The sequence below is a fragment of the Argiope bruennichi genome, chromosome 3 (genome assembly GCF_947563725.1).
Source record: "Argiope bruennichi chromosome 3, qqArgBrue1.1, whole genome shotgun sequence".
NCBI classification, from domain to species: domain Eukaryota; kingdom Metazoa; phylum Arthropoda; class Arachnida; order Araneae; family Araneidae; genus Argiope; species Argiope bruennichi.
The window spans coordinates 45,404,600-45,692,957 of NC_079153.1; the positions used below are offsets into that span (position 1 = coordinate 45,404,600).

Here is a 288,358-nt window from a genome sequence, read left to right on the forward strand (position 1 = left end):
AACGTTAATTGCTCTTGTACTGTGTCGCTTTTCAATATGGTGTTAGGAAAAAAAGATATTATCATACACTTTATAAGAAGTGAATGAATAAAAGCATTTTGTAAAGTAAATTTGTAGTTAATTGTAAGAATTGCCTTTATTTTTAAATATCAATGAGCCGAATTTTTGAAAACAAAAGAAGAAAGCACTTTGAATACACTAAGCTATTCAACTGAGTGAAAAAATAAATTTTCACTAGGTCCATAGGAAATATACAATGGTTTGTTGAAACTTTTTAATGAAGCATTCTGATTTTTAACCATAATGGTTAAATGCATCAAACGACGAATTTTCTCAAGCTACAGCGTTTAGTATTTAAAATACAGGCTTTAGCAGCGCGAAAGTTTCATACATTCATATTCATTCATTTCTTGTATGTATAAAATAATGTATTCGATATATATCTATGGTGTATTATTCTGCGCCTAATGAATATTAAATGTTTTATATGACGGTTTAATATTAAGTATGCCATATTGTGAAACAAGTTTATGTTGTCAATTTTCATTTCTTATTGTAAAATAGGTTGATATTAAATGTCTTTGATTCTATGCGTCTTTTACCGATAGTGTTTTAAAATAATATTATATAATTTCTAAATATTAACAGATTTAAGAAGAAATATTTAAAGAAAATTAAATCTGTCACCTATGTAAAAGCAAAAGAATAGCTATATTGATTAATTTTATTTCTAAATTAACTTCTTTATAATTTTAGGCTGAAAAGTTTTGTACATATATATATAAATTTAGGTAATAATATTAAAAGTAAACCACAAATTGTGATTAAATAATAAATAATCAAATTCATAAATTTGTTATACGAAATGAATATGCCAAGAAAGAATCTGTCGGTAATACTACACATAATAATGTATTCAGGTGTTATATATATATTTTTAATTTGTTATAGTTAACTTCAATTTTGTCGCTATACATTTTAATAGACTTATAAAAAAAGAAAATGGAAAAAAACATTACATCTATAATACTTTAATAAATGTCGTATTTTGTCATCTCTGCCATATTATCAATTTTCACGTTTGTAAAATACGCACCAAACTACATCTCCTTAACTTTTATAAGCCTACCATCAAAGCTTGGAAACTATTAATAAAAACTTGTAAATTGTAAATAATCCTTATTAAGACCGCATGTGCTAAAAGTATTTTGTATGTTTGAGCCTCAAACTAAAATCATCTTAAAGTTTAAGTTATCGTCGCAGTTTAGGCAATAAACCAATGTATTTTTATAAAGAACAATAAGCCGTTTCATAAAAATTTCACAAGAAATTAATGAAAATGCATAAATATATGACTTGGTTTGCTTTGATGTATGACTTGACTTGTTCATATAAACTTAAATGAGAGGCAATAATTTTAAAAAAAACTTTAGTGGAAAAAATTCATTTTTTGTTCTATGACGATATAATATTAGAAGAACACAAAACATAATTCATTTGTATTAATTAATTTTTTTTACGGAATTTACAATTAATATAGAAATTTATAGTCTATAATATCTATCTATACAAATACTTATTTCTTTAACTGATGACTTCAAAATTCCTTTCTAATTCGTTCTACATCTATGCTTCGTAAAAGATTTAATAATTTGAGTAGTCAAGTCATAGTCAATACTCAAATTTATTGGATTTTGTAAAGTTAAAATATTTATGTTGGTATGGAAAAATTAAATCTATGCAAATCGAATATATTCTGTATCATAGACAGAGTATTATATTTTATTTAACTATTTTTTTTATTTATTAGTTGATTTAAAACATTTTACTTACGTTTCTGAGAATTTATTGTAATTTAAATTTATAATGCAATAGTATTAATTAGTAGTATGCGTAATTTAGTAGTACAGTTAATAATAATTAGATTCTGTTAGAGATATCAGGAAAAAGCACAATATAGAAATGCATATTACCTAACAGGACCAAATGAAATCTTATCTTCAGGCTTGAATTCGTTGTTAACTTTTACGTAATAGAAAAAATTTTGACTATTTGGTTTCTTAATATTGATAAATTCCAAGTGCCTGTCGCATGCTTAAGCCAGTTTTTTTTTCTCATAAAAATTTATTTTAGGTGATATTACCTGAAAAATAACATATCGTTTCTTAGGCCCTTTTGAAGGATCTCAATGTGAAACGGCTATTGAAAGAAAAACATAAATGAGGGTGTTATCAGCTAAGAAAATTTGCATTCCATCACATGACATATTTTGTATGCCCGTGCCATCTAATAAAATTTCACTGATAATTCTAGAAAAGTGCACTGATAATTGAACGTATTATTTGAATAAAGAGTAAGTGTATATATATTGCAAAAGATAATAAATGCCTCAAGAAAGTTCATTTTCAGCTTTCATGTTAGAAACCTGAATTATTTAAATAATCAAATTTGAAAATTGTAAAATGGATGACTTTGTGGCTTATTTTGTACTGGATGCAGTAATCTTTTAGGCACAAACGTTTTTCTAAGACACGGCGTATACATTTATAAAAAAGCTTTTAAACGAATATTTAATAAATGGTTTAGGCGTAATTAACAATATATTATAAATTTAAATTCTTATCAAAACAATTTAGATTGAATTGATTCAACTAAATTCACAAATAAAATTGATTCCACATATAAAAAGGAATGTTGCTGTTGTAAATAAATTAGGCAAAATTTAACAACAAATAAAAAAAATTAAAACTCCAAACCAGATAATAGAATTATGTAACCAAAGAAATATAAAATAAACAACAATTAATTATTTCAAATATTTAAAAAAAATCCTTTTAAAACAATGGAAAACAAATGTAAAATATGAAATGGATTTTCAAAATGAAAATGACGAAGTTCATTTCATCTAAATTCTCTGAACATGAATTGAGTGTTTTGAATTTTTAATAGTTTCTTTTTTTGAACCGCTGAAAACTGGGCATCTATTAGATGCAACCCTGATGAGGAAAATCTCATCAGGGTTGCCTAATTATTGAAATATTCGTGTAACGACTTTAAATTTTAATTTATTTTTTGTGTAGAATGTGTTTCGAATTGTGTTTCATTTTGTAGTATATGATGTTTGATGTAAATATATGGCATGAAGTGTTATATGTTACTCACTAAATGGTAAGTTTTCTTCTTAGCCGTGATTGATTTAAAAAAATCACGAAATTTCTTTCAGGCTTGATGTTGCAGAGCTTTAAAGGAATTTCGAAGTTAATTTGTGTTTGCATTCATTCAGATTTTATATTGCCCTGTCACAGTGTGAATAAATAAAACTTTTAGTACGATTTTAAAGAACATGAATGATATTTAATATTTCATTGATTTCATTTTTATCTTTTCATTCACACATTCGTAAAATCAGTTAAGAAAAATGAAGATAAACCTACTACTTATTAAATATTCAAAAAATAAACCATATGAAATAGCCAGATTTCTTGTTTTTATGGGTCTATTTTGAATAATTTATTACAAGAACCAGAGAAAAAATTTTAAAGATCAGTGAGATAAAATTGATTAAAATGTTTTACAATTTCCAAAATCGTTGTTATTATTTTACAAAAATGTTTAAATGCCGACTAAATGAATAGAAATATTTGCATATATGGTATTAGATAAAAAAAAACCTTATATCTGCATATAAGCATAACCTTAAGTCCTTACCTTATATTTGCATATAAGTATAGGAATTTACAAATTTTCAGAGGATTATTAAATTGCTAAATAAGCATTCGACAACTAGTTTTTACAGTTCCAGATTGTTTATTAAGAATTGAATTATGAAGATATTATTGGAAAGAGTATCTGTAAAGTGAACTACTTTGCAAAATTGGACCAAAGTGAAGAGTTATTACAGAAGTGCACCTTTCCGAAATTTTAACTCTGATTAAAATTATAGATTTTTTTTTATTTATTTTTTTATAAAATATAACTTAAATTTTTGTACCAATTCAAATAAAACAAAAACTATCAAATTGGAATATACTAGGATTCGGGTTTTTTTTTTTTTTTTTTTTTTTTTTTTTTGAAAATGCAGATTTATGTGCAAATAAATCAATTATCAGATTTCCAACAAATGTTTAATGCTATTTTTCAAATAAAATGCAAAAATATGTTCACACGAAATGAATTTTCCTAACCTATTCTCTAGAGAATTATTTGAAGAAATTGCTTTAACTTATTCGCGTAACAGTGCAAGAAACTAAAGGCTTTTAGAATTAATAAATTCTCCAATTAATGGAAATAATAAGAATTTTAATGCATTAGTAAATGAAAAAAGATATGGTACAAGAACACGAAGAAAATATTGTTTCAACCTATTCAAAAGGTAATTATATGAATGCTGTAACTCTCTAATTCTTAAAATTGCTATCTACAAACTCTAAATAATCCATATATCTTCGGAATCATCTATTTATTCACAATGATTGGATACTTGAATTTTTGAGCTTTTTGGAGCATAAAATTTGAGGCATTGCATATACAGGGTGTCTCAAAAACCTTGACCGCGGCTTTTATTCCTTAAATATTGATCATAGACATATGCTGTAAATTACAAATTTGGGTAAAAAAAAAGTGCAAAAATGTTATGAAATCGATTAAGATTTTCAAGGGATTAAACTTTAAAAAATACAAAATTTAAATTTTTATATGGACTCTACAAAAAAAATTCCCAGTAAGTAAAATGTTCCCCGTACTTTAATAAGGTCATATACAAAATTTCACAATTTTATCATGAAAACTCTCAAGGATATGTTAAAACAAAGTTGGTGAAGGGTCAATCACAAATTAAAATGCAAATGTTTAAAGCCTCAGTGCAGATGACGCGACGCAGGAATGCATCATAAGAAAATAAAATATGCTTTATATCTTTAGTTTTAAATACAAATTTTAAAATATATGCTTCCTGAAAAATACTTTAAAATTTTATATCATGAATTACAGAGTATAACTTAAAAATAGCACAATCAATAATCTTGCAAAAAAACTTACGCAATCTTTCCTTTAAGTAATCTTTCCTTTAAGTTAATATTTCTACAAACTTTTAATACTTTTGAACCAATAAATAACAAAATTATTATTTATTTATTCAATCATTACTTTCTTTGTTAATTTGTGTACGATTCTTAAAACACGAACATCCGAAATGCTTTTTCCTCTTTGCGAACTCTCATATCCAGACATCGAAAAGTGATTTAAGTCTGCATTTATGTAGTTTCATATCTTTGAGACTTTTTGTGATACATTGCTGAAAATTTGTACATGACGTTATTAGAGGATGGGGCACATTCTACTCACTGGGAGTTTTTTTGCACGGGGTCGGTATAAAAATTTAAATTTTGTATTTTTTGAAGTTTAATCCCCTGAAAATTTTAATCGATTTTATAACATTTTACACCTTTTTTATACAACTTTTTAAATTACAGTATATGTCTATAATCAATATTTAAGGAATAAAAGCCGCGGTCAAGGTTTTTGAGACACCCATGTATAAGTATTTCCACTACTTTACCTCCAAGAAAAACTCGTTTTTCTAATCCAAACTACAGAATACGCTTACAATATAAAAGCAAGCTACACTAAGAAAATAATTTCACATTTGAACGTGTAATAAAAGAACATTTTATATAAATGTATTTTGGAAAGACAATGGTAAAAAATGTGCATTATCTAGATTAACGATTCACAATATAGCGTGTGCAACATTTTTACGCTACTTCGAAAAATGCAATTTTTGTAACAGAGGCAATTTCTGTAAAAATAATACCTTTTACATCTCTTGAAAGAAGATTCCAACCAATTATAAAATCTTTTTAGAATTTAAATTAAAAAAACAACACAATATATCTTTATTCAAAAGAGGGAAGAAAAATACTCTGAAGCACTTTCATAGCTGAAGCCCTTTCATAAAGCTGATATATATGAAAAAATGATTGAAGAAATTTGGCAATTTATAAAAACAACTAGATTTTTAATCTAGTAAGAAAATACTTATAAAACACTTTGGGAGCATCTAGCTACAACATGGAAATTTAAGTCGATAAAAGTAATATAGCTTTCGAGCGGCAAGGTTTTTACAAAGGAGATCGGTTTACATTTTCTTTAGTTTTATACATAGTTATTTTGTATAGAAAGAATATTTACTATTTTCTCTCATTTCCAATATAGTATACGATAAAGACTGCACTGAATTTGGAATTTGTATACAATCACATCTAGAATTTTATTTATATACAAACAAATGATATATGCAATCAAAGATCATTTATGTGTTTTTTTCTCTATATAAGAAAATATGATGAACTCAGTTGTTTTGCTACAAACTCAATATAGTGGGTTTATTTTAAATCCTCTGCATATGTGATTGATATGCTTTCAAAATTTGTCGAAAATTTTATTTAATTTTTGCTAGTATTTCAGAAAATTACTGCGTAATAAAATTATAAAATAACAACTACAAATTATGAAAAAATTAGGGATTTTCTTTTTCAGTTCATGTATAAGGTACACAGAGAAGAAGATACAGCTCAATTGTTAATATGTTCTCCAGTTTTAACTGATTTTATTTCAATAATTTATTCTTTCATTATTTCATGCGAAGCCGATTTATTAATTCTTCTAATGTATTATTTCATTCAAACGCCACATTCTGATTTTGAAATGAGAAGGTCTGATTTTAGATACATCTATGAATGGAAGACAGCAACCACAGTTATTTTTTATCTACATTTTGTTCTTCTTTTTTTTCCGGATAGGATGTTATCAAACAGAAGTCGGCTCTTTCATATGGATATCTAATATAACTTAGTAAATTAAAGCACAAATTGGTTTTGTGATTCAGGTGAATGCTGCTTACACATTAATCTAATCACTCACGTTCGATTATTAAGAAGTCAAGGACACATTAAATAGAAAAACAGAATGTATTATATGTACAAATTTATATATGTATATTTGTATAATGTGCGTAATTAGCAGTAAAATAAGATGGGGAAAAACAGCTAAAATAACATTTTAAAATTGAAAAATATTAAAAGTGGCTTCAAAAATCGCATTAAACTATAGGGAATAGTCTCCTTGAAACTTCCATGTACACACTCTACAAATTGAATATTATTAACCTCAAGCCGTTAACAAAAAATAGCTACAAAAGAAACTATTTGCTTGCGATCTTTAGCGATTCATCTTTGGGATGTTGTTAATACACAAGCTGTATATAACCGAATGTGTAATATTTACAACTTTTTTAATCAATTAAAATCAAAATTTCTCATGGAATTAGAGTTGTATTCACCAAATCAAATACCAAATTTTATGTACTTAAATTAATGCGTTTCTCATTTATTTATACTATTATCTCATTTATTTACATACAAAAATAAAGGAAGATAGACAGTTAACCCTTCATCAGAGTTGATTCCAAATTTGATACTTATCTACAATTTAGAAGTTTATCATTGCATCAAATTTTATCTACGCGCTCTCTTCATTTGTTAATTATCGTGTTAGCTCATATTCGGACAACTGAATAGACAACTTCCTCTAAATGGATGTTTGTTCAAAATTTGATAGAAATCTGTACATATAGCTTAAAGATCATATACCATATTTCCTCCGTCTAGCTTAGAGCGGTTTTGGATTTTTGTCTTCATAGACAGATATAACTTGAAAAAAAATGTGTTTTTCAGATTCAGAGAGATCTGAAAAAAGTGATTTGTCAGAATCTGGAGTGCGAGTGTTTACATATGTAACATTTTGCAGTATTTTCTCTTTCGAAACTTCATATTCAAAAAAATAAAAATGTATCAAAATTCTTCAATAAATCATATCATTTTAAAAGCCATTCGCAATCTCAGCAACATGAAACTCCAAAATGAACAATTCTGCGTAACTGAAAATTTTGGTATAAAAGCAATAACTCTTATTTTTTCATGATAACATTAGCTTGAACAGCAGTTTTATGTGATTAATTTTTTTAGCCTGACATTTTTTACAAAAAGACTCTCACGTAAGGAAAGAAGAAATCAGAGATGCAATTCCATCCAAACATTTATCAAATTCTCACTCTCAAGTGAGACCAAATGTTACGCAGTTTAATCGTCCTTGTTCCCCGGCAAATGAAATGCTACAATGCTTTCCCTGCGGCTCTCAAATTGTTTTCCCTGGAAACCGCTTCAACTAGATCTCCCGGGTAGCACTGGCAGCACATTTGCTCTGACTGCCCTTCTGAAATTAATGAGTTACACACATTAAACTTTGAGGTCGGAATCGACGCCATTAAACAAACTTTAACCGAGTTCTCTGTCATAAGGCTCCCGCTAGACTACCATTTAAAAGCATAGAAAATGAGATTTAACGGTTGGCAGTGAAACTGTCTTAAAAGTTAGTACTCGTTATCGATTAAAATATCAGCTGTACAAATTCTATTTTGATATTACTTTATGCAATGCCTTATACAAATAATCAAATAACAAACAATGTTGTAATAAATAATTTATCATTTACAAAAAAATAAAGAATTTTATTCATAGAAAACTCATATTATTTCATAAACATAATATCTCGTTCATATTCTTTCAAACATTTTTCATGAATTTTGTTAACCTATTACTGTTATATGTAATATCAAAGGTTCCGACGATTTTCTCAACTAGCCACTATAAATAAATGGCATCTTGTGCATTTTTCTCTTTTTTTACCTTTTTATATACGAAATATGAAAAAGGAAAATATTGTGAACGTTAAAAAATTCGAACTCAAGATTTTCACGAATCTACATGTTTCAAATTTTCTTGAAACACACACACACACACACACACACACACACACACACACACGCACACAAAAAAAAAAAAAAAAAAAAAACTTTTTTTTTTCTTTGACTTACATTAGGCTGTGAACTCAAAAATTCTTTAAACTTGAAGGATTAAATTTAGTATATGAATTTTGTTGCAAATTTGTAAATAATCTACCAGATTTTGAGCTAAATCCAATCAGAGAAAATCTGTATTTCCGGTTTTTTGAGGGCAATTGAACACGATATAGTTACAAAACCAAGAAAGCTAGATATATAAGATTTTGCGCAGAGTATATATAAAATCACATTTGAAATCAATACCATCAGGGAGTTGACTATCTGTCGGTCAGTGCTTTTACAAGCATACTAATGCGGTAACTCAAAAATACAATGGCTTAAATATATGAAATTTAGTACATGATTTATTATTATTATTATTCTAGTTATCTGTCAACTTTGGATTTAATTAGTTAGAAAAACGTTGTATAAAATATGTATTTAGTTTTCTAGTATTGTATATTAACAGTATACGGACGATTAATCGCCGAAAAAAATCTCTAAATATTTCACTCTAATAGGCTGTTTCCTAACTATTATTCGCCTATGGCATACGATTTATAATGCGCAAATACATTTATTATAGAATATATGATTAAGTTTCGGGGAAACCACATTCGCTAGTTAGTTTCTCATACGTGAATTCAGAAAAAAAAAATTGCCAATGTTAAAAAACTTCGACTAAAAATTTTTGATCAACCTGCATGTTTAATACTAGCCTGACTTCGAAAAAAAACTGAATTTGGAATTATACTAGTCTGTCTGAAAGCATGATAACACAGAAACAGAACATTCCAGAAAAATGAATTCTGGGACTATCATCTCACAATTGCTCGTAAACAAGAAATTTTTGTACAAAATCCATCCATTGGAACTTTTCTATATTTGTGTGATCATAAATATTATAAATCAAAACAAATAAGGTTGGATAAGAGAAATTTGGCTGGGATTTATCCCAAGAATTATAGATTTTCATCTAATTTTGGATCAGATCAATCAGATGACTCCAAGTCTATTTCATTGCCCTTCATTAATCAATGAAATTCAGACAGCAAAATTGTCTAAGATAATGTCTTAAATGAAATTCTATTGGGTACAAAGAAAAGTTCTTTCATTTATTTTTTTAAAGAAAAAATTCTTTTTCACTTTTTATTTAAAATGTTGTCGAAAATATAATGCCCTTTGTTAGTTACAACTGTCTTCCAACGTTCTGGCAGCTTATCTAACCCCCTGGAAAAGAAGTTCTCGATTTTGTAGACAAAGTATTCTTCCTCTGCCATTTGGATACCCTCATAATTTATATATTCATTTCTATCAAGAAAGTTCTGCAACGACCTGAACAAATGACAGACAGATGGTGCAACACCAGAAGAATATGTTGGCTGATGTAAAGCTTCTCAACACAACTTTTTGTGGTTTTGTGTGTGTGTGTGTGTGTGTGTGTGTGTGTGTGTGTGTGTGTGTGTGTGTGTGTGTGTGTGTGTGTGTGTGTGTGTGTGTGTGTGTGTGTGTGTGTGTGTGTGTGTGTGTGTGTGTGTGTGTGTGTGTGTGTGTGTGAGTTTTCTTGCCACCTGTGGTCTAGCGTTGTCGTGATGAAGAATTACTCTCTTTCTGTTGGCCAAACATGAACGTTTATGTTGAATTTCTTTATTCAAAACATCAAATTGCAAACAGTGATGATCAGCATTGGCCGTTCCATTTTCTTTCAGAAACTCATAGTGCACTATACCCTTGTGGCCCCCACCAACGACACAATATAATCTTCTGTTGCACGCCAGCTTTGGATTTGGACGGTAGTCTCTTCCCTTTGTAAGCATATGCTCTTTTTCTTACCCTGTGTTTATACACTATACGCTTTTCATCTCCAAAATCATCTTTTCATCTCCAGGCCCAAAAATGGTTCTCTTTTGTGGCGAACAAGATTGCAAAAACATATCGAAATTCTGTAAATTAAATTTTTTTAGCTTAATTCGTGTGGCACCCAAACAGGAAGTTTGGACACGAAACCCAGCCCTTTAATGTGATCCAAGGCAGTAATCTGATGAATTCCAAGCTTGAAGCCCACTTCTGTGGAAGTTAACGTGGGTTTTGTCCTGATCATAATGAGAAGCCCTTCGCCATTGGCATCAGATGGCCTTCCTAATATGGGTTCATCTTTCAAGAAAAATCGCCCGAGAGAAATTTCGCAAACCATTTTTTGGCGTGTCCGAGCTGTTACTGAGTCCCCTCCAAACACGCCATACAAGTTTTTATGTTTTGCTTTATTTTTGTCTCCATCGCGTTATTTCCTATTTGGAACCCATGCAACATATAATGTCTTAAGTGTACTTTTTCCACACTGATATTGACAGTTTTATAAATTTTAAAAAACTGGCTAACATATGAAAAATTGAGTACAAATCATCAATATATACTAATCTAACTGTTTAAACCAGTTTCAGTGAGATCAGAATTCTTGCTGAGGATCGACAGCGCATAAAAGTGTACATGTTCAAAAACGACAGAACTTTTCCTTATACCCAATACATTATGATGCCAAACACAGTTTCCGTTTTATGAAGGTTTACGATAAAGTCGAAAAGGTAATATTTGCTTTTTCTTTTCTCATATAACTACAGAATTTTGCAATCATGGTGATCTTCTTAGATTAATCTATGATTACCATGGTTCTCAAATGAAATTCTTATGAGAGATCAAACTAACGAACAACATCAGTAATTTATTTTGCGTATCACTTCTGCATAAAAATTTAACAAATCATTTTCTTACAAAGGAAATAATAAAGTAAAATAAACCTAAGAATTTGAAATATTTCATTGAGAAAAATTCTTCACCAAGATATTTTAAATATGGTACTGCTCTTAAACTCTTCGAATCTGAATAATTTAATATAAATTTGATGAGTCTAGTTTGTGAATCTATTTTGTCTGGCAGTGGATTAAACTGTCACATAATTTTCTTAGATTAGTTTTTATTTTTTAAAAAAAACATATAACATTTCAACAAATAATTGCCAAATAAATATTTTCAAAATTTTCTGTCATCATCATCATTTTATGAATTAAAATGAATAATACATTAAAGGCAAACAAGTATACACTGAATTCCATAAAAGTATTTCCAGAATAAAATTTCAAAAAGTACTTTTCTACGAATTTATGGTTAATTTAATGTCAAGTTTTGAAGTCATTTACTTCTTCTAACATTGTATATAAATTACTACGAAAGCAAATAATATCAAATGCAAAGTATAAACTTCACACAATATTGAATGAGTTTATAATCACTATTTCATTCTCAAGATAAGATAAACTTGTTGACAGAAAAGAAAATTAATCTGAGAGGCTCAAAACGTATTCACATGTATGATATAAAATGCGCTTTTACCAGATTAGCTTTTTCATTGTAAATTAATAAATAAAAGATTGTGAATGTGCAGTTCTCATTAATTTAGTATAACTAAAATTTAAACAAATAAATATTTCTAGAACTTTATAAATTACTAGCCGCCTTTGGCGACCAGCCGGTTCGCCAATCTTAATGTTCGTTAAAATTTTAATAATTAAATATTTTATGCAATTCCTACTTTAATAGCTTCTTCATCAAAATATTTTAAAACTTCAAATTTTGATAGTCATATAATTCTCTCATAATATTACAAACGCCTTCAGTCATAACGTAATATGTATCTCTCTAATTTTCTGTTAGTTCCCGTAGAATTTATACTATAAATTAAAGTGGAAAGGATTAATCTGCAATTAATATAATAATATTTTTTACTGAAACAAAGTATTATTTTTGTAATATGATTACTGAAAACAGTCACTGAGCGTTTAAACTTTATGGACACTAAAGAATATCTTTCTTAATTTATGTAATATTTCAAGAATTTGTCAACAAAATTTTCTCAGATTCATCATGAACAGATCGATTCATTAACAATGTTTAATTTTAAATGCATCAAACACTAAGAAAATAAAACTAATCGTTTAAAATAATCGGCCGAAAGCAGGTTTAAAAAACTACTTAAAAAACGATGTACTTAAAACTATAAGCATATACAAAAAATATATAACTAACATAAATACAATTTAATTACAAAAGCATGCAACTAACCTAAAAATAATTTAAATCAAGAATCATCCGTTGATAATATTGTCAACAATCAGAACACAATGCGCATGCGTGAATTTTCAACGCCAGTTACGTTAACGCAAATGCGTGAGTTTTTCTACGTCAGTTGGGGTAACGCTATGCAGATTAGAAATTTTTAATTTCCTTTTTTCTGTTTTATTTTAATTCAAAAGTACTTAAGAATGAATCTGAAAGATCGATTCATTAACAATGTTTAATTTTAAATGCATCAAACATTAAGAAAATAAATAGAATCGTTTCAAATAATCAGCCGAAAAATCTTAAGCCTAGCCTCATGACTGTTGGGAAAAAAAAAACTGAACCTTTGCTCATTTGGCGTTGGGGAAAATGAAAAGATTTTTTTTGGCGGGAAAGTTAGTTTTTAATTAATAATTAAAATTCTAATTAAAAATTCAAAAAAAGGGCTATCCTATCTTTTAAGTTAGATCAAACTGCACACGGTGTGCAAATTTGATTAAAATCGGTTAAGTAGTTTAGGAGTCCATCGCGGACAAACAACGTGACACGTAATTTATATATATTAAGATATACAGAAGTATTCATGCACTGAAGGCGTTTGAAACTATCTTACGTTATAATAAATTATTTAATTATTATTCTGTACTTTCAATGTGTACTAATTAGAAGTATTGAAATAGAATAGAAAAGTCACATTGTAAAAAGTTTTTAACGTGATGTTTTTTAAACATTTGTAGGCTGTTATAATATCTGTAAATTATGTTACGAGACAAAGCTGATGCAAAAAATCTTTCAGAATACTTTTCAGTGCAGATAATTGAATTTATAGCTACCATGTTTAGTATGTAATTACTTCTTGAATACTTATTGTGAATTGAAATAAAGGTATTTTAAGTACTACTTAAATTTTTAATTGAAAATTTATCGTTTTCCTTAAACACATGGGAGTAATTTTTCGCATAATAACCATTTTTACATCTTAAAATCAAATAATCAAGTTTATCAATTTCATTTAAGTGATAACAATTTCAATTCCGCTCATAATTTTAATTAATTTTGAAAAATATTTTAAATAAATTTTATTATAATATCTTAATTGTTTTAGTAAATTTATATTGACTTACGGTACGATGATATTTAACATATTTTTCGGCATGCACTTATAGATATTACATTATTAAAGTCAAATTATAAAAATAAAATAAAGGAAAACAAATCATTATCATATTAATAATGTTTCGAGCTAGAGCTTCGAATATCCAATAAATTCTTTAGAATTTTATTTACATTCATTCTATTCATATACATTTTAAAATGGAATCAATTTGAATTATTCTGAAAACTATTTACGATTATTTTAAAAATAAAATTATTAGACTAGTAAAATATTTCGAATTTATCAAATACTTTCGGAAGCAGTTTTTCTATTGAATTTCTTTAATTTATGTTCTTTATATGTTAAATTAAACGAATTTAAATCCTTTTTTTTACATTTTTAAAATTATTAATCAAGTTTCGTTTAAATGAAAATTAGAAATTCTTAAAATCTAAAATTAAAAGTTTTGTACAATACCTCCAAATTCCTTCTTTTTTTTCCAAATAATCTTCTTGACTTCAGCAATCAATGCACACACATAGTTATTATATAAGAATGAAACAAGCTTAGTTAAAGCTTACAGTAATAAAATGCATTTCCCAGTAATTTTCATAATGAAAGAAATAAAAGGTATTAAAAAACTATTTCTACACTAAAAAAAAAAATCTTTCCCTTCAAACATCTAACTTTAATTTAAACATCAAAATGGAATTCTAAAACATTTTTTAAACAATTCAAGCACTTTTGGTAGAAATCATTGAATTCACTAGGAAAAAATATGCTACTTTATTATCGTCTGCAATCATTGTTTTTTTAATGAGCAAAAGAAAAAAAATCACCTTTTATTTATTATTCTTATTTTTTACATTCATTAATTTTCAGAAACAAATCTTACATTTCATTTACGTAAAAATATAATATAAAAATTGATTATAATCTTTAAATCTAAATTTGATAGTTTTTAATTTACAGCTATTCGCACTAAATAATTGAATTATAAAAGTTAATAAATTAGTTAATTATATTTTTAAGAAAACTCTACGATATAATAGAAGCTTAATTTAGATAACTTCTGCTAGTATTTTTATTCCAGCGTTTAGTTACATTATCGATTAAACTTTAAAGGATCATTGGCAAAGCCTAAGTTTTCAAAACAGTAAAACAACTTGTTTTTCTTGCTCATATTAGAAAAGTAGCATGAATTACTTAGCTGTGCTATTTTTCTTACTATTTTTCTTATTGGTGTGATTATAAAATATATTTATAGTCACCTTCGAAAAAGTATTAGAAAATTTCAAAAATGTTTCTCAATACCTGCAATAAAATATTCAGAACAAAAGTGTATTGAAATTTTAGAGTAAAATTTTAATTATATTTTTAAAAATATACAGTGGCTCAAAAAATTGAGAGTACACCTTACTTTTACTTCATAAATCCGACTTTCAATATGAATAATACATTGACGGGAAGTGCAAACATGATTTTATTTTTACACATAACAAATGTTTTAATTTAGAGTAAAAACAAACAAAAATCAACGAAAAATTTCTAAATTGAAAATTTTCAGAAGCATTTTAAATAAACATATGCAGAATTTTGCCTCAAAAAATGGAGAATACACCAATGAAATTTTTGCAATATCACGTATAGAAATCAAGTGTCACTATTAAATTGTTTGTCTTTTGTCTCTTATAATGGCCTCTAAACGCCATGCTTCCGATTTGACTAATTTTTGGTGGTATTTGAAGATATTTACCACATTCTTCTTGTACCACTTGTTTTAAATGGGGTTTGTTTTTAATTTTGTGTTTTTGAACCACTTTTTCGGGTATGGCCCACGAATATTCAATGGCATTGGTGTCGGCGTACTGTGGTGGTATGTGCAACTGCTATTTGCAATAAAAAAGACATCATATTTTGTCATTACGTGTATTCTGTTTGGGGTCTTTGTCTTACTGGAAAATGAAATTTCCATCTAAACCCAAATTTTTAGCACTTTCCTTTAGATTGCTGCGAAGTATATACAAGTAAGCCGCATCATTTATAATGCCATCTATAAAAATTAAATTTCCTACCCCGGATGAAGCCATGTAACCTCAAATCATCATTAGTCACCATCATGTTTAAATGTAGGACGTAAATTTTTAGGATACAAATCAGTATTAGGCTTTCTCCATACAGTAAGATGGTTGTCACTGCCAAAAATGTTGAGGTTTCTTTCATTACTAAATATAGACTTCTTCCAAAGGTTATTGGTCTTCAATTGATGAGTTTTTGCAAACTTCAGATGCTTTTTCCGAATTTGCAAGCTGATGAGCGGTTTCTCTCTTACAATGCTACTTTTATATCCAGCTTGTTTAATGGCATTTAGCACAGTTTCAGCTCTTACACTTCTGCCTATGATTTGAAAAGTTTCTGCAATAAGTTGGATGAACCATATGGTAGCAGCAATCTAATGGAAAGTTTTAAAAATTTGGATTTAGATGGAAATTCCATTTTCCAGCAGGACAACGACCCCAAACAGAATGCACGTAACGTCAAAATATGATGTAAATATCTCATTCATGAAATGCTGACTTCATCTCCATTTAGTTAATTAAAAGTACTTATACTTTAAGAAAAGTCTGGGCTTAATATCGCATGTGGATAAATTGAGTTCCATTAAACCAAAATAAAAAAAAAGTTTTCCCAGTTCTTTTTTCCGCTGTTCGTATTTCTATAACTTTTTAATCAAAATTAAAAACAAATCGCGTTAACTAATAAATGTAGCAATATTTGAGTAAATGAGTTTTATTTTATTTTCATATCTATACATTTTATTTTATTTTAATCTTTTTACATCACTTTCATTTAAGAAAAGTTTTGGAAAACATAAGGCCCACAGTTTTATACAGTGGCTCAAAAAATTGAGAGTACACCTTACGTTTACTTGATAAATGCGACTTTCAATATAAATAACACATTACCGGGAAGTGCAAACTTGTTTTTATTTTTACACATAACAAATGGTTTAATTTAGAGTAAAAATAAAGAAAAATCAACGAAAAATATCTAAATTGAAAATTTTAAAAAGCATTTTAAATAAACATACGCAGAATTTTGCCTCAAAAAATTGAGAATACACCAATGAAATTTTTACAATATCACACATAGAAACAAAGTGTCACTATTAAATTGCATGTCTTTTGGCTCTTATAATGGTCTCTAAACGTCATGGCACCGATTCGACCACTTTTTGGTGGTATCTGAAGATATTTTACCTCATTCTTCTTGCACCACTTGTTTTAAATAGGTTTTGTTTCTAATTTTGTATTTTTGAACCACTTTTTCGAGTATGGCCCACGAATATTCAATGGCATTGATGTCAGGGTACTGTGGTGGTGTGTGTAACAGTTGTTTATAATGAAAAAGACATCATATTTTGACGTTACGTGCATTCTGTTTGGGGTCGTTGTACTGCTGGAAAATGGAATTTAAATCTAAATCCAAATTTTTAACACTTTCCTTTAGATTGCTGCTACCATATGGTTCATCCAACTTGTTGCAGAAACTGTCCAAATCATAAGCAGAAGTGTAAGTGCTGAAACTGTGCTAAATGCCATTAGACAAGCTGGATATAAAAGTCGCATTGTTAGATAGAAACCGTTCATCTGCTTGTAAATCCAGAAAAAGCATTTGAAGTTTGCAAAAACTCATCAATTGAAGACCAATAACCTTTGGAAGAAATCTATATTTAGTAATGAAAGAAACTTCAACATTTTTGGCAGTGATAGCCGTCTTACTGTATGGAGAAAGCCTAATACTGCTTTGTATCCAAAAAATGTACGTCCTACAGTTAAACATGATGGTGACTCCGTGATGATTTGAGGTTACATGGCTTCATCCGGGGAAGAAAATTTAATTTTTATAGATGGCATTATAAATGATACGGTTTACTTTGATATACTTCGCAGCAATCTAAAGAAAAGTGCTAACAATTTGGGTTTAGATGGAAATTTCATTTTTCAGTAAGACAACGACCCCAAACAGAATACACGTAACTTCAAAATATGGTGTCTTTTTCATTGTAAATAGCAGTTACACACACCACCACGGTACTCCGACATTAATGCCATTGAATATTGGTGGGCCATACCCGAAAAAGTGGTTCAAAAACACAAAATTAGAAACAAAACCCATTTAAAACAAGTGGTGCAAGAAGAATGGGGTAAAATATCTTCAGATACCACCAAAAATGGGGCAAATCGGTAGCATGACGTTTAGAGGGCATTATAACAGCCAAAAGACATGCAATTTAATAGTGACACTTTATTTCTATGCGTGATATTGCAAAAATTTCACTGGTGTATTCTCAATTTTTTGAGGCAAAATTCTGCGTATGTTTATTTAAAATGCTTTTTAAAATTTTCAATTTAGATATTTTTCGTTGACTTTTCTTTATTTTTACTCTAAATTAAACCATTTGTTATGTGTAAAAATAAAAACATGCTTGCACTTCCCGGTAATGTGTTATTTATATTTAAATTCGCATTTATCAAGTAAACGTAAGGTGTACTCTCAATTTTTTGAGCCACTGTATGTGCATTTTAAATACAATTCTGATTAATTTGGAGTGATTGAAATTCATTTTTATTGTGTAATGCTAAATATTTCGTAAGAAATATTTGGACGAATAAATAAGAAATATAAAAAAAATATAATGAAGCCTTTTTTTTTAAAATTGCAGTTTAACTTTTTTTCAGTTTAAATAAATTTTTGACAAATTACAAGGAACATGGAACAACATAAATCTTTCTTCATCTCTGGAAGATTATTTCAAGTATCAAGAAAAAATTCTGTTCGATAGGGTTTTGATAATTTCATATTGGAAACAATTCAATATGTCTGAAAAATATGAATAAAAGAAATAATAAAAATTATTATTAAATTATGCAATATTAAATATGCACAAAAGAAATAATAAAAATCTAAACTTATGTGCTCAATGAATGTTAACAGAAATTTATGAATGAAAAAATTTCGAACATTCAGATCATGTGGATGTTTCACATTTTTTTTCAAATTCAAAGAGTTCGTCTGGCTTGTTGATGCTTTGGAATATATGCAAGATTTTGATAGAAGGGGGCTATAATGCAACAATAAATGTATATAGAAAGAGTCAAACACGAGAGATTTTATAAATTTCATTTTTTTTCTTTTTACCGTAATGATGTATCAATCTAATTTTCCAATGGATTTAATTATTCAAATTTAAAGTTGATGATCTACAATTCAATTATGATGACTGAATGCTATCATCATAATTGAATAATTTTTCTTCAGTTATAAAATTTCACTCTGTCTTTGCTCTCTACATGCAGATCCATCGAGGTGAAAAGAAAGGGAATGCAGGAGGGACAAAAGGGGTTCGTTCCCAGGAGTATACACGTAGCCCGTTATGGTTCTTTATAGGTCCAGTGTTGGATATAAGAAGAGAGAGCTTCGCCAATAAGATTATATCCTGGAGTGTGATTCGGCTCCGCGTCTTTGTGTACATCTTCCGAACTGAAAATACTAAAGCTCTAAAAGTTCATTAATTTAGTTCTCTATAATGGTTTTTACCTTTCTACATTTATTCTTACATCGTCACCCAAAAAATTATGCAGTAAAAAAAAAATAATATGTTGTTTTAGAATAACTATATACATATGTTTATAATTTCTTACTATTGATTGTATTTTTAAATTGGTGCATTTAATGCCAGTTACTTAAAAGAACATTTTCATGGTAATTAGATCACAAATTCGGTTTAAAATTTGTTTATAGAAGCAGTAAAATCAATTGTACTTTACACTCCTTTTTATTTATTCATTAAATATTAATATCATTCTTCAAGTATAAGACGATCCTTAATCCCCCAATAGCAATATTTACAATGCGTAAATTTTCAGGTGGATTAGAATAGTATCAATGTTGACATACGAAGGTTTTTTTTTTTTTCCCGATATTGTTGCTTTGAAATTATGTTGTAAATGAAAGTCCAATAGAATAAAAATCTCACTTGAAAAGCAAGTGTGACAGTATCTTTGATGAGCTTAAATTAAGTGTTAAATATTTGAAAACAAGTTTTTTTCATTGAAAACAAAAGATAATTTTTTTCAATGAAGATATTTAATAAAAATAAAAAAACGAAAAGATGAGCGAAAGCATTCAACACGTTAAAAAAATCTTTTTTTCATCCAGTATGTTCGATAAACTGGAAAAAAAATGTCTTGGGGAATTTTGATTATGACAAAATTTTGTCCATACGAATTAGTCTGACACATAATTTCCAAAAACTTGCGAAACAAAAAGAAAAAAAAAATTCATCATTCCATTCGTGAAATCGAGACCTATGTATTCAAGTGTGTAAGTCACCATAAAACAGCGAATTAATGGTCGATCCTGGTGAAGTTTTCGTGTATTTTCAAATACTTTCAAACTAATGAAGTGCCTGAGCCTTCCTTATCATCGAATGTCAAAAAATTACTGCTATAATGATAAAACTGAATTTGTTTATAAATAATGTTTTTAAATGATATCATGCTAACAGTCAATTGCGTCAAATGAATTCCAGATTATTTTTTTGGCATATTGCAATAATTTATCTAACTTTCAATAATTGAAAGTTAAACTAGAAAAAAAGGGGAGGGGGTTGTATTATTTGCGCTGATTGTTGTTGTATTCACTGATTTCACATAAATTATCACTGATTATCAATACTTTTAAAATATTGACAAAATCAATGAATTAATTCCCCAATCACAACCACTTCTGCAATTTTACCAAATTTTATTTTATATAAAGATTTATAATATGTTAGTAATGATTTCCTGTCTTCAGACCCACTACACATTCTTCAAGGAAATCTCAGAAACTCCATTTTATTGTTATTCTTCAATAAGATATTCTTCAATATAGGGGGTAAATCATGATATAATTAGCCATCTTAAACCAATATGAAAATTCCATCACTTTTTATTTCATATGAAAGCTTATTACCCCTAAATATGTCATAAATGTTTGCGGATCGGTCCCCTCGTCTATATTTCAAGCGATATACAAAAGAAAACCCTTAATTTAATCCCCAAATTCGCGATTTAATTATTTTTCTTTTCCATATATAGCTAATGAAAAGGTTCTATAATTATTGAGCAAGTATAATTCAAAATAATATTGTTACGAATCTGTGATGCGGCTTCCCAGCATAGTTGGTTCCATAGGAGATCCCAGAGTTTGGCGACAAACTTGGTGACCATTTGGCGACTTGGTGACGAATTTGGCGACTTTGGCAACAAAATAGATTATACCCGAAACATCGAGAATTTTCCCGATCCGTACAGTAGGAACCGAGATACGCCTCGAACGTTCCTAATTGGTTGAGAGGCTTCTAGCCCCGCCTCCTGAGACCTATAAAAGGATCTGCAGCTGCCGGGGAGAGGAGGGTGAATTGAGTAGTAGTCGAGAGTCGTCGGGATCGATGGGGAAGAACGTGTCTTCCAGAGAGAGTAGTCGTGGACCAGTGGAGTCGAAGAGTAGTCGAGATCGACGGTAAAGAACTGGCCTTCCAGAGAAAAGCGGAGCAGCGACGGAGTGAAGCTAGTGCTGAACTAAGCTGTGCGCTACTGACTGAAGTAGAATCTGTTGTTTGCTGATGTGTATGCTGTTATATGCTGCCCGTCTCGGCTAAAAATAATCGTGTTCTGTGCTGTATATAGTTGTCGTCTTTGTGCTGTCCTGTGTGTCTTCGTGTAAATAAACGTCGTTGCTTTTTTTCTACTGCCGCCTGCTGATTGAGCGTTCTCTACACCATATAACTCCCACTATCCAACCGAACGCCCGGAAATTTCGTAACAATATGTTGATTATGTTATATCATTAATGCCGGTTGATTCTACTAAATTAATATTATACTATGGAGGGTGTACAACTGGGATCAAAAGCAACACGTTTTTACTATTATGAAATTTCAAAAATAAATATTTTAAAAAGCAGTTACTTAGAGAGGTATGAGAAAATACAATAACTTTGCTTTTTCTTCTCGAAGTTTCACAAACATTCAAGAAACACTCTGAGATTAATGTAAAGCTTTCTTTCCATCTATCTTCTCAGTATAAAATTAAATTTCACTCTTACACTTTTGATCAAATTCCTTTTTTTTTTTTTTTTTTTTTTTACTAAACACAGGCAAAAGTTTTCTATCTAAAACAAAATTTTGGTCCTATTTTATATCCGAACGCAGTAAGGATAAAAGTTCTATACTGGCGAGACTGGCAAGGAAGTAAGTAATCAAGCAATTATCAATTTCCAGAAACAAAACGATGATTTACGAGCCTGAAACCCACTCTCGTGAGGGAATTCTGTAAAATTTCCACCGTTTCCCACCGAGATAAATGTTTTTGATAACGGAACATTAAAGCCGTTGGGCCCGCTCGCCTGGAAAATGATTTTTACTTTGGGGGAACGTTCTCATATGGAGGAGGCTCAACGATCGATCACTAAGCGTAATTATTGAGCATGAAAAAGAAAAAGGAAAGTTTCATAAGTGCAGTTTTCAGCCCCAGATAACTTTTTTAGTAATTCTCTTCCTTCTAAAATAATTTACGTTGTTCGACTTTAAAAAAAAAAAAAAAAAAAAAAAAAAAAACAGTAATCTGAAGTGTTTTTACAACGTCATAGCTTGTAGAGGTCCTTGAAACATTAAATAAACTTGTTTCTAAAGCAAATTAAGTTTAATTGCTAATACTCAACGGATGTGCGATTATTTTTTTACTCTTAATATCTTTAGCACCCGACTCCTAAAAGACACCCCCTAATGCCTTGAGTGCAAAGAATCAATATGCCGCCCGACACAGTTGCTAGGAATGTAGCAAATATTTAAAGATCATATTTTACGAAGTTCTTAAAGGAACCGGTTTATTGCATAAGTGCTGATCGCAAATTTCGCTTCATTAATAACCATAGTAACGAATGATGTATGTTTTTAAATTTGAAGCATTGACTGATGATCTTTGTTGAAAGCCACATCTGTATTAGCTTTAGATGAACGTATTACCATTTCTTAAAGCTACCATCGCCTTATTTTGAGATTTTGGATGCAGCACTATAAAGAGACTTAAGACTGAAAATGTTAATAATTGATTAGCTTCTTTTTATTTAAGAATTTTTATATCATATTATAAGGGCTATGAAATCTTTTTCCCTATGTGAATCTTGCGATATTTTTGCGATTAGTTGAATTTTTAATAATAAATGGCGTACCATGAAATTGTGATCTGAACTGGCTTTCCTAAAACACGGAAAAAATAATAAAAATAGAGATAACTCAAAGAATTATATGATGATAGTAATTAAACTGTGGCAAAACATACACTATTCGGTAAAGTGAAAATAGCATGAAAATCAATTACTATGCAATTATTTTGATTTAAAAACTATTTAAGGTATTAAATTGGAAAAAAAATGGATGTACTATCTAGAAAAAATACATTTTATATGGAGCATACTTCCATCAGTAATTTAGAACGTAGAACTACATCCCTATTAACTCAAAATATTGTACGATTTATTCACGATATTGATTGATAGTTCGAATGTTTGTGAAATATCTTAAAGATATTTTAACAAAATGGTTAGGCTATTTAAGGTAATAAGAATATGATGTTCCGGAATATGCTATTGATATAGTCAGCAGAAAGATCATTGTTTCTGCACAATTGCTTTAAGTTTGGCAAGAATCTGAGATAGTGGAGTGAAAAAAAAACACCATGCTATCATAGAACATGCCAAATGCATTTGTTTGAATTCAGGTGAGAAGATCAACCTAGCCTCTGCATGTTCTGATTTGTTTGTAATTGAAAATAATATTCTGTGTTAAACATACTGTGTAATCTAGCATCATTTGAGACGAACTTTCTTGATGCGCATACATAACAGCGCACATGAACATCAAGGATTTTTTTTCTCGACTGACTTAAGCAATCAAGAATTCTTAAGAAATAAAACATAGCCTACGCAGTACAAGATATTCTAAATATAACAATGTTATCTTCACGATACAACCTATACAATACAATATCGAAGAATATCATAAATAAATTGTTCATATTTTTTACTCTAATGAAGCTCTATAAGATACATCTTAACCCAGAGAAAATATCAAATTCATATGAAACTCTTTTAATAGTGAGTTCCAGGTTCTCTCAAAACTAAATAGCGTCGTTTATTGTTTTACAGGCTTATTCTGATATCTTTCGTGATCAGAAACTGCTCTCCCTCATCAAAAAAAATGTGGACTTTGGATACGACAATGAGCATAACGAGTGCATAGATTTTTATATTCAGTGTCTTACACTTAAGAATTTTGTTCTTTGTAGTATAATGCAGAAAACCGAGCATGTATTCTAAACACATTTTTTTCTTCAGCTGACAACTTCAACAAAATTTGAAGCTGAACTGCAATTTAAGCATCAAGATCACATAAAAATTTCCTTTAAATGCGCTTTTGAGTTATTGCCCTTACACAGCTGCAGATGTGCAGACCGACAGATAGTTTACCTTTTGACAGATTTAAATCAAACTTTGGCACATATCTGCAATTTAGATGTTAAAATTATGTATCAAATTGAACTAGCTCTTTATTTTTCGTAGCTATGATGTTGATTCGTACTCCGACAGCCGTACAGATGACTTCCTCTGAATGTATTTCATTTGAAATATAATAGAAATTTACAAATTTGTAGTGGAGACCATATAAAAAATTTCAATTTGATGAAAATCTGGTAATTTGGCATAAAAATTACATATCAAATTTAATTTTCGAGCTCAAAGTTTTCTCTGGATATTAATATTAAACGAATAAATAAATCGTTTTAGTAGAAATGCTGAAATATTTATGTCGTCGTTACGATTAACATTTGTTATTTTCTATTATTAATGAAAATGAAAGTTTGGTGCGTGCGTGTGTGTTAGTGTGTTCACAGACGTCCAGAGTGACAGGCATATATATAAAAAAAAAAAATCAGACTAAGGGAGATCAGAAATGGGAACATTTGTCAAAATCTCAAGATCAAATGGTAAAAGTGAATTTTTGTGTGCACCCTGCTGCGCCAACAATGCCAAGTCTCCAATAAAGATGCCGGACAAAATAAACAAATCCGCGGAACAGTTACGATTACCCTTTCCCGCCATATAATTAGGAATTTTTACTGATAAGTATTGTTTTTATTGTTGTTGTTTTGTTTTCCATATTGCCCGGTGCATTCTACAAATGCCGAAGAAGGCATCTGCAGAAGGCACCGGGCAGAATTTTTTAACTTAAAAAAAACATCCTACGGCTTCATTAGCAGCGTAAGTGGGATCCTAGTAGCTTCGCTAGCGCATTGAACATAAGGACTGTATGGATAACAGAAACAGCACATAACCAAAAGAAAAGAAAAAACGGAGAAAGAAGGAACATTCTCCATACAAAATTTCAAACAAACATCCTTTACCAAACTTCATCAACTCGTAAAAATATATATTCCACTCACTCTTCATCCATTCTGCCGGTTCGATATCAAACCATTCTCAATACAAAATTTCAAACAAGCATCCTTTCCTAACTTCATCAACCCGTAAAAATATATATACAGTGGCTCAAAAAATTGAGAGTACACCTTACGTTTACTTGATAAATGCGACTTTCAATATAAATAACACATTACCGGGAAGTGCAAACATGATTTTATTTTTACACATAACAAATGGTTTAATTTAGATTAAAAATAAAGAAAAATCAACGAAAAATTTCTAAATTGAAAATTTTCTGAAGCATTTTAAATAAGCATACGCAGAATTTTGCCTCAAAAAATGGAGAATACACCAATGAAATTTTTGCAATATCAGGCATAGAAATAAAGTGTCACTATTAAATTGCATGTATTTTGGCTCTTATAATGGCCTCTAAACGTAATGGTACCGATTTGACCAATTTTTTGGTGGTATTTGAAGATATTTTACTCCATTCTTCTTGCACCACTTGTTTTAAATGTGTTTTGTTTCTAATTTTGTGTCTTTGAACCCCTTTTTTGGGTATGGCCCACGAATATTGAATGGCATTGATGTCGGGGTACTGTGGTGGTGGTGTGTAACTGCTATTTACAATGAAAAAGACACCATATTTTGAAGTTACGTGTATTCTGTTTGGGGTTGTTGTCTTACTGGAAAATGAAATTTCCGTCTAAACCCAAATTTTTAGTACTTTCCTTTAGATTTCTGCGAAGTATATCCAAGTAAACCGTATCATTTATAATGCCATCTATAAAAATTAAATTTCCTACCCCAAATGAAGCCATATAACCTCAAATCATCACGGAGTCACAATCATGTTTAACAGTAGGACGTAAATTTTTTGGATACAAAGCGGTATTAGGCTTTCTCCATACAGTAAGATGGTTGTCACTGCCAAAAATGTTGAGGTTTCTTTCATTACTAAATATAGATTTCTTCCAAAGGTTCTTGGTCTTCAATTTGTGAGTTTTTGCAAACTTCAAATGCTTTTTCTGAATTTGCAAGCTAGTGAACGGTTTCTCTCTAACAATGCTACTTTTATATCCAGCTTCTTTAATGTCATTTAGCACAGTTTCAGCTCTTACACTTCTGCTTATGATTTGAAAAGTTTTTGCAACAAGTTGGATGAACCATATGGTAGCTGCAATCTAAAGGAAAGTGTTAAAAATTTGGGTTTAGATGGAAATTCCATTTCCCTGCAGTAAAATGACCCCGAACAGAATGCACGTAACGTCAGAATATGTTGTCTTATTCATTGTAAACAACAGTTACACACACCACCACAGTACCCCGACATCAATACCATTGAATATCTGTAGACCACACTCGACGCAATGGTCCAAAAACACAAAATTGGAAACAAAACCCCTTTAAAACAAATGGTGCAAGAAGAATGGGGTAAAATATCTTCACATACCATCAAAAATTGGTCGAATCGGTACCATGACCTTTATAGACCATTATAAGAGCCAGAAGACATGCAATTTAATAATGACACTTTGTTTCTATGCGTGATATTGCAAAAATTTCATTGGTGTATTCTCAATTTTTTGAGGTAAAATTCTGCGCATGTTTATTTAAAATGCTTCTAAAAATTTTCAATTTAGAAATTTTTTGTTGTTTTTTCTTTATTTTTACTCTAAATTAAACCATTTGTTTTATGTAAAAATAAAAACAAGTTTACACTTCTCGTTAATGTGTTATTTATATTGAAAGTCGCATTTATCAAGTAAACGTAAGGTGTACTCTCAATTTTTTGAGCCACTGTATATATAAATACATATTTAACTCACCCTTCATCCATTCTATCGGTTCGAAATACTCCCGACATAGCAAATTATGAAGAGAACCAACCGTTAGAACACCAAAAGAATTACTAGAACTGCGAAGAATTCCATTGCAGCTGTCTTTTAAAGTGAGAATGCAGACGATTTTTTAAAGCTCATACTGAGAATTAAAAATTGCAAAAGAATAAATATTTTCTGTTCGCATTCACATTTAAAAAAAGAAAGAAGAAAATAACTTTAAATATAAGTTTAACTTTCTTTATTTAAAAAACTTTTAATTATAATAAAGAACAAAATTAAAATCTTTAATCGACATTTTTTTAATATTTTTAATTTAACATTTTTCATAATATAGTTGTAGTTTATGTACAACTCAACCATTGCAAAAGGCAGTAAACAAAACAGCATTAGGGTTGCTAGAAGAGCAATCCGATGGGTAGCAATATTGGCGAAACACTCGGGAGCACACTATTCTTCACTTTATCCGATCAAATTTTTTGACGATTACAATGTTTCCTTTTTATTATACTTCCTATAGGGAAAAGTAAGAAGGTCTTTTAATACATGAATATTCCCAAATTTCTACGAACCTATAAAATAAATTACTTAAATTAATCAATAACAGCTAGAGTTTACATAACGGTACCGATTATCTTTTTCAGCAATCTTTCTTGAATTCATTCATAACGATGTAACCTATTAAAAAAAAAGGCTTTTTTTTCCTTATTGATAACAGCCTGAGGCTTATTTTACTCTCGTATCTAGATTGAAGACCATATTTCAAAGGAAATCTAACAAACGAGTATTTAAAAGTCGCTCACCAACGTCTTAAGCCAGATAAAGTGTTTTCTAAATTTTATTCGGTTATATCCTTTTCCCATCCAAAATATGATTCAAAGGTCGGCGACTTCGCCACGATGTAAACCAAGGAGAAACGGAATATTCGACAGACAGCGATCAGACGGTTGCAGGTATAGGTGAGAGGCTGAGTATTATTTATACATAGGATCGGTTGAAGCATCGGCAACAAAATTTACCAGATAAGGTAAAGCAGCATATTGTACAAAGAAAGAATTTATTTTCCCTGCTCAAGGAACGTAATTAATTATTCAACTAATTAACAGTAAAAGACAGTAAAATATATGAAGAAGTGCAAAAATATACATAATTTTAATGGGGATATATTGTTTTATGCAACTGGACGACTGGAATCTCATTTTTATTAGGAAAATGCCAAATATATAACAGCCTCTAGAAACTTAACAAAAAAAAATTATTTTTTTGTTTAATTTAATAAAATATATATAAGGATAATTATTGCAATATCACAACGTAACAAATATCCCAAAATGCATTAAAATGAACAATTATTTAAAAATAAATTATATTATACAAAATTTAAAAATCATTTATTATACTATTTTATTTTTTTTATAAAATATGATTTATTATACAAAAAAATGTGCTAGGTGCAACAGTTGTTTTTGTGTTTGAGACATCTGAGAAACATGCATCTAAGAAAGAAAGTTATAGCAGTGCTGTTAAAAAACATTTAAAAAAAACTGATAGATGTGCGCCTGGTCATGTGCTGCTCGCTGCAGACTTCTAATTCTTATAAGGGTTTTTTAGACAGCTCTCAAATGTAGGCCAGTTTCCCCGGCAAGTTCTTGAGTAAGGTAATTTATTCACTCATATTGAAAGAGGGTCCAATTTTGGCCTCATTTAGTTGTTCTAAAGTCACTCTGATCAATAAAAGATGAAGCTTTGATTCGTTAACTTATGCAGATATAATAAAGCAAGAGGAGTAGAACAGCAAAATTTATGGCTCTAAAATTTAGGAACTTTGCCTCAAGATCCTTTTAATTATTCGATAAATTACACGAAAACTAATTTCGAAATCGGGAAAATCTATGGGGATTCGTTTAATTATCTAATCTCTATGAGTATAAAATACTACAATAGAGTTAAGGGCTACTAAACAAATTATGTCACACCAGGAAATTGTTTAATTTCATGAAACTTACAAAGATGAAAGAATAATTATTTTCAATCCGCCTCTCTTCAATTTCTGCATAACCTAAAGATTTTTTATTTTTATTAATTTTAAAAAACACTCGTGATTTTATGCGATAGCATTACGAACACTTTTGAATTACTGATATATATCAAATGTAAATCATATATGTATATATATATACCGGGTGTCCCATAAATTTGTAAATACTTTAAAAATTCATAAAAATTGAAGGAATGAGTATATTTTAATGCGGTTTGCGAAACTGTTATTCTCATGAAGGGGGATTTTTTTCCTACAAAAAAAAAAAAATAGTTCAAAAATGTGTCGATAGAGGGCGCTAAACACAAGCAAAACATACAATTCTACGGGAAAAGTACTTTTAGTTGCATGCAAGCAATTATTTACATGCGTATCACACCAGTACTACAGTACTTGTTCTATGTGTCCGCCATCACCACAAATAACAGTTTGGAAGCGGGAGACAACACTGGTAACTGCATCATACAGCATATCCGGATGAATGCATGAGATTTAATGGTGAATGGCTCCCTTTAGCTGCACTAACGAAGTTGGCCTATGGCGGTACACCCGAGGCTTAAGGTAACCCCATAGCCAAAAATCAAGGGGTGTTAAATCTGGTGAGCGTGGGGGTCATTCATGTGTAAAGTGAAGGCTGATTATCCGTCTTCAGTAACAGTTCTTCTCAAAAATGCCTTCACTTCGGTGTCGATGGGAGGAGGTGCCCCGTCTTGCATGAATGTCACTGTGTCAAGGACATCGTGTTCCAATAATGATGGTATCACTTCCTTCCTGCGTATGTTTATCTAAAATACGTCTTTAGCAGCTTTTACATGTTTTTTGACAGATTTATTTTAATTGCTATGAAATTACCTTGTGATTTTAGGTACGAAGACATGTTGTGGTGTCAAATGCCAAGCCCTCATTCAAAACTAACTAGCATTTCAGACAATTAAAGAAAAAATAATTTGGATTCTGACTAATTTAGAGAGATTAAAATTCTTCGTATGTTTATCTAAAATGCTTCTGAAACTTTTCAATTTAGAATTTTTTCGTTGATTTTTCTTTATTTTTACTTTAAATTAAACCATTTGTTATGTGTAAAAATAAAAACATGTCTGCACTTCCCTTTAATGTGTTATTTATATTGGAAGTCAGATTCATCAAGTAAAAGTAAGGTGCACTCTCAATTTTTTGAGCCACTGCATATATACAGATAAAGATTTTTATATATTAAACGTAATATGGCCTTTCTGAACTTTTTAAAATTTATTTTTAATGAATTTAGCGAGCTTAAAAATGTTGAAAATTATTCATTATTTTGATTTTTTATATTTTTATACGTTTTGATTTGGTTTAATTGATACAAAGCTAATCACAGAATATTAATTTGTAAAAAAAATTCCGGAATTTTCGAAGTTTTGAAAGAGAAAATTTTAATATAAGCACATTTAAAAAATGAAATAGCATGTGCCAATTGTTTCTATAAATGGTTACAAAACAAGGTAGACGATAATGTATTTCTTCTTTTAATAATTGATAAATTATACTTTATTCAATAAAAAAAATTTACTCAGTTGAAAAAAACGATTTTTTAGAATAAAAAAACTTAATAAAATACAAATTAAATAAGCACTTTTTTTTCTTCGAATTATTAAAATTATTATTATTTATTTTTTTAAAAACATTTGAAATTGCTGATCCATTTTATTTTTTTTTGCCAGAATTTTAATAATTGAAAAGGAGCAACTGAAATAGTTTTCTTCTACAAGCAATCTAGCATTTTAAAAATGAAGGAAAATACAATTACTACTAATTTTTAAAAATTTGGAAAATGATATTTTTTTAGAAAAATGCCAGACAAGATTACATGAATAGTAACATGTGTTTCTCTCATACTTAAAAGATCCGATAGTATGACTAAAGGAAGTTTTCTCCGTAAAATCAATATATCCAGGTTCTCCCGATGACGTCATCGTGACGTAAGGTGCTTTTATGATTATGCGAAAGGTAAATGTCGAAGAACTATATTAGGATCCATCTATCGCAAATTTAAACACGGGATATTTTTTTTATAATTTTTCTATTCTGCATTTAGCGAGAGCGCAAATTGAATTAAAGGAACTATTGAAGAATATATCCCATTAATGTTTCCTCCTTGAGCGCAATTGTACACCAGGAGTAATTGACTCCCTTGTTTTAAAAGTTAAAGGAAATATTAGCTTATTAGAACATTTTAGCAGACATCTTAATGAGTCCATAATTTGAAAATATTTCATGTATGCTTTTCTAGTGATGATAATTTTACTAAAATATTGGAAATTGACGCCAAAATGGAAGGACTATCGGAAGTAATTTCCTAAGAAATGAAAGGCTAAAAGGTTTCTTAGAATTGTCTAAACGCGCTGCTTTTAAAATCGCTAAAGAATGTATAATCGTTTATATGCTATTATCATGGAATAAGATTAAGAAGAAACTTTTAGAAAGGAAATTTCGTTGAAATATTGTTGATATTTTATGAATATGCTTTGTTTTCGTAGGCAGTATTTATCAGACAATTATGCTTAATCTTTCAAGAAAATTTTAAACATTTTAGCATATTAGAACTTTAAAATCCAGGCCGATATGTTCAGCTTTGATTTCAATTTCTTCATGTGTTTATGAATTATGTACATTCTAGAAAAAAAAGCAAGTTAATTATAATTTTACTATACAAGTTAATTATAATTATTAACATTTCTTTCTCAGATTAAGTTTAATATTTCTTTCTTGTGATTTTCTTTCAAATTAAGAGAAACTCAATCCAAAATATGGAAAAGTGTGTTAAAATAACTTGCTATGTGTCTTTTTAAAATATGCATTTGCAAGTCATGTTTCATTAACAAAATGGTTGATTAAACCTTAACCTGATAGTTTCGCTTTCAGCACATTTTCTATGCAGATTTATAAAAATGACAATGAATAAATATAATGGCATAACTTCAAATAACATTAAGAGAACAGAAAAATATAGCAATTTGAGACTGTTAATCATCTAAACAGATGTTATACGTGATTTTATCTAGATGAAAATATTTATTTCGTTTCTTAATCCAGTCCAAGAACGAAATATTAGTTGTCAATTTGATATATAGTACAAACATATTATTACGTATCTGTAATGTTACTTTTCAGCGCAGTTAATTCCATCATAGGAAAGACCGTTTCATGATGAGCTCTGTTGGATGTTGATCGGATGCCGGATAAATGACTCCAGAGCTTGACGACAAACAAATGGATGATACTAGATTCTTCAAGAATTTTGATGATATGACCTATAGGAGGCGAGTTCTGCTTGATTGTTCTAGAACCTTCTCGGCCCTGCTCCGGAAGCTATAAATGGTAGTCCAAGCAGAGAGAGTCATATAGTAAGTCAACCGCGAATTAGTTGGACCAGTCCAGCGAAGCGTAAGTGTTGGATAGAGCTCAAACAATCAAGTGATTGATGAATTGAGCAGTGTGCCGAATCTTGGAGTTGATTACTGAAGCAGCATTGAGTATCAGTCTTATAGTAGTGAGTCTGCAGTTGAATACAGCTAAAGCGAGAAGACATGGGCGAATAGCAGGCATTTTGAGAGACCTTAGTGAATTGTTACGTAGATTTCCTCTTCCAGCTGAGTTTTGCTCGCCCGCTTTGGGTGCTGCGGTTGTTATTTTTCTACCGATTACTACTTGTAGATTGCTGTTTATGGTAAATGCTGCTGTGTGTTGCTTGCGTACATCTCGACCATGTTTTGTTTTTTTTTCGTTTGCGTATTCGTGTTAATAAACGTCGTTATTTGTTATTGAAGCCTATTTACTGTGTTACACCATACACCAAGGGTGTTTGTGGGACTCCAAAAAATCCCCTGAAACTTTTACGGACTTACTACCGACATTTTGGAGTTTCGAGAAGGGGGGGGGGGAGAAATGAAAAATTACGAATATGAAGTATTGAATGACCTAATTATAAAAGTTCAATGAATTACTTTTTTTGCAAAATTAATAACCATTAATTTTGCAAAATTAAGACCTTTGAACCCAGGTCACGTGATCGCACATCTGGTCGAACGAAGTCTCTCCCTTTTTTTTCTGCCGCACCTACTTGCCGAAAAGAATCCAGAAGAGAATGTCCGAGAACCGGGGGAATGAGTCATAGCTCGCAATAAGGAAAGAACAAAAAAGAAGTTTTTTTCACGCATTATCACTGCCTTTGGAGAAAGAAAGGAAAAGTTTTCACCACACACACTGACCTTGCGTTTTCTGCTTTCAAAGCAAACAAAATTACCCAGATCAAAATAAATAATTCATTATTATTCCTACTTCCTTTTGAACGACGATCCCCGGAATTTCCGGGTATCAAAGTTCAAAATCCCCGGAATTCCGGGGTTTTCCCGGAGCACAAACACCCCTGATACACTCACTACAGCGATCCTGTTTGAGTTTTAACGGAATTTGGATTTTCCGTAATATTATCTTACTTCAGCTTCATCGCCCGGGGACGAGGCACCTCGTAATTGACGATGAGAAGCTTGCTCCATGGTGGGCCCAATATATAAATATAATGGCCACCACATCGTGGGTAACGCAATTAGAGAGAAAATGAAAGATTCGGAATATCAAAGAAACTTGACGGCATCTCCAATATGACTCGATTTCTGGAATTTGTTCCAGAATATTCGATGCTGTGCCACAGAAACTTTAAAATCAAAGAAGCACGATCGAGTGCTGGCAAGAGAAATGAGTAGTTGAATCATTTCTCTCTTTGTAGTCTTGTTCTCTAGGGAATTTTCTCCGAGCATTTTTGGAGGTCGCGATGGCCTGGTGGTAAGTCCTCGGCTTCAGAAACAGGTTCGAGACCCAATTCCACCGAAGAACCGCCGTGTAAGCGGATCTGGCGCACGTTGCAACGTCCGGGCCAAACGTCCTTCCTCTGGTGTGGCGTGGTGAGGGGGGATGTCAGCTCAGTTGTTGTCCTCTTCATCTGACAGCGGTTCAAAATTACGAAGTCCGTCCCAAAATAGCCCTAGTGTTGCTTTAAAATGTTACGTTAACATAACTAAACTAAACCGATTATTTTGAAAGTGCTATTTCGTATACATTGCCTCTCTGTTTCGTTCCGTTTTTTTTTTGTTTTTTTTTTCCCATGCAGAATAAAACATACTACACGTGTCAGTATTCTGAGACTACCACTTTTTGACGATTCTGTCTCACTAAAAGGTGAGAGACGGAAGGATCAGCACGTTTTCGAAATTCGTCGTCATTCTTTGACCGTGATTGCTGTCCTAATTAGATAATTTTTCCTTCAATTTTTTTTCACGTTTCGTTTCTGGCTACATTATTTTATTTTAATTTAAAATTGCTTATATAATTCAAGTGCTGGTTCAAATTTTGCTACTAATTTCATATATTCTATTTAAAATGATAGTATTTTTAAGTATATATAAAAAAAAAAACTTTATTAATAATATTTTTTAAACTATAAATTTATAAAGATAAAAATACCATGTTTTAAAAATAATATTTGTAATATTTTAAAGATATTTACAGTAACTACTTAAATGAAAAAAAAAAAAAACGTTTTAAATTGAATAAACTTTTAATTGTCCATCTTATTAATCTCATAATATTAGCAAATTCAATAACATATAAAAAAGAAGCATTTTAATATTTAAAAAATCATCATTGTTTCGTAAAAAAAGACCAAATTTTAAGAACAGAAGTCTTTCATTTATTCATCATAATTTAACGTTTATGCTTCTTACAGTAAATAAAAATTGCTCTGAAATATTTTATAGTGAATTAGTAACTTTTTCCGACAGTACTGAGAATTATTTACAATGTTTACGTTTAATAAGAGTTTGTTTCATTGTTAAATATAAACATATCTTACTTTCATCTTTCCTCTCACCCCATTTTGACGAATTAAACCCATCCTAACGCATGCGCAAAAGCGCGGAAGGATTAGAATCCGTCGGCAAACATCAGTTACGTATTACTAACATGTGGGAATTTCTACCATGCACTCTTTTTTTTTTCCGTGACAATATTCATCATTCCATTGTACATAATTTTTTGGCTTATTTCTTGCAAAACATAGTCATGCAACCTTCAAGAAATATCAAAATATTAAGTATCTTCTCCCATTTTGTTCAAGACGTTTAATTTTTTTCTTTAATCTATACTTATAATAAAGCTCAATGTGTGTGTGTGTCTGTGTGTGTGTGTTGGCGCTCTACAGGTCAGGTCATTTGACATACAGCTATCAAATTTGGTACATGTATACCTTAGAGGTCGGGAATGTGCACCTGGGGTCCCTTTTTTTGAAATTTTAATTATTAATTAAAAACTAACTTTCTCACCAAAAATCTTTTTATTTTCCCCAACGCCAAATGAGTAAGGCTTCAGTTTTTTTCCCCAGCAGTCATGAGGCTAGGGTTAACATTTTTCGGCCGATTATTTCAAAAGATTCTGTTTATTTTCTTAATATTTTATGCATTTAAAATTAAACATTGTTAATTAATCGATCTTTCAGATTCCTTCCGAAGTACTTTTGAATTAAAATAACACAGAATAAAGGAAATTAAAAATGTCTAATCCGCATAGCGTTACCCCAACTGGCGTAGAAAAATTCACGCATTTGCGTTACCGTAACTGGCGTTGAAAATTCACGCATGCGCATTGTGTTCTGATTGTTGACAATATTATCAACGGATGATTCTTGATTTAAATTATTTTTAGGTTAGTTGCATGCTTTTGTAATTAAATTGTATTTATGTTAGTTATATATTTTTTGTATATGCTTATAGTTTTAAGTGCATCGTTTTTTAAGTAGTTTTTTTAAACCTGTTTTCGAGCGATTATTTTAAGCGATTCATTTTATTTTCTTAGTGTCTGATGCATTTAAAACTAAACATTGTTAATCAATCGATCTGTTCATGATAAATCTGAGAAAATTTTGTTGACAAATTCTTGAGATATTACATAAATTAAGAAAGATATTCTTTAGCGCCCATAAAGTCTAAACGCTCAGTGACTCTATTATCAGTAATCATAGTATTAAAAAAATGCTTTGTTTCAGTAAAAAATATTATTATATTAATTGCAGATTAATCATTTACACTTTAATTTAAAGCATAATTTCTACGAGGGGTAACAGAAAATTAGAGAGATACATATCAGGCTATGACTGAAAGCCCTTATAATATTATGAGTGAATTATATGACTATCAAAATTTGAAGTTTTAAAATATTTTGCCGAAGAATCTATTAAAGTTGGAATTGCGTAAAATATTTAATGGTACGACCGGAGTTTAACCTCCTGCTTGGAGAAATTTTTAAAAATCGCCAACAACGACCTTGCGAAATGTTCAAAAGCAAAGGAGCAGATGTTCAATTATAGTGCATAATAAAGATTGCCAGCTTTGGAGCGTTATCGCAACTTGGCGAAGAAGGGGGTTAAACTCGGGTTCAACCTATTTAATTATTAAAATTTAAACGAACATTAAGATTGGCGAACCGGCTGGTCGCGAAAGGCGGCTAGTATAGAAAATAAAAGCCAATCAGAAAATTTTCTTTTAAATAAAACGAAACGATTCCTAAATATTGTGCTCATAAAAACTGCGCACAGAGAACGCGCCCTGTCTGCTCTATAATTAGTTATGCTACCTGCCGCGACTGACATTAATCTTTTTAATCTTAATCATTCAGGACTTACAATTCTCTCATTATGATAACCAAAAGGAAAATAGTTGTTCCAATAGAGGCTTAGTTGTATTAATTTCCCGTCTTAAAGAAAAGCGAGGGTCATTTTGGGACAGGCCTTGATCTTGAAAATTAACCCAGAGCGAGATTAATTTCACAAATGACGAAGAACAGAGGATATTTAAGCGACTCATTAGAATGAACTAAATGCTATAGAAACAGTTTTGCAATATAGTAAACAGTAATAAGAAGGTCCAGTATAGAAATGGCGATGTTCACCATGCCATGTTATGGGAAGATAGAAAGCATCGATCTTAAAGAAAACTATTTACTGCCACAAACTTAAACTGTCTTCATAAATTCATTTTACTGCTACTTTGCATTTAAGACAAACAAATATATTATTGACGATTAATTTCTCACTTTTTTTAAATCTTGAAATAAAAAGAGCATGAAAGAATAAGGTTTACACATAGTAGAAGAATATTTCATATGAAAAACTATCTTTTATCATTCACAATATTTATTTTCTCTTATCCAACATCTGAAATCCCTATTAATGTGAATTAATTCAGATTCTGTAGTATTTAAATTATCAGCTTTACAGACCTAAAAGAATAATTTACAAAAGAGCATTGGTAGTCCTTTTACAAAATGAAGCACACTTTCTTTTCGTCAAAATAACTAAATTCCTCCCCCATTAAATTAATAAATGCTCAAGTACCCAATCTTTTGAAAAACTTTCTTTTTTAACTAAAGAGCATGAATTAATAAAACTAAAAATAGTCAGGATAAGATTATAGTTATTTTTTTAAGAGAGATTTTATTTTTACCTACACAATGAAAAAAAAAACTAATTTTTTTACTAATTTGTCATTAATTTTTTTAAGTGCTTTGAAAGCAATATAAATCTAATTCTCTTTCAAAAGTGGTGCAAAAAAGAGATTATATGCAAATGGGAGCAGCATTAAAAAAATTCACAAGACAAATGAAACACTCAGACTCTTTTTATTTGTAATTCAAAAGACATAGTCGTCAAACAGATACATCAGAGTCGGCACATCAAAATAAAATCAAAATTTGTGATTCTATAATGTTGGGAAAAAATGCGATATATTTTATTTGAAAGTATAGGATTAAAACAAAAAGTAGAAATAGAAATGAAAACAGTATTTTAAATCTAAATAAATGGAGAAAAAATTCTAAAAAAATATAAAATATTAACAGCCACTCTATATTGAGCTTTTATTTGCACAGTATTTTAACAGGGTTTTTCTTGTTTGGATATCACATTATTATATAACTCTATAAAATACAAACAACTGATAAATTTAATATTTCAAACTTATCTGTAACTTCATATGCATAGCTGTATTTAACAATAGAATATAAAAACACATAATAGATCCAAAAATATAAAATTAAACAATTCACAATAAGACAGACAATGTATAAGAGTAATAAAAGTTTCAACATGCAGAAAAAAAAGAATGCTGATATTATGATGCAAATTAAATATCTTATAATGTAACAAACTTCATCATATACTTGCAAAGAACTTGTTTTAATTTCTCCATCTGAAAAAGAAAATTACGACTAGAACAGAATTTTATATACAGTAAAAGTGAATAACAAACAGTTAAGTTTCTATATACTTTGTTTTAAGAAACATACAGTCTCTATCGATGCTTTTTATGAAGGCGACACAAAGTGTTAATTCTAAGGCATTACAATCGCTGTATTTCTAAGGCAACTTAATTGGCATAAAAGAAAAAATTACTACATGAAACAAATCAGTAACATTTGAGATCTTTTGGAAATAATTAAATTTGAATAACTTCAATTACATTATCATTTTAAGCTCATCTCTAATCTTTTATTTCTACAATAAATTCAAAGAGTGCATTCCATCATATGAGTAAAACAAATTAATAACAAAAAGGTAGAATACATAAGTAACAAAAATGCATTTTCCAATAGATACCAACGCAATGGAATTCATCAATTCGGAAAAAATATTTTGTTTGTTCATATTTCGATAGTGATGTTCTTAAAAATAAGATTGCTTTTTCTTTTGTTAGACAAATTGCAATCAATTAATATAATTTTGCAATATGCAAAATTTTATATGTATGCTAACAATTTATAAACGTTATGAACTTTTTTATATGAAATTAAAATTTATACTAAAAACTTACAGTTATGAAAACTACAATAAGAATTTGGCAAAAAGGTGCATAAAAATCAAAAATACCTTTTGCCATTTAAAGCTACTTAATTAAAAAATTTAGATGTCAATGATTATATCAAACACTTTTAGAATCACAAACTTTGTCATATCTATGCTTTCTAAACATTGCAGATAGACACATATGTAGCAAAAATTGGCAAAGTTAATAAAAAGAAAAAGATTTAAAATATGTAAAGGTTTCCAATATGAAATTTTAATGTAAAGCTCGCTTTTCAGATCAGATGTTTTTAAAAATATAACGATCAAATTCCAATTTTTTCCAAAAAAATATGCAATTTACATTACATTGATTGTAATTAGCATGATAATTAATGACAAAATACTAAACAAATGTGTGTAAAATTTTCCAAATCATGAATTCAAAAGTATTTTAACATAAAAACTAAAAGAGATGAAAAAGATAATCAAGAATGAAATATACTTGCAGTAGTGGCAGTGTAATATATTAGCAAATATTATTCAGTTCAAGTCATAAATGAGTAATAATATTTCACACCGATATTTAGAGAAAACATATAGTTATAAAATATTGGAATGCTGGAGAAATATTCCGTTTATCTACTACAGACAGATAACTCCTTTTACAGCCAAAAAAAGCCTTCACCATGCTTACTTAATGAGACATGTACAAAAATACTATGGTGAATCTTCTTGCCAAAGAATATTAGACATTATCTAAACAACATTTAAAAAAGGTATTAAAATACAAAATCAAATTTTCAAAAATTTTGACACACAAATAAACATTTATTTGAACAGTCACAAAACAAAACATGGAACAAAGTCCAATAATTTCACATATTTTTGAAAAACAATAAGACACATTGCAACACATAAAAAGTACCAGTAACTTCACATAATATAAAAAATATACATGAAATAATCTCAGTATAATATTATGGTACTCATAAAATAACCATGGTGTTAAATGACTATATACAGATACATGCACTACAGTAAAGCTGATAGATTATCAAGTAGATACATCTTAATCACAATTATTTTCTAAAGGTATAACAACTGACGAATACAAATAACAAATGTGTATTGAAGGAGGTATTTCACAAAGTCTAACATCAATACAGACACAACAATCTACTTCATTCGAAATAATCACTTATATATGTTCAATATTTCATAGTATTTCTAGATGAAGATGACCACACCAAAAACACAGCAAATGTTTACATTAAGTACATTAAAAATTTAATAATAATTAATAAAAGTGTTTTTGAAACATTTCAAAAAAAATTTCTAACATTTAATTCTATAAAAGATATGATACAATGATATATCATGGCTTATCACTTTTTAGACATATTTTGTTTATATGTTTAATTAAAAAAACAGCACAATAAAAATAAATTGCCAATATAATGATATAAAAAATTTGATCAAAAAATAAAACTAAAATATTTGGCATATATTATTTACCGAGAATATATGTAGTAGGAAGTTCATAAAGAAATATTTTTAATAATATAAACTGGAATGCACATGTGCAGCAAACAATGTACATGCAACAATGTTAAACACCTACTGTTACACATTGCTCTCACATGAATCAAAAGATGTTATATTCCTAAAGCTTTTCATGTATCCTGATTTCAATCAATCGATTTAATCAGTTGGGCTTTGGGGTTCTGCCATACTAGATGTTTTCTTGACAATCCAAACTTCATTTCTTCTGTTGAAAGGCTTGAATGGAGGGTCATAACCAGCTCGGTGATATTCAGATAAATCAACATCATCAGGATTTTCTATCTTGGATTTCAAGGTTTCAAATTCTCTTTTCCAATCAGCATCTTTAGCCATGCCTCCAAAGGTTCTAGTATAGAAATAATTAAATAAAATAAATTTTTTTTATTTTTATTTTTTCCCAGCAAAAATGCTGATCATGATGGATAAAAATAATTATTCTTAATTGTTTCTTTTCTTAAAATTAAGGGGAAAACAAACATTATAAGGTGATATGTACAAGTGAAAATAAATTCTACTTCATTTGTTTTTCCACAAAATATACATGAAATAAAAATATGGAGAAAAAAGAAAAAGCTGGATGGAAAGCAGCAATTACCATTTTGAAAAGCAATAACAGACAACAGAATCATCCCAAACAAATGGGAAATGAAGAAAGTTTAGTTCTTTTTAGTATGTCCATTAAGGTAAATGGATGCAATATGATAACAGTTTTAAATCATATTTTGTCAACAGCAACATTTAAAACTTATAAATGAATGGACAAAATAAAATTTTCATATATAACTGAATTATCTCATTCAGGGGTGTTTGTGGGACCCCAAAAAATCCCCTGAAACTTTTACGGACTTACTACCGACATTTTGGAGTTTCGAGAAGGGGGGGGGGGGAGAAATGAAAAATTACGATTATGAAGTATTGAATGACCTAATTATAAAAGTTCAATGAATTACTTTTTTTGCAAAATTAAGACCTTTGAACCCAGGTCACGTGATCGCACATCTGGTCGAACGAAGTCTCTCCCTTTTTTTTTCTGCCGCGCCTACTTGCCGAAAAGAATCCAGAAGAGAATGTCCGAGAACCGGGGGAATGAGTCATAACTCGCAATAAGGAAAGAACAAAAAAGAAGTTTTTTCCCCCTTTTCACGCATTATCACTGCCTTTGGAGAAAGAAAGGAAAAGTTTTCACCACACACACTGACCTTGCGTTTTCTGCTTTCAAGGCAAACAAAATTACCCAGATCAAAATAAATAATTCATTATTATTCCTACTTCCTTTTGAACGACGATCCCCGGAATTTCCGGGTATCGAAGTTCAAAATCCCCGGAATTCCGGGGTTTCCCCGGAGCACAAACACCCCTGCTCATTGTGACTTGACTTAAAATATTTTAGTCTACATGTGTATATTAAAAAATGAATAATTTAGAATGAATCAATGAAATGTACTTACTATTTGATAGGAAAACAATTAAATTTAATAATGAATCCTCACTTTCAGCTAATTTGAAATTAAGATTCATAAAATATATATATATATATATCCATTTTTTCAGTCGCTAATTTTACTTGAACGGATCATTCAACAGATTAGAGCCAAAATAAACACATGTATGGAAATAAAATCCTACCTTCAAATAAGATTAGGTTTCATTATCACATATGTATTTATTTTGAAACTTCCTATAATTAACTTCAGAAAATCATTTTTAATCATCTTTAGCAGCTTTTTTTCTTTAGCAGCATGTTTTTTGACAGATTTATTTTAATTGCTATGAAATTATCTTGTGATTTCAGGTACAAAGACATGTTGTGGTGTCAAATGCCAAGCCCTCATTCAAAACTAACTAGCATTTCAGACAATTAAAAACAATAAATGTGAATATTAATCTGACACATATAACTAGTTCAGTGGCTGATTATATATATATATATATATATATATATATATATATATATATATATATATATTATATATATATATATATATATATATATATATATATATATATTAGGTACCTTAGCAAGTTCTGAAGTTGTTAAAACACTTCTTCCCTAACCACCCCTTTGTGCAAAGAAATTTTAATTATGTTAAGAACTTGTATTAGTCCAATAATTTACATTCATTTAACATGCAGAATTTATTAATAATTTCACTTTTCCCCTCTCATCTTTTCATACAAGTATTAACTCCACACCAAAATAACTCAGTGTAAACAATTTCAATGTGACCATTGCACTTGTTTTAAAAGGCATTTATATAAAAATAGGTTCAAATAAAAACAGATGTAATTTTGCATTTAGAACTGCATCAAGTTAGCTGCATCAACTGCACATATCATATGCAATTGATATTTGATATCAATACATGCATATGATATGTGAACAAATTTTGTGTTCATGAAAGGTATTAAACAGTTTATATTGCTTAATATTGATCATTCACTACTATCTAGGAAGCTTTTAATCCAACAAACATTTTTTACATGAATTTAGAGAGATACAATTACATAACTTTTGCCAGCAGTTTAATACTTTACATCACAGATTTTTTTACTATTAATAGTAATGCTCTAAGCATCCTCTGCTGTTCAACTGCATACCCTCAGAGGTATATACAGTGGTGGCCAAAATTGTGGACACTTTTGAAAATTGTAATCTTTTCTGAATATGTATGCTTATAGAAAATATTACATTTCACAAAATGCAAACTCTCAAATATCATTTTAAAGAGAATTCAATGCTGATTTCAATACAAAAAACAAATTACAAATATTTGCAATACAAAAAAGTTCTTACACTAATCTAAATAACAAATATAGTGATGAAGTGGATTGCAATTTCTAGCTTTCCAGATAAATCACTGTTCTTGTTCTGGGAACCAATCAAATGTTAATAACTGCTAGCAAAAGCTGACATCATATTTAAAGCTGGAAGAAGTCATTATTGTGTTTTTTTCTGTATAAGGAAGATTATTTTTTATGTAATCAAATTGTCTTTTAGAAATTTTACTAAACTTTTTCATATATCGTTGCAATTTTTGTAAATATTCTATTATTTAGTCAAGAAGCAATGACATCAAATAAAAGAATAGATTGGACACCTAGAAAGAGAACTAAGATTATTGTGTTACATGAATGTGGTCTTTCCTATGCTGAAATTGCAAAACAGGTGGGTGGTTCAGTGACTACATCTAGAATCCGAAAGTTTTGTTTACGATATCAGGAGACAATTTCAATAAAAAACAAAGCAGGAAATAGCTGATAAAGGTACACCACATCTGTTGATGACAGAAAAATAAAAAGACTATGTCTCTAAGATTGAAGAATGCCATCAGCAGCATCAGAAGTCAATTGAATGATGCTGGCATTTTTGTCAGTTCAAGAAGAATCAGGAGAAGATTATTAGATGTTGGGCTAAGCGGTAGAATTCAACGAAAAAATCCTTACCTCAATTTATAGCAGTGTATAAAAAATTACAGTGGGCAAGGGTTATAAGTTATATGGAGTGATGAAATAAAGATATTTTTATTCAGTAGTGATGGCGAAAATATGCAAGACATAGAATAGACGAAAAGCTAGATCCTGACTGCATTCAGGCAACTATGAAGAACTCAGTGTTATGATTTGGTCTTGCAGATGTTATTGGTCTCTTTCATATATCGATGAGACCTTAAATGCTAGAAAATACATTGACACTATTCTAGAGCCAAAACTTACACCTTCCATCAGTGATCTCTTTCCCAACAACATATCATTTATTTTTCAGCAGGATTCAGCTCCTTGCCACACAAAAAAATACCGAAAGAGTAGTTTAGTACAAAGAGCATTGAATTGTTATCATGGCCAAGAGTGCTGACCTCAAAATTATTGAGAACTTGTGGCACCATTTGAAAACTTGCACATTTGAAGCATTCATCAAATAAAAGAGAATTAATTGAGACAATAATTGTCTCCTGGCATCATGCCATAATGAAAGAAGAGCTTAAACTGTCAGCTCAAGAAAACAACAGTGTAAAGCTATAATAAAAAATAAAGGCAACCTTATAAAGTACTGATAACTCACTGCAGTCATCAGTATCTAATGTATGTCAATAATTATTGCCGTTCAACTTTTTTTTTTGTATTGCAAATATTTGAAGTTTACTTTTTATACTGAAATCAGCATTAAATTCTCTTTACAATGATATGCAAGAGTTTGCATCTTGTGAAACATTACATTTTCTATAAGCATGAAAAGATAGAAAAGATAATGATTTTCAAAATTCCTTTCTAAAAATTCAGATAATTACTATTAAGTAAAAATGTAACATAATATCAAACATTTAAATCATCATGTGACATACATAAAACATTCATGTAAAAATAATAATGATAATTTTTTATAAGTCATAAAACTTGCATATTGCCATCTTTTTTTAATCAAATAATCACCAACATGATTTAAATCTTACATTTCATTATATTATTGCCTGGCTAATTTACTTTACCAGGAGACTAAGAAAATTATTGTAAAAATCTGATATTTGTTAAAAATTCCATTCTGGAAAATAACTAAATTTTAATTTTTAAGAACTAACAACAAAAGTTCTGCATGAACAGTTAGAAATTTCTGAGTAATCAATGACTTTTCTCTTAATTCTTCAAATATTGCATTTATGGAAGAATCCATAATGAAATGAAATACAGTCTAAAGAAAGATAATGGTTCATAAAATGAAAAGGATTTTGCTTAGTACTCAGCTATACCAAATGGCCTCTAAAATCTAACAACTGGATTTTGAGTAGTATTACTTCGCTAAAAGAAATATCCCATGTGTACTTATATTTAATGAGTTAAAATAATATTTCATTCATCCTAGCACCTAAGTTATAGATGCTTAAATTTGCATACTATAATTGCATTTTCTACATAATTAATTTACAATATACAGTAAGAAACAAATGTATGAAATGCTTAGAAGCAAAATTTGAATTAAGATGTATTTAAATGTTTTATCACAGATTAAAAAATTTATAATTATGATTATTGATACTGGCATAAAAGGATGAAACTGCAACTTAGTAATAAATGAACAGACATGAAAAAACAATTGTTCTTAAAGTGAGTGTATTGTGAAACATCAAAAGAAGTAAAAGAAATCAGAAATAAAAGAAGTTCATTGCTAGCAAACGAAACAAAAACATTATATTTACTTATTCTACAACAAAAGTCAGATACAAACCCACAAAAAAAAAATTAATTAATACAAAATTAAAATTATGTTAGATCCCTCCAAAATGCAAAAATAATAAAAGAACTACAAAAAAAAGTAAAAAGTTGCAATTTTATCCATCTTTAGGAATATTTCCATTAATAATTTTCTTTCAAAAGTTCAGACTAATTTAATAACATTTATTTTTAACCAAGTTGTTTAATAGAAATATTGTTCCGAATCAAAATGCAATAATTTAGCCCACATTACAAACACAGCAACAAAGTTGAGCACAATCACTGCAACAATAACACTTGTCCCAAAATATAGAAAATTTCAGGCACTAAACAAAGAACTCAAAGTTCCTTACCAATAGATAGTAAATATTCACTTTTACAGCCAAATATAAAGAAATTTGATGCAAAACATTATATTTTTTAATTAACAAAAATAAATTCAATATATGCAATTGATGCTTAAAATTCATTAACTTGCATACATTTTAAGCACCAATAATGCATTAAACTTATTAATTCCTTTATTGTTACAGTCAAGAAATTATGTCTTTTAATATTCTCTATGAGATGTAGAAGACTGATGAATAAATAGAAATTCCACAAGATGCACGAATTCCCTACTGTCCTTAGGTAGTTGCAAAGCTTCAATTAATAAAACTAGGCATCTTGTTTATTTCTTTGAGCTATTAGCTTACATTGATCATTTTGTGCAGCTAATTAAAAATCTTCACCAACTTCTAAAAGTCAGGCTATGACAAGTGCCATTAGAAACAACAATTTATAATCTAGTTTCATTTTAGTTAAAATGGAAAAAAAAAAAAGTACAAAGCAGTGTTTTATTATTTCTCAGAATTATTTCTTACCTAACATAAATTTCTCGTGCACCTGTCTCTGACAACTCAAGATCAGAATCTGTTGGATTTGGAGGATTTTCTAATTTTGCAGGTAGAAAGAACGAGACAGAATAATCCTTTGCTTTTTCTTCAACTGGGCTTACATGAAAAAGCACAGGAACAGTCATATCTATGGATATGCCTAAAAAGCAGAACAAATAATTTTAAATATATTTTCCCAAAAAAATTAAAAAAGAAAAAAGGAATGTAATTGTTTAAGAAATTTATGTTTTTGAAATTGCTCTCTTCAAATTGCAAAGCTACTTTGTTGCAAAAAAATAATTAGCTTCAATACAAATGAAAACTTAACAACTACACCTTTAAAAAAGAAAACTAACTTTTCAAGATAATACTGTTTAAGTGATGACTTTCAGAGAGGTAAATCAGCTAATGTAGTAAACATTTAACCCTTTGAATACACATTTATTCGACACAATTTTTGTATTTGAAGTGCACTTAATTTTTTGAATATGTGAAGGCAGTAACTTTTACATAAGAATTCATTTATTTCTTATTATTCAGAACATATACTGATGCATGATATTGAAATAACTTAAAATAATTAGAATTTTTAAAAAATGGAAACAAACTCAAACAAATATGGAATGTTTTGATACATCAAATGTACCCAAAATGTTAATGTAGTTAACACAGTCTAAATTGCGGGCCATTAAGGGATCTTGAAAGTATATATATCTTTTCATAGTCTTCAAAAGTTCGAAATACCCTTTAAATATTCATCAAGCTACAAAACAGATTTTTTTTTTTTTTTTTTTTTTTTTTTTTCTGGTGGGAGAGGTCATAAAATCCTTTTCACATAGAATGGGTATTATTGGTTTCTGTAAAAATGTAATGCACTGAGAATGAAGTGATCTGTATTAAATTTGTTTCTGAAAAGTAGGCCATGTTTAAAAATTTGGATACCCTTGAGTTAATTTCTTGTTATAGTAATTACTAAATTATTATAATTGATTAATTTCAAAGTAATTATTTTACAACTGTAACATAAGATACTTTTAGCATATTGGAAAATGCAAAATGTAATATACATCCATTTTTAATTAGTAATATACATATCATGATGCTAATAAATTTTACTCAATAGAGATTAAAATATTCTTAGAAATAAATATTAATTACTACAGTTAAAGAAATTATTCCTATTACATTCAATATATATTCTGAAACCAAAATCCATATAAAATATAAGTTGCAAATTCTGAAAAACTAAAGAAAATTAAACTTGGTCACAACTTTTTATAATATAAAATATCCCATCATGAATAGATTTTCCTGTTCAAAATTGTTTAAATGCATAAATTAGGAAAGCAATAAAAACTAAACAATTCTTGCAGAAATTAAAAAAAAAAAAATTATACTCGTTTTTTATTACTTTTCAGAGAAAATTATTTCTACAGTACTGTATAGCTTCAAATATTTGATGTCCCTTGTTGTTTTGTTATTAAGATCATTAGTACTATTACTGGAATGTAATTTACATTATTACCATATATTTCTGAATATAAACTGACCTGCATATAAACCATGAATGAAATTTTTCCTTCAAAAACATACACAAAATTCAAAACCCATATATAAGCTGACATAAAAATTTTAAAATGATTGATGATTTTTGATCATTTTTTTCTATGATTTTCAAACACATCACCATGAAGGCAAAAATAATATCAATAAAGTAAAATGAATGAAATAATTTCAAATCAATTTGTTATAAAATAAAACATCAGACACATGACAATTTTAACTCTTGTAACTTTATCTGAGACTAGCATGTTTTTTGCCTATTCCACTTACTATCTTTTATATGATAAGCTGTATCTATGTTCTTTTTTTCTGCACCATTGTTTTATTATTATTTTTTGTTTGTTTGTTTGAAGAATAAGAGGGAAGAGGAACCTACAAGGCAAATTTCAAAATAAAGGTGATTGTGTTAATATTTAAAAAAAAAAAAAATACAATGACTGTTTAACATTTCTCTGTAAACCCAACATAACAAACCAGCAATAAACAATATAAAAATAAAACAACTCATTTTTGCATAAAGAATAACACATTTCATTTAAAATTTTCACAAAAAAGTTTCACCAATTCTCAGCTTATACAAGAAAACATACATTAATCACATCTATACAAAAATAAACAAATTTCAATATTTCACATATAATTGATTAAAATATAAATAATATTTAATATTTTTTATTCTAAATTTTAAAAAAAAGGTAATTTTATATAAAATGTAGATTTGTGAGCAGGGTTTCTTAAAAGATTAAAAAAATTCAATTTTTTTAATCTTTAAAAACTATAATCTATAATTTACATATAAAAATTTTGGTGAATATTTTCCACTAGAAATTAAGGGATCAAAAGGGGAAGGCTTAAATATATTCAAATCAATAACTAAATTTAGAAGATAATAAATGGTTAGAGAGATTAAAAAAGTTTGGAAAAGTATTATCAGAGGAAAATTCATTGTTTTTAAAAACATACAAGAAACATTAACTGTTCATTAATCTAATAAATATTTGAATGGAAAAGGACAAAGAGGTTTTATATTTAAACTGCCAAGAGGAGATATTAGACAGTTAATGTATTACCAGCTATAATATAGCTAATATAATAGTGACTCAGTTTCAGAACCATTATCAGAAAAAATTAAAGAAACAAGCATCCTTCAGGATTTGACCAAAATCTAATTCATCATATTTCTTTTTTATATGGATCTTTTTTACTAGATGCAAAAGAAAAAAATATATCGTTTTTGTCAGGTAGGAAAAAGATGATGCAATTATGAGTACAAAAAGAAAAGTCACTTAACATTACTAAAAAGAGTTAATGACTTTGAAAATCAAGCATGACACAATTGTTGTGAATTTATCAAATATGATTATTTTCCTTTATGGCATACTGTAGAGTTGTTATGACAGTACTACAAACATTTATTTGTAATGTTCTTGATATTACTTCATGAAATTATTTATTGCTTACATGCTCACAATACCTTCATAAAATAGCAATTTCCTTTTTGCAAACTTAAATGAATTGATTAGATTAATAAAATGTACAAAAACATTTTTGTATCACATAATCTTATTGAATAAGAACTAGATTGTATTTTGTAAAAGATTATTCTTCAAATAAAACATAATTATACACTATAATGCTTACTTACATAAAAAATGACTGGGACTTACGAATACAAGGACTGTTTAGGGAACAGACTTTAAAACTCAAATGTAATAAGGAAATCGGAATAAGATCTATACTATTAACCCTTTTTAAAGGTTTTATATTACAATAGCTGGGGGAGGGGGATTTTTGTTCTTAATATATTCAATAAATAGCAGATCAATATGGAATACAATGTATCTTTAATGAAAAGTAGAATCAATCCATAATGTGTTTACAGAGCCCTAACTCTATCACAAAGGTATCTCAACAAGCTTTTAAATAATTACTACAAATTCTATTTATTTAATTAATTGTACCTCCTTCATTCTTTCCATTAATGTAATCCAATAAACGTCGAAAGTCTTCTCGAGAAAATTCATCCGGTGTTTTGTCATGGATTGAAAGAGTAACCCACTGGCAGGCTGGATAAGAACGAAGTTCATAATCCTAAATAAATAAAACAAATTTTAATTAAATTTTTATCATAAAATTTAAAGATGAATAGAAAAATTTTGACTGAATGGAGATAAGTATAAATAAAAAAAGCTGGCAAATTGAAAAAGTTTTGCAAAATAAATAATTGGAAACAATGAAATGTCCTAAACCACTAATACAACTTATTTATTGAGGAGTTACATTCACCCCTAAAAATTAATATATATTTCCATCTAATTTTTAAATATCACATTCAACCAAAAGCCAAATTTTAAGATCAAAATGTCATCAATTTGATATTTTTTTACATTTGATTAATTTTTGAAGTAATGCAAAGAATTAAAAAATAATCTTTATTATTTGATATTCTACATATTTAGAAAATATATATCCTTAAAAATTGTTTTCAAAACTTTTTATTATCTTTCATTTTTTTTCCTCTTCAGAATTTAATTTACATTACAATTACCCTCATCTTGGTAATTTTGATGCAATTCAAAAAAAAAAAAAAAAAAAAAAAAAAAAAAAAAAAATACTGAAATCTATTCTTAAAGCTGTGCATTAATGAGCTACACTATTTCTACCTTCCAGTCAAAAAAGGGTGAAGATAATGTATTTCTTTATATTAGAATCCTCCAAAGAGTTCCAAAAGGCTCCTTTGGCATCCAGCCAATTTTTCTTTTGGCATTTTGTTTTCTTTAAATGTGTAAATAGTGAATGTAAACAAAAATAATAATTAGAATAAACTTTACAGTTTATATAAATTTTTTTTTTTTATGTTGAATTATAACAAAGGCTAATGAGCTGAAATATGCCGATTCCTAATATTTTACTTTTAGTTTGCAAGTTATTGCTATTATTATCTTTCAATATTATTTTTAGTTTGTATTTGGAATTGCATTTCTGCAGAAACTTCGAATTAACCACTTCTGGAATTGAATTTTATCATTCTTGAGATAACTTAATTTTCCTTTATGTAATAAATGCATCACTGTACTTTTAGTATCAAGCAATTTTTCTATAAATTTATTCATTTTATTTTTAATTCAATCAAATTTATTTTATTTATCAGTGCTTATATTTGGAAATATTCATTATTTTATGTAGTTGTTTTTTTCTGTTGCACATCTGTATCAGGTCCGATTTCTTTCTGTTACTGGGTCACTATTTGTTTCAAACTCATTTTAGTAATGCGTTTTGATTTGAGTGTTCATGAAAATCATGGATAAAGAAGATCACACTTAATAAAACATACCTTCTATGTTAGTATATATTTACGTCTAAAGTGAACTAATTTTTTTATTTATTTCTTAAGATTAATGTGAGATTTTCTTTTTCAGACAAATTCCAGGATGAATGATCAAATTTTCTTTCTTTTTTTTAAAGTATTTTTAGAGGAAAAAATAAGATTAATGTGACAGGTTTTATGAAACTAAGCATTACAATGAAATCCACTAAAATGGGCTGGAAAATATGCTATTTTAATAAATATTTTTTCTTTAAATCTCTTATGCAAAAACTTACTAAACCACTTATGTTAAAGTAAAGTAATTTTAGATATGTGCAATACAGATACCTGTAAAATCATTACACTCTATTTCATTAACATATAAATTTTTTGAAAGAAAATATTAGTAAACAAATCCAGGGGTGTTTGTGGGACCCCAAAAAATCCCCTGAAACTTTTAAGGACTTACTACCGACATTTTGGAGTTTCGAGAAGGGGGGGGGGGAGAAATGAAAAATTACAATTATGAAGTATTGAATGACCTAATTATAAAAGTTCAATGAATTGCTTTTTTTGCAAAATTAATAACCATAAATTTTCAAACATATAAACTACTACATTTTATGTAAATATTTTAAATTACCAGAATTAATTCTTTAAAAAAATTATCTAATTTCTGCTACTTTTTTTTATTTTCTGATGTTTGTGGGCTTGTCTTTCTTTTGTGGTGAACTTCATAATTGCAGGAAGGTTGACTTTTATTTTCCTCATTTACAGTTGAAGAAATTTCCTCGAGAACTGCAAATGCAGAGATAGAAGCAGTTTGCTTTTCTGCTAATGTAGAAGGTTTTTCAGAGACTTTTAGCGGTGACTCATCTAAAATACATGTTTTTAAGTCCTCTTGATATGTTTTCCAACTTCTGTTCATATTCAGTAAGAGATCTTTGTGAATTGGATCAGTCATTGGATTTTTTTAGCCATATTTTTCACATGAGCTTTCTTTAGAAGCCATTAAATCATATTTAGTAGTCTGCACTGCATGTAGGGAATCAATCTTAAGAGAGGTTCTATAGTCAGTGACAAGTGTATCCTATCGATTAAGTTGAATGCACTTTCCACTAAGGGGCAATGGAAGCAGCTAAGGCAGGCTTTGACCAATTTAGCCAATGTAGGATACTTATAATCATTTGTGAAATCATCTTTTAAATTAAAAACTTTAGACCAATATTTATCAATTGTACACTTGACTTGATTTCCACTTTCATCAGATGTGTAGAGCATTTCTTTGGTGATATCAATATCACTCTGGTATAATCTTATTTCAGCTTCTACTTTTGACTTTTCATTATCACTAAAAATATGGGACATAAAAGATGATAATTTTTCAAAAGCTAATATTGTACTGGTTTTACCTCTTAGCTCTGGATCTAATGCTGTAAAACTAATTAGATATGAATTTTTAAGGGATAATTTCTGTTTCATATGCTGTGCTGTATTAGTATAAGCTTTTATCAGAGAAATTTGGAATTCTTTTGCTATTGGATGATTTTTTGATAATTTCTTCAGGAGAGTGGAAGCTTCTGCACCAGTAAATATTACTTTGCTAGGTAGATGGAATTCTGGATTTGTGACATCAACCTTTAGTAAATCATTATAAGATGTGCACTCTATATTTTCTGGCTTCATAAAAAAAAGAGAAAAATTTTGCCATCAATTTATAAATACTGGAATGTATTAAATGAAGCATTGGTTTTTTTTGTTTCAAATAATTTAATATATGTGTTGAACTCTGGTAATACTGCTGAATATAATGCCATATGCAATAAAGTTTTGTTTTGCATAAGAAATAACCCATTTAGTATTCTTTTTTTCCGAGCTAAAGCATCCTTTGTGAGTTGTTGGGAATGGAAGCAAGAATACACCCTTTCAACAATTTTTTTCTGAGCTGCAGAAATATTTCTTTTATTGTATACAGTTTCAACATAAGAAAAATAATCCAAGTAGTGAAAATAAAATGCAATAAGAGCATTCCACAAATCTTTGATTCTTTCTAAAACACATAAAATGTACACCCACCTATGGTCTGGTCTCTTCAAGGGCTTAAGTTTTTTAATGGCAAGGGATTCACAGATTTTGAAAAAATTCTCTTCTACTGCAGCTTCTCATATCAAAATAGATGTCATCAAACCAATCTTCTAAGTATCTATCAAAACATGAAGCAAATTTTTTTGCACAGTTATTAGCTGTGTGACATGTGTCACCATCAATATCTAATAAGTGGGGTGCTTTTTTTTATCGTAGTCTGGTTTCAACACCCTTTTTTTTCCCACGCATGGTGTTACATGAGTCCATTAATACACTAACTAAGTTTGCCCATGGGATATTATTATCTTCAATAGTATTAACAACTGCTTTAAAAACAGCTTCTGAATTGCAAGATTCCATCTTTAGAGATGCAAAATGATGAACTACAACTTCATTTTGATTGTTGTCATAAAACTGCACCAATATTGCCAGTATACTTTCTTGAGCATTGCTAGTACTTTCATCCAAATTTAGAGAAAATGGAGTCTCCTTTAAAGTTTTAATGATATTTTCCTTAATAGTTTTTGCGAGCCCATATTTCATCTTATAACATGCAGTAGTCCTGGACATTTCCAACGAGTTTAGTGCCGTCTGATCGCGGCTCAACTGTTTGCAGAGTTCAATTAAATTGGGAGCTGCATTGAAAGAAAGAGAATTCTCGGAGATAAACGAAGTTATCAATACCTCTTGGCGTGCTTTTCTTGTCACTATATCCAATGGCCGAGCATCAGTCTCCAGTAAGTCATCAGTATTTTTTGAATTAGCATAATTACTTAAAGTCATTGAATGTCTAATGCACTTTGAATATTTTATGTGCGTCACAGTTTTAGAATGATTTGTGAAAGCCTTGAAACCTTCCCCACCATACTTCAGCAGTGAGTTACAAAAAACACAATATGCTTGTCCAGCAACATTTATTTTCTTGCACCATGTGCCGATGGTATCCCCATTACCATCTCTCCGTTCAATCCAATTCCACCTAAATGCCTTCAGGACACCTTCTTCTAATTGTATAATATCACTATTTATATCGAGAAATTTCACAGTCAAATTCTCTTGCGTACATAAATAAAAAAAATATTTCAATGAACGAAACGAAAAATTTACACGTGCATCAATAAATGAAATGAAAATTTTACACAGCGGAGAAAAAAAAGTTGCGAAGCGATCAATGACAAATAGCTAATACGGCGAAAAATCTCCCTTCTCTACTTATTGGCGCTACGCCAGGAGAGATAAGACCTTTGAACCCAGATTCACGTGATCGCACATCTGGTCGAACGAAGTCTCTCCCTTTTTTTTTCTGCCGCGCCTACTTGCCGAAAAGAATCCAGAAGAGAATGTCCGAGAACCGGGGGAATGAGTCATAACTCGCAATAAGGAAAGAACAAAAAAGTTTTTTTCCCCTTTTCACGCATTATCACTGCCTTTGGAGAAAGAAAGGAAAAATTTTCACCACACACACTGACCTTGCGTTTTCTGCTTTCAAAGCAAACAAAATTACCCAGATCAAAATAAATAATTCATTATTATTCCTACTTCCTTTTGAACGACGATCCCCGGAATTTCCGGGTATCGAAGTTCAAAATCCCCGGAGCACAAACACCCCTGCAAATCTATAAATTAAATATAAAAATAAAATATATTTATATATGAACATTTTAATAATATTGACAAAATCTGCAAATTTTGATAATAATGTAAAGAATAAGTTTTCTTTTTAGATATTTAATTTTATGACTTAATTGTTAAGTTTTTTTTTACTAACAGCTTTTTGCAACACATTATTGTTAATAAAAGTCTTTTTTTTCAGCCAGTGTATTATTAGCTTACATTCAATTTCAGCAATGTCCTTTTTTTAGAGAGATACTTCTTTTTCCATTAAAAGATTTAGAATTCGAATTCTAACTTTCTTTTATCATTACCAGTAATTTCAGTACCCCTCCGATTCTCCAAAAAATCAGATAGCATTTTCATTGGTTTTGATTTTGATATTCATTTTTTTTAATTATGTTTATTGCTATATATTTACATTTGCAAGCCTTCAATCATTTACTCTTGTAAGTCCATAGTGAAATATATATGCATTGTCTTGACACATAGTTAAAAAAATTATCATTTTTGTATTAAAATCAGTTATAGTAAACATACTTAAATAATTTGATAATAAAAGTATTGAAATACAACAAAAAAAGTGCTCCATAAAGAAGAAACCATGAGTAAAAAAAAAAAAAAAAAAAGCTAAAATCACTTAAATACAAACTCGTATAACTCTGGCAATGAATAAAATTATCCCTGAAAACAAATTTTTCCCCCACCTAGACAAACAAAAGAAAATGAAAGAAAAGTCAATGCAAAGAGCAAAATGGAACAAGGCAGCATCGACAGGATTGGTTGTGGCCGACTGCTGTCTTTAACATAATCCATCTATATTACTGATAAATTCTCCAAACTGGCATCCTCTTCAAGGCAGTTGGCCCTAAACCACAGGTGGTCAATCTCTGACCTTCCTCCCATCCTGTTTTACAAACAGCACCTCAACACTTTGAGAAGACCTTCTCAAAATTCTCTGTATTCTTCCAAATGTTCTTCCCACAACAGAAAAAAGGCAAACACTTTTAAACTTTATATTTTTGGTAAAAAATTGTCAGTTTCCAACATCATGACTTTCAGTATTTTAAGATTTTCTGCATCGTTAGTACTAAGTTTAAATCATCGATTTTGACTTTTAGATATTTTTTTTTTTTCCTTCTTATTTCTGAGACTTCTATACATTCATTTAAATAATATAAATTCCTTTAATAATTCGTTAAACAGTACGTATTCCTCCATCGATTCATTTATTTTCCTGCTATCGTCCAAATCTCTGGAAATATGTGGGAAATCTCAAATATCCTGATATAATTTTGATTAGCAGTGGATGGTATTTTCTTATTATTTCTAGATCAGGAATAAAGTCATAAGTTACCCTTCCTTTTTTTGGACATGTACCATCTGTCAAATCATGGTATATTTCTTCTCTTAATTCCAATTTTAAGACACTATTTGATTTGGGTACAATTATATCAACACTCACTTTCTGTGATGCCAACTTTACACATTGATCCACCTTTTCATTACCATATATTCCAATATAAGCCTTATTAGCCCAATTCAACTTAATCTACTTATTAATTTTTATATTTTTTATTTCATCACCCATATTTCCTTTTTACAATTGTCAGATAACTGTCTAGCTTGTAGGACATGACACATAATCTAAAAAAATTGAGTATTTCTGTCCATCCTCCATCCTTTCACAATATTCAATGGCCATCTTTAGAGTTTGCATTTCTGCCTAGAAACTTGCGGCATGGTTCGATAATTTCAAAAGACTTTTATCGATCTCTTTCCCATAGTAGTAAACTACTATTGCAGCTCCTACTTTATTATCATCTTTTGAGCCAACAGTAAAAATTTCTATTCCATCCATATATGGAATTTTGATTTAAAAACCATGAGTAAATCATTTTGCAGGTGTTGTTTGAACTTGTCAAAATACATTTCATAATCTTTACTGCTGAAGCATTTGTTTCCTATTCTTACTTTATTACTAGTAGTTCTTATTGAAATTTAGTGCACATTTCTGTTGCTCTGAGATCATTGTCAAAATTCCCATTATCACATGAAGGGCTTCGATAGAAATATGCCCCAGACATAATGATGAGAGTATTTTCCATATACTATTGGCATTTCTCTAACAAAGGCAAAATCTTTTATACTAACATTCAAAAGCATTTTCTGTCGAGAGATAAAATATCAGAAATAGCAAAGAAAATACATTCATATAATATAACAATAATAATTCAATTTAGCATGAGGGATATTGATGTATGTGTGCTTTAACTTTAAGAAAAAGTATCTGTTAAAAAAAAAGCACTTTAAATCCTTATATAAGGACCATTAAAAATAAACAGTTTTAAGGACTTTTATTGATGATATGCAGCTAAATTAATCTTTTCTGTTTAGAAAGAAAAATTCTTTGATCATAAATATATTATGTAACTAGACAGCCATTTCTATATATTATAATTTTGATATGAATAAGTATTTCCTTAATTCCAAAATGTTTCCTAGGTTGATATTTAATTTTATTCACCATCTTCATGCACATTCCATTATTACTACTTTAACCTACCTCAATGATGGTGACTTATAAATGTAGAAAAAGATGAAGTCATATTTAACAGTGAATCTTAATTCTACGTACATTAATTGATGTTAAAATTTGGTAACAGAGCATATGTGATTAGTAGAATTTAATAATCTAAGAGATAGATCGTTACAAACAAACCTATTGATAAATGTGGTATATATGTACAATAAAAGAACAGCACAAAAATATCATGAATCCGTAATGATTTAAAATATTTAATAATTTAACCCAAACATAATTTTCCTGGTTCCAAAAAAAAAAATTAAAAATCGACAAAGAATTGTATCAAAAACATATGGACAAAAAATTATCTCAAGCAAAAAAGATTAGATAGGACAAGATCCTTTATATATACATGTAATGATATATCTTAACCCTCTCGCAGCATAATTCTTTTTATCAAAATAGGTTCAAAAATTACGCAACATTTCCTACCAGACATCTTTGAGTTTTGAAGAGTCCACAAAATGCTGCAAAACATTCTTGTATATTTCACAGAACTATGGATAACCAATGCTATCTGTTAACCCAGATCTGAATGAAACTATGAACGGGAAAAGAGTAGGCTGCACAGCTAAATACATTGAAAAATGCACCCTCATGGAAATCGGGGTTGCACAAATGTTACAACTTCTACATTACTCATAGAAATCGTGGGATACGCAGCAAGAGGGTTAATTTAAAACTTAATTTCCTAATTTTTATCTTAATTTAGCCGATATTAACTGCTTTAATCAACAGGTTCTCATACTCTGAGTGGAGGATAAAAATCTGTAATGTTTGCAACATTCTTTTAAAGATACCTATAGGTCCTTTCCCTAAGTCTACATGTGTCAAGGAAATCTATCACAATCTCAGAGTATAAAATCATCAAAAATTTTTTTTTTTTTTTGCACTTGTTTTACTCTGTAGACTGATGTATTCCTCATCACCCTTTTTTGTACATATTATGCCTCATGGGATAGAATAAATCAAATTTAAAAAATCAGAAGTGTTCTCTGTCATGAAACTTCTAAAAGATGCATTTTCACATACACACACACACACACACATAATCATAAAATTGCACATCTTAAGTTAACCAACAGTACAAGTGAATGTTAATTTAAATATTAAAAAATGTATTTTAGAAGTGTTGAATAAATTTTACTTTAGATTATTGATCTTACAGTTTCATGCTCAACAATGCTAAGTGCTGCTTTTTTTTTTTTTTTTTTTTGAACAATTGGAAATTAGCACTTTAGTTCTTTAAATTTTAATGGTTTAAAGATATCAGAGAATTGCATTCAATTCCAAAAGATTACTATGCACTGACCACGCCCAGTTATCAAGAATGCAATAATCAGACAAGTAATCTCAGAATTGTATAACTATAAAGATGGAACTTCCAATTAAGCTGGAATTCTGCTTCTGTATTCTATTTGTAAAGCTCTGAATAACTCTTTTAATCTCTGATAAAGACAAGGGATACATTTTAACTATTTACTTTAAATTATCTAATGTTTATGTCAGTCATTATAACTAATATTCTTCTTATAACTTCAAATGCATATAAAAAGGAACATACTCAAGCATTCAAAAGCATGTGAAGCATAGGGATAAGATCTTTGAAGCATTATGTGGACAAAAATTACAATTAGCAATATGGTATCATTATATGAATATGCAATAGATTTGCTCAATATTTTCTTTGATGAAATTTTTTCTAAATCTCCATACAACATACTGAAAACAATAAAACTTTCCTTACATGTAAATGTTTTTAAATCTACTTTTTTACATACAAAATGTATGCAAAGAACTTCAATATTAAACTGTTAGTGTACATTCGATCTATATCAAAACAAGTATAAATTAAACTGCATTGCATATTTTTTGCCATACAGCAAAAAACTAGATTTATTGCACCCATCTATTATATATTAGACCAACAAGAACTGAAAAATCTGCCTTGCATACAGAAAATACTTAAATTGCAAACAATAAAACATTCATCATTTTTCATTGCCCTGTGCTATACTTGATGCACTTGCATGTATGGTGGTGACAGCAATATTAATAGAAAAGTAACATTTTCAGCTAACATTCATGCACAGCAATAAATGCTGTCGAATCTGATTTCATTTTATAACAAAGAACTTTAACATGTACGATAAAATATACAATTAGTATATACATGGAATACTTAGTACACTTCACATGGAAAATTGCAAAGAAAAAATTTATAAAATATACAAAAGATAAACTTACATCTGTTTTGGATAATACTTTATATTTAGGTTGCTCATTTCCTACAATGGCACCTTTAACAAACTTCATAAAAGACATTTTCTGTCTAAAATAAAAAATTTCAAAATCTATTATAATTTTTAAAAAGATTCCATCAAATTACACAATTAGAAATACAAAATTCTGTTACATTTAATAACTTTACAAGAAAAGCTGAAGGATTAGTTCATATTTTTAGATTTTGAAATGAAAAATTCTAATTATAGCCTACACACAAAGAAACTAATCATTGACTTATATGTTTTAAATGCTCTGAAATAAATATTTTTATGCACAAATTTAAAAGGCGTTTATAAAATACACCACTGTAAAATCACTATTAACCTAGAATTTTCTTCAATTTACTATAGTTGTCTTTCTTTTTCTACATAACAAAACAATTTTTCTTATTAATTTTTTTTTAAAGCTAGCGATTATCAGATGAATAAATTATTAAATATATCTTAAATTATGAAAATAAAGCACAAATTAAATTATAAAAGGAAACCAAATTTTTTTTCATTCTTTTATAAAAACATTAGAAGATATCATAAGTATTTTTATATTTAGAAAAATATTTGAGAAGATTCATTTTAATTAGCTGAATAGAATAAAATTAATTTCAAACAATAATTTAAAAGGACACTCAAAGTCAAGTGTAGAAATGATAATTTATGCTTTAAATCGATACTCATTTGTCAAATATTATTCTTTAATGTAAATAAATGCAATACCATTTTAATTCCAATCTAAGAAGTTTATTTTATAAGAGCAAAAAAATTAAATAAATTTTTTGACTGAAAATTATGGAATCAAACAAAACAAATTATTTTTAATAATTAATTTGCATTACTTCACAATACTGTAGACATGCCAAACCTTTTAAGATTAATATAGTGAAGAAAATAAAAAAATTAAGTTAGTTTCGAAATTGAAATTTTTTTTAAAAAATAAGGAAAATTCTCTAGTGTTTTAAAGCCATGCTACCATAACATCATTATTCAAAAATAAAAGTGCGGATACAGGTTTTTTTTTAATTAAAATTTTGGTTAAGAAAACAAGATAATGAAAACAGTTCATTTTTATTATTTCAATGACACATTTCGGTAGGGTGGGCAATGCGGCAATCACAATAAAACGAGAGAGGGGTCAGTTTTCCAAGAATTTGGAAGTAAATTTTAATCAATGAAATGATTTATAAAACAAATATGCTGGTTTTGAAAACTAGGATTATTTTTTAAGAAATTAGAGACTCTAATTAATGGCCATTCCTGCCTCCGTTTTCCAACCTATTTCATTTTACAACATAATTTTATTGGATGATAAATATAACTTTTTTTCATTTCTTAAACAAAGAAAAGTTAGGAATTCTAAAAAAAAATTAATTGAATTTCAAATAAAATCAAAACTAATTAGAAACGAAAAAATTTACTCGATTTTTACGCAGACTGTCAATCACTTGTGCCGACTGCCGCTGCTGCTAAGGTCGAAGTTAAAGTGCATCTCTAATCATGATTCAACAAGTAGAAGTGAAAGTTGGAACAAAATCAAAATTTCTTGATATAAGTTATTTCTTATAAAAATCAAAAATAAACTCAATAAAACACAATTTTGGAAAGCATAAAAATTTCGTAAAGATAATTTTTATTTTGTAATTTTTAATCTATTTTTATCTATAAAATATAAATGTTCCTCTTTATTTCAAAATATTTTTTATCGTCTGCTGTAGAGAGAACATCTGGTTTTTCTTTTAACGAAACTTGATGCGAAACGGATGTTTTAGGTGGGAAGTACGTACGATTTAACTTGATTCAACCATGTGTGGTCCATAAATTTCAACATGAATTATATATCGTTAATAATATTTATTCTTTTGTTTTCTTTAAGTACCTCTGATGAAATTTCGCTTGGAAACTCAAAAATTAATTACGAAAAACTGTATAAAGTCGGCGTTGATGCATATCTTGAAAACCGGTGGAGAGATTGTGCGATTTTAATAGAAAAATCTATTGACGATTACATCTACTATAATACTATTATAATTCGATGTCGGAAAAAGTGCCAAACGAGTAGCTCCGATCTATTTTTCAATGAAACTGATTCATCTGTTGATTTATGGCATTTGCAAACTTTAGTTACTGATAGAGCTCTTTGCCTTATGAGATGTCATAATATGTACTTCCCAAATCGCCCCAAAACTTCCAAAGAAACTGATGACCTGTTTGAGAAGAAAGTTCCATACAATTATTTACAGTTATGTTATTTTAAGGTATTTTCAACGCTTTTAATTTCTTTAAAACATTGAATATTTCATTTCAAATAAGTAACTATAAAATTATTACTGAATGATATCTAATATCTTGTCAAAAGTCATTTTTTGTTAAATCAAAATCTGATATGAAAATATTGGAAATAGAATAAATGATTATTTGCAAAATTTAATGAAATGAAACTTAGGGAAAATGTATTCCTGATGAAACAAATTATTTTTTAAATGAAACTCAAGCTCTATATTAATAACAATTTTTATTTCATGGAAACTGTGTCTAGAAAAAAGTGTATTTATATACAAAATAACTAAACTTAAATTTATTTTTGTCTTATATATGAATCATGTATAAAAAGTTATTCTTTAGTCATGTTAGAGAATTTATGTATTATTGCAGCTTTTAGAACTTTATTATTTACAAAAATATATGTGAGAAAATTCTTATGTTTACTGTTACAAAAAAGATTATTAAATACTGAAGTAATATTAAAACATGTTTATTTTTATCACAGTGAAATCTAAATAAACTAAAATGGATTATTCCAATTGATTTGAATCAAGCCTTGAAAATTTCCAAACAAGAATTAAGAATTTTTTTTAAGTACCAAAGAATATTTTACTTTAAATAAAAATGCTTATCATACTAACATCACATTACCTAGACATGAATGCTATCAGATAAAAATAATTGGGTCATTTAGCAAGTTGAGTTCATTGCTCGATGTTGAATTTTATCAGATTAAAATAATTGGCTGTTTTTAATTCAATAACTATAACAGAAAACAAAACTATAAAGCTTATTCTTAAGAGGTTATACATTATAAATCAAAGTTAATTTTAAACATTATTTTTCATTTCATAATAATTAATATTTTATTTCAAAAAATAAATTTTAGTTAATAAATGAATGAAAGCAGAAATATTGAAAGAGCAAATTGACATGTTCTAAATCAAAACTATAAAATTAGAAAAAAAAATTAATATTTTAACTCTAGTGCAATCATGAAAGAAGTCATTCTGTGAGGAGCTGTTAATTGTTATTTGAAATGCACATTGAAGAAATTAGTCATTCTTATAAAAAATGTTGTGAATCTTTCGGTTTATATGTGCAAACATAAAATAAATGGTTAAAATTTAATTTTGCTGTGACTGACCTATATTTTTAAGTTTTTTTACTATTTTAAGAATGGAATAAACAGCCCCCTATCAAGTATTAAAAGAAAACATGATTAGTTTCAAATTTTGCCTGCTTGGAGTACATTTTTTTTATTATATAGTTGATTTTTTTGAAAAATTCCATTTGTACTTTTATTCAGTTTTCCCAAAGTATTAATTTGTTATTGATAGCATTTTAAAAATAAATACATATGTAGTATTTTAATCCAGATGCTATTTCATATGCAAATCTTTAATATTAAAATTTATATTTCCAATGTTTCTAGATTGAAGAACATGAAAAAGCTGCATCTTGTGCTTATACATTTCTTATACATAATCCTGGTCATGAAGTTATGCAGGCCAATCTTCAATATTACATGGCACTTCCTGATATGAAAGTAGAAAATGTTAAATACTTGGAACCCAAAAATTATCAGGTAACATAAACTATTTTCTAATATTTAACTTGTCTATGTAAAATAATATTCATTTAATTAAACATTAATAGTTCAATCATTTTGTTTGTTACAATATGAGTGTAATATACCACAATTAAACAATACTGAAATAAAGGTTTGAAATTACTTTTAATATTCTAACAATCTTTTGCTTTTTCATTTTGTTAATTTGAACTAAAAAAAAAATATTTTTTTAAAAAATTCTTAAAGGATTATTTATGGAATACAACTAAATTACAAATGTATTTCTTACTAATGAATGTATATATATATATATATATATATATATATATATATATATATATATATATATATATATATATATATATATATTGTGATTTAAATAATAAAAACGGCAAATGACATAAAAATTAATTTGTTAATTTATAATTTAAAAAAATATTTCCTTGTTTCAAGAAAACAAACTTGTATCAATATTTTGTTAATATTAGGATTTTTTTTTTTCTTAACATAGGATCTGTTTTTAAAAGGAGCTCAGCTTTATATGGAAGGTGAATATAATGATTCAATTGAAGTCATGGAAATGTCTCTTAGAGAATACTTAGCTGCTGAGGAAGAGTGCCGTCTTAACTGCGAAGGACCTTTGCCACAAATATCTAATGAAGAACTGTATATAGCTATTACTAGTACGTGTTTTGCTCGGATAATGTATAAATACAACCTTTAAATTTACTCTCATATTTCAAAATCACAAGATAATTTAAGACAAATAATATCCAAGCAATTATCGTATATCTTAATCTATATTTAAGATTAAAATGTTATAGGTGAAAAGGTAGATTTATTTTTTTTTATGTCTGCTTAACTTTATATTTCTTTAATGATTTACTAGCTCTAAAAACTTTTATAATCTACCAAAAAAAATTTTTTTTTAATGCCATAACAGTGTTTTCTTCAGAAATGGTTTAATATATTTGAAAAGAAAAGGGAAATTTGGAAGCTACGAAATACTTTTATGACCAATTTAGAATGATTCTTTTACAATTGTAAATGAAAAAAAAAATATTGTTTATCATTATTTAGTTTCATTGACATTAACTTATTCATATATTTTGAAATAAAAATTTTATAAAATAAAAAGACTTGTCACTACAGTTCTGATTGTAATTTAAATTAAGAAAAATTTTGTAATCAAATTTCAAAATGGTTTATTAATGAAACTTAAAGAGAAATTTCTTTTTATAAAACAGTTAAATATGAATGGAAAAATCTATATAATTGTTGAAATATAATAGGAATTAGATTTCAATGTAGCATATACTTATGAATGATAATAATCTGTAATATTGAATGGCATGAAGTAATTTTTAAAGTTTTATCTATTCAAATATATATTATTTAGCCAAAGAATATAATATTACATTCATAAATAATCATATAGCATCATAAAACATTCATAAAGAATTGTATATCATCATAAAACATTCATAAAGAATCATATAGTGTCATAAAACATTCATAAAGAATCATATAGCATCATAAAGAATCGATTAGTATTATTTGTATTGCTATTTATTTATTTTTACTGCACCCATGTTTACTTGGTGTTTTTCAGATTATAAAAGATCACTAATCTTTTTTAAACATAATTCAACCATTTTAACAATATATCTCAAATGCTTGGTGATGGAACGCAGGGGTTGTAAAAATGAACATGTGTGGTCACAAGAAAGGTAAAAAGGAGCCACCCAGTTTTATTTTGATATTATTCAGCATACAATCAGAAAAAAGGAAATTGCGACATTGATTAATGAAGAAAGAATTATCTTATGGCATTATTTCTTTTCTTTACACTGATGGAAAAACACAGTTGAATATCTTATTTCATGTCAAAAACTTACAATTGGCATATTTCCACTTCTGCAAATTTCCTTAAATTGTACATTTTTTAAATGTTTTGGATATATTGAATTTAAAATATTTTATTAAAAAGGGGTGTACAATTTTGAGAAGATATAAGCATTAAATTAGCAACAAAATATTGAAGGAAAAAATATATAATTACTGTTTATGAATTTAAAAAATCTGATTTAATAGATATATTTGAAACTGAATGATAGATGCCTTACTGTTTTTGAAATCAATTTTTTTTATGTATTTATTCATTAATGTGATCTTCTTGTCTAAATATTTAATCATAAGGATGAAAATTTTTAGTCTTTTGTAGTATTTAATGGATTTTTCAACTCCCATTCCATATATATATGCACTATGGTGTGTAATTAAATGAATTATAGTTAATATCTTAATTGAAGTTAAATGTTTTCTAAATACTAAATTTCACTTTCTGAGATCTTTTGTTTCATGTTCCTCAACAATCACATAACATGTCACATGAAAAAAAAAAAAAATCTGAATTATTTTAAACAAAAAATACCTTATAAATTCAGAAACAACCTTTTAAAAAAATCATAAATTTACTTTTCTTTTAAAAATAGTTTATTGTAAAACATTGAATTTTTCTGGTGAATCCAAATGACTTTTTATATTGTATTTTAAGACTAAAAATTCTGAAAAGTATAACAAAGTATTTGAAATTTTTCTGAATACAATGAAGGTAATAAATGTATTCTAATAATGAATGCAATGAATTTGTATTCAATGAAGGAAATAAATGTATAGGATTCATCAGTATACAAATATTACTTTTCTTCATGGAGTTTTGATCTTCCAAAATCTACTCATTTTATATTTTTTATGTACTTCTTTTTCTTTTTTTATTTATTTATTTATTTTGCTTTATAAAGATACATAATTATAAACTTGCTACATTGTCTAAATATTTTTTTTTTACTTTTAGATCACTTCACTTATGCCTTACGTTGTAAATTGAGATGTCCTGAAAAGTTGTCTTATATGTATGGTCAGAAGCATGATCAGCTCTTCACAATGCATTATCACTATTTGCAGTTTAATTACTACAAAGGTTAGTTCCTTTTATGTGCCAAATAAGTTCTGTATATTATTGAGTTAATTGTTACTGCACATATTTCTTTTTAATCTGATATTTTCATGGTTCTTCATCTTAATACTTTTTTCTTTTCATTTTTAAAAAGATATCTTTGATTGATTGGTTCTTCAAAAAGTCTAAGAAATTATCTTTATATTTTTCAAAAATGCACAAAAATTATCTTTTTGGTCAAAACCTTTTGGTAGTGCTTTATTTCAATAATCATATACTATGTAAAGAATGTCCAGGTTCCCCCGTGGACATTTTTTATGTTATGTTTTGATTGTTTTATTTTTTTTTTAAATTGCATGATTGCACTATTAATCCTATGTGGCCTCACTGCCCAATATCACCTCGTTTGACAAGGACCTGCCTCAGGAACTTTGGGGCAGTTAAATGAGTTTAAATGAGAGTACAAATATCCTTCACCCTTTAAACTCATTTAACTGCCTCAAAACGCCAGAGTCAGGCCCCTGTCTAATGGGGCGATATTGGGCGGTCATAGCTCATAGGGTTAAATAATTTTATATTTTGTACCTCTTTTTTTTTATTTTTCGAATATGTTAGTGATTTATAATTTAGAGTAAAGTTCAGTAGATATATAAGTTTTTTTAGTAATATAATATGTGCATTGCCAAAACCAATTAGTCCATCGAAAATAAAACCAGTTCTTTATAAATGTTCATTCTGTTGTACATTATTTTAAAAATTCTATGTGATTATAAAATTAAAGTTAATTTTACTTGAAAATGACTGATAATTAAAGTTATAATTATTATATTTAAATACTTTTATTTGTAAAATATATATAACTTTGTGACCAAACTGCATATCGTGCAATATTGTATCTCCAGCCATATGGGCAATAATTGCATTATGTATGACTATTCACATCAAATAATAATGTCACAATAATAAAAGTATACAAACAAAATATTAACTGATTTTGAGCACAATAAAAATATATAAAAAAATTTGTCCACCATATGAAATTCAAATTTTCAGCTAGACAATGAACATGTAAAAATTCTTGATTTGTTAAGTGACTATCAGTTATTATACATGTATAAAACTGATAGTATTTGTCTATGTTATTTTTTTAGTCTTTGTTCCTTAAACTTATTTTAAATTTGGCAAATGTGTAGTTTGGAAGCAATAAATGCTAAAATTTTACTCATTTTCTCATGAGGATCTGGAATAAATGATTGTACTTTTGCATAAGATGATTATCAAAAGCAATATTTACATTCTCTAATTCTTCTGTCATTATAATTGTCATTGTCTTGCAATTCTTTATTTGTATATACTTCTGTTTCTAATTTTTTTAAAATAAAATTGAAATTTTTAAAAAATTTGTTTGATTGAATAATTTTTTTTATCTCATTTGTTTCAATTTATCTATATTGTACTTCATTCATTTTGATTTTATATTTATTTATATAGTTGGAAAACTGAAGGAAGCATGTTCTGCTGTTGCATCATATCTTCTTTTCTATCCAAATGATGAAACTATGCATGCAAATAAGGAATACTATTCCAAACAACCTGGTGTTTTAGAGGAATGGTTCACCCCAAGAAAGGTTACAACCATATATTTGTGATTATGTTTTCATTATATATATCAAGATTTAAAATGATAAATAACCATAAAAATGATAATCATTAGTTTCTTTTATGTTGTTCAATGCAATTTTGTCTCAAAATCTGTATTAAAATTATATTCTAATTGAAGATACTTTTATTATTAAACTTCGGAGAATGATTTCTATACCAGAAATTGCTTATTAAAGGTATCCTATGGATAAATAATAATCTTTGTAATAAGTAATGATAAATAATAAATCATAGATAAAGCGATTTATTAGATCGTTAGAATGTCATGCAAAATTGTTTACTTGATTAGGTATTCAAATTTAAAAAGAACAATTCTACTTTTATATAGCTTTTAAATTTTGTCCTTCATAGCGTATCTAGAAGTCATGAATCTTTTCTATATATCATCATGAGTAAAATTAGGGATAAGTTCTAATTGACATTTGTGTATCTGAAATAAACGTCTAAAATTACTCATAGATACTTATGATAAAACTGGAAAATTGTTTTGCTGTATGTATTATCACATTTAAAAGAAATAAATCTTGTCTGTTTATTTCGTTTTCTTACCTTTAAAATTTTGAATTAGATGCAAGTGGATCCTAAGTTTTGTTTTTTTATATAATTAGATTTTTTTTAAGCTACTTAAGATTTAATGGTCATATACAATATTCATTTTAGAAAATTCCAAAAACTTCTGCCCTGATGTGTAAATTTAAACATACACTTCAGCTCTTTTTAATATATTCTATTATCTTTAAAGCAAAACTGTTCTTTAGTTTTCTCTCTTCTTTATATTTTAAAATAAACTAAATTGTTTTCTTCATTTTTTTCATGACAATATTTATTTTTAAAAAAGTGCTTCATATGAAGTGACATAGATAATGTTTGTCAAAGTCTTATCTACAAGATTTTAAGTATACAATTTTATACTTAAGTATACAATGCAAATGGCATGAGCTAAATAGCAATTTCTGTCTAAATTAATTAAGATTTCATCTTAAATATGTTTCTGAATTTTACTTAAATTTTATATTTATCTAAAAAAACTTAATATTTATTTTATGTTTCATTACCTTGAATTAGGAAGTAATAGAGTATCATTGGCTACATGAGCGAGAAATCAAGTTGCTGAAAGCAATTGAACATCACTTTCAATTCAAAACTGAAAATCAGGTATATTTTAGATTTTACAATTATTTAATCAGTTCTAATTATGGATTTTTTTAACTATATATGTGCTAACTGCTTTATCGTTCTAACATTTATTTTTATAAACATAATTGATTCAGAATTTGTTTTTAAGTATTTATTTGGCTTTAAAATAAATTTTCAAACAAACAAAATTAATGCCAACTGAAATATATTTGTTATTGTTTGAGTTATTTATCATGCACATTCATATGCTTACTTGTGTATTTTATTTTAGTATAATCACATGCAATTAAAAAAAAATACTACCAAATATGAATAACTGAAATTCTAAAGTGAGGCAAAATGTTGTGAATAATAAAATGTATTTTAGTCCTTCATAGTCGGATTTTATTTATCTTTATTTAATTTGATTCTTTTGACTTTATATATTTTTCAGTATCATTTGATCAGTTTAGAATCAGTAATTTTTTAACCCGATTGTTCAAATGATATTTCTGAAAATTCTTCCAACTCTTGGTAATTAACAGCTCTTGGTGATCTGCCAGACTAAATAACTTAGGAATGGCATCAACATTAAAAATTACCTGCAAAATTTTATTTTTATAACTATGAACTAATTTATGTATATATTTTTATAGAATTGATTTTGTACAAAATTTTTATCTTCTAAAGTCAATTATGTTTGAGAACAGTATCCAATTCTCAAAAGATTCCTCTCGTTTTATGAAGTGCATTTATTTGTAATTTGCTTCCCTCCCCCCAAAGAAACTCAATGTTATTAGGAAACTACAAAACAAAAATAAACTCAATGATATTAAGTTTAATTTCATTAATGAGCATACTTTTTTTTCCAAATTAAAAATTGAATATTTGGATTTTATCATAAACTTTCATTGAGGGGTAATTTTTCAATTGGTAACCAACACTGCATTTATCAAAAGTATTTCTAAAGCTATTTTGTGACTGTTTTTATATAATGTCATTGAAAAAAAAACCCCATTAAAATTGCATTTAGAAGACTTTGAGTTACCACCATGTTGTTGTTGACTTCGAGAGACCAATAACTATTAAGAACTTATGACCTTACAAAAACATCTATTATAAAAGATCTATTTTATTTAAAAATATTTATTTACCAAATTATTATTATTTTAGAAATATTATTAAGAATCTTCTCTTCTAAATTCATTGATATCAAGTTAATGCTAATTGTAAAATGTGAAGGTTTTATAATTGTTATAATCTTTTGTTATAATTTATGCATACATATTCATTTGTAAAATCATTTTATTATGGTTAACTAAAGACATTTTTTTAATAATTAATATTTTCTTTTAAGGATAACTACTATTTTTATCATTTATATATTTGTAGTCAGTGTCACAGTCACTTATGCCACCTCCTGGATCTAAAAAGACTTCTGTTGAAAGAAGAAAACTAGGTAAATCAAGGGAAAAACTAACAAAAGCAGAATCATCTGAGTGGTTTAAAAAATATGGAATCTCTCCCTTGATGAATGAGAATAATTTAAATGGAACAAAACGAGTTACATTGTCAAATTTGGCTTCCAAGGAAGAATGCCAAAAATTATTGAATCTTGCAATGGTATGTGGAAATACATGTATTGTATGCACTCTATATAAAATGCTTTGAAATTTCATTATGAATTTAAAAGAAAAGGCTCCCCCCCCCCTTCTCGCTCTCTCTTTCTCTCTTTTTCATGAATGATGTATGTATTGAAACTTACTTCTTTTTCAATTTTATTATTAACCTAGAAATGTCTGAAATTTATATTTTCTATATTATAACAGAAGCCTTTTCTATATTATATTAAACAGAAGCCAATGAGTTGGAAAAACACTCTGATTTACAATAATTATGCAATAATTACAATTTTTTTAAATAAAAATTAAAGCTGTTTCACGATTAATTTTGAAAAATTTCTTCAATTTTCAAAATTTATTTTTTAGAAACTATGATTGAAAATTTTACTTTGATTGAATTTTAATTGGCTTTCAATTATTTTAGTTGTCTACTATAAATATTTTCTTATATTCAATGATTGTGTTTAACTTATTAGTTTTAATATACCATATTTATATACGTATATCATATACATTTTTATATGCCATCACAATTCTGAGTAATATGTAATATTTCATAGTAAAGAATAAATTCTAATCAAAATGTAATGCTTAAAATTGATACATCCATTTCTGATAGGAAGGAGCTGTGCATGGCGATGGCTACAATGGTCGAGAGTCACCACATACTGAATTTGAAATGTTTGAAGGCTTAACAGTAGCAAGAGCAGCTTTGGTATCTTGAAATATTTTCATCATATAATAAAATTCTTATGATTGATTTTATTCTTTTTCATAGCATCTTTTGACTTGCATCTCTCTTATTACTATACATTATTGCAGCTTTTCCTTTTTTTTTTAATAATTTTAAATAGTATTATTAAATTTTTGGGGTGGAGGGTGCTGGGAGCGTAGATTAATGTGATATTTATATATCAACTAGTAGAAAATCATTGAAAATTCACTATGTAAATGAAGAATAATTTTTGCTTTAAACCACAAGAACATTAGTGTTAATGATTGAGAAATAAAATGTAAGCAATCAAGATATATATTTATTTATAAAAAATAAAATGTTATTTTTCTTTTAGTTTCATATTATTATAGATCACTTGCTTGTGCATAGCGCCACCTGTATTTAATTGTTCTATATGTATTCAAGAAATAAAAAAAAAAATGTATATTTTTAAATTGTTTTATACTAAACCCATAAAAGATGTTAAGCTAATAAATTATTGCACTAAAGAATTTGGATAGAAAACAATTTTTGAGTGAGTAAAAATTTCTCTAAATCCCACTCGGGAATCTTGTTGCATATGATTGGCTATGGGGGAAGCATGGAGTTCCCCAGTTCATAGAATCTTTTTTAGAAGATTAAATTTCAATTTTAAAGATTAGCAATATGAAGAAAGGATAACTTAAAGACTCTGACTCAGCATATAATTGTTTCTTTTTATAAAAAATGTGTACTGATTGAGATCTTAAACAAAAAAAGGCTTTTTTTGATTGTTTGATTGATTGTTAAGAAATCAAACAAAAAAGGCTTTTTTTTGTTTGCTTGTTAAAAAAATCAAAATTAATATAGTATATAAAAAATGTTCAATAACCGAAGAAGAATTTGCAGATGGCACTTATTAGAATATTTTCTTTCTTTTAGCTGGCTCATCGAGGTCTTTTAAATCCAGCAGAAGCTCAATTGTTCCTCAACATTAGTGAAAAGGCTCGACAAGCAGTTGAAGTATATTTTAATTTAGAAACTGAATTGTTTTTTTCATACACGCATCTTGTCTGCCGAACTGCCTTACCTGGTTCGTAAAATATTATCTATTTCTGTGTGGATTTTTTTTTTTTTTTGGTTTCAAAATATTATATATTAATTGATTATTTTTATTGCATATTAAATTGATTTATGTAAATTTTAAAAAAATGATTGTCATTTAGACTGTATATAAAATACATGAAATTAACTAAACATTTATTATCATAAATTATTTTGATTACTACTTTCTCATCCTGTCAATCTATTATATTTTCATCATTTAAGTAAAATTTAAATAAATATCTACAGACTTTACAGTCTTAAGTAACAAAACTGGAATTACTTATAAACCAAATCAATATGTAATCATTATTGTAATTAAAATGTATTTACCCAAAAAAAACTATATTGTGAAAAATTCAAGAAAGATCATTTTAATCTAATTCATTTCAAATAATTTATACTGTTATATATGATTTTCATAAAATTACAAGGGAAGGTAATAAAACATTTTCACAGATTTTCCATTTTGTTGCTATAATTTTAGAAAATGAAAAATGCAAGATACATGCATAAAAAGAATTTAACATCCATCTTTTAAAACGTAATCTTCTCGTACGAAAATAGTTATAAATGATCATTGTTATTAAGAAGTATTGAACAAGGCAAGTGAAAAGAAATATGAGTTATATATTGATTTATTAGCTAACTTTACTAAAACATTTACTAATATAACTTTTAGAAATAAAAGCAGAAGTTATGCTTAAAATGTTTTATGAGTTATGATATTAAAAAATATTTATTGCAATAAATTTGGAAAAATCATAAATAAGATATTAATGAGTTTGTCGCATTATTCATTAAATTTTTTTAGAAATTTTTCAGAAGAATATCTTTAATATTTGAAATTCATGTTGATAATACATTTTTAACTGAATGTAAATGAATTTTAACATTTAAATCATTCCATTAGGTACATTTATTACCTAAAAAAAACTTCTATTCTTCTCCAACCTATGCAATATTTCTGACTAATTTTAATAACATATGGGGCAAAGTGCACAAACACAGTGCATAGTAAGTCTTTCTGCACTTTGCCATTGTCATTTAAAACAATAAATTTATTCTAGCTGCAAAAATGTGTAAAAATACCTGATTATTGTTTGATTATTGTATTCATGCCATCCTAAACTGTAATTTAATTAAATGGAGATGAGAATGAATAAGAGCAGTGAGTAAATGACAAATTATCATGAAATATTCCATCCAGAACTGATATTCTAACTATTAACTGATTAAAGGGAGAATTATATATATATATATATATATATATATATATAACTTTGAATATTAAACAGAACTTTTAAATATAATATATATATAGAGTGAGAGGGATAATAATAATAAATTTTTATAATTAGAAACCAAACAAAACTTTTTTAAAAAGCTGAGCAAATTAATATATATAAAAATTTTTAAAGTATCAGTGATCAGTAATGTAACTGTTTATATTTATATTAATCAACAAACTCCAGAAACCATAAAATAGAGGAATTTGTAGAAAAACAAAATTAAAGCACTTAGCTAGTCCTCTAATTATCAGAATACATTACTTTGCTTTAAAAAGCTATTTTTATATATTTTTTTTATATATATAGATTCTCCTGACATCAGAGATGATCTAAGTCATCCTATCCATGCTGATAACTGTGTTCTAATGTCAAATGGTAAATGTCTGAAAGAAAAACCAGCCTATACTTGGAGAGATTACAGGTCAATATGAAATTTGTTACTGCAAATTAAGAAATTTTTAATAAGTTTGAATTTAAATGCAAGTTCTTTATTGAAATACCAATTTAAAAAGTTTTCTTTTGGTTTATAAGATAATTTGGTGATAAGAGATGCATTTTTATGTTTGTTATAACTTTATTATTTAACAAATTACTTCGCTTTTAATATAGTGAACAATTTTTAGAATTAGTAATTATATTTTCTGATAATTTTTATTTAATCCTTCATTTCATGATTAAATGCCGGTAATTGGCTGAAAATTATGTGCTTAACACAATATTTGAAAATTAAGCAAGAAAAGATCACATAGGTTGACTAAAAAAGTTTAATAAACTTTGATGGACAGAGTGTCAAGTAATTAAATGCTAAAGAGATTATCATCTTAAAAATTTTCATATCTTAAAAGAACATGTAAATATTTTTAGAATTTATATATTTTGTACAACACGCAAAATTCCCTCTGAATTTTAGTACCTGTAAGTATATATAAGCTATTTTAGTGAAATATCAATCCTGTATGCTGGAAAAATTGAGTATAGATTTATTATAGCAAGAATGGCATCCAAGGCATCTTTATATATTTAGCAAAAATTCATTGAATTTAGGTTCTCATATTTAGATATATATGTGTTAATTACAGCTAGGTTTTGTACCACTTATTTTACATGCAAGTGCTACATAGCAATTTTGCATTTCCAAGTGAAAAGGGATATTCCTTATGCTTGTAAAATGTTTTAAAAACAAATATTGCTTACTTTTTGTTCATTCTTCTTTTACTAAATTTTTTATTACTATGAAATTGCATTTTATAGTTGGTACATTTTAAGTGTCTATTGAAATTATTATAAAGTGTGTTACATGTAGTCACTTTTATATCTTATTATTTTTACATTTTAGTACTTAATATATCTTTCTTGTTATTTCTTCTTTTAAAAATAATAGCCTCCATAAAAAATTTTTAATGAAATATTGTAAGATTTTCAAACAATAAACAGAAAAAAGAAACTCAATCTTTTAATTATTGAAGACAAAAATTGAAAGAAACATTTTCACTGAAATGCTGACTTTAATTAATTAATGTTGAGTTTTTTTTAATTAATTTTATTTGCATGATTCTTACATAATTAATCCTAAATTAGAGTAGAAATTTTAAACAAATTTTAATTAAATATTTAAAATCTAAATTTTTATATGAATTATTTATAGCTCTATTGTTTACCTGAATGATGATTTTGAAGGCGGAGAATTTATATTTGCAAAGGAAAAGAATAATGTTGAAGTAAGACAATTTTTTGTTTTTGTTTTTTTCCTCATCATTTACTTTGTAATCTTCTTTCTTTATTTATTTTTTGGTATTATTATTTAATTTATTGTCTACCAGTATTTTTGTTTTTAAAATAGTTGTTTTGTTAAGTATGATGCTAAAATTATTATTTAGAATAAATAAATGAATAATAAATTTCAAACTTATAAAATTATTATTTATAAGTTTGTTATTATATATTAGAGGAAAAAGAAAACTATAGTAAAGAAAATAATCAAAAACTCGTATAAATGTGCTGTTTGAGAATTTACTTAATGTTATTTCATGGTTAAAATCTTTTAAGTTTTAGATATTAAGTAAATATATAAATTATGTATAATTAACTGCATAAATAAAATGTTTTATTATTTCAAATGTATTCTTCTGTAATCAGCACTCTTTTAATGAAGAAATAAATTATTTTGAATATCTTTAATCTAAATGTTAATTTTTCATTTTATTATATAATATAAAAATGATTATATATTAATTTTTCATTTTGACATGTAATAGTATTTAAAAACTTTTCTGTTATTGAATTAAATATCCAAATTTGAGATGAAATTGATTTGAGTAATCTTTTAATTCTGTACCATGACAGAAGTCAAGCAAAAGAGACAGTGGGACAGCTTCCATGATTTTATTTGAAATTACAATAGCAAATATTTGAAATAGTTTCTTCTTTATGAAATTTTATAAGTTGAGTCTGTACTTTGATGGAGGAATTTAAAACAAACAAAAATCATCTGGGTTGACTGAAAGTAAGGATTCAATTATTTACTTTAGTTGGAGGCAGGTTACTATTTGAAATTAGTGTGTACCAGTATAAGTATTAGAAATATATTTTGTAGAGTAGAATTGTCATTAATAAATTTTTTTAACAATTAACTAATATTGTGGTTTGTTTGTTTTTTAAATGTTGCAAATTTTTTTAGGTTAAGGTAGCTTCTTTATATTATAAGTTATTTAGGAACTAACAGCCAAATTCGTGATTTTGCAGTTGCTAGAAATTATTTCTTTTCTGTCAAGTGAGAGATGATTAATTAGAATTGTTCCTAACATTAGTTTATCTAATTTCTCATTTTATAACACCCATGTTTGGGTTAGGTTTTCTTGTTTACATAGTATAGGTTAGTATTTTCTTGTTTACATATTTTTATCTGCAATTGCTTTTTAACATGAATCCCAATGAATATAGAAGTGAAATTTCTTATGCTATTTGAATTAAATTATGTCTTAAATTCAAAACAAATAGTTGCAAATGGACTTGTTGAAATATTCTTAGTGAATAAAATGCTCTTGCTTATTTATAATAAGGTGCAATCTTTTGTGAGATTTTATAAAGATATAATTAATATCATTATTTGTTATACTATTATATTAAATTCTTTATATGCATTTCTTTTTAATGTGAGTTATTGATTGTCGGCTTTTTTTAGAGGTATAAATCTCACACTTTTTTTCTCTCAAAAGTTAACAAACCTGTAATTTGCATTGGAATAATTTATATCACATGTATAAATATGTTAAATTTTAAATCTGAAATACCATAATTGAATCCTATTTCTATTAATATTTGGAGCTTTTAATGCTTGTTGCTTAAAAAAAAAAAAAATAAAAAAAAACATTCAATACTATAAACTAAAGTTATAAATTGAAGAAAGGAATCTTTTCATTGCTTAAACCTCTATATTTGTATTTTATTATCCAATAAATAATTTCATTAAATCTATTTCTAATTGAAGTTTGAATTAAATTACTATCAATATGCTTTAGAGAGAAGCAATAAAAATTTTGTAGCATTCTTATTTTATGTATTGTGTTTTGCAAATTATCATAAGTTTCTGAATATTATAACATTTAAAAAAATATTTTTTTTCTTTCTAATATCCATTAATTATAATTTTCTGTTTCAATTGAAAAAATTAAGTAAAATAGTACATTTACATATCAAAAGTGTTTTAAACTAATGAATTTTATGTGACATTTAACTAAAAAGGTGCATATTTCCTATTTAAATTTCTAATAAATACTCTTATGTTTCTATTTTTATAGGCTTCTATCAAGCCTTCATGTGGACTGATGGTCGCATTCTCAGCTGGCAAAGAAAATTTACATGGTGTTAAAGCTGTTCGTAAAGGACGGAGATGTGCTTTGGCTATGTGGTACACTTTAGACTCTGAACAAAGAGAAAAAGAGCGAGATTTTGCTGAAGTTGTATTAGATGATTTGTGGAAAAAACGAGAGCTTGCAAATCGCACTACCAGTGAAAGCAATATTTCGAAATCCACTTTAAACAAATTTGCAGAGCTTGCTAAAAAAGGGAATGACATGCACAATCACTCTGAACTATAACATTATTTGTAAGTAAAGCAAACATTGTTTTGCTTTTGAGTGGAACAATTTTTGGACATTATATTTCTTTATTATTTTTTGCTTTATTAAAAAATGAGCTTTATGGTCATTGCAAGTTAAATTGACTTACTTGCAGGCCATGCATATATAAATGAACCCATGTCTTAATGAGGTTCATCTTGGCCTTGATGCACAATAGCTAGTATTGCTAACCTTCACACTGCCAACAAGCTTTAACAAAAGGCCAAAAATTGTGAATAGTTTTGTTGAGCAGCTCAGGAAACTTAATGGGAATTTAAATGTTTCTCATTAAAAAAAAATGCAGCATTTATCTCTCTACTTAAAGAAACATTTTTAAATATTTGTATATGTCATTTCCTCTCTCTCTCTCTCTTTTTAAATATTCCCCATTTAAAATATAATTTGAAGCATTGCATGTCTTTATTTGTATGTTGCATTTATAGTGTTTTTAATTGTGTTAGACTATAAGATTTTAAAATTGCTTATAAAGCAGCGAGAAGTGAGAACATTTTTTTACGATTTTTTTTAAACAATATAATCTGTCTCCTATGATTAGAATTTTTAGTAATCTCAAGTATTGTGCAATGAAATCAAATTTCACCAAATAATTTATTATTTTAGAGGGAAAAAACTAGTCACTATTCACAAGCAATTCATTGCTAGACAGCATTTATTTTAGATACTCAATTCCAATTAATTTTATTTATATGTAAACTTAATATGATTGTATTTCATCACTGGATAATGAAGCAAAATATGAATTTTCCATCTAATGCATTTTTATGCTATTAACACATTGTTGTACTAACACATTGTTCATAAGAGTTAGAACAAAAAGAAAGAAATTGGTGAAACTCAAAGTACTTCTATTATTCCTTTAATAATGGGTATAATTAGAAAGAAAACGTTCATTAAAAAAACTGAATATTTATTATGCTTGTTTTACTTGGTGATTTTCAGATTTTTGCCAAGATTGCATGTGTAAATACAACCATCTTGGCAATATTTCTCATTTATTAGTGACTAGCCGCCTTTGGCGACCAGCCGGTTCGCCAATCTTAATGTTCGTTTAAATTTTAATAATTAAATAGGTTGAACCGGAGTTTAACCCCCTTCTTCGCCAAGTTGCGATAACGCTCCAAAGCTGGCAATCTTTATTATGCACTATAATTGAACATCTGCTCCTTTGCTTTTGAACATTTCGCAAGGTCGTTGTTGGCGATTTTTAAAAATTGCTCCAAGCAGGAGGTTAAACTCCGGTCGTACCATTAAATATTTCACGCAATTCCAACTTTAATAGATTCTTCGGCAAAATATTTTAAAACTTCAAATTTTGATAGTCATATAATTCACTCATAATATTATAAGGGCCTTCAGTCATAGCCTGATATGTATCTATCTAATTTTCTGTTATCCCTTGTAGAAATTATGCTTTAAATTAAAGAGTAAATGATTAATCTGCAATTAATATAATAACATTTTTTACTGAAACAAAGCATTTTTTTAATACTATGATTACTGATAATAGAGTCACTGAGCGTTTAGACTTTATGGGCACTAAAGAATATCTTTCTTAATTTATGTAATATCTCAAGAATTTGTCAACAAAAATTTCTCAGATTCATCATGAACAGATCGATTCATTAACAATGTTTAATTTTAAATGCATCAAACACTAAAAAAAATAAAATGAATCGTTTAAAATAATCGGTCGAAAACAGGTTTAAAAAAATACTTAAAAAACGATGTACTTAAAACTATAAGCATATACAAAAAATATATAACTAACATAAATACAATTTACTTAAAAAAGCATGCAATAACCTAAAAATAATTTAAATCATCCGTTGGTTGCCATGTCAACAGTCAGAAAACAATGCGCATGCGTGAATTTTCTTCGCCATTTACGTTAACGCAAGTGCGTGAATTTTTCTACGCCAGTTGGGGTAACGCTATACAGATTATGCATTTTTAATTTCCTTTATTCTGTGTTATTTTAATTCAAAAGTACTTCAGAATAAATGTGAAACATGGATTAATTAACAATGTTTAATTTTAAATGCATAAAACATTAAGAAAATAAACAGAATCGTTTGAAATAATCCGCCGAATAATGTTAACCCTAGCCTCAATTCTGTTGGGAGAAAAATATAACTGAAAGTTGGCGGTGGGGAAAATGGAAGATTTTTTTGGCGGGAAAGTTAGTTTTTAACTAATAATTAAAATTCTAATTAAAATTTCAAAAACAGGGAGCACAGGTGCACATTCCCGACCTCTAAGGTATACATGTACCAAATTTGATAGCTGTATGTCAAATGACCTGACCTGTAGAGCGCCAACACACACACACACACACACACACATTGAGCTTTATTATAAGTATAGATAAAATCTAAAGCCTGTAAATATCAACAATATCAAAAAATGTAATAATCATAAAATATAATCCTTTCAATTATTCTTTTATTACTTTTTATTGCCAGTGGTTCAAAATTAATTTAAAATTAATTTCTAGCTTTTATTCTAATATTGAATCTATAATCAACTATATCTCTAGCTATGTTTTAGAGAACAAATGTTTTCAATTAAATTTTAATTTCATTAAAAAAATTAGTAATTGTTACATGACTTAAATACTTTAGTTTAGTCATGAAGCTATCAAATCTTTCTTATAATACTGCTTGATGTACTTCAAAAAATAGATCCTTTGAAATATTAATTATATGTTTGTTGTTCAAAATAGATTGCTTGATGGCATAATTATTAAAAAACTGCACTTATAAAAAAATGATTTATTTAATTTCTTTTAAAATTTAAAAGGCAAAAAAAAAAAAAAAAATGTTTGATTCTTTCATATATTGATCAGCTAATAAATTTAAGAAATAAAATAAGTAAAGTTCAATTTATAATTTGAGGTAATGTGATTACACAAGGTTTTAAAGCTGAAGAAATTTTATTTACTGAATTACACTAGGTTTGTTAGAGCATTATTATTATTATTTCTTTATTTTTTGAGAAGTAATGCATGAACCTTCCAGTACTTTTGATTCTAATTCATTCTAGTACATCTTTCTTAAGGTTTTTTTAAAGCTAACAATAGCATTCTTTATATTCAGATTCCTTATTAATTATTCTTTATTTCTAGAAAATCAGACATTTCAAATGAACTTATTAATAATCTACCCAATTTTTGCTTGAATTTCTTTTATGTAGTGATGATTTAGAGTATAATTGGAAAATTCTTACCTTTATTACTAAAAAATGTTTTTGGCTTGATTTGATATTGCACTATTCTCATTAGAAATATATGAAAAATTATGCATTAAATTCTATTCTAAAAGAGACAGTATTGTATTGTCTTGTTTTTATTGTGTGATAAGTGCTTCAGTGTACTTTGTAACTGAAAGCCTTATTTGTTTAAATTTTTATTGACTACCAGGTTACCTTAAGTTAGAAAAATCAATTAATTTTTTCATGTAAGCATTCCCATTCCAAAAATAATATCTTTGGTATATCTTTGCTCATATTTTATTCCTGTTGTTTATCTATCTTTTTTCATGTTGTGTGTATTAAGAGAAAATATTGATTATGGAAATTAATTATTCTGCATAGTAAATTTTTATTTGTGATTAATATTCACTTATTTATTTAACATTTACCATATTTTGTTTTACTAAATCATTTTCAATTATTAAATTGAAATTATTTAATAATTTATAAATTTGTATTTGAGGTATTTATAAATTCAGGCATATAATGATTTTATTGCAGCTTTATGCAAAAAATGACTGAATGAAATTTTGCTAAAATCTGATGCATTATTTTTGAAAATATGGAAAGTAAGACCATAATAAGCTTTAAAAATATTTAGTCATTTATCATGCTCATTAACCTATAATTTTATAAACTTTATTTAAAATATTTTTAATAATCAAAAGAAGTGGTTTCATATATTGCTGTTTTCATCATTTGAATACCCTTTGAATTAGATATATATTTCATTAAGATTTTTAAGGGTGGAAAATCTCTCATTTTCATTATTGTTCCTCTTCATAAACATGTTTGTAACAAGTTTTGTAAAAGAAGATAATCTCTAATAGAAAGGCCCAGATATAATATGTTAGCCTGTAAACAACCAATTATTTTGATTGAGAAACTTCAGTGGAATTTTTAAACAATACTTTTTTCTATTTAAGTGAAACATGGAATTTTTGAAGAAATATTTTCTATGGATTTTTTTAATATACAAATAATAATTCTTAATCTCAAATGTTTCATCTTAAGTATCAATAATCTGATCCATAATTAGTTAACCCTTATGAATGTTATTCTTCCTTGTTATCCATCAATATCCATCTTGTTATTCTTCCACAATACACTGAATCCATAAAATCAAGATATTAATATAAGTTTTATAATGTAAATGAAAGTGTGAGGCTCTGAAATAGGCTGATTTAATGAATTTTAAACATTACAAAGGAAACAAAATATTCTTTTGAAATAAAAAAATTTTGAAAATAAAATTGTGATTTAGATAATTATTTGAATAATATAATTATCATTATAATTATCATTCTTTTAATGTATGTCTTGATTATTTAAGAAATAACCAAATGGTACATTAAAAAAACTAAATTCATGCCATTCATCTTTGAAAGCTGTTCATGAGTTTTACCCATAAATTGTAATCAATCCATTTGAAATTTATAATTTTTTTATAGTAATAACAAGAATATCATATACTATTTAAGATTTTTTTTTTTTTAATGATGAGAAACCTTATAGGATCTAGGTGCTATTTTTTTTCTACTTGTACCTCATTATAATTAACGTACAAATTAATTTTAACCTTTAATGCCTGTTAATATTAATAGAGAAGGTTTTAGATCTGTTAATATAGCTTCTGTTTACTCAGGGAATCATTATCTTCCAATAAACATTATTTTTAATAAATAATTGAACTTTTCAATATGTATAAGGATAATTGCTAATTATTTAATCAATGCTCTTTAATTTTTAATTTTTCAGTAAATTTAAATGCCTTCAAATTATTGATGATTTTATATGCACTTTGTTATAATTTTTATAAATTTTAATATGAACATCTGTAAGCCTAATTATTAAACTTTTAAGTTTTTTATCCTTATTAAACTTTTAAGATTATAATCCTTTCCTTAAATATATATTCCAATTTTAAAATATTAATCACATTTTTTTTTCCTTCATTACTCCAAAAAATTTAATAAATAATTTTCTTTAAGGGGGAAATGTTACTTTTGAATTGAATGGTGTGTTTTGCACATTTCTAATGAAATCCTTTCAAACTGATGTGCATTATAAATATTATATATTCTAATATTGGAGATTTTGTTTATTATGTGAGGTATTTTGTATGAACATGCTTTTTTTTTATATTTAAATGTGTTTATCTATTAGTTTACCGTTTTCTTAGTAATCTGTTGATATAACTGTGATTGTATATTAAGCAAGCCTTTTTAAGGATCTGGTTGTGGTCTTTCTGATTTTTTTTCTGGAATTTTACTACTTATTAATGCTACTTACTGTGCTGTCATTTATTGGTTGTGGGTTTGAAAAAAATTGTATTATATTTGGTTTTTAATGTCATTTAATTTGCCATATGTGTTTTATAAAGTCTAGTCGAATGTAAATATTTAAAATGTGCCTTTTCCCATGCTTCAGCATCTGAAGATGGCACTGATGCACTCATATTTTTATATGCACTTCCATGCGAGTATTATATTTACAAAAAAAAATAACTTTGTTATGATTTCTCTGAAATTTATTCGAAATTTGTTTTTAATTGTTTTGCAATTATTTTATTTCTGAAAAATTCAAAAATTATTTTTTATTTTTGTGTTTAACCCTTTCACTGCTTTTTAGATATAAAATATCTCAAGACACATGCATTGAATGATTTTTATTTTTTACTAAATATATAGAATGAAATAGCTCTAATTTTTGTGTTAGAGATTTGTATCTTAGATAATATAAAAATCAAAAGGTGTTTTTTTTTTTTTTTTTTTTTTACACGACTGAATTTAAAAACCAAAGTGGGATGGAAAAATCTGTAATGATGTTTTACATTTTGCTTTCTGTAAAAGTTATGAATTTTCCTTAATTGAAAGTGTTTAAAAGATTTCAACGAAATAAAACTTGATAGTCATGAATTTTTTTCCCCTCTAACAGAAATTTGACTCCCCCATCCTTTTTTACAATTATTCCCTTCTCTTTCTTTCTCTCATTTTTTTTAGTTGTGAAAGGGTTAAATACATAGCTTTATCTCCTTGTTAAAAATTGTTGTTTCTTTTTGTTGAATTTTTTAGATGAACTGCACAATAATATACTTATGACACTAAGCCTGAATGTACTATCTTTGTATTGATTTATGCTTAATAAACTATGAAAAAATTATTTAACTGTAGATATTTTATGTGCATATATATATTCTAGAGGATGTACAGTATTAATGCTGAACAGAACTATCTATTAACACTAGGTATTATTCTACAAAACTTAATATATATTTTTAAAAAATTCAATCAAGTGAAGAAGTTACTGTGTGATAAAGTAGATTCTTTTTTTGTATCATAAAATTGAAAAAAAAAAAAAAACTATCTTTTTTAATAAAAACAGAGAAGAGTATGTGAAATGTATCAGTTTAACTTGCACCAATGCTATGATCATTTTTGAATTAATTAAATTAACTTTGATAGTTTCATTTTATGTTGGAAATTAAAAATTATATTCATAAAAATGTACTTTATAGCATTGAAATCTGTCAATGTCGCCATTTGATTAATCAACTTCTGGTAACTTTAATACATTTGAGACTCCCTGAAAGCAAGATTATCATAGTATTAAACAGAAAGTATAGAACCTTCTAATTATTACATCCGTCACTCATTTCCTAAACCAGGGTATTTATAATTTTCACAATTTCATTAATGTCAAAAAATTGAAGCAAATTTCTTGTAAGCAGAAAAGTTTCACATTCAACGGATAGGCGACAAGTTTAATTGGCTTATAAAGAAATTTCCATCTATCATTTTTTATAAATATAATAAAGATGCAGATGCTAGTAGTATAAAAGCAGAATTGAAATAAAGATTGTCAAGACAAGCAATGAAATCTACAAAAACTTTTACTTTATGCATATGAGTTGCCACAATTCACATATTGTGACAAGCTGTTTTTCTTTCAAACAGTCCTTTGATCAATAGACAAAACCGAATCTGTTCTGGCTGATGTTTCGCTCAAACAAAGTTTGCACGAACTTCACTTCAGTGGACATTCGAAACGATGTTGAACCTTCTTTGAAGCCGAAATGTGATTCGCACTTAACAATATTTTATGCTAATGTTATATGTAAGAGACAATGATTGAGAGACTAAAGAGAAGCTTATTTTTATAGAGAACCAAAGTGGAAGATGGAATGGTAAGTACAATTGTGTGCATTTTAATCTTAGATCAAAGAATACACAAGGAGAAGCGATAATTTACAGCAAATAATTAGAAACAAATTGTAAATTATTGCTATAGTCATCTGTTATCATTTAGATAAATGATTTGCATCAATTAAAAGTAGCAAGTCATTTTTAAATATTATAATACTCAACATCATACTGCACAATTGATTTAGTAAATGATAAATATTTTAAGGTAAGAAGTTTTTGTACTTCCACCATACAATCAAACGTGGTATTCTGAGATTATAAACCTGTTTAGATTATTAGAACATTGTATTGATTATAAAAATTCTGTAGGAGAGAGAATGTGCAGAATTAGAATAAATGTATGTTTTGAATCAGTTCGGAAGTATTTTTCGAAATGAAAAATAAAATGTATATGAAACAGATAAGTGTTACAGAATATAAGAAGATTTTGATTATTGAGTAATTTCGTTTGAACGCGTATTTCTCCCGTTAGAAAACGCCTATCTTTATCCAACATAACTTCGCCATCCACCTAAAATAATCGATAAATTTAGTGACATTAAAGACGGTGACGATTTGATGCAGCTCTTTAAAGATCATTGTAAATATTGTGCTGTTTTCGCTTGGACATTTGTGTGTGTGAGAGAGAGAACCTTATCAATACCTAATTTTTTCAGATGACAGAAAAATGAAAGATTCGTTTATTATGAACTATTACCTTGAACATAGATGATTTAAAAAATTTTGAATTTTATTTTGATACGAACAAAATTAGTATAAACATTTTTCTTAGTCATTAGTTATTATAACAAAGATGTATGTGCTTGTGTACATTTGTTTGTGAATATATGTCAGTGCTCTATAAACCAAGCTGACCTCAATATACCAAATTTCGTGGGAATATGCACTTCGGAATGGTATTTTTAAAATTTTAATTAATTAAAAAATTAAACCAATTTTTGACTTTTTTTTTCAAAAAAAAAAATTGTTACCCTCATTTTTAAGCATTACTGCTTTCTCTTGTGATATATTAGGATGTATAAAATGTAAATACATTACACAATGAAAGAGAAATTGTAAGATTTCTAAAATAATATAAGATTCGTTTTTAAAAATATGAAGTTAAAAAAGATTTTACTGAAGAAATCAAGAACAAAGTTTACAAAATATTGAATTGAAATTTTAAACCATTTGAACCGTTAATCTCGGTGTACCAACTGTCTTCAAAGGCGTCTCGCTTAAAAGAAAGAACACAATTTTGTCAACTTCGCATGTTATATTATTGAGCACCTAAAATTAATTCTTTAAAAAATATATAATTGTTAATTTCTCATATTTCTGGTGATAGAGGACTTGATCTGCTTGAACTTCGAATACGTATTTATTGCAGAATGGTGTTCATGATTTACAAATATATTAAATTTCATTTTATAAATGAAATATTTTATTATCAAACGCTCTTATAGCACACATTGATTTTAAAGATGAATATTCAGAAATTCCACTTTCTTATACAATTCTAATTATGTTACTAATTTTTTTAACGTATGTTATTTTCCAGTTTTGGTTGTTGTTTTATACATGAATTGCTTGTCATACAAGCTGTTATTTTTGGTTTCACTGTGCTTCTAGAAAACTAAAGCAACTGGGATCGCAGTGTTCATCTCGATAAGTCCCAGCTTCATGATTTTAGAAATGCTGGCCCGATATTCAGTTCCAGCGTAAATATGACATGGTCTTTTGTCCTCCATTTGGTGTAGTGTGGAAATTTAAAAGGGAAGGCGGATCAGATTCAGCTCTCGTTATTTCACCAAGGCTCATAATGAGACATTAATGAGGTTAAATTCAAATTACCTTTAAAAATTTAGTTACACGAAATCAGTAAGTTAAAATTGTAATTCATTTTTCTATTCATAATCCTGATTTTTTTCTTCTTTTTTTTAAACGTTGCATTTTATTTGATTAAATTAAGATTATTTTATTGTTTTGTTAAAAATGTGATATCTATAATTTTAAAGACACATACCATATTCCATCCAACTTGTATTGCGTACACATATATATGAATACATAGATCATTTAGCAGTGAAGAAGGGATTAAATTAAAAATTTGATGTAAAACTATAGTTATGATAATAAAGCCATTTGTCAAATCCCATCTGTTTATCTTATGTTCACTTTCATACGAATGAACAATAGACTAATTTTTACCAAAATTTTAAAAATTCTCACCAAATGCCATCCATCTAGCTTATTGCAGTTTTGAACTGCATGTTCACAGATGAGCATTATTTTAAAATTGGTGTTTTCTTGCTCGGAAAGTTCTGAAAGTGGGGAGTCCTGAAAATATCGTTGCATTTCTTTTGCAATTAAAAATTCTTTTTTTTTAAAAAATTTTTTTATTTATCAAATGTTACAAAATCAAGTATAACTTTAGTTACGTAATTATTTGTTTCGTGTAGTATATTTTAGAAACGACTATTTTGAACTGTGAATGTAAATTTCTATTTTTTAAAAATTAAATCCAAGTATATACAATATATAAGAAAATACTTAAAATCAAATCTCAATTACAAAAACAAGCTATTTTATTTTCTTTATAAAGAAAATATACAATATGACTAGAATAGTATCTAAATGTTACAACATGGTCATTTCAATGAATTTTGACAAATAAATATGCAGGAATATATGTCATTTATATATAAAAAAAGAACATTTAATCAATTCCTAAACAAGACAAAACTATATGCATAACTATATACAAATTAAAATAAGCGTGAAATATAATTTTTAAATGATTTTTTGCTATATTTAATTTTTTTACCGCCGTTTGTAAATAAATACATTTAATCAAGAGTTTGTTTTTTACAACATTATTTTTCATCCAGGGTTTTGATATTAATTTATTTGTTTTTTTACTTTGATTTTATATATAATCTTTCTATTAATTGGTTAATTGTTACAGCATTGTTAAATTGCAGAATTCATTTTTTAAAACTTCAATTGTCGAATTAGTAGTTTGTATACTAATCAAATTTCTTATATGCTTTAAAATAGTTTAATTTTGAAAAACAATGCTGTTTTCTCTTTTCGATTTTCGTACTTTTTCCAACTTTAAAATCTCAAAAGTATGAGTCAAAATGAAAAATTTGTTTAACAGTGAAATTGTCGTCAGTAGTGGTAAATCCTTTCATGCTGGAACCGTTTTAATTTGGCATGTTAACACAGGTTCTTTAGAATTAGCAGGCTTTTTGAGGTTTTCTGATGGTCGTTTTCGGAAAAATATTCCTTCTAAAATTAAAAATGGCTTCTCCACGGCTATGTGCCCAATATATGCGAGGAAAAAAGCTATTACAGTGTATGTCAGGAACTCGAACACCTGTAAAATGCAATAAAATATTCACTACTTAAAAAAAAACGACGATTTAACGAGGCAAAGAATTAAAAATAAAAAGCAATTTATATCATTGATTATTGAAATTTCTTTGCTGCAATTATTTTAGTTAAAAGAACCGGGAATCCTTTTTTACTTTCTGGTGTATTTATTATATGCTTATATTTTATGCGACAGTTGCATTTATAAGAGTCCCATAACAATATTTAAAATTGACTTCTGCATATATAGTTTTCTATTTTTAATTTCTTAATTGTGATGCCTTATTATTATAGGATTCTGGAGTTTAATATCAAGGAAAACTGTTTTTCCACCATTTTCAAAGTCATAAAGTTATTTATGAAGCAAATTAGATTGATAGACTTTTTTCTGATGGATGATGGAAAAGTATTTTTGAGATCTTGATCTAATTATCTACATATATATAAAGATGGATGTTTGTATCTATTTTTAGATAATTCTATAGTTTGTGTCTTGTCTTGATGAAATTTGGTGTACTTACTCTTAAAGACTGGGAAAAAATCATTGTAAATTTAAATACCAAAATTAGTTTGATCGTTTGTAATTACTGCGTATTGTAATTTGTGTTTGTGATTACTGCGTATTGTAATTTTTGTCCATTAAATTCATATTTTCTGTTTTATCAAATAATAAGATGAAATTTTAAATAAATTAATTCCATATTTAATAGCTAGGAAAGCCAATATTACATGCGAACAAGCTAATAACTAAAGCTGACCATTTATAGGATACTATCTATTTCAAAAATAAATAAGGTTTTAATTATACTAACCAGTTCAGTATGTCCATAACTAATTCGTTCTCTCATAGATGCTGTTCTGTACAACATGATAAGTGGATGAAGAAGATACACAAGATAACTCAGATGACCCAAAGGGATAAAAACGTTCCACGACAAAAGACGATTCACAATACCTAGAAAAGGAATATCGATTTGAGTTCAATTAATACAAAAATTAGACAATCGAATACATCTTTTCTTAAAATCATTCCTCAAGTGATCAGCAATTCCTGTATTTAGTCAATAGTAAATGAAATCGACAATGCTAACAAAGCTTCAAGCACTAGCAGCATTTGCAAATGGCATCATTTATGTTGTAGCGGATTGGAATGGAGCGCGGATAGAACCTGGGACCTTGTGGTTTGTAGCCCAGTAACATGACCACGATACAAAAGCAACTGTTCGTGTAGCGTAGCTGTTAACTGGCTTATAAGCTTTCACCACATTGTATTTACAAATCCTAGTTTTAGGGAAGGAAGCCATGCAATTATGCAGTCGTCATCTCAAGTTGTATTATTTTAAATACAACTTAAGATTACAAATATGTATTACTAATGTTGAAATTTAAATTCTATTCAAAAATGTTTAATTATTTAAAAATACAAGAGAAACATATTCAGGATTATAACTATTATTTTTAAATGCTAACAAATGAACTCACCTCCTCTACCTGTGATACAAATAAATGTAAGCCACCCAATGCTCAGAGTCCAACCTATCCTGTAACAGGACAAGTAAAATGCCCTGACTTCCACACTCTCTGATGGCCCATATATACCATAAACCGAAGATAAAGCTCCCAATATTGCCAGAAACCAACCTAAAATTTGGCATCCCTTGAAAAAAAATACACAAAATATATTTTATGTAAAAATAAATCATGAGGTTAAAAAATAATACTTTTGAAACATTAAGTTTAAAAATATATATATTAAGTGTTAAAATACTTTCAGATTTGGAACCAAATCTGTCAAAATGCCTTTCGTCTGTCTGTACTTTTGCATGTATATAAAGTCAATAACTTGTAAGTGCAATGACTTAAAGCTATGAAATTTAGCATGTTACCTTGTGACTAAAACTATAGATTCATATTAAATTTTGGCGTCAACCAGCTGGCAAAAAAGCTTGTGGCGGATTATTTTGAGCTGGGATAGAACCTGTGACCTTGTAGTTCACAGTCCAGTAACATGACCATGATACAAAAGCAGTTGCTCGTGTAGCATAGTTGTTAACTGGCTTATAAGCTTTCACCACAGACTCTCTCTCCATTGAGACGAATAATATGGCTGTTGAGTGGTGATGTATTAGCTGTACGAAGGATCATCCTTCGAGGTCACCAATGTGGTGGTTTGAATTGCGCGAGGATAGAACCTGGGACCTTGTGGTTCGCAGTCTGTAATATGACCATGATACAAAAGCAATTGCTTGTGCAGCGTAGTTGTTAACTGGCTTATAAGCAATCACCACAAGCTTTCCAAATACATATTCTTGTGTAGATTCAATAAAAGGCTACTTTCATACCATTTTATCTACATTTCGTAACTATCAGTCGCCAATGCCATGCAAGGTATTCGCGGCGTTCTCAAGGTGTACAGTTTTGTATGGAAAAAGGAGATAAGATTTTTATTGAAGAGTATGAAAAATTTTTTTGGAATATCACTCCTACTGCCTTTAAATAGAATTATTTGCAACGGATTTAAATTGTTTACGTAATAAATAAAGGTCTGTTTTATCCTTATATAATTTTTAGACATATATATATTCGATTAAAAGCTATAATATATTTTAAGGAAAGTTACATAAAAAACATGTATAAAAAATTTGCAAATCTAAGAACTTTTAGATAAGATATTGCCTAAATGTCGTTACTTTTTCCTCCGAGTTTCATAACCAGAATGTTTACAACTGTAAATATTGATTCACAATATTTTTTTTTTTAAATGAAACAAATTTTGATTTTTTCATTACTTCTGCATGGGGATAGTGATATTCAAAATTGAACATGAAAACTCACCTTTCCTATTTGTTTGTCTTTATATTTTAACACGAGAAAAGCGAAAGCCATTCCTATCAGGTAAGTTGGTACGTGGCAAAAAGGTTTGATGTAGATTTTCGTATTGTACTCTTCCATAACACTAAAAAAATAAAAGCATCTTTCATAAATACCTCATACTACACAATATATGTCTAATGATTCATTGCATGTTTAGGTTAAATTTTTAGATAAAAGCAACAATCAGGGTTTTTTTTTTAATTCAGATATTTTTTTTAATTATAAAAAGTTAAATGGAATAGTAGCGATGTGTGAAATTGCCTTTTGTACCATTTTTTACAAGTTGTTCATAATTTTAAAAGTTGAATGTCCAGAATTAGAATAAATGATAATAAAGATGATCTTTTTTTCATTTTCTTCATTAAAATACTGTTTAAATAAATATAGCTGAGCTTGGTTTCCAAACTATGGGTAGCGACTCACTGGTACGTCGCAAAAAATGTTATATATTCTGATAATGATTAGGTGTCTGCCAAAAGTGGCGTTACACTGATAAAAAGCTCATAATTAAAATTAAAAAAAACGATTTAAATAGCTGCCAAAAGGGCTAGCTATTCAAAAGAATCTTTCATCTGTGTGTGTACTAGATGCAAATATTATATATATGTATGTAATGATATTCTAAACTCTTTAATCCAAATTAATTTCCAAAACTTTATCTTAATTTAGCCCATAGCAACTTCATTCTAAAAATATTCTCTTATTTCGTGATCCAATTCCACTTTTAGTTTAATTAATTCCTCTTTAAAACTAATGCGCCATCAGAACTACGTATCGAATGAAAGTGATACTTCCGTTTCTCTTCTCAAGGTCAACACGTGTATTGAATTGGCGCATGGCCAGAAATATATGTTATATAAGGCTAGTCATCATCTGTTCGTCCCTTTTTTTCCCTTTTCTTACTTCTGTGTGTGCCGCGCTGCGTTTTCTTGTATATAATCATGCCTGCCACTCGGAATAGAATAAAACGTAATTAAAAATACCAAGTCTCTTCATTGTTTCGAACCTGCATTCTACTTCAAAAATAATATGTTACATATTATTTAGGCGACAGGATTCGAAATTCATTTATATATACTATTTGCCAAATATTAAATAGCAAATTGAAAAAAAAATCGAGCAATATGCAAACAAGCGACTTATGTCAAATAAGAAAAAATGAAACTAGTGTTTTTTTCAACGTTCATATGACTTAAATAAATAAAGTGGTTTTTCGAACATGACACATCAGTGACATCACTTATTGCTCCAGTCTGGATTTTCATTTAAGGTTACGATTCCATGTAGTATTTTTGACCCCAAAAATTTAAGATATAACTCCTTTTCGCTATGAAAACTCATTTCAGTTTGTGTATGCATCAAATTCGAATCCCTTTGTTATCATTTCTGTAAATATTTATTATATTTAACTATAAATGTTTTTTATTTACAAGAATTTCATTTTATCCCCTTTTTCGAAAAGATCTTGTAGCTTTTGATCAAATGGAATCAATTCATGCTGACTCGATACACATCAAATGTGTTGATTTATTTTCCGGAAATGCTATGCTTCTTAGGAAGAAGGACAGAAATTAGCCCTATTCATCAAATTGTGCTTTGATACGGAAAAGAGATGTGATAGCAATATTCTTGCATTAAGTTTTTGGAGTGGCTGTTCAAAACAAGACTATGTTTATTTCCAGAAAAAAGGGGAAGAGGAAACAGGGAAATTGAAACATCGGCTTTTCATTATTAAATAAAAGTTGTTAATCTAGGTGGAAAATTTTAAACAGAAATCTTTAGATGTTGGAAAGAATTATAAAATGAATCATTGTTCGCGATAATTTAATTAGGGCAGGAGTAATTTTAAAAATGTAAATTTTAAAAAGTAATTTTTATTTTAGAGTAATTTGATTCAATTTGAGTAAATGTTACATATTAAATATATATACAGTATATCAGGGGTGTTTGTGCTCCGGGGAAACCCCGGAATTCCGGGGATTTTGAACTTCGATACCCGGAAATTCCGGGGATCGTCGTTCAAAAGGAAGTAGGAATAATAATGAATTATTTATTTTGATCTGGGTAATTTTGTTTGCTTTGAAAGCAGAAAACGCAAGGTCAGTGTGTGTGGTGAAAACTTTTCCTTTCTTTCTCCAAAGGCAGTGATAATGCGTGAAAAGGGGGGAAAAACTTCTTTTTTGTTCTTTCCTTATTGCGAGTTATGACTCATTCCCCCGGTTCTCGGACATTCTCTTCTGGATTCTTTTCGGCAAGTAGGCGCGGCAGAAAAAAAAGGGAGAGACTTCGTTCGACCAGATGTGCGATCACGTGACCTGGGTTCAAAGGTCTTAATTTTGCAAAATTAATGGTTATTAATTTTGCAAAAAAAGTAATTCATTGAACTTTTATAATTAGGTCATTCAATACTTCATAATCGTAATTTTTCATTTCTCTCTCCCCCCCCCTTCTCGAAACTCCAAAATGTCGGTAGTAAGTCCGTAAAAGTTTCCGGGGATTTTTTGGGGTCCCACAAACACCCCTGGTATATATTACACCTGGTAGAAATTTCAAATCGATAGTTCAATATTTTTCGAAAAATGCAGCTTTGACGAAAAAAATATGAACCTTCTGAAATTGTATTTAAATTTTTTCATATTTGTGCACAATCAAGAACTATTAGAAAATCTTATTTTTAAAATGTTTTTTTTTTTTTTTTTTTTACGATTTCCGATAAGATAATGAATGAATTTCAGAAATGAGTAGGGAAAATAAAATTTGTATTTTAAAAATTCTTACTTACAAAAAACATTAAATAATCGAATTCGCGAACATACGGTGGATAATCAGAAAATATATTTAAGCCCGACCATTTAAACAAAATGCTAGCTTCAAATTTATTTTACATCCCTACTAGGACTTGAAAAAATTACATTTAAAAATATTTAAAAGTTTGTACATTATATATTCATTAATACATTCAATCATATGATTAGAGTGAATTTCCACATTAGACAGTAGTAATGTTGTTTATTATTTTATCTTATAATTTTGAACGGAAAATTCTTGTATATATATAAATTTATTTGTTTATTTTGTGCATCTGAGAAACGGCTCTAACGATTTTATATTTAGATAAGGTTTTGTTTTTCAACTTTACCTATGTAGGTGTCTTTCCTGAGAAAACGAGATTTTACAGATGCCCACGCACACACACAAATTATAACCAAATATTGACTTGTGATCTGCATAAGTGTATCAGAGATGGAGTTACGGTTAAGGCTTCGGACTCCCATACATTTTTCTGATGCTCGATCAAGTCTTTGCCATTCAGTTAGATTTCACTGATCTTGTAAGCTTTAAACGAGCAATTCTTGTATGTATAAAAATTTATTTCGTTTATCCCGGAAACGGCTCTAACGATTTGCATTAAATTTTATATTTAGATAAGGTTTTGCTTTTCATGTTTATCTATATATATGTCTTTCCTGAGAAAACGCAATTTTGCACACACACACACACACACACACACACACACACACACACACACACACACACACACACACACACACAAATCTTTATAACTAACTGTTAGAGCCTTTTTCTATCTGCTCTCATGCCCACAATGTCATACAGCGCCATCTAGTAAATTTTTGTGGTACTTGCATTGTTGCCATAAGATGATAACCTACTGGTACCTCAAACTTTTTTGAAATGGCGCTGATGGATGTGAGATGGGGTAAGAGTTAAGAATATTTATATGTATTTAAATATTTTCCTCCAAATAAACCTGCCGAACAAACCTCCATTTTCCAGATATTTGTTTTATTAAATGTCATTAAAATTCTACAGGTAACCGCGCTCATTTGTCGAATACGGAATACTCTTCAATTGTGTATTAATTGTTGATTGCAATACAAGCGCAATTAATACGTGTATACTTTTCAAAAAGTTATATTGTTTAAGAGTGTGATTTGTTATGATAGATCACATAACAGACATTGTCTAAGTACCTGTATATTTTACTTTGTATCTTAAGTTAATAAATTTTGGTTATTTAGATATAAAACAAAATACCCACTCCATATCCTTGTTGATTGCCGGAGTAGGCATGGGAAAATCGTTCCAAATAACGAGCAGAGCAGTTGTAACACAACTTGCAACAGCCGTGATGAATCCCAGAAAAATTCCAAAATTAGGCCATCTATCAGAAAAAAATATAATGAATGATTCATTAAGTCACTACCAAAATTAGAAAGTTTTATGATATCAAATAATGTTTGTCTAGAAATGTGAAGAAAATATGTTGAATCAAGTTAAGTTAATGTATAAGTACATGTATGCCTTGGAGGGCGGGAATGTGCACCTGGGGTCCCCTTTTTTGAATTTTTAATTAGAATTTTAATTATTAATTAAAAACTAACTTTCCCGCCAAGAAAATCTTTTCATTTTCCCCACCGCCAAATGAGTAAGACTTCAGTTTTTTTTCCAACACTAATGAGGCTAGTGTTATTTTTCGGCCGATTATTTCAAACGATTCTGTTTATTTTCTTAATGTTTTATGCATTTAAAATTAAACATCGTTAATGAATCGATCTTTCAGATTCATTCTGAAGTACTTTTGAATTAAAATAAAACAGAATAAAGGAAATTAAAAATGTCTAATCTGCATAGCGTTACCCCAACTGGTGTAGAAAAATTCACGCATTTGCGTTACCATAACTGGCGTTGAAAATTCACGCATGCGCATTGTGTTCTGATTGTTGACAACGGATTTGGATTTGATTTAAATTATTTTTAGGTTAGTTGTATACTTTTGTAATTATACTGTATTTGTGTTAGTTATATATTTTTTGTATATGCTTATAGTTTTAAGCAATTTATTTTAACCTGTTTCGACCGATTATTTTAAACGATTCTGTTTATTTTCTTAGTGTTTGATGCATTTAAAATTAAACATTGTTAATGAATCGATCTGCTCATGAGGAATCTCAGAAAACTTTGTTGACAAATTCTTGAGATATTACATAAATTAAGATATATATTCTTTAGTGCCCATAAAGTTTAAACGCTCAGTGACTCTGTTTTCAGTAATCATATTATAAAAAAATGCTTTGTTTCAGTAAAAAACAGTATTATATTAATTGCAGATTCATCCTTTCCACTTTAATTTAAAACATAAATTCTATGGGAGTTAACAGAAACTTAGAGAGATATATATCACGTTACGACTGAAGGCCTTTATAATATTATGAGTGAATTATATGACTATCAAAATTTGAAGTTTTAAAATATTTTGATGAAGAAGTTATTAAATTAGGAATTGCATAAAATATTTAATAATTAAAATTTTAAGGAACATTAAGATTGGCGAACCGGCTGATCGCCAAAGGCGGCTAGTTGTAAATAGAATATCCTTATTGACACAAGATATTGTACGATATCTCCACGATGTTGTTCGATAGTCTGAATGCCGTTAATATCGTGGAGATAATCGTATCATAACAATGTTGTTGGGCATTTTGTGCTAATACGGTTCTGTGTTACAATATGTTTTGTAAACAAAAGGCATCAAGGATATATGAAGATTACTACATTTGCACATTATACACAAAATAATCAGATTCAAATGTATTCCGATAACATAAATTTAGAATTCTAATTATGTAAATTAGTTATATCTTACCTGAACGACAGCAATAAGATCACTATACCAATTATGTGAAACTGCATTAAAGCTGCAAGATACCAAGTATGCACAAGGCACTGGAAAATGAATAAATAAGTAATAAAATTAATTGAGTGCAGACTGTACTATTTTATAATTCATCACCAGAACAATTAAATAATTGGCATGTATTTTAAGATATGAGACTTTCTTTCTTTCGCCACAGAATATCCCCGAACTTGGAATCTCTAGGATTCCCTGTCGGTTGAAAGGATATACGTGGGAGTATTTATTAAGATAAAAGAAATACACATAAAAAGACAAAAAAATCAATATACACAAAAAAAGAAAATATCAATATACACATAAAAAGGCATAAAATATCATCAATACACATAAAAAGTAATTGGATGCATTTTTTGAAAAACGTTCGAAAATAATTAAATTTTTGAAAATTTGTATAAAAAATCAAACAAACATCTATGAAACCGAAATAGGTCAGTTAAGTGTTTAAGGGTTTTTTAAAAATTTATAAAAAGGGCTTCTTTATTGGCTAAAAAGTGGTGTAAAGTAAAATTCTTCTAGTTCAAAAGTTTACCAAATGATTTGTTTAAAATTTTTTAGATGGCTTAAGAAATTTATTACCTAGTTCCTGAACTAAAAAAAATAAGCTGTATTTCAATCCATTCTTTAAATATCGAGGTTCGATTGATAAATAACATGAAATTTTCAATTTTTTCACTTGTTGAAATACTAAATCAACTATAAAATATTTCTAAATGAATAGATTTCTTATTCTCCAGTTCAGGAATGGTAGAAAATACTAAGAATTTGTTATACCAAATTTGAACAAAAAATATGCATTAGATTTTAATTTATGTGGTTTTATTGTAAGAAATTTCCTTCAAAGATTAGAATTTGAGAAAATAGAATTTAACGATATAAAATAGCATTAAAGCGTATGTAAAAACAAATATAAAATTCAGTGTAACTTCTAAAAAAAGAACGGACTTAAAAACAAAATTCTAACTGTTTTATGAAAAAATCATTTTCAAACATTAAAAATATCAAATTTTTTTTAAAAAATTCATAATTTTGCATAAAATTGACTTTTTTACGTATTGTTACAAAATTTTTCTTCTACAAGTACCGCCAATCAATCGTAATAAAGCAGCACATTTAATCGCTAGTTCAGCAGTTTGCTTGCTATCTAATCCTCTCAAATCTTTTACTTGTCGGCGACTCCGACTACTCTCACATACGACTTCCCTGCAGCTTCAGAATGCCTGTGTTTTATAGTTCCGGGAGGCGGGGCTAGAATCTTCCAGACCAATCAGGGCGTATTTGAGTGTATCTCGGTTCCTATTGGATGGATCTTGAAACTTCTCGAACTTTCCAGTATGATCCATTTTGTCGCCAAAGTCGCCAAATTCATCGCCAAGCTCTGAGGTCATTGACGCGGCACCCGCTGCGGCATGCACAGGACAGATCGTAGAACGGTCTTTCTTACGATGACACTAGTCTTGTTGGGAAGCAAAATTACAGGCTTGTAACAGTATTTATCTACTTAATGTGCCTTTACACATAGTCAAAAAAGCTAACGATGCCATATCACTAAATTAGAGGAAACATAACTCAATAAAGCAAAAAATTAATAAACAAATTAGCAACAGGGGTGGTGCTGGAAAAAATTACTTCGTTTGTTTATTTGAGTTGGGTTTGTTACGACCAATGCGAGCTGATTAAAGAGGATTTCAAAAATAAAAAAAAGAAGAATCTTACATAATTCTCACTACCCCAGAAGTTATTAATGTACAGTAAATTCGTCCACCAATGGTTTTCACAAGCACTGACTGGAGGATCCAATGCAGAATTCCACAGAGGGCCAGAACCGATAATAGGCAATGTAAAAAGCAATAATATCATCAGTCCTAAAGCTGGTGTCATTCTGAAATATCAATATTCGTTTTCAGTGGTAGAAAAAGATAGAATTCTGGACTTCAATACAAAATTTAGTAAATTAATTATTAATTTTTACCGATGGATACTTATTAATTTGCACCGAATAATTAGATTATTATTAAGTAACTGCTTCGAAATAAAAAGAATAAGGAAGAAATTTTTATAGTAATTTATGATGACTCAAGTACACGTAGAGAACAACTGCGGACCTGTAGCTAATTTGCAAATCGTTGAAGTATGCATATACTTCCAGTTGTAAAAAATGCTCTAAATGCTGGCAATAAACGCACTGCTTCGAAAAATTATGAAACATAAATTTTTATATAGTCCCCCCCCCCTCTAGTCATATTTAGGGCGCACTAAAATTTCAAATAAAAAATGTATCATTCTTTTGTGCTCAAACCTAGCCAAATTAAAAAGCAATGAATCTTATTATTTTAAGCCAACAAACGGCTGCTTAAAAGAAATGCTATGCATAAATTGGCGAATATGCTTGAAGGAAATCTTTAAAATGATCTCAAATCGAGTAAAAGAAAGATAATTTCATTGCTCAATTAATTTTAGTTGCAGAAGAGTGAAACTTTAAAAAAATTTTTTTGAGTAACAACAATATTTCATTAAATGTAAATAATAGAATAGGGAATTTATAAATCTTATTTTTTCAACAATGTTTTTATTGATTTAAATAACATAAAATATAATTCTTTATGTAATTTAGAGCTCTTTTTTGAAATGAAAATATATTCCTATTTCCAACGGTTTAGAAATGAGCTATGAGATCACGATTACAGCAGATGTTCTGATAAGAGATTGTATAATTTTCCTGGGTAAAATTAACTATGTATATACGAAATAATATCTACTTAGTTTAATTTCAATCCTAATTAATTTCCTAATTTTTATCTTAAATTTAGTCCCATTAACTTAACTTAATCCCCATAACTAACTAAAAATTTCTCTTATTTCCTGATCCATTTCCACTTTTTTAAAGTTTAATTAATTCTACATCCACTATATAAAACTACACACTTCAACACTTTCTCACGCTCCAAGTGAAGGGATAAAAAATCCTTAATGCATACAAAATTCTTTTAAAGGTACCTTAATTTCCCTTTCCTAAGTCTACACGTGCCAAAGAAATCCCTATCAAAATCTCATAGAAAAACCACTGAAGGGAAAAAGTTTGGTCTCTTCTGCTGTTGTGTCGTGATGTATATTGGCGTATTTCTTACCGTTTATTCTTTATACTTAAATTATGCCTCTCATGGTGAAATAAATCGAATTTTTAAAATTTCGAAAGTTTTTTTCTATTCGGTCACACAACTTAAAATATGCTTACATAAACTTGCACTTTTTACCCTTAAAATGTTCAATTCTATGCATATAGTTAACATGTTTCATAAATGATGGAAATTTAGATATATAATAAATTAATCATTATACAAATTAACTATTTATATTCGATGAATTAAATAATCACACTATAAATTTACAAATGATAAATTTAGAATGATTTGTGATGAATAAAGCATTATTCCCTTTTCAAGCAGTTAAATAGTATTTAGGATCTAGTTTTACAAAATTGCTCACTCTTGATAATTTAAATATTAAATAATCAACTAATTATTATTTAGTTCTGACAAAAAAGATTCGAAACAGAAAACAGCTTAAAATGTATGTATAAGTTGTACATACATTTAAAAAATACTAAATACATACTAAAAAAAGTTGCAAAAATATATATATTTTTAATGGGAAGATAAGAATCATCAAAATGAATATTTCTAATATTTCCATTGAAAATTGTGTTCCTTTACCTCCAATACTTGTGGACGAAGAACATGAACAGATCCAGTTTTCCATTACTTTTTTCCAGTTTCTTCCAAGTTGCAAACACCAACAAGAATCCACTAAGACGCACAAAGATTTTAGATGGCATATTACAGTCAAAATTAAGTTCTTGCACTTACATTTTATGTTTAAACATTTATATGAAAGAAGAAAAAAAAATTAGCTTTTCCAATGTTGAAACTCACCTCATGAAAAAGAATGATCCAACTGGAACCGTAAAATTCTCAAGAACAGCAGTTGGCAGAAAATAGTTGAAATAATCGTCTATTGCTAATGCATCCCCTAAAACAAATATCAAATTAAAACCCATTGTTTAAACAATCCTTGATTCTTCAAAAAGTCTTCAGAAATGGCATTAGAATTCAGAAATAGTTTATAATTATGAGTAAATACTTTAAAATGGCAAATTCTTCACAAATCAATTTTTATTCAAAATATAAAGCAACCACAAAATGAAAACAAACAAGAAATATTAATAATTAATAAACATAAATTCAATTTAAAATAATTATATATAGACTTTATTTCGATAATGTGAGATGTTGTTCATATTATTACGAGCCTATAATATTGCTCTCCTACATTAAGAATGTCTAAAAAAAGAATTACAGATATTTTTAATGGATAATAAATAAATGATCCTTGATCTTGGGGACAGACTTAGCAACCACTTAGCTATTTGATCAATTTTCTAGAAAATACAAAAACTTTTGCTACATCTCCAGGCAGCGAAATTCAGAGATATTTCTAAAAAATTCAATAATCATGGTGTCTATTTAAGCGGAGGCGATCACATTAGTCAAGTGAATTCTCTCATTTGTATTGCTTATTGCAGAGCAACTCTCCAATTGTTTAAGCTGAACTTCTTAGCAAGTAATTATTTGTCTATGTAATTGATGTCTATAAGTGTTGCTCTCAAACTAGACTATGTTTTTAAGATTTTCACTCTTATGAGTTTATTTTTTATTTTATTTTTCGCAGTATAATGCGTCGTTATTCACTGACATCTCAGTATACATCCACCGGCCGATTTCTGCAACAATAAATATGCTACATGAACCTAAAAAGAGAGGTGAAAATTTAACCACCTCAAACACAGTTTGCATAGTCTCATGATAAGGAACCATGTATGATTCCTGAAGATTCCATGATAAGGAACCATGTATGATACATTTCCTGAAGGAATTTATATTATTTAGGAGGCTTATAAGTGTTGCACTTTTTAATTTGTTTAAAATCAAGAGTGATATACATTCTCATTTAATATTATGGTTCTAATTTCTTTAAACATAAAGTTTCATGCTAAACTTTCTCGAGTGATTGGACAACTCTACTAGTCCAATCAAATTAAAACGTGGAGAAAATACATAACAACTTTACTGATTTACATTATTGAGTTGGCTATCCAAAACTAGACTCGCAATTTATTCCGGAATGTTATAAAATAAGGGAACGGTATTGTTTTTCATTTAAATAAAAAGCTATTAATTAATAAACAGCTAATTGTTAAGCATTCCAGCGTTAACAATTAGAGAACGCTCTGCGATCAACACTATAATAGGTACTTAAAGAGCTATACAATGAGCTAGCTATAAAGCGTATTGATGGTTTAATTGGGTCAGGAGAAAATTTTAAAAAATACGAATTTGAAAAAGAAGTTTCATTTTTTCTTAACTTCAGAGATATTTTTATAATTCCTCAGCAGTATTTACAACATGAAATAGATCCGAGCGATATATGCATAATTTTGTGACAAATTAAACTTTGTTGAAAAAACAGTGTCATCGAAAAAAAGCTTAAAAGTACTTTTTTTTTTTATCAGTCCAAATTCGTGGATAGAAAAAGTATATATTTTTCTAAAAATACTGTTGTTTTATGTGGCATTATATTGGTCGAGCTATAAAAAAAAAACAGGTGATGTTTAAATTTGAAAAAGAGAAATAATTTTACTTGGAGTGACTCATTTCAGAAAATATTAAATATTTGTGTTCGAGAGCGGAATAATATCGAAAAATGAATCCAGGTTAATTAATTGAGGTAAAATGTTAAATTAAAGTTTAAATTTTATGTATTTTGTTAAAAAATAAACTATTATAAAAATCATATGAAATAGAAAAACAACAATTTCAGCGTAGGATTTTTTTTTCCATCTGTGAATTCAGGCTGATAGAAAATTGTTTGTAGGCCTTTTCAACCACTTTATTTTTTGAACGAAATTTTAGTTTTTTAAAAAATAATACAATCGAAAATCATGTATAAGGAATTCTAGGTTAGTTAATTGAGATAAAATGTTAAATATGTCCATTCATATAAATTTTTTTGACGCGAAAAATGAATGTTTTAACTTTCTCCAATGTCCTCCACCCCATATTTGACAACGTATCCAGGTACAAATATACAGGACTGCTTTAAATAGACAACCAACAAACAAAATCTAAACAATTTAAACCAATAAAATTACTATTAAACATTTTTTTCAGTATCATAATAATACCTCAGCAGATGCTTAGTATAATTCGACTGAATTATATTAAATATTTGCTTTAACTTTTGATTAACCCTGTAAACCTGCACCAAAATTATGGAAAATTAATTATGTGTACTTGAAAATCAATTTTCGTACTGTAGCGGATCTGGATGCGCGAGGATAGAACCTGGGACCTTGCGGTTCGCAGCCCAGTAACGTGACCACGATACAAAAGCAATTGCTCGGGTAGCGTAGCTGTTAACTGGATCATAAACTTTCACCACAGTACTTATAAATAGTACTTACATTTTAATAGTAACTACATCTTAATCATCTCATTATCTTGCACCTATATCCTGCATTACTTACATTTGTTAGCTCTCATAAAGTTACATTCTTTTAGTTTGGACTCTAACCAAAGTTCCTATTTATGTTTTAAGGTTTTCTAAAATAAACTTCCACGCTTGATGTTAATGAATTGTCAGAATTTCCATACGTTAATTTGATTTTATTTCATTTCAGTATGATTAATGTACCGTTATAAAGCTACAAACGGGCTGTTTTGATATGCTCGAGTGAGAGCAAATGGGCTACATATTATTAAAGTCATATTAAGGGTTGTCATATGTCCCACATATACGCATATATAAAACCATATTTCATTACATCTTTATGTATTTTTTTTAATTCCATTTTTGCCCTGATTGCTGGATGACTTTCAATCTAGTTCCTGAGTTTAGTTTAGTTTAGTTATATTTACTTCCAGTTTAAAAAAAACACTAAGGCTATTTGGGGACGGACCTCGTAATGTTGAACCGCGGTCAGATGACGGGGCGACACCTGAGCTGGTGTGGTGTAGAAGTCCCCCCCTCTCCAAACTTCCACACCACACCAGTGATAGGGCATTTGAGCCCGACGGATTTAAAGTGAATCAGACGACAGTTCTTCAGTGTAATCGGAACCTAGTTCCTGCATAAGAAAAAAAAATAGTACGTACTAATTGCTTATTTGTAAGTAAGAAACATTGATATTCGAAACATTGGGATTTTATTCAACCAATTTGTATAAATTAAGTAATTACTTAGAGAAAAATAATATCCATCATATTTGCGAAACAATAATGAAAGTGAGAATGGAAGATAAATGGATGAAGATTTTTGTTGGATATATGGATCAGAAATCAAGTCTAATAAAACGAGGAGAATGCATATTTGATTCCAGTCTACAACGCATATGTGGAGAGAGTATATTCCCTAATCTTATTTCAATGGTCAGATGGAAGAATCAGGTTGTCGGTGACGACAAATGCAGTTGTGTTGTTTTATCATTATATTTTTTAAATGATTTATTAAATGATTTTAATTTCCTTATTATAAGAAAAAATAAATAAAAATAATAATGTGTAATTAGAGAAATAAAATAAATTGTAAAGTAGGGCTTTGCTAAAAAGGACTAGCCTTGGATCTTTATTACTATTTTATTTGTTCATTTTATAAAATTTCTTAAAATATATTGATTTTTTATTAGAGTAATATAAACCTTTATTACCACCTCTTTTTTCATGTTTTATTTATTTAACACTTAAACGTCCTGGTTGGTAATTATGGTTATCCTAGTTACAGTAAACACTCTGACAAGAATATTGGTCATTAGAATAGTTAACCCTTTAAAGGGCCATTTTTTTCTAGTCATATTATGTTAAAATATTTTTAGGCTTGAAATTAGAATAAAAAAAGGGATTCATTTAGATTATTAGATAAATTTAATTTCATTAATTAATTAATTTGGTTAATTAATAATTAAGTAACAAATCAAGACACGTCATTTTGTCTGAGATAAAGAACTGAAGCATCTAAGTTTCTGACTTACTAAAAATATTTGTCGAGAACTTATGCCAACCTACATAATTTCATACAAAGATTGATAAATTTGGTGAGAAACATACTTCCCACGGCCCTAGAATGGGTTAAAATACATGTTAAATCACATCAATCACCACATCATACGTGTTTTTCGGTTAGACAGTTGATAGGATCCCAGGTAGTACAGAAAGTTGAGAAATATAGTACAATATTATGGAATATTCTATTAATAAATATTCAACAAAATTTTACACAATTTCGAATATCACTTAATATCGTATAATATTGTACAATATACTGTGCTACTGGGGGTAATATTAATCTGTGACAAATATATTGTAGAATTTTTTATTTATTTAAAGGCAAGTTTTCAACTCAGATAATCATACTTATAAGTAGAAAGATTACATTTCTCAAAAATAAAATGTCAAGTATTTTTATTATTACCAAATAGAGTCAGATACTTACGATACTTCATGTACTTCCAAGTATCTGTGAAGAAATATGTGTGTCCTAGGATAATCCACACAGCAGAGAAGAATCTGATGCCGTGGAAACAACTTAATGTGTCATTTCCGCTGGTGCCTGCAAACAATTTCTCAGTGTTCGAATACAGTGAAAATGCTCTCAAAATGCGAAAAGTCACAACTGAAAAAAAAGAGAGAAAAATTAATTTGAAAACAATTGTTTATTTGAAAATAAACTTTGATTTCGCAATAACTACTACATACATTTCGAAGTTAATGTTTTTCTCTTCAAATTTTGCAACCTCTTCACAAGATATAATATAAGAATTCTTTAAAAACTGAAATTAAAGAAAGTAGAATAGAAAATGTCAATTCATATTCACATGATGAATATGACGCAACGCAGCAGAGACCCGCTTTTTCCATTTTTATAAAAAAAGCACTGGATTCCAAAATTAATTTGGCGTAATGCACATGGTAAATCGATTAAAAAGAGTGTTAATGAACTTTATTAAAACTTGTTTTTTTTAAACAGTGTGTTACAAAATCGGGGGAGGGGGGTTGAATACGTGACGAAGACGTTTAGAGTTGAAAAATGCAACAGGATGGCATGAATGCATCAGAGAAAAAAAAATAAAGAAAACCATAACACGAAAGCTTAAATTCTATTAGTACAAAAATAATACGTTCGATATAAAACACATTAATAAAGCAATATTACAATAATTATGAAAACAATATTATCAGAAGAATAATTAAAACATATTAAAATATATTAACAATGCAATGCATTTTGTGGTAACTTACTTAAAGCTCCTAAATTCACCTTAACCCTTTAAAGGGCCATATTTTTCTAGTCATATAATGTTAAAATATTTTTAGGCTTGATATTAGAATAAGAAAAGGGATTCACTTAGCTTATTAGATAAATTTAATTTGATTAATTAATTAATTTGATCAATCAATAATTAAGCAATAAATCAAGACACATGATTTTGTCTGAGATAAAGAACTGAAGCATCTTTCTGACTTACTAAAAAAATTTGTCAGAACTTATGCCAACCTACATAATTCCATACAAAGATTGATAAATTTGGTGGGAAGTATACTTACCACGACCCTAGAAAGGGTTAAAGGTGGGCAAAATTTAACGAACGATTATTCAAAATGGGAACATAACCTTAAACTAACCTGGATTTTGGGTCCGAGTTGTAATAAATGTTAGCAAACAGCCTTAACAATTAATGCAAAAATATTGAAGATAGATTTTTCTTCCTTTTTTTATTAAAAGATAGATAAAAAACAAAATTCATTTTCTTCCAGATTTAAGAACCTTATAGAAAACTATCTTAAAAGGATTAAAAAATAAAATTTGTAGTCAAAAGTGACATACAATCTGGTTCTGAATGTTGTTGCGTCTCCACTTGGTACCGGATAATGACATCTAAAATAGTACCCAATAGACATGTACCTAATATCAAACACAGAAAGCACCTGTAAAAAATTGAAAAATATAGTAATTGCGCATTATTCTTTGTCATAAAACCGAAAAATGCCAAATGAGTTTTATATCACCTGTGATTTTTAGAATAAATAACTTCACAGAATGTGTGGAAAAAGGGGAATTATAAAAGATAATTGTTATATTACGTATATACCTTTCTTCAATGACTCCCAAGCTATCACGTTTAAAAGAAGATTATATTTTAACTTCTCTGTATACGAAGTAGACGAAATGGATTTTTTATAATCGTCAAAAAAATCTGAATTCAAGATTTTTATGAATCTAGTCATGTCAGACCTCCCTGCATTTGCAGAACATATTTTCGGAATTATATCATTTTTTCACTATATCTATGAACATAATTTAAAATTGTTCTAGGCTAGAAAGAGGAAATTTGGTACAAATTCTTTAAACCAAATTTGTAAATTTTTATCAAAATTTGGGTGAAATTCATGCAGAGGAAATCTGTCTGTCAGGCAATTTAACTCGATAATTACAAAATTTAAAGAGCTAGATGGAAAACGTTTGGTACACGGATTTTACATCGATAATGTAGAACCATATCAAATTTGGAACCAAATTATTCTAGGGGTTGGCTGTTTCTCGATCTGTATTTTATCAGGCATGTAAACGCGATCATTCAAAAAACGCAACACCTTTGGTAAATGTAATTTCAACCACAATTTTAGCAACTAAAGTGTAAATTTATATCAATATTTGAGCCTAATATGCAAAATAATTGACTGTTTGTCTGTACTTAAGCATACATATAAATTCAATAATTCAAAAACGCATTGGCCTAAATAAATGGTTTCATGTGATCCTATGACAACACTTATAGTTCTATGGTAAATTTAGATTACAATCTGTGGGAAAAAAATGCTTCCAAAATACGTATTCGATTTTCAGATGCATATGTATTAACCTCATGCTAGAGGTTATTCTCCAAAGAGCTAAAGATAGATTGAGCAAAACTAGATTCTCACTAAATATCAATATTTTATAAATATTGATCTGTTGATGCAACACACTGCATTCACGGCTTTACCTCAGATCCAGAATTTTATTCAGTGGAGAGTTATAACACCTTTATTGGAGAGTAAAGGACAATGTTTTGGGGTGATTGCTTTTGCTGGTTATTATCGCAATTTGATGTTTATGTGAGGAAAACAATTGCAATTTGATGCAAAATTCTTTCTGGTTTCAGTATTAAAATACCGACTTGAGATATCTAGAGCAATAATAGAAGACCCGATAATATCCTTAGAAAATTTTCGTTGTGTATAAAATGTTTTCCAAGAGGATATTTTACTTTCTTCCTTTCATTTCACTATTATGTAGTATATCTGAAAGCTCTTGGTTGGAAGACATGATCTATTAAATTCCTTTGCCTTGTTCTTTCATGTAAAAAACATTTGTAATACTCAAATACGGCAACGACTCAAAAGCTAATTCAGTTCAAAACACATTGACATACTCTTAATCTAAGAATAATATTTTGTAATGAAAAATGCTCACTTTTCATTATGAAGCAAATATAATATCTGAAGAAAATCATTGATTCAACGCAGACTTAAATGGTTTATATTTAAACACTAAAAAATATGCAGTACTTGAGAAATTTGTGAATACTTACAAAGCTATTAAAGCAGATGTAGGCCATGTTGTACCAGGCTCATCAGTTTCACATCCAGCTAATTTTACGCTCATTCCCAAAGGCTTCGTAACTAAAGGAAAAGAATCAGGAGCTATCCGTGAATTTTGAATAACAAATACTACAAAATACAAGATCATTGACTTAGAACACATTTTGATTGGCATACAGAAAAGACAAGATGTATTTTCATCAACCATCTTCAGCTTAAACTCTTGTGTTATATGTTTATTGGTAGAAGCACTATAACGTAAAAAATTAAAGCAAACAATATGAAAACACTCTGAATTAATTACTCTTGATGGGATTCTAATTGCATTTATAATGCACAGTACCAACTCTAAGTTCGAGCTAATTGTTAATATCCTAACTGTTAGAGAAAGACACATACTTCTAATTGAAAAAAAAAATGCTTTTAATATTTTGTATTGTTTTGGTAAATAAATATACAGCCATAAAAATTATTAAGTTTAAATTTTATTCAATTTCAAGATTCTATTTATTATTTTTAGTATAATGTTCTTGGCGCACTAACTTTCCAATCAAGAATGCTGCCTTTTACTACAACCAAAATTAACCGAGTTATGAAGCTTTGAATTTATATATTATAATCGTATTGAGGAAAAATTCTTCTTGAGGCACCTTTGAACTAGTCTGTGATCGCTTAAAATAGGGGCATTCAAATATTAAATATTGTAATGGCTTTATATATTTAGTTTATTAGGTTGAAGGTTTTATATTATTTAGTTAGTTAGGTTTATTAGGTTATTTAGTTTTTGAGGTTGAAGAATGTGATTGGAATATTTTTTTTTTATTTAGAATATTTTACTAAATATAAATAGTAGAAGAAGACAAACATTTAGATGTCATTTTTGTCAGCAATACGCGTATTGATTCAGATATCATGAAATGCAATCCATTATTTCAATGATAACATTTTTCCTATTAAAATCATATGATTATTTCTAATTATTTAAAAATTTACTGTTCAACTTTGATTAGAGTGGAAGCCCTGAATATCTTAATTTTTAACAAACGTTTAGAAACTCTCTTGTATATGATATTCAGTGTGGTTTATTTTCCTCATCATGTTATTTTAAGTTAAGCATCTTCCATAATTTTTTTTATCTGCTTATATATTTTCTAAAAGCCATTTCTATTTGATAATTGCACTGTTTATAACGTCTTAATTTTTTTCATTATTTTCTACTTCTTAGTCTTTAATATATGAAGCATGTTTTTTGAAAGAAATTCCGTTTTGAAAATTGGTTGCAGCAGAGCATGTGCGTAGCATCTATTGGCTAGCTACAATATGGCCATTACGGATGAAATTAACCGCATTTATATCTGTGATACCTAAAATCCAGCCAGCCTATTGAAAATCCTGCCGTTTATGAACCATACTCTTTCATTCTTTCTTTTATATCCAAATAAATGAAACCTATAGAATTCATTGGCAGATCAGTAAAGTGTTTGGAGAAAACATTATGAGCTGAGAATGGTAAGAAAATGAGTTATAGCTGTTAAAGATGGCAGTGCGAATATGCATAAAAAGGTAAGAAGGAATGGAAAAAGAGGGAACAGACCTTTTATAATTCCGCCTTTATTTTATGAGTTTCTTCGAGTTTCAGGAAGTGTTCTTAACAAAGTGCGATGGAGCATTCAAATTATGAAAGTAATTTTCACATTAAGTACCGGAAATGTCTGCTGAGGTGCACAAACCAGCAGTTTAGCCAGTGCTTTGGCTTTCTTTGAGCGATACAGTGACTTTGAATTTTTCACAGGCGACGAAACGTGGATAGCTCACATAATGCCAGAATCAAAACAACAATTGGATTGGCACATTCATCTTCTTTCATATCAAGAAAGTAAACTTCGATCATGTGTACTAAGATAGGGAGAGGATGTAGCTTGTAATTTATTATTTAATTTTTTTTCTGCCATTTGGTGACACAATGAATTACAAGATCAGTTATGAGACCTTAACTAAATTGCGTTTTACCATTCAAAACTAAGAGCATGACACGGCGAGAAAGTGGATTTCTTTCCTTCAAAACAATGAACGTATTTGTGAATAATTATTCCAAAGATCCCATCTCAACCTCGCTAGAAACAACTTGATCATCCTTCGTACAATCCGAGTCTAGCGCCTTGTGACTACTATTAATTTCTATATTTAAAAAAAGTATCTTGGTATCTTACGATAATGATGATCTCAAAATAGCCATGTTCCAGTGGATATCAAATCAAATGCCTGATTTATATAAGAATGAAATTAAAAAAATCGGTGTATATTATGACTAATACCCTAATATTGGTGGAAATGATATGGAAAAATAGATTAAATTATATGCCTTCATATAAAAATAAAGTTGATAAAAATGAACAGTTACGAATTCTTAATTTCGAAGCAGCGTTTACGTAAAAACAGACTTATAACAATTTATATTTTGGAATCTTATAAAAGCTTGTTATTAACTATTATTCTTCATTTCATCATTACCATTAATTAAAACGAAGCATTTGAATAATTATTAATTTTGAAATATATAAAATGTTATACCATAATTGGTAACACGTGATTGTAGGAACTGAGTGAAAAATAAGTTTAAAATATTCTATCCTCACTTATATCAAATAAAATGATTTAAAATTTACTTCAGACTAAGTAAATTATTATGGATTAATTCAATAATATTTTTATTACGTTAAATAGCAACTGAAATGTTCTATTTGCTACTTGTTCTTATACATACCAGAAGTAAAAATTTCTTTTACATCATCTTCTGTACAACTTGAGGGAACACAAGTTCCAAACCAGAATGCTACTCGTGTCAAGTATGGACCAGTTCTATTTATCAACATAGTAACCTAAAATATACGTTCAAGACAAGGAAATAATTTATATTGCAATGGAAATATATTTAAAGCAAATTACATAAAAATGGAAATATTATATATAGACCACTATGAGGTCTTATTGATGCATGACAAATGATTCAAGGTAAATTAAATTTAACATACACACTTCATATTTTGACTTTTCTGTTTGTAGAATGCTTAAATTGGGTTTACATTAAGCCAGTATTGTCATTACCAGTAGGGTTATGCATGCTTAAAAGGACGGACAGCATGCAGCTGTCCCCTCGAGGCAATTATTTGCCCTTTCCATTCTTTCTGCACATGCGCAATTTAGTGGAAATAAAGAAATAATATCAATGCTGACTCAATATAAACCCACCTTTATTTTTTTAATTTCAATTTTAATCATATTTACTTTCCGTTTTGAAGCAACATGAGCTACAATGGGGCGAATCACGAATACCACGAACTTTTGAACATACTGTTACGAACCTGTGATGCGGTTTCCCAGCATAGCTGGTTCCATAGGAGGTCCCAGAGCTTGGCGACAAACTTGGCGACCATTTGGTGACTTGGCGACGAATTTGGCGACTTTGGCGCCAAAATAGATTATACCCGAAACATCAAGAATTTTCCCGATCCGTCCAGTAGGAACGGAGATACGCCTCGAACGTTCCTGATTCGTTGAGATGCTTCTAGCCCCGCCTCCTGATGCCTATAAAAGGAAGCAGTCCTGCCGCTGTCGAGGGTGGTGAACCAGTGGTGAATTGAGTCGTGGACCAGTGGAGTCGAAGAGTAGTTGGAAGCGACGGTGAAGAACTCGTCTTCCAGGGACTAGCGGAGCAGCGACGGAGTAGAGCTGTTGTGTATACTGTTGTATGCTGCTGTGTATGCTGCACGTCTCGGCTGAAGATAATCGTCTTCTGTGCTGTATATAGTTGTCGTTTTTGTGCTGTCCTGTGTGTCTTCATGTAAATAAACGTCGTTGTTTTATTTTCTACTGCCGCCTGCTGATTTAGTGTTCTCCACACCATATAACTCCCATTATCCAAACGAACCCCGGGAAATTTCGTAACAATACTATTCTAACTTCCACATCCTGCCAATGGTAGGATGTTTCCCCATGGACATATTTAACATACGATAGGTCAGTAAATATGATGAATCTTCTGTGGAATCGAGTCTCGGACCTATAATTCCGAGAGACTGGTCGAGACGTGCCACAAGGTCCCTGCATGCCCATTTGTTGTATAACAAAAGCATAACGTCAATCAAAGCGCAGTCGATATTTTGTATTATGGCAATAGCGTTTATTTCGTGAATATGACATTACGTGAAATAATCTAATAAGTATTATATATTTAATAAAAAATGATGATCGTACCATTTTTTATGACAGGATTTATTTTTTGTACTGACTCAAGAAATGTTATATTATTAATTAAAGATATTTAATTAAAAATGGAGAATTGTTATTGTTGTCTATAATTCTAATGTTCTAATATATCTGGGGAAATTTTACGGTCAAGAATTCGTGATACATACACAAAAATTATATTTAATATCACAAATGTGGATTGCATCATTTATATTTATTTTCTAAATTGGGCAATTATGACACAGAAATAATCCTGAAAAATAATTAATCCAATACAAAATTGCAAGCGTAAAAATGCGAATTACAGTTTATGAAAATCACAATTTTAACCCAATTATTTAAAACAGATTGATTGTTAGACACAACATTGTCAACAACACAACATATGAAGACAACCTGTGGCATTGGTGAAAATGGCAATTCAAATCCATGAATTTTAACTTGTAATTTTTACTGCTGTTGATAATTGTTTTTAAATATTCTTATTTTCAAAGAGAAGAATATATGAAACAATTCTGTATCGGAAAAAACATTGTGTCCATTGTTTTTTATTCTCTATTGTAAAAATGCATCTGCTGATTTATGGCAGGTGTTACTGGTGATTTGTCGTCATCATAGTCGTAAGCATTTCATTGCATGAAATTAAAGAAATTTAACTTATAATGACGTTTCGAATCACGTGTCGTACGAAACGATAACGATTACAAGAATGGATTTTTCCCCCTAATCATCAAACAACTCATCATAAGTGGTACATAATAGATTTCTATTATGAGTCGCTTCAAATGATTTTGATGCTTCAAATGCTGAAATTTGATGCATGATATGTTCGTTGTTTCATGAAACCAAGTGTCGAAGCAGTATACCACTGCTCCTGAAACAAAAGGGAAATTCTGGCACTATTAGGAAACCAAGATGAAGTCGTATTTGTTAGGATAATACTCCGATGCCGAATGTATATGCGTTGATCATAACTTTTCATTTCCGCTTATGCATGTTCGTGCAGTTTTTTAGTGACAGTTTTTCACGAAAAGGGATGAAATTGTGAATCAGTTCAACACCTTTCAAATACGCCAGTTCATGTTTTAAAATAAAATTTGATTTTTCCATGAACAGGCGGTAAACTTTATATGTCTTATTGTAATTTCCGGGATTCCATAATACAGATGCCATCAATTGATCTGGAAACTGAACGCATAACATATTGTCATTTAAATTTCCTCAAGCATCTTTCCAGGTTCAGTGATGAGATAAATAATCAAGCAATTTGTTCTGTTAACTCCATCTCGCCTCAAAGAAAAAAATTAGTGTTTATGAGTTGTGTTTAGCCGATTTCCCCTTCTTTAAAATGGAAAAGAAATTAGATGCAAACTTCAAGCAATCAAAATGTAACACTCACAAATGTGTCGACATTAATATAAACCTAAGCAGTAAAAAATATCTGATAATGACCTTTCGTCCAATCATGACTATTAAAGACTATAAAAATTAGAAAATAATATAAATCTAAACATCATAGTTTAGAAAATCTTTGACCTAGATTGGAAGGTTTAACATTGAATTGAACACAAGGTGAAAAAAATGAGCAGTTAAAAATGATTTGAAACTCTTGAAGTTTATTTTGAAATTTTTTTTATGGAAAATTGTATAAAAAATAATCATGAGGTTAATTCCTCAACTTAATGTATATTGTAATTATTATTAATATCTATTTCTACTACTAATAAAAAAAGAATGTGCACTTGTGTGTGTGTTCGTGTTATACAAACAAAAGCGTCAGACCTACAGCTACCAAATTTCGCACATATACAATTTGAAAAATAAAAACATTTAGCAGTGATTTATTAATTAAATTTGGTTACAACCATAAGAATACATATTTAAACAGACGCCAATTATTTGAATTCTACATTTTTGGCATTAAAACCATTAGTATTATATTTCACCTATCCAATACGTTATTTTTTTAGTCATTATATTCAGATGCGTATCCATGAAGAAACAGACAAATTTCCCATGAATCAAATTTTACATTTCAGATTTGTATGTTATTTTTTACATCAAAGCAATAATTTTGCGTCAAATAGTTGATAATTTTAGCCTTAAATAGCTGCCAGTATTCTTGCATTTTTAAATCAATAGATTTTAATTTGATAAAACTAAAAAAATGAATTATGCCTTTGATGTTCCAACTGTGAATATTTCGAATAAGAAGGACAAATAGCTCATCACTTGAATTTCACTTAAGCATACAAACTCTTGGAATAGTTATTTCTTACCCAGCTAGGTGGAACTCCGTAAGCGTCAACATAACTGTCACCAGCAGGTGTTTTCTCATGTAAAGGAGATAATAGCGGCGATTTGTAGCCAATCATACAGTAACGGCCGCGGAAGTTTTCTTTGCCATTTGAAGAGTGTTTTACCCTTATTTTGAGGCACTCCGTGTAGGACCCGAAAGCCATAACAGTTCCTTCAAGGACTCCACCAGGTAGTTTTCCTGTAGCATCCGCCACTAAAAGATAGAAAAAAGAATTTAAAAGAGATTTGAATCTCTTATTGTGAACATTGCAGCATGATACGTTTTTTAAAAATATAAGACTAGGAATGATAGCATTTGTTCTATTTATTGATTATATCAAAATTTGCATTTAGTGCACTGCAATTTTTAAATCGCTCAATTTACAAAAAGAAGGCTAACTTAAAAACCTTGTGGAAGCTGTACTAATTCAGCTGTACTAATGTTCAATAAATGCTATTTTTTCATTAAAATATCAATATTGGGAAAAGGAGATATGTAAAAGTATTTTAATAAAATATTTTAAAAATTCATTGCAATTATAAAACGTATGATAATAAACTGTATCGCGAATTATTTTTTTTAAACTGGCATCATTAAAAATTATTGTATAAATATGTTCCAAAAGTATTGAGGGGAAAAAAAGTTAAAATTTGATTAACTAATGTTCGATGAATGCATTTTTTCATTATGATATCGATATTGAGAATAGGACATGTGTAAAATTTTTTGAAAAAAAATGTATTAGAAATTCAATGTAACGATAATTTATTTGAAGAATGAAAAAAAAAAACTGCATTCACAATTATTTAAAAAAAATTAAAAAATTACAGGGAAATAAAACTGACATCTCTGAAAAACTAATTTTTTGAATTTAAAAATAGCTATTGCGCGATAATATGTTCCAAAAGTATTGAATATTAAAATTAACTGTAACTTCCTTGTAAGTAATTATAAGAAAAACAGTTTGAATACAGGAGAAATGTTAAAGTTTATTTTGTATACATTAAAACTGCTTTATAGAATGTCCTTTTCTCACGTGGGAAATATTCATATGGTAGCCTATTTCACTATCATATGAAGTAATGTTTCATACATATTTTCAGTTCTTTTACTATTATATGCTAAAAAGGGCATAAGATAGATATAGCGACACAACCAAATGGAATAAAATTCCCAGAAGTTATTTCAAATTATTTGAAAAGGCATAAGCAGAACATGTATGTGCTATTCCAATTCTGAAATGCTTTACAGCCATTTATGTGTCAAGTACACTCATGTCCATAAATTAAGGATAATTAAGAGTCACGCGGAAATTGAACTTAAAAATACATATATCACCCGTAAAATGACTACACACATCTTCAAAAATCATATAGAAATTGCAGGAAGCCACTAGATGACACCGATAGAACGTCACAATGACGAGAGTGTAAGAGAGTGATGTATAAGGAATACAGTCAAAGAAGTAAAATTGTTCGCAAGCGCTTTATAAGCCTTTCAGCGCAATTACCGCTTAGTTATGACACAAAGGATGCATTTGGATGATTTTTTACGTGGTAGAATTATCAGCCGTTTGGAATGTGGGCGTACCCAGCTAGAAGTCTCCAAGGAACGTGGAATCACCCATAATGTCATCTCCAGGCTTTGGCAACGATTCCAAGATGATAATAATGTGAGTAGACGCTACAGCACAGGTCTTCCCCCATCCCCCCGAGGTACAACGCTGAACGAGACTGATATTTGGCAGTTACTGCCAAAAGAAACAAATGGAGCACAGCATCAGACCTGTCTCGTCAGCTCTCTTCAGCCACTAGTACGACAGTTTCAAGACAGACCGTGTACAGACGCTTAGGGCAGATTTGTCTATATTTTCGTAGGCCTGTCAGATGTGTTCCACTTACTGCAAGTCACTGTCGTCTGCGGTTAGCCTTGAGTAGAGAACATGCATTGTGGAACCGCAACAGTGAGCTTGTGTGATGTTTTCCGACGAGTCCAGGTTTAGCCTGCAGTCTGATTCTCGCCGGATTTTCATATGGGGAGCACCAGGTACCCGTTACCACCAAGAGAACATCATTGAACGACACCGATATGGTGATGCAGGATTGCTCGTTTGGGGAGGAATTATTCTGGGTTCCAGAACTGACCTGCATGTCCAAAGTGGAACCATGGCAGGCCAAATCTATCGGGACATCATTCCGGAACAACGTGTACGTTTGTTTCGGGACACCGTGGGCACAGAATTCACGGTTATGGATGACAACGCCCGTCCTCACCGTGCAAACATCGTAAACGAATGTCTTCGGTCGGCGGATATCACCCGTATGGACTGGCCATCATTCTCACCGGACACGAGTCCAATACAGCATGTGTGGGACATGCTTGGACGACGAATTGCAGTCCGTCAATCACCTCCTACATGTCTACCGGAACTTCGGAGAGCATTGCTTGATGAGTGGTATAATATTCCTCAAGACCAGATCGATAATTTGGTACTCAGCATGCCTAGGCGTTGTACAGACTGTATTGCGTCGTCTGAGAGACATACTATGTATTAACCATCAAACCAACCATGTAATATTGGTTTTTGTAAATAGGTTTTCTTGTAATTTCCTCCAGAGAGCAAAAAATCGCACTTTTTATTAATGCTATCAAACATATAGCATCTTTTTTCTCTTTGCCTTTTGTTTAATAAATAGGCTTTACAAATATGTCACATTTGTTTTGCCAGACTCTTTCTTTTCCCGAACTTGCATTATCCTTACTTTATGGGCATGAGTGTATCTTGTATGAAATAGAATATTTTATGGATGTTACTTATGTGATCAAAAGCAATCTCATAGGGAAGTTATGACATACTCAAACAAAATTTTAAGCTCCCTTTTTTATTGTGTTGAATTTCTTTCAACCAGATTATTACACACAAGAAAGTTACAGCCATTCTTTTTCGATCCAATTCTTTTGAATAACATGATGCATTGTTGATTCAGTAACTGATATGTTCAGACGTGCATGTGATGAACTACGAACGTAAGACTGTCTACATATCTTTCAATAAATATCTTGAAAACTCTATTTGGAAAATAATTTATTTTAAACTATGAAATAAATTCAGATATTTTCAATTAATTTTTTTCCTTTATACCGCCATCTTTAAAAACCAAATCCTCATAAGAGAAATACAAATTTCTCAGAGATAATTAACATGTAAAGGAATGTTAATTATCTCTGAGAAATTATATACAAGTTATATAAACACGAAGAAAAATGAAAAAAAAGAACTTTGCACAAAAAATAATCATTATTATTTGGCGAAATCACTATTATAACTACTCGAACTTAATCAAAACTTAAAAAGATCAAATAATCGTTTCTGCATTTTTTTACTCGATTCTGTTACAGTTTTAGAAATTAGTCTGAAATCAAGAAAATTTACACTGTGTTTTAAAACGATTTGGTTAATCCTTGATATAAAAAGAGTATTATTTTTGAAAAGCAACATTTTTCATATTCTCTCAATAATAATCTTCTTAATGTCTGAGAATTTTGTGATGTGTATGATATCTTTTGAATTGCTTGTTTTCTCGCTTACAGCTTACAATGTTGACATATTTTTGACAGCTTACATGTTTACAGCTTACATGATAGACAGCTTACAATGTTGTTATATATTTTTGCCTCGACATCGTAAACACGTTAAGGAAATTTCTATTTACAGATCACATTACATTCAGCAGTTTTTTCTGGGCTTTTTTTTTTTTGTTTCTTCAGACAACCTTCTCTCGCTGTAATCCGTAATTTTAATTTTTATTTTGTTAAATTAATTTCTTTTCTCCCACAATTTTTGAAAAAGGATGTCACAAACAAAAACACTGAATAACTGAGTAACTAGAGTGATTATAATGTTGCCATGGTGATGCAGTTTGAAGCATTACAAATAATTGTATTACTGAAAATGAATAGATAAATGAACTATCAATAGTTTATTATCTCATGAGGTCATTCGTGAAAAATGTTGTAGTCACACCATTCATTGTTAAGATAGATCGTTCTACTTTTCTCGATAGACTTTTTTTAGTAAAAATAAACATATTCTTAGTTTTTTTAAAAATTTTCTTTATAACATTATATGTGTAACATACCTTAGAGTGTAACTAACTATTATCTAAGAATTATATTCAAAAATTAAAATTTTTGTGTGTAATATATGAAATTTTCTATGATATCTTGGAATTTTTCTCAACAATGTTTACATTAAGCAATCATAAATTCACTTCTAGAGCATTCAACATTAAATCCATAGTTCATTACATTTTGCTTAATATAAGAACTAATTATAAAGTTCATTAATATTTCTTGATTATTTTTAAGATGTGATGATACTCGTACAATTGAATTACGAAAAAAAAGTCGTTCCTCAGAAAATGCATTTAAAGTTTTTCAAGGCTTATAAATAAAGATCAGTTACATGCTAATAGTTTGCCATGACTTGGTTTCTTATTGTCATAGAGACAAAATAAAAATATCATTGGAAACCGAAACGTGGCTATTTTTTGAAACTGCAAAGAATATATAAATGTGAATTTTTATCCAAATGCCTGTTTTTAACCTAGTCTGATACCTTAATTTTATATTTTGGTTAAATGATGAGAATAGAATTTTAATCTGCTCCCAATTTTCAGATTTTGATCCAAGATTGAGATGAGGAAGTTTGCCTTAGAATGGCGGATTTATTTTGGAAATGCCTGGATACACGGAGGATCTAGACGGTACTGTATCTGGAGTCTATGACTCTCCAATCTCGGAAACGAAACTTTACAACCTGGCTATCACAAATCCTTTTCATACAAAATCAAAAAAGAAAGATACATTTAAAATGTTTATCTATTTAAACTAATTTTTCTGAAAAATATATATGGCAATGCTTGGGATAAATTATCATTCTTAACTGTCAAAAGTCACAGTTAGAGGTATAGTTAAAAAATTGCATCACAAAAATTTTAAATATATCTATATTTATAATTATTTACATATACAGGGTGATACAAAACGATTGGTAGTACTAGAGGGCTTCCCAGAAATCTTCCCCGTGTTATCTTAAATCATTTTGATACGATAGCTAAATACTTTGGATTAGATTTGAACTGGTAGGTAAATATATTGAAAGGATGGAGAAAATCTCAATCGATAAGCCATGCAACTACAAGGATGGTTGGAATGGTAGTGGTTAAAAAATTTCTTTTTTCTTTTTTGCAACTCTTTTTATTGAAGATAGAAAGACAATTCAAATTGGATAAAATATTTCATCATCATAATCAAAAAATTATGCATTAAAAATTTTTCGGTTGCAATTACTTAGAACTTCAGGACTGTAAGATATTTTCAGCGAATGAAAGAAAAAAAAACTTTACCTTTTTCCTAAATGTAAAAATGTTTTAATAATAGACTTCTGTATAATATTATTGCTAATACATAATTGCAAATTGCAGAAGGAAAATTTATTTCTAATACATAAAATTTTTTTAATCCAATTTACTGCTTTACCCCGTTGGTTAACACAAATTGAAAAGTCACAAAAACCAATTTAAACGGAAAATTCTGTTTCAAATACGAAAGATAAAATCTTGCTGAAATCACATTTCATTCTTATTCAAATATCCATTGAAAGAAAAGCCATCTCACCAGATGCTTGAAAAACTTTTCATATACATTTTCTGCGAGAATTGCCCTGAAGGATTTGAATTTGATCTAACTTGTAAACAAAATTCGCAAGATTTGGGCTACCCCGAGGCACGAGATTTTTATTAGCCATCATTTCTTTTCTAGGTCTGAAATTGTTGCAGCTTTTATAGCTTTGGGCCAAGGCTGAGAAAATCATCGACGCTACACATCACTTTATTTTATATTGTAAAGGCAGCTCTTGATTTGTCATAAATAGCAAATTTTTTACACTTAAATCTGTTTACAGAGTATTTTATTGATTTTCCTAGGGAACTGTTATAGAAAATGACATCGGACTGATGAGTAAAATATTTCATTAAATAATTAGACCTATAAAATCAGGATTAAGCAGCCATATCTAAACATTTTTCTCTTATGCATTTACTGCCAATAGTTCATTATTTTCCTTTTTGTTCAGTTTAAATCTATTGTACAAAATTTTAAAGAATGTCAACATATTATACTTAATAAATCATGAAATATAATTCACTCTATAAATTAACTGACATGGAATACATGAATTTTCTATGCGCAGTTTTTCTACAAAAATATCTACAAATTTATTACTTTTAAATTATTCTACCGCAACAGCAGTTTTTTTTAAATATAAAAATTTCTAATTCTTATTTGTGTATCGTTTCATGATAATTTCATTTCTATGAAACAACACATCATGTTTTAATGCCAGTAATCTTATTATTTATAAATTTTTTTAATTGATAAAGTATTGAAAAAATATTTTTTGTTTTACTAAGATTCCAACTTTAATTATCATAATTTTTTTGTAGTTAATTTAAAGTTTGATATTTAATAAAATATATTTGGATTCAGTACAGCAGTTGGAATATAACAAAGAACTAACTATCGAAAGATGAATAAAATAAGTTTATATATAATACAGCCAATAAAATATAATTATAAATTTACTAGAGAAATATGGATAAAATGTTTAGATATACAGTACAACCATTAGAATATAATTACGAACTAACTATAGAAAGATGAATAAAATGTTTAGACACATGCAGACATTGAAATATAATTACGAATTAACCATGGAGTGATGAATAAAGTTTAGATACAGTACAGCCATTCGAATAAAACCATAAACTAATACAGAAAGATGAATCTGAAATGTAAGAAATTGAAATCGTATGACTGAATAAAGATTTGGACATTCGAACCGTATTGAAATGAAATTTAATAAAGAATTTATTTTCGAACCATAAATTTTTTTTCACTGCAAACTTAATTTTTTTCACATTATTAGAATTATCTAAAATTATTTATTTATTTTTTTAATGTGAAGTAAACATTTGATGAATTTTGTAATGAAATGTGTAATGAAAGATAGAAATAGAACCATTGATAATTGAACGCTTTATTAAAATTTATCCAATGCTAGAATAAAATTTATTTTCAATCATAGCTACATCAAAATCAAATATTTTTAACTAAATTAAATAAGTAAGCATCGTGTAGAACTGAATGAAAATAATTAATCATTGAAAGAAAATTTAAAAGTTCCTATAGCACATTACTTTCAAAAATATGCTTTCCAATGACCCAATAACAATTGCGACTGTAAAAACAGATATGAAAATAATTAACTGAAGTGTGTATAAAACTTCGATATTTAGCAATTAACAAAAAGCAGAATATTTAGATTATAATTTGACAATCAAAATATAAATAAATAAAAATCCCTTCTTATTTTTCTGATTTAATTATAGAATGTATGTTTTAACTATAATTTATTGAAAATCTGTAGCTAAATTTTTGTGATTAGTTAATGTGAAGTTATTCTTCCGAAAGTTCTATAAAAACTCATTTTATAGTTAAATTATTTTACAGAACATTTAGTTTTCAAAGTGCGAATTTTTATAATTTATACTTCGTATATTTTCATTAATTATGAATTTTATTTTTGCACTTTATATTTATATTAATACATCGGAGTTTTTTAATCCCTAGACGCTGCTAATTCTGTGAACAAAATTTCACGCCGTGTAATTGGCAAAATTGAAATATAACAAAATATAATGAATATATATCAAAAACATTCCCTTTTCCTGTTTAGCATGAGACTTAAGAGCAAACAGATAAACTAAAACTTATCAAACACAAATGCAAATTTGTCAAAAATAAACCGAAATTAGGAGGAGTTACGAATATTGCTTCAAATTCTCGAAATAACAATTCTTATTTGAAAAAACTCAGTTTCAGGAAATTGAATCACAGAGGAAATTTTTTTCTGTAAAAAAACATTTGTCATTCCTTTACGAGTTAATAACGAAATAAATTTTTACAAATTAATTTCGGTCTCGAAAAAAGAGGTTCACATTGTTTACTTTATACAAATAGGAAAAAACATTATAATTATTATAGAAATTTGTTTCTCTAGTTTTAATAAAAGCCATTTTTCAATACCTCGGAGCAGGATATCTTTTTATTTGAAAGAAAAAATACGAAAGACTTTTATGATGTCTGTTTTGGAACGAAAAGTGTTTGTTTATATCTCATAGGTATTGATATCTCTTAACGAAAACAAGTTCATTGAAAAGGAACGATCTAGTATAAATGAACGAAAAGCTTGTCTTTAGCTCTTTCATTCATTCTGGCAAGAGTCATTCATAAAATGTTATTGAAACGTAAAGAACATGACTGACAAGTTTCACTATTCCCATCGAACACTAAACAAAATTAAAAATCTACTCATCAGAATGCGATACAATTTAACATTCCTTAACAGAATCAGAGGAAAAAAAATTCGACCATGTTACTTTTAGTATTATGGATTAATTGCAGAGTGAAAACATATTTCTTACCTTGTCCAAAATGATGTTTAAGCAAGGGTTGAGAATGGGTGAGTGGATTGGCTGAACATGAAACTGTTTTTGATAGAAATTTGATATTTGGCATAAGAATTTTTCATTTAATTGATTAGCAACTATTACATGAAAGTTTCGATTAAACTCTTTTAAGAAAAAGTGAGACAAAAAACTAGTAAAGAATGAAATATGAGAACTTCCAGACTATTAAAGTTAATATAACCACATATCAGTTTCTCATGTGGTTGCAACTAAAAAAATTAAATGAAATTCGAACTTTTAACTAAAAATAATGTAGCTATAAAAACAATTCGTCAATCTTTATATTATTCTTAAATTTTACAATTAATTATATTGCTAATTCAAACATAAAGGAATTCATTTAATATTATAGAAATGTACGTGTGTGTAAGTACAGTGAAAAATAACTTTATAAAATATACATAAACGATTTTAAAATTTATTCAAAATAGAGAAAAAATTGTACGGCAACAAAATTTATACATTAAAAGATATATTTTTTTTAAATTTTAAAGTTAATTTAAAATAGCCTCAGTTCGATAATAGGCTCCAAAATCATTAGAACAAAACGTTAAAATTTTGATTCGTAATAGAAAAATCCAGTCAAAATTTTTTTTGTCTGCTGTTGTCTAATTCTCAAATTTCATAGTGCGGATCCTAATATATGCTTTGCAGTCTTCTGCGCCAATCGGCATGTCGGAATTTGCAGATCGTATGTCAGTCTTTAAATCTCTCATATTTAAAAAAAGAAATCCATATTCTTTATTATATATAAAATAAGATTTGAAGAATCACGTAGTAAAAGACTAAAATAATCAAATCAGAAATTTAAAAAAGTTATTAAAATAAACCACATTAGAAATACTTTAAGAGAAAACATTTTAATTAGAGCGAGAAAATGCTGCAACATATAAGAAACAAAATATTACAAAACAATTAATTCCAAATAGAAAAGGGTGACTATTGTAGTGTATAAAAGCAGGTATAAAAAACAATTAAGGAAAAAAAAAAGAATTCGACCCGCTGATTTTATTATGGGTCACATTCAATGAGATCTTTAAACCAGGGATTTTTTTTATATGAAAGACTTGGCTGTCGTTCAGTCTCTCGGGTCACGAGGAGTTAGTTTTTAGATGATTCTCGGGCCTCTCACAGAAAAAAAATCTCTACTTTTGATAACATTTTCAGGCCGGATTTCTTTTAAAAATTTTTTTATTATTATTCTCATTTTTATGTTATTTTTACACATTAAATTTTTTCTGCATGGAATTTTATAAGATGCTATACTCGTCGGAGGGCAAAAAAGGACCATTAACAAAAAACATTAAAAGTCGTATCCTACAAAAGAAGAAGAAGAAATTTATGATCTTGAGACACAAACTTAAAAAAGGAACTAAGATTTTTTTCAATTGTTGCATGAGACTTTACTTCACTATTTAGTCGCATATAATCAGACCACGATTTTAATCGTTGAGTTCTTTGTAATTTCAAAAGATATATTGATTTTAAATAGTTTAAAAATGCTAAGCCTTTTAGATAATTAGGGAGATTTAACAAAAAGGCATCACACATTAATAGGAATTTAATACATCTTAAGTGGAAACGATTAAACTCGTATTATGCATATTGTTATTATAACGCGAAAGACGACAAAAGTCGTTTTGTGCGAATTATTGAATTAGCTCAGAAGTTATAGTTCTTTTTTGCAGAAGCCATTTTGAGCGAGAATTGCAAAAACTCTCAAAGATATATTAAAACTGCTAAACTCTTTAAAAACATTCTATAGATTTTACTTAATACATTCAGAAAATATAACACGCGAGGGGAATCAAGGCTAGAATCGTTCAGAGTTCTCTAAAATTAAGGCAGAAAATTCTATCTTAAAGATTAAGGGTTATCTTTGTAGAAGACGTCTTATAGGTATACTGTCATTTACTATATGGCGTACAGTAAATGACATAAGAGAGAAAAAAATCCCATCTTGCTTCTAAATAAATATCAAAAGCTCTTACTAGTTAAAAAAATCTGGTTTATACAAATAAAAAATAATTCAATCTTTTAATTATGATTTTTTTTTATTTTTGTCTTTATAATTATATCATGCATACTGATGAGGTATTTTTAATGAATCTGGAAAATATTTCTACTATTAAATTAAAAAAAAACACAAATATTCCCAAAAGAAAAATCTCTTCCATATTACGATATAAAAAATAATGAATTGTTTTATATGCATTCATTGTAAGTTTATTAAATATATTTTTATTTTGCCTGATTGTAGAAATAATTTTTTCCCTCATAATTAAAGAAAGAGAGCCCTAATGTAGAAAAACTATTTTGAATAAAATGAAATTATACAAAATTTACTCTTTGCATTCAAAATAAAAATATGGGTTGTGATTTATTTATTTTAAACTTATATGTTTTATTGTTGCTTTTCATATGTAGATATAATTTATTTATGTATGTACATAAAAGATTGTATAGCATGCGTGATAAATGCATACAGAACAGGCATTTTTTTTCATTGGGACCATAGTATTAGCTGAATTGGAATTAATATAGAGAAAAAAATGATTTACGATTAACAAAAATAAAAAATTGCATTCGGAACTTTTTTTTATATTTTTTACATTCTAAGATATGAGCATTAGGAAATTGTTTTGGTTTTTATGGTTATAGGACAGTATATTTTATTTTTTAAAGCATTTGAAACGGCAAAATTTATTTTTTAAATGCATTTGAGTTTGTCAAAAATATACAAAAAATAATCACCAAATATCAATAGTTTAAAATGTTTGATAAAGATTTATACCAATTTCTGTGATATATTGAGAGTAACAATTAAGTAACTATGTTTAAATTATTAAACAGAACCATATGAGAATTAGAATTTTTTTAATTCAAGTAAAATAAAAAAAATATATATAATTATATTTTGATTTTCAAAGGCCCAATTTATCACATATTGAAATAATATAAGATTCTACTGTTTAAAATGAAATTTTGCGAACAGAAATTTGAAAAATTTAAAAGCCTTCACACATATCTTTCAACTTACTCCAAACTGCCCAATCTGTCCACTTGGTCAGTCCTATAGCATACTTCATCATGCTCGTTTGACATTCCTGGCTGACATTTTCAGTCTGGACACTTCTCATAAGACCAGGAAGCGATTTCCGCAGCAAAGAGGCGGTTTCACCTTTTGCAATTTTCTCAAATTTACTCCAGGAGACATCATCACCAGAAGAATTCTCCTCCGCTGAAGCAACAGCAAAGATTGCCAAAAGTACAAAACAAACTTTGTTCATTGTAGGGATTTGGTGAGCTGTTGTTCACGAAACCGTTCCTTTGCATGGACAGCATCCAGCCAAAAATAAGGAACGCTCTTTTATGTGATTTCCAAGGACAGGCGGGATCAAGTAACGTCATTTTCCACAGGAACGTCCTCAAACTCAATATCACCTTGAAAATTCGCTTGCCTCTATTAAGTAGTTCTGGGGGGGAAAAAGAATGTTTTGTTGTCTTCATATTATTCAAAAATGTATTGAGAAGAATCAAAATTGATTGGACGATATTTCTATTATTTAATAGTATATTGACCCGAATCGTACACACTGCAAATATTTATAATAATAAATTGTATGAAGGAGCGTTTGCAAATACAAATATCGCAGAGTTAGCCAAAAAGTAGGAATATTTCAAAGCAGTTTTTTTTTTTTTTAACATTACCTTACAGAAAATTGAATTATGATTCAGTGGAACTCATTTAATTTCATTTTAACAGGACCTGAATAAATATTTGATTCATATAAAAATTATAATAAAATAAAACTAAATGCAGCAAGACAAAGTGATAATTTTTAGACTAAAATGGGCAGTAAAGAATTATTTCAATTGTAAACCGTTTTAATATATAGTTCATATTTTTAATTTATAAAGATGAGGTAACTCTAATAAATAAAATGATAACTGCAATTTAAAAAATATTATTGATTAAAATATAATAACTGAAATATATTATTATTGAAAATAATAATATATAATTGTTTATTATATAATAATTATAATTGCTTATAATAATATATAATTGTTTATTATATATTAATTTATTATATATAATTATTTATAATTAATTAATTATATACATCATAATTGGAAAATAATTATATTAACAAATTAATAAATTTTATAAGAAAAGAGATAAAACACTTTGAATGCTACAATCATATAATAAAATTTAAACTACAACTAATTTAAAATAAAACTTAACTTATGGGCACAACGAATGGATGTATATAATTACCTGAAAAAATTCAAAAAACAAACATTTTTTGTAAATTTTTAATTTTAAAATAATATATTAAATTAAAATTTAATTAATTAAATTCAAATAGTATTAACTGAAATAAATTTTAATTAATTTGAATAGTATTAATCAAAATAAATTTGAATTATCGGCAAAACTTTTATATTATGGTTAAAGGAAATTCAAGGAAGGAAAACTACGAATTCGAATTATTCAACTTTTTAAAAATATTTTATTTGTGCTTTTAATTCAAAATGATTCGAAATTTTTTTACAAAAAAATTTTAATGATTAGAAAATTTAAGTGCATTTCTTTTTCTATAATTATATTACTTTAGGCAATTTGTGATACTTAAAAAGTTGAGTTTTGGGCAAAAAATACTCAATCAACAGTCAAATATACAAAAAAGCAATTATCAATTCAATCATTTTCTAAAATAAATACAAATAGAAAAATACAAGTTGCTAAACAAAATTGGAAATTATAAATTGTTTGAAGAAACTATACGTAGAAACCGAACAATTTTTTTACTTTATAAGCAACAACTTTGGAAAAAATTAAAATCATCACTTTGATGGATAACGCAATACATTTAAGAGCCATAACTATAATTTCAGAATATTTTTTTAAAGTTAGCTTTCCTTGATTAATTTGATGAATCCGAAGCGGAAAGAATTCCTAAAAAGACACGAGAAAATTTTAATTAAACCCTTTCTAGCACCGTGGGAAGTATGCTTCACACCAAATTTATCGATCTTTGTATGAAAGACAGAAACTTAGATGCTTCAGTTCTTTATCTTACACAAAATGATGTGTCTTGATTTGTTACTTAATTATTAATTAACCAAATTAATTAATTAATAAAACTAAATTTATCTAATAAGTTAAATGAATCCCTTTTCTTATTCTAATTTCAAGCCTAAAAATATTTTAACATAATATGACTAGAAAAAAAATGGCCCGTTAAAGGGTTAATTCAGTAAAAATATTTTTGATTCCTCTAATTTAGCCAAATATATTTAATAAAAATATATTTGGCTCCCTAATGCATATTCGAAACACCTGTCACCATGACCCTATTCAAGAAAACAGAATTTTCTGCCATTAAACTTTAGTCGAATTCTTCAAACACCTGAATAAGATGATTCAGAATAAATTTGGGACTGACCTTTCTGAATTTTCCAGACTGACGATCTCTTTGGTCACCAGCTGTTGATAAGAATGCAAGTTGATGAGATCTTTTTTCAACGTAAATATCAAACAAAGCGGTTATAATAAGTGATATTCGCTTTGGGGTCAACTTCTAGACTTGATCTTGTAGAAGGCTATTTTAAAATGTATATTATGGGTCGGTGTTCTAGAACATTCGTTCCTAGTCATTCGCACCACGGTCATAGAAATTGGCGTCACTTGAGCACGTAACCTTTTCCAAACTTTCGTAACATCTTTAAGGCAGGACGTTTCACCCTTGTTGTCAGATTTCACATACACCAAGTCCACACACACGTCGGATCTTTGATAGAATCAGGTTTCTAATCTGGAAACCAGCAGATAATTATGGCCCATCTGAGATTCCAGTTGTGGGATTCTGCTACGACCAAAATAGATGGCAATGCAGGCATCCCAATTTTCCAGTCGAAATTGATGTCTGTTTACTGTAATATTTTTACATAAAGCTAAAACAAAGGAGTGTAATAAAAAAACAATGCATATTTTTCATATTGAATCTTAAGGAAATAAAGAAAAATCCATTTTATTTATGTTTCTGATATCTCTATTTTAATATTCTGTATCTAATTTTTAACAGGGTCATATATTTAAAACTGACAATGAATAATATCAATTCATTTAATCAAAGTTCTTGAATTTGATGACAGTTTTTTTCTTTTAAATATTTTATAACTTTATTTTACTGTTGGTATTTTGTGTTTGAACATTACAAATTTTAAGGTAACCTTGATATTTATTTATATCCTATGGATACGCGAGCAAGAGTTAAAAAATATTTTTACTGGTTATAAAACATAAGAAAATCTACTACCTTATACCATGTTTTTTTCCTCACCTCGAATGTAACAAAGTTCCAAATATAGTTTGAAATTCAAAAAGAGCTTTGGGATAAAGTGATATTTTAGCTCATTAACACAGAATTACCTTCATTAATACAGAATTACCTTCATTAACACAGAATTACCAATTGTGGTATCATTCTGTTACCCCAATTGAATCCGAAATGTTAACTTATAAGATGAGAAAATTCAGAATAGTACTGGAGTAATTACTCAGAATGAAAGTTTGATTGAGAGCCATCTATTGACGAGAATGTCAACCATCTAACTCTCCGACCCGCCACGAAGGCACACGGATTTAAACCATAAAAACTGAATGACCAAACCGCCGCAACAGCAACATTGGCGGGAAATGTGGTTGAGTCCTTAGGGCCGTCACCGGCCACGGTACAACCCTCCCCGAAGGATGGGAGGAGTCAGTTTCCTGTTCTTTCGTCCAGTCATCGATGAGAGGAGTCAGATCCCCCACATATTAGTGTACCCTCCAGGGTGGCGAGATCCAACCACCATACCGGAAGCATCTCATCCTCATTTCGAGGTGCCCCCGGGGGTCATCTATTGACGAGAATGCGAACTTCTCTTTATGTAAATGCAGTGGAGTAACTAGAGTAGGGCAAACAGGGCACGTGTCCTGGCGTAGTTTTCAAGGAATCCAAAATTAAGGAATCAATTTCTTGTATTTAAAGAAAAAATATTATAAGCTCTTTTTGGAAAGATTTAAAAAAATTAAAACGGCTTCAGCAAAATGAAAGAACATTAAGTTTGTGAATGCAATAGCGTCCTTGGTTGAGAATAAAGGCTTAGTGTTACTAAAAACTAATAGTATTCTTAATAAAACTAAATTTCTCAGCTTTTCTTATCAGGAGTGCCAACAGAAAATGTGGAAAAACCGTAACGCCAGACTAGATTAAGTCCGAAAGGTCATCTTTTTTTCATTCATTGAAGATATTTCGAAAGATTCAACATTATTTTGAAGGATTGATCTTTTGAAATTTGGATTAATGTTTTTGAATGTGACAAACCGGTAATAATTTCCATTAAAAATAAATGGACCTATCACAGAAATTATAAGTTACAAAAATCTATACTATAATTTAAGATGATACAGATCAAACGTCGATCGGATATTTTCACCACACACACAAAATCTTAAATTTATTTCTTTACTTTTAAATTAGTTGAGGTAGCTCTGCTGATATTTTTGACGGTAGTAACATGAAATGAAAGATGGGAAATATCCTATAGCTAACCAAAGCTTATATTTTCCTATCTCAGTGCTTTAAAGCGAGAAAAAAAGATTATGCGATTTAATTCTTTTCAGTATAAACTGACCTCAACGAAACCAATCATTTTTGCATCGATAAAAGCTCATTTGTAACATTTAAAACATTTCTAGAACCTTCAAAACTTTTTGTGTGTAATATATATCTTCTAATAGGTATAAAAATAATTTTTTATTAAAATTATAACAAAATGTAATTTTAGATTCCATAGAAAAATTAATGATGTGCTCATTTTAATTAATCTTTGAATTAGATTTTTGAGTTATCGCATATCTTTTTTTTTATTTCATGCATTTCTTTTTTTGTCATAGAGGGTTAGATGCATTATTAAACGTAATTATACATTATTATATTATTTATAGAACATTAAACGTGTAAATTTTGGTAGATAAATTTTATGGTGTACATGAAATAATTCTGTGTTTTTATTATAGATATTAACTTAATTACTAAGACTTTTGAATGATTTTATACGTGTTAACGAAGAATTTATTTCGATACTCCCCATATAATGTCTAAGAATGAATATAATAATAAGAATATAATGAATACAATAAAAATCAATATATATTAAATTTTTATTATTTTCCTTTTATACATTCCTTTTCGAAAGATTAATAGATTTGAAATCATTATGCAGTTTATATTTTTTAAATAATTAGTTGTAGGCAGAAAGTAATTTTTATTTTCATTTCACTAATATATTAAAAGTTCCATTAAAAAGTACTTGATTTTTTTTCATTTGGACCTAATTTACATTATCAAAATTAGAAAGAAGAAAATTCTTTGTGTAGGTTTAGCATAAAACTTTCGTATTGATTTTAAAACTCAGACATTTTTTTGAAACATTCTAATGATATATTGCATATTTAAGAACTGTCTATATTTAGACATGTCTATATGTAACGATCATCGTGAAATTTATAATATTTGAATAAAATTAATTCCAATTGGTTTATATATTATTACTTAGGTACTTTATATATTATTATTAGGTATTTATTGTACTTTACCTTTGCATTCCTTGTTTTAAAAGGTCTGAAAAATATAGTTAAAAAAACAATGTGCAGGGTGGAGTTTTGGTATTTGTCCTAGGCATTCTTTTAGGCTGGTACACCACTGTGTAAGAGTAAACTTTAACCGTCATAATGGCTAATACTATGCGTAGAAAGTTCATTTCTACTCTTGATAGAAGGTTAGTTTATAATACATATGAAAAGATACCAAGTGTAAAGGACGACACCAAGCCTATAGCCAATCTCCACTCTTTCGTAGTTTACAAGTGAGGTGGCATTTGATTCTTGATATCCGAGCCAAAGTCCACCATGTCCACATACACGATGGTTCTTTGACGGAATAAGGTTTCGAATCTGTAGCCCATATTTGGAACACCATTAATATGAACCAAATGTACTAACTATGACAGTACTTACTAAACTACTTCATTGAACTAATTAAATCTATGAATGTACTAACTAAACTAATTCATTGAAAACAAGAGAGATATGGTTTACAGAATCAATCTAGTTTCAAACTTGAGTTTGAAAAAGATCAGTTAATTAAACTGGGGAGTTTACACTACACAATACCCTGGATATGCAAAATTTTTCAAAATTAGAGGAAAAAGTCATAAATAACTGCATTACTTTCGAAGATTTCATATATTGCCTAGATACCTAGCATTCAAAATTCCCACATAAGAACATCTTTTGAATGTCCATTTATTTAATATTATGTTTTAAGAGTCATAATGTTCGATATTTCGATTAGAATTACATATATTTTTATTATGTCTGAATGCACACCTCATAATATATGCAGCTTACTTCAATTTCTTCATTCTTTCATTTGATTTCAAATTTGGCTTAAATTTAACATGCTAATACAATAAAAATCCATTCAAGTTAATATTCTGGTATAATAGTTTGCATGATGCCATTGTAACACAAAATTAGTGCAACTGAAAATTTCATATAATTTGGTAAACTATTTTTTTTAATCAAAAATGCATTTTAAATATATTTTGCACATTAAATAAAATCAAATAACAAGTTTTTAAAATTATAAGAGCAATAATAAATTCATAATCTATCTCTATATATTTATAAATGAAAACCAATCTTCACATTTTTCAACACAATACCACATCTCTTGACGGATTCGAATTTTTGTATTTTTTAGCAGCTAATAGGATTAATTATAATATAAAAAAGTTTTTACAACCCTCTAAAAATGGTGAAACTGGAAGATTTTACATTATTACGTCTGAAATTCTGAACAAAGCACTGGACAAAAATATTTTTTACACAATCTTAAAATTCAAAATTAATTAGATTTAAAGTAACACCACTTTCATTGTCAGTTTTTTTCTATGATTTTTAATTAATTCTTTACAGTTAATTTAAACATATTTGGAATTTATCAATTCCATTTTTTTGAAATATTAAACCTATTTCACTATTTACTCAAGTATATCATTCGTGGGCTTTAGCTAATGCTAATGTTATATTCTACCGACATCTTCCTTTTTAGCTTTTGATTTTTTTAGTTTGATTTTTAAAAAATGATACGCACGTGCAGTAATTCAAGATTAAACACTTTCTTCTAAAACTGCCGCCATTTTGTTTCATATTTTAATAGTTTTAAGATTTTAATGTGACCAAATAACGTATCATATGCCTTGCTTTACCGTTTTAGTTTGAGATCATTCAATAAGATGTTATTTTCCTTGGCATATTTGTTGGTTTTTATTGCATTTTTATATATTTTAGTTCACAACTTCCCTTTTCAACCATGCAATAATTTAACTCTTATTTAAAAATCAGCAATTACACGCGATAAATGCACGTGAAATATGATTTTAAAAAAGGAAACATACTTTTGCCTTAGAAATAAGTTTCTGAATTCACAGAAATTTTCTTATGTCTGATTTTTACTTTAGATTTTAATCCTTGGAGAGACGATACCGGCTAGTTTTTTTAGATTTCTCTTACATGCACTGTCTCACTTTGTAAACGCTTTGTTTGCAGCTAAAATATCTAATAGAGGCAAAGGAAAAGTTCAACACTATTGAAAGAATGCGTTGACATCATATTTAAGAGACGCAAATTTACATTTTCTTTCTTTTTTTCGATTTAACTTGAAAAGTTGCGAATTTGCTAAGTTTGTCTAATCTTGGTTTATTATATTTTGATTAATCCCTCGTTAAAAAGTAACATCTAAAAAGGTTTGATTAATTAAATGGGGCGGAATTTCAGCCTGGACGCCTTTTCCAAACATTTTCACCAAACTAGAGCTTTCACACTAATGCTCCGTCATAAGAATATGATGTTAAAATAAAAAAAAATTTACCATACAGCTGCTATTTATTTCATTGACTATTTGCGCCATCTATCGGAAGAAATACAACTTTTTTTCAAAATTGGAAAAATATCAATATTTTTTTTAAGAGCCAATAGTATTCATATTTCTGTAGACTACAACTCTACAACTCACAGATTTTATCTCTGTGATTCTTAGCAGTGCAAATGTCGTTTTTGTGCTGTTGAGGAAAAACACCTCATATAGCTTCATTTTTTTCGTTAAGCAACCAAAACTCATTTCCCCAGCGGGGAAACTTCTGGTATACATATTGAACTTTAACTAAAGGGATTAAAACAATAAAACTGTAGCTATAATTTCTTTTTCGATTTAAACTCAGTGGTCACGGACCTGTGGAGGATGTTATGAGCGAGGATAGAACCTGGGACCTTGTGGTTCGCAGTCCAGTAACATGACCAGAATACAAAAGCAATTGCTAGGGTAGCGTAGCTGTTAAATGGCTTATAAGCTTTCACTACAGACCTATGCCAAGATTAAGATCCAAATCCCCCGAAACATGATAAGCGTACAGCAAAATATCGGGAAGTTTTGATATTCCATTTAGAATATGGAATCTCAAAAGTTCCATTCTGGCATGTGAAGATTAAGTTATGATATGAAGATTAAGAAAATAAGAAGAGAAATGAATGAACAAAAATGCTTAACTTTTATTTTAACTAAATTTATTTTTTAAAATATGGACACTTTTGCCAAATGTAATAATATCTGCTTTTCTTCCTAGTACGAAAAATAAGGTGGTATATATAAAAAAACTAAATTCTAGATTAAGAACTGTTAGAGGGAACAATTTTCCAAAGCATTAAGGAAAAAAATTGACAGCTAATTTATCCATGGCAGGTGGCCCTTTTTATCACCAATTTTACTCAAGGACACACAATAATAACAATACAATTTGAAAATTTCAACTGTGTATTTTCTAATGCATTAAGAGACTTGAAATTGCAGGGGGGGGGAAATCAACCAAGACCAATTTTATGAACACTTTCGTGTTAAATTTACCTGTCGATCTATAGGAAAAATTTGCAACTGAGGAGAAGAAATTTTGTTTTTAATTTTGGAAAAGCTGTGCACGTGAAATAGATTATAGATGTATTCCATTGAAGAATTATACTAAGGAGTATGAATGAAATGACTTTAAGTGAAGAGAAAAAAAAAAGAAAAAAAATAGAAGCGACATCTTTTTAGAAGAAAATATAGGCTTTGAGTTATAAGCATTGCATTCCATTCAACAGAATTTCTAGAAAATTCGAACTTCTTTCTTTCAAAAACGTGTAAGCTGTTATTTCTCAAGTGTAGAGTAAATAAAGAATTCTTTAACCTTAATGTCAAGGATATTTTTTATATATTTCTTTTCATAATAAAGATCACTTGTGAAAAATTTATCACGTGCTGACAGTTTATCTTTCTTAAAAAGTAAATAGATTGCGGAGTATTTAAAGATAACACAATACAATGCATTTTTACTGATTGGTGATCTATTTTAAAGTAGCTGTTCAAATATGTATGACTAAGACAAACTTATATAATATTTACTACCATTACTACCATCTGAACCACCATATTGAGAGTATTATTTCAGTCTATGCAGCCAAATTTGATCAGTTAAATATTATCGCAACAAAAGAAATTTTCAACTATCCGTCTTTTGGCAATCAACCATTATCAGATCGACATATTTTTTATAATAATATTAAAAATATGTATAATTCAAGTACATATTGTTATTTAAAATGGGGGAAAATTCACTTTTTCATTTAATAAAAGGTTAAAAAAATATTAATTTAAAGGAATCAGCGTACTGTAAATTATTGCTCGTGCAAATTAAAAAGTTTATGCACTGTAAAATAAAAGTGGAAATTCTATTTCAAAATTTATGTTCAAAGAAAACAATATTTTTTAATCTTTATTTTAATACAGACAAAAAGTACAATATTTAATGATCTGATAGAATATGAAATTAATTTGAATTTCCTCATTGTTATAGAATTTACAAAAGCTACCAATTTTAAAAATTATTAAAATTAGACAAGGCAGCTCATGCAAAAGTAATGATATTATTAGTATATATATTTAAGTTTTAAAATAATATAAAAATAATTTTCGTAAGATGATATTTTCGAAAGATAAAATGAGCAAATGCCAATATTTTGCTCACTTTTTCACTTATCAATACTAATAATAACTAAGAGTATCAGTGCTTCTGTGTGTATATTGGTAATCCGAAGCTAAATTTTTTTACTGCAACAACCAGATTTGGCTCATATATACAGTGGCTCAAAAAATTGAGAGTACACCTTACGTTTACTTGATAAATCCGACTTTCAATATAAATAACACATTACCGGGAAGTGCAAACATGTTTTTATTTTTACACATAACAAATGGTTTAATTTAGAGTAAAAATTAAGAAAAATCAATGAAAAATTTCTAAATTTAAAATTTTCAGAAGCATTTTAAATAAACATACGCAGAATTTTGCCTCAAAAAATTGAGAATACACCAATGAAAGTTTTGCAATATCACGCATAGAAATAAAGTGTCACTATTAAATTGCTTGTCTTTTGGCTCTTATGATGGTCTCTAAACGTCATGATAGCGATTCGACCAATTTTTGGTGGTATTTGAAGATATTTTACCCCATTCTTCTAGCACCACTTGTTTTAAATGTTTGTTTGTTTGTAATTTTGTATTTTTGACCACTTTTTCGAGTATCCCCCAAGAATATTCAATGGCATTGATGTCAGGGTACTGTGGTGGTGTGTGTAACTGTTCTTAACAATGAAAAAGACATCATATTTTGACGTTACGTGCATTCTGTTTGGGGTCGTTGTTCTGCTGGAAAATGAAATTTCCATCTAAACCCAAATTTTTAACACTTTCCTTTAGATTGCTGCGACCATATGGTTCATCCAACTTGTTGCAGAAACTTTTCAAATCATAGGCAGAAGTGTAAGTGCTGAAACTGTGCTAAATGCCATTAGACAAGCTGGATATAAAAGTCGCATTGTTAGAAAGAAACCGTTCATCAGCTTGCAAATTCAGAAAAAGCATTTGAAGTTTGCAAAAACTCATCAATTGAAGACCAATAACCTTTGGAAGAAATCTATATTTAGTAGTGAAAGAAACCTCAACATTTTTGGCAGTGACAACCATCTTGCTTCATGAAGAAAGCCTAATACTGCTTTGTATCCAAAAAATTTACGTCCTACAGTTAAACATGATGGTGACTCCATGATGATTTGAGGTTACTTGGCTTCATCCGGGGTAGGAAATTTAATTTTTATAGATGGCATTATAAATGATACGGTTTACTTGAATATACTTCGCAGCAATATAAAGGAAAGTGCTAAAAATTTGGGTTTAGATGGAAATTTCATTTTCCAGTAAGACAACGACCCCAAACAGAATACACGTAACTTCAAAATATGGTGTCTTTTTCATTGTAAATAGCAGTTACACACACCACCACAGTACCCCGACATCAATGTCACTGAATATTCGTGGGCCATACCCAAAAAAGTGGTTCAACAACACAAAATTAGAAACAAAACCCATTTAAAACAAGTGGTGCAAGAAGAATAGGGTAAAATATCTTCAAATACCACCAAAAATGGGTCGAATCGGTACCATGACGTTCAGAGACCATTATAAGAGCCAAAAGACATGCAATTTAATAGTGACACTTTATTTCTATGCGTGATATTGCAAAACTTTCATTGGTGTATTCTCAATTTTTTGAGGCAAAATTCTGCGTATGTTTATTTAAAATGCTTCTGAAAATTTTAAATTTAGAAGTTTTCCGTTGATTTTTCCTTATTTTTACTCTAAATTAAACCATTTGTTATGTGTAAAAATAAAAACATGTTTGCACTTCCCGGTAATGTGTTATTTATATTGAAAGTTTCATTTACCAAGCAAACGTAAGGTGTACTCTCAATTTTTTGAGCCACTGTATATATATATATATATATATAGGGTGAAACGTGTCCCTCGGAGCAGTTTTTATGAAATATTAATTTTTAATTAATTAATTTTAATTAATTAAAAATTAAGCTAAACTTAGAACTTTTTCACGCAATAACATTCGAAAATATTTCTGCACAAAAATGATTTTTACACCATTACGAAATTCAAATAATTAGCGTTTTAACGATAACAATTTAATAATTGTCTAAAATTTTCCTGAGTTTTGGCTATTTTTAGAAAATATTCTTTGATTGATTTCCAATATTTAGATTACGTTGTTCATCTGGAATTCAACCATTTTCATTATTTTTTCAAATATTTAGGGGGAGGAATTTCTTTCATTCTTGAAAAACTAAAGGAGAAGAGTTCTTTTAATATCGGAATATAAAACTGAGATTTCGATGCCACAAAATTTAGAAGATAGATGACCTACACATAACTATTTTTAATAGCGCATGATGTCATGGGACTAGTCTCCATTAGAAAGGTTCATGCACATAATTAACAGAACAATTGCAAGGCAATTTAGATAACACGGCTTTAATGTATGATAATTTGGTAGAATCATGGACATGAAATCGTATCTAGACAATTCAACTGAAATTAAATATAACTAACATTTCCGTCAAATAGACGTTACAAGTATGTAATATTTAAATTAACTTTCGTATTTAGTAAACATGGCAGTGTTTTCCACTTGATCTTGAAAAACACATCTATCAAATTTCATCACAATCAAATAAAAACTTTGATTTGTATACAACACATAAAACAAACATTTATCTTCAGATATATATATATATATATATATATATATATATATATATATATATATATATATATATATATATATATATATATATATATATATATATATATAATGATATTTTAAACTCTTAATTTAATCCAAATTAATTTCCAAGATTTTATCTTAATTTAGCCCATAGTAACTTCATTCTAAAAATATTCTCTTATTTCGTGGTCCAATTCCACTTTCGGTTTAATTAATTCCTTTTTAAAAATAATGCGTACGTATGAAATGAAAGTGATACTTCCGTTGCCCTTGTCAAAGGTCAGCATATGTATTCCATCGGCGCGTGGCCGGAAATCCTATGTTATATAAGACTAGTGATCATTTGTTTCGCGTTCTTCTTTACTTCTTCTTTTGTGTCGCGCTGCGCCTTCTTGCATCATGCCTGCCGAGAGATAATTAAAGAAATTAAAAATAGAACGTCTCGTCTATGTCTTCATATAACCTGCATTCTGCTTCAAACAAAATATGTTACACACACACACACACACACACACACACACACACACACACACACACACACACACACACACACACACACACACACACACACACACACACACACACACACACACACACACACACATATATATATAGAGAGAGAGAGAGGGAGGGGCAAGCTCGTTGTCTTTGGTAACTAACTATCAAATATTTTACCATTAATATTAGCAATTTAATCACTTATGCATAAGTTGCTGAGAATGATTCCCCCAACAAAAATATTCTAAAGCATCAAATTGCACAGATATGACAGCTGTGTTATTTTGATCATCTTAAACCTGTGTTTTTTTATACTTTGTATTAACAATCCTGTTGGTGTTAAATCTCAGGACATCATACTGGTATTAAAAACACAATTTAAGAGTTCATCTATCTTGTTTCTTTCGCGGTACCAACAGTAACTTCGCACTCTTATTCCCTTACCGAACTACACAGTTGCAAAACAAATTATTTATCCTTTAGCTTTCAAGAATTGATGTAAATCAAGCTATTAAATAAATATATGACAAAAAAATAAATAAAAACAGAGTGGATAATTTTCAAAACTGAAAATATTGTTAAAATTTCTGGAGAAAATATTTTTAAAAATTACCGAAATTTGGAAACAAATTACATGACAAATAAATTGGATTGATTAAAAACAAATTTTTTTTGAAATTTAAATGGTGTAAAAATCTGTTTTTTGCAATAATATTTCATTGGAGTTATCACGTAAAAACGTCAAGATCTCGATTTCTTTTTAATTAACTAAAATTCTAGTTAAAATTTCAAAAAAAATACAGAGCGGGAGTAATCTCCTGAAGACTTGCACGCATTATCTCTAACAAAAGTGCTATCTATGTCATTGCTTTATATGGCATTGAACGTCCAAAAATTGCACAATATTAAGCTTTGGCATTTTTACTGAATCTGCCATGCCATCCTTGGAGAGATTTTTGGGGATTTACCCTTGACACTTTAATAGTATCCGAAAATAGAATTTGAGTTTTAGACGCGTTTTTCACAACAGATTGAAACAAAAACTTCACACAAAATTGCATTTGTAGCCACAAAATCCCATACGAATTTTGATTCATCTAAATCATTGAGTTTTTAAATTACAGCGTTTACTTGTTTCTGAAAATACAGACAGACAGCCAACCAGTTGTTGGACTTCGCTCAAAATTTGATAGATGTTTACACTATAGATATTAAATTTGTGTACGGCATGCTCTCATGATTTGTAATTATCCTGTTAATTTATATTCGAGCAGTCGGGCAGACAGACTTCCTAAGAACAGATTTTACGCACATTTCGATAGATATCTGCCAATTTGGTGTAATGGCAGTATACCAAATTTCAACAGTCTATGTGAAAGCATTTTTGCGTTAACTTTCTCACAGATAGACAGACGGACATTTCCCAAAAATGTGTTTTTCGAATTCAGGGAGGGTCTAAAACGTAAAGGTTCCTAAAAATCTCGAGTTTGAATGCTTTGACGAGAATGTAAAAATCGTCCGAAGTACTCATTTTTCTCCGCCAAAATATTTTTATGTCAAATTTGGTAACACTAGATCGAATAATATGTCCTGTAATGCGTCACGCAGATTCGCTTTTAATATTACGGCTGACAGTAATATTTTTTTAAAAAGAAAATAACCATTTGTTGTAGACATATTTCGCATAAACAAATATAATCCATAAAGAAATTTATGTTATATAATGCACATGAAAAGGTCAAAATTCATTACATAAGATGCTGCAATATCGGAAGCGGAAAATTCTATTTATCAATCGTTGCAACTTAACGTCAAATACAACACGCGGATGAGACCATTAAACTTTCAGACATTGACGAGCGATTAAAGCTGTTTGAATTTTATCAAAACTTACACTGAAAGCGTTTTACGGGATTTTAAAATCTTTAATAACATCCGTAACTTTCTGTAAAATTACTCTTGCTTCTTCAGGAAACCCTACTAAGAATGGCAAGGTCAAGGTCTTTTTTGGTGCACCCCTCTGAGATCGTAATAAGAAACCAGACAATGGCAACTTTAAATGTCGTCTGGGATTTTGTGCGAGACTAAGATGCACTGTAAATGGATAAATCTACAGAATAACCTTCAAACCTTTATTATGAAGAGATGTCTTGGAAAATTAGCTACAATGTTGTTTCATCTCTAAATCCGCATAAATATATTGCATAAGAAATCTTCCTTCAGAAAAGGAAAAATATTATTTTAAAAATTGTATAATATACGTCATTTTTTTTTAATATTAGTTTAGAATTTTAAAAAAATCAAAAATGTTTACTTAGCAATTAGCAAAAGGATATAATTACATTGTAAATAGACTAACGGCAAATGCTTTAATTTCGATAAAAGAAATGAAGAAAAACTTCTTATGACCTTAATAAAATTGCAATTCAATCCAGAATACTCCCGTAGCACTTCCCTTTCTTTTCTTTGCCCATTTCCAAACTTAAAAGTTTATTTTAAAAAAATACACGTATTTAAACGGAAAAATCGCGAGAATTTAAAAGCTTCTTTTTTATAATTTTTAAAAATGAATCTAAACTTTATGTTTTATTTTTAATGTAATCTACCAACACCTAATTTGTATTTTTTTTTTCAATTATCAATGCAGTTAATAAAGTTTAATCGAAAAAAAGGGGAACTAGAAGATTTATCTGATCCAGACCCAAGATCGGACTGCAAATTAAAAAGATCTGAAGCATTAATTTATCTCAGATTTGTTCGAACCATTTTATTTTTCTTTTGAATTCTAAGGATATTAAGCTAAAAAAAAAGAAACAAGAAAATGACAGCTTTCTTAAATTCTTAATAGTTTTGATCCTTTTACAGTGGTGCTTAGGTCATGTGTCCAGTCTGCTCCACCCCGACTGGCCCCATAGAACGAAACTTGGAGTAAACTGCAATTTGATATGGGGCCCCCAATGAGTGGGACCCAGTTCGGAGTAATTGGTATAATAAGTTAAAGGGTGGCACTGTTCATGATCTCTAGATAAATCATCAATGCTCACCTTCCTTCCACTGCTCTGTTGTTTCAAGATAAATCGAAAGAACCCTTACTTAGCAGTACAAGGGAGAAATTTGTATAAGGTAAAAACTTCGACAGTGTTCTTCAATTACAAGCCACGGCAGTTCAGTTCCATTTTAATGGAACGCTAGATCTATTTTGGGACGAACCTCGTAATTTTGAGCCGCGATCAAAGGACGAGGATGACACCCGAGCTTGTAACCTCCCTTTAAACTTTTTCACTACACCAGCACAAGTTACCACATCGAATTCGACTGCTTTTATTTCATTTGAAAGCTCATAACGTTTAAATAAATCATCAATAGTCATCGCCACCTTTCATTTCCAAAAGATATCGCAAAATATAATCTAAAAAAAAAAACTCATCATACGAGTAATTGAACTGATTTTTCCCATTTTATTCATTATTCATTTCAATGCTTTCAGTATCCATTCCAATCAGAATATTATATGTTTATTGCTAGAATAAAATATAAAATAATATTTTCATCAGCTGCGGTAATATATGATTTATCAAAATTGACTGAAATAATTAAATTAATACTAATAATATTACGAGCGCGCAGCTGATCGCCAAAAGTATCTAGTAACACTTTAAGCTTTACAAGTGATTTAAAAAGGTTGCGTTTTTTGGTCATCTTTGTTCGCTCTCTCCCGAATCGGCTGAACCTTTCGGCCAGTAGCCAAAACCTCCACTTCTTTTTTGTCTCCTGACTTTTAACCACCTGGCATGAATAAAGCTATTTTTAGATTATATTTTCTTTCCCTGTAATAGCCAAGGCAACAAAAAAAAAATCCCTTCATATAATAGTTTTTTAATGACATAAACCAAAGTGTTCCTCTTTTTAGTATTTGCGTGACTGATCAGAAGATATAGCTTAGTATTTTTTCCTTGAATTATTCCTAGCCCTCACTGTTTGGTAGAAAAGGGGTTCGTTACCTTGAATGACTTTGCGCATTCATTAGGATCATTAAAAAATTTATGAAATTGAATTAAAATACCAAATAGTTATTAATTCGTTTGTTTATCAGTAGGAGGTGCGTGCTTTGAAATAAAAATGAAAATAGAAAATCCTTCAGAAATTAATGCCCAAAGAAAGCAATATTTTATCATAACCCTAACAGTGACAAAATAAAATGGATATCAAATATTGGAAGAAGTTATAAAATTGGTTGAATTTAATTGCAAGAGGTTTAGTTTAGTTCAGTTATATTAACGTCCCGTTTTAAAGCAACACTAGGGCTATTTAGGGATGAACCTCGTAATTTTGAACCGCAGTCAGATGACGAGGATGACACCTGAGCTGGCACCCCCCTCTTCACATCATGCCACACCAGCGGGAGGAAGTTTGGCCCGTACGGATTTAACGTGCTCCAGACCCGAATACACGACGGTTCTTCGGTGGAATTGGGTCACGAACCTGAAACCCTGCGGTTATGCAGCCGAGATCTTACCACCAGGCCACCGCATCCCTTAATTGCAAGAAAGCTTTGCATTTAAAATTAAAGTCAATTTATTCAGAAATTAAATTTGTATCTTTAAATTTGTGCTCTTTATGATGCAATGTAAATCTTTTTCAAGCAACAATTATATTACGCAACGCAGTGCACAAACACAGAAGTTTGGTTTAATTTTTGTTATTTATCTAAATGTCTTAATAGTTAATTTTGAAAATCAAAATAGCGCAGTTGTTCTAAAAATGAATGCAGAATGATACATGCGTGTGTGTGTGTGTAAACATATTTGAGCTTTTACATGGCCAAATCACAGAAACTTTTGAAATTTTTAGCATCGATTTATTCAATCCGGAGGCATATTATGTACAAGAAGCGATGATGAAATTCATGTCCGTTTACATCACGATACAAGAGCAGAAGTGAGCAATATTTTCACCTTAGATCATTTTACAATGACATTTCAAGAAGGATTTCTTTGATACGTGCTGACTTTGAAAAATCGCGAAATTTTCGTATTATTTTTAACTTTGAGTTGATGATAAATATATTTTAACATATTCATTATACAGATTTCAAACAATTTTAAAACTGTCGTAGAAAAATTATAAGAATGGAGGAAAAAAATTTCAAAGCTTACGAAATCTTCTTAAGTGTTTGTGAAAAAGAGTTCGATTATGAAATATTTTTTCTTCTGAAATATCCGAACGGCATAAGTAGTTTATAGAAAACATTTTCTAATAAGAGTCAAAATATATAATTTTATCGCCTATTTTTATAAGATAAAGCTTGTGTGAAAGCAAATTTATAATTCTGTAAAAGATGTATGAATTCGGAAAAGATCAACAATCAACAATTAAAAAGAGAGCGAGTTGATTTTTTTAAACAATAGTGAATTCAATCTTTTTCGACATTGGTTTAAAAGTATAATAGCTTTTATTATTAAAAATGTAAACCTCTGTCCAGAATGCTTTGTGTACGGAGGAGAGAGATTCAAAAAAGAAGATATCAATATAATTTCAAAAACGAGGATTTGTTTTGATTCTTCCAGGATCTAACAAAATGATAATAAGATAGCGGACAATTCTAACATAACGATAGCAAGAACTTACACATAAAAGAAACTTTATACGGAGAGATCATATTCTAATACAACAGAAGTTCTTATATAAAAGAATCGGAATAATATATTTTTTTAAAAAATTGAATTAAAATGTTATCCATGTGAAGAAAAAAACTAGAAAATCCGAATAATTTTTTTTTTCAAGAAAGAACAAATAATTTAAAATTGAACTTGTCGCGGCAATCCTTTAAGTATGCTTTCTTTACGCTCATCAACAATAACAGATAAGAAATTTACCTTTGAGAACTCTTATAAAATATGCGCAGAAGTTTTTTCATTGCAAATTGATGTTCCACTGGGAAAAAAACATGAACAAAAATTATGAAAGGGGATCTGATGTCTAAAGAAAGGATTCAGGCAAGGATTAGATATTTCCAACCTTCTGGTCACGGCTTGGAATGCCAATTCATGGAATTATTCCTCGAACAAGAATGATTTATTGGCGACCGAGTTTAGGTAAATGAGGATTATGCAAACGAGTAACCGAGTTTCGACACTTTCCTACCATCACTCGGAATCTAGAAAAATGTATTCATTACATATATCCAAAAAAAATTTTTTTTTTTTTTTGCAAATGAATCAAAATTGTTATTCAGAATAAAGAATTCCCAACACGAAAAATGATGTCGATAGTGGCGGAAAATATAAAACTTAGGAAATATAAGAATGAAAATGAATGAAGGTAAAAATAGAATTTTGTTTCCCCAAATACGTTTGGTAAATGAGTGTTTCAAGTTCGAAAGCGCTTTTGTTAGCAATAAACGAATGTCTAGAACAGCATTGAAGCAATTAAATATCTAATTTCACTAGCATAGAACTTAAGGAATGAATATATTCGTTTCTCAGCACAGAATCTATGGAATGAATATATTCGTCTCTTAACACAGAACTTAAGGAATGAATATATTCGTCTCTCAGTGCAGTATGTACTTAAGGAATGAATATATTCTTCTCTGAGCACAAAACTTATGGAATGAATATATTCTTCTCTCAGCATAGTACTTACGGAATGAATATATTCGTCCCTCATCATAGTACTTATGGAATGAATATATTCTTCTCTAAGCATAGAACTTAAGGAATGAATATATTCGTCTCTTAGCACAGAATATATGGAATGAATATATTCGTCTCTTAACACAGAACTTAAAGAATGAATATATTCGTCTCTCAGTACAGTAGGCACTTAAGGAATGAATATATTCTTCTCTGAGCACAAAACTTATGGAATGAATATATTCTTCTCTCAGCACAGTACTTACGGAATGAATATATTCTTTTCTCAGCACAGTACTTACGGAATGAATATATTCGTCTCTCATCATAGTACTTATGGAATGAATATATTCTTCTCTAAGCATAGAACTTAAGGAATGAATATATTCGTCTCTTAACACAGAATTTATGGAATAAATATATTCTTCTCTTAGCACAGAATTTATGGAATGAATATATTTCTCTCTTAGTACGAAATTCGTGTAATAAATATATTCGTCTCAAATGTTCATATCAATCACAAGTATCACAAAAGTCTCAGATCTGAAGAACAACATTCGGCGCCCTATTCTTAATATACCGGCAGATTCACTCCGGTCATCTATAGAAAATATGGTTCTCCGATAAGAGCATATTGTTGAAAATGAAGGAGGACATAGTAAGCAATTTTAATTTTACTTTACTTAACAACTATAAACCATATTAAATAATTTTATGTGTATTACAACGCCACCTAACGGTGATTTTTTATATCATTTTCTTTTATTATCTATATACTTATAATAAAGCTCAATGTGTGTGTGTGTGTGTGTGTTGGCGCTCTACAGGCCAGGTTATTTGACATACAGCTATCAAATTTGGTACATGTATAACTTAGAGGTCGGGAATGTGCACCTGGGGTCCCTTTTTTTTGAAATTTTAATTAGAATTTTAATTATTAATTAAAAACTAACTTTCCCGCCAAAAACATCTTCCATTTTCCCCACCGCCAACTTTTCCGCCAAAAAAATCTTCCATTTTCGCCACCGTCAAATGAGTAGGGCTTTCGTTTTTTTTTCTCCCAACAGTAATGAGGCTAGGGTTAGTATTTTTCGGCGGATTATTTCAAACGATTCTGTTTATTTTCGTAATGTTTGATGCATTTAAAATTAAACATTGTTAATGAATCGATCTTTCAGATTAATTCTGAAATACTTTTGAATTAAAATAAAACAGAATGAAGGAAATAAAAAATTTCTAATCAGCATAGCGTTACCCCAACTGGCGTAGAAAAAAAAAATCACGTATTTGCGTTACGTAACTGGCATTGAAAATTCACGCATGCGCTTTGTGGTCTGAATTCCGCATTGTGTTGACGAATTATTATCAACGGATCCGGACTGGATTTAAATTTTTTTTAGGTTCGTTGCATGTTTTTGTAATTAAAATGTATTTATGTTAGTTATATATTTTTTGTATATGCTTATAGTTTTAAGCGCATCGTTTTTTAAGTAGTTTTTTTAAAACCTGTTTTAAACCGTCTATTTTAAACGATTCATTTCATTTTCTTAGTGTTTGATGCATTTAAAAGTAAACATTGTTAATGAATCGATCTGCTCATAATGAATCTAAGAAAATTTTGTTGACAAATTCTTGAGATAATACGTAAATTGAAAAAGATATTCTTTAGTGCCCATAAAGTTTAAACGCTGAGTGACTCTATTTTCATTAATCAGATTATAAAAAAAATTCTTTGTTTCAGTAAAAAATATTATTATATTAATTGCAGATTAATTCTTTCCACTTTAATTTAAAGCATAAATTCTACGGGTGCTAACAGAAAATTAGAGAGATACATATTACGTTATGACTGAAGGCCTTTATAATATTATGAGTGAATTATATGACTATCAAAATTTGAAGTTTTAAAATATTTTGATAAAGAAGCTATTAAAATAGGAATTGCATGAAATATTTAAATATAAAAATTTTAACGAACATTAAGATTGGCGAACCGGCTGGTCGACAAATTCTTGAGATATTACATAAATTAAGATATTTTTTAGTTCCCATAAGGTTTAAATGCTCAGTGATTCTGTTTTCGTTAATCATGTTATTAAAAAAATTAACATTTATTGACGAACACGAACACACTGATATTCACCGTTACTCTGATTAGATGTTATAAAATCTGAATAGATAAACATAAACGTGTAAACAGCTGTGCGCCGGTTTCTATGGCAACACAGCTGGAAAGGGAAAAGAAGTTTCTAACACAGAACATCTGCTTTATACAATTTTATAGAATAACTTTTCCCCTTTTTCGTTTCATTTTTTTTAAAAAATTACTTATTTAATAAGAACACCTGCTTTACCCAATTTTTTAGAATAGTTTTTTTCCCCTCTTCGCTTGCTTTAAAAAAACATCTATACTTATATATAAAGTTCAGTGTGTGTGTGTGTGTGTGTGTGTGTGTGTGTGTGTGTTGGCGCTCCACAGAAAAGACCATTTGACCTACAGCTACCAAATTTGGTACATGTATCTTAGAGGTCGGGAATGTGCACCTGGGGTTCCTTTTTTTGAATTTTTAATTAGAATTTTAATTATTAATTAAAAGCTAACTTTCTCGACAAAAAATTATTCATTTTCCCTACCACCAAATGAGTAAGAGTACAGTTTTTTTTTCCCAACAGTAATGAGGCTAGGCTTAAGATTTTTCGGCTGATTATTTCAAAGGATTCTGTTTATTTTCGTAATGTTTGATGCATTTAAAATTAAACATTGTTAATGAATCGATCTTTCAGATTAATTCTGAAATACTTTTGAATTAAAATAAAACAGAATAAAGGAAATAAAAATTTCTAATCTGCATAGCGTTACCCCAACTGGCTTAGAAAAACTCACGTATTTGCGTTACCGTAACTAGCGTTGTAAATTCCCGCATGCGCATTGTGTTCTGATTGTTGACATGACAACCAATATCAACGGACGATTTCAATTATTTTTAGATTAATTGCATGCTTTTGTAATTAAAGTGTATTTATGTTAGTTATATATTTTTTGTGTATGCTTATAGTTTTAAGACCATTGTCTTTTAAGTAGTTTTTTTAAACCTGTTTTCAACCGATTATTTTAAACGATTCGTTTTATTATTTATTTTTTTTTAGTGTTTGATGCATTTAAAATTAAACATTGTTAATGAATCAATCTGGTCATGATGAATCTGAGAAAATTTTGTTGACAAATTTTTGAAATATTACATAAATTAAGAAAGATATTCTTTAGTGCCCATAAAGTTTAAACACTCAGTGACTGTTTTCAATAATCATATTACAAAAAAAATATTTTGTTTCAGTAAAAAAAATATTATTATATTAATTGCAGATTAATCCTTTCCACTTTAATTTAAAGTATGAATTCTATGGAAGCCAACAGAAAATGAGAGAGATACATATTACATTATGTATCTCTGAAGGCTCTTATGTATTACTCTTACATTATGTATTACTGAAGGCGTTTATAATATTATGAGTGAATTATATGCCTATCAAAATTTGAAGTTTTAAAATATTTTGATGAAGAAGCTATTAAAGTAAGAACTGCATAAAATATTTAATTATGAAAATTTTAACGAACATTAAGATTGGCGAACCGCATGGTCGCCAAAGGCGGCTAGTTATTTAATAAATGTAAAGCGCCTTATTTCAATAATCTCATTCAATTTTATCGCATTTTAGAGCCCTCTGAAGTGGATAACTTATTTCTTGCTAACCTTGTATTTAACAAGAGGTTTTTTTCTCATATTAAAAAGGGATTTTTAGTAGCAATTATTTCGCACGATAACGAAATAATCACTGATGAAGTAATGACGGAGAAGATAGAAATTACTTATTATTATCTAGTAATAAAAAGGATGTAATAAATTCAGCATTAACAAGTTCGATACAAGAAAGAGATATACAACAAAAGCGATAGATCTTGCTATATCCAGCTACTGGATTCAATACATCCGATTCTTAAAAAAGTGATATTAAGAAATAAAGGCCACTATTAGAATATCGAAGAGAGCTGTCTTTAATCTTTTAATTTAAAAACATAGAAGCAAAAAAAAAAAAAAAAATCTGCAAACAGAAAGGAAATTTGTATGCACGAGAAATGATGAAAATGCGCCAGTAAAGCACAGAATTGCTGTGAACCAACCAATGAAGAAGGACAGCTAGATGGAGTAGGACATTTGCCAAGATTTATGGATGAAAAAATGCTTCCGAATGCCAGTTACGGAATATAACTGAAGGGCTAGAATAATATGCATAAAATGCAATATGTGTATAATTAGGAATAACTTCTCCGAGATATATCACTCAAAATTTCTATTTAAGTCTAAAAAAATTATTTTTTCGACTAGTAATTTTTTAATAATTTTTTTTTCGTAAATCCATATTAAATATAATTTAAACAGTTATTTTTGCCTTTAATATTTCATTGCATATATTTTAGACCAATTTAAAACCAATATTTATTTTTTTTAATCATTTGGAAATTTTCTTGTTTCTATTTCTGTTGAAGTCTGCGATCCACAAATGGAACTTTAAATTACTAGCCCGTTAAAAAAATCATTTCCAAAAAAAGGATTTTTTTTCTTCTGTGATCTATAATGTCACATCATATGCATAAAATTCGCAAAAGCGAATTAATATTGTTATAATAAATTCGGATCTGAAGAGGTTATATGGGAATGCTTTTATCGAAAGTCCATTTCACTTTCTATTCTCCTTATATTTTTATGCCTTCCAACGAAGGCCAAGTGAATTCTTTACAAACATTCATGTTAGGCCGATGGAGGGTTAAAAATATTATGATACTGAACTCAATTTTTGAATTAATCACGTTAATTTTCCCAACCATATGTGAACATATATCAAAATATTTTCGTATCAGACGAAAATACCAAACATAAAATCAATTAAGATATTCGCACGTTTTGAAAATAACATGCTGCGTGCTTTAGGTTTGACAATTCAAGTTCATAACCATCACCTAAATCAAAATTGCGTCACTGGCCGAACTCTGTTTACTTGCGGTGTGTAGAAGAAAATCGGCCAAGGCTTTAGGGCATTCACCCTGACTTTCCACTAGGCGGAGAATATCGGCGAACACTCGATCGCGGAGGGTTTCATAAGCGATAATTAAAGCTCTCTTCCTAAGGTTGAAATGAAGTTTCCAGAACAATCTTTTAACAATGACTGATTTCGTTTGAGGGATATATATACCCAGTAGCCAAGGCTTGACACATTATTTTGATAAGAAAATATTTTTGCACTTAGTGTTGGAGTAAAGGTTCAAGGGGATTAAAGGTCCTTATGAGACAAAATAATTGGGGCCTATTTCTCATAAAAATGACAGAAAATAGCAGCTTCGAGATTATTTTTTTTTTGACCTTCCAGGTGAAAGCATACAATATGGAAGAGAGTCAACAAGGTATTCATATAATTTCAACTTATATTGTTGCTGATGTTGACCTTTTAATATTTGGAATCCAAGCTTTGTTAGAAATTGAAACGGCGTCTCCTTTAAATAATTTTAGAGGTAATGTTTCTTTCTTTAAACAAATGGTAGAATTTTTAACCTATTAATTAACTTGATTTCTTTCATATTTTTCAATATCGTGTTTGTAAACATTTATGCCAATTTTTCATTTATTTCCTAATATTTTTTTAATTGGAAATTTGCCATGACCTTAGTAAATATAAGCATAAGAAACCAAACAATTTAAATTTTAGAATGAAAGGAATTGCAGAATGAAGCAAAATAACACTATCAGTAAATAAAATAAAATAATACAGAAAAACAATACAATAACAATACTGGTATTTTAATACAGAATTATAGAACCAGTTTCGAAATTTTATAAGATGTGTACTAACAAAAACAATAATTATCTAACATTTTCAGAACTTGATTTTAAATTAATCAATTAATTTTAATTACATTTTAACTTCAAATAAATAAAACAATCTGGATATAAATTTCAATAACCATAAGGTTTATGGATATGAATAGGAATTAAAATTAAAAATCCAAAAAAGAAAAGACATTCCATTGTTTTTAAGAACACTATTTCATTAATTTACCAAAATACAGACAAATTTTCATAAAAAATATTTTCACAGAATAAAATTGTAAAATGTTGATGCTCTATAAATTGTAGTTACAAAGAAATGAAGCCACAATAAAACCACAATGAAAAATATTTCTAAATATTCATTTAATATATATTCGTGAAATATTCATCAAAAATTACAGTTAAAAAATCAATTTAAAAATCAGGTCGCTAAAATTTCAATTTATTTGGAAAATTTTTCGAATTCCTCTATTTTTAAAAATCCTGTCTGCAAGATGGAAGGCGAAGGCAAATTAATTTTTACTTTCTCAAATATGAAGCATATAAAGCGAAATCATTGTAAACGTCGAAAATTTCAAACTCTAGATTTTGAAAATTCTCGGCATTTCAGACCTCTTTGAAACCAAAAAATTTAATATACATATATCTATGAAATTTGATATATGGCCTCAACTCTAAATTTGTAAATTTCTATCAAATTTTAAACGAAATCCAATCAAAGGAAATTTGTTTGTCTGGCTCTTTATCAGTTAACACAATAATTACAAAACGGAGAGAGCCAAACAAATAACATTTGGTACATAGTTTTAACATGCAAGATACAAATGTGTATCAAATTTGATATTAAATCTGACATGGAGGTGACTGTCTATCGGTCTGTATTTTCACAAACATGCATGAATAAAATAATTTAAAAACGCAATAACAAATATATGAAATTTAGAATACGAATTTTGTGACTACGATTGTAGTTTTATGTCAGATTTTAGTTTCAAATGGTCGGGGGGGGGGATGCCCATTCGGTTATCTGATATTTGCATATTAATATCATCTACCGATTAATAGCAAAAAATAGCACTCTAATAGGCTGTTTCGTATTCATTGTTCGTCAACGTCATAGAGTCAATAAGTTTAGTTTAGTTTAGTTTAGTTATATAAAGTCCCATTGCAAAGCAACTCTAGGACTATTTTGGGGCGGACCTCGTAATTTTGAACCATGGGCAGATGACGATGACGACACCTGAGCTGGCACTCCCCCTCTCCACACAACACCATATCATCGGGAGGATGTTTGGTCCTGACAGATTTAACGACCCCCTTACACGACGGTTCTTCGGGGGAATCGGGTCTCGAACATGAAACCCTTTGACTCACAAGCCGAGACCTTACCACCAGGCCACCGCGGCCCATATATGGTCAATAAGACACAAATACATTTATGAAAGAAAATTCGATAATGATTCAGGGGAATCACTTCAGCTAATTATCCTAATTAAGTGTAACCATTACTTGTATCCGACAGTTTTCTGTGATAACGAGTTTTAAACTATAACCCTCCGCTCTCAAAAGTGAGATTATACCGCGTGGCCACAGTAAAGTATGGTGAAATGTAAACAACAAAGATAAAACATGCATTTTGAAGTTTTTATCTACGATTAATGTTAACGACTTAATTTCTAAGGGGTAAAAAAAATTTTTAAATAAAAGTTGTTCAATATAATGAGGGAATTATTATCCCAATTTAAATATTTTTCTATCTTCTGTAATTAGGGATTTATATCCAAATCTTTATACTCTACTATTCACCATTTTTTCCCACCATTCCACTATTTCTATTTTGCCCCACGAAATTCTCCACTTTTTGAGTTGGATGATCCCCGTCCCTGAATTCAACTACCTAAAAGGAAAGTGCCTTAAATTCGTCTTACTTCTTTTGGGGTGGGGAATGGATAAGAAAAAGAACTGTCAGATTCAGAATTATTGGCATTTACATTGATTCTGTTTTGAAGGTAATCACAGCAAATAATATTTCTAGCAAAGTAGGAAAATTTTCACCGAATAAATATGTTGTTTGTCAAGGAAAATGTATTAACATGAGTTTTTTTGTATATTTTGTTTTAGAAATAACGCCATTTCTCTAGAGAAAAAGAAAGGATATAACCTACTCACACTTTCATAAATGTTTTTAAGGTATGCCTTTTGCATGCCTGCGAATGTACAGACAGACAAACAGACCTTTGATGGATTTGGCTAAATTTTGATGCTGACTAAATTTTAAATGTTAAATTTATACCAAATTTAATTCAACTAGATCTTTACATTTTGTAGTTATCATGCTTATGTACTCGGACAACCATACTTCCAGTAAATAGATTTCATTCAAACTTTGATTGAAATCCATAAATTTGGAAGAAAGACCACACACCAAATTTCACCTGCCTACCTCAAGGCGTTTTAGAATTATCTTCTTTAGATACATGCATACATCAATTCAAAAATGTATTGTTTTTTAACTCGGGAAGATCTGAAAGTGAAGATTCTCAAAATTCTCGAGTTCGAATTGCTTAATGATTATTTTATTCCCTACCGTAAGTGAGAAAATAAAAAAATAATGAAATTTTGCGACATTTTACTGTCATAGAACTTACTGTAGTAGCATTCTTATCTTAAACATATATTAAGAATAATTATAGCCTTATCTTGGACGAAATTCGAAATAAGCGATTATATTTTCATTCTATTCCAATTTTATATTTAAAAAAAATACCTCATGAAGTGTGATTAGGAATGCGATTGAAATTATTTCCCACCTGGAGAGTTGATGATATAAATGATAAATTGCTAGTTTTTATCATAAATGCGAAGGCATTTCAATTCTTTTATCATTTATATTGGCTTCGACTAACGTTATTACAAAAACGAAAAAATACGAAACTAAAAAATAAATTCAACAAGTTATTTTATAGCTTTAAATGAGCAATTCTTGTGTATATATATATATTTCGTGTATCTCGGAAACAGCTCTAACGGTTTGGATCAATTTTTTTTATTTGGATAAGGTTTTGCTTTTTAAGTTTATCTGTATAGGTGTCTTTCCTGAAAAAAACGGGAGTTTACAAACAGGAGCTTTTTTTTGTAATTAACTATCAACAATATATATGCATATTCAACTTCTGTTCCAAAGTGTGGGCAGTGCAGTATAGTGGTCAGAACAACGTCAATGACACGTGTATGATGGGTCCTCGGCTCGAATCGCTTTTTGTCTTATGTATTTACTCATGTATTTAGATATAATATTTTTGCTTTTTAAGTTTATCTGTATAGGTGTCTTTCCTAAAAAAACCGCGATTTTATACAAAAAAAAAACTATTTTATAATTAAATATTACAGTAGTTTTCTACCTGCTCTCATGCTGACAATGTCACATAGCGCCATCTCGGGCCCGATTTCACCAAGGTAAAACTGAGTGTAAGTTCAAAAATATAAATAATGGTAGAGAAATTGTAATCTAGCAGTTTGTTTCGAATATCATGTTAAACGAAGTGCATTCATGATTTTTTTTATTTAAATGACCAGTTCATATGTAAGTAAGATTGAAAAATATTCATACGTAATCAGTGTGTGATTCGTATCTAAATATTTACGTTGAAAAAATACGATTCTATAAAAAAAATTGACGAACTATGCTAAGTTTCACAGACATTTTAACAAATTCAAGTCGTTTATCTCTTAATTTCTTAAACCATTCTAAGCCCTTAAGGAGACCTGGTACCCTGAAAACCATTTTGTGTTCAAAATTATCTTTGAATCTTTAACTTAATTCACTGAAAGTATCGAAAGGATAGGATAAATATTTAGTGAGATTTGATATCATTTTGACAGACATACTATATACACGGGCAATGCCCTCTTCAGCTGTTTATGCTTTAAATTTATTAATTTTTTTTATCACGAAGTAAAGCAACACATTTCGCTGAGAACGTTGTTGTTTGTTCATAACATTAATTATTCACTGCTGTTATAACATTGATCTCTGTCTTCAACTGCGGACAATTTTTTTAAAAAAAATGATTACTGAGGCTTCAACATTATTTAATGCTTATTTTAATTTAGATACTTATTTTATTACGAATGAAAGGAGTTGGAAGAAGCTCAAATCGAATGCTTTAAATGGAATAATTTCAAAAAAGGTTATGAAATTAAAAGTTTAAAAAAATAAATTCCGTGATAGCTGGTTAAAAGATGTCGCTTCCCCTAGGAAAACAATAGAAGTGTAGCTACTGCTATTAATTTTCTTAAATACTAATAAAAAAAGGCGTACTTTAGGCTTCAGAATATCTTACCCTCTACTAATTAAATCCAAAATTTGATACAGGTTTGCACTGTTACTGAAAAGAACACATTTCGTTCTTTTTTCTTTTTGTGGGCTACATATATTGATTAAAATCATTTGAATGCCATGTAAATTTCACTATGTATTGTTAATGATGCTCCAGACTAGATACATCCGACCAGCACGAACGAATGATTGGAGTAAATCTGCCTGACCGAACATTTTTACAAAAAATCAACCTGTAACAGTTGCATTACTCTATCTTCTCTTTTGGATAATAGATGGCAATGCCTGATTAGGTACGCATTCCATGGTGCATCGCGATTTTAATTTAAAGGAGATGAAATGCTGCTTTGTAAGAGGTGCGCGCGTTAATATCTTGTCTTATCTTTCGTATTTGTGTTTGTTTTGTGTGAAATGTGATCATGAAAGAAATGTTCCCGAAAACATACGTCCTCTTGCTTCCACTGCACGGATCATAATGATCTTTATTTTAACACAAACCGCATATTATATATAACATTATTTTGGTTGAAGCAGAGTGCAGGTTTGAAGACCTAGACGAGACGTTGTATTTTTAATTTCGTTTTATTCTCTCTTTAATATCCATTTCATGAAAGCAATTTATTTACAAGCACACGCAGCGAAATCAGAAGTAAAAAAGAAGTGAAGAAGGAACGAAACAAATGATCACTAGCCTTATATAACATGGGATTTCCGGCCACGCGCCGATGGAGTACATATGGTGACCTTTGACAACTTTTCAAGGGCACCGAAGGGATCACTTTCATTTGATATGTAGTACTGATGGCGCATTATTTTTACAAAGTAATTAATTAAACCGAAAGTGGAATTGGATCACGAAATAAGAGAATATTTTAGAATGAAGTTACTATGGGCTAAATTAAGATAGAATCTTGGAAATTAACTAAATTGAAATTAGAATTAAAATATCATTACACACACACACACACATATTATATATATATATATATATATATATATATATATACAGAGAGAGAGGGAGGCAGAGGTGACAACAGACCATATACTGAATTTAATTTTAGTCGTTTTGTTCACCGATTATCGTATGTAATACTCGCAAGTAATCAAACAGACAAACGGTAAATGCTTTAATGGATAGGTTAGTAAATATGCTAGTTTTATTTTCTTAAATATGACAATTTCACTGATCTAATTATTTTCCATTTTGAGTTATCTTTATGTTCTCGTAAACACGAACTCCCATAATTAGATCTTCACCCAAGTGTTTTAGAAATCTGCAGACTTGATGAAAAATCCATATATTAAATTCATGCCATAGTTTGTTGTGCTTCTGAATTATTGTGTACTTAAATAGAAAATGGTGCAAAAATCATTTTTGAAAAATAATATTTTCAGTTATTGCAAAAAAAAACACAAAATTCAGCTTAAACATATTCTATTTTTTAATAATTAGACAATTTACTTCAACATTTCAATTCATTTTTAATTTGTTCAGCATAATATTTTTTTATCAAATTTTTATATTAGTAAATTTGGGAAAATTCATATACTTTTTCTTTATTTAATATGTATATATCAGGAAAAAAAGTAATTTATAGTAAATTTTAAAAAAAATTCTTAAAAATCTATGATTATTAATTAAAGGTATCCTTACATACAAATAAATGCATTTATTATTATATCTTACAAAGAAATCAAACAAATTTAGTGTCAAAATTATCATTTTATAAGGTGAGACTATTGAGTGGAATATAATACAATCAATTAAATGAATAATGCTTCCGTATATAATTAATAAATACATAATTTAATTTTAGAATATTTAATAATATTTCAAGGTAAACACATATTTAGTATTACAATTCAAATAATTTGTGTTTTTTTTATAAATATTTAACAACTAAGACAGCATCATTCTTTTAATTAACAGGCATCTTTACAGCTCACAGTCCCTAGGCAGCTGCCTAATCTGCCTTGTTGGAAATCTGTTGAGCGTGCTTAAAGGCTTACAATCCTTAACAAATGCTTCTTTCACAAATTCAAAATTTTTAAATAAATAAACGAATGCAAATACTCACTACGAATGGCCCACTCTTGCATATTTCTAAAACTCATGACAAATTCTATCAGAGATCCTTGGCAGTTAGAAGATATATTCATCTTTTCGGACATCTGGTAAAGGGTACGCAAATTCTTGGACAAAAACCAGTTCACTAAATGCTGAAATTGTTTCTTTAGCATTGACCAGCTGAATGTGCTTTTCTCATCCTCTGGATTTTTAAGTCCAAAATATGAATCATTTGAACTTGAATTAGAAGCATGGGCTTCAAGTACAAGAAATATTAAAACTATACATACTTTTAGAAGTATATTTGATGTTTTGTCTTCAAAACGCATAATGGTTTTAGTTTTCGGTTAGTCAAACTTCCTTCCTGGTTTCTGTTTGCTAACAGCCTCTGACGAAGCTACCTGGCAAATGCTAAATACCGTGGAACAGAAATAATATGATTTTTAACCGAATTATATGAAGGTAATAGGTTCGGAAAATTGAAGTCGAATTCGATATCCTGTTTCTCTCTTAACGGAGAATATATTTTCAGATGAAATAAAATCTTCTGATAGTTTGTTTTGCTTATTTTTCGATGAAGGTCGCGCTTCAAATTACAATGAAATTAATAAAGTGAAATTTAATCATCACATACCTGCAAGATTGTCTTACTCCAAACTAATAAATATTTCTTTATCTTTTATATTTATATAATCAGAAATGGAAACAATTATTGACAGGAAGCAATAAAAATTTTAAAAAATAAATAAACAGTGAAAATGGCAAAACAGTAAGAATGAAAGCGCAAATAGTTTAAGCATCAAAAGAATTGTAATCGTTTGGTATAAATTAAGAAGAGTCTAATGAAATGATTTTTAGAGATAAAAAGTTTAGTTTAATATTACTAACGTCCATTTCTGAAATAAAATCAATGGTATTTGGAGACAGACCACGTTATTTTAAAGCTTAGTTAAATCACGAGGGATTATTTGTCATAGAGATATAATATGTTATGACAGTTTTCAGCTTTTATGAAAGAGTGCGAAGAACTATGGGGTAAAAGAGTAAGAATTTGATTATTAGTATTTGGCTTAATCTATCGTAAATCACCTCGCCCAAATAGATTAGACCTATTATCTTATTGATTGTGATTTTATTTAAAAAATCAATAAATTGATTGGTGGTTTTTAGTGAATTTCTTGCGGCTATCGAATAATTTTTTGGAGATTGAGAAGGTAGGGTTGTAGTATCCTCGTAGTAATCTCGTCTTTGTTGGTTTCAGACCAGATTCAATAGAAGACCTGTCATGTATATTGACCTAGGGCATTTTATATTCATCGAAAGTCAAAATTTCACTGATGTGATGTACAAACAGAGAGAGAAATGTACCGTCAAGTACCGTCCTTATCTAATTATGGTTTGAAAAGACGAAATGTTACTTAAATAATCTTCTTGTAATAAAACGAGACATTAATCTTCAAACAAATCTTCAAGAAAATCCCAAATGTCCATCCTTTGAACTTATATGAAGGTTCTAAATCAAACTTTGGTAAGAAGGACCTAAGATCTTTATGGAGGCGTCTATCTTCATTCATTAATTAAATTAGGCTAAAAGGCATAAGTAAAAACAAAATAATTTATTACTCGCTGTATAAATAGATATAGAACAAGAAATATAAAATACGTTAATTTCTTACATTTTTACTTTCATGTATACAAAATATACTAAGTGTTAGTATTGTAATCGTTAAAAAATATTCGAACTCGAGAACTTGACGAATTCGAACTCATTTTTGGAATTAGTCTATCTGTCGCTCTGTCTAAGAACATGATGGCGCAAAACCACTTTTAGCTAGAAGAATGAAATTTGGTATATGAATTTTCCAGTAAATTTGTACTTGTCTGTCAGATTTTGGACGAAGAAATCGGTTCGAAAATTTCCATTTAAAAAAAGTTTATCTGTCAGGGTAGTTCGAGTATAAATGAACACAATAATTACGATATATATAGAACTAGTTAAATAAAATTTGGTACACAGGTTTATAATTTAAAATGCATAACCAGCTTTGTAACGAATTCCATCAAGGTCTTAACAAATTTTTACTCTGTATTTTTACATGTTTGTAATGGCAATAACTGAAAAGCACAATGACTTAAACAAATGAAATTTGGTATGTTATTATCTTGTGGCTACAAATTATAATTCCAAGCCGAATCTTGGATTCAATCAATCGGAAAAAAAAGGAGTGCAAAACATATATTTGTTATTCTGATACTTGTATGTAATAGAATTGGTTTTATTTTCGAAATGTACAAACAGGAAATATAATAGTCGCCAAAAGGTACGTACTTCTCGAGTCGAAAACATATTTTTGGAATTATATCTGCTTGTATATAAAATCTGTAAATTCAAAAACATTTTGTACATGATAAATGAAATGTGATACGAGATCTTTGTAGATTATGCTAAATTTATAGATTTCTTTCAAATTTCAAACGAAATCCATTCAGAGAAAAAAAAATTCCGACTGACAGTACGCTGTAACTACAAAACATAAGGATCTTAGTAATAAATCCATATGACATTTGGTTACCATATTTGTAAGAATTGTCAGTCTTTCGGTCTGTACGTTCACATGAATTTAAGGCGCAATTACACAAATAAATGAAATTTGCCCTGTAATCTTATAACAACAATTATAATTCCAAGTCAATCTTTGGTTTAATCAGTTGTATAATGTCACCCAAAACATATATTTAGTTTTCTCTACTATAGTACAAAACGCCATTTCTCTGGAGTGGAATTCTGAAAATAAAAGTCTTTGCTCTCATGGCGTTCATTTCTTTTTTTCTAAGGTCAAAAATTTTTAGTGGTGGGAAAGGGGAAGATAATATCTTTGTAAGAGAATTGTGGCAATGTTTCTGAGATACCACTCCCGCTGGTCAATCATTCATCATTTATAAGTCCTCTTTTTGCTATTAGATCTCCTCTATATCCGGTATTGAACCTGCACTAACAATGGATGGTTTCCATTTTACATTTAGAAATTATAAATTACATTTACATTAATAATTGTACTATACTAATCTCAAGTATGGGAAAAATAATTTTTATGAGAATCCATACTATTTCTTTTTAGAAAATAAAAAAGATCATTCCATCTTGTTTATTTTCAAAACTAGTATCTATATAAAGTTATAATCTAAAGTTAGAATTTAGTTATTAAAATATTTGTATGATAGTTAATATTTAATTAAACAATATTTCGGAAAATGTGCTATATTTTATAGCAGCGATTCAATTAAAAAATGGTCATAGTTTATTGAAAATCAGCAATTTTTTTAAAATTTCCTGAAACAAATTCACAGCCCTGAACTCATAATCACAAATATAATCTTATTTAATCTATTTTCAGAACTAGAGCTTATTTATTAATTCATGCAAATTATTAAACTCATACATCATATACTCATTGTTTATCCCATGAATAGTGAGTAGATAAAATGGAGAGTGAAAGCTTTTTGAGATTCAGTAGAATATCTAATATGTTCTGAATTATTAATTATATTTACAAGTATAACAGTAGATATACCATATTAATTCTAACTCAAAGCATCTTATATATTATATATGTATATATATAAATAAATAAATTATAATTTAATTAATAATAATAATTCAAATATAATTCATAGTTAAACATTTTCAGATAATAGCCTGTATCTCAAAAAACTATTCCTCATTTTATCCATTCACTATGTATTTGGGATGAATAATGAATATAACCAGTGTTTGAATTTAATAATGTGCAAGATTTATTAGGTAAACTCTACTTTTAAAACTAAATTAGATAAAATTATTTTTGCACATATAAGAGTTGAGGGTTGTGAATTTGTTTCAGGAAATTAAAAAAAAAAATGCTGATTTTCAATAAAATAGAGCCATTTATTTAAATAAATCGTTACTATAAAAATGTCGCAAATTTTCTGAAATGTTGCTTACATAAATATCATACGAATATTTTAATAACCAGTGTTTGAATTTAATAATGTGCAAGATTTATTAGGTAAACTCTACTTTTAAAACTAAATTAGATAAAATTATTTTTGCACATATAAGAGTTGAGGGTTGTGAATTTGTTTCAGGAAATTTAAAAAAATGCCGATTTTCAAAAAAATAGAGCCATTTATTTAAATGAATCGTTACTATAAAAATGTAGCAAATTTTCTGAAACGTTGCTTACATAAATATCATACGAATATTTTAATGGCTAGACTATAATTAAAGTGGGAAAAATAAGGAAATAACTCTCGGCGAGTCAATCCCGATGTTTTTGAGTCAATTCTTTCCCTTTTCTTATCCGTTTCAGATTCCTGTTGTTGTTATCGATACCACAGCAAAGAAATCACGACAACATTGCTTTTCTATACATCAGAGTCACGTGACCACTAACACGTGAATCTTTTGCAATAGTCATCAATCTATTATTGTGACATTTCTTAGTGATATTGTTATCACTCAAAATTATGAAAGGTTCCTGTTGAAAATGTTGTTCTAGAAAGGAAAATGTATGGGAAAAAAGCACGAAAAAAGTATTATGAAAGGTTCATCTATATATTTTCATTATATCATCATTTCATATATTATCATATATTTTTCGTGAAAGGACAAAGTTAGAGCCGTAAAAAGAATGTTTGTCAGTACATCAATATTTGTATCTCTAGCACGTGAATTGATTTCACATGATGCTTGTTTTCTAATCAATATGGGGATTTTCAATGTAATTTTTGTTGAAACATAAAAGGGAATATGTGAAATATAAAACAAACAAACATACTATCTGATCCAAAGTATCCGGTTTTTTTCGAATGTATATCCTCTTTCCGAACTGCTCCAAAGTCTTGTACAGAATACCCTTGAACATTTATTGCAGTACAGAATCAGTCCCGAGAACCAATCAGAAAGTGTTGAAGAATTTATTTGGAGCTCGCGCTGTTTCACAGAAAACTGAAGATGAGTTCCAATTTTCAGCAATAATTTTGTTTTTATTGTGAGAAATGCTTATATGTATTTTCGTAAAAATAGTACAATTATTCGGAAAGATCTGAAAGATTTATTGCGAAACCCAAATTTGTTAAGCATATTTTTTTGTTTACAACATGCAAAGTTTATCTCAAATCCTACAAATCCTATACAATAAATAAGACGAGTATTAGATTAAAATTTAATTTAAATATCTTGATTATCTTAGGAAATATGTATAGTCGTAATAAATAATACTTAAATATACTTGTGCAAAACATAGTATATTTTTTCTTTCTTTGTTTTAAACGAGACTCTCCAAGTAAAGTTAAACGATCAGAAGTTTTTTACAAATTGGTATTTTTTAATTTAAATTTTTGGAAAACTATATTGAAATGCTTGTGAAATATGTCTTGTGAAATATGTCTCTTATTGAGAAATATGCCTGTATTTTTATAAATTAAGTACCTAATTTAAATGTAATAAATTAGTTATATTAAATAGTAATAAATTATATTTCGTTATTCCCGTTACTTGTATAAGCATTAAAATTGCAGCTTAATACAAAATATAAAATTACAAGCATCCGGTACCTTTATATTTTACTTATCTTGAAAATGCGTCAGTTATTTACTTTGATAATCAAAACATAAAGGTATTTTAAAATTACTTAAAGCTTGAGATAATGAACGTATTTATTTTAATATTTTTTACTTTTTAAATTTGTGAAGATTTAAAAAGTAGATTTGTTTTTATTTATCTATTATAACTCAAGATTCTCGGCGTTCTACATTTGTATACAGTCTTATTGAAGCAGGTATTTTAATAACTAAGTAAATATAAAATAGCATATAGGAATTTGACCAATTACACTTGATAAAGCGTTAATATTATTTTATGATTTATAGTATTTTTATTTTTTACTATTTGGCAACTTGGAATCAATCTGATTACGCCACCCTTTAAGTCTACTGACCCAGGCAGCTATCTAGTTATAAATCTACCACTGTATCTAAGCTCTGGCAGATACCAGAGGATCTCTCGTAGCAAATATCATCTCAAGATCTATCTGATTGATTTGAGAATTTATGGTACAAATCATATCTATGATAATGCTAATATTGATTGTTAATGTCACTGATTATTTATAAAGTTTTGAGGTCCATGTTGATATTACGAGTAAAAGATAATGATTTGATACACAAATGAGAATTCCTTCTCTACAGCAAAATTTGAATTTGATCAAAAGAAGTTTTTACTCTGTATTTATGAAATAATATAAAAAGTATAGCCTCTTAGGAAATATCTAAACTATTATTGCAGTCATTTGTTATCATCAGTTCGATCATTTGAAAGATGTTCCAACCATCAAGCAACATGCATCAATCAATAAGAGAGCCTTATCTTTTTGAATAATTATGCCTTATTGCATGTAGTATACAGGCAACATAACTATGTACAATATTGCCCGATATTATGCAATATTATATGATATTGTATAATATTATGAAATATTGAGAATTTCAATACTATATCATATCATTTTGTATGACATACGTGTGCAAACGAGATATGATTGATTTAATAAAAAATTGACAAGAGAGGTTCTTTCCCTCTAGTTATGCATCCCAGATATGGCATCTTCAGATTATCGCCTATTTATACTACTACAGTATTTTTTAAATGGATAATTTTCCATAGTAATATTCACCTTAGAAAAATATCCGTAAATGAATATTTTGTGCCGAAACTCGAAGCAACTTTCGTATCGAAAGTATTCATCCAAAATTTCATTAAAAAAATCCCTTATTTTGATGCAAGGACAGTATGTTTTAGATGTCTATTTCTATCATAGTGTATTTTTTAGTTATTGAATTTATATAATTGCGGATAATTATAACACATAATTGCGAAAAACTTTGTGGACTCGAAGAGACAACCCTGAAATTCATTAAAATGTCAAGGATTCATTTTTTTTTACTATATATACTACTTATTTACTATATCTCCGCTTTGAGAACTTCATACAAGAATTTATTTTAATTTCAATATCATGTCTTAGGGGCAATTTTTTAAATTCAGTACTTGTTCGCCATTTCTATGAAAAGTATTAAAAAAAATAAGAAGAAAGCGGTCATATTTGGATAAAAATAGGTTTTTAAGAACAATATTCAGGAATAATTTATTCAAAAACAGTGAGAATGTCAACCAGAAAAACTTACTATACTGTCTTGACAAGGAATTACCATTTGAAAGTAACAATTTGAATAATTTCCTTAACTACATACTGGACAAAACAGATATATTGTAAATATTATTTTCGTACTTCAAAACAAACTTGGATATGACAAGATATAGTAAAACGTATAAAAAGAATACCATGAGATGAATTCAATTAGCGAAAAAAAGTTTTTCGAAAATAAATACGGGAAAAGCGAGACAATTGCAAAAACAGTTTTAGGTAAAAATAAGTAATATATAAAAAATAAAAAATTTAAAATCGATTCCTACCTAGGTCAACAAAACAAATTCTGTTTTACTTACTTTTTATTAAATAATTACAATTAATATAAATATGTATATACATATGACAGAATTACAATATTAAGTGGCAAAATAGAACGTGGCGACCATTTGGCGACATGGAGACGGATTTGTCGAGTTTAGTGACCAAATAGAAATTAATGTACAAATTTAATTAATCAATTAATTAATATTTGAAAGAAACTGCATTAACATCGTGTCATCCACTACAAGTTTTTAAAAATGTATTTGAACTTGAGTGGATGAATAAAAGGTATTTTATTAACGATTGAAAATTTTAACAAGATATATAGAGAAGAAAATATAGAGACGAACATATAGAGAGAGTGTAAGCTACTAGTTGGAATTGAAAAAAAAAACTCACAAACTATTTAGAATTTGCTTATTTGTAACAAAGTTCCCATTAATACATTCATGAAGAAATATTGACTTAAACTATATTTAATATTGATAATCTTTTTAAATTTCAGTTTTGTTTTATTATGAGTAGAATTGCGAAGTTATATTACAAATTAATATTGTAAATTAGAATTGAGAATGGAACGATCGAATTATAAGTAGCCATTCTTTGTTTGCTGTAGTCTTCAAATACTTCATTTGTCTCTTTTTTTTTCTTTCTACATAGCCTTTTTATTATTGGCAATAAAGGTTCTCTGAAAGCTGAAATTTCTCCTCTGACTACCGCATAACTTGTACTAAACCATGAGATTTGATCTCATTCTTTTATTTCTCGTAAGAATTTATCTTTCTTTTATCCCTCTAGAGTCATCCCTATTAATTATCTGTTCTATCAAATTATCCTACATACGAAGCAAATTCATTTCTTCTGTGGTAAAAATATGCGATTCCATCAAATGTCAAAAAAAATAATAGACCTTATCTTCAAAAAACTTTGAAAATATTTGGAAAGAAATCTTATTTTTTCATTGCTACACTAGAAACATTGTTTTAAAAAATCTCAAAACTCCTTAATCTAGAGAGAAAATGTTATTTCTAGATTATTAAACCGAATAATATCTAACAAATTAAATTATTATTGAATAAATTTTCATTCTATAACTAAGAGCTGAAATATAATTAGTGAGCCGGTACTTTAGAAACCTAATGAGCATCATTGTAAAAAAAAATAAAGGAGTATTTGCTTCAAAATGTTGCACAAGAAGTATGATACAACTTTCAGCAATTTAATCAAATAAATGACAAATAATGTCATAATCAAGGCAATTCAAAATAAAAACAAATAAAAGTTTTTTGTAACTTTTCACGATCCCATGAATTTGTTACATTATTTTGAGTATAAAAAGTTTGTTTCCTAAAATAAAAAAATATTTATTTCACTTTTCTGTGGTAATACTTTATCGTTTTACATGTTTAGAATATCAATTTATTATTATTTCTACTACTTCTACTCTTCCTTCTTGGGTATTCGTTTGTGTTTAGATCCCATGCATTTTTTTAACGAACTGAATCTTAAAGAATATTTATTCAGACAAATTCTAGTATTCATACCTTGTATCAGCATTAAAGTGATTTTCTCATTAACGGGACTGCTATATTTTTAATCATTCATATTTTCTTTACATCCCATCTTTCGATTTTATTATAAATGTTTTAGCATTAAGAGTTTGACTCACTTTAACCAAAGAATCACAAACTCAAACTTGAATGTTAAAAAAGGACCTTTTAAAATCTGAGTTTGGCTAAAATTCAGGAGAAAAAAACTGAAAGAAGTCGATTAGAATTAAATTTTAGAGTATTATAAAGGATTGGTTAAATTGGATTTTACATTAGAAGATTTCGTTCAAAAGATTTTAGAAGACTCTCTTCAGTAAAAGTCTGTTTTTGAATGGAAGGGATCATTCTTGAATCGCATAGCGCTATGCATGGTTGGTGATGAATTCTTGATCGTTGATGACTGAATTCTTGATCTGAAGAAGCTCCTTCCCTATTAACACAAAACATTGTACAATACCTTCGTGATTCTATTTCATATTTTGAATGCTTTGCGTTATTGTGAAGATACCTCAACAGTATGGTTGGGCATTCTGAGAAATTAAGATAAAATTAAAATGAATTCTGGATGTCTATTTTATTAAATTTCCGATCATAAGGCATTGCACTACTTTTCCTCACAGCGTTTTCATGTTTTAATAGCAAATAGAAAACAGGCTCGTGTTTGCTCACGATTTACAAATCATGTCATATCATCATCATCATCCCACTATCAACATTTCTGGGTGCATGTTCTTTGATCCTTAGATATTTTTTCTAAGTTTCCAGTTTGTTAAGAATGGATGATAAGTCATACATCTGACTCACCGACTCGCCCGAAGGCACACGGATAAAATACAGCAACATTAGCGGGAACTGTGGTTGAGTTCTAAGTGTCATCACCGGCCACGGTACAACCCTTCCCGAAGGAAGGACGTCCCGTCAACGATGGGAGGAGCTAGATCCTCCACCTTTTGTGTACCCTCCCGAATGATGAGATCCAACCACTATACCGGAAGCATCTCATTGCCATTTTGAGGTGCCCCCTCAGGAGGGGTTGGAATGAATGATAATGATTCTCATATTCTTTTATAGCTTTCAAATGAAAGAATAAAATAACAAGAAGCATTTGACCAAATTAGTATTTATGAAATTATGCAATGCATTCCAGTCATTTTAAATAGCACAATCTGATTTTGTGTTTTATTGTCGCTATATCACAACTTCAACAGCTGCGAATGAAGACAAGAAGAGGAAAACAAAGTAAATACCTAACTTAAAATTCATTTAACGGCATTTATAGAAGAGCGAAAAGTAATTACCAGGATTCGAGATATTTTACGTCATTAGCAATATCCACAAATGCATTTTTAATTTCTCGTATACGTAGTTTAAAGAAATTACAATGATCGACAAAAAAATTGGAATTCGAGATTTTCAAGAATTTCTGCGTTTTAGACCTCCCCTGAGTTCGAAAAACAGATTTTTTTTTTCTTTTTTGGAAACTTGTCTGTCTATCTGAGACAAAAATAACTCAAAAACGTTGTGATCTAGACAGTTAAAATTTATGCTTTTTGTTTTAAAATCAAATTTGTAGATTTCTATCAACTTTTGATAAAAATCCACTCAGAGGAAATCTGTCCGGCTGTTCGAATATAATTTAACACGATAACTGCAAAACGGAAAGAACCAAATAGATACAATTTGGTACATTGATTTCACATTTAAAGTGTAAACACCTTTCAAATTTTGAGCCAAATTTAACAAATGATTAATCTTCTGTTGGTTTGTACTTTCAGAAACATGCAAATGCGATAAATCAAAAACGCAATGACTTAAATATATCAGAGTTTGTATGGAATTTTTTAACTACAGGATGGATTTAACTACTATGAATTTTTTTAAGTTCAGATTTGTGTCAAATTTTTGTTTCAATCGATTGAGAAAAACGTACACGAAGCACAAATTCGATTTTTGGATGCTGTTAATTGCATGCCAGGAGATTGATCGCCAAACCAATCGCCAAGGATGACACGATAGATTCAGTAAAAATGCTAAATTCAGGCTAAAAATTTATATTTTCTAACTATTGGCCGCTAATCCCATGCGAAGCGTTCTCTGGCATGACAGTTTATTAGAGAGTATGCGAGAAAATTTTAAGGTGACCACTTCCACTGGTTTTACTTTTTTAAAGCTTGCCGTCCATATCATCACAAGATGTGAAAGGGTTTTTTTTATTTTTATTTATTTATTTTACCACAGATAAAATAAAGGAAAGCATGAGTATAGAGAACGAAATGAATTTATTAACAAAAATTACGTATAACCATGGTTAATTTTTGGCATAATTACCGCCAAAAATCAAGCATTTCTTACATCAGATTAGGCGTCCTATTCCTCCTTCGAAAGACGTTGTGAGATAGGCCATAACGTTACTTTGATTCCTCAGCAGTTTGGAATTGTAATTTTTAATCTACTCACTCTTTTTTGAAACTTCAGAATTAGCAAATAAAATTCAAAATATTTATATAACAAATATTAATAATTTTTGAAGAAAATTAACTGTCAGTGATTTCTAATCGTCAAGATACCATTTTAATTAAAAAAACACTTAAGACAAAAAAAAAAGAATTTTATGTATTATAATATTTTACAAAGTTTTTACTTTAAACAAAATTATATTTATCTTGATGAACGATAGGTATATCGGCTAGTTTATAAATAAAACTACAATTTAATTCAATATGGATTTAATTGTAATAACAATCAATTAACAATAACAATTTAGTGTCAAAAAGCCTTACATTTAATAATTTGGATATCATTTCTAAAAGTGTTTGAATAGATAATTAATATCTCTTTTCTTAAAGTAGTATCTTAGAAAATATTCCGACATACTTTCGAATTTGTTTAACATGAAAGTAATTCAAAACTATGCTTACTAGTCTTTACTTTGAATTTTGAATATAGTAAAAAAGTTCAGGTACAAAACTAATTGATTTACATTTTTAAAATAAATAAAATAAAATTATTATTTATAGCTAAGCTTCTAGAATAATGGAAATATTCTTTATATAGAAATGAGAAACAATTCAAACACAGCAAAAAAATTGACAAAACGCATGCTGTTATAAAAAAGCAATTTGGTGGTGAATTTGGTTATGACGTAAAAAAATTCTTAATATTTAAAAATATCAGAATACACCAGATACTTTGGGAATGGATAATTTGTATGATATAAATTGTACTTCCACATGACAGTTAATGGTTAAAGATACAGTAATTATTCTAGATTTCCATAAATACAAATTCATGTATTTTTATTCGCTGATCCTTGTCTCGAAGCTCATTTTTAAATTACATTTCAGTTTGATTTATTTTTAATCAGCTGTTGATTGATAAATATGACATTCCGATTATTATATAGATTGCTCACAAGTGGATTACATTGCAAGATAATAAAACTCAAATCTTCCTGTTATTTGATTTTTCCATTGATAATAATGATAAGCAGATTTTTTATGTTTATTTAAATAGATCACCAAATCAAATTTCGAAATTGTTTTTCACAAAAATCCTTTCTTTCAAAAGATTTGTTTAACTATACTGATAAAATGAGAAGAAAATAGGTATGATATGGATTGGTTTTTACATTGATAGTCTTTGATAAAGTAAAAGATAAAGCTAAAAAATCATCAATTAATAAGATTACAAATTTTTTTCAAGGTATTGACTGTTAGGTAAAGATATATTAAGGTGATTTTGATTAGTTTTTGCAATTGCTTAACATACAGATTGCTACTATATTTCTTTTATATTTATGTATAATTTTGAAAATTCAGACAAAGTATGAATGGTGCTGTTATGAATTGTTTTCATCAAATCCGTAGAGACTAAAATAAGTAGGTGTGGTCCCCCAGAAGCTTACCTGCATAAATTCAAAAGAATCTACTTGTGAGTTTTTGGGGGTTGTGATGCGCAATGATAGAAGCTGGGACCGGACCTTGTGATTCGCAGTCCAGTAACATGACCAGGATATAAAAGCAATTTCTCGTGAAGCGTAGTTGTTAACTGGCTTATATGCTATTCACCACAGACTCTCCCTCTAGTGAGTCGGCGGTGAGACGAACTATATGGCTGTTGAGTGGTGATGTATTATTTATTAGCTGTTGATTCTAAAGGGCCTGTTCCCATTTGAGAAGCGCCACGCTTTATGGCAAGCGTGTATGGGTGAGTGGTTGCTGCTTCAAATGAGTCTGACGACTTTGGTTGCGGGTAGATAGCGCCACAACAGCTGTACGAAGGTTGAAGGTTCTTCGTCCGAGGTCACCAATTTAGCGATTGTGGTGCGCGAAGATTGAACCTGGGACCTTGTGGTTCGCAGTCCAGTAACATGACCACGATACAAAAGCAATTGCCCGTGCAGCGTAGTTCTTAACTGGCTTATATGCTATTCACCACAAGTTATTAATCATATGCCATTGACGGATAATAAATACGAAAGAGCGTATTAGAGAATATATGTGGCGATTAATCGCTTGGATAAGGTTAATAAGTAAATACCAGAAAACCGAATGCCTTTTTTGTCGCCTTTTTTTCCAACCGATTCAACTAAAATTTGACACAAAACAATAATTGTAATCATAAAATCACATAGCAATTTTCATACATTATAATCATTGCCTTTTTTACAGTAATAATACTTATATGCTTGTGAAAGTGCAAATCGATAGACGGTCACCCTTAAATGCATCTAGTTCGAGATTTGATACATATGTACACTTAAGATGTTAAATCTTTGTACAAAAAGATTATCTAAAAGACTATCTAAATGTCTTTATTTTGCAATAAACATATAAACTTATACTTGGACAGCCGGACAGGCAAACTTCCTGTGAATGAATTTCATTTCAAATTTGAAGTAGAGACTATATAACAAATTTCAACCTTTTAACTCAAAACATTTTAAAGTTGTGTTCATCGATTTAATTCCAAAAATGTGTTTTTTCGACTCAGGGAAATATGAAATGAGGAAATTCATTAAAATCTCAGTTCGAATTTTTCGACGTTACAGCTACTTTTATTTGTATGCTTTATTTTTTATTATTATTATTATCATCAAATACGAAACAGTAAAAATGATTTACGAATATTTTCGTAAATTATTCCTATTCAATTTGTACGCCATCTTTCTTAATTTTCAAATATTCAGCAATAGAGTAGTCCCTTAATAATCCGGCAAAAAGATACAGAAAAATATTTTATATTAAGGAAGCGACAGGTTGGTGAAGGTTAATCTGAAAACACATTTTAAACCATGAGCAAAGTTTATTCAGCAAAATATTCACAAAGAAATGTTATGCATAACAATACAAAATATATAAATCTAAATTTAAGTAATAACCTATTATGTGTATCTCTGATAAGTCAACAAATAGGATGCAATGAGTTATTTTCTTTTTAAAGCTTTCGCCATCGTCTTTCCGAATGCGCAGGGATACTGGCTTAATTTAATTTTATCATGCAAACGTCCTATTTAGAAGCAACAGTAGGGCTATTTTGGGGCAGATAGACAAATCTCTTTAAACTGCAGTCAGATAACGAGGAGGAGCAGCTGGTGGATGTTTGACCTCATCGAATTTAACGTGCATTTGACTCGTTTACATGACGATTCTTTGGTGGAATTGGGAATGGTAGTTGGGATCCTTTTGATTCAGAAGCCGAGATCTTACCGCAAGTCCACCGCAGCCCATGTGGGCTACAGGAGAAATGAAGCTTGTTATAGTTTTATTTAGTTATATTTACATCTCATTTTAAAGCAATACTAGAGCTATATCGGGAAGAAACAAGTAATTTAAACGGTGATCAGATGACGGAGCCAACATCTGAGCCAGAAATTTGTTTTCTAAGCTTCCACGCCACATTAACGGGAGGGCTTTTCTTTTACTCGCCATCGGAGTACAGTAAACAAGGTAAACTACATGACATAAGGAGACATAATTTTGACACAGTTTTAGTATCTAATAAATTATAGATTTTTATCAAGCTTTGTATGAAATCTGTTAAAGAGTTGACCATCTGTTGGCCTGTACTTTCGCATGCATGTAAATACAGTAACTCAAAAACTTAACAACTTAATCCTTTATTAATCTCAATCCTTATTGCTTCAGAAGGGAAAAAAAGCATTTTTATTGGCTCTTGTGGGAAACAACTACAAATGCTTTACATGGGTATTTTTTCTATATCTTCGTATGTGTGACGACACGTTTTCTGTGTGATAATTAAAGCAAATTAAATACTTTAATTATCACGCTATAAATCTATATAAGAGCAGGAGAAAATATTTTAAACTTTTTATTCCGTTTTAAAAAATTAGTATATTAAAAAAATTAAGTTAAATATTTATTTTAATCCACCTACCTTCCTCCCCTTTTGACAACGGACTAGACAACTATATACTCAGGCTTGCAAGAAATCAGCCATGGCTCCCAACCATAGCAGTCGGCCACAACAAATCCTATCGATACTGCTTCGTCCAGTGGTGGCGGTGTGGTTGGCTGTACATAAGAAGAAGTGTTCCAGCTAGTATATAAGGTCCTTCAAAGGGGGATAATGTGTATCAAAAGAACAGGTAATTTAATTTGAAGAAAATAAATTGCCAGGAATACTTACACATTTTATGTTTAGCTTTATTTTATGTTAACTTTTGTGTTTAGTACAGTGATGAAAATTAAATATACATTTTAGACCTATTTCCATTGACAGATTCATAATAAGTTTCGTTTATACAGTTTGTTACACTTTTCAGCTATTGTTTTCATATATGTGAAAAGAGAGACGGAAAGAAATCAAAACTCGGGAGATTTGATCCAAAATTTGCATATATCTACAGTTCTAATAATAAAACCATATGCGAAATTGCAGTCATATTATTTACGTTTTTGAATTCACCTATTAAAATCCTCACGTGTGAGCAGGTAGATGGCCTTCCTGTGAGCGAATTTCATTGAAAATGGATGAAAATTTACAGTCAAGAATTAATAAAGCAAACAAAATTCCATTTGTCTAGCTCATTTCACATTTGAGTAATTATTTTCATAAACCTACAATCATAATAATGAAAACAATCATCGGTTTCGAAAAAGTCTAAACCATATAAGTTATTCAAACTCGAAAACTAGATTCGAGGATTCCAGCATTTACCCTTTCTTTTTATATAAACAGTTAAAATACAATTACATTAATTATTGAAAAGAAAATGGAGCGTGGTTTTAATGCACAACTATGTCACTCTTATGAATTCGTCAATATTTTAACCCTTTTTAGGGCCGTGGGAAGTATGCTTCCCACCAAATTTGTCAATCTTTGTATGAAATTTTGTAGGTTGGCATAAGTTCTCACAAATTTTTTTAGAAAGACAGAAACTTACATGCTTCAATTTTTTATCTCACACAAAATGACGTGTCTTGATTTGTTACTTAATTATTAGTTAACCAAATTAATTAATTAATCAAATTAAATTTATTTAATAAGCTAAATTAATCCCTTTTCTTATTCTAATTTCAAGCCTCAAAATATTTTAACATAATATGACTATAAAAAAATGGCCCTTTAAAGAGTTAAATAATGTTACAATGTATTTTGTCATTATTTAATTAGCAATTCACTGCATATAATTGGATAATTAACACTGGTTTGGAAAAAAAACGATGAAAATCATTACCTTGTATTATCTTCATGAGAGAAAACGAAATTCTTTGAAATCATTGACCAAAACATGACAATACTTTCTTCCGTTCTTCTTCTTCCTTACTGCAGAGTCACAAAACTTCAACAAATTCCATTAACCAGTGAAAAAGGAAGAATTAATTTTTAAGACACTACTATAAAATACAAGTCCTTTTTTTAGATTATAAAATACGAGTAATTTTTCTCTTTTTAATTTCTCTTCTCGTAAAAGATGGATTAAAGAAATTAAATTCATTACACAAGCTGGTGAAATTGAATGTCATAGCATAAGGCAAACAGACATAATCAATGAAAAATGTCATTTCATTATGACGTTCACGAATTAAAGACATTACAAATTATTTGGGTGTTTTGGTTATAAGCGGATGAAAGTATTGTAGTTGTGCCATTTCTTTGAATAATAAAACGATTATGTCTTCCAGCTCTTTTTTTAAGATAGATCCAGATTGAAGAATGGCTAGTAAATCATATTATCATTCTTGATGCAATGTACTTATTCAAACTTAACTGAAAATCATATTGAACGATGGGCAACATAACCTCAGTACTGGAAAGATAGGAAGGGTTTACAGTTGACATAATGGAAGCATCCAAAGCAAAAGCTGTATCAAAGCAGACTGAAAATGTTGGATTGTTTATGAATGCGGTAAGTTGTACTATTTCATAAATTTCATTTTTCTAACATTATGCACAATAATATGAAATTTTAATGTTATTACTGTGGAACCATCCTGTTTCTAGAAGAATCTTATATATAACTTGGTGAATTAGCACTATATAATAATATGAGGATGATTAAAAAAAGCAAATTTTATGAATTCGAATATTAGATGCTCAAAACACAAATTCTAAATTTTTATTTTTATGAATAAATATTAAAAAGAAAGCTTTTCATCTACAGATTTAAACTATTGGATTAAATATTTCTCAAACTGATATCGCCTGATCTAAACTTAGTTAAACAAAATGACTTTCTTCATTCGATTGAAACATAATAAAAAAATCTTATTTTTTTGCTTTACCGGAACATTAATAATTTATTTTTTTCCACAAGAAAACTTTGCTTGCAAAAGCTATTTTGCTCAGTTGATAGTATAAAGTAATATTCAAAAATAAGTTTTTGCAATTCTACTCGGATACAACTTATTCCAGTTTTCAAATATGTTTTTGTTAATTAAACAATAACACTTGTATCTATAAAACGGATAAACGATTGATCAGCTTTCAAGGATTTTTATATAATATTTCCACTTTATGATTATTATAAAAGATACGATAAACATTAATCTGCGAGTTCTAATAAAGATAATTTTCAAGGATATAATATTTATATGTAAGTGCAACGTAATATACTAAATAATATACAGACATTACAATCTAAAGTGTGTTCTCAGAAGTTTATTTTAAATTATTTTCATATATTTTTAAAGAAAGATAGTATATATATCAAGATGGATTTCATGAAAAAGATTTCTATATATAATTGAATTTCCTTATATGACAAAAAACGGAAGATTCAACTATTTTGTAAAATTTCTCGTTTACTGAACAAGTTACATTTTTACTTTCTCGCAAGCGTAGTGTAATGTAAGCATAGTAATCGTGTAATGTAATAATTTGTAATGTAATGTAATGATCGTGTAATGTAATAATAAGCATAATAATCGTGTAATGTAACAATAAGCATAATGATCGTGTAATGTAACAATAAGCATAATGATCGTGTAATGTAATAATAAGCATAATGATCGTGTAATGTAATAATAAGCATAATAATCGTGTAATGTAATAATAAGCATAGTAATCGTTTAATGTAATAATAAGCATAGTAATCGTTTAATGTAATAATAAGCATAGTAATCGTGTAATGTAATAATAAGCATAGTAATCGTGTAATGTAATAATGTGTAATATAATGCAATGTAATGATCGTGTAATGTAATAATGTGTAATATAATGCAATGTAATGATCGTGTAATGTAATAATGTGTAATATAATGCAATGTAATGATCGTGTAATGTAATAATGTGTAATATAATGCAATGTAATGATCGTGTAATGTAATGTAATAATAAGCATAGTAATCGTGTAGTGTATGCATAGTAATCGTGTAATCAAAAAAATTAGAAGAGATTTTGAAGAATCCCCACCTTTTAAATCTCTCTGAGCGCGAAAAAACATATTTTTGGAAAATGTCTGTTCTTTCTGTGACTAAGATAACTCAAAAACGATTTTAGCTAGACAAATAAAATTTGGTATACGACCTTTATATCAAATTTGCATATTTCTATCGAACTTTCATCAAAATCTGCTCAGAAAAGGCCTGTCTGTCCTGCTCTTCGAATATAATTTAGCAAGTTAACTACAAAAAGAAGAGAGCTCTATAGATAAAACTCGATATGCAGATTTAATGTCTATAGACTAGACATTTCTCAAATCTCGAGCCACATCGAATAGTGGATTGACCATATATCGGTCTGTACTTTCAGAAACATGCAAAAGTGATAACACAAAGGTGGAATGACTTGAATTTGTCAAATCTGGTATGTGATTTTCTAACTGTAAGCGTAATTTTGTAACAAAATTTTGTTTCAATCGGTAAGGAAGACCGTATCTAGAACACAAATTCGATTTTTGAATACTATTAACCACATGTTAGGAATGAATCGCCAAATAACTCGCCAAGGATGACACTATAGATTCAGTAAAAATGCTAAATTCACGCCAAAGGTTAATATTTCGAAACTATTGTACGCCAGTGCCATGCATTGCGCTCTCAGGGATAACACCTTTATTAGAGAGTATGCAAGAAAATATTGGGAATACTACTCTCTCTGGTTTTACATGATAGTTACTTTACTTAAAATTTTAGTTGTGAATAAAATGATTGAGTCGGATAAATTTTAAAATAATGTAAATTGAAAGCTACGATTTTCCAGACAAAACTTTAAATTGGCAATAAATATATGTTGCAATTAGATTGATTAATCCTTTATTTTTGATGCTAACAGCGGTTGATATGAATACTTACCAGTTATTACTAGTAATAATTAAATACTCTGAACGTACATTAATGCAATCATATTTTCCTTTCTTTCGATGTTTAATTGATTTGATTACTAAATATGGAACTGTTTCAGTAATCGTTTTCAGAAAATGCATTGAATAAATTCTAAATTGATCTTTATGACAAATCAAATTTATCTGCACGATTTGTACTTTTATCAAGCAAGTGCTTTGCTGGAGCACAATGTCTCCACTCTTCTTCAAGTGGTATAAAAGGAAGCGCTTTTTAATCTTCAACGAATCATTCGAACATTTTATGATAAATATAAAATAAATAAAAACAGCGCTGTTATCAGTTACGAATGCCGCATGTGTTTGCACATTGATTTCTGAAACAGCATGAGAGGAGAAACTTTTTTTATTTTTCCTTTTTTTAACAGAACTAACTTTATAATATTAAAGGGAGTCGAGCAAAGTATTTTTAATCGTCTTCCTTAATAAAACAATTTTTTCTCCAACATGCAATTGCTCTTAAATTTTCAGACCCTATTGGAGTAGTGTGGAAGGTTAGGTTTAAAATTACCAGGTCTTAGCAAAAACTACCATCTTGCAGCTTCAAAAAGAATTAGGTTTGAATTAGTACGGTACAATAGTCATTTTTGACCATATTGCATCAAATTATCACAAACTGAATTACCATTAGATTACTACATAATTGGTAATATGAGCTAAATCAAAAGTTTTAATAAAAACGCATGGCATATAATTTACTATTTTGTTTGTTTTTGACGAATTGATTGCGGTTTGTGGTTGATTAAGTTATAGTTATTATATTTAAGAAACGTGTGTTTTTAAATACATGTCAGTGATACTGTCTTACTTGCAGTTTTTAAATCCATCCAGGTCAGGACTTCTTAAGTCTCTTTTCAATTACATTATTAGTAAACAGTTTCGGAAAAACTTGAATAGTGTTAGATAAACGGGTCAAGTATCAAAAGCCATTTAAGAAATAAGCGTAGTTTAACCGCACTATTTGGAGCTCAGAAAATGCGAAATATAATATTTTATAAGATAAATATTCATATTTGAATTCTTTAAAAAAAATGTAGTTTTCAGCAATTGCATAAAACTTTTCTGCATAAAAATGCTGTTCTGTAACAGCAGTTCAGCTGTTACGCAAAATATCGTTTTTTTTTTTTTTGTATAATTTATCACATATTTGTTTCGTATTAATGTTGGTTAAAAGAGTTAGAATAATCTGATGGCTGTTTAATCAATTTCTTGGCCAGTGACCCTAGCCCAAAGGACCAGCTTTCTTATGCATTTCCACTTTTCATTTGGACTGGAGATGGCTTAATGGACTTAGAAAGCATTAAAGTCTGGACACAAACGAAAGATGAATACATGATTTGAATCAGCTAAACTGTAACTGAGATATAATGAAAAATTTTTCCAAATGAAACATTTCTAATGTTGCCAGTCTTTTTAAGAACAAATAATTTCGGCCGGAAGGGCTTATAAATATGAAATCCACTTCAAAACAGCCTTGGCGTTACTTCAAAATGGTTAGCTAATTAAATTAGGCTAAAACTTTCGCCCTAAAGATGAATGTCTCAATGCCGCTTATATAAAAATCCTGAAGGAATGAATTTCTAACCATAGCTGCAAAAACTGGCTGGCATTTATACAAAAATGCATTTTTCCGTTTTATGTATATTCATTCTTTTAAATGCATACTTCCGGGACATGAAAGACATGAAAGATGCAAATTCTTTGCAATAATTATAAAAAAAAAATATCATGCAACAATTAACAATACCACAACACCAGAAGAAAACAACGCAACAAGAAGAAAAAAAATGCAAACGCATTGCATGACACATCAATCGATTATCCCAGATTATTTGAAGTGCAGACATATCGTTTCTAAGACGCCGAAATACTTCTTTCTTCACAGATAACTATCACCTATTTTCCTGTAGTGAAATCCCAAAATGTTATAAACATCAGATAAAGAAGTGAAAGAGTTAAGAAGAAAAAAAAAATAGCTTCACAACAAAGTTCTTCACAGCTTCAAGATAACAACCTGTTGATAAGTATTGAACTGCATATGGATGATCAGATGAATATTCGCTTTTATATTTTTTAACTTGATATGTTTTTGATTAGTTGGTTGCAAAATGGTTCGGAAATAGGACTATCCAGAACGAGAAATATGATATCACAAATTGTCCTGATAAGACACGAGTATAAAAAGGGATGCATTGTTGAGAAGTTTATCCCTATCAGTCACTTTGGTGGTCGCGTCAACAGTGTTTGATCGAACACCTGCTCGTCTTTTTAACGATTTTTTAAAAAAGAAGTTTTGAAGTTTGTCACGTTTCTATCAGAAAACCGAACCAAAGATGTCCAAAGTCAGACAAGTCCGTCAAAACTACCATGAGGAAAGCGAGGCTGGAGTCAACAAGCAGATCAATATGGAGTTCTATGCTTCATATGTCTATGCTGCTATGGTGAGTGAAATATAAAAAGAAAAAAATGTCGCTGTTTGAATGGGTTATTGATCTGTAAAGTTTAAAGAGGTATAAGGCATTTCATGAATTTTTCAGAATGATGTTTTATATGCTAATTTTTTATGCACTTTACTCTTTAAAAGAATGGATTTAATAAATTACGTATTAAAAATTACTTATCTTAAAATATAATTTTAAAAATTGAAATAGTATAATAAGAACATACTTAAGCCTCTCCAAAAAGTTATTATGTACATTTTAGATGTAAGGTAAACATCATCTGACACCATAATTGATGATACAAGCATCGAAGTTTATCTGGAATTCTGCAATTTACATAAAATTTGAAAATTATCAGTTAGTTAAAATAATACATTATTATCCAAAAGAATGCTGAGTTCATCATTTAAATTATGGTCTCCAAGTTTTCTGAATGGCAATATAAGGTTACTCTAAATCCAAAATTGGTGGTTTTTTTATCTAGTTCGACAGGAGGCTATAAATTGTAGAATTCAACAAAATAAAACTTCTAACAGAATAAAAAGCCATTAAATATTTTAAAAAATCAGAAAGAGTTGAAAAACTAGTATAATTCACTAGAGCTATAATTACTTTCTCTCCCGAATGACTTGACAACGATGATTCTGTTAGAATACTCATATTTTGAATGTGGTAAAATTTGGTAAGAATAATTTTTCCGAAGTTGCCTTTTAAATTAAATTTCATCTATTTCATTTTTTTAAAATATGTTGACTGTTTTAAACAAAAATTAGAATAATCTGATACCTAGATGTTTTATCTAAATGCAATGGATTAAAGTATATTTCAAGCAAAAGTTATTAATTTGTTAATGCTAGCAAAAAAAGGCAATGCTTCAAAATTATTTTTTAAAATTTTGTCTTTGAAGGGACTATTTTTTTATTAAAAATGCAACCCGATGAAAAATTTCAAACGATTGAAAAACATGTGAACATTTTTATAAATTACTTAAAATCTTACATACCAATTAGAAAATTATTTCGTTTGATTATTTCTTTAATATTTATTTTTTGAAAATTATTTTTTTTTTAAATTTCTGCAACTACAAGAGGAGGCTTACTTTCCTTAATCATGCTAAGGAGCCTTGGCCTTGAAAAGTCAAATATATTTTGCTTATACTAAACTTTTTATTGCAACCGAAGTTCAGATGAAGCATTAGCAGATAAAAAAAATCTGCTGATGCTGGGAATAAGTTTTCAGAATTGATTTATAAATTATCAGTGAAAGACTTAATGCAACATTCTGCCGATTTTTTGATTTTCAGTTTTTTTATTTATGAATATTATTTGCTTAATAACATTATATCTTTTAAACAGTTTGGTTTTGACAATAGTTCTCAAAGACAAATAAAATATATGTTGACATTACAGGTGTGATAAGCAATTCTAATAAGTGGGAAAATCCGAAAAATTCATAAGCATTTGTCATAATAAATTATTTAAATCCTTTTCTCCGTGTGTTGAGAATTTTAAAGTAAATTTTAAGTTTTGAATAGATCAAATTAAAAATATCAATTTTTAATAATGGAGAAAATTGTCTAACGAAAGTGTTTTCATTCGATTTGCTTGTGGATCGGCAATTTAATATTATATATAATGTCCCACCAATCTATCGGAAAAATATTATTACTTTTAAGGATTTTGAAATTTTTTTTATCTATTTATACCAAAGATTCAGATACAAGTTTATAATGTTAAATATTTCCAGATGCTGCATTTCAAGCACTTAAAAAACATCTTTGCATTCTGAATTTTCGAAATCACGGAAAAGGAAGAAATAACTTAAGTTTTCTGAATTAATAACGAATATTTTTAATTTTCCCGTACCTGATATAAACATAAGACTCTATGTTTAGTAAAGGTATGAAAAAAATTAGAAATATTCGTTATAAATTGTGAAAAATTCATTTTTATTTCCTCTTTTAAAATTTAAATAGTTAGAACTGTTGCCAAACGTAAATTTTATATCCAGTAGGTAAGTAAATTTAAATTCAGCATCAAAGAAAATACTTAAAAATAAATAAAAATTGGCTCCAATTTTTTTTATGATAATGTTATCAAAAAATAAAACTTGAAATACCTATGATAAAAATCGAGTAATGCAAACCTCTTTCATTCAAATACTTCACCAACAGCAGTAAAATATTACTTTCCATCAGTTTAGTCAAGAATATATATTGGTATTTATCTACAAATCTATAAAATCAAACTTTTAAAGTCATTTTTGGTACTGTAAAGAATTGTTGTTCCAAATAAGAAATGCATCAATACTGAAGATTTTGCTTTGTAAAATTATGTTAACTATCATTTGATTCTTATTTTGCCATCGTATTCTTTAAAGGCCTTCCACTTCGACCGGGATGATGTAGCTTTGCCCAACATCTCCAAGTTCTTCAAGGACAGCAGCGATGAAGAGAATGAACATGCCCGTAAGTTGATGAAGTTCCAGAACGAACGAGGTGGAACTGTCGTGTTGAAAGACATCAAGGTATTTAATCTTCTTCGATTGTCTGTCATAATTAAAAGCATCTTATTTCAATAAACTCTAAGTTAATTTAATAATTGATAAGGAATGCAGAAAGAGATTGGAGCTATTTTTATTGCTGTATTGGATCTTCCAATTTTAGCCATCATATTACTGTATTTCTGAACTGTATAAAGTAAAATCAAGTCATTCTTAACAAGCGATAGTGCTTGAAAAAAATTTCATGGAATATATACATTTCAAAATAATATAATACCCTATTAGCACAATATGCCCAACAACACTCTGACATGTCTCTATGCTACTGACCGGGATTCAAAATATCGAATAACATCGTGGAGATATCGTATAATATCTTGTGCCAGTAGGGTGGTCATCTAATTAGTTTGTAGATAATAAAAATCTCGATATACTTTTTTTCGAATCAGATATCTAAAAAAATTAGTGAGTGTTAAAAAATAGATATTTATTGATCAAAAGAAATTTTGAGATTTCTTGAGATTCTTTTTCTTTCATTAAATATTTTTTTATCAGAACTTCTCAAACACATACTTTCTATTTTGAGAGTAGAATAAGCTCTTTCTTTTAATTGAGTATTTTTGTCAGGATCTTGGTCACTTTCTACACTTTTTTCCTTCCTATAAAGAAACAAAACTTTAAAAAAAAATCTGCATACATTTCTTGCTCTGATGCATAAAAGAAAAGTTTGAGATTTGGCAAGAATTTATTACATAGAACAACCACATCTCCACATAAGCTGGCCATTATATTCAAGCTAATAAATTTCATCAGCTGTCCTCCCACGTGATGCTCCATATTCCCTTAGAATTTGAATTGCTGATTGAGACTTGTTTTTTTCTGTCTACAGGCTCCTCCCAAGGCGAAATGGGACTCTCCTCTGGAGGCCTTCCAAGACGCTCTTGAACTGGAAAAGACTGTCAATCAATCCCTGCTGGATTTGCATAAGGTCGCTTCCAAACACGATGACGCTCAGGTAAGTTATCGCAAAGTGTTCACTAGATAGCTATATAGGGTTATCAAGGATTTGGATAGATATCTATATAGGGTTTGGATACATTTAAAATGCTTTCCTTAGCACTGTATGTGCTTTACATAAAAACCTAAGAATGTGGTACAGCTAATAAACTTCTGACTACAGGCTGCCGTAGAGAATCCTGTACATAAACATTTAAAAAGAAATTATTGTAATCCTAAAGTATTCGACATCAAAATTGAGATGATATTCTGGGTTTTATAATTCCACAAAATCGGCGGGAAAAGTTTTGTAAGGCTCAGTTAAGGAATAAGGGATGTTGACCAAAGTTAATTTTTTTTTTTTGGGGGGGGGGGGTAATTTCTGACCAGTAATGCTGATCACAACATATTTGCCTATTTAGTTTGTTTTTGGTCGGTTGGCGCGATTTTTGCATGGTTGGCAATAAAATGCATCTTGTTTTTAAGTTTTACCTTTTTGTAATTACGGATATCTGTCTGTGAACACTATAACACTAAAATGGCCAAATGGATACAATTTGATATGAAGTATTTACAACAAAACTATAAAATTGCATTAAATTTCGAACGAAATCCATTAATAAAAAGTTTATTAATATTCATGAAAATGTTATAACTCAAAATTTACAGGTTAATTAAAGAAATTTTGCTTATGGTTTAACATAAAATAAATTTAATTGATTATCGGTATGTTTATTCGTATGTGTGCAAATGCGAAAAGCCAAACTCGTGGCAAGCGAGATAAATGTAATTTGGTAGCTTATGTTAATGCCTAAATTCTTGATCTGTCTCAAAATTTGAACCCAGCGGTTAGTACCATGAAGTCCAAAATTCAATTTCGATATCAATCACCATCAGATGAAGCAAAACCCGATTGTTCTATATTGTGGAACTATATGAAATAAACCATGGGTAAAATACTAACACTGGTTTTTCTTTTAATTTACATTAACTTATTACATCCATTTCCTTCGCATAAACAATTGAAAGAATATCGAATCATTCTGTAGAATGTTTTACTCCTCAATTCTAATATACGTATCATACCAAATCGGCAAATTTTCTGTTGACTTTTAAAAAAAAAGGGAAAAAGTTTATTTTTTTTTATAAAAATTTGTTTTTTAAGAGAGGATATTTGAAATCTTAATTATCAATAATCTAATTACGACAACATTGTATGAGATTTTGTATCTCATTTCAGTCTAGTTTTGCTGTATGGTATAGCGATTAGGATAAGCATTTACCAGAAATTATTATTTTTATATTTTCTTTTATTATTATGGGAGCTTGAAATTTTGTTATGAGAGTCACAGGCATTATTCACACCACTATAACTGTTGATTATTCTAATGGAACAAAAAAAATGAAGTAAATTTTGCCTTCTATTTTGTTTCACTTGATAACGTTGAGCATAAATCGAGGTTAAAATTAAATAAATCTTCTAAAATACAAAAAAAAAAAAAAAAAAAAAAAATGTAACGATTTCCCAGTTCTCTGTAACTTTGCAACTTTAAAACTTGAAAAACTTTGAAGTATTAAGACCCCTTCCCCCCAAAAAAATGAAAATCTTGAACCAGTACGTGGGTAAATTAACCATTTAATATACGAATTTATTTTATACATTCCTTTTCGGATGATATAACTTAATCTTTGATGGGATGAATGTTAATCCAATGTTATTATTTCAATCTCTATGATAAAATAAAGGAAGTATATCACTTTATCAAGTGAATTTTTGCATTTTAAATTATGTAATACTTTCACTTCATTTCAGTTTTAAATACTAAAAAGTCAATAACTCAACGAACATGTTAGACATATCATTATAGTGCAAGAAATTAAAATATGGTATATTTCCAATCTAAACTGAATCGTGAATAAATCACTTTAACTAGCAAACCGAGTATGCTTTTTAGCAGGGAAAAAACACATCACTGTTGGGTTGGTTGTCGACTTTTATTTCTTGCGAATTACGTATGTGGATTACTTTCACCAGCATCAGACCAGCTTCTGTTTAATATTTTCTAATACCAAACAAGATGCCATGTGATTGAAGGAAAACTGTCAATTTTTCTTTTCGTAATTATTTTTGATCATAAAAATTTGATTGTATTTTGGCTAGTATGGTATATGTAGGAAAAGGAATAAACGCAGATGTCGTCTCTATCTAATCATGTATAAATCAGTGATTCGTTCCAATTTCCACTTATCAAAACGAGAAACAAATGTAATAAAGCCAAACTCAATAGGCGTGTTTTTAAAAGACAAATTTTTATTCATAATACAAAAATAAATTCATTTAATATCAAGCAAATTGCATATTCTTTAAAATGCCTGGTGCATTCTGACTGTTGTTTGACGATTTTTTAAAGAAACATTTTTTTTTAAATTGTCCAACCTTTTCTACAGTTAGATGTCTTTAGACAGAGTTAAAAATATTGAACAAAACTTGGAAAGTGTGGAAAACTTATCAATTCATACTTGAGATAATTATGATAAAATGTACTTTCTTTGTGAATACGCTCGCTATGTAGTCATGCGTGAATATGATTTTATTTCAAATTAAAGATATTTTTTTTTGTTTCCCTATTGTACGCAATCTCATACAAATTCATAAATAACTATTTCTATGAAACGTACACATTCACTATTCTTATTTATTTTGTTTCATTCCATATGAATAATGATGATATTAATGAAATATAAAAGGTTTCTGCTTCACTGTGAATTTGATTCCTGATTTTCAATCCTATTTTATACTAAGCTAAATCTTTTGTTTTTTTGAAATTCACTTTTTGACATTCAACAAGATGTGACATTCTGTCCAAATATCGAAATTTTATGTAAGGAACGCTATTCTTATTTTAAAGAATCGTTCATTCCTTCACAAATTTATACAATAAGAAATCATGAAATATTTCTTCTTAAATATATAAGAATGGCTAACACAAGATAATTATCTATTAAGTCAGTGAGGAGCAAAATCATCCGCTTGCTTCTACTTAACCAATATTGTTGTATAATTTTCTCTATACATTTTCGAAAAAATTTCGGAAACAAACACAACCATCAGAGTGAACAAAATTTAATTGATCCATACATGAATAATCAAAGAAGAAAAAAAAAATTAGATAGTTAGAATTCACCGTGATATCATTCGCCCACTCAAGGGAGCAGTCCTACGCAACTGAATCTTTCATTGTTCTTTCATCAAAATTCTATTGTTCATTTCAATGGATTGGATAGAATAATGTCACTTAATCACATATTTAATTTATATCAATTAAGTTTATGATCTCTTTTTAATTTCGATATTATGATAAAGACCAAGCAACTGTTCGGTCCCAATAAAACTAAAAATTATTTTAATTCTTTTCAGATGTGCGATTTCTTGGAAAGTGAGTACTTGACTGAACAAGTGGAGGCCATCAAGAAACTTGGAGATCACGTTACTAACCTGAAGCGTGTTGGCTCCGGTCTCGGCGAGTACATCTTCGACAGGGAATTCAAATCTTAAAGAACAGCATTATTTTTTCCCCTTCAAAATTTATCTATTAAATAAAAGAACCTATAATGTACGAAAGATTTTAAAATTTAAACCTATTAATCTGTAATAAAACGTTTCAAACTTGTGTGTTGTTTCAATTCTTAAATCGTGCATTTTTTTATATAATCATCATCCTCATACATACATCATCATCGTTGACTTATAATCAGGTTTTGATTGACCAACTTTTCATTTTGATTCATTTTCTTAAAGGAGATATCAGTATAATAGAAATGAACAAATAGATATTGTAACTTTATTCATATTTATATCTTAATTCTGAATTTTTAAAGCTGAAGTATCTGGTATCAGTGAAGGCACAGTTTCAATACTCTTAATAAATCTAATTTGGCATAAATTTTAGATTGTAATCTAGATATATTTTTTTTTCTTTAAATTTTTGTTCATATTAATAAAATTTAACAAATAACGAGCTATATAGTTTTAAAAGATAATTGTTTAATATTATTTTATTAATTATATTTATTATATTGTTTTAAAATATGACCGGAAAATAAGTATGCCATCAAGAATAAGTTACTATTTTTATGGATTTTTAATTCTCTATTGAAATATTTCAGCATATGAATAAGGATTCAAAATCGAACCAAAAAAATATAAGTTGTCTCAGAACTAGTGGATCTAGGTATTATAAAGTATTCTTTTAATGTGAAAGAATCCTTCATAATACCCTCATATCCTCAGAAGTAGTAGAAGGTATTATGAAGGATTCTTATTACGTCCTTCCTTCCTCAGAATATTTTGATCCTTCATATCCTCAGAATATTTTGAAGGAAGTAGTGGATTCTTTTAATAAGATGATTCACATTTCAGCCCATTTTTTTTTAAAAATAATAAATATATTGATTTATTTTAGATTAGTATGAATATACATTTTATTAAGTATTATAATTACAGTCTGCACGACATCCGTATTGAAACACAATTTAATTAAAGCTGGTTTGTTTTTAATATTCTATTTCTATTATAAACAAACATGAATCTGACCAATTATAATAGTTATAATTCCTTATATCCATAGATTTTGTGTACTTTATAGACTTAATTATTGGGATACTTAATTGGTAAATAGATTTTTAATTGACTTGCTTGCGGCCCCCACCCAGTCTAGTAGTTCTAGATAAGCTGTCTATTTGGAAATTCGGCAATTCAATGATGCAATAAGGAATTCGCAACAAAAAAATATGTTCAGCTAGTTATAAAATCTGAGTGAAAATATGATGACCATATAAACTTATTAAGAAAAGATCAAACTAGTGACTCATTCAAATTATGGTAATAAACTTTTAATACCGAAAAATTTGAAAAACAATAGGCCAATTAAAGTGTTGATATATTTCGTCTGTTGAGAATAATTAAATATTTTAAGACTTTAAAATTTTAAAATAAATTTATAATTTGCATTCCGTTTCGTTTCAGGATATTTTCATTCAATCCAAGCAAAAAATGTACTTCACTTTTTTATGCACTATAACATTTTCTATCGATATGGTTTAAAGACAAATATACGCATTCAAATAATATTTTATCAAATACAAATAAAAATGAAAAAATAAATACTATTTCCTAATATTATTGTTACAAGATTTCAAAACGAAAGCTAATACTTCTTTTCTTTATACTAGTTTCATCATATTTGTGTTTTTTACCATGATATCAAAATATAACCTTTGTATTAAGATTCCGTTACTGAGAATGTATTTCCATATGTTTCAATTCTAAAGTGCTTTAAAAGCAACAGAACTTTAAAGCATAAATCTTTTTTTTTCAGTCGGAAACTGACTTTGAAATTGTTCACACGACATGAAAAAAAATGACCTCTAACAGAAGGATGTTTGTCTTTCTTCGGGTTTTTTTATGTAAACAGATCTCTCAAAATGCCAACATCCTTGAAGTTATGTATCGGATATCTCTACGATAAAAATTAACAAAATTAAATGAATGATGTAATGAAAATAATACGATACAAAATAGATCTCTGGAGTGTTACAAAGTGTCACATTTAATCTAATTAGATTGATCAGATTGTCGTCGTGAATTTTTGTTATGTAACATCAGAAATAGATGTTATAACTGTGAAAAATGGTTGAATGGCATTAACCACGTGTGATGGAAAAACGTGCCATGCACGCCGGAATGCTTTTATCACAGAATCGCCAACGACACGTCAGCTTGCCATGGAAGTAAAAATGATGTTCGCGACTCGCTGACTGAGATTGTTTACAGAAGGTTGAAAATTAATTAATTTAAAAGATATAAATGTTTCCGATTTCTATAAGCTATTGGACACTGTGTGGCCTCGATGAGAATTAAAGCGGACTGTTTCGGCACGCGCATTTGTGAATTTGCTACCGTAAATGGCTTAATAGAAATTATGTAATATCCCATAAAGTTTTTCAGTATTATTGATTGTGTAAATTGATTTGAATAAAGTTGTATGACAAATGCATGTTTTAAATATTGAAATAATTGCAATAACACCAAAATGGACACTATGTAGTAAACGGAATTGAAGGGTTTGCTGCAAAAAGAGAGTGGCTCCATCTTAAGGGAATTTGGAGTTACATGTACTATCAGTTGTTAAAAAGAGATTGTTTGTTTGGTGCCAGAAAGATGTAGCTACGAACGTTGGCTTTCGCGTTATTCTAGAGTTGATGCTGTCTGTTGCATTAGTTTGTTACAATATAGAGGAAGCTCCTGGAGCTACGCCACTTTCTCCTGCAAATTCTTCCACTTAGAGGGCAAAATATAACGGAACTAACTCGCATATACATCCCACAAAATGATTTGTGGTTCTATTATAGACCATATCCCGACGACAGCGTAGCAGATGAGCCCGACGTTACAGAGTGATGATTAATAGGAATATAAATTTTTGTTTTTAAAGCCAAGTTGTATATACATTTTGTTACTTTAATTTAAATAAAATAATATTATAGTAAATTGTGAAATATTTTTCATAGAGGTAGACAGACTATCTATTTGTTATCAAGAAAGAGGTAGCTCCAACATACCAATATGTGTCACGTCATCTGGAAAATATATTTTTGGGTGAAAATACTGTCATAATATGTAGAAACAATTAAGAAGATTGATCAAAAGGAAAATCTTCACAAAATTTAGAAATTGGAATTTTTAAAAGTTTTTTACGACTTTCTGCAAGATTGAATGATTGGAGCTAACCTCCCTTTTACAGCAAACCCTTCAATTATCTGATTTCGAAAAATTATATGTAATTTATAGAAATAAAATCATCATTGAGTGAATTAAAAATTTAATAATCAGGTAATCATAATTTTTTTTTTTTTTTTTTTTTTTTTTGCGAATGTTACAAAAAGGAAGTCATAATTTTGACATAAATTCGACTAGCTCTCTGAATCAGTAAAAATATTAATACGCTTTTTTGTATAAGATGTATAAAAAAGGAGGAAAATATTGTGATTGTTGAAAAATTCGTTCTCGAGATATTGATAAAATTCTATGTTTCTTATCTCACCAAGTCCAAAACAAGACACGTTTTGGAATTATGACGTCTGTGAAAGCGCTAGCTCAAAAACATATTGAATTACAGCAATGGAATTTTGGAATCAAATGGAAGTTCTTATATTAGATCAGCATTTTCACCCTTTTTTTTCCTCGAACCTATACTTTTTCACCTTTTATGACCACTGATATTCCTAGAGCTATCTCCACTGCCCCTCTTATCCAATCTTCCTTTATTCCTAATACATAAATTATATAATAATATGGCCATATATATATATAATCAGTAACGTCTACCTACATATTTATCACTTCCACCATTATATCTTTTTTCTCCCCTAGGGGTACGCGTACTACAGATTAAGAAAAGCTGTATTATGTGTGTTGTGTACCACTATGACGCGAGATTCAAACCATAAACAATCAAATTAACAGCTCGATGCTGCTCCACTAAGTTACGGGAAGTGACAGCCTTGTGTGGTGTAATGGTCTTTGCACCAATATTATAGAGATGTGTCTCAATCACGGTGGTCATGGTTTAGAAACTACAAAGTTTTAGGTTTAAAACTAATTCCAACTTAAAACGTCCATATAAGGGGGTTGGCTGATTTGTCAACGATAAATGCCACTCCCCACCCTCTACCAAAGACGTGGCATCAAAGCTTGAAAAGCAAAGATTGCCATTTCATACGTCGTCCTTGTCATCTGACCACAATTCAGAATTACGAGATTCGTCTCAAAATAGCTCACCTGTTGCTTAAAAAAGCGACGTAAATATAGCTTAATTAAATTATAGAATTGAATCTTTGTTCGAAATTCATCAATAGGTGATTGTTCATTCGCTTGTCAGTCTGTGCATATGAGGAAACAATAACTCTAAAATGCAGAAAGTCAGATGAATAAATCTTTATCGGTCAAGGAAAAAATATCTACAATTATAGTCAAGGAAGCAATAACTTTAAAATGCACCAAGTCAGATGAATGAAATTTGGTATGCTATCTTAAACGGTAGAGAAAAAAATATTCAAACTTATACTCAAGTAAACAATAACTCTAAAATATAGCAAGTCAGATGAATGAAATTTGGTATATTATCTTTATCGATCATTCATATTCCATCAAAGATACCATACTACAAAGCTAAACAAAAACGCAGTAGATTCTTTAAATACTCGAGAAAGAAGAACGGAGAATATAAACCATAAATTGAATCTGTGGTGAGATTATACATTGTTTTTAAATTTGAATTATTTTATGGGATGGCTATAGGGAGAAACTTTATAAATGTATACGTCTTCTAAAATTTTTATTTAAATACTGAAAAGAGATATTTATTGTTAGCCGTTATCTTCATATATGGAAAAAAGAGATTTTAAGTGAAACTACTGATTTTTGGTCATGAATAAACACATAAAAATAAGTGATTCATATATAACGTACGATATGTATTCAATAACATAAGAAATAAGCTGTGATAGGAAACATACTAGAAAACTAATTTCGACAAGGATTATCAGTTGACTTTAGGTGAGGGTGCAGCTCTGCCAAATAGAAAAGCCAATAGATAATTTGAATTGGAAATTGCAAAATAGAAAGAAATAATGATAAAAAAAACAAGTGGGAGATGGAGCAACTGTCGTCTACCCTTCGATAAATAATTCTGACAAAAATAAAGCTGTAAACGCTATTTTGGCGAGATAAAGAAGGAGAGGAAAGTGCTGCACGTGCAAAGAAATCGTGATTTCTAGAAGATTTGTGGCACAATTGGCTCTTATTGAAACATTTTAACATGTACAACGTTGTTGGGATAAGGCAGAAGATTTAAAATGAAACGTATCAAAATAAATAACTTTCCCGAGAAAGAAATAAGGCTGTCTGTCAGGACAGATTTCAATGCAACATAATATGCCATCATCGCGTTTTATTAAATGGGTTGGTTAACAAAACACAGTCAAATCGAGACGTGAGTTTTTATTTTACCTATTTGTTTAGGAAAATTTCTGAATGTATTTTTTAATGAAAAACTGTTTATTTAATCACTTAGAAACAAGACTCGTGGAGCTTCCTAATATTACAAGATAGCGTACACAATTATTTTTTTTAATCAATCACTCAGATCATTATTCTCGCGAGCATATACAGGATCTCTTTAAAAATATATTTAGATAATAATTACATAAAAAAATAAGCTAGTTGATATACAAGGGGTTGCTTGGGATTAAAATTCTTTCTTGAATAATACTTCTAACATAAATCTACTTTTGCATAAAATAATCCACAAAATTCTTTTATCGTCTATTCCCAACAAATGCTTCCTTGGCCACCCATATTAAACGATGTATAAAAAAAGTTTTAAAAAAGACTGTCACTAAAGAAGCATACATTAAAGGAGCTTTAGGGCGAATGAAACAGATTCTACAGGCAACTACTAGAGAAGCTTGCATTAAAAAAAGAATTAGATTTTAGATACTAGTTTCATATATATATATATATATATATATATATATATATATATATATATATATATATATATATATATATATATATAATATTTAAAAAAATTAATGTGATGCACAGTCTCTATTTTTATGGTTAGAATGAAGTTCAAACTAATATTAATATTATAGTCAGAATAATTATGATTTGACTGTTCCATCAAATCATTCTATTGCGTAATTTTGCCATGAAGAAAGAAATTTCCCAATTCAGTGAGCTTTAAAATGAGTTCTATTCGTCCAAAACTAAAAATAATTCCAATATTGCGCTTTACATAATTTGGTGCAAACATTTTAATACCAAATTGCATAATAGATGGCGCTATGACACAAATGCCATTTATTTCCATGTCTTGAAAATGTGAAACATCATTTGCGTTTTTACGCATACCCATTAGCATTAGTTGAAATAAGAAACTAGTTTCTTGCTAATTTTGTAAAAAAAAAAAAAAAAAAAAAAAAAAATGCTTTCTTTGGATTTTAATCTCCGTCGCAGGATTTTTACTTACATTTTTTTTCACGTAGAATTTACCTCTTTAATTCAAAAGTGCAATAACTTATAATAAATAAATTCCTTGAATCCAAATTTTATAGTGTAAATAAGCGCATTCCACATTAATAGTTTAACAGTCTAAAATGCCTTATGAATATTTATTTTTTTGCAGAACTATTTGTATCTTAATTGATGAACTGTCAATAAGGCATATGGGCAAGCTGCTGTATCATAGCATTTCAATATTTATTTGGCAAGCAAATGACATTATAGCAACAAGAGACATAAAAAGTGTTACAATGATGAGATGGAATGCATGGCGAAAAAATTGTGAATAAATCTGACAAATGATTTATAATGAAAGCCAAGTATATAATTAAAGCAAGAGACGATAAATGAATAAAATTGTCAATTAGTTCACAAATGGTAATCGTTTATACGTAAAAATGTACATAATTCATTTAGAGCAAAAAATATATAGCATTAATTTTAAAAACTACATAGGAAGAAATACACAAGAAATAGAAAAAAGCAGGAATATCGAAAGTCATTGCATCAAGAATTGCATACAATTGAATTAACAATACAATGTAGAAGTGTTCGTATCAAAATAAAAAAAAAACGTTATGAGAAAATAAATATGACCTGTATAAATTGCTACAAAAAATTATAATTAAGCTGTTTCAAAAATTACGCTGTCTTTAAAGACAAATAAAAAAGAAATCATTGCAAAAAATAGGGGGGAAAAAACAGCGAGAGTGGTCTTTCCAAAACTTTCTTTCATACTCTCTAATAAAGGTCCTACCCCCAGAGAATGCCATGCATGTCATTGGTGTACAAAAGTTACGAAATATTAATCTTTGGCGTGAATTTGGCGGTTTACCGATTCTAACTTGTGCTCTTTGGCGATTAATCCTTGACATGCTGTTAATAGCATCCGAAAATAGAATTTGTGTTTTAGTAGCGGTTTTCAACCGATTATAACAAAAATTTGACACAAAACTGCACTTGTAATTGCAAAATCACATACCTTATTTGATACTAGCCGCCTTTGGCGACCAGCCGGTTTGCCAATCTAAATGCTTCGTCAATCGCAACCGATTAGAACAAAAATTTGACACGAAACTACACTTGTAATTGCAAAATCACATACCTTATTTGATACTAGCCGCCTTTGGCGACCAGCCGGTTTGCCAATCTTAATGCTTCGTCAATCGCAACCGATTAGAACAAAAATTTGACACGAAACTACACTTGTAATTGCAAAATCACATACCTTATTTGATACTAGCCGCCTTTGGCGACCAGCCGGTTTGCCAATCTTAATGCTTCGTCAATCGCAACCGATTAGAACAAAAATTTGACACGAAACTACACTTGTAATTGCAAAATCACATACCTTATTTGATACTAGCCGCCTTTGGCGACCAATCGGTTTGCCAATCTTAATGCTTCGTCAATCGCAACCGATTAGAACAAAAATTTGACACGAAACTACACTTGTAATTGCAAAATCACATACCTTATTTGATATATTTAAGCCACTGCGTTTTTGAGTTATCGTGTTTACATGTTTTTGAAAGTACAGACGACAACTGCTAGTCGGATTTGACTCAAAATTTGATAGATGTCTACTGTACAAATGCTAAATATCTGTACCAAATTTTATTCATCTAGCTCTGTTCGTTTTGCAGTTATCGTGTTAACTTATATTCAAACAGCCGGGTAGACCGATTTCCTCTGAACAGATTTTGCTCAAAACTTGATGGAAATCTGCAAATTTGGTCTAAAGATCGTATACCAAATTTCACCCGTCTAACTCAAAGCGTTTTTGAGTTATCTTTCCCATAGACAGACAGACATTTTTAAAAATGTGTTTTTCGAAATGATGGAGATCTGAAACGTGGAGATTCATCAAAATCTCGAGTTCGAATTTTTTGACGATTGCTATACTTTTCTCTATACTACATATTCGAGCAAGTAAACAAAAAGAATAATAATTTTATTTATTTATTTTACAAGCCTGCATCAATACAATCTGCAGATTTAAACTTTTTTAATTTATTGCCAAGAAAGATGCCAGAAAACCCTTTTTATTGCAAGCAGTGCAAGATGCAGAGCACAGTCAATAATAATAGTAATAATAATAAATACAATATGGAAAACTGAAAAGAGTTGACTCACTTCATTTATATCGATACGTCCCGTTTTAAGGCAACACTAAGGCTATTTTGGGACAGACCTCGTAAGTTTTAACTGTGGTCAGATGACGAGGACGACATTTGAATTGGCACCGACCCACTCCTCTCCTATCTTTCTATCCCTCCACCTTTTCTCACCACACCAACGGGAGGACATTTGGCCTTTACGGATTTAACGTGCGCCAGATCCACTTACAAGATGATTCTTCGATGGAATTGGGTAACGAACCTCTAATCCTCAAAAAGAAGGGTTCATCAAACATTCTTCCTCTAGCCAACAGTGGTAGATTTAACATTACATTAAACTTATTACACATAATAAAAGAATTCCTGAGTACCTATGAAGTGCTACATGAAATCCCAAAGCAAACTTAAAAATGAGAATTTTGAAGAATGAACAGGAAAGAGATAGTAAAGTAAAAACACCGTTTACACGTCTTTCAAGAAACAGACGTAAAACTATAAAAATAAAGATACATAACCGAGATGTTAATAAAATTTTATTATTACAATCTAAATGTTACTAAATTCAACTAAAATGAATAGTTTCAATGTGTTTAAGATAGACCTAGAACATAATTAGGCAATATTAAAAATAATAATTAAATTCTGAAATTACACATTTATTATAAGAGTGAAAAATTCAACCCTTTAATTAAAAAAAAGCCTTTAATTAAAAATAGTCTTTAACCGTTTTTATCATAAATGTTTTGACAAATAAAATAAATTCGAAGTTTCCCAATCGAATTCATAGCATCTTTAAAGGAAGGTGGATTTATACCAAAGCCTACTTTTACTATCAGATGACGTGCCTATTAGACGAAATTCCGATTCATTTATTTTCATCCGATCCTCAAACAATAAAAATACTTTTTAAAAAATCCAAATATACTTAATAATGCGTAAAGATGAATTTTTTTCAAATACAGGGTGGTTATAATTAAAGTAACCTTATTTAAACCCCTCTAAAATCTATTTTGCCTCTCGGATTCTGACGAAACTTTGTATATACGTTATATGAACCATGGGGAAAAGACTTATTCTGCAATAAATAGTTCAAATTTTGACCACCAGAAGAAATGGAGGCGTGTAAAGAATTAAAAAAATCTATCAGAATCGTTAAAATTAATTCAGTTACTCAGCGTGGACTCCATTGACATCAATTACGAGTTGAAAACGCATTACAGTGTTTTCAATGGTCGCGCAAAGAAACCTCGAGGGATTGCAGCAACATGGCGTGTAATGCTGGCTTTCAGCTCAGGTAAACTCCTAATTCCTCCTCCATAAACAAGGTATTTTAGAAATCCCTACAATCGCAAACCACAAGGATTTAAGGCGGGTGAACGAGGACGCCAGGCATCCTGAAAAGCTCTGGATATTACACGATTTTCGCCAAAATTAGCACGAAGCAGTTCTTTGACTTAGCGTCCAATGTGGGGTGCTGTTCAATCTTACATGAAGACAGTGGCCTGCAAACATTGCTATTCCTGTAAAGCAGAAATAGCTTGCTGTCGAAGGAACTCAATGTACCGTGCACTCGTGACAAAGCATGTTTTAAGACCTTGAGAAGAGAGAATTTCAAAGAAAAACGGTTCAAGGATAAAATGGGCAGTGAATCCACGCCATGCAGTCACATAATCAGAATGCAGTGGTTGTTGGTGCAGGACATTAGGAGGTGAAGCACCCCCGGCAATTTCTATTAGTATTCACAATTCCACCTAAAGAAAAGTGCGCCTTATCTATCTAAAGAATTTGCCAAGGCCACGCGTCAACAACTTCCATTCTCGCTAAAATTGGCAAGTAAATTCATAGCGTGTTTGGAGGTCTTGAGGTTGCAGCATTCGCACCACGTGGATACAGATACAGTACTGTGCAAATTAATTGGGACAAACACAAAAATTTTCACAAAGGTTGTTTAATTAGTATAGGTAAACTTACATGCACAGTATAGCAATCTAATACAAAATATGTCCTCCTCTAGCTTGAATGAGATCCTGTACACGGTTTGGCATGCATTCCACTAAATTAGAACATAAATTTTTGATATCCTCATCACGAAACCAAACTTTTATAGCATTCTCAATCATTGTTTTCTTTGTTGAGCAGTCCATTTTACTCAATGTCTTTTTACATTGCTCTACAAATTCTAGATGGGATTTACATCAGGAGAATTACCAGGCCAATCCAAAACCATTATTTTCTGTTTTTGAAAAAAATTCATTGTTAGCTTAGAAGGATGGCATAGAGCAAGATCTTGTTGAAAGATACCAACACTACCGGCAAACGTTTGCATCATAGGCACAATTTTACTTTCCATTATAGAAATGTATTGTTTAGAGTTAATCATCCCTTCAGCTAGTACTAAGCTGCCAGGTCTTATAGAAGTAAAATAACCATAAAACATCAGTTTCTGGGGGTGCTTAACTGTTTGAATAAGATGTTGTTCCTTGATGGCTTCTCCACCACTTCGCCTGACAAATCTTGGCTGCAACCCTTGCACAATAAAATGCGTTTTGTCGCTAAATACAACCTTCTTCCAATCTTGTGCAGTCCAGGATTGATATTTCCTATCCCAATCCAAATGTTTTTTCGTCATTGCAGGTGTTAATGACGGTTTTTCTATTGGTTTTCTTGCAAATCTCTCAGCTTCACTAAGCCTCCATCGAACTGTCGATGAATCCACGCTCACACCAGTAGCTAATAATTCTCTCTGAAGATCTCTACTTGTTTTGTAAGGATGCATTGTACTATTTCGTACAAGAAATTTGTCTGTTCGAAGTGTGTCTTGCGTTTGCGTCCACATTTACTCTTTCATTTTGGAGACACTACCCCAAAATTCTTTTGCTGATAAATAATCCTAGAAACACTGGATTTTCCAACTCCAATTACTGCAGCAATATCTCTCACAGCCATAGAAGTATGCTGACTAAGGGTAACAATTCTATCCCTTTTCCTGGGAGTGATATCCATTTTTTTATACACTTCAGAAGGAGACAATTCACACAAGCGACCACTTTTTACAGCAACTGAAGGGAAAAAATGTTCAAAATGTCATGATCACGTGGTCAAACCGGTTTAGATTAGTCAAGGGCAGTCACACATTCTAAGAAAATATAGTTGAAAACGGTTTGAGGCAGAAAATCCCCGAGAAAGGAACAATTTTCTTAAAAAATCTGTTTGTCCCAATTAATTTGCACAGTACTGTACCATTATAAAATGGATTGCAGAATTTTTCGTACTGTCGACCACGGAATCGCCAACTCATGTCGCACCGATCAACAACAGTAGATCTGAAAGATCTTTCATCAACAACAACAGTAACGACTTCAACAGTCTCATTGGCATCCGATTTCTCTCCTCTTCCTGATAGTCAACCCGTCTCCGGTCTCTTTAAATTTCATTTTCTTCAAACCATTCTTCGTCATGGGCCCTTTTCGCAATTCCTTATATAGATGATATTCAAGCAGCTAAGCTATTGCTGCCGTTTTAATTAAATGATTTTGCCAGTAAAGCTCGATCTTTCTTCTGCGGGGGGTATTTTTAACAATGACAAAGGCACGCAGAATGATTTTCTGACTTTTACTAGAAGTCTCTTTATAGGTTTAACTAATTTGCATGAGCAATTTTTTAAAAGTGTCATCTGATAGTCAAATTTTGAACTATTTTTTCACTGCAGAAATCTTTTCCCCCAAGGTTTTATAACGTATATACCAAGTTCCATCAAAACCCGATGGATGACAGAACAGAGTCTGAATAAGGTCACTTTAATCATAACAATCATGCATTTTTTTATGTTGTCAAAAACCTTCAGAGTACTTTCGCAAACACCGAGATTTTCTACCTAATGAGAACAAAATTTCAATGAAAATCCAGGACCAGTAACACAGGACATCAGCCCATCTAGCTGGACTATCTTTCAATATTATATACATTGCTCAAAGTGTAACTTGTGCTTTCCATTCAGTAGATTTATGCTCAATGGATTTTGTGTAGACCATAAGTAACTAAATCTAAAATTTTACAGTGATTTTCGCACGAAGTTCTTTCATATATCTTAAAATTTTTTAATTTACAGTTGTTACATCGGCAGTAATTTGTAAAAGTAACATTATGTCCGAATTCGATGTAACTTTTTAAAATTCTCAAACAATTCTTGAGCATGTTTTAAATATATTGAACGCCAGTATCTTCTGGGGACTCTATTGGTTAATTCATATCAATTTCTTACATTAAGATTCATTCCCCCCCCCCTGAAAAGTGGTTCAAAGCTTCGTCAAAGCATATTATTTCTTAAGAGATTGTTGAAAAAACGGAGTTAATTCATAACAAATAATGTAGACATTTTTGTGCGACCTAAGTAAAATTTTGATTACTTCACTATCGGTTAACAAATGTAAAATTAAATACCTTAACCCTTTATAGGGCCGTAGGAAATATGCTTCCCACCAAATTTATCAATCTTTGTATGAAATTCTGTAGGTTGGCATAAGTTCTGACAACTTTTTTTAGTAAGTCCGAAACTTAGATGCTTCATTTCTTTATCTCAGACAAAATGAAGTGTCTTAATTTGTTACTTAATTATTAATTAACCAAATTAAATTTATCTAATAAGCTAAATGAATCCCTTTTCCTATTCTAATTTCAAGCCTAAAAAATATTTTAACTTAATATGACTAGAAAAAAATGGCCCTTTAAAGGGTTAAAGGAGAAAAGTGACGCAACAAGTTTTAATGCCCGTAAAAGTTCAGCTATAAATTGTTCTTGAACAAAAACATTCGATAAAAGCTCAATACCAATGACTTTTTCGAACTCGCATGCAATTTTATATGCTTTTCTTTTTTGGTATGACTAACGTGTGCCTGTTTTCACATATTACCTTCTTACAGAGTGAGCAGTATACAACAAGCGGAACTTCTTTAACCCAATCAGCAAAGTTCATATTTTTATTCATCCAATCGGTATCAAATGTGGATTTTGAGCAATTCATTGCTTTAAATTTTTTTTCTAATCTACTCAAAATAAGCTAACAATTTCTTAAATAATAAACGAATCATTCAATAATCTCAAGTATGAATAACTAAACACCACTGCGATGTAGATTGAATGTTGCTATTCTCGTCAAAGAAATTTATTCTTTCACGTATTTATAGCAGTCACACACATGCTCATTAGCTGCAATCCGAGAATCTCATGGAAAGTAAACTATCATTGAAATCGAAATGAAACTGATCTATCTACACAGAAAAAAACTGCGAGTTTTTCGCCTTTACACAGCTGTACCCTTTTTGATGCTATGGCTACGATCTTATATTCTTGCTAATGGCATTTTTTAGATTAAAAAAAAAGGAATTAAGGAACTTAAAATTCTTTGTATTTACCCGGTTCTCCTGGTGCCGTGGCAACTATGACAATTAAACAAAAGATTTTAAATGTTAACAAATTATGCCATCTGACAGTTAAAAGATCAGTATAATTTTACAATAAACTAATTTACGAGGGCTGGCTAAAAAGTTTTCTACCTTGAATTTTTCCTGCGTACGGTAATGATGTTAGAGCGGCGCTACTAAGCATAGTGCAAGAACACAACTTAATGCGTATGCTTGAATTTTTTCTCCATATTCGAGCGTGTCAGTTACTACTTGCTGGCCTGCGAGTAAGGAACTTTTTTAAGTGTTCGTCGAATTTTTGATTTCTCTCACGATGACTGAACGAGTTAAGCAAAGATATTTCCTCAAATTTTGTCAAAAGCTTGGTGATTCTCAAAGCGAAACAATTTGCAATATTCAGTAAGTGTTTGAAGACGATGTTTTGGAGGCAACACAAGTAAAAAAGTGATTTAACGAATCCAAATAGGCCGCATATCAGTAGAGACGATTACGAATACGCACAGAAAGCACAAACAGTGACAAAAGAGTAGTTCTATGCTGACTCAGAGATGCAATTCGGCACTAAGATCTCTGGAGGACGAAAAACTGACAGATAGATCATGCTCCGGCTCATTTGTAACAACTGATAAAGATTTTCTTGGCGAAACACAGAATTCCAGTCGTCTCCCAACCTCCCTATTCTTCAGATATTGCTCCTTTGACTTCTAGTTGTTTCCGAAATTGAAGATTCCGTTGAAAGAACCCCATTTTGAGAGTAGAGAACACAAAACGCGACAACGGAGATGAACACCATTCTAAAATAAGTCTTCCAGGAGTATTTTCGGCAGTGGAAGGATCAAGTGTGTGAAAGTACAAGGGGCCTACTTTGAAGCGGTTTAGGACACCAACTTCGCCAGATATTTTTTCCTGGCCATATTACCCTCGTATAGTATTTAGTTATGCACGCAAACATGCAAGAAAAACCTGACAAAAAGAAAACTGTGAATATTTTTACTTTCAGATCGTCAGCAGTGGCGGATAAATGTAAATTGCTCCAGCAGCTGTGTTGAAAACGATGGGTGGCGCTAGCAAGTCGATTAAAATAGCGCTACTCAATTATCAGCCAAATAATAAAATTTAGAAAAAAAATGAGTCCCATGAATAATAAATTGTTAGGATAGTAATAACATTCTGTCAAATATAATAGATCAAGTTACTATTTGTTTCATTACATTTGTTTGAAATGTTTGTAAACACCGCAATTTTATTTAACAATAACAATGCACAAATTGAATACTGCGATGTATGAGTTATAATAAATAAAATTATACATTTCAACGAAACTATTAAAATAAGAATAATTAATCTAAATTGAATCATTTCTTTAGATTGTTAAAAATGTGAAGATAAAACTGCCAATTTATCAAAAGAGGAGCCTAATGTTTATTTTGTTTTAGGGCTGCAAAATGTCTAAATCCATCCCTGCACCTAAGCACTGATATAAAACCTTCTCCAGAAGGATATCTCACATTTGGCGACCATTGCTAATGTACAGCTTATTACTAAACACAGTAATATTATGTAATAAATAATTGGCAATATTTAAGAAAAATCAAAATGTATCTTAAATAGTATTTTTTTTTTCATAATAAACTGGCTAAAATATAAAGACTTACACAGTTTAACTATCCAACATATATGCCACTATGAACAGTTTTTTATTTTTTTATTGTCACATTAATATATTCACAAATGGAAACTACAGAAACTCTAGAAATAAAAGAAACATTTATCTGTAAATAATATCACATATTGAAAGTTTAATAACGATAACTTGGTTTTAAAAAAAGTACTTGCTTGAAAGGGAAATCCTTTAAATAATATTCTGAAATAAATGAATCAAAACTAATTTTACTTATTTCAAAAATTCATCAAAATAATCATTTAAATTTCAGATCACAAACTGATATGAAATAAAAGTGTAGCTAGTGACAATATTTTTTTTACATACATTTACAATACAATTGTGCAGATGCAAAAATGTGCATTAAAATTAATAATAAGAGTACTAACAGAAACTATATCAAAGAATGAATACTCTTAAGTAAGACAATATCTATAATATATACATATTTTTTTCCATATAAAGCATCAAAAATAATTTCATAAACAGAAAAGTAACAGATTTATCACATCTCAAAATATATTTGACTAGTCAAAACCAAATAAGATTTAATAACAACAACTTGGTTTTAAAAAAAAGTACTTGTTTGAAAGGAAAATTTTTATAATTTCCTGAAAAAAATGAATCAAAGCTAATTTTTCCTACTTTAAAAATTTATCAAAATAATCATTTAAATTCCATATCACAAACTGATGAAATAAAAATGTTAACTAGTAACACATTTTTTTCTTATTTACAATACCAGAATGCCCATTAAAATTAATAATACAAATAATAACACATCAAATGATGAATACTTTTAAATAAAATAATATCCATAATATATACATATTTTTTCCGTATAAAACATCAAATTTCATAAATAGAAAAGTTAATAGATTTGTCACATCTCGTAATATAATATTTGACTAGTCAAAACCAAATCAATTTTTGATGGAAATAAAATCACTGGTGCAAAATTTTAAGCATATATTACTATAATATTCATATTCTAACTATTACCACACTATTATAATACTTGCACAAACAACAAGATTTTAGAGATTCTTTCATTACATGCAAAAATAGAAATTCAATAAAGGAGAGAAAACAATCAAATAATTTAATCAACAAGAATACAAATACTTCAAGTTTAATTTCACTGTCTGTTAATTTTTTTTTTAATTTCCTTTCTTTACAAAATTTTATAAAGCACTATAATACAGATGTAACTTTTTTTTACTGTTAGCAAAGGACAAGGTAATTTTTTTTTAAAATTATGTTTATGTCTCAGAATGTACTCATCCTGATTAATTTCTCATTAAATATCATAAAAAATTTCAAGGCCTTCAGATTAAAGCCATTATTTCTAGGAAATACGCAAAACGAAAAAAAGAGTTTAACGAATGGAATATTATTTTCATATCCAAACTGCAGATCAGTATAAATTTCATTTATGGAAAGAAATACTTTTCAATACATACACCAATTCTTGATTAATAAAACAGCACAAAAGGTGATCCAATTTATAAAAATATTTTTAAGGAGAAAAGGATGTATTACTAAATATGGTATGAAAAAAAAACAAATTAGAGAACTTCTTAAATACTGCATTTACCGATATGTTCAATACCAATTTAAAAAGTTAAGTTTTACTCAGCTAGTGGTTTTAAAACTCAAAACTCATTTGATGATTAGAAAAATTAAGAGTTATGGAACAGAATGCAAAAATTGAAAAAATGAAATATATTTATTTCTGTACAAATTCAGTAAGACTAGTATCAAGTGTATCCTTACATACTAATAAAACCACAATTGCTCTGTCATGCCAAGATTTTCTTTCAATTTGTTTTCACTAAAAGATGATCCTGCATATATAATATAAATGTACACAATCAAAATTTTACACTTTGATACTCTGGTCCACTTATACATGCTTAAAATGAGATACTTTTTAATTAAATAACTAGAAGAATACATAAGAATATTCTCGTTTGCCAACATGCAACACACTGGAACCAGCTATTATTTTTATAAATAGAGGACATTTTTTAATGATGAAAATTAGAAGCCTTAACAACTCAAAATAGTAGTTTAATTTCCATTATATCCCAATGACCATGTAAATATCTATCACCTGGGCATTTCCCCATTTATAAACAATTGCTAATAATATATACTCTTTATGACTTTTTCGTCTTCTTTTTTTATAAAAAAATCTACATTGATTTTCATTTGAAATAAAAGGACTTTTAACATATATATAAGTCAAAGTGGTAAAAATAGAGATGAAACATGTTGCTAACAAATGGCATATATCAACAAAAAATATAAAAAGGATAAATAAGAGCCAATTCTTAAAGAGTAGCTCAAGCAGTAATTTTTAACTATAATCTTCAACATTTTGCATCTAAACATACTTATATGCTACAAGATTAGCATGACTTCTAACAAAGCTGATATTATACCATTCGGTTTCAGACACCTCCTCACACTGTATCACCTTCACTATTTTAATCCAAATTCTTTAAATATATAATAAAAATAAAATTACATCACAATTTTTTTGTTTTTCCATAGACCTTTCTCAACTTAAAGATACATTAACATATATACATTACATATAATATACATATAAATGACATACATATACTATATAGGTATATAAATTGCACACATATAATATATATATATAAATGACATACATATAATATATATTTATAAATAGCACACATATAATATATATTTATAAATAGCACACATATAATATATATTTATAATCACATGTATAATACATATATAAAGTGTCAGAAAAACAACCAAAAATATGTTTAAAAAAAATTGCACAAAAAAAAAAAAAAATAGAGATTTGAGCAAAATTCAAAACATAACATGATGACGCATATGGCTTGATTTGTCAATGTTAATTTTATTTTTAAAACTTACTCACTTGTTTAGCAACTAATATATATATATATATATGTAAGCATTATTTTATGTGAAGCAGAATGCAGTTTGAAGATGGTGAAAAGACTTTCAATTTCGTGACGTTGCTTTATTTCATTTTGAAGAAGCAAGCATATGTACAGGCGATGAGCACACAAAATAACACAGAAAGGAATGAGGAAAAAGCTCTTGAACATTTTATCCCTGGTCTTATATAACCAGAGAAATTGATAGGGAAAATATGTCTTCATAGTGCTAATATATAATGAGATTTCGATACGGATTTTCGTTACACACGCCGAAGGGGTAGGGGAAACATGGGGATCTTTTAAAAAAGAATGTGTCTTGTCAGCAGTATTTGTCCCTTCACACAGTGTGTGGGAAAGTTAAGCTTTTAGCCGATTGAGCAATTTTACAAAGCTACTCTTGAATTAATTAAGCAGAGAACGTGGAATTGGATCACGAAATAAGAGAATATTTTTAGAATGAAGTTAACATGGGCTAAGTTAAGATAAAATCTTGGAAATTAAGTAGAGAAAGTGGAATTGGATCACGTAATAAGAGAATATTTTTAGAATGAAGTTACTATGGGCTAAATCGAGATAAAATCTTGGAAATTAATTAAATTGAAATTAGAATTAAAATATCATTACATATCCATATAAATGTATTTAATATGATGACAATGCATCCGAGTATAAATGCATTGATTAAAACAATAAAAAGTACTGCTGTAACATATACTTAAATGTATTCTTATTCTAACAAAATTAGGGGGAAAAAACAATAGTATAAAAATAAAAATATCTCAGAAAAATTTATTCTCCGAATCTTCAAGAGGTATAAAAAAGGATTTCAGCAAAAAATATACTTTAAAGCTCATGGATAATAGTAAAAATTTTCATTAAAATTTTAAAAACCATTTCTTAGTGAGGAGCATCTAAGAGCCAAAATGCAAAAAATATGCCAGCATGTAAACATTAACAGTTTACTTATAATTTTAACTGATAAAAATGAATTAAAAACAGAAAATTGGTAAATCAAATAATATTAAAAAAAAATCATAACAAGCAAATGAAAGTATAATTATATTTACATATGATACAGTTATTAAAAAAGAGGCTAAGCTAACTTTCATAAACAAAAAACAATCAACATACACCAGAGTTAACATTCAATATATTGACACCAATATACTCTTTACAAGGTATATCTTAAAAAATTTTCAGATTCATTATTAGAAAAAAGAAAAAAAAAATCATGGTCACAAACATTTTTGACAAAAATTCCTCAATACCAATATGCAAATGAGTCCGATGCACATTGAAATGTTCTGTAACTTTAGGCATTTTTCATGCCTAATTAATCAGAAAATACTTGTAATGAAGTTTATCTTGTAATGAAGTTATTATACATCAGAGGTTGTTCAATCATTGAGATTGATCAGATGTTACAGTGATTGGTAGTCAATTTGTTAGGACACTTACATTCCTTGAAATTGATCAAGTTTGATTTTCAAAAAGATAGATTAAAAACTTTAATACAGATAGGGGTAAACATTTTAATTTTATTTATAAGCTTATATGTCCTATTTCTTAAGATCAATGTCCTGAACTTGAGCATTTTAGGAACTTCCTAATCAGAAAATTATATTTAAGAGAAAGAATTCCCTTTCATAAGAAATCAAAGGTTTTCTAATAACGCTTATCTATATTGATATGAATAATTAATATCAGTGAGTCATGATTTTACCTATACATATTTTAAAAGCATTATCTGTATAATAATAAATTTTTAAAAATAATGTGGAATAAAATTTATTAGATACAAGTTAACAATGAATTCTTATAAAATTTTAACAATTGTATAATATAACACTTAGTATGATATAGTTGATAAAATATATAATGAAGTTTTCTAATTACAAATGGCAGTTTCCTTTATATAATTTTGCACTGATCCCAAAAATTTATTCGTGCTTTGATGATTAGATGGAACATAGTTTGGAATGATAAATTTAAAAAAAAAAAAAGTCAATGTTGAGATGTGCCATAATCATACAGTATTATGAAATATAATTTTGAATAGTAACTTTGAAAACTCACATAATGAATATTCCATTTCCTAATAATTTTTCACCGAAATGAAATTAGGTTGAGCTGCTGTAAATTATACGGCTTATCAAATATAAGATATTATCTTGCCCATTAGATCGATTGCTTTTCACAGAAATTTCAGCCTTAATATTCAAACCGCAATTCAGTTCATAAGTTTGTCCATGGCATATAAAACAACGATTTAAATGTAGATCTTCAATAGTAATTTCAATATCAGTTGAGTTTGTAGTAGTGACTCGAAGAGGTTCAGTATACATTAAAGAAAGCGTACTGTTCTTTAACTTTAATTCAAATTTCTCATCTTTGGCCATATAATTGTTAGAAATCAATGAAAATACTTCAAAAGATTCATCAGGATTAAATAATTTTGGATCAGCAATTTTGAGTTCAATTCCATATATCATAATGGCGCCTGTTCGCATTCGAATATTAGCACTGCACTTAATATCTTGAGAAGAAGCAAATTTAATGCCCTTTTTTATTTCTTGCAATGGGAAATCAAATGTTTGTTTTCCTAACTGTATCTGTTTTCCCATCTGTGTCTGAGGAAAGACTTTAAGCATAGGTGTATATTTCTTTTGATTATTTTGAAAGAGAGGCGTTTGTTCAGGTTTTGGAAATGCAGAAAGTCTTTTAACAACATTTTGATGAAAAAACAAAGCATCTTCTGTAACAGATTTCACGTGATTAACTGGTTCAGAAGAACTATCATTAGAGTTATTTCCACTAGCTGATTCAAACTGATGGTTATTGAAATTATTTTTGTTAGATGGTTCAGAAAAACAATCATTTGGACTACTTCTAATCCCTTGTTCAAAATAATGATCATTAAAATTACTTCTAAAAACAAATTCAGAATTAGGACTTTTAACAGCAATTTTCTTATCCGGCTCAGAATAAAGACCTGCAAAAGTATTTTTATTATCAGGTTCCAAATAAGGACTTTTTAATGAACTTTTAAGAAGTGGCTCAGAATACTGATCAGTATTTTTATTCACTGGTACAGAATAAAAATCAGTGAAATTATTCATATCACCCTTATGGTCATTAGTTTTAATACCTGGTTGCCTTGGTTTAGAAACTGGGCAAAGATATTTAGGGAATTCTCCTTTATAATCTGGTTGCAATATTTTTCTTGTAAGTAAAGCGGTTTCATAACCAGTAAAGATATTATCATCTTTAGCAGCAAAATCACAGAATTCATCAGCTGATAAAGATAAAAACCTCAAATGTTTCAGAAGTGGATCAATGGCATCTCTAATACAAAGTTTTTCAGTTGGTCTCCCTTTCCGTCTACATTCACAAGCACTCCAACGAAACGCTGCTTGTATGACATCAAGTTCACTGGACACATTTAAATGATCCAGGCTGAATATGTCTTCTACTACTTCAAAAGGGGCTTCACCAAAATATCTTGATGCAAAAACAGCTTTGGTCTCAGACTGAACTAAATCTCGACAATTTTCAAGTAATTTTGGAAAATCACAAGAAAGAGCACTCTCATATTTAACAAACAAATTATCAATATTAACTTCTTCCTTGGTGATGTAGTTGGTGCATAACTTCTCAAGATCATCAATACAATACATACGGGCTAATGTGTATAAATCTACAGCATTTTCCATGCTTAAAATGTTTAATTCATCTGTGTATAGGTACCTAAAATAAAAACATTTTTTTATTATTATTATATAGTAGGTGAAGATAAAATAAGATATGATATAAGATACTTATCAATTTTTTTTAATGAACTTAGGCACATCCTTAAGTTCATTAAAAAAAATCTGTCATTCATATAAAAAATATTTAAAATTAAATGCATGATTTTGTAATTATTTGAAAATTTTTTAATTATATAAATACATTAAATTAACATACCCCCCCCATTTTGAAGTTGCCTCTCATTCCTTATATGTATATGCGATGCAAAAGAAGGTGCAGGAATAGCACTCATGTGGCTAGTTTAATAATACACCTTTGTTATTATCAGTAGAAAAAGCAAAGAGAAGGAAGTAACAACAATTTAACATTACCCAAGTAAAGATTAATTATTATAGTAATTGATTGTTAAGAAAGTAATTTATTAACAATCAAATATTTTACAGAATCAGTGATGTGAAGTCCCAAGCTGGATTGATTTGTATCAGTCAATCCAGCATGTGAGCATTTATTTCTATATAAGCCTTATATCTACATTTAAGAAATTTTGACCAGATAGCATTGTCGAATGCAACTCTGAGGGATCTGAGCCTGAAGAGCATTAACAGAAAAAATTCTGTCTCTGGCCAAGACTACAAAGCTAAATGTAAATTATTCAACATTGATGAGATGGTGGAAGAACTTAGGACACATATGAATCTGCATTTTTTTTCTCCTAGCAAAAAGCTGCAGAGGCGTTTTGAATGAAAGAGGAGAAAATAATGCACTCCACAGAACAACAACTAGCGAATGTAATAAGGGAAATACTGAGAGCATGGGAAATTCTTACATCATACACTGAGAAACAACACCCTAATAAGATTAATAGCTATGTGCAATTATAAATTCATGCAATCATAATGTTGTGTTTCATTTTCACTAAATTTTGAAATGCAGAAGAAGACAAATGTCTCTAATTCTCTGGTAAGAAACATGTAATAGAAATAATAAATTTAATTATTATAACATTTACAAGGCTTCTTATAGAATTTTTTTTATTTAACAAGTATTTCATATTTCGAGTAAGATTCGGGAACAAATTATGATTGTGAAGCAAGATATCACTGTATAACCCTATTTTTGATAATATAGTCTGATTACAAGTTTAAAAGAACAATACTATTTTCAAGAATTCTATAGTAACATACTATGCAAGTCAGTGTCTGAAGTCACATACTATATAAGTCATCTTGAAAGAATAAAAATTAAATCTTGCATTAATAATAAAGCATTAAACCAAGTTTACGATACAGTAAATGAACAAAGATGCAAGGCATATAAATAGAAGTTTTCTTATTTGATTAAATACCTAAACATAGAATTACTTGACATTGTAATTTCTTTACTTTAGTTTCACATGATGAAACAAATATAGAAAAAATCTTCATTTCCAAAACACTGCAATTTGAAATTAACAGAATTATTTATTAACCCTATGAGTCTTCACCGCCCGATATTGCCCCATTCAACAGGGTCCTAACTCTGGCACTTTGGGGTGGTTAAATAATTTTAAGGGCTGAAAGCATTTCTTGACGAGCGCTCAACTAACTGCCGCAAAGTGCTCGAGTTAGGCCCCTGTCAAACGTGGCGATATCAGGCAGTCAGGCTTCACAATGTTAAATTCAAGACTTTTTTTTTTTTTTTTTTTTTTTTGTTATAAAAATTTTACTATTAGATATCTGGGAATGGATGCAAATTTTCACTATCTATTTGCAACTGTTTAAATTAAATGCTTTGTATGTATTTAAATATTATATATATTCTAATATTCTTATGTAAATTCCTTGTCATGAATGTAGTAAAGAAAATGATCAAATATTGTTTCAAAGAAGTTGTTAAGGTATATTAATATTGCATGCTATCACAATCAAATTTATATATTTAGAATTTCGCCTCAGATTCTATTTTTGCATTTTTTTAGGCCAAATCAAATTTAAAATAGCTCTAATTAAAGGTTACAAGATTTGAAGCTAATTTTATGAATGGAAATATGAGGAAAGAAATGCAACATTAATTGAAAGGTAATCAGTTCTTTTGAAATATATATAATTATAATATATCAAGAATAAAAATTCTCTACAGATTTTGACAATATTTTCACACAACTGGTTATTGAACGGGAAAATAAATAAAGATATGGCGAGAATTTGAGAAGGTCAATATTATATTCTTCCCAAAACAGCAGGTCAATCAAATTACCCTAGTCTGAGGCACTCTAATGCCACTTCTGACAACATCTATTTATTATACATTCAATATACATATTTAACTCTCTCAAATATAAATATTTGAAACAATAAAATAAAGATTCAACACTGTGCAGATGTTTTATTAAACATTTTTGTAAAATATAATAGGTTTTATAAAATATGATATAAAAACATTTAAACTTACGTCAACATCATCTTAACGATCTGAGGGGGAAAGCCAGAAACTTTTATAACTTTTGGGTGAGATGTTTGCTTCGTCAAATCGGGAAATTCCTTTCCAGCCGCAATCAAAATTGCACTATGACCATAAAATTTTGACCTCTGCCCATTATATAAAACATGGAATACCACATCACAGCAAAGTTCATTGTTTAAAAGAGTAGAAATTCGGGCAACTAAGCCTTGGGGTTTATCATTAACACTTTCCTGTGGAAGAAAAAAGTTGCATTAATTGAAATATATTAAAACTTCTGATTATTAGTGAAACATAAAAAGAAAATTTTAATCCATATTAGTTGAATGACTGAGATGTTGAAACTAAAACAAAAATTTAAATAAAATACTTAAATAATTTCAAATGGAAAAACAAAACAAAAAAAAATTAGAAAGAATTAAGGATTATTAACACTTTCCTGTAGAAGAAAAAAGTTGCATTAATAGAAATATATTAAAACTTCTGATTATTACTGAAACTTAAAAAGATAATTTTAATCTATATTAGTTGATAACCAAAATGTTGAAACTAAAACAAAACTTTAAAATAAGTGCTTGAATGATTACAGATTGAAACACAAACAATTAGCAAAAATTAATAATATAAATCAGATATTTAAGATTGTTTACCTATCCTTAAATTAACACGAGAGGTAATAACAATTTTGGATCTTTCAGGCATGATTATAAGCAACTTTTTTTCAGCACAGATTGTAATCTATCCAAAATATTTTTTTAAAACCAAACTAAATAAATCCTGCTATCATTTTTAGAGAATTGAGTAATTCTTTTTGTTGACGAAAGCCATTATGGATATAATAGAATATAATTATACAATACACTATAAATAAATATACAGCTCAAATCTGAAAAAAAAAATTATACAGATTTCGATACATTTAAATTTGATCTTTTCATTTAATCAATTTTGCTGTAATACATCTGTAAATAGAACAAACAATATATTCATATATGAAAGTAAATTATAGTTGAAAATGTTGAAAACAAAACTTGATTTCCACTTTTTTTCTATCTAGGGAATCGCCTAAAAAGAAAATTTTAAGTTATGACCAACTCCAAATTTATTTAACTATAAAAGTTTTCAAAACCATATGTTTTGGTTTCTTTGTTTGTAGATTAACTTGATTGAGGTAAAACTGGAGAATCGGGTACCAGGTTTCCCGTGAAATGTAATCACGCTAAATAAAAGTGTAAATTAGAATGTTGCAATCATGTAGAAATAAGAATTATTAAAACAGAGAAAAACGTTTATACGATATACAAAACGAAATTGGGGATTTGACTACGAAAATACAGCTATTTATCCAAATAAAATGAGAATTTGATGTTTAATACAGCACTAAAAGCAAAATACATATACATACCATCATAAATTTACCAAAATCTATTATCACAACTCAGGAAAAAAAGTGATCTAGTTAACATATTGCACCAACATTATTAATTTACAAATTAACACCTCCAACGCTTAAGTCCCAATTATCAGCAGGAGGGGAATCCCGTTTGTTATCAACACGAAGCAGAAACAAATATTTCTTAAAACAGTATACTTTGATAATAAACCAGATAAAGTAAGCACCAATTCAAATTCATTCAATCTAAACAAGTCTGAAACCAAAACTTCGAATTGAGGAAAATGATGTTGCCATTTTTCAAGCAACAACTTCAGTGACATTTATTATATAAAATTATATAGCCAGTTTTTGACGCTGGGGGTTGGTATCAATTTTTTAATTAGTGAAAGATTCCAAAACAATGCTAGAGATAAAACTGAAGTTTACGAAATTTTAGCAATTAATTATATCACACCGTCATTGACCATTAAATGTTCTTTTTTTTTTTTATCACGAGTTCATGTAAATGTTTTGGATTATTTGTTTTTTCTTTAGTTTCTACAAGTTTGCCAAGAAATTAAAACGGTCCATAACTTCAAGATTCTAATGTAACGAGTTTTCTTTTGTTTCAGAATGTAAATTTTTATGATTCCCTTATTAATAAATTATTCACTGTTCGAAGAAGGATTTGGAGACTGTCGGAAAAAGCTCTTATAATAAAATTACTAAATTTTAAATTGAATGATCAAATAGGAAAGAAAAGTAATTACTGTAATTTCAAATAAAGTTAAAAAGAAAGGAAAGAAATACATAAAAATAAAATAAAATATGAGGCTGAATTTCAATTTTATTTTACAGCACAATGTATTCATTTGATTTACACTAGATGGTTGCTCAAGAATGTCATTCCTCTCCAAATTGAAATCTTCACGATATGCAGCATTATAGTATCAAACAGTAACGTGGAGATATCGTACAATATATTGTGCTGATAGGAATATACTTATCTTTTATATATAATTTTCGACATACTTTTTCAATTTTTGTTATTAGGAATACCTAAGTAGAAAAATAGTTTGTTAAAACAAATTTTGATGCTTTTTTCTTTCATACTTTTGAGGTCGCTGATTACGTATCTGAGGTTTGTCACCAAACAGATGCTTTGGAATATTTTTAACTAGCCGTCTTTGGCGATCAGCCTGTTCACCAGTATTACCGCTCGCTATAATTTTCAATTAAATATTTTAAGTAACTGGTCTCTTAATAGCTTCTCAAACAAAACATTTTTAATCTTCAAATTTTGATAGTCATACCAAACTTATACTGTTGTTTAGATCGTTTCGCTCAATTTACTATATATATTTTGCTAATTTGTTGTCATTTCCCCAATGGAAAAACTCAATTACATTCCTCGGAATTCCTTTTTCAAAAAGAAATCAAAACGGATCGATCTTAAATAAAATTAAAAATAAAGCTTTAAAAAAATCAACGCATTAAAGGGTTTTGCATATAAACATTATGGCCCAAGAACAAAAGATTTAATCACAATCACAGACAATAGCATTTGCAGCTTATTCTTTTACGCCAGTCCCATTATCAACAAATTTCCAGAAACTCACATGAAAGCATGTAATATTATTCAGACCAAAGCACTTCGCATTGCACTTGGTGCTCCACAGTGGACACCAAATAAAGCTCTCCTTTACATATCCAATCAGGAAATTCTCAGTGGAAAAATCAAACGTTTATCCTTACAATTTCTCATTAAGCAGATTTCTATCAGTTCCTTCTCCGCCATCTACAAATTAGATTTAGAACATTTCAATCTTGCTCTTATTAAAGAGGACAAAAATTTTCTGGATAAAATTTTTTCTGATCTAAACATTAATTGGAATCGCATTATTTCTGATCAACATTTTTTGCAACTTCCAAGAGAAAATTGCAGTATTATTATTTCAAAATACCCTTTTCAAAACAAATCTCTACCACACTCAGCTATTAATGGCAGTTTTCAAGAAACGCTTCAAAAGGACTTCAAACAATGTTTCATTATCGCAACTGATGCATCGAAATCGCAAAACTTAACTTCAATCGCCGGCATTTCGGATCTGTCTCAATTTGCTTTTCGAACCCACAACATCAATTCAATTTTTACAGCTGAAGCTCTTGCAATTTGCCAGGCTCTGGACTATCTTTGCGTTCCTGAGAAACATTTACTTCTTCTTACAGATAGTCTTTCAGTTCTTACAGCACTTCAAAAATTTTCATATAAATCCCCATCCATTATTCATAAAATTGTGGCCAAAATTGTGGAAAAATCTCAAATTAACCAACATATTACTTTTCTATGGATCCCTGGGCATTCGACAATTTTATGGAATGAAAAAGCGAACTTGATCGCAAAATCAGTTACAGAAATCAGCCCATGCATTGAATGGATCGCATCGGAAGACATCATCTCACGCATCAAACAAATCTCAAAAAGAAAAACAACAGACAGCTATAGACAGAGCAAATATTATGAAATTCTTCGTGAAATTCCAGACATAAAAAATATTGCTAAATTGACAAGAATAGAAGACATCATTTGCGCTAGAATATCTACCAAAACACTCATCACACCTGGCCTTCTACATCGTTTTAACCTGTCGAATCAACCAAATTGCGAAACATGCCAATCTTTGAATAATTTGGATCATATCTTACTGCACTGCCGAAAATACTCAAGCATCAGACGTTGCCTGTGGTCGAAGTTGGGCCTCAACTCTCTTTCAAGCTGTAATTTCAAACAACTCACGAGCAAAGCATTTGCAGATAAACTATCTCTCCATATTTTCCTTCAACACTTGAAATTTTTTGACATTTATTAATTAGAGATATTGTTGAACGCTGGGATGATAGCCTTTGTAGCTAAAAATCCCTAAATCCCCCTCATTCAAACAAAACAAACAAGTTGTCATTTCCGGTAAAACTGCAACTTTAATTTAAAGTAGAAATGCTGAAATTGCAATTAATGTAAAGATATTTTTTAATGAAACCAAGCGTTTTATTTTATTTATCATTTTTGTTGTTATTTATTTATTATTATTATTATTGAATATGAGTACTGCAAACAGAATCGTTCGGAATTTAAGTCTTATGTGAACTACAAAATATTTTTCATAGTTTGCTTAATATCTCAAAGAATAATTCAACAAAAATTTCTCAGATTCAGCATAAAATTCAGTTTTTAGTTTTGCTTTCAAAAGGATTGAAATGAAATCAATAATATCTTGTTTCGACCTATAAATATATTTCAAAAATTATGAAGTCTAAATTTAATGCAGTAAGGTATCATATTCTGAGAAATATTCTGGACACACCAAATTTTAAATAAATGAATGAATGTTTCTATTTTCTACGATCAACTAAGACTGATTTATGAAACTTTGAATGTTAAAAATTTAGAAAAACTCAACATTTTCATAATCTTCGGCCAATTAATCTTGAGAAACCTGCGCGCTCATTGGCGTATTTTCTTTAAAACGATCGATGGAAAATCTAAAATTATCCTTTTTTTTTTTTTTAATAGTGATATTCAAATTTTTATAAATCAGTCAGTTTAAGTGATTGATTTTGTTGATTGGAAATTAATTCTTTATTTAAAATATTAGTGTTTCAAGAACATTTTGTTAAACGTGATTTCCACAGCAGAAGCTTTATGTAAAATCAAAAATTCGTTATATATTAGATTATTTATTGGATCAAGTTACATAAAATATAATCATTTTCCTTTTAGACCATTGTAGCAGATATGTGTCTATTACTAAAGGTTTACAAATTAGCAATGTGGCCCTGATTTGAATGCATATCCTGTTCATATTAAACAAAACTTGCCTTAAAATAAAACTGATTTATTGCATTAATAATACAGATTTATTTTTGTACAGATTTATTTTTATTTATTAGTGTAAAAGATCATAAAATAATTTTTCTTGAATTTATTTTTTAGAAAAAAATAATATTTCATATTTGTTTCATTTCCTACAGACACGTGACGAAAATCATATTTTTGCAGATTTCCAAAAAGATTTAATTTATTGTTAGTTGGAGCTTTAATCGATGTGATGGCAACACTTTGAAAAAAGCTAATTTTCCCCCCGTGAATGCGAAACGTGCTCGTGCAGCTTAAATTTTATTTTTATTTTGTACGCAAAAAATTGTTGAAAAATATAGTTAAATTATTTATTTAAAAATTAATTAAAAATAGAAATTTAATTTTAAGGTTAAAACATTGGTATCATTTAAAAGATAAATTTTTGATCTTTAACTTGATGTAAAAATCTTTTTTGTGCGGTAATATTTTCGGAAGTTATAGCAGAAACACGCTAAAATTTCGCTTATTTTTTAAATAAATAAAATTTTAATTAAAAATTCGAAAAAATAACCCCGAGGTGCACATTCCCGGCCTCCAAGGTATACACGTGCCAAATTTCGTAGCTGTTGGTCGAACGGTCTGGCCTGTAGAGCGCCAACACACACACACATTCACACACACACACATTGAGCTTTATTATAAGTATAGATAAACATTATTATAAAAGATTATCATGAATCTATAATTTTTTATCATGAAAATCATTTATCTCTTCCTTTACTTATAAATTAAAGAAAAATATCAATTTATAGAACAAAATTACTCTGTATTAAAATAATCTACACGAAATTTCTTATAGTTTTGATTCTTACAACTTTTTTACTACAAAATAACGTTCGGATGCAATTAAGGTAATGTTTGCTTCAGTTGAAAGAAGCGAAGCCATATTGCTGTTCTTGACCCTTTGCACTCCGAAATCTTCTCTCGGGTAGCATTCAAGGCTGTGTAACATTTGGATGTCTTATTTGTTTACCTTTTAATTTCAATTATTAAAAATACCTTCAGAACATTAAAAAGGTGTAGATTAGTTTTTTTATATTTAATTTCAAACAAGAATAGAATTTTATTCTTCGGGATAATAAACAAATCCTTGCAATACGGTGAATATTTCATCGAATTACTTTTTGGAGTGTAAAAGTTTAAGTAAAGTTTTGGTGTAGCATTACTAACGAACTTCATTCATACAATATGCAATGGGGAAATGTTTCTCCGCATCTATAGGAGCTTCAGAGTTTTTCAAAATTTAATTATTTTAAGTGGATGAGAATTATTTTTTAATTTCTAATTAAACTTCATCTTGCCATAATTATTAAGAACTGATATGGAATCCTAATTGTTTACGTTATTTACAAATAAAATATTTTCAACTCTCCTTTCTTCACTACGAGAACAGAATACATAGGAACTGTGTTTTTCCCCCCTTGATTTTATAAAATATATGTTGTAGAAAATGGAAATATGTATTAAAGTGACTAAAAGTTTTATATTTTCACTTATGACAAACAGACGGAAGTGTGGGTGCTTATACTAAAGCTATATTTACAATTAAACAATCAGCATGTACGGTTGGTTTCTTGCACGATGTGTTTTAACAAATGAACTTGTTCATCAGGACTGAGATGACTCAATCCTTGTTCTTCGGATTAGCCAGGAATTTTCTTAGAAAACAGTCAGTACCATATGACAATACTGCATAGTTTCTTCAAGGATGACTTCCTTTAACATATGTTCCCGGAATTTTCTCATTCTATCTATGCATTTTGTGCCTCACACTGTTCTATTTTTAAGGTATAACGTTTCAGTTTATTAACATCTTATTTAAATGAATGACAGCCTTATAAAATATGATTTTGTGTTTTTCTATATTCCATCTTTATTAAACAGAAATAATAGAAAGGACTACTATTTAGAAAATCTCCCAATCATTCATCTGATTGCTTTCCTTAGTAACACACGATATTATACAAAGTTTTGTGATATAAAACAATATTTGCAATTTTGTGTAGTATTAAATAACATTATATAATATCGCACAATACTGTATAATATTCTGCTATAGATTGTGCTACCTGGTTTATGGTGCTTTTGCTGGAAAAACTGTACACGATTATGATAAATAGAATTTTGTTAGAATCTCCCCCTTCAAAGTCCTAAAATAGTTTTCATTTTGCTTCATAATGTCACGACGTAAATACAACTAAAATAAACAAACTCATCAAAAATTCATTCGACTCAATTTCAAATATCTTGTGCTTACTACTTCAGTTCGAGTTCTCGTGAAAGCCGGATAACATTAAAATAAGAATATTTTAAATTGATTACTTTAGTATAGATTGATATTTTACTAAAAGTTGATACTTCTTTTTTAATTATAAGGAGTGAAAAAAAAACTTTTTTAAAGAGAAATTTTAAATATTTTTTTGGCAATAAAAATTTTTTTAATGAAACTTTGTTGAAAAACCCCACCTTCGGAATCAGCGCCCCAAAATTTAGATAGGGGTAAAAAATCAAAGCTACATCAGATGAGGCAAATTCTCTTTTTTAAGTACCTACACTATTAGTACCTGATATTGTATGATATTCCCATGATGTTGTTCGCTGTTTTGAATACCGGTCAGTCTACTGTTTCTTTACTATTATTCGCCAGCTGTATGTAAAATATTAATGGCTATATTCAAAGTCCACAATTTTATGTGGGGAGTCTGCAATAAGACTTTTATTGGAGAGTATGCGATGAAGTTTCTGAGAGATCTCTCCCACCTTTTTTGTAATGCCTTTATGCACATATAGGAGCATAGAGTATGCCAATGGGTATGTAATTTTAAGCCAAATAGACGCCAGCAAGGGTGGAAAGTCTACCAAAGCCCTTGCCTCTAATTAGCAATTTTAATTTATTTGATTCAATAGCTCCCATTAACTTTGAAGCAATTATTTTGGTCTGGTCGCCTATGCAATTTGCACAATTCTTTGAGGCGCATGTCATTCCGAACCAGGCTAAGACACTGAAACATTATCACTTTAGAGCTACTGCTTAGCTGTTTCAGAAGAAATAACTCTTTGAAGAGCCATTTTTTTTCGGTAAAGTTATATTAAATATATATTGGGATTGAGATTAATTTAAAAATAAATGATTTATTAAAAATAATCTTGCTTAGGTCAGCCGACAGCAGAATCGATGAGACATTCAAAAATTTGGTATTAATTTGAAATATAGATGTCGGATATCAGTTTATTTGATTTTCAATTTTGTAATGTTTGTAAGTTTGAAAGTTATATAAGCTCTTTTATTTTCTAAGTGCAATGTATTTTTTTGAAAGATTAAATGAACCAGCATTCCTCGATTTTTTTTTTTATTACAACTCTTTTGAAAAGTTATGAATGTGCTTTTGCCAAGCAAAACCTACAGTTGTATTTAAGCCTCATCTTTCTTTCTTTTTTTTTTTTTAAATAAAACTTCAAGAGCAAAAATGTGTTATTTTAACTATATATTATTTATTTAACCTCTGATCCTGTTTCTACTAATAATAAAGATAAATATGTATGTGTGTTTGTGTGCGAGTTAGCATTCTATAGACCAGATCTTTTGATGTATATATATATATATATGTGGTGTCCGGAGTGTCATCCTGGCACCGCTTGCGTCATAACTCAACAGCCAATACGGAGTAATCCGATTCCCACCAATAGAACTCTGTATTCAGTCATGTAATATATAAATAAATATATATATATATATATATATATATATATATATATATATATATATATATATATATATATATATATATATATATATATATATATATATGTGTGTGTGTGTGTGTGTGTGTGTGTGTGTGTGTGTGTAATAATATTTTAAACTTTTAATTTAAACCAAATTGATTTCCAAAGCTTATCTTAATTTAGCCCATAGTAATTTCATTCTCTCATTTTCTGATCTCATTCCACGTATGAAGCTGTGTAAAAATTACTGCGCAATCAATCTACGTCTCAAATGAAAGTGATCCTTTCGGTGCCCTTGATAAGGTGTCACAGGTCAACACGAATATTCAATGGCGAGTGGCCAGAAATCCCATGTTATATGATTAGTGTTCATTTGTTTCGTCCCTTCTGCCCTTTTTCTTACTTCTGCTTTTGTGTAGCGTTGCACCTTCATGTAAATAAATCATGTCTGCTACCTAGAAGAGAATAAAACGAAAAATACAAAGTCTATTCACTGCTTGTCAAACCTGCATTCTGCTTCAGCTAAAATAATCGTTACATATATATTTATATATATATATATATATATATATGTGTGTGTGTGTGTGTGTGTGTGTGTGTGTGTACATGTGTGTGTGTGGTTATCTTAATGTCATGAGATATCAAAGAATGAAATAGTTGAATTTTTTTATGCAATTTCTTCAAATCTAAATTTTAATAATAAATAATTTTTTGTAATAAAATTGCTGCTGTTAGTAAATTGAAAAGATAAAAATAATTTTGTTTATAAAATATATGAATTTCAAAACGAAAGCGTGAAAACGTGAGGTGATAAATATATTCAATAAAATTTTTATTAAATTTCTGAAATATTGTAATTTTTAGCTGGTACTTAAGAATTTTGTTTTTTCCGATATCAAACTTCCAACGAATTATTTCCAGCACTTTGTGCTTTTGAAATTTTGTATTCTCTTAATTTTGGGTAAAAAATATTTTCCTCTTTTAACACATTACTATTTTATTTTCGAATTTTAGTCTTTAATACATTTCAAATGCTTTGGAATATGAAAAAGAATTTTTCTTCAAATTTACTATTAAATGTTGCCATTCATTTGAAATAAAAATTTGATAAAGTCCTACAAAAAAAGTCCTATACCAGAAAATGTTCAACAATATTGCTGCAATATCTTCATGTCGAACAGCATTGCGCAGATATCATACGACATCCTCTGCTGTCAGTTAGACCAAGATATTTCGGGCAGGATGTTATTTGATAATCTGTCATACAATAACCAAGAGATATTGTGCGATGTCACGAAGTTGATCGCAGATCAGACTATGTTATTCCAACGATGTTACGTTTTTGTTCGATATTCTAAATGTCGTGCAATATTCTAAAAATATTGCAGCATCATTGTAGGGCAATTTGTGCTATTAAGATAATAATAAATAGTTATCGGAGTTAATCAGATAATTGAGTATCATCTTTAGAATTATTCCATGTTAACTTCATTCTAAAATATTCTCTTATTTCCTGATCCAATTAAATTTTTTTTTACTTAATTATTTCTGACATGCGCTTAACAAAATTCTTGATTGCATAGTTACTACGCCTAGAAGGAAGGGATAAAAATCCTTGGCACCTATGCATCTTTTTCAAAGATACCTAAGATTCCCTTGCCTAAATCAACATGTGGCAAGGAAATCCCTATGAGAATTTCATAGTAAAATCACTGAAGGGAAAAGTTTCGGACATTTTACTCTTGCATCGCGATGTAAACAGACGTCTTTTGGATCATTGTGTCTTCCTTGTAATAATATGCCTCCCGTAGTGAAATAAACTAACATAATTTCGAAACTTTCTTCGCTCCTGCCACTTATTTTTAAAATTATGGCCACTTATTTTTAAATTTACACACACACACACACACACACAGAGAGAGAGAGAGAGAGAGAGAAAGAGAGAGAGAGAGGGGAGACCTCAGAATTCCAGTGCATCAACAAGTAAATTAAAAATCAATAATAAAATTTTAACATTAAAATTATGAGAAAGTATTGGTAATTATTTCCTTCTAATCATTTACTGGTAATCATTTTACTGGTTAAACCAATTAAAAGGATGATTTATACGCATTACTTATTTTATGACACATCGATTTCCTCAATTATGGCTAATCTTTTATTTAAATGCAAGTGACTATAACCTGAACATCCAGCTCAGCAAACACATTTCTTTAGTGATAAATAGCCAAATAATATCGGTGAAACTGTCTTAATTATAAATCGTTACTTGCTAAACCAACTGTAACATGATTATCGATGCATATTTTGGTCACAAGCTATCTTTCTTGATTTTGAAATTTGTGGCTCCACAAGAAAAATTGTTCTTTAAACGGATTTTGAAGGGGGGGAAAAATCCGAAGCTATTTATTTCGATTTCCTATATGCATTGTGCTTTTCCCCGTATATCCAAACGATGGTATCTGCGTTTTTTTCCTTTCCTTTCACAAAATGTTCGGTTTTTTGTTGACAAAAGAAGAGAGAAAAATCATTCATCCTGATTTTCCCTTCATCCCCATCGATCGTTAACTTCAGAGAAGTCGATTCCTATAAATAGCGTTAGAGCAACGCAGTGTCATTTTCCGATAGACAGCTTAAAAACTGGAGAAACAAAAACTTTTTCCCCTTCTTTCCGTGTACTATATCTGGGGGCACATAATGCCCGATATGGTGTAGGGAATACTGAATCTGCAGAAGTCAGGCATGGATAGATCGATTACTGCCTTGCTTAGAAAATTTCAGCGAACTCACTGAAAAAATTGTGACTTCAGCAGTGTTTTTATAAGTGGCTGTCGTGGGAAAAAAAAAAAAAAAAAGGTAGAGAAAGTTAAATTTCAATGGGGAGCACTTTAGACGCGTCACCTCGGATTTGAATTGCCAGTTTCCTGTGTGCTACTTTTCGTAAAGTGGTTTATAGTTAAATTGGTAAAAGTTATCGGGAAATCCTCTTTTCTAGAAAAAAGATCAGAACTTTTGCTTCTTACTATATTTTTCTAATAGCGGCTTTTAAAAACTTCCCCCTTTTTTCAGAACATAAAAGTGTAATTTAATGGATAAGTAAGAACAGTTTTTTTATGTCAATGTTTTCAAATTTTGATTTGCCAACTTTTGACTAGGTTATGGATTAAAAAAAAATCGTTTGATATATTATGACTTTTATTTATTTGGGATTAAAATGCTATGAAATATGCAAAGAAGAAAATACATACACCGTTCGAAATAAGGTTCTTATGAATATCTTAAAGTCGAATTTTTATATAAAGATAATTTTATTCAAAGAAATAACTTCTTTATTGAAACTTTTTCACTTATTACTATTAATTTTAAACTCGCAGGGCTCCCAGTACATTACCCACATTCGTTCATACATTGACGGTTTCTTCATTTCCATTACTGTAATAATATGTTAAATCTTTGATTCTTTTTATTATAGTTTTTCAATTGATTGATGGTTGATTCTATCAACTAATTTGAAGTTTGCGTGATTGTATTAACGTGACTCTTTAGATATCGATCGATATATCTTTAGATGACAATAGTTATTTGAATTATTTTTTTATTGTTCAAATTACAATTATTTACAATTCTTTTAACACTTAAAAATTAATTTATAATTATTATTCAAGTATTATTTAAATGAACATAATAATTAAAAAAAATTAAATTATAACTTACATATTAAAGGTCAAAACCTTCATTGTTATTGTTATTATTAAATTAGTTTGAAATAATTTGAAAAGATAACAAATAAAAAGTAAAAAAACATAATATACAAAACTGGTGAAAAATTAAAATGACATCTACTATCGCAAATTTCAAGTTATCATGTGAGAACATTATTATTTTTAAGTCATTATTTGTCTTAGTTAATTTAAGTCATAAATCAGTTTAAACCGGTTTGAAACAATCACGAGACTTCTCTATCGGTCTCTATTTCTCTCTCTCTCTATCTATATATATACACAATTTTTTAAAACTTTCATTTTCAATTTTTCTAGCTGGCAAACGAAGTTCTGGAGCTCGACCGATTTTCAGATGAAATAACAGATATGATGTTATAGTTCTACGTCCACTTTCTAAAAACGCATCTACTGTCAAAGAAGCATACGTAATAATAAAGCAATACTGGTAAAAGCAAGTCAACCTTTTAAAAACGCATCTGCTTTCATAGCAACGCATCTGATAATAATGCAATATTAGCAAAAGCAGGTAAAAAATATTGTATTTTTATTGACATTAATTTATATATAAAGTAAATTTTTTCCCGAATTTTGAATTTTTTTAAAAAAAATTTTCAACATTTGTTGTGAAAAAGTTTCAATTGTTGTGATGAAGTTTAAACCATTTTGACTTGAATAATTATTCAAGTCAAGTTCAAAAAATTTTGCCTTTGACATTCATCAAAAATTTAATCATATGATTTTTTTCAGTCGTTGAAAACTAAACAATAACAACAACAAAAAAAAAGAGACAGAGAGAGAGAGAGAGAGATTATTTATTATTTTCCGAATTTACTTGAGGAATAAGAAAGTGAAGTTAAAATATTACGAATGACGATGTGCAATTAGAACATAGATGAAATTGACAGTTACGTTTTGTCATGCGACTTGGTTCCATGAGGAGTGTTCATTTATATATTAAATGGAACATGCTTGAAGCTATTAATATAATATATCTCCCTTATCTTACTTTATACTAATTTAATATTGTGTTATGAGAATCACAAACATTAAATTATTCAACAGAATTAATTAAATTTAAAACAGCTAGCATTGTATTCCTATTAGTTTGTTTAGATAGTCGTCATAGGCGACTACTTTGAAATGATTTTATTTAGAGAGAATAAAATGCATGCATTCAGAAGATAAAGTCTAAAGATTATTTAAAGGTGAACTGAATTTCTTCTGCTCACCGTTATTATTATTACTCGTTTCATTAAATCGCAAATATTCGCGGAATTTCTTTTTTATTTTCTCGTATAAAACCTATACGAAAAAAAGAAAAAGTATTGCAGTGGTCAAAATATTCGACTTCAAGTTTTTGATAATATTCCTGTCTTACATGCCTTGAATTCGAAACAACCATTTTTTGAATCCTCTCTGTCAGTTTTCTTGTGAAAAGAATAAAAGAATAGATAATCCAGATAGTTGAAATCGATTTAGAATTTTATCGGTGTAAGAATTTTTTATATGAAAAAGCAACAACTTAGCGGATAATATCGTGGACGATATTTATTAAAAGGAATACAGTGATTGATTGCCTATCACTTTTCTTTATTATATATGTGAAAAAAACGACTCAAAAATCAAATAAGATATATAAATGAAATCCAATATGTGTTATTCACAATAAAATTATAGATCTTCGTTACATTTTGAATGCATTCGATCAAAGGAAAGAAATTAGAAATACATACTGATTTTCTTAAAGGCACTACAAAACTTAATTAAGAAGCTCCATAATGTGTAAGTACAGAAAAACACTAATTGTAAATAAATAAGTATAACAAACTGTGGCCTTTTCAAATTAAAATTCAGCATCTTAAGAACTTCTAAATGCCTTCTATTAGCCCAATAATACATAATAGATACATAAATAATACACAAATTCGTTAATAGGTATACTATGTATCACAAAATTATAAAGAATGCAAATAAAATATAAATAAAGCAAAAAAATCTAAAGAACAAATAAAATATTTTAAATTCAAACAGCGCAAACTTATTCGCTGAAGATGCTAATAATTTTCAAGTTTAAAGGATATGAAAAACTGTAAAAGCTGCAAAAATAACGGTTCCTTTTTATATGAAAAAATGGCTTCTGCAAGGTTTCAGAAATGTTCCGTCCCTGTTCAAAGATATTTGTGATCCCAGAATTCCAACGACGTTCATCTATTCAGAGATCAATATTTACGTAAAATAGCACACCTCCCGATAAGACAAATTTTTCATTTATAAACTGGTGATCAACCGTATCGCAATCGCTTTTTCGCTGACCTGATCTCATTCCAAGTGATTTCTGGCTTCTGTTCTTCGTAAATAATCAAGTTTTTTCGTTAAAAATCAGACACTTTTTTAAAAATATTTTTGTATTGCTTTTGCTCTTTTTTCCTAACTTTCGTTTTATTAATGATTAATAATGATGAATAAATAATGATAATAAATAATGATAATTAAATAATGATGAATAAGTTTTCTTATTTGAATATAGCTGCTTATGACAAACTGAGAAATGAGAGTTTTCATTGGTTTGTAGAGGTATCTAATAAAAGAAAATAAGAAAATTTTGTAAAATATTTTAATTATACCTTATTTTGCCCTTTGGCATTTTTAAATGCTCATTTTAATTTTTTTCTCATCCTTAAAATGTTTTTTAATAGTTTCTTTTCTATAATAATTAAATATACTTTGTCTTTGTTCATCAATATAAATGCACGCTTCTAATATTTCAGTTTTCCTTCAAACGCAGAATTTTCTTTTAATATTTGATTTGCTAGAAATATAATTAATTTCACATCTATAACAAAATATTTTTACATTAATTATACATATAAGATTAAAATATATATGAAATTTTAATTATTGTTTTATCTGCTGAAATTTTTAATAACTGGAATTAATAAATGATTAAAATACTAAATATGAAACCTTAACTACTGTTTTGTCTACCGAAATTTTAAATAACTAGAAACATTAAATTATTAATATGTAATATAGTTAATGACGCAAAAATTTTAAATGAGATTTAAAATCCAGTACTTCCAGATGTAATCTTCTTTCAATAAATTTAGCGGAGCATTGCACTTGAGGAAAATTTATGATATATTTTACAATATAATTATAATAAGTGAGAAAAAAACAAATTTTATTTTTGGAAGACATTAATTTATTAATAAGGAAGATACACTTTTTTTATCAGAAGAATGTTTAACTAAATACTATAGTTTGATGCGGATTTACGTTTATTAAAATAAATAATTTAAATTGTTCTACAGAGCAAATTGTTGGATCTAAAGCTACTAATTTATTACATAAATAAAAGTTAGATGTTCTCTGAAACAGAGTCGTTCCAAATTTTCATTTGATTTTCAATTAATAATTAATTAATAAACATTTCGTCTTCCCTTTATAACATTAGAAAATATTATTGTAAAAAATTACTTTTATTTAAAAATAGATTTATTTTAATTATGAAATATAATTTTCATTAATTTAATTATAGAATTTATATACATTAGTATTCCGAGAATATTACATTGCTCATTTGTATATGCAGTGTTCTTACTAATTTATTAAAAGTAAATTTTGAACACAAAATAAAGATAGATGAATATAATGTAAAAACATTATCAAACATTTGGACAAGGAGTTCGAATTCCCTTAAAATAATTTTTGTCTCTCTCGTTTTCAAAACATTCAGACACTTAATTCAATGAGAATCGAGTGGAAATTTGATTGTAAAATTATTTTTCCATAAATATAGAACAAGTAAGACAAATTTTTTTTGAAAATCTTTATTTAAGACTCATTTTTAATCCATGAATTAAATTTTATCATGATCAAAATGAATATTTATATAGGGAAATTTCTAAAGCAATTCAGAAATTTGTAAATTTTTTTAAAATAGTACCAACACAATTTCGAATAATTTACATGCATCTCTTAGCATTTAAACTTGAATAGATAAATAAAATATGAAAAGGCTCACTTTTTGAATGAAAGCCATTGAGGAAATAATTTAATATTTATTCTTTATAGTTACTGAATTTTGTGATTAAAATAACTTTGCTCAACGATTCGAAATAAAAATTTAAAGCAAAAAGGAACTAACGGAAAAGGCACTTTTCCGTTAGCCGGGCGCAAATGAAAACTTGCCAAGTAATGTAGAATTCCACCAAATTTCTTAAGCCAAATTCACGTTTAGTTCACAACTGGCGACGGAAAAATACTGGATATTCTATACGCAAACGTATTCTTTCAAGAAATATATTGTTTTTACAAACAAACATCTAACAGAAAAGGACCCAGGCAAGTTATCATAAAATATGTTGAAATTCCAAGAATAATAAGTTCAAAGACCGTCCGTCATATCTAGTTATCTATATGCTAAATTAACTGAAATTAGTTGACTTTTAAAATATTGGAATTTAGTATAATAGTTTGAAACATATAACTGTGAAAATTTTTAAGAGCCTTTGTACATCAGAATGTGGGTGAATACGCGCACGCACGCACGCACGCACGCACACACACACACACACACACACACACACACACACACACACACACACACACACACACACACACACACACACACACACACACACACACACACACAACATATTAAAATTAAAAAAATAATTTAAAGTACATTTTGCAACAATACATCTCATTGTTTCAATAAGAGTTATTATAAAAATGAACCATACAATTATACCAAATACAATTTTTGTGTTCGCATTATCATTATTATAATTATGACCATTCAATCTTAATGTATAGTCTTTGCTGTTTTAAATGCTATAATGCTTTGGAATGTAATTGTAAAGGCTTTTGCTATAATCTTTCTTTTGTAAATGTGTTTTTATCTTATGCCTAGCATTTTTAGTACGCCTTATTTATCCATTGAACTCTATATGTAAAATCGACTTTATCCTCCATCTTGTGGAGGTTTTATTATGTTGTAAAATGATATTATTTGAACAATAAACGCTTGAATAATAAGTATGTTTGCTTAAAGTCTTAGAATAAACTGGGCGATGTGAGTGCTGGAATAGGAAATTCGAAAAAATGTTTTAAATAGATGCACTAAACGACACAACCATGGCATGATTTCATTTAAATAGTTTCTAAAATAATGAAAGCTGACTGAAAATTCCCGAAATCATAAATATTGATTTTTAGTTACTCTGATGCATGCCAGACAGAAAGCGTAAACTTTGTTCCCACAGATATTCTTTATCTTTTCTCTCTTCCATGAATAAATAACATTCCTTAATGTCACTTTATTACAGTATCGATCTTTTGCATTTATTATTATCCCGTTCATGAATTTTTAAACAGCAAAAGACATATTTTTACCAAGTTGAAATGGTAATGTGACTGAAGAGAAGAAATATATGCTAACAAGGACGACAGCAACAGTGAAATTGTACTTTTATGTCATCAAAAGCAAAATCGAAGCTTTTTGTTTTGGAATATAATTAAAACGAAAGAAATGTTTTCTGCAGCAAGAATTTTAACAGAAGGAAAAGAAAAAGCAGAGCTTTAATTTATTATTAAACTCAATTCGTTGTCACGTGGAACAATATTTGCGAAGAATGAACAAAGTAATCTAGTGATTTTGTGGAGCGTAGAACAAAACTTGAAAATCATCTTTCGGAAAGTAAAAAATAAATGTTTCTTTTTTAAAATTAAATGAATTTAGGAAGGTAATTTCATTCGGGTTATTTAGCAAAGTTTTGACTTTATTGACCTGAAAACAAAAACAATATATTTTTGAGGTAGGCAATCTTAAAACTCTGTTGTAACTATATAAAAAACATTTTATTAATCATAACATAAAAATAAACGTATTCACATACATTTGTTCCAACAGGTATACCTACACATATACATTTATCTTTATTATTAGTACAGATTCCAAATACATATTTATAAATATAAATGTTTGTGTGTGTGTGTGCCTATCATAGCCAGATAAATCTATCGCGGTAACAGTCATGAAATTTGGCATTCAGATAGTAATAATAATGGCTCAATGCATTTCGAAACCATAAATTTAAACTTAATGGACAAAAATTTTAATTTCATACTTTGCTTATTTCCGATAACTCCTTTGCATGTATTTGACCTTAAGATCTTTCTAACAATTCTAGAAAAAAATTGTGCATTTTTGAAGGCAACAAGCAATTATCGTTCTAAAGAACTTTGTTTCATATTTGACTTAATAATTGAGCTGTAAGAATTTTTTTAAAAATTAGTCATTCCTGAAAAATTTTAAGAATTGAAATCAAAATTTCTGCAGGCGACATTCTACTTCCATTTTCTTTCTCAGATTTTTTGGGTGATTATTCGAATACATTTTTCTAATTTAAAACAAGAGCGATAAAAAGTGCATTTATTGATAGGTATTTAATTAAATGTTTTCCAAATGAGTTCAAAGATTCTTTTTCGTTGATTCGCATGAAATCTGATGGAAGATTTTCGTGTTCGCTGATTTTGAAATGGCTGACAAATTATTAATCCGATATTCATGAAAGTTCATTTTTATAATTCTGTCTCTTTTTTTAAAGCTGTCTTTCTTTTGTTTACTTTATTTTCTGTCATTTGCTTTGATTTTTATCGTCTGCATTTCAGCAACCACAAGTAAAAAAAAATTGGCGTACAAAATAGAATTTTAGTTATTTTTTTTATTTCACTTTACAGCTTTGTTTCACTTTCTGCTTTAAGTTTTGCCGATTTTTATCAATCACCGCCAACACTGTTTAAGAATCATAAAAATTATTCTCATAAAATTTCAATTTATGATTATAGTTTAATCGACTTCAGAATATATATATATTGTTACGAATCTGTGATGCTGCTTCCCAGCATAGTTGGTTCCATAGGAGGTCCCGGAGCTTGGCGACTTTGGCGCCAAAACAGATTATACCCGAAACATCGAGAATTTTCCCAATCCGTCCAGTAGGAACCGAGTTACGCCTCGAACGTTCCTGTTTGGTTGAGAGGCTTCTAACCCCGCCTCCTGAGACCTATAAAAGAAGCTGCAGCTGCCGGGGAGTGTAGTGAATTGAGAGGTCGTGAACCAGTAGTAGTCGAGAGTAATCGGAATCGACGGTAAAGAACTGGCCTTCCAGAGAAAAGCGGAGCAGCGACGAAGTGAAGCTAGTGCTGAACTAAGCTGTGCGCTACTGTCTGCAGTAGAGTCTTGTTATATGCTGCTGTGTATGCTGTTGTTGATGCACGTCTCGGCTGAAGATAATCGTCTTCTGTGCTGTATATAATTGTCGTCTTTGTGCGGTCCTGTGTGTCTTCGTGTAAATAAACGTCGTTGTTTCATTTTCTACTGCCGCCTGGTGATTGAGCGTTCTTCATACCATATAACTTCCACTATCCAAACGAACCCCGGAAATTTCGTAACAATATATATATATAATTTCATTGTGTTTCACGCTCTCTATTTTTAACCTAGTCTTTATTTTCAGTTAGCTGTTTTGAATTTTATGGCTCATAATTCACCAAACAATAACATTATCAAGGAGATAAAACAAACATGCAAAATCAATATTAAATTTCTTTAATTCTATATTTTGATTTTTCGAACATTGATCATTTCATAGAAAACGTCTGGGGGGGGGGGTCTACTAGTAATTCTACAAAATTGTATTTTTCAGTGTAAGCATCTCTACGATTTTTAGTCTTCTATATATAATTCATTATTTATATATCCATCTATAAGAATCTACAATGTATAATTTTTATTTGTAATAGAACCTTTTGAAAAACATATTTCTGAGATTTGATGGTTCATAAAGCAATTTTACTAACGGAAATTGCATAAAGTTTTATATTATTTTCAGAATAATTTAACTAAAAGTGAAATAAAATAAATTTTATAATGGACATTTGCATCGAACTAGTTGTAATATAGAAATAATAGGAAGCATAAAAAGAATGGCATATATAAAAATGCTCACTTATGGTAGTTAATCCTTATTAGAGCAATCTTTATTATCAATTATAGTTTTGCAACGTCCTCCCATTGAGTTCACCAGCTGTTATAATATGATATGATGATTGAACTATGGTTTCATTTAATTGCATTTTATTCGCCAGGTTGCATTTGTGTAACAAGTTTCCTGGCTTGCTCTTCCGTTAAGGTCTGGGCTATTAAGGTCTGTGCAATACGATTGTTCTGAAACCTATTTTATATACAATTGCAACATTACATAGAAATGAATCCTGATGATCTATAAATTCTTCGTTATCTGGGAAAAGATTACATGCAGATGGTAACAATTTAGGAATAAATATTTCACTTATGAATTTTGAAACATTTATATTCTCATTACTTACACTCATCTTACCCATGGAGTTTGCTGTCCTATAACTGCAGATCATGATATTAACTGGGTATTTAACAAAAAGTGTAATGCAAACAGGAGGGGAATTTTCTTCTCTTCTTTTTCTAACGTATTTGTTGACGTCGGTACTAAATAGTGAAATTCTGATATCGCACCTTCAAATAACATTATCCCATTATTTTACTATCCATGAAAAATACTGGGATAACCAGGATTAATAAAATTACCTGGACTTTGCTCAATGTAATTCTTTAAATTTTTCTTTCGAATCTAAGAATTTTTTTTTCTTGAATTCTTGTGTTAGATCAGATTTCTACAATTTGAGTCGGATAGATCTCGCACTCAACATCACATTGCATTGTGCCTTCTCTCTCTCTCTCTATATATATATATATATAAGTAACCAAAAATATAAGCATTATGTAATTAAAATCTATTATTGAAACAATCTAAAATTAAAATTATTTCGGAAACGAAACTAAAAAATTATTATTGAATCAAACTAAAAACTAAGAAAAAGAACAGAGAAAGCACCATTATATTTAGAGAGCGCAAATGCAGATATTACTAAAACACAGATGAATATAGACAATTAGTAATAAAAACCATGTTAATAGGAAAAAAAGTATCACAATTAAACCAAATAAAATAAGAATTCGGCCTGAAGACTTTCTCAAGGGTCACCCTCAGACAGGGATTCAAAATAAGGGAGTCAATACTATTGGACAAATTAGTCGGGATTCCTCACAAAAAAAATCCCTTATTTTGAATCCCTGCCTGAGGGTGACCCTTGAGAAAGTCTTCAGGCTGGATTATTAGTTTATTTGGTTTAATTTTGATACTTTTTTTGATTAATCTATTAATCTATAATTATTTGGTATTGCGCCTTTATCAGTCTGGTTTTCTTATGATTGAATTTCCTTATAATTCTTCAAGAATTTAGAAATACCATCTTTAGTTAAATTTCTACGAATTATCTGTCTAATTCCATCGTATTAAAGTTATTTTATTTGTGCAATAGTAAATTTTTAAATTGTTTTTTTTTGGGGGGGGGTGTACAGTAGACTCTTTCAGCAATTCTTTTTCTTTTTTCTTTTCGACAGTTCACAAAATGAAAGAATACAAAACAGTGACCAACATCAGACTAATCACAAGGAACACACACAAGAAACCCCTCCTCTCAGCTTCAAAATATGGTGTCAGTTTCTGATTTCTATTGATAACAGGATGATATTTTATTGGCTTTTGCTCATTGGCTACATTCGATTGAAGAAAAGTTATGTCTTGTCAATTAAGCAACGTGTGCTTCTTAATTCTGGTTATCTAGCTCTAACTTAAAAAAATACATTGAAACATAAAAAATTGCAAGTCATTGAATTAAATTCTCGGTTAAATTTATCTCTAAACTGTTAATATCTCTAAGTATTATAGAAAATACAACTGCTATGATGTTAATTTAAATCTCTAAAGTACACTTTTACCAAAAGTTTTCCACAATTTTGGCCACTACTATATATTCGCTCATCTTGCCGGTATTTACTAGGATGAATTGATCCACTATCCACCAGCGGTTGCAGACCTTCAGTTTGGGAAATCACCTGTTCCATTTATTATTTTTTTGACATTAGAAATATACCAAATACGAAATCACGGAACTCTACGGAAGTTCTAAAATACTTAGGGATATGAATAAAAAAAAATCGATTGTAAAATTCGATTTTTTACAAACATTAAATAAGTAAAATTAAATAAGATCTTATCAAAACTAAAAAGATGAAAGCACTTTAGATTAAACCAGTGTTTAAATACATATTTTAACAATGTATGATATTTATTAGATTAAAACAATGATTAACCATTTTTAATAAAATAAAATGATAACTTATATAAAATGACAGACGAAAAATTATAAATAAAAGGACAAATAATAAATTAAAATGTAAATTTTATAACATTCAAAATATAGAATTTACAATAACAATTTCAACCCCTGAAAACTTAAACCGCAAAGGCAATAATATCAAGAGTAGTTCACCAAATATAACGATCGATTCATTTCGATTCGCTTGCATTAGCTAACATTTTATTTGAATTAAAGAAATGCTTTTTGTCACAGTTGATTTACCACACTACTTATTTTAAAAGGCACGAAAAAGCTTCGTTTCTTCAAGAAGTAAAATAAAACATTAGAAAGAAGCTATAAAATGTTATTTCTGAATGTTTTAGGTTTCGAGTTCTTTCAGATATGTTTACTTATTTTAGATGCTAACATTGAAGTATGGGTTTAATCTTTGCAAAATAAACATGTCTATGCATTTAAATATTTTATTCAGTGTATGTATCCGAGTATGAATGTTCTCAGATAAGAGGGTAGACTGTTTAGATATTTTCTGTTAAATATATGCTACAATGTTGTGGAAAAATTTCTTTTGAAAATTTTTATAAAGCACTTATATTTTTCAATTTCTACATAAAATATATTGAAAAAACACTTATGAAATAAAATTGTATTTGTTAAAAACCAAAGCTAGTTTAGAATTTAGAGGAAATGTTTTCTTTTTTCGGTTAAAAAAGAGATGCAAGGCCACATTCTTTTAGTCTAGAACGCACGCACGCACACATACAAAAACATTTTTTCTAATACTGAAAATACTTTTATCTTTTAATTGATATATTTTCGTTTCATTGGGGGAATCTGTTTTATCTGGAATTGTTACACTTGTCATTTATACATTTTAAGAATATATGTTGATATTTATATATGTTGAAAATGAGCATTTCATATAAAATTTTAAAAAAATTAATAACAATTATTATTATTTAATAATAAAATAAAATTTGTGCTTTTTCCTCCGATAATTTCTGAAAGCTCAATAGCATAAGAATGATTTTTACATCGTTTTTAAACTGAAAAAAAATTTATTACTAATTATATAAATTTTTAGCTTTTAAGGTTTATAAAAATTTTTTTTAATTAATTTTAAAAATGCTTAAGAATATTTTATTATAACATATTTCATTCTGAATTAAATGCCATTTCCTTTTTTACGTTTAAAAAATATTTTATTCTTTCATTTTTATCCATTGTCAATGTCCAAGATATAAAGATTCGACTTATTTTCGACGTTGGATAACTTTCAATATGTGTTTTAATTAAGCTATTGATATTTTATTGCACTTAAAATGAAATTTGTCTTTAATAAAGGGGAATTTTTTTTAAAAAAATTCTTATATTTTTAAACGTTGCTGCTCTTTCCTGTAATACATGTGTAATGATATAACAGCAAGTTAAGGAAGTATATATTCTAACTTAAGGCTTAGAAAAGAGTTAATTTTCAATACAAATTTGAAATTAAAAATATTTTACCTAAGTCATTAAGTTACACAAAATGTTTAACTAACATTTTTAGTGATCTTTAATTCCGGCTATAAAACTGGGTGAAAACAATTGGCTTGACTAATAATATATCAAAACGATGATAAACCGATTTTTACATTTAAACATCTACCAAAATCTTGGCTATGATTATCAAAGTTTGTTTCCTTTGCTGCATTAAGACTGAAATATATTTTCATTTAACCGCAGTTTGATATTGTCTGCTTTTTAAAGTTTATTTTTCTACTCAAGAGTATTGAATGAATTAATTTTTATTCTGTTTCTGCTTTTGTTATCAAACTGTTTTCTGACACCAAATTCAAATCGATGTTGTTGTTTTTTTGTTATAAAGCAGTTGCTTGTTTTATTTTATAATTACAGATTTAGGGTTTCATTTTAATCTCAACCTAATTTATATTGTTTTCTTTTAAACACTTTCACTATAAGAAATTGAAAATAAGCTTATATTTTTCTTATTTTTTTGAAAATCGTCAGATGAGCGTACGGTCCCAAACAAAGAGAGGTTCCAACAATCTCGATATCGAATAAAGACTTTATTCCATAAGAAGAAATGAAGCGCAAATAGCAAAACAAACTGAGGTGTACACAGTACCTGCAGAAATCAATAACATCCACGCAAACAGCAAAATGTTAATAAACAGAGCTGAGAGCTCTGGCTGCTCAGAGTGCAGCTAGAGATCACCTCGCAATCAACACTCCAAGGAGAAATTTCCTATATTTTCTTTTACAGTCTTCCATTTAGATATGGAATTTTCTGGAAAGATCATCAGATCTCCGCTACAATTAGGGATTTAATTTAATTAGAGAATAATTCTTGCATTTTCCAAATATTCATTTTCGTCACAAAAGGCGTCACATTCGATGACAATTTCGCAGAAGGTGTCCAGTGTCGGGGATTATCAGCTTGGAATCCATTAAGAACACCTTCAAATCTCATTTTACTTAACTTTTAAACGCCTCATTTATTTTTTCAAGAGGTATAGTGGAGCACTAATTTTCCACATTTTCTTCTACCTTAAATGTATAGTCCAAAATTGATGCAGACAATTAGCTTAAATAACTTTCAATTTAAATTATTTATTTAGAAGAATGATTTATGTATTTATTAGAAGGGTAGGAAAAGGAAAATCGTTTTCTTAGTAATTTAAATTTCCAGTAAATTCATATTTTACTTTACTTTAGTCGTCAGAAAAGCAAATATCCTGGGTGAACTAGTGAGTTGACAAAGGCGGCTATTCCATTAATACTATTGTTACGAAATTTCCGGGGTTCGTTTGGATAGTGGAAGTTATATGGTGTGAAGAACGCTCAATCACCAGGTGGCAGTAGAAAATAAAACATTGTTTGTTTATTTACACGAAGACACACAGGACAGCACAAAGACGACAACTATATACAGCACAGAAGACGATTATCTTCAGCCGAGACTGCAGCAACAACAGCATACACAGCAGCATATAACAAGACTCTACTGCAGACAGTAGCGCACAGCTTAGTTCAGCACCAGCTTCACTCCGTCGCTGCTCCGCTTATATCTGGAAGGCCAGTTCTTTAACGTCGATTCCGACTACTCTGCCCTAGCAGCTGCGGCCGCCTCCTTTTATAGGTCTCAGGAGGCGGGGTTAGAAGTCTCTCAACCAATCAGGAACGTTCGAACGCGTATCTCCGTTCCTACTGGACGGTTCGGGAAAATTCTCGATGTTTCGGGTATAATCTATTTTGGCGCCAAAATCGCCAAATTCGTCACCAAGTCGCTAAATGGTCGTCAAGTTTGTCGCCAAGCTCTGGAACCGCCGACGCGACACCGGACTCCGTCCAATACAGATGACTGTAAAACATTCTTTCCGATGGTGGAACCAACTATGCTGGGAAGCAGCATTACAGATTCGTAACACTATGATATAAGCGCCATCTTTTTATATAATACAGTTATTATTTAAAATTCCATAACATTCTGAAATTAAAAAGATAAGCAATGACGGGTGTTCTTCTACTTTGTTATCAATAATTATAAAGCATTATCTAATAGATGCTATTTGATTGAAGTGACGTTATTTAAAATCTCTGTTTTCGAGTAACAGAACTGCGTTATTATTTCATATATTCTTGTAAAAATCATCATATTATATCTAATACTGTAGAATTTCTTTTGAATAAAATAAATGCCGACAAAAATTATATGTTTGAGTTATAAATATTTATATAATGAAACTATAATAAAGGATGTGCATCTTCAGTTTAATACAGTTTTCCTATAACTCTTCTTATGATTTATAAAACAATTGAATTGGAAACAACTCCTAAACAACAGAAGGTTTGGGAGGTAGAACTATTTTTATTGAATTTTTTCCAACAAATTTTTCTGGAAGTTTCATCAGTTTTTCATGATATTTTGGGAAAAAAGTAGATTTAATTATTTTTCTGGGAAAATGTTCCTATTTATCTTTAAGAAATATCAGATTTATTATTATTATTCATACGGAGAAGAAATTTATTTCTACTTACCTGAATAAATTCTGAATAGCCTGAAGAACCTAAATAACCGAAGAAACTTTGATAGTAATTTTCAAATTTCGAAATTTGCAGATTGATGTATTTTTCTTTCTTTGTAGTTTGTAAGAAATATATTTTTGATAGACACTCAAATTTATCTTATTTATAGTTGAAAATAGAGTTTTGTAAAGCTACTTCGTTAAAGAAAAGCTTCATTGAAACTACTTCGTTGATATCTTCTATAAAACCATTTATCAAATGATACATTTTTTTCGAATTATTACAACTGTAGTTTACCTCATTTTAAATTCATTAACAATTAATGAATTTTTGAGAAACAAATCAATATGTTTCTTTCTGCAAATTTCTAAATTAATTTCAAAAAAAACAGAAAACAGAAATAAGTTAATACTATGATTTTGAATACATTTGCCAAGGAATAATGAAACACTCAAGCATTTTGAAATATGGATTTACGTTGATGCATATGCTTCAGTTATTTTTTATTACAAGTTACATTGCCTAAAGCGCTTTTTTGGGACGAATTGATATTTCTTCTAATAATTAACAAAACTGTTGATGGTATTTCAAAAAAAAAATGAAAAAAGAACAAATACATTTTTAATATTAAATTTGAATTATTTAGATTTTCCGGAAGTTATCAGAAAACAGAATAATAATTACGACATCTACATTGTTAAATATTTTAGAATAGATATAATTATTTGGAGGAATATTTTTTATCTTCAGATCAATACTTGGAAATTTAGTCGCTAATTTTACTCGCCATCCGTGGAATGCAGGATTATATGACTGTTCTTTTGGAAAAGTAACATTTTGGCAATAATTCATTTCCCCTTAACAAATGTTCAATAAATTGCCCAAGCCATATTTTTTTTTATTACTTTGAATTATGCTTATCAAAGTAAAGTTCATCATATGCTCGTATCACAGCTTAATTTGTGAAATACAATTTTTTTTTTGTTTTTATATTTCCAACATCGGTATTTGTCATTTTCCGCGCATGGGATCTAGCGTTCTTTTTGCCTCGTACAGAAATTATAAAGGTGAAAAAAAAATAAAGAAAGATATTTAAAAGTCACACAATTCGACTGTAGTGCAGATCTGCATTTTTTTATTTTTAAAAAAGAATTCATTTTTAATTTTGCACCATCCCTAACCCGTTTATTTCTTACATATTCAAATTCTTTTGAACATTTTTATTTGCCTTAAAAAACACCACTGAACATTAAATATGAAGGCAATTCTAGTAACTCCACAATACTCTATAATACCAAGGAAAAAAGATGTTGGGATGATTCATACTTCACAATCAACAGCTTACAGAAAATCTAGATTTTTTCAGCTTATTGCAGATTTGCACAACTTTATGAATGAATATATTATTAGTAGAATGCATTTGTGATCATTTTTTAATAATGATCACTGGTACATTGGGAAATGGCCCACGGAGACAAAATATAAGTTAATTATGACACACGTAACGTCATTTTTTTATTATTATTTTTGGCAATCAATTATGCAAGATAAATTGTATTGTTTTTGCCGCATTTACAATAACAATGTATTGAAACATATGTTTTTGATAGTTAAAGAATCATTAAGAATATATTAAAAAATGCCATACCGAACAAAAACTCAAGCTTTTCATGAAAATTTCATTGATTGTGTTCTAGAATCATCAAATTGCCTTTAGTAACAAAATGTGATGTTTCTCTTATATCTAATGGGATATATATGTTTTTGGAATGGTATTTAGCCATTTAATAAATCTAAGGATTATAAAGGTTATTGTAAGTTTCTGAAGAACTCTGTTTAATTTAAACATTTTACACGAAACCCGAGAGGACATTTATGTAAAAAAATGAAGAAAAATACTCTAATTATAATATAAAAAATGTGACAACTATTTTTAAATCGCACACACACACACACACACACACACACACACACACACACACACACACACACACACACACACACACACACACACACACACACACACACACACACACACCTTTATTATTAGTAGAGAAGACAAAGGGACATAGGATTATTTGGATTATTTGATGGCTGATGAAAAGATACTGTGCTTGTATTTTTTTAATATGAATGTTAACCTTCCAAAGAATTATAAGAAATAGTTGCAAGAATGTTCTTTTCAGGACATTCACAATAAAGAATTTAAAACATTTCATTGCTTTGTCTGTTTTTATTAAATTAAATTCATATATTTAACACATATAATCTTAATTCCAATATTAATTAAGGAAAAAAAGACAATATTTGTTTTTTCCAATATTCTCAGATTTGATTCGAGGGTATAGAAATCAACTGTTCTAGGGTTAACAAACTGAACTTATATTCTTTGGTACATAAGATCAATAATATTTTTTTAAGTAAATTATTTTTCATTTTCATATTTCAAAAAACAAAACAAAAACTAAATATTTTTTAATATCAGATCTGAAACAATCTAGTTTAGAATTCTAATGAATTTGAAGTTGTTTTGGAACACAAAACATATTTTTTTATCTATACTTATAATAAAGCTCAATGTGTGTGTGTGTGTGTGTTGGCGCTCTACAGGCCAGGTCATTTGACATACAGCTACCAAATTTGGTACATGTATACCTTAGAGGTCGGGAATGTGCACCTGGGGTCCCTTTTTTTGAAATTTTAATTAGAATTTTAATTATTAATTAAAAACTAACTTTCCCGCCAAAAAAATCTTCCATTTTCCCCACCGCCAACTTTTTCGCCAAAATAATCTTCCATTTTCCCCAACGCCAAATGATTTAGGCTTTAGTTCTTTTTTTCTCCCAACAGTAATGAGGCTAAGGTTAAGATTTTTCGGCGGATTATTTCAAACGATTCTGTTTATTTTCTTAATATTTTATGCATTTAAAATTAAACATTGTTAATTAATCCATGTTTCAGATTCATTCTGAAGTACTTTTGAATTAAAATAACACAGAATAAAGGAAATTAAAAATGTATAATCTGCATAGCGTTACCCCAACTGGCGTAGAAAAATTCACGCATTTGCGTTACCGTAAGTGGCGAAGAAAATTCACGCATGCGCATTCTGATTGTTGCCATGACAACCGTTATCAACGGATGATTTAAATTATTTTTAGGTTAGTTGCATGCTTTTGTAAATAAATTGTATTTATGTTAGTTATATATTTTTTGTATATGCTTATAGTTTTAAGTACATCGTTTTTTAAGTAGTTTTTTTTAACCTGTTTTCAATGATTTAAATTATTTTTAGGCTAATTGCATGCTTTTGTAATTAAATTGTATTTATGTTAGTTATATATTTTTTGATATATGCTTATAGTTTTAAGTACATCGTTTTTTAAGTAGTTTTTTTAAACCTGTTTTCGACCGATTATTTTAAACGATTCATTTTATTTTCTTAGTGTTTGATGCATTTAAAATGAAACATTGTTAATGAATCGATCCGTTCATGATGAATCTGACAAAATTTTGCTGACAAATTCTTGAGATATTATATAAATTAAGAAAGATATTCTTTAGTGCCCATAAAGTTTAAACGCTCAGTGACTCTATTATCAGTAATCATATTATTAAAAAAATGCTTTGTTTCAGTAAAAAATATTATTATATTAATTGCAGATTAATCCTTTACACTTTAATTTAAAGCATAAATTCTACGATGGGTAACAGAAAATTAGAGAGATACATAACACGTTATGACTGAAGGCCTTTATAATATTATGAGTGAATTATATGACTATCAAAATTTGAAGTTTTAAAATATTTTGCTGAAGAATCTATTAAAGTTGGAATTGCATAAAATATTTAATTATTAAAATTTTAACGAACATTAAGATTGGCGAACCGGCTGGTCGCCAAAGGCGGCTAGTAATAAATAAAATAGTTTTTGTTTTTTATAAATCATTTCGTTCTCGTGTTATTTGGAGATCTTTTTGATAAATTCAATGAATTTTAATCTTTAAAGGCCTTCCGTGAATTTGTTTTTTTTGTGCTGTTATTTACATTTCGCAAAATGCATTAAATAAATTATTGATTATGAAACTTTTTATTATCTCTTAATGTTCATGATTTATCTGTGAATTATATTTCCCATTAATTGAATATCTTTTTTAACAAATGAGCGATTGCCATTTTTTTTATTGATTCAAAATTAAATGGCGTTATGGCATACTGTACCTTCTCATTTGTTATCATTTTTTGAAATGCGTTACTTTTGCTTTATATTGAAATTAGTATATCAATTATTTGAAATTCTGAAATCTACATTTTTTAAACCATGCAAAAATAATAATTTTCCGTATTAAATTAATAAAAAAAATAATTTAAAATAAAACAATTTCGGCTATTATAAACTTCGATTCGACCTTTTACTCGAGTGGTATCATTTATTGGAAATACACAATTATCTACATTCATTTAATGTCGTAGAATTAATTCATATTGTTATAAACTTTATATTCAATTTGAAAAAGTTGCATATTTAGAAATTATAATTCTATTTATGTACAAAAGCATAAATAAATCATTTCAGAAAGTGCAAAGATATATCATAAGCCTCATTTCATTCACTAATTATTTAGCAAATTTTTAAATTAACAACAAATTATTCCGGAACTATAAACACAAATAATGTCGGCATCATTGCATAGGGGTAGCGCATCTTCCCCGTAATCTGGGCGTCCTGGATTCGAATCCTTTCGGGCATGGCTTTTCTTCATCTGTGTTCTATCTGTGAGGTGTGTGAATGTTCCCCCCTATAAAAAGGGGTTGTGCAAGCGAATGTCTGTGTTTCATCTTCATTTGAGCTAGAAGTCACACTTCTGCCCTCTGAGGCTCAGGGGTCTTTGCCCTCAGAAGCTACTGCACCACCATTCCGTAGTAACGCGGACACGACATCATGAAACACAAATGATAAAGAATAAATTTTACTTACTTCATTACTGATTAAATCAATACGTTATTAAGTAATTTGTTTTATACTCGACTTTTGACAATTTTATTAACAATAACGTCCCTTACGAATGCTTTCAAAGAAAATGATTGTGTTTTGGAAATTGTTCCAAAACATTTTCACTCCATCAAGGTATTTTTAGGTATGAAGATGCTTCATTATATTCAATTAAGCTCTTAATTTGCAACATATATGCCCTAAGATCATATTCAAAAGTGCCCTCAACATGATGGTAATATACTTAGAAGCTTCAGAAAACTCCGATCAGCTGTTTTGGCTATCTTCCGTTGACACATAACTATGACGACACATGAATAAGGTCTACTGAAAAATCAAACGATAAATTATTAATTTTTATCGCAAATATTGATATTTGCACAACTGAAAAAAGATAAGTGCAAACGATATTTAATTTCTTCAAATATGTTTGAAATCCAAACAATACAATTTTAATTCTTATTGGCTGATAAATTCTTTTGGTATTTGATGAAAATCTTGAAAATTTTTGAATAATATATTTTAGATTTTGAAGCAAATCTGTTTGCATTTTATTTTTATAATACTGGCTATCTTAATATTGTTTATTTTGCAAATAATGATGAATTCTGCGACAACGATAAGGTGTTATGATCAATGGGTGCTTCAATACACAAATGTATTTTTTTTTTTTTTATCTAAGGAGTGAATAGAATTTGGAAACATTAACTTATATGATAGAGTATCCATCTTTGACATAAAACTTGCCCAAAGTAAATATTTTCCAAAATATTTTATTTTTATAATTTTTTTTGTAAGATTTTTGTTTTAAAAATAACAAATAGTTCTCTTTGATAGTGAAATGCATTTATTAAATCAATTCAATTGAAATTTTACTATATTTACCTAACATTCAAAACATTTTAAGCAAAAATGTTGCTGCACATTTTATTTACTTTAATAAAAAGATATTCCTGGCTATACTTTTTTTTTATTTTTCTCTCAACGAATATTTAAAAGAAGGAAAGGATATTTATTATTTATTTCCTTTAAAATGTAGTTTTTATAGATTTTTTTTATTTCATAAGCAACTTTTCTTCTGTTTTCAAAAAAGTTTCTTCAGGAAATATTTTTTGATTGCCACTCAGATGCATATTTAAATTTTGAAAGTGGATTCTAAAAAAGTCCTTTTATGGAGATTCCGAGCAAAATATATTTATATGCATTTTATAAAATAATTTTAAAGATTTTTTCACCTGCTATTTTTGTAATTACATTCTCTGTTTTATCCGATTTTATCAAATCTGAAAATAGAGAAATATTTGATGATTTCGATAATAAATAATACGTTACAAATTGATATTTTCATAAACCGAATAAAATAAAATTTCTTGAACTCTTAGTCCATTCTAGCAGATAGTGGTTGAAACTAAAACATTTTAATAATACTAGTGTATAATTTTATAAAATTTAAAAAGGAAAGGTTTACGCTTTGTTAAACTTGCGTATATTCATTTAAAAAAAACTAAATCGCAAAATATTTCGTAAAAATTTATAAAACAGTTCAGAAACAGAAATTTTAAGGAAAATATCTATGATAACTATGAAGCAAATTAAAAAAAACAATAAAATAACAAGTATTTTCTACTTTGCGGATAATATATATTTGTCTACATATTTCTAATTTGTGCTGATAATTTTTCAGTCAGTCATCGGGAGTATGAATAAAAATTTTAATTGTCTTTATAATTTATTTACTTTTTGCCCTAATAATTAATTTTAAAAATTAAGTCATAAAAACTATAATTATAATTCAAAAAGAGAATCGATTGCTTTTAGTCATGTTCCCAAATATAAATTATTGATATTTGAGAAGAAATTGTGTATTTTTTTTTAAATTCTTGAAGCGAGAAAGCAAATTTTTACTAAGAATTCTCTTTTTATTTTACAGCGATTAAAATTAAATATTAGAATAACATGAATTATGTAGATTATCATAGAGCTGTAGAAAAATCTCTTCTACCATTAAACATGAATGTGTGCGTGTCTGCATGTCCACATAAGTTGGCACTCAACAGATCGGACCGTTTAATTTAGAAGTACCACATTACGTGCATATATATTTTGGAAGGGGGAATGACACAAAGATCTTATTTATTGAAATTATAATTAGAATTTTTATGAATTAAAATTTAACCGAAACTTCGGTGATTTTCCGAGTTTACGCCCAAAAAAATTACAGAATAATTTCAACATCATATTAAAATTCAAAATTTGTATTTCAATAATACTTATTCTTTCGCGGTATATTTTTTATATTTATTTTTTAATTAAAATTTTTTTAGAAGATTTTGCAAAAATGTATTTTATTGATGAAGTGAAATCAAATCATTTTTAATGCAACTACAAATATTTCATCTAGACTTCTCCCCTAATATTAACAATTGATATATGAACATTATTATTTTCATGTATTGATTATATGAAATTTCCATGTTGAGTAAGTTCCAATATTAGGTAGGGTTTTAATAAAAGCTCTGATATTTAATTGTATCTATACATAAAGCTTAACTTAGAACCAAATAATAGTGCAAAAATTGACCAACGTCAACAGGTAGGCAATTTCACAAAATTGAGTCATGTCAGTGACTTTAAAAATAAATTAGCAAATAAAGTTGCTTAAAACGTTTCTTTGTTTCGTTAATAATCTTTAGCAAGGATCAGCAAAAAAGTTAATCGCACTACTTTAGAAAACAAAAATGGGATCAAATTTACTTTTATCCTTAAGTTCCATCCAAAATCTACTTTTCGTAGTAATTACCAACGTTATTTATTCATTTGTCGAGATGTAGCACACTGCTGAAAGTATATTTTCAAGGTCTTCTGCAGAGAAATAATGTCCAATGTCCAGTAGCGTTCTCGAAATTTCTTTCAATTGATGGTTTTCTTTCATAGCCGACAATAATTGTACATTCATTCTCAAACATTTTTTACCCCATTGTTGTAGTCTGACGTGACCGTCTATTTCCACAGACACTTCACATAAATGCCGATAAATTTCAGAGTAGTTGCACCTTTTCATCCACAGAAAAATCACCTGACATTTTAAAAACATTTTTAATTCAGATGCCACTTGCTGTTGCTGAGATGGTTGATTATCTGATTTAATGAAATTGCCGTGTCAAAGTCGCTGTGACGCATTATGAATTACCGCCCAAAACTTAAGATTCTAGAGCTCATTTGGTCCCCTATCTGGTTTAGAACATTTTTATATTTTTCTTTGTTAAAAAAGTAAAAAAAGAGGAAAAATACACTGTAATCAATTACAAAGAATCATGAAATGATAAAAATTAAATTGCACATAAAATTGGTAATAACGAGGAGAGAAAAATGAACAATGTCTGCAGTGCAAGAATGTTGAATGAATGAACATGTTAATTAATGTAAATATGAAAGAAAACGTGAAGCATTGCAGAATCTTTTTTTCAAAGCAAACTAAGTTTACTACATTAAATGACAAATTCAGAGGTATGTGAAAAAGTAATTAAATTAAAATGAGGTTTCGCACAAGGATTAAAGGTGCATTATGAATAAAATAAAAATGTTGCGACAAAATGTGATCAAAATAGCCGTTTAATGAAAATTTTTAAGTATGAGTGCAAATAATTTTTTGATTGTCTGGCGTATATCTTTGACGAAAAGATATCGTTCTTTATGTTTATTAGTCATGACAGAAAACCTGGATTACGAAGATCGACATTAAGTTCATTCTTTTAAAATTTCTATTAATTTATATGTGTTATATCTAATGCAAAACTGAACCCCTTTCGCATAAGACACACTCGTTTCAATCATAAATACATATTTGTCCAAATATGTCCAATATGATGTGCAGTCTTTTCTGTATTACAGATTTTAATTGAGTGTCCCATTTAACGCTGCAAGACTTGGAGGATGAAAACACTTCTCCTTCCAAAAAATATTTTCTATCACTATTTTTTATAATTTTATTTATGATTTATTACTTTTTCTAATTCTGACTTGCGCCAATTCTTTTCATTTCGTTAATTTTATTGTTTTCATGTTTATTAATATAACAATCTATTAACTTTTTACAAAACACAGAAAAAATATAAGTTTTTAGTTTTTATTAGATTTAGTGATTCAGCTAGATAAAACATGGCTCATGCGCCAAAATTGCAACAAAACAAACAATAAATACAAAGCTCAGTTATGTTAATGGAAGAGTCATGTATTAGATATCCATTAATATATCCATGGAAAAGACCGCCAACTAATCAGTAATGATCACTTTGGTGCAGTCACATGTTGTGAATGATCTGACATCCAAATTAAAGCTGCTCCAGGAAAAAATAAAACTTCTTTCACAAATGGATCTTTTCCCGTGCAGATTGTAATACTCAAGTTCAGGATCCATGGAATTATGGTAATGAGCTAAACATGATGTATTTTTATCATGTATAATGCTTTATTCAGATTCAGTTTACAATTGCTAAAGGTGTTTTTCTACGCAAAAGTGCATAGGAATATAGCAACCGTTTTGAATTTATGTGAGCTCACGTTCTTCAGCCATCACTAAAGGAAAGGATTTATTTTCTTCACTGTGTGTTTGTGATGCAAAAACGATGCATGAAAACTAAAAGGATGTGTATGTAACATAGCAAATTTATTCTTTTAGATGGTTTTAAAGAAAAAATAAGCAATTCATAGAAGCTGGTTTTAAAGAAAAGGTATTTTTCCAGAGCTTTTAGTAATAGGAATCGATACCCATGTTTTAAAATAAATATAAGATAAGTGAAATTTTCATGATAGAAGTAATAGGTTCTATCTAATAAAAAAATAGGTTTGATAAAATTAAGAATTATTTTTTTGAAATAATTCTTTTTATAAAGAATTAATGTTGAAGGAACATTGGTAATTTTGGAATTTTTTTAGCAAAATTGAATTTTAGAACAACATTTTCTTATAGTTAGAAGAGATTAATAAGGAAGATTCTACCAATTCTTATTTTCGAATAGAATATCACAGACATTACTAAAATGTGCGTTCTTTACGGGAAAGTCATCAACATAGTCCTGTAGTCTTAATCACTTCACCGATTTCGTTAATTCTTATTTCATATGAAAGCTCATGAGTGTCTGCAAACGTTATTGAGGGTTTCCTACTCTTGGCTGGTTCTATTTTCGAAAAATATTGTAAAATAAACAACTGAGCTTCCAACCGAACAATTGGTCAATATAAACAATTTTCGTCACCAGTTAATTTTACCACTTTTCAAACATAAAGGACAAATCAGAAAGCTCTATCCTTATTATGTATTCACCCTTAAAATCGTACATTTTTCGTTTTGAAAAGATGTATTTCTTCAAGATCAGTCGACAAAATAATATTAATAATATTGATAGAATTACTGATTATGGCTTGTATTAATATGATTAATTTATTGATATCTGTCAACTTTACTGAATAAATCTTAAAACAACAAAATTATAATTATAATAATATAAGCATAAATAAACAAAATTGCTATATAAAACCATACTTCATAACATAAATAAAATAATTCTGATTGGTTAGCGAAATTAATAGGTGATGAAAATCGGCGAAATTGTGCCAGGTGTTAAGGTTAAAGACTCTGCATGTGTTTTATTCAAAATGGAGAGAAATAATGATGCATCAAGGGGTAATGAGCATTGATATGAAACAGTTTTTTTTTTAAATTGGTAAAAATATAGTGTGTGTGGAACTTTGTTAAGATTTTTCCCCTTAAGAGAATGTACAATGTAATAGTATTTTTCTGTAAAAATGGAAAGAAGTGAGGGATAGGCAACCACTGATGATGTATCAAAGGGTGATAAGATTTTATATGAATTAAAAGTTATCAAAATCGATACTATGGTTTGGCTTGGGGAAATTTTTAGTGGCTTTTTTTCTGTACTGTGAAGTAAAACAATATAGAATGCACAGTGAAATAGAGAATTTTCCGTTTGTTTTGTAATAAAAAGGTCATGACAGACGAGCAATCATTGATAATGTATCTTAAGATTATGAGCTTTGATATGAAATAAGAGCTATCGAAATCGGCTCTGAGCTTGTGGCGTTGAAACTCTGTCGCGAGTTTACTCGTAGAGAATATACAGTGAAGCAATTTTTTTGAAATTTCACACAAAAATGGAGAGTTGAGGAGGACAGATGGTGGAATGGCGTTATTGATGATGCTTATAGAACTCATGAGTTTTCATATGAAACAAACATTGCCAAATTAAATGGATAGAGAATAAAGCTATGGGACTGTCCTTTGATTTTCTTTTAATCTTAATTAATGTCGTTTATGTCAATTAAAAATATATAAAGACCATATAGCATTGAATACAATTTGATTCATTTGCTACATAGTCCTTGTATAATATGTTGTATATTTATTTTGTGCTTTCAAAACTTTATTTTATCAATTTCGTTTATTTAAATACTTATATTTATTCGAAAATCTGTGTAACATTTTATAGATGCAAAAAAAAGAGTCACCGTTGTGTTTATTATTACAGTTTGCCAGCGCATATTTAGAAGCGGAAATCGCGATAGATTTGATTTCTTTTATATGTAAGAAAGCTTAATCCGCACAATAAACTTTGTACGTCAAGTTTTTGAAATTACCTTAATTAAACTTATATTTTTTACTGCCCTTTTGAAGTAAGTGTAAATAAATTTTGTAATCCAATAATTTTTAGGTATTTTAACCCTTTCAGGGGCCGTGGGAAGTATGCATCCCACCAAATTTTTCAGTTTTTGTATGAATTATGTAGACTGGCCCAAGTTCTGACAAATTTTGCGATTAGACAAAAATTTAGATGTTTCAGTTCCTTATCTCATATACAATGGTGTGTATTGATTTGTTTATTAATTACTTATTAACTTTTCAAATTAAATTTATTTAATAAGCTAAATGAATCAATTTACTTAAGCCAATCTTAATCATAAAGCTATTTTAATATATCATGACTAGCAAAAAATGGTCTTTTAAAGGGTTAAGCCAAGATTTTAATGCAACTCTCACAAATAGTTTCAAACCATTTTGAAATGAAACGATTCATTAGTTAAATACAACACCATAATAATTAAAATGAGGATAAAAAATTAAACGACTAGTTTGCAAAATTTGTGATATGCATTTGTAAATAGACAAATTTCCAGCCGAAGTAAAATGTCACATTTATGACTCGGGAGGTTAAGGAGAATTATAAATGATCTTAAATCTTTAAACATGTCTTAAAGACTGCCATTTCACACATCACCATTCACTGCGTTAACATAACGAAATATAATTCACACTATGAATTATCTTACAGACGGTTTATTCCGCAAGTTACATTAACAGCTAATGCATTTAGAAGATAGTATCAGTTCGCACTAATTGCTGCGCTTTAAGTAGAAGGTGCTATAAAATCAACGACCATGGCATTCACAGCACTCCGCCTTGCATGTGTAATTTGATGACAGATTAAAAGGATTGCTTTCGTTGCTGCCTTATAAATAGAGAGAAGTTCGTGCGAGTTCATCATGATTTACAGAATTAAGTGCGAAGTTCGATATTTTATGGTTATTTTTGGAGTCATTAATTATGCTGCGTGCTGCGTTTTGTTTCCAGGACACCCGTCGGGACTGAAGAGAGTCTTCATTTTAAGTGAACTCCCATTTTCTGTTTAATCAGAACACAATATTGAGTTATTCGTTAGTATTGATGTAATGAAGCGGAATCATGCTTTGATCTGTTTATGAAATGAAAGTAACAAGTTGCAATCTTTGAAATTATCGTTTGAAGTTGAATGATATCATTAAGAATTGCCAGGTTAATTGAGTCTAAGGCAATGGGAGTTTTATTCTTTGCTGTTTGGAGTGCAATGTCCCAAGGTTAAAGATTCTGAAAAACAAATTATTACAGCTTTTATATCACTCCTATTATTCTCAATTAAATCGCCCAAAAATATCAAACTATATGAATTTAATCGTTTTTAATTTTTATAGAATGCGCAATTACGCTACAAAATTGAATTTATTAGATATTCAAATCAAATAGATCGGTCACAGAGAAGTAACCTTATTGGTGCGATTATTTTATAACCTGAAGAACAATGTATATCCGGATCAATTGTAATTTGTTGTTGGTTGGCTGAATTTATATATATATATTATGATTGTGTTTCTAAATGTGAAGTAATTACTCCGACTTGGTGTGTGCTGTTTATATTGCAAGATGCAGACATTTTAGTTTATTGAAGATGTTATTTTTAAATCACCTTGCCTGGTGTTTGCACTGTTTATACTCTGCTGATAAATATATAACTTTCTGGCGTGAAGCAAGTCAACAGATTTGAATAACTAATTTACAGAATATAAATAAAATCTGTGCTTTAAATAAAGTTAGATGGAAATTTGAGTAGATATTCCGTTTTGGTTGTCAACACAGCATCTATGTCGAACTAGATTAGTTTGATATAATGTAAATATACCCAGATCATTGATATCTGGTTACAGTAACTTCAAAAAGATGGCAATAACTTTATAAAGTTTTGTTTTCGTTGTCGGGAGGTTGTAGCTACAATATTTATGAGATAAAATCGTGACAAAAATTCAACATATTTTATTAAACAACAAATTTCAACAGATTAAATAATTTTCTTAGGCAGTAAGATCTACTTAAACGTTAGGCAGAATCTAATGAATTTTAAATAAAATTAAATAAAAAGATGCTTTGGATAATTCTAAAAATGAAACAACCTTGCTGTGAGGATTTTCTTTTTTTTAGATGATCAGAAAGGACTTAAAAACCAGATTTAAAAAGTATAAATATTCTATTTATTTCTCATAAAAAAGCATGAATACAGATTAAAATTTATTGTCATACAATGCACCGACAAACAAATAGTTTCCAACGAAAACAATCTGGAAAAATTATTTATTATCTCCAGAACTTGACACATGGATTGTCAGATCAAAATCGGAAAATAAGTCAAATCTTTTATTAAAATAGAACAGTAAAAAAGTCTAGTTCGAAAATTTTTTGAATAACTTTTCTTTTTGCTAAAATGTTAATAGAAAAACATACTTTCATATGAGCAACTCACATTATATTTATATATATATGCATTAATTTCCTAATAACTTTATAATGGAATAAAAAATTAAAATAATGAACCACTTTGCAATGAAGGAATGTTTTATAATATAAATGAAATGACCAAAAACAGTATATCAACTCAGCCATGAACAAATTGATGCTATATTATTTTTCAGTTTAATCATAATAATTAATTTCTGTTCCCTAACAAATTTTTAACATTAAAAACGAAATTCTAATCGATACAGTTAAAATTGATTTTAAATTGAAAAATCCTAATATCTAATAAGTGATATAAATTTTCTAAAAGACACTGAGCTTAATTTTCATCTTATTCATCCAAAACCTAATCCAGTACACAGCGCCATTTTATAAAATTTTACTCAATCTGTTAAATTTAATGTTACTTATCTGATATTTAATTGCTATAATAGGTATTTCGGTCAATGCAAAAAATGCAGACATATGCATTTATTAATGAACTTTTACAAATTGCGCGCATTCCTTATAAAAGATTATATTAGTATTTTGAGTTTTAATATGGTTAGCAACTATTTATTGAAGAATCCTTACAAGAAAAGAAAATATTAATAAAAGCTCTTTATATTTTCCTACAAATAGTTAAAAACTCAAAAAACAAAACATAAAAGCAGCTCACGTTAGAAATAAACTAGTAATCGCAGTCGCAAAAAGGACAGAAACCTTTCTAATGAGAGATTATCATTTTTGACAAATGATTTTATTCATTTGAAAAAAGCCTAATCCAGAATTTATAAAAAAATGTAAAAGTGGTTCCGCATTTTTTTTCTTAAAAAGGATCAAAACAATACCAAGAATGAATTTACAACCAAATAAAAAAATTAAAGGCCAAAATGCTTAAGATAAAAAGGTACCAAAAAGCTAGAAAACAGATTTATTTTATTTACTTTTTACTTTTTTCTTCTTTTTTTTAACTACAGATGATAATCAGATTTCCCATTTTGGCCTCTTTATAGCCAATATGGGAAATATGATTTATACCGCTCGCTCATTTTTCTCGCAATCCTTTTTTACCGACAAATCGATCAGGTATTCTTTCAATTATCGCTAACAGCAGCCAAATGTCACATTAGCGTTAAAAATGCAAACAAATTATAAATTATAAATAATTAACGATGAAAGTAAATAGATAATTTATTTATTATTTATTTCCTTGACTGCAAAAATTACTAATCATATCTAAAAATCAACAACGTGACTTCTAATATTTACTATGTTTCTCATCTGTTATAATTGAATTGACTATAACGTTAATCTATAACTACAGATATGTATTAAAAATTTATCAATATAATCAACACAATTTTAACATTTGTATTATAAAATGATACAAATGTTAATAATTTTATTATTTTCACAACTTAAATAATCATTAATTTTATTTATAAATAATATGATATGATAATATTAGATATATTATTTTCAAATAATATTTCTGTATAAAGTTTTAATTTTTTTGTTTTTAAATTCGAAGAAAGAAGGGTATTATAAGTAAGAATCTCAAATTGCGAAGTCACCGTGAAAGCGATTTCCTTTTCATTACATCTCAGTTTCAGGATGACTCAATACAAAATGATGAAATTACAGCATCTGGCGTTAATAACGCAATTTTTATAAAAAAGATAATATCAAATTGACGAATATTCGAAGTTTAAATTGTAACTATAAAATAATTCCATCCCATTGAATTATGAGATGCATCCTATCGAACACATTAACAATTTTAATGGGGAAATTAAAACAGTTAAGATATATAAAAGATACATTTAGAAATTTTATAACATTTATAAATGTTGTCTTTGAAAAATGTAAAACAAAATATAAAGATGAAATTTCTGTATAACTTTAATCTTTCCATACATGAATCAGTGGTGTTAATTTTTTTTACTAAGAATGTTTATTTATTTAGAACAAAAATTTATTTTTAATTCTCAAAGGATTTAGTTTTAATGTAATTTCTAAATCTTTTAAAAACCAGAATTGAAGATACAAAATAACTCTCTAAATAATAATTAATTGCAAAATAACTTTTATTAATAGTTGCAACAGATAACATTATTTCAAGGTAGTTATTTTAATAACTATAGGATACAGTACAATTTTAACAATAACAGTAATAATTGATAAAGTGAATTTTAAGTAAATATATGGTAATATACACATTCTATTATGCATGAATTTATTAATTCTTCTAAAGCTAAGTATCTAAAGTTTTAACAAATTAAATTGTTAACGTATTTGCATTAATTTCTAAAATAACATATAGCCTCAAAGTATTCTTAGGATATGTAATTCTTCAAAAGCAACGGAGAGAAAGCTCGAAACTTCTGTGTAGCATGCATTTCCTTGGATGATATTCACACAGAAATCTTCTTCTGACCTCAAGTGCTTCATTGTTAGAACTACGAAGAGAAGGTAAGCTACTTTTAGAAAGTTTATTCATTAATCTTCGTCATTTTATCTCTTAGAAAGCCAAAAGAGCTTAACTTCTGAGTAATATACAGCATAGATTTTTCTAAACGAGCGCTATGCATGTAAACATATTTCAGCAGTTGCGTGACTGAATAGAAGAATGTTTCGAAATGTTAAAATTTAGATTTATTTAATTACGGGAGGTATAGTATATATAAGAAGCTATGATAAAACTGACGTCCGCTTACATCGCGATACAAGAGCAGAAGATACCAAAATTTTCCCCTTCAGTGGTTTCACTATGAGATTTTAATAAAGATTTCTTTGATAGGAAAAGGAAATTTAGGTATCTTAAAAAAAATGTTATAAGCATTTAGGGATTTTTATCCATTAACTCGAAGCGTGAGAACCGTTAAAGTGGAAATTGAATCAGTAAATAAGAGAACATTTTAGAATGAAGTTAATAGGGACTATATATATATATATATATAATGTAAACATATAATTTTTTAACAGTTTTGAAGACAGTGAAGAGACTTTCGATTTTTCAACGTCGTTTTATTTCATCCCGGGGAGAAACGCATTACGTACAAGAAGAAGCGACAAGCACACACATAACACAGAACAACGCAGAGCGAAATGAGGAAAGCTTATGAAAATTTTATCCCTATGAATATGTACTGTGCGATTTTATTAGGAATTTCTAACTCATGCCAATCACAAGCAAGAGAAACACAGTGATCTTATAGTGGAATTTGTTTATATCTGCAATCTTTTATCCCTTCACTTGGAGAGTGGGAACGTGCCAGTCTTTAGCCGATTCAGCAATTGTACAAAGCTTCTGTTGAATTAATTAGATAGAAAAAAATGGAATGGGATCAGGAAATAAGAGAATATTTTAGAATAAAGTTAATATGGACTAAATTGAGCTAAAAATTAAGAAATTAATTAAGTTTAAATTAGATTTTAATATATATATATATATATATATATATATATATATATATATATATATATATATATATATATATATATATATATATATATAATTTAATTTCATGTGAAAATCTTAATGATCTTTTTATGTTATTTACTTTCTCCCATACGACGTACGAAGAAAATATTGCAATCATTCAAAAATACATAATCGGGATTTTAACAAATTTCCATACTTCTTTTAGATCGAAATATACATTTTTTAAAATTATATCTGTCCGTTATTGTGTATACTCGATAACTCAAAATCGCCTTTGAATGGCTATATGGATGAAATTTGGTATATGGTCTTTTCAATAAATTTTTTAGATTCCTATCAAACTTTAAGTGACATCCATTCTCAAGCAGTTTGTCTGTCCGACTGTTTGAATACAAGTGAACTCTATAGTTACAAAACTTAAATAACTATATCAATAAAATTCTGTACACAGGTGTTTAGTATTCAAACTGTGGACTCTTATCAAATTTTGAACCAAATCTATCAAAAGGCTGACTGTTTGTCGTTATTTACCTTCGCATGCAAAAACACAACACGAAAGCGCAGTGACTTAAATAAATGAAATTTTCTATATGTTCTAGAGATTATAATTACAGTTCTTTGTTGAATTTCGGTTTCAGTAAATAGAAAAGGAAGAACGCAAAATATGCATTCGATTTTCGGTTACTTGCGTATTATTAATTGCATGCCATGGTTTAAAAGACAAAAATCGTATGATTGTTTCGATAAAAATGCAATATTTCGTAATTATTGTTTGCCAATGTTATGCAAGGTATTCACAGCCTTTTTCAATCGAAACAATTTTATTGGCGGGGGAGATAATACTTTTATTAGAGAGTATGCGATAAAGTTTTGCTTAGACCTCTCTGGCTGATTTAATGTGACTGTGGAAGGGAATAATTATTTCTAGAATTAAATTTGCCAACTTTATGTATTTGATAGTCAGGGGTTGTCCAAATCTTTTCTTGATCCATGTTATTCAACCATACCTTGCCCTAATAATTTATGCTTACTGCATTTATTATAAACCAACAGGAATCTGGGGGTAAGATTAAATACATTTTCGAGATTGCGATTTGAACAATTCAATGATCGAATTTCCATCATAAATAATGGAGAAGAAATAGAATAATATACAGGGTTAGTAAGAAATAAGTTATCCACTTCAGAGGACTCTAAAATGTGTTCTATTGATCCAAATGAGATAAAATTTGAACAACAGATTATTGAGATGATGCGCTTTACATATATTAATTAAAAAATTAGTACAAAAATTTACCATTAGGTGGCATTGTAATACACTTAAAACTATTTAATATGGCTTATAATTGTTAAATAAAGTAAAATTAAAATTGCTCAACATGTCCTCCTTCATTTCCAACAATATTTTCTAATCGGAGAACCATATTTTCTATAGATGACCGGAGTGAGTTTGGCCGAATATTATGAATATGGCCTTTGCTGGTAGATATTGCCCTTCAAATAACCCCACAACCAAAAGTTGCCCCAAAACCCAGCGAGCAAGGAAGCATCGCTATTGGGAAATGACGGCTGATAACTCGTGCTTTTGTGAAATGCTGTATTAAAAATCACTTTACACGAAGATCAAATGAGGTGATGAAACCATCCTGCATGGAAATTATTCTTGATCTTGAAGGAATCCACGCTGTAGAAGAGTTGGGATTAAAAAATCCCTCAGCATATCATGGTATCGGTATCCTGTAACGGAACAGGTTTGGATTCCATCTGAAGTTATCTGTTCAAAAAATACGGTTCAAAAAAAGGTAGCTGTAGAACCACACCATACTGTCGCTTTTTCAAGATGCATGAGTTGTTCCTGGATAACGTGAGTGTTTTCCTCAATCCAAATTCGACAGTTTGGGTGTTAACTTGCCGATTGAGGCAAAGGTGGGCCTCATCACTCCACAGAATGTTCTATGGCCAAGTTGTGTCTCCACAATTCGCGCAAGGAACTGAAGTGCAAAAGTGTTACGGTCCTCTAAGTCCCAGTCCTGCAACAGGCCCACAGACTTGATTTTGTATGGATAAAAATGAAAAATCTGCCTTACGAGTTTTCGTACAGTTGAACACGGCATGTCTGGAACACGGGAAACAACTGGCAAACTCACACTATTATGCGGCGACAGACTGCTGGTTTCAACGACCGCGGTAGCAACATTTTCGACCCTGGAAGACGGGATTTTGTTTTTCGTCCTCTACCTGGAAGAATGCCAAGGTGCCCAGTTTTTTCAAATTTCTGCATCATTTTGCGTAAGGCACCTGGAGACATTGGAGTTCTTCGTATCTGCTTCATACGACGAAATTCATTTAGAACTGCAACGGAGTTTTGTTGGTTCTGGTAGAACAATTTCACCATTAGCGCCCTTTCTTGCAACGCAGGCATGACGAATAGAGAAGAAACTAATGTTCGCTCAGAATCCGCCTTCTTTTTGTTCAAAAAAAAAATGGTAATAGATATGCGCTGTATCGCAAATTATGTTTCATATTTGCATATATGCAAATGAATGCCATTTGTTGTTGTAGCGCCCTCTATTGGTGAATTTTTGTGCTAGATTGTTTTAATTAATCATCATCTCTACCAGATCTGTAGGACAACAGCCGGCGTCATATTCTTAATATTCCGGCAGACTCACACCGGTCATTTATTTAAAATATGGTTCTCCGATTAGAGCATATTGTTGAAAACGAAGGTGGACATACTGAGCAATTAAAATTTTACTTCATTTAACAATTATAAACCATATTAAATGGTTTTATGTGTATTACAACGGCACCTAACAGTGAATTTTCGTACTAATTTTTTTAATTAATATATGTGCAGCGCAACATCTGAATAATCTGTAATTCAAATTTTATTTTATTTCTACCAATAGAACGCATTTTAGAGTCCTCAGAAATTGTAACTTATTTCTTGCTAACCCTGTATTTCATCAAATATTAGTCAAGTATTCAGTCAAGGAGTAAAGAATTTAAAGATTAAGATTCAAAAGATATAACATGAACCTTTTACTTTCAAAAACAGTTAAATAGTTTTCAATAGAAGCGATATAATATTTCTAGACAAATGAAAATTAAAACGTACTTTAGTTTTTAATCTCGAGAAATTTCGAATGATTTTTTCAATCAAAATTTGTTTCCAGAAATGGAAGAATAGATAATGAATAAAGAAGTATTAAATTTAAAAGGAATAAAGAGAAATATAAAAAAAAATTATTCATTTCAGAAAAAAAATTTATCTGCGAACTCGTTTTTTAATATAGAAAACAGCAAAAAAAGAGAAAGAGAGAGAGAGAGAGAGAGAGAAAAGAAACACTCGACTTATTATTCATAAGAACAAAATGTAACAATGTAAGAAAATCCAATTTTCATTCCTTTTCGATATTTACACTTTTATATCCTAAGGGAATTATTATCATTTTTATTATTATTGTTTCCTTTGATGTTTTTGCTCCGAAATTCTTTTTAAGTATTTTTGTTCAAATGTAATCAAAAATAATTTATTATCATGGTTTGGATCGCAGGGAATTGATTTATCTGCATGATTATCAATTTCTTTTTCAAAATTTTGCTAGATCTTTATTTTAAAAATATGTATTTTTTGATGTATCGTTTTCAATAACTTAACGTAAGAAAAAGAAAGTGCTTATTTCAAACATTCCGATCTACAAATATTATTTTTTTTAAATCGATTTGCTTCATATTTATAAAAATGGAAATTTATTAAGCAATTATTTCCACAAACTTCTTGATTTGTTAGAATTTTGAAATCTGCCAAAATTATTTGTTCTTGATGGAATTATTACTTCTATAATTAATTATCAGTTCATTAACTGATTATTACTTCTGTAATTAATTATTTGGTATTTATCAATTCAGCAACTGACAATACCAAATTTTGATTCCTTGTAATTATTGTCAGTAAATTTTATTTAAATTCTATTATATTTATAACACTAATTTAAAAATTAGGAATAATATATTACTACTAATTTGCAATATTACTACCCAACGCAGTAAATCTCCTTTTAAAGAAAATAATTTTATAGATATAGTAGTGGTTACTGCATGGGCAACTACTCAATGACTCCCGTTATTCAAGCCAAACTTGGCGATTATTTGATAACAAACCTAATGTTTCAGAAATTGCCAGAATTTTGGCGATATTCTTGTAGAAATCTGTTTTCACTATCATAAAACTAATAAAAAAACCTATAGTAAGAGTTGAAGTTAATCGAGCTGAAACAAGTGATCAAGTGAATTCTATTTTTGGAGTGTAGATTTCATGATAGTTGTCAAAGCAGGAACTTTTTGTAACTGCGAGCGTTAATAGCTACTTGCTGCTTGTATGCTGTTTTATAGAAAGTACTGCTTGTATGCTGCTTTATAGCAAGTACTGTTTTATGTGCGTTTCGTAGTGTTTTTTCTAGCATTGTAATTTGTTACTGATCTTGATGGACTTTCACTCTATAAACCTCCAGATTTTAGAGACTTTCCGTATCAATATTAACAACTAAAGGTGCAAAATAATCAAGACAAAATTTAAAATTTAAAAAGACAAAATAAAAAATTTTTATAAACATTTATTCATTACTATATTAAAGTATGAAAAAATATTTTATTAATATCATAAATATCAACATTTGTCAAATAAAACAGCTAGGAATTAAAAACGATACTGCAAAGAAATTGAATCAGAGTAAATTTCATAAGATTATACTATGATTAAATCAAGTGAAATAAAAATATCGCAATTATCGTCTAAAGCAAGGTTACAATAAGAAAAGAAATTTCTTAACTAATTCTGATTTTTAATAAAAATAAAAATATATTATAAATATGAGCTAAAAGTTTTATTTTTATGGAGTTTTATATATATGTATCTCATTCTTGCAAAATTATTTTTAAGGTGCATATTTGATATAAAATATTTAATACCCACTTTTTAATTCATGAATAAAAGTACGTTATAATTTTTTAAAAAAATTTCTACATAATTTAAAGGTTTTGTTTCTTTTTTCTTAAAGAATAGTCTTCACTATTTTAAATGTATGTTATTGCCTTAAATCATAAAAGATGCAAATGATGCAAATTGCATTGAATTCCTGACATTTATACTAATTTACTATTCTTCAGAATTTTTCAAAGTTTAAATAGAATTCTACATTTATAAATGTGTTATTTATTAAAATTCATTGTTACCTCAGTTTTTATTAACTTTTTTCTCTTACTCTTCTTATGAATTCTAAATTTTATTTTTATCTTTATATGCTTTATCATGAAATCTTATATTTTCATCTCTTTAAATTAAAGATTATTTCTACTTGCGCATTTTAATAAATTGCATTTATGTTGAATTCGATGGAACAATCATAAAAAAAGTTTTTTATTTAATATTAAACGCTGTTTCACTTTTGAAATAAAGAAAACTACTTTAGCAGCAAGGAAATTCTTTTAAAATATTCTTTTATATTTATAGAATATATGAAATTAATTTTTGTGATTTGTAAATAAATTGAAGGAAACCGTATGAATCTGCTAAATTATACAAATATTAGATATCAAATTTTTTTTAAATATATTCTTTTATCTTACTACTTAATTTGGAGGGATTTATAATAACAATGTCAGATCGAAATGAATTTTTTAGTGTTTTAACCGTGAAGAGTGAACAGCTCTGAAGATTTTAGATTTATTTTGAAAAACATATGATTGTTTTTTTTTATTGGAACTACCTTTGAATTAATAAGAGAAATATTTTATAGATGTTATAAATTTTCCGCAAATACTTGAAGTATTGATAAAATGTTTGGTACATTCTTATTTTAATTTATACTGTTCCGCTTTAGCTATCAGTTTGTTCATCAGTATCAGTGGTTGCTAAACTTTTCAATTAAACATTTTATGCCATATTTGCTGGTTCTATTAATTTTTGCAATACCATTAAAATAACAGGATTAATACGTCATGGCTTCATGAACGTACTGAGTGCACATTATGTGAAATATTTCGTTCTCTTTTTGTTGTTTGTGTTGTTGTTTCTTTTGGCACGTGTCATGAACAAGCCCACTGTTACGAAGTCAGCGATTTTTAGCCGGTGGGGGAGTGCCTCTTGCTTTTATAATCGCGCCATCTAGGGCAAAGAGAACGACTTAGCTAGACACACGTCAGAGCCCTTTATACTGGACGGACTACATTCACGCATTTCGTTCACTCATCCACACATCGTAATTTAGATCTGAATCAGAGAGCGATCACCCCTGATCCAGTACCCTCAGTGGTATTACTCTCGACATGGAGGACTTTGTGACCATAACAGATTTATACGCGCTTCAGCCACCAAGCATGAGGCGAATCTTCGGCCGTCGGAGTTCGAACTCGCAACCTGAGGAACGCGAATCCAACGCTCTACCAATCAGGCTATCCCGGCCCTTTTTCTTTCCCTTCTTATTGCGACATAGCCTATTAGTAAAAAAAAAAGTTTATGTCCAGAAGTCACTCCCGCATCAAGAAGATGCAACCAAATTAGTGAATAGTGTTCAAAAGGAGTAGAAAGATTTTAGAAATTTTACTGACGAAACATATAAATCAACAAGCACGAACAGAAAAGGTGTCAGTGCTACCTTTATATGCCAGACAATAAATTTCAAAATTTTGCATGAAGTATAGTAAATACAAATGCAGGTCGTATTGGAATCAAGTATGTACAAATGCATACATTCCACTGCAAATACAGTCATAAGTTGGTATCTTTGTCCATATATTAGTATAAATATAGAAAAGAATGAACTCAAACGTATTATATGTGTATTCGACATGAACACAGAGTAGAATTAATGGTTCCCGCATCAAAATATTTTAAATTCCAAATTTTAATACCAATTCTGCTGTTACTATTTTGTTTTGCAAGTTTTGGAAGCTTCATGTTTTTTCTGTTCATTGTGTTATTTGATGGAGTAATCGACAATGAGATTACCTCTAAGCTATGTAAGTTAAATTAAATGTAATAAGCTGTGTATAGGTGGCAAAGACGGTTAATTAAAACAATAAAAGTAGAAAAATGAATAAAAACCTGATTTATATTAATGAGCAGAAAATATTTTTTAATAAAAATTGCGGATATAAAAAATCGTAAATATATGAGATGTTCAAATTAATGTAAAAAAGGAATTAAAGCATGCTTATTTTCATAAAATTAAAAAAAACATTTAAACTTTCATTAAAAATTAAAACATATTATAAATCCGATTAAAACTGCGATTTGTTTCAATATTTCTATCAAGACCACTAAATTTTATTAAAATTTTTGATATCTATATTTTTGATAAAATAAATAATTATTTATTTTATTATTAAAATTATTGGTTATAATTAATATTCTCTAGTATAACTAAAAATATTTAATAAAAACCTTTTATAATCTTCTTATTTTTTTATAATAGATAGATTTATATCTTAATAACGGTAGTAATTCGAAAATTCTAGACAACGTTATATTCCCAACATTAAATAAGTTAATTACACTAACGCAAGCAATACATTATGTAAATGCTATCTATTAAGATGTGTTTTATCCAAAATTAACTCAATTAAAAAATTTTCTTGGTCTGGCTAAGCTTATAAGTAAATTCTATTAGTCTAAACAAATAGGCTCATCTATTTCCCACAATGATAAAGTGAACTTTCCGTTCTAAAGCTCGAACTAATTTAGTTCTCAACAGACACTGAAGACTGGTTTGGAAGATATTAAGGAAGTAATAAAACGACATACTGTCATTGTAATGATCCTAACTAGTTTAACAAGCCTTTTTTCTGCATTCCTGAAAGAAAGGTTAAATTGCTCTGAGAATTAGTGAGGTAGGTCCCATGCCTGCTATTAGTTGATTTATTTGTTGTTGTTGAAAAATATGTTAATAGGAAAATATGTTTTTATGAGAAACAAAGTAACAATAGTTTTGTAAGCAAAGAGTAATTGTAGATTCTTTTCTATTTATACTTCCATTGGGATTTAATTATAAGCAAAATACCATATTTTAATTTTTTTTTAAATTTCGTGTATAAAAAATTTGATGAATTTTATGAAGCAGAGTGCCTGATTGTGATGATAAAATATAAAAAGTTTAAAGGATTTAAAAACAACTAAATTTTTTTAAGCATTGAAAATAAAACAGTTTAAACATGAAATACTAAATACATGAAATCCAAATTACATCAAATCCACGCTTGTTGTATAGTAAAATAATTGAAATAAATTTAATTAACACAAGTATAAATATACACAATTGCAAATTTGTAGAGCTATTCCCATTTTCTGGATGACCTCATTTCAAGTAATCAGTCAGAAATCAGTAAATATACAGCTGCTATCTTGCTGTAATTCCACATAATATATCCCTTGATGGATCTCTTGGTTTGCAATGCTAAAATCAGAAATTCCAGCCCTCCAAAAATGTTTTGGAATTTAATAGTGGGGGTTTAACAAAAAAAAAAAAAAAAAAAAAAGAAAACAAAATGCGAAGAATCAAAAATAAAACTAAAATTTTTCCAATTTTTTTTTTTTTTTTTTTTTCAAAATGCGTCTTTTATTTCGAGATTTTATACATACAGAATATTTTTTTCACAATCATTGGGGATGGAATTTTATAGAAAAAATATGCAACATCCATCTATTAATTACATATATTTTCAACATTTACACCAAGCACCTCTTAATTTTGCAACATGCTCCACACCTGAAGGATGATATCTAGACCCGCCTCCAATTTTGAAATATTGAAACTACCTCTGCGTGAGAGGATTTAATTCAAACATAAACAATCATAGAGACATCAAATATAAAGTGTATTTATTCACATACAAAGCCTTTAAAACATGATTCAAGTCTAATATAAGTTTGGAAATTTATGACCGTCTGACTTAAAAGTAAAGTGTATGTCATCACCTAGATGATTTTGAGGAAAGTATTGAAATGAATGCTTAGATTAATTGCAAAGAGGAATGAAAGAGTCTTAAATTTTTTACAGATTTTTAAAGAATCAGGTGCATTTGAAGATGAATAAGGTTTTCGGTATAATGTTACTAAAATTATGTTTCAATTTTGATGGATTGGTAAAACATAGAGAAGAAAGAATTTTTTTTAAAAAGGAAGGTTACTATAAGGAGTCCTGTGTTAGCAAATTATAGTTTTATCGTTACTATAAGGAGTCCTGTGTTAGCAAATTATAGTTTTATCGTTACATAAGGCCTGCCTTTATTCACAATAATACTCTGAACACAAATGGATTTTTTTTTTGAATTTCCCAAAAGACAGCTTATTCAATACGAAAGTTTTGCGTTCATAGTGTCCTCTCCAAACAGAAACTCTTAAAACATTAGACATATCCTTCCTTAGTGTCATCTGGAACAATATTAATTAACCTTTCATAAGTCCTATTTCAAATAAATTTTTTTATACTGGAAGGAAATGCAGAGCGATATATAAAGCAGAAAAAAAAATAAGATAATATGTTGTGATTTTCTATTACCACTCTGCTATGTTTTATATGTTTCCATAGGCCTAATCTTAAACTAGCGAAGGCGCCTGTCTTGTTACAAGCCCAGTTCCAAGTGGTCAAACGGTCTATACTGTAGAACATTAACACACACACACACACACACACACACACACACACACATACTCCTTTATAATTAGTAGAGACAAAGGGATATAAAATTTGATGGCTAATGAAAATGCAATGTGCTTATTTTTATTAATATAAATGTCAGCACTTTAATTTTTGAAAGAATTGCAAGAAATAATTACAAGAATGTATTTTCAGGCGATCTTTCAGTGATCAAGAATGTATCTTCACACCAAAGAAATTAAAACATTTTATTACTTTGCATGCTTTCATCACAATAGATACATATATTTAAACGCAAGAGTAATTTAAAATTCTATTTTGATAATTTGGAAAGCAATATCGTTAAGATTAACATCCTTTTGAACTCGATTTCCTTAAACTTTAATGGTATTAAAAGGAAAAGTCTCGGCTGACTCGGCTAATTCCCTTTTGGAAGAAGGGTTCAATCAGGCTTAATTGCATTCACTAACGCCGAATATTCTTGGTAAACAAATTCGATTGATATTTAAAACTCATTTGAAACCCGAGAGAGAGAATGTCAAAGAGAATGTTTCAAACGTTCTGTATTCAAGGGATTCATGATCTAAAATTCAAAGATGCAGTGCATCAAAATAGTTTTATCTTTTCATTACAATTATTTATAAATACCAAAAACTTTTATCTGAAATTTTAAGATTTTGTTTTGATATTAATTGATTTATTTTTCTGATTCATTATTAACCCATATTTGCTCGGGATTATAATGATTTCATGTTTAATGCTTTTAATGTAAATCCTATTTTTGCATAACACTTTATGTCTCATAATACTTTTATCGTCTGAAATATTAACAAAAAATTAAGATAAGAATATCAATAAGAGCAGACGATTTTTAAAAGCCATGGATAGTTTCTGTTCGTCATAAGTTATAGTAAGTACTCCTCTATTTGATATACAAGTAATTTTATTCACAAATATTGAGTAATAATAAGTTTTAACGAACATTTCGAGACAATTGACTAAATAGTTCTTTTCTCAATTGCAGCATTAATTATTTATTCCTTCATAGAAGTCCTAGTTTATGATGAAAAGAAATTTTAATAAAGGTGATTTTTTAAAAATCTAATTGTATAATTTTAAAAATTATTTTAAAACACATAAAAACATTGCTAAAAATTATTAAAAAGCAGAAATATCTAGGAATAAATAAAGAGCAGTTAAAAGTCTTGTTACAGCCAAGCAATATATTTGCAAATTTACTTATTTAAAATCTGTCTACATTTAAGAAAATATTTATTAAATTTTGAAAAAAATAAAATAAAGAGGATTGAAAAGAAAAGTGAACAGAAATGAAAGAAAAGACATTGAAAAGTTAAAAGAAAGAAAATAGATTGAAAATTTTGAATTTTAAGATATTGCAAAAACATTTCTTGAGAGATAATTTCCTCTGAAGATGCTGTAAAAATACGATAAAATTCCAATGAATTTCTAATTAATCGCATATTTAATTGCTTTTGCATTTAAAAAAAATTAACAATGTACTTCCTTTGATTTTAAATAATAGGCATGCAGAATTCGATTTCGGCCCAATTGTTTAGAAAGAGATGTGAAACATAAATAATTAAAAAAAGATAATACATAATCACAATGACTTTTATTTATATTCAAATGAATTATTAAGAAAACATTTTTTTTATAAACATGGATTCAAATACTTCTGAATATAAACTAGCGTCCAAATCTTAAAATAATTCAATATCTTGAAGCACTATTTGCTAAAGTAGCCTGTGGAAATAGAAAAATAAACACCGTAAACGTAAAGGGATGATAATATATGCGTGTTTTGTAACAGCCCATTACGGAACTATAAATAATTTTCCATTTGTATGTAGGTTTTAACAGAAAGGTGATGCTCAAAAAAGAATAAAGGTCGGTATAAACTGTTAATATACATAGAAGAAACTTTCTCAATAATTTTAGGTAAAGAGGAATGGTAGGTAAGTATGAAGAAAGAAACGGATGATGATGATGAAAGAATTTATTATCACCCACATCGTATTTTCCTCTGCATGGAAAGCCTTCCGGCTTGCATAGAGAAAGTATTAAGCAGCAACAACTTCAAAAAGATGATCACTGCATTGTTTTACGGATAAAAAATGATTCGGTACTGCAAATAGTAAATCTTCAGCACTTGTGGAAAAAAAGATGCTATGCTTTCTACTCTAATATGTTCAGGGTATATTTTTCAAATATTTATTTAAATCTTTCTGTTTTCCAAAACGAATTTGGAATTCATAGCAACAATCCTTCAAGGTGTTTTCTTTGATGTTCTTTGAAAAATGAACAATTTTTATTATCATCAATAATCGTATACTTTTATACATAAATCATAAAGATATTTTATCTTTTTATGGTTGGTTGTACTGGATTTAATGGTCAAAGAACCATCTTTGACCAAACTGCGTCAAGCATATAGTTCAAACTATAGTTTAAACTACTGTCATTAAAATGCTTGTAAGGAAAATCAAAAATAAATCCAAGCAAAATTGATTCTTACGAGAAATAACACTTAATAAAGGATTTCAGAAAGATATTGATTTCAAAATTTCACTGTGTTTATGATAATGAATTGCCAGTAAAAGACTAAAAAGTAAAGAATATATATTTTCTAATGCATTTATAAAATTGAATGTTCCATAAATAGTTTCATTAAAAGTATTTCGTTTCCATTACTTTTCCATAAATGACTGACAGAAATTCCCTCTCAAATTCATTTTGCAAGCTGTAAAATTTGATTGGATCTGCATCTGCATATACTCTGAGAATATCATTGTGATAAAATCGAAAAATATTATTAAAAGCAAAAAGATATTTTCAAAATAATAATTGCGACGGATAATTGTGTATTTTCAACTCATTAATTCTTAACGCTATATAAATATCTTATCCTCTAGACATATTAACTAAACAAGGATTATTATATTTATGAAATTTTTTTTTTTATATTTGTTTGACAGAAAATGATCTTTTCAAACTTTAATCCTCTCTTCTAAAATACCATGGCATGTTTTAGTTTTTAATACCATGTTAATGTTGAACATGTTAATTAGTACACAACGAGGATTATTTTGTTTGGGAAAAAGTATTTATCTATACTTGACTGAAAAACATGTTAAATTTTAAGCCTGTGTCAAAATGCTGTAGCATGGTAACGCTTAGGATAAAGTTTTGAGGAATAATAAGTTTGAAAAGTTTAAGTTTGAGTTATAAGATTGAGTAGTCGGTTTTGATTGCATTGAACCTTTACAATCTGTCCATAATAACATTTACAAAGCGCAGTTTACAGAAAGAATGCAAGCCTGTCACGTTTACAAAATGTTATTCAAGTTATTTTAAATTGTTCAAAGTTAAAAAATGCAAAAATTTATTGAAACAAAATATTATATTTGTGTATTGAAGATTAATTAAGAAAAATTAACGAAAGATCAAAACTTTACAAATCTTTATCACAACACCTTTAAAAAATTAATATCATATCAAAATTGATTATATTTCTGCTATTCTACTTGCTGTTTCTGTTATTCTGCTTGATCGATGTAGTTGTAACTTTTTAGCATTTACTCCAAATGACACTGTGGAGAGTCTCATTGGAATTTTGTGTCATGCACAGAATACATCGCTCTAATAGCTTACCATAATCGCTCATAATAGTTCATTTGATGTAAGCCTTTTGTAAATTGGCAATATTTTTGCTAAAGGAGCTTCTTTTACAAGTGTTTGAATCTGAAAAGTGGACGTGACAATATTGTTTACTCTCCTGGCATGCATCAAAATTTCTTCAATAACTTAATAAAAAATAAAATTACAGCTCTAAAATTTTGCAAACACATTTAGAAAGACTCATTTTATCATGTAAGCCAATAAATAAAATTTCGATTTTTCGAGTACTGTGTCACCTTAAAGTCCCTTTTAAAGCAACACCAGGGCTATTATTGGGACGGTACTCGAAATCTTTTAGCTGAAGATCAGACGGTCTGGCCTGTTCAGCGCCAGTAGACAAACAGATTCATCTTTACTATTAATAGAAATCAATAAGGAAATTCATTTAATAATACAAATCAAAGATTGCTGTGCTGAAATCGTAATTATTTTATTTGTAATAAAAAAACAATTTTTGAACGCCATCCTTTTCTTACATGTTTCATTACAAGCATTATGCATTTTCCTAGAGGTCACCGTACCATTGATCAGAATGGATGACGGCCAAGTCAGGACGGATAACCTGTCACATGCATTCATCATTCCTGCTAAGTACATGACAGCGTTGCATTAGGGATGATGCGCTTCTGTCAGGGTGAACATGGCAATTCAATTACGATTAAATATATCATATTTATACAGCGGCGCCAATTTTTTTTGTACATATAATTATCGGCAGATTTAAATATTATTTGTCCCTAATCAGTGCACATTATTAAGACCTTTTTAAATAAGTTGGCTAGTTTAGTTTCAGATTTCTGCACTTTTTTGATATGCTAATGGGTATCTTATTCTAAAAATTAAGTTTGAGAGAATGTATTTATTAATCTGTTATACTCCAGAGTGCCCGCCATACACGTTTGTAGAAGATATTATTGAAGCAAATTTTCTATTTTATAAATAATCTATTAACTGAACGTGATTTATAAGTAACCAACCAATTATCTCTACTAAAAGTAAAAAGAGGAAAGTGTTGCCACTTAATAGGCTAAACTGTTTAACTTAAAACTGCGTTATTAACATATATACTTTAAAGGATAAAAATGTATACATCAGGGCCATTTTTTTTAAAAATTAAGTTAGAATTTTAATTAATCAAAATATTAATCGAAATTTGGTTTTTTTTCCTTCAATAATTTCCAAAAATATTATTTCACAAAAACGAATTTTATACAGTTTTAAAATTTAAATAATTATCTTTTTAATCATTTAATAGTCGTGAAAATTTTTCCTGAATCTTGGCAATTTTATAAAAGTATTTTTTCCTCTGAATTCCAAAAATTGATTATATAATTTTCCAGAAATTAAAATTGTTTTAACTTTTTCATCAATTTCTATCGTTATTGAAAGCAAAAGAAGAAGGATTCCGTTTAATATCTGTTTAGTTTCCAAGATGAATATAACAGTGAAGTTACGTTACCATGAAATTTAGAAGATAGATGAACTGGATATTATGTTTTTAATAGCGCTGTGATGTTATGGGATAGTTTTTACTAGAAAGGTTCAAGTAAACGATAAACAGAACTAAGACAGTTAAAATAACATAGCTTTAATGTCGGATAATTTGGCGTAATCATAGACATGAAATTATATCTATATGGTTTATCTGAAATCATAAATTTATCAACATATATTTATCTAAAATTATATATCAACTTCCATTAGAAGGTTTCTACAACTCATATTCATTTTTTCATATCAGTAGAAAGACTCAGATCTGTATGTTTTGAGAAAGGACATAGGATCGTTGAACCAGATGACAAAATTAGCCTTTCAGTTATTTCCAAGTCTTTTACGCATGTTAATTTGAACCATGGTGGAATAAGCATGGCATGCAATATACATGACTATGTGATCATGTATATTGCATGCCATGCTCTAGATATTTTTTAGGCAAAAGAATATCTAGGTAATTGGAGCTCAAGTCCATATATCCTCCTAGAAACTGAGATCCATTATACTAGATAATCTGGATCAAATTCAAACTCAATTGTGAGAGAAGCCAACGTTTTTCCAACTTGATAATCTTGCCTATAATGTGGATATTTGTTGAATTTTGTTAGCCAAATCTTGTTTAACGTGGTCCAAACTTTCCATTTTTTCATAGAACAGCACATTTTACTTCAAACTTTATTGTAAAAATTATTTTTTCAAATCAAAAATATTAGAAAAGCAAAGCAAATTATAATTAATGAACTTAATGGCTGAAGTCACAAACTCGAGGAAATGTCGAGATCTATTACTGTATGGGAGATGTCTTCTGTTAAATCATCTTAAACTGTTTTGAAGCATTTGAGAAAGAAAGGATGTGTTGATAATTCATCCAATCATAATTATCAATCAATTTAAAATTATTAGATTCTTTCGAAATAGTAATCATATAGTTCTATATCAGAGTTTTAATTAAAAATAAACGATAGAGCAATTTGATAAAACTAAATACACAGCAAAAAATAAGTGAAAATAATTCGAAGCTTTAAACTCAATTAGTTAAGTTTTATAAATGCTAATGATTAACTTTGAAATCTTCACAAAACTGATAATTTTATATGTAATGCTTATCTCTTATAATAATCAGCCAAATATATTTCAAAACCCTCATATTAAATTTAGGAGGAGAAATTAGTTGTTTGTGTAAAAGTCTAACTGCTAAATATCAAACTGAGTTAAAAGCTAACGACATCATTAATATTTTATAAGTAAAAAAAAAAGAAAAAGAATTCTTTTTGATGCCAGATCAAAATTTAAAGTATTCTCATATCTTTAAAACTTTATGAGATGCAAAAGACATTTATTTATGAGGTATTCTTGAAAATTGCATGTTATTTTCAAATAACAGAAAATTAGATTCCCAACTCATTATTTTAAAGATGTTTTGGTAATGTGTTTTTAATTCCTTTGTTACAGTTGTTTACTAACATTGGAATGTTACAGCTCATTAATACAATAAACAGCCGATGAAGTTTAGCACGAAAGCAGGTGATTTTATTTGAGTAGTTTTGCTTTTCCGTTAAGAATTAATGAACTTCACAGACGATATTTCACGTCAGAATTTGTTCGATAAAAATAAAGCTAAGAAATTCCAGTTAAGATCAAGGTAGGAAAATTGATTTTACTTAAGATGATTATATTATTGCGAGTGGATTTTATACTCTTTCATTTAAATTGTTTCATGTTTCGAAATATGGATTTTTGATATTATTGCAAGTGAATTTGAGACACTTCAATTCCTTTTAAATTGCTTCATGTTTGCAAAAATGGAATTTTTTGAAATTTATTTTTACTCATTACCTGACACGCTAAGATTTTGTATTTTTGTAATGTATTATTGATAATAACGGATTATTTTAGAAATTAAGTAAAAAAATTAATTTTAGAATTAGTTTTCAAAGATTAATTTTCAGTCAATCGAGTTATTTCCTTAATGTTTGATTGAATACAGTTACTGGAATTTGTTAGTGCAATCATATTCGAGAAAAACTGTTTGAATATCATTTGATATTTTTAACAATAAATCTTTAATTAAAAATTTAATGGTTTTGAAAATAATTAAAATTAACCAGCGAGAATAGTTCCCCGAATTTTTTGGGGACCTCTTTAATAAATATACTTGTGTATTATTAACCGCAAGCCAGTAGTTAACAATAGTAAGGATTGAAGCTATTAGAGTGCAATCTCTGCGATTAATCGTTGGGATGCTGTTGATGCACAGTAATCAGAATACCGAATGTGTGTTTAGGATGCCTTTTTTCCGAACGACTGAAATTAAAATTTGACACAGAACAATAACTGTAACATCAAAATCTCATACCAAATTCCAGTTATTTAAGTCATTGATTTTTCAAGTTATCTCGATTAAATACTTATGATAGCAGAAACCGAATGACAATCAACTTTTTCATGCATTTGGTTCCAAATTTGTTAGGTAGCTACACTTTGGATGTTAATTCTATTCAAATTGTATCCATCTAGCTCCTTTCATTTTATAGTTATCGTATTAATTTTTATTCGTTCAATCGGATAGACATATTTCCTCTCAGTGGATTTCATTTGAAATCTGATAAAAATCAACAAGTTTGGTTTTAAGCCTATGTACCAAATTTCATCTGTCTAGTTGAAAGTGGTTTTGAAAAATCGCGTTCAAAGACAGATACCCATACATTACGCCATTAATGATTTACCTTTTGGATTCAAAGAAATTTGAAACTCAAAGTTTTGTTAAAATGTCAACTTTGAATTTTTTTAGCGATTGCAATACTTTCTCTTCGTTTACCACTTATACAAAAAAAAAAGAAGAAAAAAAGCGAAATTTACGATCGCATATTTCAAGTTTTCATGTAAGATCATTATTATTTTAAGTCATTATTTGTCTTAATTAATTTAAGTCATTAACCAGTTTAAACCGGTTTGAAGCAATCACGAGACTTCTCTATCGGTCTCTATCCCTCCCTCTCTCTCTCTCTCTCTCTCTCTCTCTCTCTCTCTATATATATATATATATATATATATATATATATATATATATATAATTTTTTTAAACTTTCATTTTCATTTTTTCTAGCTGGCAAACAAAATTGTGGAGCTCGACCAATTTTGGGATGAAATAACAGCTATGATGTCATAGTTCTACGTCCACTTTTTAAAAACGCATCTGCTGTCAAAGAAACATACGTAATAATAAAGCAATACTGATAAAAGCAGATCAACCTTTTAAAAACGTATCTGCTTTCAAAGAAGCATACATAATAATAATGCAATACTGCTAAAAGCAGGTAAAAAAATATATGTGATTAAAAGATGATGATGGAAATTGCCAATTATGCTTTATTCATTGCCTACGCGATTTCGAGCTTCAAAACTCCCTGACCAAAACAACATTATGTTCTCACATGATAAATAAAAAACCCATTTTGTTACGCATACGAAAGTGTGTATTTTAAGTCTATTTTTATTAAATTTAAATAAATTACTTACCCACAATTTTATTTAATGTGATTTGTTTGTGATATTTATAAATTTGAAATGCTATAATTGATATTTTTCCTCACTTCATGATGAGCTGGAGTTTGAAACTTTTTCAATTGTGTATTTCTGATCATTATATAATAATTCAAAGTTTTATTTTTAGAAATCTGATTAGTCGATCGAATTGTTAATTAATTTTATGTCCAGCCATGTAATACTACCTGGTAGGTAATTGAAGATAAAATACTACTGATTGCAATATTTCATAATGTTTTTAATAATTAATTATAAAATGTATAAAATACTAAAAAGTAGAAAAGAATTAAAATAAACAATGATAATAATAAAATAATCTCTAGACTCTACATTTTATGTGAAATAAATGTCCACTGCATTGCGCTTAAAACTGAGCGAGTAATGAAAGTTTGAAAACTACTATCTTATAAAAAACGAAATTTAAGACCTTTCCATTGACACGCTGAGAGAAGATAAACCAATCAATGCCCGGAGATTCTTTAAGGTTGATTAGTTCTGTCAGGTTTAGTCTCAAAAAACATAAGCATATTTTTTTAAATTTAAAAGTTGATGAGGTTTCTAGAATATATCATTGAATGTTATTCCTTAGTGCAGTAGACTGTATAAAATTTAGAATTCATATATATTTTAGAAATACAATTGACTGAAACAAAATAATATATCATTATTTATGTTTTTTTAAGCCTTTTGAAATTGAAACTGGAAACTGATTTTTAGGATAAACTGGCAATTATTTATAGAATAATCCTTCGAAATATTGTAAAAATTATAAAAATTATAAAAAAAATCTGTAATAAATATACGATTTTAACGACGAACGATTATCGTTTTCTGTACTCATATTTTTATAAAAGCATGTTTAGTTTCGGCAAAAAAGTTTTTATATCAATTAGTTTTGTCACTTCAGCGTCCGTTCTTGAGAGATTTTTTTGTGACTATTTTAAGCCAAATTTATGCGCAGTAGCTTCTGAGGGTAAAGACCCCTGAGCACCCGAGGACAGAAGTCTGACTTCTAGCTCAAATGAAAATTGCACGTACGCACTCGCTTGCACAATCCTTTTTACAGGGGATCGTTTACGCACCTCACAGAGCGAACACAAGGAGAACAACCATGCCCGAGTCAGGACGGACTCAAACCTGGAACGCCTAGATCACGGGGAAGAACGGCTACCCCCAATTCTTGAGAGATGCATAGTACAATGAACGGTGCATTCCTAAATAGTACACTGTTCATAGTACAATGAACGATGTAAGGTCTCCATAATAATATGTGTTATATGACTATTGAAATTTGAAGCTCAAAAATATTTTGTTGGAGAAGTTACTAAGAGACACAGTTACATAAAATATTTAAATGAAAACTGTAGGAAGCATTAATCTCGGAGAGCCAAAAGCTCGTCTCAAAATACAACTAGTTTATAATAAGTATATAGTTTTAATGAGAAAGCCCATCTGGTTTTCAATTTGATAAAAAGTCACAAAAATACTTTACAATTATTATAGGGCATTATGAAATATATTAAAGACCGGAAAGTAGAAAATAACAAAATGAAATGTTTTTATTAATGTAATGGGAAGAAGAAATACTGTTTGAAAATTTTTGAGAACAAAATACACTTCCTGAAACGCAAGGAGCTGAAAATTTTAGTATGAAAAATCTACATCACAACAAATATCACCAGAAAACGAATATCTTGTGTAATTATTAAAAAATTAAAAAAATATATTTTAAATATAATTAAAATTCATTCTACTTAAATACTTTTATCAGCATTCTATACTTTTTATTTTAACAACCATTGTCTTTATATAAAACAGTATACTTAAAATCTGCGATAAAAAAGTAAAAAAAAGTATTTAATTTTTTTTATATTACTTGGCATAATTATCTTCTAAACTAAACATTTTTGCTGTTTAATTTTATTCTTATAAAGATAATATAAATAAAAGAGTATGTATCTAGACTATACTGTAACACATTTCTTATAATTTGATATTTATTGCAAAACATTCTTATTAATGTCAGAATTTCATGATATTAATGCCCTTTCGTAATTTAGTCTTAATTGCATTTTTAAGCTATCTTTTTTTGCTATTTGAGTACTATAAATTTAATTAAGACGTAACATATTTTTAGCAGCTTAATGCAAAGGAATTTTTTTCTTTTAACTTTTCCTATTTTTTAATTTTTGGAAAATTTGGATTTATTGATTTTATAATAAGTATTGCTTTAAAATCAATTTTTCTGGCATTTGCTAGCAGGTGGCGCCACTTATATGGTACAAAATTTAATTAAATTAATCATTGAAAATAATTGAATAAAAAAAATTAGAAGTACATTGGTATGTAAGGCTTGAAAATGCATAAAATTTGAAAATCTCTTGCACATTAGAAAGTAAATGAAAAATATATTACAAAGTTCGATCTTCAGAAACATGAAACGTATTATATTAACCAATGAAAATTTTCTCTCCCAAACTTTCTAGAAATTCCCTAATAAATATATTTTCTGCTTTCTACCCATATAAAATTAATGGATCACAAACAAAGCCTTAATCACCTGGAATGATCAGATTTTTATTTTTTGAATCTCGCACATGAGGATTGTATTCATTGTTGAGTAGTAAAGAATCCTCAAAATGATATTTAGATTTTTTTTATTTCGACTGATTTAAAAAAAATCTAAATATCATATAAAACTATAATAGTAGCTACATGATCATATAAAAATTTCGTTTGCGAAATCGATGCGTTTGAGTTTGCATACGAAAGTGCAGCTGATAGATGTTCGATCCTTGGCAGAATTGGTACAAAATTTGAAACAGAACTACACTTTAGATACTGATGAATAAAATTTCATTCACCTAATTTATTGTGTTTTTAATAGCAGGTGTACATTTGTACGCAATGTACATTTGTACGCAAAACTACAGACCAACAGACAATCAGTGCCTTGACGTATTGATTTCTATCTACACTTTGGGTGCAAAACATGTTTTCCAAAATTTATCTATTTAGTTCTTCACATTTTTGTAGTTAAAATATTCACTTTTATTAGACAAGCCTCGCAGACAAATTTTCCTCGAATAGATTTCATTCAAAATTTGTAACAGATTAACTGATTTGATTTAAAGATCATATATTGTATTTTATCAATCTTACTCAAAGAGTTTCTGAGTTAACGTGTTTACAAACAGGTTGACATAATTCTAGAATTGTATTTTTTAGGCTCTCTAAAATTTTCTCTTCATACGATAAATCAATTAAAAAACGTGTGAAAATTGTAACGGGATTTTTCACTGTAATTATATATATATTTTTTTGAAGACAAGAATCAGCAGCGATAATTCTAAAAGTTAATAACAGCAAAAAAATACATGACATAAATAAAAGAAAACTACCTGACGAATAAAGAAGATTCAGTATCGTAATCATTATTTTTTTAGAAGAATTCCACATTTTGAAATCTTTTTCTTAATGTAAAAGAAACACAATTTCATTGTTTACATTGCAGAATTAATTTTGAAATAACTGTTGAGTGAAATTATTTATTTATGATTCGGAAGAAACGTCAGTTTGAAATTATTTTTACAAACAAATCTATCGAATTTAGAGTATACTCATCTTTCAGTCTTACGCTCCTGCTCAATAAGAAATTTGTATTTTCCAAGCTAAGTTTTATGAAATGAAATATTATTTGTTCAATTCACTTAATTGAATTTAAAGAAAGTTTTTCCTACCCTTGTGATATGTCAAAGTAAATTTATTGCACATTTATGCACATTTTATTCGAACTTGGTTTATTTTCGCTAAAAGAAAGTTTCAAAAGAAGTAAAAAAATAAAAACATTATTTTTAAGGTAAATTCTTGAAAGTCTTTTCCAGATTTTAATAGCAGAAATATTTTTTTCAATGTTTTAGTACTTTTTGCAAATTTTTTTTAATAGCCTATTAAATGTATATTTATATTTTGAAAATTGGTTAATAAATAAACTCTTACTGAAATTACAATAAAAACTGCTTTTTTTAAAGTTTTGTGCTAGATAATGTGCGATAAATCTTTTAATTATTTGTTTCTTTTTTTTTTTCTTTTTTGAGTACATATTATTACGAAAATTTTTCTACAACAAATACCGCTAATCAATCGCAACACATTTAATCGCTAGTTCAGCAGCTTTCTTGCTGTCTAATCCTCCAGTTTCTCTACGTGTCGGCGACTCCGACTACTCTCACACACCATTTTTGACGATACACACACTTCTGATGATACATACCACACCTTGCAGCTTCAGAGAGCCTGTCTTTTATAGTTCCGGGAGGCGAGGCTAGAATCTTCCAGACCAATCTGGGTGTACCTGGGTGTATCTCGGTTATTACTGGATGGATCGTGAAACTTCTCGAACTTTCCGGTATTATCCATTTAGTCGCCAAACTCGCCAAATTCATTGCCATGCCGCCAAATGATCGCCAAGTTAGTCGCCAAGCTCTGAGTTCATTGACGCGGCACCCGCTCAGCACACACAGGACAGATAGTAGAACGGTCTTTCTTACGATGACGCTCGTCGTGCTGGGAAGCAAAATTACAGGTTTGTAACAATATTTAATCTGCTTTTATCGCATTAGAGAACATATTAGAATTCATAGTTTAGTGAATGTCAACCTCTTTATTTTATACTACATGAAAGAAAAGCATATGAATAATAAATATAAAATTAATAAGAACCGATTATAATAAGGAAAATATTTTTTAATGCATTCATTCAACAGACCATGCTTGATGGTAAATAAAGAAATTTATTGCAATAAATACTATGATCTTATAGTTCCTAAAATAAAAAAAACAACATAATATTTTACTTAAAACGTCTATAAGCTTTGTTAAAGACAAGAGATATATTCAAAATGAATCTGAATTATGAAATACTAAGAAATAAAGCAAATGTGATGATCATAAAAATAATTCAAGATGCATGTAAAATATAAAAAGAAAAATTGAATTGGAAACATTTCATTATTCAAATAAAATACTGGTTTCATTTACATTTTCTATTGCCTATTAAAAAAAAAAAATACTGTCGAGAAATTATTATGTAAACAAATAAAAATAGTAATGTATAAAAATAAATAAAACGTTTTCAAGCAAATAATAAACCTTTTTTTAAAAAATGCATTCCCCAGCAGATAGGAAATTTTCGAAATATAATTTCCTCCTTCATAATTTTAATACTTTTTTTTCATAATTCATTTTCTTTTTGTCATAATTTTATGATTTATTTCGCTAAAATATTGAAAAACATTTCTCCATACCATAAATAGCATTATTTTTATTTATGTATTTCTAACAAGAGATTGGACGATAATTTATCAGCACTCAGTAATAGTATGAAGAATTTTTTCAATGGAAATTGATTTCTTTACGTTAAAAGGATAATATCATTGGGATCTTTTTGAATTATTCATTGAAATCTCATTACAACTAAAATTCAAACTAAATATTAAATGCTGGTCAGTTTTTAAATCATTGATTTATTTAAGTATTAGCAGATCACGGTAAAAAAATATTACATTCTATGGAATCTTCAACGACACACATATAGGAAAATGCTTGAAGAGTTGGCTCAGCTACAGTTAATGATTAACAAATCAAAATAAATACACTCTCTCTATGTAAAATGCTCTTAGAAAGATTTAGAATAAGCATTAGAACAACATGATAAATGTAACAGTAATACTGAAAGTTTAAAAATTGACTGACATGAATCTTCAGTTTTAAGCAATTCAGTCATACGAATGATTTCATAACACTGATACAAAATGCAGATTCTTTCAATTTCGTCATATAAGGTGCAAGTACAATAGAATATGTCACTTTTTAATCGAACAAGATTGGGTATTCGTTAGTAAGTGAATTGGCAAGTAAATAAGACTTCAAGATTTGTCGACATTGCGTTAAGGCTTATCAACCGACATGAATGAATTTTCGATGCTCCTTGTTCTTGGAATAATCTATCGAACAATTGTCTTATTGTTTTTGGTTTATCGGTATTTGGGCTTCTGAGTAGTTTTGTATACGCGCATGCTAAGATATTCGATCATAGATAAAACTAAAGTTTAAAAAAATATGAAGAATGATATTTATGTTAAGTACAATACGACGAGTAGGAAATATTTTTATTGAAAGATTTCAAGGCGAAATTTATTTTTATGCTGATGTTTTTATTTTCAGACTTGCAGATGTTTTGTATTTTTATTTTTACATAATTCACAAAATAAATCTTTCTCTATATTAGCGAATACTTATAAATATATCAGATTTTCAGAAAACCAGATGCTGTAATCAGATATGCTTTATGAATTGCAATACGAACGTCCCAGAATCATTGAATTTCACTAATGGAATAAGTTTGGGTATTAAGGAAGTGTTTTGTTAAGCTTAATGTTTTTGAAAGAAATTTTGGCGATTCAATAAAAACGAAAAAAAAACCGCTTGAATTTTTGTAAGCATCTTTCTTCGATTTTCTGAAAAGCAAAGAGTATTTGTTGCATGCAAAAGTGAGATGAAATGCTGCGTCGTTAGTTGAATTTAAATAAATACGCTTTAAGATTCCCAAGTAAGACAGCGAAATGCGTCTGTTTTGTAAAAACGAATTTATATCTGATAAAAAAATGAATCATGAAGAAGTTCCTGTACGTGATTGAATTATATAATATTAATTTACTAACAGGTAAGTAGTGTACAGTTTTCCAAATGTCCAAGAGCAATTGAAATTATTTTAATTCTAAAATTTATTTCTAATATTTGAATGCTATGATATTTTATAAAAAAATATTGATAAAATAGTACACAAATCAGGTTCAAAAGGAAAGCATTAGAGTTATCTTGTGTTTTGAAAATATACAACGAAATCATACCGAAAACATAACTTTTGATTTCCATATGTTGTCACATTTAATACAAGTCAGTTTACACAAGTCAGACATCGATATTCTGTTTTCAAATTGACGGTATTTATCACCTCATTTAACAACAAAACTCACTGCTGTTTCAAATCACTCCGATGATCTTGAAGAATTGTAGAAATTAGAGTAATTTCAGCAATACATCATTATTAAATAAATGCGATAACATATGGAATATTAATACATGATACTATTAATGCATTATAGCTTAAAGGTATCTTAAAATATTGTTTTACAATATTTTAATACACCTTTACGATATTTTATGACATTTATTGAATGCCATTGTGGATTTAATGTACAACAGCGTGTGCTAATAGATATACACGAGGAACAACAATCGAATCCGGAAAACGTGTATGGAAATCCATATGTACAATACTCTCATCACGAGGATCTCACTCAACTCAATTTTTTGGTATAGTATTATGATATGAACCAAGTTATGAATATTTCTTTCAGGAAAATAATAATAAGGGTGTACAAATAAAGATGTACATCCTTATTTGTAAGGATTTGATTTATCCTTATTTGTAAGGATTTGATTTATCCTTATTTGTAAGGATTTGATTTATCCTTATTTGTAAGGATTTAATAACAATGTACAAATAGCACCAATCGAGTCCGGTGAATGTGCATAGAAATCCAAACGTATTATACTCTCATCACGAGGATCTCACCCAACTCAATTTTTTGGTTTAGTATTATGATATGAACCAAGTTATGAATATTTCTTTCAGGAAAATAATAATAAGGGTGTACAAATAAAGATGTACATCCTTATTTGTAAGGATTTGATTTATCCTTATTTGTAAGGATTTGATTTATCCTTATTTGTAAGGATTTGATTTATCCTTATTTGTAAGGATTTAATAACAATGTACAAATAGCACCAATCGAGTCCGGTGAATGTGCATAGAAATCCAAACGTATTATACTCTCATCACGAGGATCTCACCCAACTAAGGGTGTACAAATAAAGATGTACATCCTTATTTGTAAGGATTTAATAAGAATGCACAAATAGCACCAATCGAGTCCGGTGTATGTGCATAGAAATCCATATGTACAATACTCTCATCACGAGGATCTCACCCAACTCAATTTTTTGGTTTAGTATTATGATATGAACCAAGTTATGAATATTTCTTTCAGGAAAATAATAATAAGGATGTACAAATAAGGATGTACATCCTTATTTGTAAGGATTTAATAAGAATGCACAAATAGCACCAATCGAGTCCGGTGAATGTGCATAGAAATCCATATGTACAATACTCTCATCACGAGGATCTCACCCAACTCAATTTTTTGGTTTAGTATTATGATATGAACCAAGTTATGAATATTTCTTTCAGGAAAATAATAATAAGGGTGTACAAATAAAGATGTACATCCTTATTTGTAAGGATTTGATTTATCCTTATTTGTAAGGATTTAATAACAATGTACAAATAGCACCAATCGAGTCCGGTGAATGTGCATAGAAATCCAAACGTATTATACTCTCATCACGAGGATCTCACCCAACTCAATTTTTTGGTTTAGTATTATGATATGAACCAAGTTATGAATATTTCTTTCAGGAAAATAATAATAAGGGTGTACAAATAAAGATGTACATCCTTATTTGTAAGGATTTAATAAGAATGCACAAATAGCACCAATCGAGTCCGGTGTATGTGCATAGAAATCCATATGTACAATACTCTCATCACGAGGATCTCACCCAACTCAATTTTTTGGTTTAGTATTATGATATGAAGCAAGTTATGAATATTTCTTTCAGGAAAATAATAATAAGGATGTACAAATAAGGATGTACATCCTTATTTGTAAGGATTTAATAAGAATGTACAAATAGCACTAATCGAGTCCGGTGAATGTGCATAGAAATCCGTATGTACAATACTCTCATCACGAGGATCTCACTCAACTCATTTTTTTGATTTAATATTATGAACCAAGTTATTAATATTACAGTCAGGAATGTTATGCTTACATATCTAAAGTTTAATAAGGATGTACAAATAGCACCAATCGAGTCCGGTGAATGTGTATAGAAATCCATATGTACAATACTCTCATCACGAGGATCTCACCCAACTCAATTTTTTGGTTTAGTATTATGATATGAAGCAAGTTATGAATATTTCTTTCAGGAAAATAATAATAAGGATGTACAAATAAGGATGTACATCCTTATTTGTAAGGATTTAATAAGAATGTACAAATAGCACTAATCGAGTCCGGTGAATGTGCATAGAAATCCGTATGTACAATACTCTCATCACGAGGATCTCACTCAACTCATTTTTTTGATTTAATATTATGAACCAAGTTATTAATATTACAGTCAGGAATGTTATGCTTACATATCTAAAGTTTAATAAGGATGTACAAATAGCACCAATCGAGTCCGGTGAATGTGTATAGAAATCCATATGTACAATACTCTCATTACGAAGATCTCAACCAATTCAGTTTTGGGACTAGTATTGTGATCCCGACCGTAAGGAATATATTGGTCAAGAATATTGTATCTACATAGCTGAAGTAAGAATTTTGTATCTACATAACTGAAGTAAAAATTTTGTATCTAAATAATTGAAGTGAGAATGTTGTATCTACATAACTGAACTTTAATAGGGATGAACAAAGAACATGAATAGAATCCGGAAAACGCGTATGTAAACCCATATCTACAATACTCTCATCTCGAAGATCTTAGCCTAGTCAGATTTTTTGTCTATTATGATCTGGACCAAGTAGCGAATAATTTGATCAAGAATGCTATGTCTGCATAACTGAAGTTTAATAGGGATGTACATACGAGTCAAGAATGTCTTCTCTACATAAACGAGACTCAATTGTACAAATTTGGGCCATTGTGGCCATCCAAACAAGAACTTGTTTACACAGAAGTACTGGACCTTATCTCTTCTATGAATATGACTAAATAAATAATAGAGAGTTACAGGCTTCTATCAGAAGCTTTTTCAATCAAGATTAGGATCTGTACCTTCTTTCTGAATAAAATCTGAGCTCATCAGTGAAAATGACACTTACATTAAGTGATTTTTACATGTATTCTCTAAGAAATTAAATCTATTCTTAGAATAACAATTCACAATCTACGAACTGTAGAAACAAGACGACCATCTACATCCAATTACCTTGTTACGGAGGGTCCAATCTAGTCCACTTCCATTCTTTCAGTCTCAGAATATCGTAATTCTTCAGATGAACACTGCCAACTATTCATATCTAAAACCAGTGTGAGTGGTCACTTCAAAATGTTCTTGTATGTTTTAAAATAAAGCTATTATATTCCACTGCCCACATAAAAATGTGAACCTCGTGTAAGGCCACGAATACTATGACGAACAATAGTTGTGAAATATTAATTCTTAACATGAATCCAGCATTTTTAATGGATCTTTCGTGTGATCTTTGGCATTTTATCCTAGCATGCGGATAATAGCACCATATAATAAAATTTGTCTTTTAGATGGGTTTTTTCGAAACGCTTGAAACCAAAATTTGACTTAGAATTGAGTCATTGAAGTCACAAAATCACATATCAAATTTTATTTATTTAACTCATTGCGTTTTTGAATTATTGCGTATAAAAGCATGTAAAAGTACCAACCGATAGAGGGTCAACATTTTGAAAACTTAATTCAAAATTTGATAAGAATCAACATTTTAGATGCTAAACTTCTGCATACAATTTTATCTATCTATTTTTTTTTTTGGCAGATGTCGTGTTTACTTGTACACAGACATCAAGGACAGAGAGAATTTCACGAAATGAATATCGTTCAAATTTTGACACAAATT

The 288,358-nt window shown here is 28.8% G+C and overlaps 5 protein-coding genes across 6 annotated transcripts; 2 read left to right on the forward strand and 3 right to left on the reverse strand.

Moving 5' to 3' along the window:
• Window positions 1-38,209: 38,209 nt before the first annotated feature.
• LOC129963928 (heme-binding protein 1-like) lies at window positions 38,210-61,965 on the reverse strand. The gene is made up of 5 exons (XM_056078524.1): window positions 61,884-61,965; window positions 60,434-60,518; window positions 50,558-50,687; window positions 47,022-47,193; window positions 38,210-41,299 (listed from the first exon to the last, which is right to left on the reverse strand). Exons 2-5 carry the CDS (start codon window positions 60,509-60,511, stop codon window positions 41,092-41,094), a joined length of 588 nt encoding a protein of 195 aa, XP_055934499.1. The 5' UTR covers window positions 60,512-60,518; window positions 61,884-61,965; the 3' UTR covers window positions 38,210-41,091.
• A 265-nt stretch (window positions 61,966-62,230) lies between these two features.
• On the forward strand, window positions 62,231-81,523 carry LOC129964166 (prolyl 3-hydroxylase 1-like). Its single transcript, XM_056078874.1, has 12 exons — window positions 62,231-62,720; window positions 64,163-64,315; window positions 64,812-64,983; window positions 67,158-67,283; window positions 68,751-68,887; window positions 69,987-70,076; window positions 71,430-71,660; window positions 72,279-72,374; window positions 73,296-73,446; window positions 75,056-75,170; window positions 76,395-76,467; window positions 78,547-81,523. Exons 1-12 carry the CDS (start codon window positions 62,292-62,294, stop codon window positions 78,844-78,846), a joined length of 2,073 nt encoding a protein of 690 aa, XP_055934849.1. The 5' UTR covers window positions 62,231-62,291; the 3' UTR covers window positions 78,847-81,523.
• Window positions 81,524-89,295: 7,772 nt separating this feature from the next.
• On the reverse strand, window positions 89,296-175,906 carry LOC129963553 (nose resistant to fluoxetine protein 6-like). Of its 2 annotated transcripts, none has more exons than XM_056078010.1 (15): window positions 128,158-128,439; window positions 116,507-116,739; window positions 112,744-112,858; window positions 109,970-110,060; window positions 108,223-108,323; window positions 106,831-107,010; window positions 102,219-102,315; window positions 102,000-102,092; window positions 100,003-100,168; window positions 98,239-98,318; window positions 96,634-96,756; window positions 92,535-92,655; window positions 91,182-91,356; window positions 90,512-90,654; window positions 89,296-89,703 (listed from the first exon to the last, which is right to left on the reverse strand). In XM_056078010.1, exons 1-15 carry the CDS (start codon window positions 128,405-128,407, stop codon window positions 89,515-89,517), a joined length of 2,157 nt encoding a protein of 718 aa, XP_055933985.1. In that variant the 5' UTR covers window positions 128,408-128,439; the 3' UTR covers window positions 89,296-89,514. The 2 variants fall into 2 exon arrangements, with proteins under 2 accessions (XP_055933985.1, XP_055933986.1); XM_056078011.1 differs by lacking the exon at window positions 128,158-128,439 and adding an exon at window positions 175,777-175,906 and having other exon boundaries at window positions 89,299-89,703.
• Window positions 175,907-182,377: 6,471 nt separating this feature from the next.
• On the forward strand, window positions 182,378-189,794 carry LOC129963181 (soma ferritin-like). The gene is made up of 4 exons (XM_056077340.1): window positions 182,378-182,625; window positions 185,005-185,151; window positions 186,017-186,142; window positions 189,542-189,794. Exons 1-4 carry the CDS (start codon window positions 182,518-182,520, stop codon window positions 189,677-189,679), a joined length of 519 nt encoding a protein of 172 aa, XP_055933315.1. The 5' UTR covers window positions 182,378-182,517; the 3' UTR covers window positions 189,680-189,794.
• Window positions 189,795-209,274: 19,480 nt separating this feature from the next.
• Window positions 209,275-216,244, reverse strand: LOC129963736 (uncharacterized). Its single transcript, XM_056078263.1, has 3 exons — window positions 216,001-216,244; window positions 214,587-214,828; window positions 209,275-212,153 (listed from the first exon to the last, which is right to left on the reverse strand). The coding sequence occupies exons 1-3, from the start codon at window positions 216,004-216,006 to the stop codon at window positions 210,527-210,529; spliced, it is 1,875 nt and encodes a 624-aa protein (XP_055934238.1). The 5' UTR covers window positions 216,007-216,244; the 3' UTR covers window positions 209,275-210,526.
• Window positions 216,245-288,358: the final 72,114 nt, after the last annotated feature.

Coding starts and splice junctions, on each gene's coding strand:
- LOC129964166 (XM_056078874.1), top strand. CDS start 62,292: ATGAATTATATATCGTTAATAATATTTATTCTTTTGTTTTCTTTAAGT. Junction 64,316..64,811: donor TGGAACCCAAAAATTATCAG/GTAACATAAACT, acceptor TTCTTAACATAG/GATCTGTTTTTAAAAGGAGC. Junction 68,888..69,986: donor AATGGTTCACCCCAAGAAAG/GTTACAACCATA, acceptor ACCTTGAATTAG/GAAGTAATAGAGTATCATTG.
- LOC129963928 (XM_056078524.1), bottom strand. CDS start 60,511: ATGTCTTTTATGAAGTTTGTTAAAGGTGCCATTGTAGGAAATGAGCAA. Junction 50,688..60,433: donor AAGTATTATCCAAAACAGAT/GTAAGTTTATCT, acceptor TTATTTATTTAG/GATTATGAACTTCGTTCTTA. Junction 47,194..50,557: donor TAATGGAAAGAATGAAGGAG/GTACAATTAATT, acceptor TCTGCTTTTTAG/GCATATCCATAGATATGACT.
- LOC129963181 (XM_056077340.1), top strand. CDS start 182,518: ATGTCCAAAGTCAGACAAGTCCGTCAAAACTACCATGAGGAAAGCGAG. Junction 182,626..185,004: donor CATATGTCTATGCTGCTATG/GTGAGTGAAATA, acceptor TATTCTTTAAAG/GCCTTCCACTTCGACCGGGA. Junction 186,143..189,541: donor CCAAACACGATGACGCTCAG/GTAAGTTATCGC, acceptor AATTCTTTTCAG/ATGTGCGATTTCTTGGAAAG.
- LOC129963553 (XM_056078010.1), bottom strand. CDS start 128,407: ATGAACAAAGTTTGTTTTGTACTTTTGGCAATCTTTGCTGTTGCTTCA. Junction 112,859..116,506: donor ACGGAGTTCCACCTAGCTGG/GTAAGAAATAAC, acceptor CGTATATTTTAG/GTTACTATGTTGATAAATAG. Junction 110,061..112,743: donor AAAAGAAATTTTTACTTCTG/GTATGTATAAGA, acceptor CTTTTCCTTTAG/TTACGAAGCCTTTGGGAATG.
- LOC129963736 (XM_056078263.1), bottom strand. Junction 212,154..214,586: donor ATCGTTAAGATGATGTTGAC/GTAAGTTTAAAT, acceptor TTTTTATTTTAG/GTACCTATACACAGATGAAT.